The sequence below is a fragment of the Pseudopipra pipra genome, chromosome 4, assembly GCF_036250125.1.
Source record: "Pseudopipra pipra isolate bDixPip1 chromosome 4, bDixPip1.hap1, whole genome shotgun sequence".
NCBI lineage: Eukaryota > Metazoa > Chordata > Aves > Passeriformes > Pipridae > Pseudopipra > Pseudopipra pipra.
The window spans coordinates 69,216,591-69,504,948 of record NC_087552.1 but is presented as its reverse complement, the minus strand read 5'-3'; the positions used below and the strand labels follow the sequence as shown (position 1 = coordinate 69,504,948).

The window sequence follows — 288,358 nt, the reverse complement described above, 5'->3', positions numbered from 1 at the left end:
AGAAAAGGGGAATGGAGTAATAGGTGTTCTTCAGCTGTTGTTATTCTGAACATGCAAGGACTGTTATACTCCATCCATACCAAGGCAGAGAAAGTGGGTAACAAAAAATGTAGGGTCTTTAGCATAAAGGTTCAAACATTTGATGAAGATTCAAGTCTGCAGAAAGCAGCCAAAAGATATGTCATCCTTCTGGATACCTTGGGGCTTATCTGAGCAAACACATATCTTAATTACAGTACATAAAATGCCCTTGGACATCTCCAATACTCTCAAATGCTACTTTGATTGAATCTATTTCTTTGGGGGTATCCTGCCCATGCTGCTTCTCTTAAATAACATCCAGCTCAGAGAACCACCAGGTATAAAGAAAAAAAGTAGTTTATTTGAGCTAGAGCCACAAAATTATTTAGGAGTTACAGTAATGAAGCATCATTGAACTAATTATCTTGGCCAAGCCACATTCACACCCCTATATCAGGCAACTGGACTCTAAAAGTGTTACCAGGGAAGTGTTAGACATCTCAAAATGAGATTCAAAACAGTGAACTCTTTGAGGTGGGAAACATCTAGAACTGAGCAAAAAGAAATACCTAAGAGCACATCCTAAATTTTTCCACTTTTTAAACCTGCATAAAAGCATCCCCTGAATTAGGGGTTAATCCTGAGCACAGGTATCATCACTTCCCCTTTTATGTCCAATGGGAGCAAATTACCCACCATTACTCTTCCCTCAACTCACACTGTAACCCCCAGTACAAATCTGACAAGTCTCCTCAACCAGGATATGGTAGAGACAGACTCAAATTCTCCCCTCTGTCTGAGGACATTTCAAACCAATCCTCCCACTTCTCTGGAGGGCATCTTCAGCACAGGGCACTTATGAACCAGTCACATTCTCCATTCTTCTGGTTGAAAATGCTCTATTGCACAAGAATAAACAAACAAATCAAGATGCATTGGAATAGCAAAAGCAAAAATTAAGGGTGATTCTTCATCCTAGTGCAACACAGGAAGGGAATATTGTCAGGTTCCAATTTCAGTCCCAATGTCAAAGCTTGCTTCAAGTAAAATGAATTTACCACTATGAATTCCCTTTGCCACATAAACAAAGAATCCACTGAGTTTTCTTCCTTTATTCATTTTCTGTTTAAGGAAACAGGCACACATACAGCAACATGTCACTTCCCTGCAGGAACAGCATGGAAAAAAAAATAGAAGTCACCTATATCTGACTTGCTCACTCTTGCAAGTTAGATATTTGAAATATTTGAAAATACACAATAGAAATATCCATTGACAACTGACAGAATACTCAGTTCCCACAATGCAGAACCTATCCTGGCCACACATGGTTTTAAGATTTTGCTCCCTTCTTTTTTAACCATCTCTTTGTAATACAAACCAAGCTAGCATACAACATAAAATTTGGCTTTAAAGCAGTGGTTAAGAATAAGGAATTTGCAAAATAGTAAAATACAAGCACGTATTTTACCAAAATAAGTAGTTTTATGTTTTCTCTTTTAATATATTCAAGGATATTTTCATAAATATCCTAGCATCTTAAAAATCTAGGGATAGACTTCTTAGATTTTTTCAGACTGAGTAAAATCTTGAATTAGCTGATTAAAGCTGAAAACAGACATTCTGACCCCAGCATAACTAAAACACCCTGCAAGTTATATAGTGAAAGGCTGCTGGCTCTAGGTAGTGCTTGTTAAATGTGTTCTGTTCTTTCCATAAAAACATAACTCAATTTTCTGTATATGGTTTCAATTTGTTCAACTGCCTGTATAAATTACATTTTATTTTTCCTGGGGAAAATATAGTTGAATATCACGTCAAGAAACGTTGACTTTTTTATTCTTTTCAGTTCTTTACCCCACCCTGCTCAGTGGAGCTGCAGTTTTTCCTTTTGTATTTCCAAGTCAATGCCATTCAAATACAGGCTTCTCTTTGTTGCCATTTTTATGTGTAGCAGTGTCTCCTAGGAGCAGCAATAATCCTTGTTAGCCCTTGCACAACTCCTAATCAAAAGGAGCAAATTATTTAGGTTATACTTAATGGCTCTCACTCTTTTCCTCATAAGATGTCAAAATATCTCAAAGATCAGGAGATAAGCAGGTCTTTGCTCTTTGTCCTTAGTTCCTCACATCCTAATCTCCTCCTTCAGCAGGATGCTGAGAATTTTTGCCCTAAACCCCCAAAATTCTTGAGTAAACCCATTGATATGAATGAGACTCCAGAGGTGCTGAAAGTTAAATATGTGCTTAAGTGCTTTGCTTGATAATGGCTGAAACACTCAGCATTCTATGGGACTAATATCTGAGTAATTTCCTATACATTTTATATCTACAGAAAATGGCCTAATTCCTTCATATAACAACACAAAGGCAGCAGAAAGTTCTTCTATCTGGACCAGGAAGTTTAGGAGGAAATGTATGAGGAAGGAAATATGATCAGCATTTAAGTTAGTAACTTAAAAAAAAAAAAAAACAACAACAACAACAAAACCCACAAAACAAAACACAAAAACAGGTTGGTAGATTATGTCTAGTTAGTAATAGGTCCAAATCAGAAACTTTTCATAATTTTAGGGCATGTTTGTTTAAGCTGTATTGGAAAATTAATGCTAAGTCCAAAGGTTGGGATAGAAATACTCATGAAGTGAGAAGTTTAGTTTGGAAATATGCCTATGTTGCACTCTTCCATTGAATAAATAAATACCTTTGACTTAAAAATTTTGCCTTAGTCAGTCCCCCAACTGTTCATATTCACAGACTTGGATGTTCCTGTGTTCACAGGATACCTTAAAGACGAGGTGCTGAAGGAACAAACCCAAAGTCCTCAGAACACTTACCACCAGCCAGAGGAACAGTCCTTTGCTCTATGTTAAAGGGCTGGCATGAAACCAGAAACTCAATTCACACAGATATCAGCTATCTGTATCTTTGACTCAGTTTGCTGCTTTGTAAGGGAAGTACAGCAGTGCTGGTACCTGTGTCTGTTCAGCATGGGGTTTCAGGGCACAATCACTATAAAAGGGGGACAGGAGGGAAAAGGAACAAGGCTTCCCATAAACAAACTTAATTACCTGAGAAATACAGCAAGAAAAACTTGGCACATAAAGGAACAGCATCTAGAGGCCTGATTCTGCCCACACAGGGGACCTGCTTTTCCAGTTCTTTATGCTTTATAATGTCATGCTTATGTGAAGAAATTAGAAATTTGTTTCTCTTGCTGGTAGCATTTTGCACTGACTTTTCAGAGGTAAATGATGGGTCATGACTGAATGGAGAATGGGGTGTGCACCATGGGCTTGTGCTTCTGCTTTGAAAAACAGAAAGTGTTCAAAAATTTCCCCATCTCATCAAGAGTGTTGGGCAATGACTAAATATTTGTGTTCTTAATCCCTCTCATGTAGGCAGGTAGATTCATGGATGAGTGTGTGTGTATGTATATTTATGGAGAGGGAGAGAAAAGGAGAGAAAAGAGGGAAAAGTCCTTCTGACCTTTAACTTGACTATCTGTCCACTAGAAAAATACTCATTGACCTCAGCAGTGTAATGCCATGATCAAACTTTCTGACAATCACATTTAGAATATATGGGTTTTAATAAATGGAAAATAATTTTATGGATATATCTCTGTTTATGTAATACTGTAGTTCTTGCTGGTTTTTTGTTTGATTGTCATACCCATTAACTTCTTTTGATATGTAAGTACTCAGAATGTAAAACTCTGTGACATTTTCCAAGATGTTGCAGGATCCTGCTCCTGAAAAACTATTAACATATCAAGGAAAAAAGGAAAAGCTATTTCTGTGACTGACTTTCCCTTTAATAAACATGTAACACCCATGACAAGCAGAAGAATGGTCTTTTCTGGTTGATTTGAGGAAGGTAAATCCATGTTTAACACCAATGCATTCATAGTACATTTTGCTGGGAAGGCAGAGGAATACCTGGAAAAATGTTTTGCAACCACTGTGAAATTCCAATCTGTTTTCTGTCTGGTGCTTTATGTGGTCACTGTGCTGAGCAGGCTGAAATGCCACTTTTTTTATTTGGTGGTGATTCAAAGCCAGGTTACCCCATGTATGACCTCTTAAATTTTGAAATGCCCCTTTGTAAGATATTTAAAACTTGAGTCTCCAAACTGTACCTGCCCCAGCTGAGCATTCTGCCAGGTATTTCTCAAATAATTAGCTGATCCGCAGATCCTTGCAGGGGAAAGGACTAAGTCAGTCACGTCTGTGGGTATTACAAAGGGAATTATAGAGGAACAATAAGACATTTGAGTCACATTGGAAATTACTGTTGCCTGACCTATTTAAATCTTTGAAAATTCTCCCCTCTCATGGAATGTTTTTTCAATACAAAGATAATTCAATATGTATTTTCAATTGTATGATTACAAAAAGTGAGTAAATAACTAATGGCTACTGATTAAGTAATTCTTATCTGAACTGATTTTCCTCTACCATGTAATCCCTGCACATACCTTGACATAAATTGGTTCTGCATTAACCGGCTTCTGCCTCTGGACAGTAGTTCAGAAGGTGGAGTGCATTATTACAGCACAGGGAAAAGTTACAAACTGTTGGTGACTCTTTACTCATAAATGAAATATAATGAGCCAATTCCATTCCTAATATAAACCCCTGAATCCTAGGATTAATTTGATGATGTGTTTATTTGCTGAGGAATCTAGGCAATAAGGAAAAAAAAAAGGAGGATAATGCCAAACTTGGTGTCAATAACAAATCTGAGCACTTTCTAGAGATTGTCCACAACGGTTTACTTTTGAGAAATTATTACCCCAGCAACTCTGCCAAGCATGAGCAGAGCACAAATTGTGTGCCACAGATGCATAAATTAGACTAGAGATTATGTACCTGGGGTACTATTCTTACATCTACTAATATTATTGACTTTGGTGACAGCACAGGAAATTTTTGTGCTTTTATGGGGATGTACTTTATGTCCTGGTCACAAACTGGCCTGTGCTGTTGTTCCAGATGGTTCCTGGTCTCTCAACACCCAACTGCCCCTTCTGAGCTCGCTGCTGTAACCCTCAGCCCTGTGCTGGACAAGTGACCTGCAGCACACAAAATTAACCCCATGCTGATCACTGCCATGTTTCACACAAGTTGCCTTGAGAAGGCATCAGACGTTTCCCATTCAGTTTATAATTTGTCAACATACAGGACTTTGTAAACACAGAAAGCAACTGTTCTTCAAATCTGATGGCTAATGACTTTCCCATCTGTTGGCTGGAAGCCAAGGGCTGTTTGAACAGCACTTAGCACAACTGTAGAGAGCACAAACACCACCCGTAAATTGTCCCTGGTAACATATCAGACAGTTTGTCCACATAAACAGCTGTTTCAGAAAACCACATTCACAGAATGTTGATCATAGTACCTGTAGCTTTCTTTACATACAGAAGTCTACCAGTCTAAGTCTTAAGGAAACCTAAAGGAAAGAGCACTCAAGGGCTGCACATCATTTCCACATCTCCCCGTTACCATTGGACAGTGGTTTATTTGTGAAACTCCCACAGCAAGTTCTTGTAGCTGACAGTTGATAAAAACTGTGGATTATCAAATACTGAGCAATAATTGCACAAGTCAAGGAAAATGTCACAGGAGTTCAAGCCTGCAAAAAAGGCTGCACTCTTCTTCCCCTCTAGAAAAAATGTACTTAATGATCAAAAGCTCAAGAAGAACCACTGATAACTTCCTAAAGTCATAAAACTTCTTGCAAAATGGAGTGAACTGACAGGAGTTCAATGGCACTGCAGGAAGTCAGAATCATTTGCTGTCTTGGAGGTTACTGCAAATCCATAACCAAGATCCAGATGAGCTGCTGGTGAAGTTTTCTTTGCTTCTCTATCTATAAATACAACATTTTGTGAACTGTCTGTTATGCAAAGCAGATACACATGTTCTCCTCAACTCTTCCTTCTGAAAGCATCAGACATCCTACAAGATATTTCAATTCTGTAACTCTGTGTGTAACACCCATTTCCCAAAAAGAATCAAAAAAACAGGCTTGGGAACATTTGTTTTATATTTAAAAGATACTGTGCCCTTTTTTTCTTTTTTTTTGATGATGATACTAATTTTTTCAATAAAGGAAAAAGAAATCAGGTGAGCAAAGGGGTCAGAAAGGTAAAGGATGTGCATGTTTGTTTCTAGTCAATGTTGTGAAACTGCTCCCTATCCCTTCCAAACTTCCACAGATCAATTCTCAACAAGTTGCACAACAATGCTTGTTTTGAACTGGAAAGATCTTTTTCAGATGAGCAGAGAAAGATACCAGAAGATGTAAAACTAACCAAGACAAGCAAAAATGGAGTAACCTCAGACAAAGCTCTCATCCAGTGTGAATAAAGCAAGTGCTTAAGTGACAGATGCAAAGGAATGCAAAGACAGCTTCCATCTCATGCAGTTCCAGTATGGTCTGGAAAAATTAGGGAATGTGCTAATTAAAGGGGTCTTTCAGGTGATTTTATAAAACACAGATTATATTCAGCAAATAGATATGCAAATCTTAAATCAGAATGTGAGTCATGAGTGCAAAGGAGAAAAATACCTCAAAAAATTAAAAAAAAATATTCCCAGGGAATCACTTTATAAGAAAAAAACAGAAGAAAACCTGAAATATTCCAATGTGCAAAGGAAGAACAAGTTCAGAATAAAATTCAGTTGTTTGTATATTTTATTCCAAAAGTTCTAGCTAACTCCACCCACGTACTAATGTGCTTTCCAGGTAAAATAGATCTGCACAACAATACTTCTAATAGCCTTCGTGGAGCCATGTTAACTCCCTTCCCTATCATAAGCACCACTAACATCCAGAGGAATCTAGAGGTGTAACCTGTGACCAGAAACCACATTTTTGTGCCTTTTGATGCCCAGGCAGATTAAAAGCAGTAAACCAGGATATTAGATATTTTGACTTTCCATTTAAGCTAACTTATATTTATTTTTAAATAAACTCTGGATTCTCTCAAGGACACTGACATCAAATAGGGTAAAACAATGTTAGAAGAGCATTAAACACAACATGGCCCCCCCTAGAAATGACCATTTTCTGGTCCAACCACACGGAGTAGACCCATTGCCAGAACAAGCTGCAGTAGCCCAATAACTCATCTCACACAGTACAACCCCCCACAGTGATTCTCCCTCACAGTAAAACTTTCATTCAAAGCCAACTATTTGTCACCATCAGTTATAAATGAGGAAATATTCCTTTGCCCTTCTAATCTTCCAAACATGGGTTGATTGTCACAATATCTCAAAAGAAAATTACCAAAATCAAGGAAGGCAAAAAAACTCTCTTGGTTGTTTCCTTCCCAGTGTATTTTTGAGCAAATAAAGGTATCTGGTTACACTTGTCCTTTTAGCTGTAAGGTGGTAGGTGTAAGGGTGGCCTCAAAGCAAAGATCAAAACCAACTTCCTTCCACACCTGTATTATTTATGTGTTTACATAAACATTCATACATTTTATGCATAGAATCATAGAATCAATTAGATTGGAAAAGACCTCCTAAGATGACTGAGTCCAACTGTTAACCCAGCACTGCCAAGGCCACCTCTGAATCATGTCCCCAAGCACCTCTAGGACATCTACGTGTCTTCTAAATACCTCTAGGAATGGGGACTCCACCACTTCCCTGGGTAGCCTGTTCCAGCGCTTGACAACCCTTTCCATGAAGAAATTTTGCCAAATACTCAATCTAAACCTCCCTTGGTGCAACTTGAGCATGTTTCTATCTTGCTCAAGTGTCCTCAGAGCCTACTGTGAAAAAGTCCAACTAGTGCACCCAGGAAACGAAATTCAGGTACTGGGTATTTTAAGATGCTCTCACTCTTACCTGCTCTGTCCTTGCTGGGTTTACATACACAACTCCTGCTTGTCTTCCAGGAATGCCACTGAGAAGATCAGGGAGCCCAGTTTTATTCCAGTCTGTCTACAAGGACAATGGGTACATCTGCACTAGCATCCTACAGTGTTCTGTGTGAGCACAGTTATAGCAGGTGTCACCCTCTCCACCCAACCCTGTTCCCAAACACTGTCCAGTCCACCTGCACATATCTCTGACTACCCTCTACACCCCTCTGAACCTCAGCTGTGCTGCCAAAATACAGCCTTGAGCTCGTAGGTTTGAAACTATTTCCAAGATAATTAAACTAAGATACAGTGTGGATGTTCCTGTCATATTTACTGCCACATTGGAAATTTCCAGTTCAATAAAATTTTTCAGCAATTAAAACTTCAATAGCCTTGATAAAGTTTACAAATACAATCTGGTATGTCAAAGCATCTTTGTATGCCAAACTTTGTTAGGCTGTACTTTGTTCCTCCTCCATTTCTGATAGCCTGTAAGAAAGCATCCAGGTCTATTTGTAGCTCTTTTCTTTAATTCTAAAAACTCTGACAAAAAAAATGAGGAAAATTTGTAAAATTTACAGCTTTTTGTCCTGGAAGTAAGTGTGAGAATAGCAATGGATGGGTTAGATAGATCTCATTTCTGCAGAGCACAGCTGGAAGAGTAGAGATCTAAAACCACAGAATCAATGCAACAGCAGCAGTAGTCTTTTAAAACCTCAGAGATACAGTGCAAGTTCATGGCAAGCAGCTAAGGTTCATATGACCCATTAGTCATTGAATGATTTTTGTTTTTCTAGGCCTTTGAAGAGCTTCTATTCATCACTGACTCTACAGCCATTTTTTGTTGTTGTTGCTGGGGGCTTTTTTTCAGTAAGAGCATCCCATCATGAACTCTCTGCTCATTTTATTGAAGGGTATTTTTTGTAGCTCATTCATGGAAAAACTCCATTTAGTATTTCTAAACCATCCCTGGGAAGAACATCTTTTGCCCTGAGGACACATCACTGGAGTTAGGAAAGAGAGTAGTAGAGTTGTAGCTGCATCCAGAATCCCACGAGCTGGATTCTCCTATGGGGTCCACATTACAGAAACCACAGAACAGCCATTCACTGGCATGTTTTTAATTATGTATATTTTTTACTTTACTTTGTGGTTTTCTTGTAGCTTTTACTTCTGTGACATCACTTTTTCTTTTTCTACATTAAAAGTCAGAGGCAGAAGGGGAAGTAGACACAATCTGCCAGATACACTGGGAAGGATTTTTCATACTAAGTCAAGAGTTTGTAACCTTTTTTCTATGCAGTTCCTAATGATAAAATATAGCTCTGCCTCCCTCCCAGACTTTGGAGTTTTGTTTCTGGACTGTGCATCTGTGCACCCCCCAAGCACAGCCAGTTCTAATAGCTTTGAACACATTAATAAACAGAGTAAATGATTAATTGTCCTTAGAAACTGACTGTTTGATGCCTGAAAAAGAGAAAAAAGAAAAAAAAGGGCTTTTAGGCAGTTGCGTAATTGTATTTATGGAGTAACCCAAAACAAAAATTCTACTTGTGAACTCTCTATTACTACATATTTTGCTGTGCAAAGGGAAGAAAACTCAGCATGGTTGGCACACAAAGTACTTCACAGCATCTTTACCCAGAGAGCTGGTCCTGCACTTACTCCTTCTTTTACCTGCGTTCTTGTTGACAAAGGAGTGTGTCAGACAGGTTTGATTCACACATAATAGAAGCCTGAATAGCTGTGGTCATCAGGAAATGTTAAAACAGCGTAAATACCGAGTGTGGTTCCCATCACAAATGAAAGAAAACAAACTGAGCTCAATCTGGAAAATATCTCCCTCGCGGTGCTCGAAAAAAAGGAACATCGTGTCACAATGATTCACTGTTACATGCTGATTTGAGTGAATGCACGGAGAGAACACGAGCAAAGCCCTATTATCTACGTCCCACAGCATTGCAAAGGCAAGGGCCAGGCTGTGCTATTAAGGCCCACACACGGTGCCCCAGGACCTACAAAGGGCGTCTCGGTCCATGCACTGACTGCATGACTTCCACCACACTGAGTGTGGGGCCCAGCATGTCCCCCAGCTATTTCATCATAGCTGCCATTACTAAGCTCTCCGAGCCAACAAACTCGGTTTTTTTCCTGCTCTTTGTGATACAACATGAACTTTCCTTGTTTGGTTTGTGTTCCAAGAGGCAAATGATGGGGAAAACATTTCTGAAGCTCTTTCATTTGTCAACGACAAACGCAGAGGTTTATATGAAACACCAGCAAAATGGAAATATTGACTCTGAGCCTTCAGTTCAGATGAAAAGTGCTACCTAGGTGAAGAGTGTCATTATTGTTATGAATCAACTTGCTCCCACGTCACAGGCGTAACAAAGTAATGTTTATTGCTGGTAACCTTTGTAATAATCATAGTTTCCAATGAGGACTCTTTAGCTAACAATCAAACTCTACGGGTGAGATTTCAAGAGTTGTCTAAGTAAATTTGGTGCCAGCTCAGATGGAAAATTGCTGAAAGATGGGTGCCTGACTCCCACAAGGCCTTTGAAAAGAGGTTCATCTTGCGTTAGTTGGAAGTGGGGAGGAAACAGAAATTCAATATACTATCACAGCAAAAGCAGGAGAAAGAAAATGGCATATTGAGCAACTTTGAAGGAAAAGTTCTATGTCACTGAAGGACAAATTGCTGCAGAATCTTCTTGTTTACTGGCATTCTACTTTACTTCACCCCCAGGAGACAGCAGAAATTAAAAAAGATGATCTGCAATGTCTCAAATCCTTCCTTTCTGTTCACCACAGCCCTTAAGTGGTAAACTCCATTCAACCACGATCCTATCTCCAGTATTATTCAACATTTGTATAGAGTGAAGAAAAGAGACAGGTGCCACAGGGATGGGACCAGGAGAACACTGGTACATGCCGCTGCTCAAATTTCTCTCTACCTCCCATCACAATGTTGATATTTTTCAGTATATACCTGGAGGGAAAGCAGGTAAAACTGTTGACTATAGAGAAGATCAGGGTGATGCTGATGAGATACATTTCAAGCAACACAAACACCTTCCACAGCATCACCTAATATTTAGGCATCTATCTTCAGGCTGTTCAGTATCTCTTCAGCCCTAGAGGTCTTCTCTGTTCCTTGTGCTTCTGGATGTTCATCTAATGACAGCATAGAAACCACTGATTTGCACCTGAAATGGGATTGAATACTGCATGAGTCCAGACACTGATCCATGTTTGGTGAGGAAAGCTTTTTTACTCCCCCATGAGCTTTTACTCTCACAACTCTATCCATGAAACCTGCCGTGTTTGGGTTTCCACTCTGGGATTCCACCCTAACTGGTAGTTCCCTCCCTCCCTAATAATGACTACCCAAGAACATCTACTTTTCTGTGGAAATACCAGTGAATGGGAGCACCACTTCCTAGGGTGGACTGGAAACTGTTCGGCAACCATGGAGAGCTGGAAACTTACCCCAAGAACTCAAGCAGCAATGGTCTGCAAAAGCCACCATGTCTCCTTGAGTAGATGAAGGGTCGAATGAGGGTATTACTGCTCTGTCTAGTTTGGGGTACTTAGTGGATCAGATACCACAATCAAAGAAGTTACCCAAAAAAGCTGATGCTGGGGCAGAGACTTCCACTTAACTCACTTATGCTGACTTAATAAATGGGGATAAACAAAGATAGCCATAAGCCTGTGGGTAAAGCTCTGCACTTGGACTGTGCTTACTTCTGAGTCAAAAATTCAGCTACAACAATGAGCTACAGGATTTTTATTCAACTCCAAAACCATTCATACTTCTGAGGACCTGACATATAGCAAAAATAAACCCTGTAGTAGCAATTCAGAGTCTGCTATAGCAACATAATGACAGGACAAGGGGTAATGGTTTTAAACTGAAAGACAGTAGGTTTAGATTGGATATGAGGAAGAAATTCTTGAGTGTGAGGGTGATGAGGCATTTGAACAGGTTGCCCAGAGAAGCTTTGTCTGCCCCAACCCTGGAAGTGTTCAAGGCCAGGCTGGATGGGTCTTTGAGCAACCTGGTCTAGTGGAAGGTGTTGGAACTGGATGATCTTTAAGGTCCCTTCCAACCCAAACCATTCTGTGAAAAATAAAAATTTATTATAAAAAATTATTACTATGATGATTCAGTTTTTTCATCTTGCTGAGTTGTCCCACGAGCCTCCAAATTAAATTTGTGGTAGAGCAGTGGGCTAGCAAGGATTGTGCCCAGTTTATGTCAGGGAACAGCTGACTTGCAAGACAAAATATTTCATGGGAACCTTGTGAGAGTGCCCATCAAATTATATTTGATCTTTCTCCTGCACACGGCTCCTCACCAAGCTCTAGCAAAAGCTGCAGCTTTGCACAAGAAGAGCTGAGAAGCCTAATGGTGAACAACAGCGTTTTCTGAGTGTGTTTTCAGTACTCCTTTCTTTTCATGATCATTTATTTCTTTTTATTTTAAGTTGCTCTTGTTGAACTTCCAATTTTCCTCCTTAGCAGGAGCCTGCAGTGGAAGTGCTCTGGTGCCAGTGAATGGAGAGAGATGATGATGTGCAGCACCTTCTTGAGACTGACAGACTGCAATTCAAAGAGAAGGTCATTAGTTACTATAGAACACTGATCTCACCATTTAAATTAGGGTAGAAAGATTCTTCCATTGCTGGAATTTAGTGAACAGGTAAATATCAATTGTTTTGCAACTGGGCTTTATTTTGTCTTAAGAAACAGCACTCAGTTGCTGTTGCTACTCAAAGAAAATGATCCTCCCTTCCAAGTCTAGTATAAGGTTTTGACCTGGATTTTGACTTACAGGTTACAAGAAGGTGGCAGATGTGCAGTGTGATTAAAGGGTGAAATACCAGAGAGCTGTTTCTCCTGTCACAATTACATGATTTCCATTTTTTCGCCCCTTCAGTGATGCAATGACACCAAGGTGGAAAATGCTGAGCTTGACCTTGCTCAGAGCGCATGAAATCCCAGTGCTCATGGGCTGCTGCAGCCTGTGAAAAGGGAGTGAAAAGGGGAGACAGCAACCATGCTGGAAACCCCAAAGGGCCTTCTTTAGATAAGAGCAAACTTTCAGCTGGAAAATAAACCCTGCGAGTATGAACCGGCAGCATTTGTGAATTACCCTACACATAGGGAATCTGAGACTATACAGGGAACCCCCAAAATTTACAGTATGAATGAAGTCTCTGGAAAGACCTCTGATGTAAGAAGACAAAATTAGTCTGGAAGAAATAAGTGGAAAAAACAAAGCTAAGTTTTTTTTTCATTAGGAATATCAGGAGTCTCAGGAAACCTCAAACCACAGTCTGTGTTTTACTTAAGCTGCATCTACTGATATATGTTGACTGCAGGGAACAATTTCTACCCACTTTGCAAAAGTTTAATTGTCTATACATTTACACAGAATATACCAATATTCTGTAGTAAAGAAAGATTGGCAGCTAAACTTGGGAGAGTAGATCAAGGATTTGAGATCCAACATTTGCAACAATCTGACTGGGGCATTTAAAAAAAATGTTTATTTCTAGAGCCAAAAATAATTGTAAAATAATTATGTTAGTAATCAGGAGTCCAAAGAAGCTTATTCAGCTTATTTTACTGCTTGTGTTGATGACACTGTCTTTTGTCTTCATCCAGTAGTGGAAAGTTCTTTATCATCTTCTGGTTTGGAAAAAGACCCAAGCAGCTAATGTAAAAAAAAATATATTCTCCTGGTAGCTGCAGCATGATTAATTTTCCACCCCACAAGATCACTGTGAGTTTGAAAGCACCCTAGAGCTTTATATGCTGCATTATAGTCATCAAGGATCATAAAGCATCTTCTTCCTTCCGTACCACTAACACTTCAGAGAGCTAACATGGTTGAGTGGAATGAGCAGAGGGTTGAAAACAAGGAAATTTTTATTATAAACCTAAACCAGCTTGTGTCTTGCCTTTGGCCTTAGTTACATATTGCTGGACACAGTTCTCTGAAGCAATGCAGTTCTAAACTCCAGCTAAAGAAATTGAAGACTCCTGCCTGTATGACACTCAGACCTTGGTATCTGCATTATAAAATGGGGATAATAATATCAATATTTTTTCATCATGGACTTTGGGATTTATTGGTGAAGAGCAGCAGATAAAAGCAAAACATTTTAATTAAGGTCTTTAAATCATTTTCCAATGGAAAATTACTCATTATAGTTGTTTCGCATCATTCCCCCATGCCAGATAAGTACATGGAGGAAATCCTGCACATTACACTTCCCTGTTGGACAGGGAAAGTTGACTTGGCAACATATCCCTTTTCCACATCATTAGGACGCTCCAATCCCAGCAGTAGGGAGTGAAAATTCTGGGGTTTAGGCTGCCCTCCCAGCCCCTGGTTGTACCTAGAGGAACTGGTATTTAGAGGTACCTAAGCCCCACAAAACTATAGCAGATGTGATTAATTTATAAGCTTATCCAAAAGCAGTTCAACTCTTCTATCAATCTACAATTCTTCCATCTCTTAGGGGGTAAAGGGAGCTGGTCAAATGGAAACACACCTGGGACAGAGAGGGACAGGCTGAGGCAGGGTAAGTAGGACCATGCACTTTACTACAGCCACCATGGAAGTAAGCCAGAGAAAAGGGTGTGCATTAACTGATGGTACTACCCTTGAGTGGCCTCCAAGGATGATCCTCTGAGAAGCAGTCTGTACTAGGGAATGTGTAGGAGCAGGAACATTGGGGAGAACAATTACAACTCTGTTTAGGGAGCTGCCTGATTTGGAGCAGGACAACAGATTCACTGCCTTCCACCACTGCAGACAGCCACACAAGAACCACAAGGACTACTGATAGAAGCAAAAATTAGACAGGATTTATCAATATCAGCATCCCAATATTGATCTGAGTCAGTTTTGCCCACAATTATGCTAGAAAGAAACAGATGTATAAATATATTCAGGACATGACCTTCAGCATTACTTTTAAGAAAATGTGTTTCTCCTCAACATCTTCTGGTTCTGTGTGCATGAATGAATTATACTTTAGACATTGTGTCAGGTGGCATTTAAAAAAAATTGTAAAAAGAATTAATTCATGTTTTCCAAGGTGGTTTTGTTTAAATAATATTTGTTTTTTAAAAAAAAAAAGCCTGTAGTCTGAAGCTAAGTTTCATCTGCGTCTTTTTAAAAGGCTATTATGCTGGATTTTTCCCCTTTTATTTTTACTCACATAATTTTTCCCATCCTATCCTTCCATCCTCCTTCTTCTCCACACAAATATTCTAGATACCAGTAGAGATCTGTTTGGCTGCGTGACTTCCAGTGAAAATGAAAAATAAAAACCAGCAGTGTGTCCCAGTTCACTTTTACATAAAAAGCATTTAATTGAGTTAAATGTAGCATTGATCTTCATTTCATATATCGGATGAATCTTGCTGAAGGCCTGCAGTTGTGTAGCTCCCTGCTATACAAAGTCATCCCTTCAGTTTACTTCTTGTTCACTTTGTTCCATTTCTGAGGTGATGAATTTAACACCTGGTACCATTTTCCTCACAGCTCTTGTTCACTTAAGGATATCAATGCAAACCACAACCCATGAGTGTTTATGTTCAGTGTCACCCTGACACTTCCAGCTGAAGACAGCATTGCACCATTTAAATAGATTCATTTCCTTGAGATGGACATTGCTACTGGTCTCTTTTCCAGCTGGACAGAATAATCAGGTTGTCTCACACCAGCCAACAGAGAGTTTAATCCTCAAACCCTCGATCTTCCATAAATCTGTCTGCAGAGAACCACTGCTAGAGATTCTTTGCTGTTTATGTCATATCTTGTAAAATCTATTGAGCCTACTCTGAGCATGTGTCTGTTTTGACTTTTCCTGAAGAACAGTCTCTGGAGGGAAAGTCTGAACCCTAGCATCTATCTTTCCATGCATTCGGATAGGCAGTTGTGAAAGTCTCTCTCTCATGGGGATATTTTCCAGTGAGTCAGACTTGCTTTCTCTGGATTGACAAGCTCTGACAGCAAAGTATTAATACTGTCTTGCAGTATTAGTCAACTGGACTCCAACTGAGAGCTAAATAAAAAGACAGACCTTCATCCTGAAGCCGATTCCCAGCAAGGCTCCCATTAAAGAAAAACAAGACCTTTTCCTGCGTAATCAAGAAGGACTAAGAAAATGAGGCAGGATTTCAGATATCTCTGAGTACATGAGGAACTGATAGTTGGCCCCACAAATTTTCTTCATAAAATAATGCTGAAACTTATTTGTGTTCAAAATATATGACAAGAAACAGCACAGATGCACTCTTTTTGATATACCTGAGCAGTCAAAAATCAATACCTTATTCTGCTTCTTGGTAAAAGGCAATTCACAACAAGACTTGTCCTAAAAAAATCTGAAACATCCTTTTCCTTCTTTTTGTCATTGTAACACAACTCAGATAAAGGAAACAAGCTAAAAACTATAAAATCAGCATTCCCTTCAGACTGAAAATTGAAGAGGAAAAAATAAGACACTATCTTACTTTCTAATCCCTGTTCATGTGGATCTTTACCTTATCCATAGTCAAGTCTTTTTGTTCTAAATAATTTCTATTTTTCCTATCAAAATTCTCTTTTTTTCTTAGAACTTCTACCATATAGACTTCTTTATTTCAGATTCACTTCTGATATTTAAAGTGGAAAATACAGTGTCAGATCGTTCAAAGAAGTACTTCTTAGAATCACGAAATCTCTATCAAATACTACAGCCCTTATTTCTCCCTAGAAGAACTGGAGCTTCATTTAAGAGAATTAAAAAACTAATTCGTCTCAAAAGAGTGAAAGAGCTGGGGAAAAAAAAAAGAGAAAGAGGGAAAAGGGGACAAAGAGAAAGAGAAAGAAAATTAGCAAACCTGGGACAATGGAGCTCCACCTGAGCTCATTCATTGAAAAATTAAAAGTTGCAGGGGAAGGGGGGGGGGGGGGGGGGGGAGGAACTGTTCAGTACTAAAGCATTGCTATTTGGTCTCCAAAAGTGCCTAAATCCATGAGAAATAAAAGAATCTGAGTGCAGAGGTACTTCTAAGTGTTCCCTGTGTGCCTGCTGCATTGTGAAGTTCTTTACACCTTTCCAAAATGTGGCTCTGAATTACTGCTGTCAGCCTGGTGAAGTGGAGAAATTCCAAATCCCATACTGGCACTGATCATCAGCTTTCTTTCTTTCTTTTTCTTTCTTTCTTTCTTTCTTTTTCTTTCTTTCTTTCTCTCTCTCTACCTTTCTTCTTTCTTTCTTTCTTCCTCTTTCTTTTTCTTTTTTTCTTTCTCTTTTTCTCTTTCTTCCTCTCTTTCTTTTTTTTCTTCCTTTTTTCTTTCTTCCTTTCTTTCTGTCTTTTTCTTCCTTTCTTTCTTTCTTTTTCTTCCTTTCTGTCTTCCTTCCTTTCTTTTTTTTTCTTTCTTTTCTTTCTCTCTTTTTTTTTTTTTCTCAATAACCTTAAAATAATGGTCCAAGGAAAACAGAACCATATCTTTTGCTGGAAGAAGAGCAAAAGAATGTAAATTGACTCAGTGTGTTCTGTAACAACTCACAATTGAAATACGCAAAAGTTGAAATCAGACTAATTTAGACCAAAAATAAAGCTATGCCTTTTTTCCTTTTTTAGTTCTTTTTTCTTTTTTTTTTAATAGTTAAAATTAATCACTGCCACAGCTTAAAAGTGTCTGCAAGATTTTCCATCACTAGCAACTTATATATCAGCATTGGATGGCTTTTAAAAAGAAAAATCAGATTCAAGTATAAATTAATTCAGGGAAGACCCATGACCTCTGCTACATGGAATCAGATGGTCACAGTAGTGTTTTTTAGCTTTACAATCTATTAATTGGATCTTTCTATTTCCTTCTCTGGGATCACCCTTTAAATTCCACCTGAGTTCCCGGAGATTTTTCTTCTTAGGCACCTGGACAGGAGGCAGGTCAATTAAAAATACCATTAACCCCTGCAAAGCTCATTTAGCTGCTACCATTTCTCATGTGCAGACACCTTCTGCTCATCAGATGGCAGGGCAATGTCTAGAAGGAAAGCCCAAATCCTAGGGCAGCAAGGCAAACCTTGGAAAATCCTTGTGGGTACTGGGGTATCAGCCACATTGTGGAGCACATTGCACTGGCAATGACAGCCAGATGTGGGTATAGCACGTACTCAAGCTCAAATTCATCTTCCATCTATAAATCTGAGAACTATGTATGGTTTGAACTTCAAAGTGCTCTTGCAGAAGCCAACCTGAGCATGGATAGTATTCATAGAGTCTACCCAAATCAGGCCAACCCCCCAGTAGGGGTATGAAGTTTGACTCTTGCTAAGCACAGTATGGTTATTTTTAAGAGATTCTATAAACAACTGAGACCAATATGAGTAAGAAACACTTCATTCCAGTAGGCTCAAATGTGATCACCCATTCTTCATTTAAAGAAAGAACTGACTGTCCCCAGTAATCACAAATCTGTTCACTCCAGGCTTTCTCAAGAGACCAACTAACACCTGATTGTTGTTAGCAGAAAGGTTTTTCTTCCAATCAAGTTTTAATAGCTCAAGAATATTTATCTCTTTTTTTTTTAATATTTATTTCTTGTGTTGATACCATCATTCAGCATTTGAAACCACACCATAAAAAGTTCATATAAGACACCTTTCCCATTTGGGCACACCCAGGTACCCCATTCTTCCTAGGGTGCCTCCAAGCTTCATTATAACTAAAGAATAGTACAGAGACACCCAAAACAGCTCTAAACTCACTTCTCCAGACCCTGTTAGTACCCCAGGGCAGCAGCACAGACTTCAGCACACACATTTTTTTCTGCAACGTGACTATAAAGTAAGAACACATTCATCACCAGTCAGTACACACTGAGATAAGACTAAACTGCTAATTCTACATTAATTACTCAGTCCCTGAGACAGGTAAATGGTTTAAATTATTTGGGGTTTTGATAAATAAGTCTTTTAAGGAGACAGCAGCAATTGTGACTGTTATCCTTATTTCCATTTAGATCCTTATTTCCATTGAGATCTTCATTTATAGTGTTATCCTTATTTATAGGGATAATGTTTACAAATAATGACTCCATAATGCACTTTTTCTTAATAACTCAGAAATGCACGTTTTTTAAAGTAAGGGGGATTTTATTGGTGACTCAAACCTCAGCTGATCTTGGGGCCAGAAATTAACTTAAATCTTCCCCCTCTATGAAAAATATTAGACAAAATATTTTATGTAATAATGCTGTGCTACTGTTGGCTGTTCATCAGAGGGAGATGCCAAGTGCTGCCAGGTCGAAATCCTTCCAGCAGGACAAGATTCATCTCACTAACTGTATATACCCGGTGTGGACACTCGTGTCAAAGCCAGTCACCTTCAGTTCCTTTTATGTCACTACACAATCTTGAAACTGAGTTCATCTGCCTTATTTTAGATGTCTACTGTAGGGTGAGCTGAATCACAGCCTAAAAGTGCCCATTTCTCCCCATTGGCTATGGAAAAAGCCTTACAACTGGCTCAGCTGCAGACATCTGCACTTCAGCCCTCTCTGTTGATCAGCCTTGTGGCTGCTGTCTCCAACAATTGCCATTTTAATGGACTGAGAGGACATGTGCCAAAATATCACTATTGAATAGCATTAATAAAATTATGTAGGCAGCTAATGTCAGTCACACAGCAGATGTTCAAATGCTGCAGAAACACCATGACTTTCTGAAGGATGTAGTTGTAGGTGGCCTAGGAAAAAAAAAAAAAGGTAATTTTTTATGCAGATGCCCATTTCCATGCATCAAAGTATGACAAGCAGTGGCTTAGGCAGTGAACTTGGAAGCATGGCCAATCCTACAGAAAATCTGCAAAGAACTCCCGAATTCAGTTGTTGCATTTGCAGAGATGTGGATTGCACACTTGGTGTCTTTATTGAAAATAAGTAATTTTTTAAACTTGGACTACATTAAGATTATGAAAGAGATATCTCCCTGTTGATTAGAATAATTGATTTATTTATCTGTTGATTACAGAGATATCAATTACTATGAGGATCAGGAATATAAAAATCTTCAAAGACTTGCCTTTGAATTTTCATGTCATATGAGTAGCTTTGAAAAGTTTCCTCAGGGTGTCTATTCAGTCACTGAAACTGCTGCTCTGTTGCACAGGTAGGAGAACAAAGAATTATGGTGCTCTTTTTATTGGGCAGTTATCTTTTTGCCGTGTTTCCTGAACTTATTTCTACTCCAATATAACAATCCATTGTGACAAACTGTTTTCTCAGCTTATAAAACTCCCATTCTCTGGAGCTGATAGCAGCTGTTTTGTAGCTGTCATACCACATAATATGGGTAAGGTCACTCACTGTAGCAAATTTGTAAGCTAAATTAGAGAATTTGATGCTGTGCCAAGTTTTAAAAGAAGAGATACCACATTATGGTGAACTGTGGTGTCCAGAGTTTAATGTATTCCTTATTAAAATCAATGGAAAGTTTACTTCAATGAGGGTTGGATGGAGTTCTAATTACATGTCGACAAATGCTTCCCGTATGCCAGTTCCAGTGTTAGAACTGCTGTTCATTAGATGTCCTTACAATGTGCTCTTCAGTTCTGTGGCCAGTGAAACAATTAACTTTTATTGTCAACATTAAATTTAATTAAAACTAATTTTTATATTGAACACCAGATAATTCACCCTGATATTTTCCACAATTTCCACATGTCTGAAGAGTGTAACTCCTGGTACTGACTGCACAATGACCAGTGCCTCTCAGTTGAGGCACTTTTGCTTTCCAGACACAACAAAATTATAACAATTCTGGTTACAGTTCTCCTGACTCAAGAACAAGGTGCATGGCCTTTTTCTCTACTGTGTTTATTTCCTTGTCAATAATAGTAAAGATTCTTAAAAATCTTAGACTGAACTACAGGTTCAAGTGTGAGTCTTCCTGCTGGTTTTAGTGTAGAATAGATGGAGATCTCAAAGGAATAAACACAGGAAATAATAAGGAAAATCAAGGATTTTAGAATAATGAATCTCTGTTTGAAGTTACTGTGGAAAATGGTCACCTGATAACGGGACTTATATGGGTTGAACATTCTAATAAACTATTTTTAATATGTATTTCCTGTTCTACTCCTGTGTAACAATGTGTGTGTGTGTGTGTGCATGTGTGTGCATGTTTCCCAGTCATTTTTCTCACAGCTGTTGTTTGATGGTTGATCTTTTTTTCCCCCAATGAATCATTGTTCTCTCTTTTTCATTTCTGTCTCTCTGCATTTAATTTGTCTTCTGGGTTGGGGGCCATTGCTGGCTGAGGATCTATCCTTCTTGTAACTGAGACACTGCTATTTCTGTTCCTCAGCCCCTGCTGCGCCACAGGATTTATTTGTGTGCGGGTGTTTGTTTCTGAGCGTTGGATTAGACCACTAAAGGAGCAGTTTGGGAGGTAAGGAATGCTGGGAATGGCTTTGTGTCAGCTCTGCTGAGCTCCAGCGCCTGATTTTCGAAGTGTCTCTTTTACCTAACTCTCAGATTTTCCAAAGCTAGCTGTCAATGACATGAGACTCCACTATTTTAGGAGATGTCCTTGCTCTGTAATCTTTCAGGCACTTCCTTTTGTGTGCTTGTCTCCACACTGAGCAATGGGTGAAGGTGGTCCTCGCAAAATTTCACTCCAGGCTCACATGGTCCTACACAGTCAACAGAATTATGAATATTTATGGCAGGATTCTGCCCCATGTTCCTTCCAAGTGTATGACAAAGAATTATGTTTGTTGACAGCAACAATATGTTCATATGGAAATGGGAAGGCTTTCATTAAAAAAAAAAGAAAAAGGAAGGCTAAAATTAAGACTATTTGATTCAAAAAGGAGTCATAATAACTTCAAAAGCAGCTGCTCAGAACTTCAAAATTATTTCTCCATCCATACTGTCTGGAAGAAATAAGGTGTGAGTTGAGCTACCACAAGGGATTACAAGGTGAGACCAGCAAGCATGAAGTTTGTGAGGCTCATAATTAGTAATAAGATATACAAATTAATCAGCACTTGTCACTCTGGCTCAATAATAAAACTTCAGATACCCACAGAACCTGGGAGGTAGTCCCACCAAAAAAAATCCATGAATAACACCTCAATAAGCTAAAGTCCATGATGCAGACTGTATTCAGAAGAGAATTTCAATTCTTTGGTATTCTTGGTAAGGGAAACTAGAGTATTGCTCCAAGTGTCTAATAAAGCAATCTAGTATGGTCAAGTGTAAAGTCCAATACCTTCTTTCTACAGTTTTAAATCTTCTCTACTTGGAAAATAGAATAATCGAGCAACTTTTTCCTTCCTACTGACAATGATCCCACATCACTAATGCTTTGTCAGTGCTCTTCACAGTATATACATTTTGTTTTGTAAAGAAATAAACATCTGGCTATTTTTTTGATAGCATTATCAACAGCATTGCAAATATATCAATTTAATATAGTCAAGTGAGCTGGAGTGAAGAATGACTGTAAGATAAGGCTTGCATACAGTAAACTAAATTAAACAAAGCAGAAAAGATTGCATATGGTTCTAAGTAATGTTATTCTTCCTCTTAATCCTCAGATAAAGTCACTAAATTACACTTCCAGATTTAGTTATGATATTTACAAATGACTTAACTGTGCATTTAAAGAGGGGAAACTGGCTACAAATGGGGCAAGCTCATAATTTAAGCTCACAGTGGTGCCAGCACAGAGCAAATGCTTATTACTGAGGTATTTTTGGTGATGGGGAATTCTCTTTCCCTAAGAACAAATCCCAAAAAAGCATACTTTTATTACATCTCCCAAATCTGGCATTCAGGCTTTATGTAAATATACAAGACAAGGACCTTTCTTTTTAAAATGCTAGAAATCAGAGGCACAGCTGAGATTTGTTGGAGAATATTTCCTTTTAAATCATTTGTATGTGCAACCCAAACTAAAATATAAACAAAACAAGATATACAAAGAAGAATGAACAGAAAAGTATTGTATGAAAAACATGGCACCTTGCTGGAGGCTATATAAAATTGCTTCTTCCTTCCTCCCCTAAACATAGCACCTCTTAATATAAAACCAAAAAAAAGTTCAAAAGAAATTTACTGGTTTTGTTTCTTTATAACTGAAAACAGAAGGTGCATTTTTTTTAATATTGTATCATTCTTGAGTTCAGTTGCCCAGTTGCTCTCCAAAATGCTCTCTCATCTTTTGATATCCATTGTACTTTCAATGTTTTTTTCTCCAGAATACCTTTCATCTAACATCTGTGTCCTTTTTCTTGGTAATGAACCACAGTGCAGACCTAGAGTTTGGAAAAACTGCAAAGAAATACAGTCCCCAAAAACTCAGATGTAGTACTGTTATTTACAGAAAATTAAACATAGTTAATTTTGGCAGGAGCTAAATAAAGGTTATGTCATACAGTGAACTGAGCTGGGCAACTCTCATAACAACTTTGAATAGCAACTAGAGTCCAGACACCTCAGGTTGTTAAGTACAAGTTTTATTTTAGCAAGAATTTTGTGGGTAAAGCAAGAAAAATGGCAGGAGCAACTTTTGCCAATAGTGCAGGACTCTGCTGGTATGAACTGTGATGGCTTGAAGTTAACTCACTTTTTGGGGATCTCTCCCCACCATGTACACTTTGCCAAAGAGGTACTGTCTATCACACATCAGAAAAAATTATGTTCTTATATTTATATTTATATAGTTAGAAAGATACATCATCACATTGTGGTTCCTGAAATCAGCCCCAAACAGATCCTTGCAGTGTGGTGGGACATTGTTTAGGCATCAGCAGGAGCAGAAACTCTTGAAGGCTTTGTTCCTATAAATTGTTTTACTGGCATTCATTACTCCCATAGGAAAAAAAAATGCTTTGTACTTCTGAGATTCATTTCTAACGATTCTTACCAACAAAAGCTTAAAGATGATAAAGTTTCATGTCAGTGAAGAAACAGTGAAATACGTGATGATTAAGTTGGAAACAAGTCCAGTAGAAAGCACAGAAACCAGTCTCCTCCCCTAGCTGTCATTTAGGTTTTCCCCCAGCATCCAAATGTGCAAACTGAGACCAAATGCAGCAAAAGTTGTTTCCTGAGTGTTACTTTCAGGATCATCCTCCAAAACTAACTTGGTAAGCTGAGCCTCCCTTGCCTGTCTCAGAAACTCTGCTCTAACCACTTCCCTCCTCCTTTTCCAAGATGAAAAAAACACTCTTATCCTTCTTTTTTATCTTTTTATTCAGAATTTAGCACCTTTTATTTTTTTTAAATCTTTTAATAATTCTATCAAGTATGCTTGAGATGATGCCTGGTCTCCCCTCCTAAATGCATTGGGATGAGTCCAAACAAAAAACCCATCCATTCCGAGGGCAATCCTCCACTACACACAGCTTTTGGAGGTGATGATCTGATGTTAGACTCAATCTTTCTAGAATGCATAGGAACTTCTAAAAATTACAACATTTTTTAAAATGTCATAATAATTTAAAAATCACACACTGTGAGTATTTGTCACTGTCTTTCACTTGCTTCTGGGTCTCCAGTAGAGACAATGCATGAGAGATTAATCACAGAGGTCTGGCTTTTGGGGAGCTTTGTCTGAAAGCTTTTCACACCTTTCACACCTCTCCCTCCAGACTGGGTTAGCACTGGCTGGTCACATGTTGCCCAGATCTGAAAGCTGGCATTTCTTGCCTCCCACAGCTATTTTTGCTGGCATTTCTTGTCTCCCACAGCAATTTTTGCTGCCAGAGCAAGGAATATGATGCCCCCGGTGACGTGCCCAGTTCGTGGGGCTCTGAGAGCAGCCGATTTTTCTTTCCAGGCCAAGAGATAAAGTTCTGTAGCTGGTATGCAAGCTCTCTGCTTTCATCTAATAACCAGGAGCTTTTTTCTGTTTCATAGAAGACACTGTCCTTGTTCAGCTGATTACAACCTAATGAAATCATAAATGCAGGGATGATAAGCTTCCCTCGGTGTTTAGAACTGACCTTAATATCACCTTCAAGTCCAGATCCGTGGACTAGCTGTTAAACAACTCCACAGCACGCTGCCCAGATGCCCTCTCCAGCCACAACAGCAGCTCAGATGAACATCCTGGAATGCAGAGGAGACATTTCCACCCTCTTCCAACCACCTTTCTGCACTGCATCTGGGTCCAGAGCATTACCTGCCCCTCACAAAGTCCCCCGTTCTTCACTTTGAAGTCCTTCTTTCCCTTCTCTGCTGCCCAAAAGAAAGAGGAGACACCCTGTGTATATATCATCACTAGAAGAGCTCTGGAAGGACAACATTTATGGCTCTGTTCAGGTAACAAGAAGTCTATTCCATAGGTTACACAATACAGTGGAGAGAGGGAAGGATGCTTGTGTTTCAGACTGGTCAAGGATACAGAACCAGTACTCATGTCTCCAATTCTTCTCTCTGAAAAATGAGCAAGATAAAAAGTTAAAACAGAGGTTCCCTCCAAACTACTACTTTAAAAGCAAGATGCAGAGGCCTGGGCTTCCCCAGCACTTTCGTATGTGTTGAAAAAGTGGGTGACTAAAGGAACTATGGCAATCAAATGCTGAGGTCTTTCTGGAATTGCATCACTTGTATGAAGAACCATACAGCCTCAAGGCTGGCCAGTGAATACCAAAAATACCAGCCTCCAGGTCTGTGTGCACATTTCATTTTCTGGTGGGTTCCTTCAGGAGGAAATTTCTCCATGCATGAGCTTCTGGCTCCCGAGCAGCAGCGATTTGCCGAACTTGCCGTGTCACAGAGCACAGGAGTGAGTCAAAACACTTGAGGTCTTTCCCACAGGCATTGCAGGACCTTGGGCAATTCACTTCAGGGCTGCTGGAAGATCTGATACTAAACAGCAACACTCACATATAGTGAAATAAATCAGACACCTTTATGCTGGCATCTGGCAGGCATCCTCACCTTCCAATGAAAATCTGAGGAGCTTTTTTAATGAAGTGTGCTGGAGCCACAAGCCCAATTCTGCTTCCAAAAAGAAACGAGAAAGCACACCCTACTGGATGCCAAAATAACCTTTCAAGTGCCCAAATTCAGAATTATGACTTTTTTTCCTTGGTACTTCTCTTTTACCCTGTAAAATGGTGAGATTCGTTTACCCATCAGTCACAACATTTTGAGGGTAATTCGACTGTTTGGAAACTTCTAAACCTTCCAGCTGAAGAGGCCCACCAAGGCTTACAGTTCTTCAATAATTGCAGCTATTAAAACACATATTTTGCTTATGAATTTCAGTGTTAGGTGCTTCTACAAACAGCATTCACAAGCTGTAAGCAGTCATAGTCAGTCATGCAGGAAGGAGAAATGGAAATTTTGGAAATGGGCTTTTAGGGTGGGGGAAGTTTCAGGAAGGGGAATTCATATCAGTGAAAAACAGACCCTGTGCAGGACCTACACATGGAAAATCACTCCACAGAGACTGTAATAATTTCAGTTCAGTTACACAAAACTCAACACAGCTATCACACAGGGAGCAATGGCTGACCACGCCTCATATGGTCCCCATATATCTTTCAAGTCTGTATTTTCTACTGATTACTCTGATTAGGAAGCCCACCAATGCATAAGCAATGGTTCAGCAGCCTAGTTCCTTGGCTTAGGCAGAGCAGTTACAGCGTCCTAAACATTATGAGTCACATTTCTATGCCCACATTCCTGCAGCTCTTTTTAAGGATGCTCATTGCTAAGCCAATACAAACTGAAATGACATTGCAGACTGACAGAATAAAAATATTAAATGTGTCAGTCTTGAGGAAACTCAAGCACTCAAGTCCATGTCATGGACAGTCGCAATCCAGAGACAGCTTTGTTCAAAATATAATTACTGCATTTTAAGCTCTTAATTTCTGTTCATTCACAATGGAAAATTTTCCTTTCCCTATATTTTTTTTTTAAATGTCTTATTACATTGGCAAGGTTATTTGTCTCAATTTACAGAAATTGGTCTTAGTGGTTTACTGTGCTGTTTCTGCCCACAAAGAGGTCAGGTGTCTCTCTTTTAACAGCTCCATGTTTTTATTTTTGTGTCTCAACAAATCTCTTGCAAACTCCAACTACAAGCAGTTACAAAAGAATACAAAATCTCATGGGAAAAGGTCCACTTGTCCACCCATCTTGAAGTCTTACGGTCATCTACTTCAATATGAAGTGATAGATACATTTATATTGTCTCTAGCAGTTGTTCTGCATTCATACTAAACCAACTCTCCTTAGTGTCTCTTTATCTGTGTTTAATACCAGTATTCTGAACTGTACTGTCAACAAAATAATTTTTCCAATGAGAAAAATTATTAATTCTCATGTGACCAAAACTAACAAGTTTTTAGAACATCCAGTTTTTAGAACTTGGTTTCTTCTCCTTGATGTAACCTTGAGTCTGAATTTCCATGGTTTATATTATGCAGTTTGGTATAACACCCCTATAATTTTTTTCCTCTTTAATACTTATGTTCACAAAATTAATCCCGTCTTAGAAAAGCTTTTTGTCTTAGAACATATGCAAATAAATCACTGTATTCTTAGATAATGGAAATTGTCAGTGATTAAATTTAATTTGATAGGGTATGAGTGAAATTTCTCTGACTAGTTATCAACAGTGTCTTGATTTTAGGTTTGGCTTTATCATTATATCTCCTACACTTACAGCTGCCTGTACTTTCCTTCAGTAGTTCTCCATATTTCTTTTTGCAGATTGTTTTTTGCAGGCTCGTGAATATATGGGTATTTGGCAGGGGCTTTGTAACCTATAATCAGAACTGAAAATTATAGTGATCCCATTTGTGTTATTATAGCTTAAGAATGTGTCAGACTTTCCATTTCAAACTTTTTACTCCAAATAATCTACAACTGGTCTTTCTTTACTGCCAAATATTTCTGCAAAATTTTCAATAAGAATAATGCTATTTATTAATTTGAAATTTTTTCTCAGGACTTCTGGCAATGAGTGTGAGGAGACAGCTTCTCCTGCAATTCAAAGAAAAAAAAAATAAATCTCTAATTTCCTGCCTCCTTATTCAGTGACTCCATTTTAGCCAAAAAAAAGTTAGACGGGTTTCTTTTTAAGGACCCGTAGTATTAGTATGATAGTGGATAAGAGGGATTACTTGAGAATGACTGGAATTATTTCTTTTCACTGGAAACATAATATGTTCCTTCAGCAAAGTGCCAAGATTTTTCTGCCAGAGGAACAAGAAAATGGATAAGAGAATCAGCTCTCTACCCTGATCACACAGATTTATTTATTTTTAAACACGTTGTCTTGCATATGATATTCTCACATATGATCTTCTCACACCCCACAGCATCCTCTAGGTGAGGGGCCTATAGGTATAAAAGCAGAAAGTGGGATGTTGGGGATAGAAGAAACCTGAAGAGGAACCAAGGTGAGACTGGCCAGGAGATAGACCAGCTGCTTCCTCGACATTTCCCACTGGCCTCACTAAAAGCCAGGATCCTTGCTCTGTGACCCCTTCCAGCATCTCCAAATGTTGCATGCAACACGTCCTGTCTTCTCCCTTCTAGCCTTTAGCAGGAGGAAAAAAATGTACAAATGTAGTAAAATTTGGCCTTACAGCTTCTTAAACCTATTGGTGAAATGACAGACAATGAACAAAATTCCATCCTAGAAAACAGCGGAGTGGGTGACTGCAAGTATCTCTCACCTCATCACTCAAATTTTAGCTATTCTCAACTCCCAGACCTTCCAGACCCAAGGCATCATAATTTCCTTTGAGTTTCAGCTGCATATTCTGTGAGTTTCTGCCAGTTCCTGTGGGACCTTGGGCAAAGAGTATAACCCAGATTTCCAGGGAAGCTGGGAAATTACAGCACCCTCAGACAGCTGTGGGAGGGGCCAGCTTGCTCTGGTTTGGTGAGCTCATCCCTGAACACTTTGGCCCTGACTAAATTTAGGCTTTGAGGCTATCAGAGGTGGCTCTCAAACACAGAGGTAACAACTGCCAAAAAGTGTTACCATGTCTTCGTTATCTCCATTTACAAACAGGAGTTTGGAAGAACTCAATGCCGTGAGAATTTGTTGTGCTGCAGAAACCCTACCGTAGGAAGAGAGACTTCCAGCTTCATTCTGGTGATGCAGACCTCTTGGGTCTGTAAATAAGTCAGGAATCTTGTGAGAAGAGTCCTGGTTCTGAGGTTCTCTGTGTTTTCTTTCCAGTAATGTATGGAAATCCTAAAAAATTGAATTTTTTCTCCTGGTATTTGCATGCATCCAGTTCTGGCCCTACTTAGTGAGAAAGTTTTCTTGCTGAGCTGGGTTTTTTTTGCCAGTTAGTTTGCATAAAATGCTGAGGATTAGAAGAACTCAGCTCTTGATGTACTTAGCTCATATATTTTACATAACTTTTTAAAAGAAAATAATAATTATGAAGATTATGAGATACCACATGCCAGTTTTTCCACTATGAAATGCACCCTGTTGTCAGTATTTCCATTCACTCTCATTGCCTGTAATCACAGGCAGAGAGCATAAAACAGTGGAAGTCTCGCCTTCAGTGGATTGTCTCCAAGCCTCAATGCATGTCTGACATGACGCATATGGAACATCTATTGCCTTTGAACTAAAACCTACAACAAGAGGTTCTTTAGAATTGCAGACAGCGAAGCTGCCAGCAATGGGAATGAGAGCTGAAAGCAAAGCATGAGAAAACTTTATAACCTCTCTCCTCCACATTCTTGGGTGATTCCCTGGCTGCTGTGTTAGACCCTCAGCATCAAGGAAGAGTGGCAGAGATTAGAGGCAACCCTAAACATTTGCATATAAAGCTGGACAAAGCAAAAATCCCTGTCCTAAAGGGCACTGCCCTGTGGATCTTATTTCACACCTCCAACCCCTCTGATGCCACTGAGTGAGCTTGCATTGCCTAAAACTCATCCATGCAGCCAAGAGGCAGCTCTGGATCTTCTGCAACAAGTACCCCTGCTTTAGGCAAGGAAGAGGATTCAGTGGTGTGCTGGCACCACAGCACACTTTGCTGAAAGCTGGCTTGCTAAGAAAGCCATGGAAAAACTTGCCTGGGTTGGTAAAGAGTTGGTTTTTAAGGAATCGTGCAAAACCATCACTGACTCACTGGATTCCCAATGTATTGCATCCATGGAGCAAACTAAAATTCCTGAATCCAGAGCTCAGACCCATAGCTCTACCTCCCTAGGCTAAGTGCTCACTCCTGAATAAAGCATTGTAGTCACAGGGGTCATTTTTTGCCTGCAAACTTTACATTGGAAACCCTCGTGTGTGTGACCCAAGCTAAACAGAGAGTTCATAAGTTTTTGGGAGTAGCGTATTCCATATTTTCCCTGCAGTTTATTGGCAGATTAATTCTAATGCACTCAAATTACATCATGAAGTGTAATGTAAAGATACTTCATGAAGGTTACTTTAATAGGGTGTGAAAATCTGATGAAGGGTAATTCAGAGGGAGCTGCTTGGCCCATCTCCTATTTACTTGGAAACATTACTGCCTTAAAAAAACCTTAAATATATTACTTGTTTTTATGGCTCAAAAGCCTTTAATTTGAAGATTTTTATGACTCCCTTCTAATACACATCGATTTAAATAATGTTTTAAACTAAAATGGATCATTTACTGCCAACTGTGCTTCAGGCATATCATTGATTAGTCCAAGTGTGATAAAACAACCTTGTTTTTATTCATACTTTAAGAGAATAATAAAACCTGCATACTTGGAAATACTGAAGCAATATCTTGGCCCAGAGCTATTTAAGTATGAATTATTCACATCTAGTTTATTTTTTTTTCTTTTAAATTCATGAATCCCCAGAATGGTTTTGTGAATTGTAACAGTGAAACCATGTTTCTAATTATTAAAGGGGGTTGGGGGGGAATCAGAATGCATCATATATGTAAAGGGGCCATTTTTTATTTATCTTCTTTTCAAGTCACTGTGAATCTCCTTGGAAATTAGTTATTCAATATTCTCACTATATTTTAATTTGTGTCCCATTGAGGGACAATAGAGAGAGAGCTACTTTGTTCAAATAATGTTTGCAAACAAAGTTATTCTCACATCCTGTAGCACTGGAAGTGCTCAAATATTTAGGGATTTCACAGAAAACTGACTGGGAGCCTACTGCCAGAATTGGTCTGGAGTAATCAGAGGAAATTACAGAAATAGAAAGAATTTTTATACATCTTCAGCAGAAAAGGTTCATGTAACAGTGCTAGGATGCCTATCTGGATATCACACCGCTGCAAGTGGGACTTTTTCCTTAACTGCTGCAAAATGTCATAGGCAAAAATGTCTTTTCTAAGTGATGAAACCAAAACATTCATCTGCTTTTGCAATCCTTCCATCCTGTGTAACCAAACAATGCTTTCTGCGTACACCGTGGTCTGAACAGTGACAGAGGAAAGAATGAGACTGAGATAATGCTTTTTCTTGTTCCATCCTGAATTTCAGTAGGGCCTCAGCAACTCACTTCATCTCAGTGTGCCTCCAGACCCTACACACACACAACACAAGGATTTGTGTTATCTGGACCATAAACACTTCAGTTTAGAAAACACTTTTCTCTGTATAGTACTCAGTGTAACCTTGTACTTGGAAAACACTGAATTAATAAAGATTTTTTTTTCCTTATACAATCACATAAACTGTTTGGGTGGGAAGGAGGTCATCTAGCCCAGAAAAAGGGTTCAGAACACGTCCAGCTCGATCAGCCTACACAGGGACTTGTTGAGTTTTGCTTATCTCCAGAGTTGGCCTTTCCAAAACCTCTCTAGGTCTGTGCTCCTGAGTGACCCATATCATGGTGAAAACCTTTCTCCTTTTGTCTTGTCAGAATTTCTTCTATTTCAGCTCGAGTCCATCGCCATAGGATTCCAAGAATAGTCTTGGTTTGTCCTCTCTACAGCCTCCATTAGGTTGCAGGACAAAGAAGTAAGATCTCCCTTTGCCTTCTCTGTTTCTGCTCATACTTCATGTTCTCCAGCCCCTTTAGCATCCTGGGAAGTCCCCACTCCCTCCGGTATGTCCATGCCTTTCTCATACTGGGGACCACAAAACTACATGAATCTAAGATGATGTTCTCAAAATCTTCTGATGTTTTACCTGTAGGTTTTCCTCTCTTTTAAATATATTTGTAATCAGGAGCTCAGGATTGAGTACAACTACCAACTTGGTGTACAGAATGATGCTGTATGTAATGTGGCCACCACACCCATAGAATACACCAAGTCTTAACAGTAAGACAGAAGAAAGAATAATTAAGAGTTACTGGAAGAAGGGAAAAGCAGCAGATAGCAAGCAATGGCTTTAGTTGCTGATTGCCAACTTTGAAGGAACATCTCCAGACAGCCATAGAAGATAGCACAGTCCTATAGAATGAAAACTCAAAACTACAGAGAATTGACAGACACTGAAACACCAAAAATTTTCTATGCCACTAACCACAAAGTGCCACCATACACCATTCTGTCTTACAAGCAACAACACTTCAGACAAAAATATATCACAAAATGGCATTAGCAGACAGTGTGGAGCCTTAAAAAGACCTATGCTGAGATTTGCAACACTCAGTTCTTCATAGGACTTTCAAATTTATCTGAATGTTTGGTACTGAAGACTCTTAGAGTAAGTCTGGAAAATGCCAAGTAACTCAGCACAGAGCTTGCAACAATAAAAAATGAGAAAAAGCCAGTCTTTTCACTTGGCTTCAGGGCCACATGTGGTTGCACTCTCCAGATGTATCTGCCATACTGGGCTTAGCACAAGATTAGCCTGGAGGAGTTCTGCCTTTTCTCACTTTACTCCACAGCCAGGTGGGTTAGAGGACTTTTGTGAGATGGAGGAAGCTCATATTCAATTCAACTCTTTTCATTGCATGGCTCTCTTTCTAGATTAAGGCAATTCTGCTGCACATGGCCACAGGCAAATGTCTGGAAGTCTGTGAAATTTTTGTATGACAGAAAGTTGTTATAGAAGTATCAACCAACAACAAAAATGGGTCTTCAAGGTGCTGAGAGTAGTAGATTTAATTTGCTCTACATTCTCTTGTGAATATCTGGTGCCAGATATCAATCTTTAGACAGACATTACCATCCTCACTACAGAACTGCATGCTTTGAAAAAATTCCAGCTCCTGATTCAACTCACTGAAATTTTGTACCTCAAATTCTACATAGATGTAGTCCCAACACCAGGATGGGGATTCTCTGCACAGTTAGAGGTAAACCAAACCATGTGTTTGAATATTTGCACCAAGGGAGTCAAACAACAGAGGTATTCTCACCTCATTGACATTTTCCTAGTTTTATTTGGCTCATGAAACATTAAAATGCTGAAATTGGAAAAGCAAAAAGTATTTTAAGCTGCTGAACATGATGAAAAGCAATGCATTTTAATAGTATGGCAAATCTGTTGGGGAGTGATTGGACATTAATAGCAGGTTTGTATACTTAATAAAGTTTGCATTGCCAATTTGCACTTTATAAAGTGTGGCATTGTTCTGGAGTGTGGCCCTGATGTGGACTTTATGAAGCATGCAGGAGGCAATATAGACTTTATGAAGTCCACATTGAGGATAAGTATCAAATTAAATAGGAAAAGCACAACAAGCTCTGATATGTGACTTGGAAACTCATGCCTGTCTGCCCCCTGAAAGCTCCCATTCCATTGATGTCATGGAGTGCCACTCAAAACACAAATCTTGGGCATATTTTATTATTTTGTGAAATTATTTTAATATTCAGGTGTTCAGAATTTTAAGTAAATGTTAGCTGTGTTAAAAAAAAAATCAAAGAAACTGGAAAACTGGTATTAAATACACCAGTAGAAAAAATTCCCCAGCATAATCATATGTGGTTACTTGTATGGATCTTTCCTTAGTAAGATGTGGAACATGAAGGAAAAGTATGACTGACAAAACTATTATTCTGTGAGTTTCTCCTGCAGAACTCCTCTTTCCAAAGAAAATTATAAATGTCTTTACCTTCAGTGAGGGCACACACTGGTTCTGAATGGCTGTTCTCTAAGTTTCAGGTTCGGCAAAATTTCCTTTATCCAAAAGGAAAACCTGCTTAATGAAGGATGAGGGAGGCTGGCTCTTATGTAAGTCACACTAATGAGACAGGTTATTGTCTCCTCCTCCTCCTCACACCCTTCTGGTCCACTGTGCGAATCAAAGTTTGTGACCTTACTTCAAAGCACTATCAATGCTTTTATGTCTCACTGTCAGTATAATCTTGTATTAGGTTTGGCTTATATTGTAGACAGAGAATGAAACTTCCCAAATGAAACTTCCCTTTTTTTTTCTTAATTTCTCAGTGCATGGGTTGCCTATGAAATACAGAAAGCAGATGGTTTATTAAAGAAACAGACTCAAAAAATTAACAGCTCTAAACATTGCATGGATTTTTTTCCCTACTTAATAAACTATCAATTAGATTATTTTAACTCCCTTTTGAGGAAGACTGACTATTCAGAGACATATTTTGATTGATCGCTCCACAAAACCTCTTAGTTTACAAACTGGTCATTTCAGAATTGTGGTTTTAGTTGTCTCGCGTGCAGCAACTTAGCAAGGTTTGAGTTACTACATTGTGAACACTGGAAAGGCTCTTTTTAATTAAAAAAATATTAAAGTATGGCATTACAATGCAGATGACACAATCTTTCCAGCTCCCAAATCTATGAGCTAAGATGATTGATTTTATCTAGTTTAAATCAGTATGAAATTGATTAAATGACCTGGCAAATTCTGTCATTCGGCTCGAGAGAGACAAACCCAGCGCAATGTTCGACAGCTGCTCCACTGCCTGTCCATTACTCAACAACTGAAATGCAGCAGTTTGTGTGTGACTGGGCAAGGTACAGATATTGGTTTAGAGCATCATTATGAGTCTGGTAAATAGGTTTAGACTAAGGATGTGAGCGCAAACTCGCTGTAATTTTCTGTAGCGGTGTTTAAAGGGCTCGTGATTGGCAGCATAACTGATTGTATTGACCAAAAGAGCCGAGGACATCTGGCTTTCCAGCCCTACAGCTGAAAGACCATATGTTATAAAAAAATACAGTGTGAGAGGGGAAAAGACAGTTGTAGGCTGGATGCATGAGCAGGGGTCAAAGCTAAGAGAAGTCCAATCCTGTCACCAACGTTGCTCCAACGAGGGGTGAATGATGTAGGGCTGTTGGGCAATGCAGAAATGTTGTTGACTTCTTGACCTGACTGAGTTGATGGCTGAATGTCTGTGAAAAGCTCAGAGATCCCTCCACTTCACCTGAAGATGAGAAGAATAGTTTACGTTACAAAAGCCTACAGCTTATAAAAAGTGCCCCACATCCCCATGTCCTCCAGCTCTTTCACTAAGCTTCAAGTGAGTACAGTGTAATTAAGATCAAATTAGGGCATATTACAATTTCCAACATCAATCCCAGTTTCCCATGCTTACAGTTCTGGAAGTAATGCATCCATTCAAATTCACAGTAAGTGAATGGTGATGGGACCAAAGCCCTCCATTCACTCATAATTTACTGTTTGATGTCTTTTTTTTCGAATAGTAATGTCAAAGTTGGGGTCATAGACATAAAAACTTCACTTTTGCTGTTCACAAAAAGTTATAGCAATTTTTTAGGCCCTGTTTACAGTGTGGGCTGTTAAAAAAAGCAAAACCTTTACTAGATTAGAAAAAAAAAAGTTATTTCTAGACGTACAGTAAGAAATGAAGATGTTGCTTTACATAAGACCAAGTGCAACACAGTAGCATATCTTTCTTTTTTGTCAGTGACCAATGAAAAAGAATATATATTGAAAACTGTTTATGAAAATTGTGGCTCAAGAAACAAGGGATGTAGAGATCCTTACTCTCTCTAAGTCGCAATAATACTTTTCAATGACTAAATAAACAAAATTCACAGCAAGTTGGTTGGCATTTTGAAATGTGCTAACTCAGCACGCTGCTGAAGTTTCTGCTGAATTAGGCACTTTTTATTCTTTGAAACAAACATCTGTGATTCAGTGTGATAGATTTCAGTATAGATAGAGAATACAACAAGATGTTTTTTAGAGAAAAACATCAGTATGAATGAATGGTTCTTGCAAGCTCCACATGCCCACTTTTAAATTCTATTGAATAATAGATTTCTCTCCAGATTATTCTTATGAAATAAGAATAATCTTTTGTATTATGAAGTCAACAGAGCATATAAAAGGGTATTATTTTTTCCCAATACATGGAATCAACCATTTGAAATTGGAGTTTTACGTAGTATACTAAACTACAGTATTTGTATATATTACAAAGGTTATAGGTGGTTAAAGGTGACTTAATGCACTGAATTAAAAGCTGGCAAGGCACAGTATATGCAGTGCAGCAAAGCACACTACAAATCACAGAATCTTTAACTTCTATTGCTTGTTTTCACAGTCTCCCTAGGTAAGGTTACTCAAAGTAGTTGTAAACAAGAGCAAAGGGGGAAATAAACAAATTCACTCTGGAATCCTTGGGAAAAGGATGTTATTTTCCACCTCCCAAGATAATTAGCAAATATGATCCCAATGCTTGAACCAGTTTCAACCTTGAACTTTTAATATTTTCCTAATCAAATTAATCCCAACCACTAGCTATGTGCGGCACTTTACGGTTCTTCCCCCAGTTTTCATAAAGGATTTTATGCAATATGGGCCCCAAACCAGACAACTGCTTTAATTTCAAGGAGCACAGGCTGTAAGCAGAACATACGGTCATTATTCCTTGCAATCCCAGACCCAGCATCCTCCAGGAAGTGTGAAAGTTCTCTAGATACTTGCAAAAGACCATTGCATAACATTTAATTTAGTGTTCAGTAATAATTTCGTCTCTGGGTTCAGATGATAAAGTGGATACAGATGTTCATTAGCAACAAGAACATATGCAAACAACGAAGCATTCCAAGAAGCTGTTAGAAACTGAAAAGTCCAAGGCTGACCATCACATGCTGCAGAGTCACAAACATCTCTCTTTAGACCAGAAGAGAAATCTGACCACTCCACCATCTGTAGGAGTCCAAACTAGACTTTCTCTTCCTACCCATATGTCAAAGGTAAGGCCATTTTATACCGGGTATCTTTAAGTCTCAGTGGTCTAAAACAAGTCTGGAGCACAAGTCCCGTGAGGAGTGGCTGAGGGAGCTGGGGATGTTTAGCTTGGGGAAGAGGAGGCTTGGAGTGACTTTACCACTCTCTACAACTACCCTGTAGCCAGGCAGGGATTGGCCTCTTCTCACAGGTAACAAGCACTAGAACAAGAAGAAATGGCCTCAAATTGCACCAGGGAGGTTTAGATTAGGCAACAGGAAAAATTTCTTCTCTGGAAGGATGGTCAGGCATTGGAAGAGAAGGGGTGGAACCACCATCCCTGGAAGTGTTGAAAAGGCTCATCATGGACAGGGTACTTGGGAACGTTTTAATGGTGCAGATGGTAGTGCTGGTTTAACAGTTGGACACATTGATCTTAAAGGTCTTTTCCAACCTTACTGATTCTATTATTCTAAGCATGTAGAAGCGTCTGCAACTTTCCAGCTGACAAGAATTTGCTACTAGTCATCTCTCCACACAAACAGTCTTCTCTACCTTTTCCCAAAAATCTCCACTGGCTGAGAGGCAGAGATTCACAGCCTGGCTTTGCTGGTCTTATTTCTGGCGGCAACAACAGGTAATGAGAAAGATTCCTCCTGGGGCCTTTTCCAGACGTATTTTCTCTCCCAGCTTCCAAATGAAGGAGGAAAACACAAAGATCATCTGCAGGGAGTGACAGCTTCTGTTTGTCACGTCAAACATCCCAGACTCTATCCCCATCCTCTGGAGGGAATCATTCACATGGAGAAGATTAGGCAAAAGGATTAGCATGCAGCCGGATTATCCACACACACAGCTCAGCCAACTAATAAACCAGCACCTTTATGCATTTCCTGCGTTTTAACCTCCCGATTTCCAGGCTTCTGATATTCATCCCTTTGAGCATTACCATGGTTTGGGGGACACAGAACACACAATTGATGACGACGAGTTTGTGGCTGACCTGGCATGTCTGAGCCATTTCTCATCAGCCACAAGATGTCAGTGTTGCTGAATGTTATTATTCTTACCTGCACAGAGGCATCGATAGATGTTGCTGAGGGTGGCTGTCAACACCAGGCTCTATGCAGTAAGTCTAACAAAAAACCCACAAGAAATAACACAAAAGCAAGAGCAATAAGAATTTTCATAGCAAAGAGTGATTTGGCATTAACCACAATAAATAATATTTGAACTAGATGGTAATTGCTGTCACCTACTCCTAATCCTTGGGTCTTTTTACAAGTCCCAACTCACAAACACTTGAGCATGGTAAATGGTTCTTGCACAGCAACATCACCAGGAAAGGAGTAAGCAGAAATCACACCAGAGCTATTTCATCATGAAAAAATAAGTCAGTTCCTCCAAAAATTAGGCTGCCCAGGAACCCCGACTCTACCAACTCTCACTAAATATGATATCTGAAATTAAAGAACATGCCAATAGCTATCTCCCTGTTTAACTCTTGATATGTACTTCCACACTCCTCTGGCTCTGGCAGCAAACTCTGCCCACATGGCTCTATCATGGAGATCTTTCCATGCCCAGACTTGTTTCCTCTCTGGATCACCTCCCCAATTGTATGAGCACACATTTTTGTGAGGCTAAATCAGTTTGCTGGACTATCTGGTTTTAAAACACCCTTTCCTCACACCCTTTCCTCTTCCCAACCCTTCCCAAAAGGTCAAGGTCAGGCAGAAAGGGAACTTTTGAACCGATATTGTTGTGGACTTGCTGTATTGTGAAACTGCACCTCGGATTTCCTCTGCAGACCGACCGACCAATATGTTGATTATTTTTCTGCTTCCTTCTTCATTGCAGGAGTTTTACTTCACCAAACACTGACTTGACTTCCACTTCTAAGTATAGCAAAGCACGGGTACATTTAGCATGAGAATTCCTGTTTACATTGTTTGCTGCCATTCGTGTCCTCTGAACTTGTTTACTTTTGGAATCGCAGGAAGCATGACATTGATGGGAGTGGAGAAGGACTGTTCACTGTGCAAAAAAAAAAAATTAGGTGAATGTAGATAGATTAATTTATACACATGTGGATAGAGCCTTCCCAAATCTTCGTTCGCGAAGCCTAGCCATGATGAATTTATACACATTTGAAATGATAAAAATGTGCAATGGCAACATGGCTATTTGAGCTTGGAAGTTAAGTAGACAATTTAGTAAGTTGGATCCATCTATGCTTTCTTTTCAAAAATAGAATCACAGAATCATATCATGGTTTGGGTTGGAAGGGACCTTAAAGATCATCTAGTTCCACCCCTGCTGCCATTGGCAGGGACACAAATATATCTCCCAATAGCAATATACAAACACATCTCCATGAATATATCTCCCAATATCTAAATATATCTCCCAATACCAAATCCAAATATTTGAATTATGGGGCCATATTTAGGGACAAAAGAAGATTTTACTTAGTTCTTATAACCTCTCCCTGGCTACATTCCTTGCCCCTTCTTTTCTCCAGAAAACACAACCTGTTATTTTACTGTGGCAGTAAAATAACTGCCACAGATAAAGCAACAAAAATAAACCTCAGAGAAACTCTTTCCCATTTCCAAAGCTTCCCTCCACTTGTGCTGAACATCTTAACAAGGAAAATCCATTCCCAGTTTAATAAAAATAATTCTTCATGACAACTCCTGACAGCTCCGCCCTGTTCCGTTAAACATTCAGCTTGTAGTGACCATAAATCCCTGTATTTGTCTCCATCCCACCTTTGCATTGTGTTGAAGGCACTGGTATTTCTGTCAGAGTCAGAGATCCTGTTTGCTTGACACGTTCCTGCCTCCCTGTTAGTGGCAGCAGGCACAAAGGTGCCAATATTCACAGTTTTAGGTCGCTGGCGTGCCCGGCTGCTGGGCAGAGGCGCCTCTGGCTCCTCACTGTGGCACAGTGACCATTTGTCTGCACTTTCCAGCTGCCTGGAAATCTGGTAGATTCATGCCCAAAGTGGTAGAGTTGGCAGGAGTGCAGTGGTGAGATTCTCAGAAAAACCTGATGGTTTCTGTAGAACTGGCTTGCCTCATTAAAAAGTTTCATTTGCCGGGGTCATTTCAGGATGAAGAGAACTGGAATTCGTGGTTTTTTTTCCTGGGGTCCCACCTGGTTAAGAATGTTTTGATGCAAATTCTAAAATTTCCAAGCTATTTACCAAAACTAGCTAGGCTTGCAGAGATCTCTGCACTACAACCCCTCGGGGAGATGGACATTAGTTTTCAATAGAATTCCTGGAAAAGTTAAAGAGGTGACTGAAGCACGGTTATTTGATCCAGCTCATATGTAGGTAGCAGGCCAGCTTAGCTGAACAAGGTATTGTGCTTCAAATAACTAGGGCAGTCTAAGTGGTAAATGCTGGGACTGCATGGAAAAGGATTTCATCAACCTCAAACTAATAAAAACAGGGATGGAAACACAAGACTTAGGAACTAGAGAATGGAAGAGTATCTAATTTCAGGCACTCTGGTGTAAAGGTGAAACAGGCTCATTAATGTGCACTCTGGCATAAGCCAGTTCTGGCATCAGAGCCCTGCCCTTGGGGTATGCCTTTTTCACCTGTTTTTTTTTTCCTCCCCCCTAAAAAACTAGGAATTTTGCTGGTGGGAGGTAGGGTCAGGCAAAATCCTAGATGTTTTCTCTTTTTGAATGGGGACTTGCAGAAAGAAAAATGCAGTTCTTTTAGATTATAAAAGGGCAAACTTCAGCTCTATGGCTTTGTTCAGTTTCACATGCAATAACCTTTCAAATGGTGCCTGAAAGTCAAGTCAAATTTCAATATAAATGATATTGTCAGGTTAGCATTAACGTATGAGACACTGCCCTTTATGTTTCTCTATCATCCCTTTGAATGTGTTGAACAGTAATTTTAATAGAATCATAAAAATCTTCAATTTCCTCTGTAGATTTAACCAATGCCAAGAGCAGTAAAAGAGTTATGCTTCTGCCTCGTTTGTGAGGTTTGTGATTATTTTAACATCTCCATTTTTGCAGGTCTTGTGTATTCAGATCCTGAGCCTGTTATCCCTTTGCTTAGAAATACCTTCCCAGGAAGAACTGCTCAAACTCTTTTGTCCTTCCTTGGATGTTAGAATCGGAAACTACAAGTGAAAAAAAAAAAAAAAAAAAGGGAGGTATGGAAATATCCAGACACCAATGTGTTTCATAATTTGAGTTCAGTGAATATTCAGTACTGTGAATTAAACAAGGGCACTGAAAAGTTATTTAAATATGTATCAGATGCAGAAATTTAAGCCCGCAAAGTAATTTCTTGAGAAACATTCAAATGACAGAAAACAGTGGGGAGAGCAAAGATACAATCTCAGCTTAAACTGCAACCTTTCAACATGTGGCTCTGTCACTGCAGGAGGGAAAACGTGTCACCACAACCATGTCACAAGAACCGTGGGGGCAAAGAGGGTGCAGGAAGGCTGCAGGAGAAGTGTCACCCCGCACACGCCACCTTTGGAGGCCCCAGCACCCCACCACCAATGCAGCCACCTCACTCTGGCACAAGCAACCGTGGAAAGGGATGGGAAACCAGTCTATGCCAGCTGGGAGCTGGGGGTGCAGCCATTCCAGTACTGGAGGATGAAGTAGCAGGGGTGGATCAGGTGTGGAGAGCCTGACTCATCCTTTCCTGCAACGCAGCAAACTTGGCCATGAGCAAACTCTCCATCTCCCCAGCCAAAATGCAACCCTTGCCAAGCACGGATGGGCATTCAGGGTCTGTCATGTCACCACACCCAGGTGCCTTCCCACACCCGGGGCTTCCCAGCCTTCCTGCCCCACAAAACATCCACTCTGGAGATAGCTGTAGGTTTGGAGCAGCCGCCTCATTCATGATTTCCTTGTCCAGTTTCAAAGAGGAGTCATTTGTACCAGCTGAGGGCCTTCAGAGACAGTAAATGCTGCAGAAAGGAGTATAGGTTTACATTTTTTAGTTATTCTGTGTTTGGGCTTTGAGCAAGATGTGTCTGCTTGGACAGAGGTAGCTTGATTAGCACTTCAAAATTCACAAATATATAGATTCACTTTAAAAAGATTTTGGTTAGGGTTTGGGGGGATTTTTGCCTTTACATCTCTGGTGAAAAGCTTTCATCAAAACTTCCTTTGATGTTTCTTAAGAAAAAATATTGGTTTGGCCATCTGAAAAGCCAAAATTAAATATTCCATCTCACCTCAATCCATCTCACCTCAATGTTTCTGGGGCATCATTTCAGGAATGGAAAAGACATTTTGCTGCTGTTACGAATATTTTCCCAAACTTCATCCTACACAGTTTCAGTGAACTTGTTAAGGTGTAAAAGCACAACTTCCAAAGAACTGTGGAAGTGTAACTCCACTTCCAGCATGCAGGCACAGAAATGGAGTTACTCAAGCTTCTGCCAGATATTGTGAGCTGCCCTCAAAAATGGGTTATGGCATTAAGCCATAGGTTTCACATATTCCAGGCAAGTCTTCCCTTGGATGAGCACTGGCAGGTCATCTTATTTTTTGGATGCCTTGCTACAGACACCAGCTGTATGATTTCCATGTGTCTTTGCTATGACATATCATCATCATCATCATCATGGCTGGGCTTCGCGAACGAAGATTTGGGAAGGCTCTATCCACATTTGCTACAGGCGCGCTGGTGGCTTATGAGGCCAATCCGTGACAGACATATCCGATTGCAAAAGGCACAGCAGAAAGACACCTTAGATGGTGTATTCTGCAATACACGGTTCTTTCTGCGTTGCCTTTTTTCCTCGAGGGTGATCCTGCGTGCTTTCTCAAAGGCATCAGCTGCGTTATAGATGGTGTGTCTCCAGGCCTCCCGATTTGAGGCCAGAGTAGACCAGTTATGGTGATCAATATGGCCAAGGCTGAGATGTTGTTTCAGGGAGTCCTTGTATCTTTTCTTCGGGGCTCCTCTCATGCGGCAGCCAGTGGCAAGTTCACCGTAAAGCAAGATCTTAGGGAGGCGGTGGTCCTTCATCCTGGAGACATGACCTGCCCAACGCAGCTGTGTTCTCATCAGCATGGCCTCAATACTTGTGATAGCTGCTTGCTCTAGAACAGATGTGTTGGTGACATAGTCTGACCAATGGATGTTTAGAATTGTACGGAGGCAGCGTTGATGGAAGCGTTCTAAGAGACGCAGGTGGTGGCGGTAGATGACCCATGATACAGATCCATATAAGAGAGTAGACAACACTATGGCTTTGTAAACACTGATCTTGGTGCTTTTCTTCAAGTGTTTATTACGCCATACTCTTTTATGGAGTTTTCCAAAAGCACTATATGCCTTTGCTAATCTGTTGTCTATCTCTCCGTCAATCTTACCGTCTGAGGAGATGAGGCTACCGAGGTAATTAAACTGCTGGACTGATTTGAGCTCTGATTGACCAATGGTGATGTGGGGATGATGGGGGACATCCTGAGGTGCAGGCTGATGGAGGACCTCTGTCTTCTTTAAGCTGACTTCCAGCCCAAAGAGCTCAGCAGCATCTGCAAAGCAGGATGTTAAACGCTGCAGAGCTGCTTCTGTGTGGGCAACAAGGGCGGCGTCATCAGCATAAAGCAGCTCCCGGACAAGATGGTTTAAGGTCTTAGTGTGGGCCTTCAGTCGCCTTAGATTGAATAGACTTCCATCAGTACGGTATCGAATGTAGATACCGTCCTGATCATTGAGGTCTGCTGTGGCCCTTTGGAGCATCATGCTAAAGAAGACGGTGAATAGGGTAGGAGCGAGAACGCAGCCTTGTTTCACACCATTCTTAATTAAAAAGGGCTCAGAAAGTGTGTTGCAACACACTTTCTGAGCTATGACATATAAAGAACTATAAAATACTAAAGGCTCTGAAAGAGAATGTCATAATCATCTTATCCTACTGCCTTTTTGACACAGAAGTGTCTGGCTCCATTCAGTGTCTGTATGATAGATCTAATAATGCCTATTTACAAGGCCATTGTGAACAGAAATTTAGTACTTTGGGGGAATTGCTAAAATCTTGTAACAATGAGAAGGAAGTCTAGGATGAAACTAATAATCCCACATAAGTTACTAAACAAAGCCAAAGGCAATACTTAATAATGGAGAATAAAGTACCTCTGATCACATCATCTGAGAGTTCAGCATGATGCAAAAGAATCCATGTAAAGCTGCAATTTAAAAAAAAATTAATTATGGTATTTCTTAACCTTAAGCACTGGATTCACCCTTACCATTCACAGAGTGTAGGATTTTTGTATTCATGCATTAGCTATGCAATGCATCCTCTCTAAATTCACAGCGTTTTGATCTAAACCAGACTGAATATATGGAGATGATTTATTGTGTGCCTAATGATTGACTTCTTTTCTAATTACAGACTACTTCTAAATGCAAACTATTATTTTAATTTGTTAAGAATTGCCTTTAATGTTTTGCAAGGTAAGCAATGATTTTGTAGGATTGCATATCCTTAGGTTAGGATTAGCTACACCTAACCTAATCATACATTTATTTTTAGCAGAGACTGTCCTGAGATTTTACACTTTAAGCATCAGTCATGCCATGAGACTGACGTACAAGAACAATCTTGGATCATCCATTTTTCAGAAAACAGACATGTATGGTATCAGTAGGACATAAACTTTTGGGTCCAGAAAATGCTTAATTGTGTTTCTGAACAAATCAGTTATGGTTATTTGCAAGTTACATTTCAATATCCAGCTTTTCAGGCTGTGTGTTTTTGTAGTTGCAGCTTTCCACCTCCCCCGCACCGATTTAAGTGATGTTATTCTTGGCTAATAGTAATTGTGAGAAAATTGAATTCCATCTGTTTCCACCAAAAGCGGAAAATAGAATGTGAGAATCAATAGAAGACTGCACTTGTTATACACATTTGTCACAATCAGTGACTTTGCTAAGGAAACATGTCCGCAAGTATGATTTGCAAAATAAATAGCAAGTCACAGCATCTGATCACCAGCTGGCTTATTTAGGAGTCAGAGCCTCCTCTGACAGCTATGGATCATAAACGGCCCCTCCAGAGTCGTTCAAGGGGGAAGATGTCTTTCACCGTACAAATGGATGGATGAGAATTTTAATACAAGCACAGATCGGGATGTGCACTCATCATCAAGTTTTTGGGTTTACATCTGGTAGTTTCCCCATCTCAGATGATCGCTTTCTCACATCCACGCTGATTGCTCCACGGCCCTTGTAATCTCATACACAGTTACTGTGCGTCACCAGAGATTTCTCTATGACTAATACCAGCATCACTTCAGGTTTTCTCCTTAGTTAGTGTTGTCAGAATTGATATCTCTGTGGTCCCCTCTGGCTGAGCTGTCCAACTCAAGCCGTTCAGTGATTCATGGTCAGGACCAAAACATGAAGAGGCCACCACACAGCACTTTAATAAGTCCTAGCAAGCCTGTGTTTCATGTGCAAGCACAGCACTACTCTGCTTTTTCAAATCCATATTTTAGCCACCCCAAAGGACATACCAGTGCTTTATCTGCCTGTTTTTATCTCACCTATTGCCTGGGTGGGTTATTTCAGGAGTCCTTCAGCAAGAACTGCTAGATTCCTTCCCAGAGTGTGGCGTGTTTAATGTGTACTTTATCACAGTTTTGCAACACCTTTGCCTAATTCTGCTACAGTTCCTGTGTAATACAGCATATTTGTGCAGATGGTGCTGTGACACAGCCAGTCTCAGCTCACAATTTCTTGCTGTGCCAACAAAACCCAGTTTAGCAATGGTAGGAGAGCATCTCCCAACTCCCCTAGGCGCCATCTCCCTTCCCAAGTGGGCAGTGTACCCCTTGCAGGCTATCCCATCCCCAGATAAAGCACAGCTCTGGAGTGCAGGAAGGTAGGACCCATCCTTCCATCAGACTGATTGCTCTGTAGCTTGGGATCTCCTCAGCACTGTGCAAACCTCACCTTCAGGTCAGCGGCCAAGGATGAAGTTGGACTCACCTCCACCCACTGCCACCAGGAGGAGGACCAAGGCCACCCCAGTGGCATTAGCCAAGAGTCCCTCCCAAGAATAACAGGTATAACTCACAAATTTAAAAGGTGATTTGGGGATTCCTTGGTTGTAAGCACTCACAATCATATAACTAGTATGGTTTTCATAAAACTTGGCCGCTTGACCTTAAAAGCTCAAGCGCCTCGAGCTTCAAAGTTGATGCCTTTTGTTTGCCCAAATGCATAGGAAAAAGGTGTGTTTGACTGCTGCACAGCAACAGTAAAAAGAGAAGTCATTAACAAGGAACATGGTTAGATGAATAATGCCATTCTCTTAGTTAACAGTACACCTGCATCTGGAACTCTCTTCGCCGTACCTGGGCTTGAATTTTAGCAGAGCGTACATGCAGTGAAACGTGGAAAGTCCAAAGTGGTTAATTATAGTGTTCAGCAGCCTAAAAAGACTCCCACGGGCAGAGAGATTTAAGGCAGTACAACAGCCTGCAATTTAGAGGGAAGCAAGTAAGAGGTGACAGAACAGAGATGTGTAACATGAAGAACCACTTGGGACAAATAGGGTAAAATTAGGTGTTTAGTTTTTCCTAGAGGCTTCCCTATAGGTCAAAGCAGTTACAACATAAAAATTCTTAAATGAGTCAAAGAAATATTTTCTATAGTGACTAGCAGCTATGAAAATATCAGAGGGAACAAGGAGTCAACAGCTTTAAAAGAGGGCAGAAGCTTAAATTTATATCTGTAATTATCCTAACTAAAATAAAACATGTGGAGATCAGCCTGTAGCAGGGAGCAGAACAAAAGCCAGTTGCTGAAATCCAAGCTCCACATGATGTGGGCTTATCATATCAGCAGACAGTAAGGTGAAGCTTTGATAATGTCCTAGCAATAAGCCATAATTCTATAGCAGAGTGAGTGCCACATGCAAACAAGATTTTCCAAGTCTTAATTTTTAAAAGTCAGGGGGTTTACAAATGTTACTAACACATACATTAGCATAATATTCATAGAGGGTACAGAGAGAGATGCAGGTATTATTTCTTTCCCAGTCAGTGTAGAACCTCTCCCTGCCTTTTCCAGCAGGAAATGGTCAGCTTAGGAACAGGGACAGCATATGGCTCCAGTCAAAGTGAACGTAATGGGAAATGGAAAACCCTGAATGGGACAAAAGTTCTTGACTTTGGTGCCAGTAATCCGATACTTCTAAGCTTGTTTGGGTTTTGTTATTTTTGGTGGGGTTTTTTAAGGAAAAAAAAAAAACAACCAGTGAAATAAATCATATCTGGGAGGAAAATTAAGCTCTCTGAGGATGAAAGCATGAGTCAACTGAAAAGCCAAGATCTGAAGGTAAAAGCTGTGGCAGATCCATATCCTTCATTAATCAAGCAGATACAGAGAGATGTACTGTACTGACCAGCTGGTTATCTGTTTCCTGTCTTCAGAGGCAAGATGTCCCAGCCACATGTGCCCTAGCACAGGCTGAACTCTAAACCAAAACCCCACAAAAATTATAACCCACATCTATCTTGAGAGCAACAGCCGAACCCAGGACATCTCAGACTGAAATTGTGAGCTTCTGCAGCCAAGCAGAAAGGTAAATGTCATAGCAGGGCTGAAACAAAGCCACATGCTCTATATATTAGGCATAGAAGAGGGGAAATCTCACACATATATATGTGGCTATACACATGCACATAGATGTTGGGCAGATAATTACACTCACAACATTATAAGCCCAAAAAGTAAGTTTTGAAGGGGTCAGCATCTTCTTAGATGAGATTTCACTGCTTGCCAGTTACCCATCTGTGCGTGTTTTTCCTTTTAAACAACAACTGTAGATTCATATTAATGCAAGTTTCTTAAAATATTGTAACGGGTCCCTATCCTTTGTTACAAATGAGCTGTGAGGGAATTTTGAAATCCCCTCAGATTTAAAGATTTTGTACCTGTTCTTCCTACATGAGTTTCTGAGTTTTGAATTTTCGGGTGAACTCAAGTCTGATTTCCAGGTCACTTCTCATGACTTGGTTCTCGATTCTTTTTTTTACTATCAACTCCTTCCATCTGCCCTGTTTCCCAATCCAGGTTGTAGAGGTATTTAGTGTTTCTGATTGCAGGCAGGTAAATTCCCAACATCAACTGCAGCAAAGTTCTGATTGTGAATTTTGTCATTAGGGTGCTGGGACTGCCCCTCAATGAGGAAAAAGACATATATTGACCCAAGAAGCATTCAGGGGAGCCACTATATAAATAGACGATTGATAGATAGACAGATAGATAGATAAGTGATAAGAGATTTAATTATATACATATGACTAAATGATGTATATATATATTGATATTAAAAACACCCTAAAATGGAGGTGTTCTGGTTCATGGGTACTCCAAATCCACTTTTATTTTGGCCCAATAAAGATGAGTACTGGCTTGGCACCCATGACAGTCATGCTCCCATTTCTCAAACTGAATAACAGATAAAATCTGAGTAACCCTTTTCCAATTTAAAACCATTGTCCCTTGTCCTGTCACTGCCTGTATAAATTCTCCACCCTTTTTATAAGCCCCTTAAGGTACTGAAATCTTTCTAAAGCTTCCTGCAACAGCTTGCACTTGCACTTCCAAACTGTTTTCAGTGGTGCTGCCCACCATGCCACAAGCTGAACAGACCTTGTGTGATGTGAATCTCCCTGCACAGAATCCCTGCTTGCTCTGGGAAATCACCTCTCCAGGGACACTCTACTACTTCTTTCTTCCACAGCAAATATAACAGAAACAATTCACAAAGCTCACACTGATGCTGAATATTCAGAGGTATATAAACACCTCAACAATGTTCAGCATATCCTCTGAAGGTTCATGCTGCAAGGTGTGGGTGAGTGTCCTGAGCAAGGCAGTTCTGTCTTTGGGCAATTTGTGAAGAGCAAAACTGGTCCCAGCTTGTTCTTGCAACAGCATCTCAGCACAGAGCTTGGCCACAAAGCATTTCCCGTCCTGGGATATTTATCAACCGAGCAATCTGCAAAAATCCCTGAATTTCAAGGGGAAAATATGACAGATTGTTTGTTGAATGCAAGCTACTAAAAGTGGTAAATGACTTTTTTTACTACCTCTCCCGATACAGGCAGCTGAACACACAAATCACTGAGTTCACTGGAAGTCTGGAAAAACTCACAGTTCCGGAGTTAATCATTAATATTGTGGGGTTACAAGGAGGTATTTTTAAGATTGCCACAGCATGTGGGAAATTCCCATGAGCGTTCCCTGCAGGTTTTCAAGAAATAGCCTTCTCTACTTGGCTCAGATGCTTTTGTAATTGTTTACATAAATTGAATATGAAGTATCAAGGTCAGATATTTTCCAGAAAGCCAAAGCAAACAATTTACCATTCTGTTGTAGAAGAAAACACCAGAACAATTCCAGCATAGGCTAACTTCCTTTTCTTTCTCTAGCTTTATGTGCTATTACACTACACAGCAGAAAACACTGAAACTCTGATTACTTAAAAGCATGTGCATTCTACTGGATACAGAAACTCCTCAAGGAGAGGGGTAGCAACAAGTTAAGCCTCACCTACTCAGAGCAAGGCTACTTCCCTTCATTTTATTTTCCAGGTACCTGCAGTATCATCTCAGTTCCCAGAAAAAGGTCTGAGAACCTGAAAAAAAAATTATGTTCATGAAATCATAATTGCTTTTTTTTAAGGGGTCTCTGTCTCGCAGTTAACATCATCAGTGGAAAGGATAGCCAACCACAACGTTTTTTATTTTCCCCCTCTCAAATTAAAGAATTTCCTACCAAATCAAAGCATTATCTGCTGACATCTTTTCCCAAAAAAGCCCACTCCAACAATGATCTTTGTGCTACCTAACCCCAACAGCCTTGGACACTTTTTTGGAAGCCATGTAACTGGAAAAGTCATCTAGTCCTTCAGCTGCCCTTTTCCATAATAACCCTACTCAACTGGGATAGAAAACTGCTGTAAGACACCCTGGTCACGACCCCTAGTCAGCCAAAAACATCAGTATTTCTCCCAGGAGGGGACAATCCTCTCAACCAACCCCCATAATACAAACACCACGAATTTTGTAGGGCTGTTTAGCTGAAGTTTGCATCATAGCTGGTTCTCACTTGCTCTCAGTGGGAAGTCACTTCTGTAAATAGAATCATAGAATCATCTAGGCTGGAAAAGACCTTTAAGATCATCAGCTCCAGCTATTAACCCAGTGCTGCCAAGCCCACCACAGTATAACCCAACACATTAACTGCAAAAAGTATTTAAAAAAAAAAATTAGAATCACATAATATGAGCCTGCTATGCAATACTAGCAGTTTGGAGATTATGTATCTAATGAAAGTCTAATACTTAATGAAAGAAAATGAAATAAGAAGCAGTAACAATTGAACAGTAGACCCTCTGATAAAATTCACAGAACAGAGAACTAAAAAATCTTATGAATCCAGGGAAATGATACATGAATCAACTTAAAAAAAAAAAAATCCAACAACACAGAAATATCAAGAAGCCCAAATTTCACTTTAAATACATGTTCAAGCATCTTCATCTCCAGTTCTTTCTTCAGCAAGCTGAGCACCCAGCATTTGCACCGCTTGAGAAATTTCACCTGACATACACAGCTGGAAAGAAATACTGATCAGTAAAATATTTCTAAGAATTAAACATATTTGAGAATGGTACCATTGTGTATTTTTACAATCTTCCTTTCATCTCCTTTTCCCTTTTAAAATTTAGTACTCCTTAGGGCGCCAGAGTTCAGCAAAGACATGGAAGCTTCCTTAGGGGGGTTCTGCCTACCCAAACACCAGGTCAGATCCAAGACTGGGCATTTACCAAAGGCTGCTTTAACAAAAGCTCCTGAAAATCCTTGCTACAATGGGCAAGGAAGCCCTTGAAAAAGTAGATATCAGGATGAGAAAATACAGCCACTGAAACACAGGTTTGGGACAGGGCTCTCAGTAAGGACCCAGGTCAATTAGTCTGAGTTCAGAGAAAAATGAGGGAAGGTTTAAATACCATAAACTATGAAGAAAGATTAAAAGGATGGGATTTGTTTAGTCTAGAAAGGAGACAATTAGGAGGAATCATGATATCAATCTCCAAACAGAGGGACTTGTAGCTGCAGAAGAAAGGAAATTACCATCTCCTGTGATCCCTGGGAGCCTGGGAAGAAGCAATGGTGTCACACTGGCCTCAGGGGAAACACGAGCAAGGAAGTAGGAAAGAAGTTTCTAACATTAAGCAGTGATAAGCCCTGAAAGCGTTTCCTAGGAAGGTTGTGGGACCTCTGTCACTGGAGGTTTCTGAAAACATATGAGGCAAACATATGCCAGGAGTAGTTAGTGTGAAGCCAATCCCACCTGAGTGAGGCGATGGACTGGGTGACCTCCCGAGAGCTCTCCCAGCCCTATTTTCAATTATTCTGTTCTTCCTTTCTTAAGATCTGTGGAGTGATGTGCAATTGCTTGTCACAACCTGTTTATAAAAAGCAATTCTCTTACAAAACTCCAGTAGAACACCCCAAGACAGCACATTGGAAGCAAACACTAAATCTTATCTCATTTCTTTACGTGACTGCCTTGACTCCACAGACTTCTTGTCCAGTCCTGCTTTTCATCTAGCTGTCACAGGTTAGCTGCAAGATTTTTAAGAGCACATTCAGAAATGCAGTTAAAATATAAGTCTCTGTCTCAATGAATAATTAAAAACAAAGCTCCAGATGTTTTTAGAAATAGAAAACATTGTTAACTAATGCTGTAATTGATAGTAAGACATCAGGAAGGAAAGGCACACTGACTAGAATATATCCTTCAGTCATGTATTGAATTCTAAGAGATACCAAAATGAATTCAGCTATTTGGTTTTGATACACCAAAAACATCTCTGGAAAGAATATGAGTATACTGCTCCTACATACTCCCCTTCCAGCATTCTCATTAATTCAGATCCAAAACTACCGAGGTATTTAACCTTTTAATTCTATTCCATTGGGAGTAGAGCTGAGCCCAGATTCATACATCAAGTGCAATGCTATCCTGAAGAGTCTTCCCAAGGTCGGCTGGCCATGGCAGGGTCCAATTAAGGACTCCAAGCCCACAACTGTGATCATGGAGATGTTCTCTGAGCAGGCTTTACCTAAGTGCAAACAAATCTACCCCATAGCTTGACATTTCATGCAGGCCTGGAGTGCTTGGTAAAAGGTCAGAAAAACACAACAAAAACATTTCAGAGTGTTTTTCATTACTTCCTCCCACCTAAAAATATTCCTCTGTTTTTAAGGCTGTGATCTTTCTTTTCAGAAAACACAGACACTAAAATCTTTCTTATTCCAGGCTCACATCTCTTTTTCTTTTTTTTTTTTTTTTTAGTTAATATGTGATTGAACAATGTCTACTGAAAACATATGAGCAACCATGCTGTTGTCTGGGCTGACTGTCTGAATTATGTCCCTTTTTATTTCTTTTTTTTAAAGGTTTTGCTGCCTCAAATCCCCGTTTAGATTCTCTGTGATTGTTTGGACATGTGTTGCGTCCTGCAGACACTGCTGTCATTTGCAGGCTTTGGAAGATCAAAGAATCATTTCTAGCCTTTGAAGCTCACCACTTTAAAATCTACCTTCCAAATTACTTCAAAAGTTTTTCTTTAACACCCAGGCTTCCTATGTTACCTTTATAAGCTTCTGTCCCTGACCCACATGAGCCCAGTGCCTACCTTAATGTCACCACTGATTAACTGCAGTTGAAATGCAGTACCTGTCCCTCTGCTTTTGCATTTCAGGGGTCCAGCAGTGACCAAACAGAGGGAAAGAAAAGTATCTCCAGGTTGTAGCTGGAATGTAGAAAATTTAGTTTGCCACACTGGTTGGTTGCCTGCTTAGTGTCAACTCCAAATGAAAGTCTCTTGTGAAGCTCAGTCTCAAACATCCTGAATGATCATGGAATCATAGAACGGTGATTCTAAGGTTGGAAGGCACCTTAAAGATCATTTAGTTCCAGTCCCACTGGTGTGGACAGGGACACCTTCCCCTAGACCAGATTGCTCGAAGCCGCATCCAAGTTGGCCTCGAACACCTCCAGGGATGGGGAGTCCACAGCCTTTGTGGGCAATTGGTAATCAATGATAATTGATCTTACAGTGTATTATTTTACCTTGACACAGCCCACCATAGTGGGCTCTTGTTTAGACATCCATAACTCTTTGTAGCCTGTGAAGATGTGGGTTTCATTGTTTTAAGTGAACTGCTATTTAAGCTTTTTTTTTCCTAAATCACAATATCAGAATAATGATGAGAATACTTTAAACTAATGAAAGAATATGTTCTGATCATAACTCATTGACTCTAGAGTGAAAAGTGCTACTATCCAATAATCCTAATTGCAATACCTTCTTTCTCCTTGGAAGGGAGATTTTCAATTCACTGCAACTTCAAAGCAATTTAACAATAAGATTGACAATGGGAACAAGAGAAGAGCCACATCTATTTAGGCAACATAAAGCAGTGCTTGCTGTACAAGAGTGTTTTGTGACTGACTGAACAACTGGGAAAACTCAGCCAGGGTTGTTTTTTGAAGGGAAAGATGGATACGTGTAAATTCATTTGGGCACAAGAAGCCAATAGTGAACGCAACAGCAAGACAATTATCTGCCTTCAAAAGACAATGTGGAAGGCACATTTCTTTATTCATATGAAGCTATTAAAAATAAATAAACTCACAAAGTGACAAAGGCACGTGGCTGCAGTATTATTCCATCATGAAACATTCACTTCTGGAGAGACCTTCTGCAAGGACAGGAGTCCCCCAGGCTCCGCTGTGGAGGACACAGCCCTGCACTGCCGGGAAAAGCTCTTCCACAGAATAATTAGACAACAAACCCAACTGTGAAAAGCTTTGGGAGTCCGAGTCCCCAGTCCTCATCCTTCACAGTAAATAAAGGGTAAGTGATTGCCTTTGTATGAAAACAACCTTCCCCTCCACGTCCGAGAACGGCAATGGGAATTACAGAAACTTCCAAATTCACTCAGATCTCATGGCACAGAGCTGTGGCAGGCAAGCCTGGAGGATTACAAGAGAGTAATCACTCTCCACTGTAGTTTTTCTTTGTGGTCTTTGCTTTATAGATGCTGTATAGATTGGTCTCCTCTCAGTTCCCTGACTGAATTACCTCCTCCAGCCTGTGAGCTATCCCATCATATGTTTTTGGGATATCCTGGAACAAAGTGGCTCAAGACTGAGGTCTGATAGGAATCCAGAGATGTCCAGCCTGGAGTGTGTGTAAGTCGTCACATGCATATTGCAAAACAAATGTCAAAAGTTTTCATCATTCACAGGCAAACACAGAACAGCCTTAAAAATAAAGATAAATGCAAAGAAAGGCTTTACTGTTTCTTCTCGATCAGGATGAGCAGCTCTTTGTGCCACTGCTGATGCACCAAAGATCCCCCTTCTTCCCTGTTCTCACATTAACACTGCATTCCACCCACCTCCCCGTCTCACTTTGAACCAAGGAGGACCAGCTGATGTTTCCTCTGAGACCACAAATATGATAGCAAGCCCAGCAAAGCAGAATCACAGACCATTATGGAACCAGATTTTGCAATCCTTTTTGCTCCACTTCCTCCCTTGAAATTAAAGCCTCATGTGTCAGTGTCACACTGCTGCAGCCAGAACCCTTCTCTTCCTCCCTCCAGCCCAGTTTCTTCTGCTCCAAGCTGACATCAAGGACACAGCTCCCTACAGCATTGGTCTGAACTCTGGAAGGAGAGGCTGGTTTTTTTTCCCGTGTCCCCAGTGCTAGACAGAAGAATGAATTCAATCCATAATACAGAGGCTCTTCCCACATCCTTTTCTGGGAATATGGACAGTTATGTGTTTCCTCTCTTTTCTGTGAGGCTTATTTCCTGTGATGCATTTGAAAAGCAAATTTAGAAAATACAGTTGGCTGTACAAAACACGAAATACTCTTGTGTTGGGGTTGGGAGCTGAGGGGGTTTTGAGGCATTTCAGCCTAAGCAATGTCACTCTGAAAAAATTTGAATTACACTGTCCACAGTAGTCAGGATTAATTAGCCTTATTTTCTCAAGCTTTTCCCTTAGATTAATAGACTGCCAAGAGGAAAGAACACAAAGGTGCTCATACCACCACATTTCATGGCATTTAATCATCCTTGATATTTAGTCTTCCTAGAGTCCTGTCTGTAGCCAAAGGAAACATCTTAAAAGGGCAGCACAGAGACCACTGCTGGGAATGGGCAGACAGCAATCCCTGGGCAGTGCAGTGAAGCTTGTATCACCTTTCTAGGTGTTTGACAAGAGATCTTGCTTTTGGAAGGCTAATGCTGGAGGAGATGAGAGTAAAAGGGTGCTTTTAGAAAGGACTTAGGCTGAGCTCCTACTTGTACCCAGTTCTGCTGTGCCTTCCTGTCTGGTTTACTGGGGTGAGAAGGATCACAGGTTCTGATGGAACCAGGGTTGGAAACAAAGCTGCTGTTTGAGACAACTCTCAGAAAATTAAAAAACAAACAAAGGAACAAAAACCCAAACAAAAAACCCCCACCAAACAGCAGAGACAAACAAACTTGTTCCATGAAGACCAAAGTGTTGCAATGTGCAAACCTAAAACATGCAAAACTCAGGATGGTCAGTCACAGCACTTCATCTCCGTGTTTCTGAGAAGTTCAGTGAAATACCAACCTTTTATTGCTTTTTGTTTCCAAAAGGGATGTGGCAATTTCAGAATATCAATTTTGAAATGTCACTGTCTTTCAAACAGACCAATCTGCTGAAGCTTAGCCTTTCCTGCCAGTACTTTTCACTTCAAACAATTGGCAAGTCCTGAGGAAATAATATTTAGGTAAAAAAAAAAAGGTTTTTGACCAGTTCTGAAAACCTTGAAGAGCACACCGCAGTGTGGATGTAAGCTACATTAGTCAAGTGCAAATGTTTCCTTGGCTCCTTCCCATATCATCCCAAATGACACATACCAAGTGGCTCTTGTTCCTTCCCTCCAGCCAGGAAAGTGAGCAGATCACTTGGGGGCCCTTGCACCCCTGCTGCATTCAAATAAACCACACAATAAAATAACCAGGAATGTTATACTTCAATTGTTTATTTGTTTACACACTGAGCATGTAGAAAGCTGGTGCTGAAGATGGTGCCTTGAGAGGACAAGTGAATCCTCTCTAATCATGGTTTAGATTCTTTTCTGAAAGATACAGGTGCTGGCAGTTCAGGGTATTTTAACTGTCCTGCATTTGGATAACAAGATTTTCTTAAAAGAAGAGTTAGCTTCAAAAAACAAGCATCCATGTGCATGTTCACTCTCCTGCACGCTCCTCCTCATCCTTCCCCAAACTTCTCTGGCAGCTCTATCTTCCCAGTTGCTACCATGTGGCTGGGCATGTTTCTTCTGTGGGAGACACATCCTCCCTGCCTGCTGCCAAAACTAAAAACAGTTCCTGATATTAACTCAAGTTCTTGGAAAAGTGCATTATTCCCGTTTGGAGTTAATTGTCAGGTTAGAGATTCATGATGGAAACTGATTCCAGAACAATGCAAAGGGCACAGACGCACATCTTCAGGAAAGCTATTTGTACAACAAAATCATAGAATAGAATCACAGACTATCCTGGAGCTGGAAGGGAACCACAAGGATCATCAGTGTCCAGTTCTGGACCTGCACGGGATCACACCAAGAATCCCACCATGTGTCTGAGGGTATTGCACAAAGGCTTCATGAACTCTGGCAGGTTTGGTGCTTTGACCACTTCCCTGGGGAGCCTGTTCCAGCGCCCAACCACCCTCCGGCTGAAGAACCTCCTTCTAACATCTAACCTAAACCTCCCCTGGCACAGACTTCAGGCCATTCCCTCAGGTCCCGTCACTAGTCACCACAGGTGAGAGAACAGTGTCTGCCCCTCTGCTTCCCTTCAGGAGGAATCTGTAGACTGCAATGAGATCTCCCCTCATTCTCTTCTTCTCCAGGCTGAACAGACCAACTGACCTCAGCTACTCCTCATATGGCTTCCCCTCAAGGTCCTTCACCATTTTGTAGCCCTCCTTTGGACACTCTCTAAGAGCTCAGTATCTTTCTTATGTTGTGACACTCAGAGCTGCACCCAGGACTTGAGGTGAGGCCACGCCATCAGAGTGAGACAATCACCTCCCTCGACCGGCTCGTGATGCTGTGCTTGATGCACCCCATCAAAAGCCCTATCCTGATTCCAGGCTGCCAGTAGAAAGGAGCTGACATCCTGAGATCATTCTCACAAATGTTTTAAGGGTGCGAGTTCAATCTGGGTGGTAAAAAGTCGAGAGATTTGCACACCTTGAGATCACCTCCCAGGAGAGGATGCTCAGCTGTGCGTGCACAGAACCAGCACGGAGGTTGGGCTCTCTACTCGCCCACCTTAAGCCTTTGTGTAAGTGTGTGTTTATCTTCAGGCATAAACTTTTTTAAAGTGCTTTCATTGGCTTGCACAGGGTGCTAGGTGGCAGGATTAATGGCTGTTCTTCAAAGCTATAAACTGCACGGTGTGTTTGCTCAGACTTTGAGCCATGAGTTACTGCTGTAATTAAATCCAGAAGGAGAGACCATAATAACATTCTGACTTGATTTCCAGTGGCAGAGCATTGATTAAGAGAGCTACATAATAAATGAGAGGTGTTTCAGAATCACACTGTTGATGTTATCTGTAATTTTTTTATAATTAGAAAAACCTAAAGAAAATTGTATATTATAATTACATGCATTATTAATCCTACTCTGTTATAACATGAATTCTATGATTACAGGTTGCACAAAATTTTTGTAAATTTTTGTAAGAGGTCCAGTGTTTAAAAAGTGTTTCCAGGTTTAAAAAAGCCCTTTTAAGCAACAGATAAATTGGACTATATTCTTTCAAACTGGTGAGAAAGCAGAGAAAGTTTGAGTTTATGATTCAAAAATTCAAAAGGGAACAAATAGTTTAGAGTCAATCATTTTTCTGTTTAAAATCCATGAAAAGAAGATCAATATAGCTACCTTCTATGCAGTTCTTCTCACAGAAGTCTTGAATAATTGAATGTGGAAGGAAGTACACAGCGTTTTTAATGATTAAAACCCTACAATTTATGGTTCATTCAGCTCCTTTGGAGTAAAATGACCAGAGCATAGGGTTTTATTCTTGAATAGAATTGTATTCTACCATCCGCTATGATTATTTAGTGTACAATGTATCTTTTCAATTCTTTTCATTTAAATAAGAATAAAGTTAGCAGAAGATAAACAGAGATTCTTAATTCACTGAGAAAACTGACCTCAACATAAAGGAAAAAAGACGACCTGGGAAACTACAGACCAGTCAGTCTCACCTCTGTGCCTGGCAAGATCATGGAGCAGCTGACAGCAGTCCATGTGGTGGGGTCAACATGCTGCAGGGAAGGGATGGATGTCATCCGTGGTCTCTCTCATCCAGAGGGACCTCGACAGGCTGGAGAGCTGAGCCCATGGGAGCCTCATGAAGCTCAACAGGGTCCTGCACCTGTGTTGGGGCAATTACAAACACAAACACAGGCAGGGTGGAGAAAAGACTGAGAACAGTCCTGAGGAGAAGGACCTGGGTGTGTTGGTGAATGGAAAGCTCAGTGTGACTTGGCAACGTGCACTCACCAGAAAGCCAATCCCCCTGGGATACAGCAAAAGGACTGTGGGCAGCAGGTCAAGGGAGAGGATTCTGCCCCTCTACTCCACTCTGGTGAGATCCCACCTGGAGTGCTGCGTGCAGGTCTGGAACCCCCAGCATAAGAAGGACATGGACCTGTTGGAGCAAGTCCAGAGCAGGCCACGATGAAGTTCAAGGGCTGTGCATCCTCTGCTATGGAGACAGGCTGAGAGAGCTGGAGTTGTTCAGCTTGGAGAAAAGAAGGCTCCGGGATGACCTTAAAGCACCTTCCAGTACCTAAAGTGACTACAAGAGAGCTGGGGAGGGACTTTTGACAACGGCTTGTAGTCACAGGACAAGGGAGAATGGCTTTACACTGGGAGAGGGCAGGTTTAGGTTAGATGTTAGGAAGAAATTCTTGACTGTGAGAGTGGTGAGACACTGGAACAGGTTGCACAAAGAAATTGTGGATGCCCCATCCATGGAACTGTTCAAGGACAGGTTGGATGGGGCTTGAAGCTACCTGGTCTAGTGAAAGGTTCCCTCCCCATGGCAGGGAGTCGGAACTGGATGATCTTTAAGGTCCCTTCCAACCCAAACCATTCTATGACTCTATGAACTTACTTGTGCCTTTCATCATCTGTTTTCTATTCAAAGCTTAATTACAGGTACAAAACCAATAGGATAAATAGTAAGATCCATTAAAAGCCCTTTGAGTGCTTGCTGGTTACCACAGCATCACTAAGGCTTTATGCACTCACATCAGACAGCAGGCAGATCTCATACAGTACTTGGGCTGAATCATTTGACATATTTGGGGCAACTTCAATATGTCTGCTAATGTCCGATTCCCATTTTAACTAATTTGATGAACAAACTCCACATCCAGAAAAAAAAGAAAACCTTTACCAAGTAGTAAAACCAAAGCGAAGTACCTTCCCCATCCTCATGTAGAGAGATATAACAAGATCCGCTTTTAATTAACCACAGACCAATCCTGAATTACCAGCAATGAGAATATGAAGCTGCCAGAGTGTGGAAGTGGAAAAGTACAAATGCAAATAGGCAATTCTCTCATTTCTGACCCCATAACGTCATTAATCACCCAACCTCAGCAGGAATAGCCATCGTGCAGAGTGGATCTCGAGATCACTGCTTCCCAGAACCGAAATCCGTGTGCCAAGACCACCAACACCACAAGACCACCCAACCCCAGCCTCTACCAGCCAGAACCATACAACTCCCATATGGCTCATGGAAATAAGGCTACGTTAATGCCTGGTAAAGACCATTTGGAGAATTGTTAAAAGGAGGTTCTGAACACGTTCCAGTCACTGAGTGTTGATTCTGGCAGGCACAAACTGAGTCATGCTCGGTCCCACACTGAGTCGCTGCACTGCAGTCTGGGGCTCCCTCCAGATGGTTACAGATGCCTCTGAATGGGGACCAGCTGGTTAATGTTTTCTTGCCTTGGTTACATGCAGATAAAACCATTTGCGTCATGGTTACTTTTGACAGAAAGTGGTTTTGCTTAATTCACTTTTGCCTCAATAAACGGCAGTTTTTAGCTGGAAACAAAAGGGTTATTCTGGCAGGTTATGGAAATGTCTTGCAGGTTTGACTGTGAGTTAACTGCTTGATCCAAACTTGACTGAATTTCCTTAAGACGGACGTAAATGTCCCCAGTGGTGCTGTCACATGAAAAGCATTGATTGTCTTGTTCACTTATTAGTTGCATTTTGCCATAACATGCCCTGACTGGCAACAAGCTTTGACTTCAGGACTCCTGGAGAGATTCCAACCTAGAAGAGCATTAGTCACCATCTAAGTTTTATCCTCATCGACTTCTCATGGTATTTTAAGATGTTTACCTTGAAGAACAATTCTTCTAACCTGAATTTTTGCAGGCAAGAGATTTCCTTGTTTAACCTTTGTAACTGTTAATATTTAAAAGGTATTAAGAAGCAATATGAAGGAGAAATTTTGCTCCCTAGCTGCCCATGGTTGTATCAGAACAGAGATTCACCTAGCTGAAACAACACTGATTAGACAGGGAAGTGCCACTGTATCTGACCTTACCTTGGAACTTTCAATGTCAGATCTCGTCCACAGAATACATTTGACTTTTGTCTTCATTATGAAGCAAAGATCCCCTCTACCAAGTAAGGTCTTCCTGGTTTTCCCTCTCTTGTGGGCAGAATTTGCTTTTTTCTGACTTGCCAGAACCCACTGTATCAAATTTCCCTTTATAAAGAAATCCTTCACCAAAGGATTTTGAAGGACAGGAATTATTCTTTATACATTTGCTAGGGTAATCTAATTCATCTGTCCAGATTTAAATGCTAACTGATCAGTTAGATTTTCTTTCTTAATTCATAGATTTTCTTAATAATAGTATTAGAAAATTATTTATTTTGTATACATTACTTAAAAAGTCAAACATTAATAATTTCCTTGGTCATCCACAAACAGATCAAGTATCTCATGCTCTAAAGTACTTCTTACTTCCCTTTGACAATGAGGTCAAGCCACACAGCACCAGAGTGTAGACTTCTATTTTTGGTCAGATTAATCATCAATGAATTTGGATGAACCTTGAGAATCTTAAAAACAGACCTGTTATGAGCATGAAGAATGGATGTCACAGTAACAAACAGTTCGTTTCAACAGGAAAAAATTACTTCTTGTGAAGAGTTATCATTGACTATGATATAAAAATAACCACAGATTACCTCAGCTGTGTTGAGAAATGTGCTTTGCTGGTACCCTAGACATGGAAATGTAATATAAATTGTGTACATTTTCTTTTTCCACTGACTGCTTTCTCTGCCATAAAAAGAGCCTGTGACTACTAAAGCAAATTGATTCCATGTGCCAACTCCCCCCCAAAATTAGTGAACCTACTATTGGATGCACTGCCTCTTTATGGAAGCCCATATCACTTCCTGCTCTGGGAATAAGTCTGATGGGGTGATTCAAGATAATCTTACGTGGCACACAAGCAATTATTGCTGGGACAAGAACCCAATTCATACAAAGCTGTATTTATCCTTAGTTTGAAACGACACTGCTTCAAATAATCCAAGTGAGTCTACAGAGACCGTGTGCAGCAGTTAACTCATTAACATTGCAGTCTCCAGATGGGCAAAGACACATCACACGGATTTATACACTTAATGAATAGCCAAATACTCCTTTAGAATGCTATCTAAATATTTTCTAACAAAGCCAAGAGGTCACTCTGATCTATTTTAGTGTATTGCTTACAAAAACCATACTGCCTTTGAAAGCAATCCATGGGCTGGATTGTCCTTAAAGGTGTTGTAATTCTTGCTGAATATAATTAGCCACATTACTTGCCAAATTATGGCAAAAACTGACACCCCCTGCCTTTGAATAAACTTTGCTTTGTGTGTTTAAACTCCAAATACGGGTAATACCTCTGGTTGATCTACATGTGGTTGCATTTCAGCTGCTGGCCTGAGTTTTCAAAGCTAAATCAAGTCTGACAGGCTGAGACATGACACTGTATTCCCACTTCAGAGACTGTGGAGTTTCTCATAGAAGAAGCCCAGAAAATATTTACTTCTGCATTATTCCAAATCACAGAAGGAAAAGGTGAATGTAGAATTTAATTGAGCTGCTTGCTTTAAAAATTCAGCAAAAAAAAGAAAAAAATAAAAGGGGAAGAAAGATTTATTAAAGATAGATCAGAAAAGGTAGATCAGAATAAGAGTATTAAAAACACTTAAAAATTCTGGAGTTTTCATTCCTTGGAAGATCAGAACATACTACAAACTTTACTATCTAGACAGCTTCCCAATTCCTGCATCAAATTTCTACACTAACAAAACATCATTATGCAGGAAAGCCTGCACCTGTAAGCAGACTGTTGTATCATGCAAGGCCACCACTTGTCAAACTTTATCCTTAGGTGATGCCCCTGTGTCTTCATTTAAGCCTTTTCTCAGAAGAAAGCACACAGCATTGGGCCCATGGATTGCTGAAGTACCCTGAGTTGCTTCAGCAGAGGTACAATGTGCAAACACCTTCTGGAATAAACCCAGGGCTTTTCACTGCCGTGTAGCAAGATTCTCTGCTTAGAAACAAGGCAAATCAAAATAATTGTTATTGTTATAAACATGTGCCTTCAAACAGCTGGAATAAGCTTCCCAGTGATGGTAAACTCTGCTTCCCAGTGAAAAGAGAAATTGGTCAGAAATCAAGTAGAAGTTATGGAGAAAGGATTCACTGGGTGAAGCTTGATGGTCAGAGCAATAATTTGATCATATGTTTTGAACTGAATATCCATGAATCTAAATCTTTTCAAGGGTCATGATTTTGATTTTGTCATCCCTCTCCTCTCTATGACACTGTTAAGGAATTTGCAGGACTCTTGCCTGATCCTTTTGTCTATCCTAAGAGAAGTCTGCTATTTCACAGAGAGAAATGTGTGAGGTTATTTACTCATGCTCACAGATGGATGCATGCTCATATGTTGCCATGTTAGCAGGAGTTATATGAAACATGGTCTCATTACTCATTAGAAGGTCCTGGAACAAAAAGATTACTTCAGCCACACGATACTGACTTTTTGTGATCATTGAACATCTTATCTTACATTGCTTCCTGACTCCAACAGCCTTGCTGTGAATGTCAAGATCATAGAGAGAGAAAATGGAAACTAGCACCTTGTTTAACTTTCAGCTTGGTGCCAATACTCTTCTTATTGCAAGACAGAATAATCAAGGACGCGAAGTAAATTAATTCTCTATTCAAACATTCCTATCAGAATTTATGTATGGCACAGTTCCCTGAAAATCACCAGCATATGGAGAATTTCTTCAGAGATTTACAGCTCCCCAGGCTCTCTCAGATAAAGACAACATATTTAGAAAAGGGAATAGCAAGTAAGAGTGATGAGCAGCATCATGTTGCCTTAACAGAACGTTACCATCCAAATGATGGCAACTTTGATCAGTTAGAGCCAAGTCTTCCCACAATGGTGTTCGACAACTGCCCTGTCCCTGCTCACATCAGGTATTTAATTACACATAAGTGAACAGCAACAAAGGAATGGAATTATGCAAAGCAGTACTCTCTCAGGGCAGAGGTAATGCCACAACCATGAGAGTTTCTCCCAGTAAGTGCCACATACCTCTAGATTTGGACAAAGTTATGGAACAATAGCCCTGAAAGGAATGAAAGATGCCTTTACCTGAAGGCAGTATCAGCGTATGACATTCCTGAGAGGTGTTTGTCCAATCTGTTCCTGAAGACTCTACAATCATAGGAACTTCACAACCTCTCCAAGAAACCTATTCCACAGGTTTACTGCCCTTGTCCTTCGAGAGCTTCTCCTAATGCTCAATTTAAATGTCCCTTATGTTAATTTATGAACACCACTCTTTGTCCTGACCATCATGAACACAGAAAACCTTCTTGTCCTCCTTGAAATCACCTTTTATGCACCTGAAGGCAGTTAGCAGGCCTTGTTTCAGCCTTTTTTGTGCCACTACATAACCCCAGCTCTTTCAATTTTTACTCGCAGATCAGCGATAAACAAAAAAAAAAAAAAGGCAAACCCACTAAAATCTTTATCAGAAGAGGACACCAAACTCTGTCCTGTACATCCAAAATTCTCTTAAAAATTCATTAATAAAAACTGGCCATAGGATTCCCACACTGAGCAGAGCAGAGGGCCCTCCTGTCTGAACCCGAGGGTGGGATGTTTGTCATTCGCACCACAGCACACCATTGCCTATTTGCAGGTAATTTTTGATCTGTTATAAAGAAAGATAGTTTTCTAGAGAATTGTTTTCTAGCCAGTTCTTTCCCAACCTATTTGTTTCACAAAGTGTTTCTGGTTAAGAATACTTTGCACTTGTCCCCTGCTGAATATAACCCTGTTTATTCAGAAATTTTTATAATGTATTACACAAATATAACCTCTTTCACCAGTATGCTTGCAGTCCTTCTCACTTTTTTGCCTGCTGCAAAGTTACCTAGCAAAACTTAAATTTTTTTATGAATTAAGCTATGTGACTTTTGTGCCTCCCCAAACTAATCCACAAGGGTTTTTTTCACAGTAAAGGAAATTAAAATGGTTTAACACAACTTATTTTTGACTAACCCATGTTGACTGCTATTTATCTTTCAATTATTTTTGTAAATGTTACAGACAATTTGTGATGGTTGATTTTTTTTTTCCTCTTGAACTGTTGTTAATCTGAGTGAACTGTAATTTCCAAGCTACTTTGGGAAAAAATATTTTTTTCTCTCTCTCCAGTATTCTTCAAGCTTATTGTAATTATCTGCAGACAGCTTTCATTCTCCATTGAGTAGCTGACCAATCCTCCCTTTGATCCTCCTCATTCTATTAATGGATCTTACAGAATTATTTCTGGTTATCTTTGAGGTCTCATTTTGTGCCTTGGCCTTTCTGGTTTTATCCCTGAATGCTTGTGCTGTTCTTTCGAATTTATTCTTAGAAATCTGACCTCTTCTTTTTTTCTGTGTGTTTCTGTCTGGTGTTAAAGTCACAGAAAAACCCTTGATTATCTACCCAGCTTGGCACCTACTGAATTTCCTATTCTTGCATTTGCAAAGCCTGAATTCAGCCCTTAGCTTACTCTGAAAAACTGAGTCTATAGTCTATGTAATAAAAGACTAATCTTTTATTAGTCTTAGCTCTTAGGAGTTCTTATTTATCAAATTTGAGTTCATTGATATCTGTCTTCTTGAAACCCACTGCTTTTATCATGATCTCTCCCACCTTCCTCTTCTGACATGGAAGTCCTTAAGCAATTAAAAAAAAAACCCAAAAAGATAAATCATCCAGCAAGTATTACAGTCCCCCACCATTTAACGATAGTAAAGTTGAATATACAGAGGAACAAAATGTAACACTTCAGCTGCCAAGTAGGAAGAAGAATCTACCAGCATGTGCTCATGTAGTGCGAGAGCAACCCATAGCTTCAGAGGGCCTTTAGATTGTCTCCATCCAAAATAATGAGAAATTTTCTGATCCTTGATTCAGTGAGCCATGCTCTCTCAATCCTAAAGTTCTGTTCTTCTAATTACCCCAAAAAACCAAAGTAATAATCTCAATAGTGCAACCAACACAGAAAGCACGAGCATGCCGCCGCTCCTTGAGCCATGGCACACGTGGATTTCAGCACACTCTGGGTACACATTTTCATCAACATCTTTCAATTTTCTTCTGTAGACAAAGTTTTAGCCTTGAACTTCTTGGGATTCATTCAGAAAATAAAGCCCTTCTTTGTACCCCAGCACAGAAAGGGAGTTCACCTGGATCTCTTTTGAGGTGCCATTCACCAGCAGGCACCTGAGATTTTAAGCACTTACTTAAGGACACAGCTTCCCCTGATGGGCCATTTAACCCCAAATGGAATAACTTGGCAATTAGTCCAAATCAGCCTTTGACTCACAAGCTTTTAACCACCACCGCAGAAGTAGATATTTGAACAATTCTGGGTTTGGAATAGCATGCCCCAGTGCTTAAAATAACCCAGCAAGACCCAGAGTCATAGAAAGCAGCACTGACACCAGCTTCTTGTTCTGCACTACTTAGTCCATGCCAGCCTTCCCTTCCCTGACCTGCTACCACTTCTCCACGGATGGAAAACAATAGATAGATTGTCGTCTTCTCAAGGAACTTTGGAGCTCCTCACTGGAGTTTCATTCCTAGGCAGACAAATCCCAGATGTATAACAACCTTCTGGCTATTCTGCATGTGGGATTAACCCTGTTTGTTTACATGTGGTCATCTCACCTCCCGATGCTGCTGAGAGAGACCCCTGAGAGGTGGGGAAGGGACATGGAAGCTCCCAGGGACTGGGCATGGTGTACAGCAGCTGATGCCCAAGGACATGCTGCCTGCCAGCTGAGCTGGCTGCAGCACACAGTGAGCTCTAACAGTGCTCTTCACACACGTGGAGACAGTGTTTTGGGTGCCCTCAACACCACAATAGGTGGATGCCTGTTTCAGGCCTTCCCCTCTTAACACAAGGCTTTTGAGAAAGAAGGGAAAATAGGGATAGGGGTGTTTAAGATGCCTGTAAAACAGTAAAAATAAGTTGTGAAGAACCGAGCAGCATCAGCCTTTCCCTTCAATACACCTAAATACATAGTAAGAGAAAATGTCTCTTTTTTTTTTTTTTTTGGCTTTTTTGTGCAATTAGACATTTTAGTTTCTGGCCTGTAGAAATATAGGCAACAGCTGCCCTTTTGGCTGGACAGACTAGCCCCAAAACACTGTAGGCACACCAATGGCCAGTTATTTCTGGGAAGTTGTCCAGGGGCTGACCTCAGTCCCCAGCCTTCTGCAGGGCTTGAGAGCAGTCTCTGTAGGAAAGCACATGCTTTGTTTTTTCTCTCATCTTTTGGGGTGATTATCAGCAAAGAGCCGCCCTTGCAACGCATCTCTCTCCACATTTGAAGAGGCAGCAGAGTATCCTCAAGGGAAAATCCCCACATTGAAAGATCCTGTGCCTGGAAGCTGTCCAGGGCTTGCTGGCCTGCAGACCAGATTGCAAGATTCATCTTTGCAGCCAAGAATTTTCCCCACTGGACCAAAGAAATGTAGGGGTTCGTTTCCAATCAGCAGCAGGCAGGAAAAATGCATGGGGTGAGACGAGTCCAGTCAGTCCACAGGAGGCAAATGTAAGCTGATATTTTGCATCCCTAGCCCCTGTCTGCTCTGTGGTCCAGCAGCATCAGTGTGCATGTGTGTGTTTCCCAGGAAGGGGATGGAAGGAAGCAGCAGATGTTAAGAAGACAACAAACCTGAGCCCTTCCAGGGAGTGCTGCCTGCACTGACCATGGGAGAATGTGAGGGGAAGAATTGGGTTAAACCCCTTTTCTTCCTTTCCACATGCATCCCACTGAAACCACCAACTCTGTCCAAGAACCTAGACACCAAATGGTGGTCTATGGAACAAAGTCCAGCCAAGGGAGATGGTGACTCCCTTTACTCAGTCATTTCTGAATACATTACTCAGTTGGGACTTGGGTATAAGTCCTAAATTAACCTGAGAGAGCTTAAGCCTCACCTTCCACAAACTCTGGAGTATTTGCCTTTGGGACACTGCATAAGAAGGAATTACTTAGAAGCAACTTTCCCTATCCAACTCAATGGAGTTTTTATCAATGGTGCAGTCCTGGGTAATGCAGAGCGATGAGATCTTGTAGGAATAACTGCCTGTTACAGTACTGACATCCAGCCCAGCCTGTGTGATCAGTCTTGATGGGGTGAGGGATTCCCCATTCCACCCAAATTTCATAAACTCGTTCTTGTTACCACTCACTCCCCACAGCAGTTCTTGGTCCAGGTGGGGAAGGAGTGTGATAAAAATTAATTAGGAGATTTAAATATCTAGTTAAAAGATAGGTAGAGGGAGATAAGGGTGAAGGAGGAGGATATATTTTAAGGGGAGAACAGACATAAGGATGCCTCTGATTCTGGTAGGTGTAACCTGTCTTTGTAGTAAAGACGGAGCCGAACATCTCTACTTTAGAGACAAGATTCCTGTCTGGATCTTGCTACTGTCCTCCATTTTCACATGAGGTCAAACTGCCCTTCCTGGCAGTCCCAACTGACCTCCACTGCACCAGCTTTCCTTTAAAATTTTCTACTACTCATTTTTGAGACCATTACAGTTGTCAATACCAGGGGAAATTAGGTTTCCTTTGCTTTCCATAACAGCATCTCCCAGAGCGTACTGGGCCAGAGAGATGTAACCTTTTATTAGCAAACCAGTGTTTTATTACTAAACCAGTTTCATCACTGCTTTAGGGGAGGGAATTGATTGACCAGGTTTGCAGGTACAACTTTGGGTGTCAGCAGGCCTGAATCAGTCACTGTGCTGGCTGTGCTCCGCCCAGAAAAGGTTCCCATCCATTAAAGCTGATCATATCTTTTCCCCTCCTTTGCTGAGAGAAGAAAGGGCAATTAAAAAAAAAAAAAAAAAAGTAGTCTGAAATAAATTATTGTATTAGAGGCAGAGTCTCATGCAGAAGGGCATGAGAACTGAGCACTCAGAGTGCCACGCCGTTCCCTCTGGGCCTCTGCACTGGGTAGGCTCTAATCAACGACACATGCCATCTCTGCTAAAGACGGCCCAAAGGCACGTCAGGGTGAATTAGAGGGACAATTTCAGCCCTATCCTGATCTTCCTCCTTTTATGACTTTAAATCCGATCTTTAAGTCTGTTTGAAAACAATTTTTTTGGTTTAATTAGCTATGGTGACAATAAGTCAATGGCCAGTCTAACATCTTCTGGTCTCCTGACTGGGAACAGTGAAGTACTGAGTCTGTGGCAGAACTAAGAGTCTATCTAGACATCCTAAAAGCCTTACAAGCCAGTAGCTTGGCTCACTCTTCCATGTGTACCAATCTGCTAAATGTCCCTATATGTGCTAATATTTTCAGTTACCACCTTCTAAAGCTTGAAATAACATATACATGGTTTTGTTCTAAACCCACATCTAACAGTCTGTAATCTGATAGTTTGAATCTTCTCTTGTATTCGTCTAAGCCTGCATTAATTTGCAGGGGAGGCACGATTCAATCTGAACCTTATTGATAAAACCAACTAATGGCTGGAATTTACATAGAAATAATACAGGCATCAAAAGCTATCCAGGAGTTTGAAGCATCAGAAATAATCACAGTGCATTGAATAAGATCATATGAATAATTCAAGAGCTTTAGCATCACAGTTTTGGATTCCTATAAGATCACTGTTCTCTTTTCCAGAATTGTAAGCTTAAAAAAAAAAAAAATCACATCAATCCTGGTACATATATTTAGCTCATCTTAAAAAAACATTGCCCTCCTAGTAGCTCCTCATGCTTGATAAGAGTAAATGTAGGTGTGTCAGGCCAAAACTAGTACTTCTTTAATCTAAAGTTTTTTAAAATATCTACTAACTGCAAGGCAGCAAAACTTCTGATGAGAAATAAAAAACAGGTATCACTCTTAATTTTTTTTTTAATTTTATTTTTAACAATTTGCCCTAAATATTTCTGTCCTGCTCTACTGTTACTATGAGACAAGAGCAGAACACTGGGCTAGCCCTGGGCACCCTCTGGCTACTATAAATACCCTTTTTCAACCAACCTCACACAATTCCTTTTTGAATGCAGCTTGAGTGGGAGCTGTGCCAAAATACTTACAGCAGTGATTGTGCCCAGGGCTCTGCACTACTCCTGCACTCACTGGCATGGTCCAAGCTTCTGCTCAATTGCGTCCTCTCCTTGGCCCACTTGATAAATGCGTCTGGGCAGAGCTACGTTGTGGATTTCCCATTCCTGGAAGCGTCCAAGGTCAAGTTGGATGGGGCTTTGAGCAACCTAATCTAGTGGAAGGTGCCCTTGCCCACAGCAGAGGGTTGGATCTGGATGATCTTTAAGGTCCCTTCCTACACAAACCATTCTATGATTCTATGATCTTTCTCACACCTGAATTTTTACATGAATTTTTTTACTCTCTGTTGCCCTTCCCTCAATGCTTTAGCCCCCATTTTCTCAGCACTCAGCAGACTTGGCCTGCTTTGGCCCTTGCACTGAGTGGAAAGGGTGGCCTGGATTGCAGGAATTAGCTGCCCCTGGAGAGGGGCAGAGGGCAGGCCCAGGTTTGAGCCCTGTCTCTAAATGTATTTATTATAAATGATACAGCAGGATCTTGTTTGAATAGACAATAGACAGGAAATTAACAGTTAAGGCTGAAACTCTAGTCCTTCATTCCTGTGATTAAAAGAAAACAGATATCATGCTGAAAGAGAAATACAATTTCAGCTTTCATGTAGCACTGTCCCTCAAATAGTGCTTCCCATCAGGCATTATTTCTCTGCAGAATTTAGCCATTAATTTCCTTCATTTGAAGTAAAAAATACCCACAGAATGTTATAAAACACTCTGTATTCCCAAATAGACAGTTCATAATGGCTCATCCTGAATATGCCATTCTGTCCCTCCACACAGATATTAAGTGGCTGAGATAAATCATGGCTTGGGGGTTTGCAGAGGCATCATGTCAGAGATAGCAATGGATTACAAACTTCCTTCTTTAGACAGCAAACACCCAATTACCAGCATCATCTTCCTTCATGCTCTGAATAGTGAAGGAGAGGTTGTCACCCGTAATTTTTCATTTCTCAGTAGATGGGGGCTGATATGGTAATGCATGTTGCAAACAAATGCATTGATATCCAAAGTCATTCATAAACAAAATGCCACACTGCACAACTCGTGGGGTGAAAGCACGGAGCCTGCTCCATCTCTGCATCCCTGCAAAGTGTGGGCATGCAAAGGAAGGCCTGCAAATGCTGTGGATGTGTTTGCACCAAAAGCAAACATAACACTTGTGATAAACATATATTCTTCAGCACAGCACATACAATGAACTGGTCTGATTTCTAAACTGTGCTGTCTGAGCAGGAGGTTGGACTAGAGACCTCCTGAGGTCCCTTCTAATCTGAATTAACCTATACAATGAAGGGAATAGCTTATATGTGGCAGCTGAAATCAGTCTTTACTGTTTGTTCTTTTCATAGCTCAAGTAAACAGACAGTTCAGAAAAGTTAATTATACTGAGCAATAACAATTAAACATCAATTACTTAATGAGAAATTAAATGTTAGTTAGGAAATAGGGGTGTTGCCAAAAAGCTTTATGAGTCCATGGCATTTCTTTTTGGCCACATACAATAGCAGGGGTCTTTGAACAGTAACCCTGGTGAAAGCTCCTCTTCCAGGACAATAGAAGGGCAATACATGACAATACCTGGAGTGATGTGCTACCCTGAGGTTCTTGTCACAGTAGAGCTCACCAGCTCCTGACCCCTTTTCTTTTAGGGAACAGTGCCAGAGTACTCAAGTCTTTACCTCTCTATGTGTCTTCTAGATCAGACCCATTACATTAAGCAGCTACAGGCTGCATCCAACCATCAGCCCTGCTTGGACAGCCCTGCACACTCTCACCCAGTTCACAACACCACCAGCCTGGACGAGTGGTTGTCACACTGGAGGCAGGGTTTTATTCAGAGGGACCTGAACAGGCTGGAGAAACAGGCTGATGGGAACCTTGTGGAGTTCAGCCCAGTCCTGCCTCTGGGATGGGATAATCCTATACAGCAATATGACATGGGGACAAACTGGTGCTGTAAATAGGGCTCTGAAATCTTCTTCTTTGGAAATAACCCAGATTTGACTGGGCAAGGCTTGAGCAACCTCAGCCTCCTTTGAGGATGTTCCAGCTGTAAGCACAAGTCAGACAAGATATCTTCCAACCAAAATATTTCAGTGAATTCAACCCCTGACCTCCCCAAGAGCTCCAAGCATGGGAGAAGTCTCCTAACTGAATCTCTTTCTTGCTGGGTGATGTTAAGATTTTCAGTTCAAGCTTAAAAAATGTTCTTCAGAAACTTGCTAGCAATAAAACAAGAGAGAGCTATCTGGAAACAATAATTAAACATAAATGATTAAAAAAAGATCGATCTCACTTGCAGGCATTGAAATATGCCAGCTGCTAAATTACAGCATTGGCACAGACCTGGATGCCTGTGCCCATTTTAAACAGTGCTCGATGAGAGCTGTGCAGAGAGCAGGCTGCCTCTGCTGGCCCTTGTCCTGTGAGCAGACCAGCATGTTTGAACCCTCAGTGACCAGAAGAACATGGAAGGGAAACCCCCTTGACTTCATGGGAACAGAAGGATGAGACAAGAGTTTATCTGCATGGCCTGGACGATGGGATCACAACTTTAAACAGCCTCGTGTGGCTAGAAATTCATCTTAAAGTTTCTGCTTGGGGAAAGGTGCCCAAAACTTAGGAAAAAGGGAATGCAGAGAAAATGGCATCTGGAAGAGAATGGCTAGCAGGTGGGCACATCTCTAATCACAGAATCACAGAGTGGTTTGTGTTGGAAGAGACCTTGAAGATCATCCAGTTCCAAGCCCCCTACCATGGATAGGAACAACTTCCACTAGACCAGGTTGCCCAAAGCTCCATCCAACCTGGCCTTGAACATTTGCAGGGATGGGGCAGCCACAACTGCTCTGGGTAACCTGTGTCAGTGCCTACATGCTGCAGTTTTAACCTGTGTATTGGAAGTGAAGCCTACACTCAACTCCAGCAGCATCCAAACTACCTCTCCCAGCAGTTACCCTCGTCCTGGTTTTCGCTGCCCAACAGAACTCTCCACTTTTTTTTTTTAATATTAAGACACAGCACTGACACATATTCCCATGAAGAAACACAGGATAAAGCTGCAGATAGGAGGGAAGCAAGTACACACATACATTGGCCCCTGTGGATAGAGACTGAGCATATAAGTTGACTGGATCTCTTACTCCACCTGCTTCCTTTGCAGGTTGAATCATTCCAGCACGAAGAAGAGCACTCAAAAGGGTACAAGGCCTCATACAAGAGGGCTCCACTCTCAGTTAGGGCTCATGGCACACTCTGTCTAATTGCTGAGGAGGCAGCACAAGATTTCTGTACACCCGCGCTGCCAGCTGGAAACAAAGGAACAACAGGCATGTACAGCCCGTCCTTGGGAATCATCTCAGGTCCCTTTCACCATCACTTCTGCTCACAGGCGTGTATCAGGCTGCGTGTCATGTGCGTCTCCTGCTTTTGTTAGTCATTTCATTTGTAGGCAAGGGATCGCGTCTGTTGCTCCCTTAATTATGGAAAAGTTGTCTGTGCACAATTTAAACAAGCCCCCGTTCTGCCCTTTATCAATATTGAACACGCTTCCTGTCTCTCCAGTGCTCCAGCTTGCAGCCACACAACATTTGTTCATAGCTGCAGGCTATGTCAGCAAGACTTTGATAGAGCAACAAAAGAGTTCCCCGTTCAAACAAACAGCGCTGGTGAGTCGACCGGAGAGGCACAAACACTGTCAGGATTGCAGCCGGCGGAAGCTGCACCGGCTCCCCGCTGGAAATGGGGCTTTTCAATATGTACACTGGATACTGTTACAGCACCTGCAACTCCCCTGGGAGGTGTTGCTGGTGCTCCTGCCCAACGTGGGATTTCAGCCGTGAGTGAGCATCCAGGCACGTATTGCAGCGCTTAGGGAGGCTGGGGTGCTACTCTGTGAGATGCCATATGGATGTACAGGAGAGGAAAATCTCCCTTGCAATGGAGGGACAAACACACCAAGTACCTTGAAGGACTTGAAAGTCCTTCCCACTGTCCACAGGGAAATCAAGCTCTCATCTTAGGTGTCTAATTTAGGCATGCAGAGCTCACTGCTGTCAATAATTCTAGGTAGCACTCACATTCCTTGAGGACAGGGCACCAGCCCTTGTGTTCAGCAGGAGTTCCTTCTAGCTTTCCCCCTGGAAGGGGTTGGATGGGGCCAGGTTGGATGGGGCCTGAGCAACCTGGTCTAGTGGAAGGCGTCCCTATCCATGGCAGGGGGGCTGGAATTAAATTAACTTTAAGGTCCATTTCAACCCAAACCGTTCCATGATTCTATGATTCTCCAGGCCTGTGGATACAACCAAGAGCAACCAGCAAGAAGAAACCCTAAGGACACCAAGCTAGCTGGTTATTGAGTGGTGACAAATGGTATCTAGGGGTAATTTTTGATCACAAATGATGTATGCTGCTCTAAATTTTTGCAGTATGTCAGTGGAGGAAGGTTGTCTGCTGACCTTGTTCTTGTAGCTTTGATATTGGAAATGTAGAAATACTGGCATGCCTGGGAAAGCTGTGTCTGCCCCAAGAATAGGCAAACTTGCTTAACAGGGTCTCCTACAAAGGCAATGGGCAGTTTGGCTTGCAGATCTTTGCTTCCTGCTTCCCATCCCAGGAAAGTGAATTCTCTAGCTCTGGCTCACATCCAGAGCAGATATTGCTTTAGCGGTTTGGGGGGTGCTTGCTGGGATGTGGGGTGGGGGCAATCACACCCCAAGGTCAGGCTCTGCCCCACAGTAGTGGGTACAAGACACAAAAGAACCCAGAGGAGACGTGGCTGACTAGGCCAGGCACTGCCAGCAGAGACTTCCATGTCTCCACATGACATGCATGGTCTGAATGCCCAACCCAGACAGCTACAGTGACAGTGCTATCATGCATGAAAATGCTAACACAGAAGAACCCGAATTCCACTTATCCATCTTTTTACATGGACAGATAATGATAGAACAGGGGGGAACAGTTTTAAACTAAAAGAGGAGAATTTAGATCGGATGTTAGGAAGAAAGTCTTTCCTCAGAGGGTGGTGAGGCACTGGCACAGGTTGCCCAGAGATGTTATGGGAGCCCCATCCCTGGAAGTGTTTAAGACCAGGTTGGATGGGGCTTGGAACAACCTGGTCTAGTGGAAGTTGTCCCTGACCATGACAGGGAGTTGGAACTGGATGATCTTTAAGGTTCCTTCCAACACAACCCATTCTATGACTTTATGATCTTCAGCAACAAAGGTATAAAATTTTTGATAGGTTTTATTATTTTGCTTCTCTCCAATTAGACAAACACTTGCAAACACGAGCTATTCACCAGCATCATTACGCAGTGAGAAACACTGTATTCACGCTTCGAGACAAAATCAGGCCTTTGCTGATTGCCAAATGCCAGGAAACATTAATGAATCTGTTTTCTTATAGAGGATAAATGCCATCAAATCTATCACATCGTGGGTGAGGGCTTACCTTTCATTTGCATAATGATTAAAACAAACTTTTGAATCACGGAGGTAATAATTACTTGCAATTTTAACATGAGGGTTGATTTATTTTTGGTAGCTTTAATACCAGTTTTCATGTGATTGGTGATTTTGAACCCTTCTGTTCTGAGCTGTCCAGACTGACCTAATCATAACAAGGCTTTGAAGGTCAGTACTTTCTGAAGAGGAAACTTTGCTGAAGTTCTCCTCCTGCACATACGAAAAAATCACAATTTGCTTTTTTAATCCCCAGCTGTCACTGCTAAGTCTCATGACCATGAATGAGCAAGAAGAGAGGAAATAGAAGAGTCATAGCCCACAAAAATGCTAGCAGGGTGTGACCAGTTTACTGCAGAAACAATACTATAACTCAATATACAGAAGAAAAATTACACTGACCAGGACAATCCAAACAAATGTCACATCCCTGCCAAGTCCTGGCACTTCAGTTTTAACTTACATCACTGGGACTTGCTGCCAGGTAAACTCCAAGTGTTAGAGCCTGAATATTAGAGCAAAGGTCCATCCAGAGCCCGGGGCCTTGTGACTTGCACGAGAAGAAGAGAATGTCACTCTTGGCCAAACCCCCAAGCTTCTGACAAACCAGGAGTTTAGCAACAGCTTGAGCAGGATGTGACATCTGCACCCCTGTTTTATTTTGGTTGCCACCGTGTACTGACCTCATCACAATTTGTCAAAGCCTTTTCTGAGTCCACCTTTGTTTTTGTAACAGTCTGTGCCAGGAGGGTCAAGTGACCTCAGTTATATTCTGGGTTAAAACCACTTCAGTGAAATAATTTTGTAGCTTCTAATTCTTACTTTGTGTGAAAGAGTAATGAGTCAAAATCATCTGTTGGCTGACCAAATACTAACCTCAGAGAGGATCTTCTCTGAAGGTCCTCATTCTTCCACAGCCATTACCAATTCCTGGACCTTTTCCAGTTCTGCTTGGTTCTCTTCAGAGAGTGTGGCCAGCTCAGCAGGAAGCATCAAAGCTGGGAGCATAAACTGCCTTCATACGAGAGAAAAATAAGGCTCATTTCACCTTGCCTGGAGGTGTTCAGAAGCATTTGCAGACACCTTCATATCAAGTACTTGAGGCCACAGGTGAGACTGCAGATGCAAAAGCTATAGATTTATGTAGACTTTCAGCAGCTTTGATTCCAGGTCTCCACTGCACCTCGAAGTATAGTGCCAGGGGCCAAGAGAGACACAGTCCTAGGATTTAAAAAACACACTCAGCATGTCAGGGCCCATGTGATTCCCACTGCCTGAGAGGGTCACCAAGGCACATCAGGCAGCACAGCTGCCCCCTCCTACTTCCCACCAGGCATACATCCTCCCTCCACCACAGCAGAGGGAGGAAAGGGGGAGATTTCTGCATCTCCAGAACCTCGTAGGCAGCTTTCTCTTTCAGGATGACCAGGATTGCTACATAAAAATGACCATATGAGAAATGAGTCATCAGAGCCATTTTCAACCAGACTGGGTAAGCAAGAAGCATGAACACACCGATGCCAGCAGCTCAGCCACAACTCCAGACCCCTGTACCCCTGGAGATGGGACAGGTACTGTTGCTGTTCCCATGGGGAAAATACTACAGCAAACTCTCTGCCAAGGGCTGATGCAAGCACAGCAAAAGCTGTGTGTGCACAGCCCCAGCTCTGCAAGCACAAAACTGCAGAGAGAAAAATGAAATTGTTTAAGGTGGTGTAAGTAACGACATGAATATGCAGGAAGCCTATAAATTCTTTTCAGGCTGCTGCAGATTTCTCACGCAGGAAAGGTGAGGCAGGGAAGAGTGCTCTATAAGCTGCAGATAAGGACTTGACTGGGAGGCTTATTGATGGAAATGTGATAAGCGAGAACGAATGGCGGCACTGAAAAGATGGTCCCACTTCCAAAGAGGGAGCAGAAAAGAATGTTTAGCTGCCTTTGTAATCATGTGGCTTTTACTTCTAGCTGCAGCTGGGTATCACCTGGTGTCTCTCTCAGTTATGCAGAAATTGGGACTACTACAATAAGAGGTCCTTTCCCACGTGCAATTTTCGAGTACCCATGGGATGTTTTACTGCTCAGATGAGAGCTAATACTTCCAAAGGCATGTAAGTCAGGTAGAAATGCTTTCCTTTTTGGATATGACTTGGATCTCAGTCAGCAGGGTATTCAGGCAGTTAATTTCTGGTAAGGCATTCAGCTTTCACAAATACTCACGAAAATCAAAATAATACTTACAAAAATCAAAGTGGGATGATTAGAGAGGCAAAAAGATATCAAGAATCTTTCTGTATCAGGGTTTTAGGAGTCTAAGTCCCAATGCTCTTCAGATTTGGCTCTAAAGATCCAAAACTGATTTCCAAAAATGGAGCTCCAGACCATCACTATGGGCTCTGCAGACTCTCCTTCCCACTTGTACCACGGCAGCCAGGACTTTTTGACAGCCTCTCAGGACTTGCATCTCAGTGCCCTGAAACCCTACGATGGTATTTCCAGCAGGGCTGAGGGGAAACAGGACATCTTGTCTCTTGGTTTATTCAGCAGTACTGGGACCTTCCGCTGTGGCTTCATCATCCTCCTTTTGAATCCAAATGCTTTTTAAAGACATGGCTAGGAACGAAGCAGAACTGGACTACCCCTGATGTTCAAACACCTTCATTTTACATTATCTGTCCATGCAGAAAAGTGATCAAGCAGTGATTTTCTCTTTTCCTGTGATATCTTCATGTGTTTTTTCCACAGGAGTGCAGCTTCTCTCAAAGACCACTTGGAAGATGACCTTTTGGCACACAAGTGTGCGTGGGAGCATATGGCCAATCTTTATCTTGGCATGCTGGAGGGGTTAGCAGAGGTTGCTCCCAAACCAGGTCACTGCTGCTGCACACCTGCTACCCAGCTGGAGCTGCTCGTGCTGGATCCAGCACAGCTCCACAGTGCAGAAGGGGCCATCCCTTGCACAGGGGACCACTGTGGAAAATTTACAAGACCCCAGGCAACTTCTACCTCCCACTCCCTATCCGCTCATCTCAGTGCCTACTCAATTTAACCAGCCCCTCTGAAATTTAGGTTTGGAGTTCAGTGGGATGGCAACTTGTACTGTAGATGTCAATAGCACCAAGGGCATACTTAAGTGTTTAGCATTTCTGATTCAGCCTGGAAGTCCCTGGAAATGCCAGAGCATTGCATTGCTCCTATAAAGTGGAGTCAGCAGAGAGGGCTGCAGCTGTATGAAATACTGACACCACTCTGAAATGATATATCCCTGCAGTACCGGCCCTGCTCTGCAAACTGCAGTATCAGCCCCACAGCTGAGTCTTTCTAAAATGGTCATCAGATGACTCATGCAAGTTTCTTCTTCAGGAAAATAACTAATGGGGTGGGTGAATGCAATAAAGGCCAAAAAAGCCACAGAAGACACATCTTCTATAAAGCCTTGCAAATACAACTGAGCCCTGATAGATTATGGCAACACACCTGCCAATGTAAGACTCTTGTACCATCTCTTGAGGTCTAATACTCAAGAGATTATGGCTTAAAGTGTTACGTGCATTGAACGAGGTCCTGGTGATCCTGATGACTTGAGAAAGTAGGGTTCACATCTCTAGAGGACCCTGCAGAAAGTCATTTATAGGCATTCAAAGAGCAGCAATTCCCTGACTCACAAAGGTTCAGTAGGATGAACAGTTATTTTGTGGTCCAGCCTCCTTGGCTTCACTTCTGCAATGTAGCTGCATCTAAGACCACAAACAGGCTACATGGAGCACAGTGCACTCAGTGTCCCTGTGTCAGCAGTAGACCTAGAGATATCCCACATCTTCTCTGCTCACTGTGTCGAAGCCTTTAGGAAGGAGACAAGCCTGCTTTGTTGACGTGATACCACGGGATATAGAGCAGCCAATTTAAGTCAGGCCCTTGCTCCTGACTGGCCCCATAAGTAGGAGCACACTTGAATAGCACGAAGAGATAATCTGGACCCAAGTTTCTGTTCCTTCTCTCTACAGCTCCCATGTACTTAAAATAGCAGTTAGGTATGGCCTCCAGTGTTAATGGTCATATAAGCACTCAAGATTAGACAGTCGTCACAGTTTTTCCCACCTAAAGGCAGTTCATTTTAGCAGCAATCTGCATATTAGTCTTACTTCTATTAAAGGCACTAAAAAACCCCAAATCCCAACATCTTGAAACACCACCATCAAGACCAGTAAAACAGAAGACATTTAAAATGCAGGTTAAGAATGAGGCACCATTGGGAATGCAACATATGTATCAGCACTTAATACTTATCTAAGGTGAAACATGGCACTGTACAACCCTGCACAAACTCAGCTGATGGGTCAAGGCTGGACTTGGACTGAGGGTAGATGAGCCAGTCCCAAGAATAGGCTGACAAGGCTCTACTACCTTCATGAATATTTCTGATGTGGTGGCTTGGAGGAGAGAAAGTGGAAGAGTTGTCTGTTAACCTGATGGTCCTTCTGCCTCAGCAGAGGGGCCAAGGACAGTCTGTCCTGCTGATGCTGCTCAGTGAACCACCAGCAGGACTCTGCTCTGGGCTGTGCTTCTGATCTCCAGAGCAGCCAACAAAGCTCTGAGCAGATCCAGCCTGGTGGAGATATGATGGAAAAAAGGTCCCTGTTTGTTTTGTGCTGGATTCTTCCCAATCACTCTGGATTCATTCTTAACACATCTGCTCTTCACAGCTAGTTGGTCAATCCTGAAAACAAGACAGAACTCTCCAAGACATCCTTGGAGACTTGTTTTACTGCAACTTGTCCTATCACTGGCATTTACAACCATCCATACAGCAGAACACCAGTGTAATTCACTATTTGGTTTCCAGCATTGGTGTCAAGTTACTATCTACTGTTATATTCAATTAACCACATTTATCTGCTTTTGAGATGCACCTGGAAACTGGTAGAATAAGCCCTCTATGCAAAATAAATATTATGCATAACTTAATTGGAGACTGTTCAAATGAAACTCTGTGTTCCTAAAAAAAAAAAACAAAAAAAAAAACCACCCAAAAACAAAACACCACAAAAACAGAGATTTTGAAATTGTGATCGACTACAACTTACCTTTTAGGCAGATTCTCTCCAAATTCGTAGAATGAATTCCATAATACCTTCTTAGGCCAAGTTAACTATCCCACAAGCACTGATGTGTGATTCCAGATGGAAACAAATGAGCAGGGGAAGTGTGCAACTGTGCTTTTCAATGCCATGAAAAATCTAGAGAAAAGCCAAAGTGGACAGATTCCAAAATACTTTAAACAGGCAAAATCTTCAGTCCAGGTATCTGAGAAAGTCATTGATGTTTAGAGCATGAATGACAACCTGAAAAACCATTGACACACCTTGGAGTTTGTGGCAACTTAACTGAGAGTGGATAATTGCTTTACAAGAAAAAAGGCACAAAAGTTTTATGACTTTTTAAACTTTACTAAGCAATTTAGGGTAGATAATTTTAAAGACCCATTCACTCCACTTTTAATAAGCTATAGCTGGGGTAAAAAGACGGCCGTGGAATAGAGTGTCTTCATCTCACCAGACATCAATATCTGCAGTGTAGGTGTCTGGTCAGCCAGGACTCTAAGAATGGGATGATGTGCTCTGACATGACGTGCTTTCATCTCCATTGATCATAAAGGGAGTTTATATGCCTGGGAGCTACATCTATTACGAGCAACTTCAGACTATGGCAGAAGAAAGTTAGGTAGCAGTTAAGTGGATTCAAAGATATTACAACTACAACCTTTGGAATACTCTTCACTTATTAAAATGCTCCAGTAGTACCCGAAGAAAGCCAAGAAAAGGAGCTTGTTTTATGGTCTGCAGGATTTACTCATTTGAGTCATTCCTTCTTTAAAAATTAGCCTTTCCATCCTGCAGGAGCGTCTTCTATCTATTTCATCTAATCTATGACACAAGTCTTCCCATTAGCAGGGAGAAGCAAGGAAGGGGTGCTTCACATCTCCAGTTGCTTCTGCTGGCCAGTCTTTGTATGAGCTTTGCAGCGCTGACAGATTTCTCCCAGCTGGAGGAATAACTTCAGGATATCCTGGCAGTCCTGCAACAATCTTGCACCAGGAAAGATATCTTCCATGCAGGGAGGTGAGCAAACTAGACAAGGAACAGTCAAACAGCCTGACAATTCAAAAGGACACAAACAGATGTTGAATCAAGGAAAAGGAGCACAACATTTCAAAGACAGATGTTCTGAGCAACAGAGAAATGTAACGTTCCCATTATTGGGGATCTTTAGCACAACCATATCTGGGTTCAGGTTTGAAAACTTGTTATGAAATACAAAACCTTACTAGTGCATAAGCTGTTTGCTGTACTTGGAGAACATCACCTCTTCCTCACTTCTCCCTTCCACTGGGAAGTCTTAGGGTTGCTGCTTTTCCCCTAAAATTCCTGCCACGGTGAAAAGCACAAAGCACCAACCGATCGTGTGTTTCCATCAGAGACTGGCTGATCAACAGAAAACTCCCTCCCCATGTCTGCCATCCACACAGGTAGCTCCTGGGAGCAGGAAATTAGAGACATAAGGAAAAAGCAGTGGGAAGGAGAGTTTTCAGGTCTTTCCATGCCTTGTTGGCACACCCCATTTATAAGTAGCATTAATCTACAGCTAAGTGCAGACAACTGAAGCACAAACTCTTAAACTGCAGAAGAACTTGGATTCATTTGTAAAAAGAGATTTATTTTTTTTATTGTGGTAGATCCAAACCACAGTGAAAGATTTTGTTTCAATCTCACCAATCAAAGCTGGAATATTATTTTTTGCAGAAACTGCTTTTTCCATTAAAAAAATTTTCAACCCAACATTTCTGATTGGTTTTAAATTTGTTTTTAGCATCCCTTGTGAGTATTAGGGTAGGTTTCTGGATATACTCTGTTTATTTTATTTTCACTCTTAGAAGATATAAAATCTGATGCAGTTTGAAACTTCAGTAATATTTTGATTGAAAGCTGAGATTATAGCATTCAATAAATGCTACAAATCAAAAAGTTATAGCTTCCAGAGAATGAATTGTTTAAACAAACTTTTCAAGGCCCCAGTAAATGCATCTCCAGGACTGGATTGAAATGTCAGAGGAGGAAAAACTAGTCAATTTTGTAATTCAAGAAGGACTTTTCACTCAGATAAACTTAATGTAGCCCAGACAAACTTACAAAGCATTTAAACCATGCAACAATTTAAATATTCAGTTTAATAATCTAGTCGGTCTTAACTGCAATGCCTGGAAATGCAGTATTATACCTGGAAAGCATCTAACCAGGAATGTGGCACATCAAAGCACCATGATTTTCTCTTGCTCTTTTGGGACAGTCTTCAGACAGGGAGGTTTGAAAAAGATCACACACTGTAAAAACAGACATTCTTTTTTCTGATGTTGCTAATACTGTTCCACACGGTTTCAAATATGAAAATATAATTGAATAAATGTTCATTTAATATCTTAGATTTGATTCTTCTAGTTGTAAAGTTGGATTTAGTTATTGGATAAAAACTTGAACATTTTCAGGTAGGCCTAACAACAACCCACCAGGCATATTTGTAGGTCAGATTTTGTTTTCGCATCATGAGGCACTGATTAGACCTTGTCTTCTTGCACATGACCAAAGTTTGAGCAAGGTCTTTCTGTCCTGAGAGAATCTATCTCAAAGGAGGAATTACTGTGGAGGAATCCTGTGGCAGCCTTTGACACTGAAGCGATACCTGCTAAAAACAAACCCCTCAAATTATTTCTTTTAAGAACTTTTACCCGAAAGCATTTCAGCAGTCTGGTTACAGGACAGCACCATCAACAGCTGCCTTGGCACAAATGAAGGGTCGGGAAGAAGCAGCTGGAGGGAGGAAGGTATTTCTCAAAGCTTCCATCACAGCCAGGGCACTGTGGACAGATTCCTGGTCTTTACTCTCCTGAAGGTTTACAAACACACCCAGAGCTGACTTTGGGTACCTGATTTCCAGACAAAACTGTTGCAAGCAACACAGAGTGCAGCTGGCAGGTAGCAGCATGTGAACACTAAAGCCACTGGCAGGCCAGGCAGGTTTAGATCAGTGTTAGTGGGATAAGGCACTGAACTCTATGTGCTTCCCTCGGCCACCACTGTCCCATCAAAACACCTCCCTCCTGGCACCAGTCTGCCTCCCATTTCTGTGGCTGTTGCTGCACGCAGAGTCACAGCATGCCACAACATCAAGTCCAGCATGGTGGAAAATCACTTTTCTCTACCACCCATCCAAGATGTTTGCGACTTTCCAAGGGATGGTGCGGCATCTTGGCATATTTACCTTTCCCCTTTGAGGTTGGCATACATTGCTGGTATCACCAGTAAATGAATACTACACCACTCCCTTCATGCTTCTTTGACACTTTTACACTGCTAACAAGTTTAAACAGCATCCCATGACAGGGCTCGGGGTGTACAGTCCCACCAGGCTAATGCTCAGCATGTCCATTCTGCCCGTGTGCTGCTGGAGGTTGCTCTCCAAAGCCTTAGGGACACATCCTGCCTCTCTGTCATGTACACTGCCTGTCCTTTGCTACAGGATGAACAAGCCTGAAACCCTGCTGCTCCAAATTCAGGTTCAGCCTCGCAGGGTGAGAGTTTCTCACCTGAAACCCTGCTGGATGCTGGACCCCTGCTGGCCTGAGCCTGGATGAACAGCACTTCCAGCTGTGCCACCATGTCTACAGATGAATCAGAGTTTAATTAATTATTTATATATACATATATATATATATCAACTAAATGATTGACTGCAGTGATTCCAACCAGCTCACACTCCAAGCAAATGATCTGCTGTCACATATCAGGCCCTTTTACCAGTGAGGGAAGCAGGAGCAAGTTACCTTGCCTGTGGCCCAAGTGAGAAAACATTTGGGGTTTGCAGCAAATCTCTTGATCGTAGGTGAATGCAGTGAACAATTTCCCAGTGCAAAGTACTTTTATCTTAAAAGCAGAGCTTTGAGCACACGACATAAATCAGATTTCTGAATGCTTCTCATCCTTTACTTTTCTCAAATCCTGCTGGAGAGGTAGAGAAAGCTCAAGTTACAGAGTAGAAGAGCTGCTGATCCACTGCAGAAATGAGCAATAACAACTGCCTGACCCCCTCAGCCACAGCCTCCTCTCTGTGGCTGCTTGCTCTGACCTTCTGCAGAGGCCCAGAGAAACCACAGCTTTGATAGGGTGATGAAAAGATCAACCCAGATGATGTCTTCTTATAGTGTGAAGGTGGAAGAAAGCTCTTCTCATTGCACGATGCCTCAGCACCTCAGAAATTCGTTGTGGCTGCTGGGCAATGTGCAGAGAATCAAACACGAAGCTGCTGCTGGAGCAAAGTCACAGCATTTTACCCTGGTGATGAACTTTTCCTCTCATTTCCATTTTCATTGAAATATCAATTTGCATTTATTAAAAAGCTCTTACCCTCCTCTCCAAGAAAAAAAAGAAAAAAAGAAAGAAAAAAAACAACCACCCTGCTCTAAAGAAAGAGATTGGTTTACATAAAATCCTATTAGTTTAGCTGATTGCTTCCAAAACATTTCTGAGAAAGCCTTCCATTACCATACAAATGGCGCTGGGCCTTTTGCAGGCTAACTGCTAGAAAGCGTAATGATTTGGGCAAATATTCATCAAGGCAGCTGCTTCTGCGAGCGCGGGCGTGAGCGTGAGCCTGCTGCACACCATTAAAGACAAAACAAGAAATAGCTCATCTCCTCCGTGGAGGCAACAGCTACCCCAGCCTCAGCCACCTCCCCACATCCCTGCAGCAGCACCCCAAACACACACACAGCACACATGTGGTGGAGCCTTTGGGTCCATGAAAAACAAGGAGGAGGAGGAGGAGGAGGAGGAGGAGGACAGAGATGATGGGGGAACTGGGGAGAGGAGGAGGTAGCCCAGAGTGAAAGAGTATGGGGATCATGTGCTGGAAAAGAGCAGTGAGGAGCGTGCCCACCACTCTGGCTGAGAGCTGCTTTCCTCCCTGGTGTCATCATTTTCCCCTCCTCACTGGAATAACCATGAGATCCCACAAGAACTTCCTGGCCCATGAAGCCAAAAGAGACAACAGTGCTAGAGGTTTATAGGTCCCTATGCAAACAGCTTTCAGAGGTGTTTGCATCAATCCTGTTGCTCTGAGCAACCTCACCTAGTTGAAGATGTCCCTGCTCACTGCAGGGGAATTGGACTAGATGACCTTTAAAGGTCCCTTCCAACCCAACCCATTCTTTGATTCTATGATCCCTGAGGCACAGCTCGCTGGTCACCTATTTGGGATTGCAGGGTGCAACCTGGGTGATACGAAAATAGCCAGGAGTGAGGAGGTCACCTTGGTGGCTGGGCATTGTGGTGGTCAGGAGGGTTTGTAAAAGGGATACTCACCACTGAAGGTATTGCAGAGTCTGCAAAGATTTTGCCAAGTCAGGGCTTTTGAGTGTCTGATACAGTCCCCTGCTGTCATGTGGATGATGCCTGACCCTTTCCTGTAAAGATAAAGCATTTCTTAAATGCTCCCCAGAGGTGCTTTTGTGAATCAGACAGCCATGTGAATGAGGCAAGGATCCAGATCCAAAACACCATCACAAATTTGGTCAAGATCCCAAATCTGGGAAGTGTCTGAACAGAGCTTGTTTTTGTACTTTAACATCAATCATTGCAATCACCTCTGAGAGAACAAATATCTCATTAATTGCAGTCATGGGATGCAGCAACAACCTCAGTAACTACTGTAATGCAGAAAGCCACAAATAGCCTCATTGGCCTTTAAGAAAAAGAATGTGTAGGGGGGAAAATATCAGTGAGAACTAAAGATGCAGCATGAGAGAGCAGTAAAAACTTAAACATTCAGCAGCTATTCCACATAACATTTATAGGCAATTTCCTGTTCTAATAAGCCAAAATGAGAAAAAAAAATAAATAGAAGAGCTATGGTACCAAGGAGATATCATCAACCATTGCTGAAAATAAAATAAAACATCAAATCCCTGGGACTTTTCATCAAGGGGATGATGAAGGGAACACAGCCAGTCCTAAGGCTGTGTCTCGACTGCCCTGAGAGCACTTGCCAATCTCACACCACTGACTCCAGGCAACTGAGCTCTAATTATCCTGTGTGGGTCTGACCAGCACTGGTAACCAGAGGGTCCCCACTCCCAGCCTGTTTTAGGAGCTCTGTGTGGAAACAAAATGCCCAGGGAGATTGTGAGGTGCTCCTCCATTTCAAGGATCTCAGCAACCAGTGATGCAACACAGGCTGGGCTGTTAAGGAAAGCCCCCCAACAGGCAGTGGAGGTGTGTGTTTTAAAACAGGCACCCAGTCAACTCAGCAGCTTTGTCCCCATTCTGGGAAAATTTTCTTTAAGACACCTTTCTCCTCATTTTATAGTTTTCTGAAGACTTAACACATCATTTGGGTGTCAAAATGGCACCAGATCTGAGCAGGCACCCTCCTGCTTTTGTTACTGAGGTGACAAAGCACAGAGAGACCATCCAACAAAAGAGACTTACTCACATCTGGCCTTAATCCTGGCTTGCGGAGGAAGCTGGAGGGATGGATGTGTTGAGGGACAGCCCTGGTGAACTGATTGTGTCTGCCCCTGTGTTTATGCTGTTCAAGGTAATGAATCAGTTCAGCCTGGCATGGGCAACACCAGTAGCAACCTCCTGGTGTGCTCACAGCCATGGTGGGACAGCACAACACCCATGGCAGTGGCTGTTTTGATCACTGACCCTGCTTGAGTGGGGAGGATGGACCAGATGACCCACTGTGGTCCCTCCCAACCTGACCCATTCTGTGATTCTGTGAGCTCAGCTTTCTGGGAACACAGGACTTGGAATAACCAACCAGGCTGATTGCAGGGGCAGATCTCAGACCTGACACTGAAGATCAGTAGATGCAGAAGGACTACCAAAAACCCAGCTTCCTTTGCCTGCCTGCTCCCAGCCTGGGGGTGTGAACAAGGAGCAGCAGGCAGATAGCAGACAAAATAACTTTCTCCCTCCCTGCACTTCCAGCCCTGTCCACGATTTTCCAGCTGCAGCCTGTCCCTGATGCCATGAGAAAAGTAGAGGGGAGCCAAAGGGAAAAACAAAAAAGCCCTTTCTGAAGACATCGGGCCAGTTGTACACTGGGAGGGAAAACCCTTGCTGATTTGAGCCCCCTTCCCATCTGCTCCATGGAGGTGACTGGCCGAGGCAGCGGAGCGTGAGATTTGATTATAATTATTGTCTTAATGCAGAGCTGAAATTGTTCCGAGCACATGGAGCTTCTGGGAATAGGCAAGCATCCAAAATAATCTTTGGGCTGCAAACTCAGTGACGAAGAGATGGCATAAACCGACAGACATCACAAAACCCTTTGGAGTCTACTTCCCATCGAGCAGGGTTGTCCCTGTCAGTCTGCAATTTCACCTCCAGACAGCTCCCACTTTCCTGCCGGCCTTGGCAGACACGTTGTTTTTCAACAGGGAAAAAATACGTATATCCAGGGACCATAAACCAGCCCAACCCAATTAAATCAAACCCAGTGGCTGCCGGGCTGTGCTTCTCTCCACAGTCAATTCCAATCCCGTGCCTGCCGTGCAAAACCGGTGACATTATAGACTCCAGCAACACAATTAGGACCAAAGCCCAAATCTATAAAGGTATTTAGATGCCTAAGTGGCAGCTGGACATCTAAATATCTTCATGGAGCGACACAAAGTTCTTGGGGCAGAAGTAGGGTTTTTTTACAGTGGAGAAATTAGTGCTATTCCCATGTATATTCCTGGGAACTCCTGTATGACTCTGCACTGAGCAACACCTGTAGCTCAGGTTGAGAGAAGCCAGATGCAAGGGGGCCACAGCACCTTCCCTGGCCACTCCTTTCCCTCTCACACTCCAGAAGTTGGAAGCATTTACTACTCCCCTGCTTCTCATTAAATAAACTCAACTTCCTGGAGGCCGTGCAAAGCTTTCAGCAATCAGCAGCACACGGTAAATTAGAACTAACATATTTGCTGGTCGGAATGTATCACAATGTATCCTTGGGAGAGAGGTTTGCAGCAGTCCATGTCATGAGTGGATGGTTTTTTGCATGCTGGGTGGGTCCTAGTGGTATAGCAGAGCTTGGTGGGCACCGGAGGGGATTTTACACAATAATTGGCCAGTGTGCATAAGGCTTGGGAGTTCGGCTGCTGGCAGCAAGTGAAGCAGGATTTGGCCGCTCCCTTGAGTCTTACTAATACCCAGATACTGCAAAGGAATCTAAATGGCTTATGATATTCCAGGTGTGTAGGGTAGGAGCTCACATAAAGTCGATCCAGGAGAATTAGTATTTCTTCTGGCTGTTACATCCTGCCTAATTCTAACTCCTCGAGGAGTTATTTCGCTGTAGCATCTGCAAAATGAGCTATGAAGTTCCTGTTGTGCTGACTTGGCTATGGGTACCCCTGCAAAGGAAATTCACTTAAAACACCCTTCAGAGCAATTCAAAGTTGGAATGGACAAGGCTAATCTGCAAGCAGGTTGTGTGGGCACCACTCTGAATTTTGAATGACAGTCCCTCTCAATGTCTCAATGTTAAAGGTTCTTTTTGTGACTCTCCATTAATGCAAGGCTGTATTTCCCTCTTCCAGCATGCTCCTTCTGAATCACATTTCCTCCTGGTATTTGGAAGAGCAAGCAGCAATAACAAGTGTGAAACCTCTGTGGCCTCGCCAAGTGTGAACCAGCCTCCCTGCTGGGAAAGGTTCTAGGAAAGGACATTTTGGACAATAGGAGCAGGCGCTGCCAATATTCTGTTCTAATCTTTTTTGTCAAGTGCAACGTGTTTTTGTTAATTTTACTGCTGTGGCAGACCTGTGAGCCCTGCCTGCTGTGCCCAGGCTCCTCTGCCAGCCATCCCACGCAGCGCTGATTCACTTAACCCCTGGGTTCTTGCACATCTCTATTACTCCGAGTGGTTGGAGAAAGCCCTGTCCACTGACTATAAACACTGAATAGCTTAAAGGTATTTTATATATGATTAAGCACTTTATAAGTCTGTTCATGCAAGCATCAGGCCAAATTTCCTCATTCTGTAGGCACACGAATATATTTTTTGCTTAGTGCGATAAAACCATCTGTATTCATCTCTACTGATTCCACTATTGTTTTCCCTTGCTCAGCAAGATGTATATTACAGTCTGTTTAATTGTGTGTTTGATCTTTACTACTTAACCAGCTCTATTTATCATTACAATGCATCAGTACATTATAAAGCTTTCAGGCACATTTATCAACATAACAAAGCTCCCACAGCCAAAGAGTCCTCCAGGGAAATAAAGCAACAACAACAACAAATACTTCAGTGCAATTCACTTAACAGTACAAATATTTGTAATTACAAAAATCTTTAAGAGTGCTTCTTCCATAAATGGCGTGTTTTACTTAAAATTGCTTTCATAATGTGACAGTGCCTCCAATTTATGCAGCTGATGGGTTCTTCAAATTAAAGAAAGCAAGGCCAAATTAACTGCTTTCTTATACATTCCCTTTTGCTAATGTGAAGGAAGAACTCAAGTTCACTGATGTGCTATTGAAAATTTGGTTACCCCTAATAAAAAGCAAACATTTAAAAAACACTAGTGCGTGATTAATAACTGCTATAAATACGTTACAGCATGAATGCAATGTTACAGATAGCTGCAAGCCATGTGGGAACTAAGTCTACAACAATCAATTAACTATTGATTGTAATGCCTGTTAATCACTGATTAACCCTTTATAAAATAACAAATACATTACCCTTGATGTAAACTGGGACCAGCAGGTTATATTACATTGCTATTTATGTTTCTCATGTCCATCAAAGACAAATACATGCTGTCAATCCAATGTAATTCCAGCACCATTTTTATATATTTAACATACTTGGAAAATCTGTTGTTACTTCATTAGAAGGTTTGGGGGTTTGTTTTTTGTTTTTTTTTTTTTTTTTTTTGCTTTTGCCTTGTAGGAAATTATTGCAAACTGAAGTCCCATGAAGTCAGTGCACATAAAACAGCTGAAAACTGTCATCTCACAGGAAAGGCCTGGGGATATTTGTTTTCTCTTATTTGCAGTGAGTTATATTCTGATTGTCTGTGGAAAGGGCCTGACTGGGCACTGCAGCTCTGCTCCCTGCTGTGGCACATCGAAGCAGGACCTGGTAACACTGGGCCTGACCTGAACAGGCAGCCAAGGGACCGTGGTGGCAGCCTCAGCTGAGCTCTGGGCACCCTGTGCCTTCTCTTCAGAAATCAGGGTAGTGCCCAGCAGAGCTCTTTGGGCCTCCAGCTATCCTTCCACCGACCATGAAGTCTCCTGTCTCCCAGATATGGGCAATGGGAGACTCACCTTCACCTGATGGATCACAGTATTAAAGTAGCCACAACTCTTTGAAGCCACAAGAACTAAAGGTGAATCTATGAAAACAAATCTTCAAATATCAGCACTGATATTCTGAAGGCAAGTACTCAACAGTTAGCAAAATCCAGCCTTGGGATACTTTGTGAAAGCTTAGTGTGGCTACATGAATATCACGGTGCTGAAGTGACAAGCACCATGTTGCATTTTCCATTGCACTATATAGAGTCTTCCATTCAGAAATCCAATAGCCTTCCATTCTTAATAAATGACTGGTCAAAAATCTGTTTCACATCTACCCTTTCTCCTTAGACCCGATCTATTGGCATTATTACTGTGCCTAATTTCAACATGATTACTTTAATGTCCAGTCTGTCAGAGACATGGAGAAGCAGAAGAAATCAAATACTGCCCATGTTTCTCATGGTTCTGGAACAGGAGGTTCCCACCACATTCCAAAACATGCTATTTCAGATCCTTGCTTTGGGGCAAAACAAATTCTCTGCTTTTCCAAGTGAAACTTCTGCCAAAGCAGATGGAGTGAATGTGCCTCTGAAGCCTTCCCAGAACCCAGGTGTGCAGTGGATGAGTTTCACATCCCAGCATCTGTGAAGACGGACCACTACCCAAAACCAGGTATGATCAGCAGAACAGAGAGGGACACAGCTGCAAACAGTATTGTCAGGGAACAGGACAACAAGGGCAGGACAGGCTGGGATGTGTGAGAGTTGACTGAAGGGAGCCAGCCAAAAGCGCTGCTGTCATCACACAGAGGGAACTGGAAACTTCCCCGCGAGGGCCCCCAGAAGCTATTGAGAAAACAAAAAAAATACACCATGATGGAAATCTGTAACTTGAGACATCTCCAGCAGGCAAAAGCACAAGGATATATTCCACAGAGGACAAAATTTCATAGAGTCAAGATAACAAACAGCATAATCTATGCTCAGGCTTCAAAAAATGCCAAGGGTGTCTGTTTGCCCTCTGTTTGTTTTTTTGGGTCTTTTTTCACATTTGTGCCTCTAAAGTCTTTGGAGAAGGAATTATCTTCAAATATTTATTTATCTGTTTATAAATAGAAGAAAGCATTTACAGAATCTCTGTCCTGAACAGATCCCATCTGTAATTTAAGAAGGGAAATGACACCTGAACTGTGATTAACAGGTGAGCCTGTACGGACACAGCTGTACAACAGTCTCACCAGGTTGTTTAACACGTTATCCTCTTCAGACTCTGGGACATGAAGGCAAAACCTCTTGCCAAAATGCTCTGTGAAGGCTTAAACCTTGAATGACCGGCACAGGAATAAGAGCGGGAGAATTTATAAACTTTCGAAGTGAAGATGCTGCCATGCACAGTATCTAAACATGCCAAAATAGCTTATAAAAATAATATTTATAGAGGCAGCTTAGAGCAGCGGCAGGGAGAGCCCAGCCCGCTGTTTTCCCGGGGGTTTCACATGTCGTTTCGATGCACAAAGTGCGTTTTGCCACCTAGTGGCTATCGCGGAGGGACCTCCGGCGTCCTGTGCCTTTGTCACCCGCAGCGCCCATCAGCTCCCAGGTCTCGGAGGGAAACAGCAGCAGGCGTGAGACGAAATTAAAAAAACAAAGCATATATAACAGTCACGGGCCAGGTCACCCGGAGTTCTGAAATTCAGCAGAGCAAAGCTCTGTGTACCGCAGCACCCGGGTGCCGCCGAGCCAGGATACGACCCTGGCGGGAAACAGAGAGCACAAAGGAATTCTGAGAAGGGAATTTGAGAAAACAACAGCTCAGCATCTGACTTCGCTCCCACTGCAAAATGCAGGGGTTGGCATGGAACAAGCTTAGATCATCCATCTCGCCGAAGCCAAAGGTTTGGGTCGGTGCGGCAGCAGCTGCCGCTCGGCACCTCCGCGAGCTCAGGGTTGTTGGGTGGGAAAGCACATTATTACATCGCATTCTTCTAATACATTTTCATGTATTTAACTTGCTGCAAAGGTCAGACTGCCATTGCTATCCCCTGACACCTTCAACCAGGCAAAGGCTACAGTAGGCTGAGCAGACACGGCAATTCTGGAAGCCCAGACCCCTGGAATGAACAATTTAAAAAAGCATTAAACCCCCCCAACATATTACAAACAACGAAACGTTGCCCTTTCTGCCCAGGAATCTATGTCCCCTAAGGGAGTTCAGAGGCTGATGGAGCTGAGCCTAAGCATCTGTTTAAGAGCACTTCCAACATTTGGAGTTTTAAACCACACAGTAATAGATATTGGGGGTGAATTATCAGATGTGGATTATCAAAGCAGTTTTTCAAAAACAGCACCGCAGGTTGGAGAAGTTTCATCCTTCTGTGTCCCCTGGGGAGGGATCATCAGTGTCCTGCATGTATCTGGAGAGAGAGGGGACAAGGAGCAGTACACAAGGAACTACCTCTTCTGGATGGCATTTCATTTCTGCTGTGTGCACCTCCTAAGTAGTGAAGCCACTTTGAAACTAGAAAATCAGAGTCCTTGCCCTGAGAAGTTTACACTAGGCACACAGATCTGCAGAGACTGTCCCTGGTTTGCTCCACTGTAATCTCAAACACTTAATTTGAAAGACTCCATACATTACGAGCTATTCCTCTTGAGATTTCACTCAGGTCACCAAAGACAAGCAGAAGACAGAGCCCAGACAGATGAATCTAGATTTAAGAACAGCCACCATCTAATGCCTTTTCAAAGGAAAACTGTGGTGTCTCCTTAGTTCTGAACTCACAGCTGTGCCACAGAAACACCACAAACTACTGGGAGTCACTGGCAGCTCTACTGATATTTAATTGCAGAGGCAAACTAAAGTGCTTTGGGGATCACTGCTATATCAGACACCTCATCCTACTTCCAGTAAAGTTGGATATAACACATTAAGAGAGTTCTCCAAATGGTGAGGAAAAGACATGTTGCTGGAAAAGACATTCACTGGAACGACACATTTTGCTCCAAGTGGGATGTGTGCCACAATCCAAGGGGTCACAATTTAAAATTGCTCTTTCAATAGACTTAAGACTTTTATTTTCCTGTAAAACAGGAAAATATTTAATAAGCTACTAGTTACATGATATAAACCATGCCTTTATCCTTTGAATTTACAGAGGTTGAAAACCAATAAAATGAGCTTTGAGCCACAGTAGAGGTTTTGCACCTCTTACCTGTGTTTCTTGCAATATGAGGGCTGTATCCTGACCTTAAAACGGCAGGTCTGCAGGAGAAAAAGAAAAAAAAGAAAATTAAAACTACAGCTATTCAGAGTATGAATTCTTGAAAACCTTGTTTCAGCCACCCATTTCAAAGCACAGGCCCCCCACTTCATGCCTGGAATGGAAAGTGATGGCCTTGGAGTTAATTACAAAGGGCTGCAACTTAAGAGACAAAAATCTATCACCATAAATTCATCAGATGATAACATTTCACATACACTGGGCCTTGAAAAAACATGAGCAAGCAAACAGCAAAATGACCAAAAACTCGTATCAAAAAGAAGCTGGAAATCCCCCTGATTCCATCTTCAACGCGGAAACTACGGGTGCTGATAACAGCAAATGTGTTACTGGAAAATACCAACAGCAGATTTTCTTTCTGTTGTGGTTTAAGAACAGTAAAATACAGCACAGACTTAACTTTACTTGAGGGCTTAACAGAAATCCTACTGAACAGCAACAGAGACTTAAAAGGGATTTACTCTGGTGCTTTTAGGTGTGCTAAGGACCAAGCTCTGCTGCTCGCTGAGTTTCCAGGGAGGGGGATACACTGTGGAGCCAACAGCTGTGTTGGAGGCAACTGGCTTGAGAATTCAATCCATTGCATCGGGTGGGACACTTTGAAAATGGCTGGAGGGGTTTGGAAACACATGTCTGAGATGTCACCTCCTCAGATTTATTTTTAGATGTTGATTTGCTGCCCTAACTCTTAGGGTTTATCTAAGAAGCCAGCCCCATAAGCTGTTCCCAAACTCTACAAGGACTCTGCTTTCACAGCACAGACAAATAAATAGCACTGTCACAGTGACACATAATTGTCTGCTTCTAATACATCAAACTTGACACGTAACAAAGGGTTCTTGTGGCAATTCAAGCTATAACCTTGCTCCTTTTTATTACTTTAAATCTTTCCAACTCAAAACATATTCAAGTATTTAATTTTGGGTTTTTTTAAACTTCCTTACTTCATTTCTTGAGTCGATCATTAACGCTTCCAACAAGCAACTGCTTATGCTTTTTAGGCAGCACATGAAAGAAGGGGGATAGATATGCAGATAAACACTGTGCAAGCAACAAATATCTTCAAGGGATTGGCACGGTCAGAGAATGACCCACATCACCCTGGGCATGTCCCAAATGCCTCTAATCATCCCAAGGACATACTTTTGTCTGTTTATGGTGGCCTTGACGTTGCCACAACACCTCCCCCCCCCAAACAAACAGTGCTCCTTCAAGAAAACGCTCCTTTATGGCTCTGAGCAGAAATGTAAAGGCAAAGAAAAGTGCTGAGACCAGATTTGAAGAGCCTTAATTGTTTTCGTAGTACAGAAAAACGTAGGAAGAAAACTCCAGATGAGGAACTACATTAAAAAAACCCACCAACTGGGTGATCCCAAGCCCCAAACTGGATAATAAAAAAATCAAATCCAGGACATGGTTTAGCAAGGTATTGTGCAAGGAGGTCAGCCAAGGAGAGCTGAAAAGCTGAACAGCTGCTCTGTGTTGAGCTGAAACTCACAGATGGAAAGTAGAACTGACCAAAGGACTTTTCTCCTAAAAAAGAGGAGAATTCTAGAGGTAACATTCCAGGTCTCCCGAATGCTAGAAAGAAACAAGGAAGAAAGAGAGGAGGCAGACACTGAGGGTCGAAGAGACTGATACGAGGTATGAGACCCAGACAGGGTCCATCCTGCAAGAGGCAGATGCACAAAGGATGCAGGGGGTGGGATGAAAGAGAGCACTCAGACTGAGAGCAGGGCCACTGCATTGGGCATCTACTCATCTACACTGCATTGGCCTGAGATCAGAAATCCTGTAATTTCATCTGCAGAAGATAATCATACTGGACTATGTAATTCCAAAGGGCAAAAGTAAAGAGCCACAAAGGAAAGGATGTACAGTGCAATGAAAGAAACTGGAAAAGAAAACAGATGAATAACACAGTTCAGTCTTCCTGGAAGATGTGTCACTGACCTCAGTACAAAGGCAAATTGGCTAAAATGTGACATGCTCACTAAATTCAAGTCAGCCTACATGACCTCATGTTCAACAAGAAACAATAACTGGAATTTGGAGGCAGGGAAAGCCAAATTAAATAAAGCCGTTTAAAAATTACAGTGACTGATATTCCCCATTTAAACAAACTATTAAAGGAAATAGCAAAAATCCCCATCACTTGACATTTTGATATAAATACTAGAAATCTTTCTGAAAGATTTACTTTAGTCAAAACAGTATCAAGTTTAATGAAGACACATCACATTTAACAGCTTTACTAAGTGGTCAGACAAAATGATCTAATATTACTCTCTGCCCTTAAAACCAATGACATTTCCCTCCCCTCCTCCCTTTTTTCCTTTTCCAGTTTAAAAAAGGAAGAAAGGTTGGAGTGAACTGAATAAAGGAAGTACTGGCAGTGCTGCCTTCTCCTTCAAGCAGAACCACAGGCACTACTGCAGCATTCACTAAAATTAAAGGAGAAAACCCTTTGGTCTGAGGCACGGAGCAAGCTGGGAACAGCCAGACTGCAGCAGTCATGGTCATTTGGACAGCCAGCCTTAATCATTTGAGGTGCAAATTGGACAAGAAAATAAGACCTTGTCTCAAAAAAAAAAAAAAAATCCCCATTAAAGGAAAAAGCCTGGAGGCCTGTTAAAAAGGAAGCTGAAGTGTTTTATCCTGAGTGGAAAAAGCCTCTAGTTGCTGGTTTGGTAGCAATCTTGTATGACCTTTAAACACTGTTCTCACAGTTTGGATTGTAAAAACAAAGTTGTAGTAAAAAAAAAGACCCAAACACAAAACCAAGACCCCAACCCAAGCTGCAGGGACTTCAGGACCAAGTCCCAGTAACTCCCAACTGTAAACCTAACCCAGGACTCCCTGCTGACAGAGATCTCCTCCTCATCCTATTTAAGCCTGTCTGTTCATATACAAGATTTCTTTAAACTTTTCTCCTTCCCTCACAGCATTTGCTATTTACAGTTATTTCCCCAGCTCTGCCTTCACTTCAAGCCGGAAAAGCCAAGTAACTCTGATTTCCTCTCACAGAAGCCCTGCACACCACTGGTCATTTTGAGAGCCCATCTCTGCTGTGACTTCAGCTCGAGCTCAACCTCTTGAAGATGCCTGACCAAAATTACACAGCAAATGCCCCAGATCCCATGCAGCATCTCTAATTCATTCTCAGACCTACCAGAGACCATGCCAGACACATCTGCCACCACACTGCTTCCTCCCACAGCAGCAACCCATTAGTTCTACCATGGAAAAACACTCATGGATCCTTTTTCTGACAAGTTTTTCTTTGACTTGCAACTACTTGACTTTGCATTTGCCCAACTGGCATCTTTCTGCCCACTCTTCGATACCATCTTGTGTAGGCTCCAGAGCCTCCTGCCATCCCACAGCCTTTCAGCCAGCAGCAGTTTTGGCACACTTGGCCTCCTCCTTGGCCAAGACTCCTAATTCAAATAACGCCACCAAAAGAAAATTGTATTCAAGGCAGGCACTTCAATTAACCTCCTCTTTCACCTTTCAGCACTGCCTCACATCATCCGTGGCCTCTGCTGCCATCGCCTTCACCACTTTTGTGTTTTCCCACTAACTGCACCTTCTTCTGTCTAAACTTTATTTAGAACATCCTTTACCAGACAGAGGAAATCTAATCACATTTCCACTACCCAGAAAAGCAGTCATAAAAGACAGAAGGTTACTCCAGCATAGCGGCCTTTGTTTATTGTGGGATGCTTTTTCAATTAGTCATTTACTCCAAGTTTGGGGTTTTTTATTAGATTCTTTTTTTTTTTAATTTAGCTTTTCAGACCATAACCCAAAAGTCAGTACCTATCAGTTTTGTCATTGCCTAGATGGCTTTCCTTTCTGAAGCAGGAAATTGGATTACTCTCCATCAGTCAGACCAACAGATATGTCTCAAAGAGCAGCATAAAAATATTAAACACATTACCACTGCAGTGGCAATGCCCTGTCAGACCTGTAAGCACAGGATTTTGAGCTCAAATACTGAAAATGCTTGTGCCAATGGCTCAAAAGCTCCAGAACTGAGCCCAAGAAAGCCACACAATAAATACCAGTGCCTTCATTTCTAGTTCATCAGTGTATTGATCCACTAGAAACAAAGCTGACTTACATAAGCCATGTCCAAACTGATCCAAGGAAAAAACAAACCCTCTTGGTTTTCCTTGGGAGATTTTCTTGCAAATGTGACTGCCAGCGATTCTCTGCAGCCAGATGTTAAAGGTTTGTTTCACAAATGTTAAAAAAGCAACTTCAGCCTGACGAAGCTAACCCTAACCCTAAAATATGAATTGCCATTGAAATATGAAATCCCACTACAACAGCAGGGGACTGCATTTGGTTTTTTGCAACAAAGCTCTCAGAAGTGCCTTTGCTGGAAAAGCTTGCAGCACTAGGGCTGTTTTCTGTTTCATGGAGGGAACAGAAACGGCTTTACCATCAAGTAAGCTGCAATGGATGACATTTTTAGCTCTAAATGTTCAAGGCAAAAACCTGCCACTCTTCCACAGAGACAAAATTTCACTTCCTATAGTGCTCCTTGGGTACAGACCCTCAAACTTTAGTCTTTCTTGATTCACAGCCTCCTACCAGTTCCCTAAGAGAGGTGGAGGCTGCTCGGTAGACCTGCAGGAATGGGGGAGAGTAGCTTTTCACAGAACCCATAAAACCAGCTCACCAACCTTATGGGCACTGTTATTAGTTCAGATTTATAGTGAACAAACAGACAAGACAGCACCAAGGAGGTTCATGTCCATGTTCACTTTTGCCCACCATGGATTTCCTTCCTGCAGCAGCTAAACTGTTCTGTCTTGCTTTTTTAAACTGTGCAGGGATGAAGGACATCTTATCCAGGAGCACAGGAAAGGCCAAAACAGCATCCAGCTGAAATCCAACCTGCCTTGAACACACTTCTGCCTGTGCTCAGGGAAACAAACTCCTGCAATATAGCAAATACAATTACATCCTGCTGCACACTTCCATCATCACAAAAGCAAATAAAACAATGGACACTTCTCATGTTGGACTTCGGCAAAAGACATTTATTATTATTATTGTTGTTGTGTTGCTGTTGTACCTCCTCTGCTCTGCCCACAGTGGTGGCATAAATGCTGTTACCATATTGTAGCTGATGATGCCGGTGTACAAATCAAAATCCATCTTAATTTCAAACTCCATTAGAAACACAGGAAAAAAGATCAACATTTACGAAATGTAAAGGGAAAAATGGTATGGAAAGAATTCTTTTTTTTTTTTATTTTTCAAGCTTCCAAGACAGTATTACAAACAACAGAGAGCAAAGTAAAGCTAGAAATGAAATACTTGACAGCATCTGTTTAAAAATTACAGCTAAGAAACCTAATAAAAGTTGAATAAACAGTTACTAGAAATAAAAATTTTTACACATATGATAGTTGTCTGGGATTTTTATTTCTTCAAAATAATTCATACAAATGGTTACAGTCACAAACATGATTTTAACCAAAAATATTGCTAGCCTACCACATTACCAGGAAGGAATCAATGTAGGCAATGAAATGCTGCTACTTTTCAGTAGTCTAGTGCCTTTTCCAGATACCACCAATAATATATACTTTAACTGGTGACAAAAAGCACAACGCTCGTTTATACAAAACCTTTTTTTTTTTCCTCAAAATCTCTTTGCAAGGTTGTCTTCATTTTGAAATAAGGGAATTCATGCCAAAATTAGGAGAAACTGTTTTTTCTTTTGTTTACTAAATTATTCTAAAAAATAAGACAAGCAGGTAGAAAAAACAATGCACTGTGTGGCGTAGAAAGAAAAATGGGAAAAATTCATTGTCCTGAGAAGTTTGCCAACTGCCTCATTTTTGGGCATGTCTTAAAATATAAAAGAAAGGATTTTTAATCTCAAAACTGGTTTGTTGAATGCCTCCCTTATGTTTTTCCTTGTTGACAGCTAAGCAAACAAACCCTTTTTAATGTTCTAAAAACTGTACACAGACAAGTACATTCATGATATAATTAACTACTAACTTCTCTTGCTTAACAAAGAACCCATAGGACACAGAAACAGTGAATCAGTCCACTGGACAGGGACAAACTACAATTTATACGGAGGAAAAAAATGTTTCCAAATCTTCTTTTTTTGTCTCCCACCTTTTCCTTTTATACTGTATATTGGACCAGTTTCTAAAACAATAATCGTCTCCTCCTGTAAGTTCATGGTTTTTGCCTTTAATCAAAATCCAGGGTTTTGTCTTGTTGTTTTGTTTCTCCACGCGCTGAAGTTGAGCTCTCCGATGCTGGGAATGCTGTTCTCGTAGGCTACAATTGGTCGCTTGGGTGGTCTCTATCGGCTTCTGGTTTGACAGTTTGGCCGGGGGAAGGAGCGTGGGGCGGGTGGGCTACAGCAGGGAGGCCGTGTGATAAAGACATGGGGTTGGGGACTATTCCTTCTACTGCTGCAGGTATGCCAGTGGAAGCCACGCTTACAACGCCCGGGGGATACCTGCTGGGAGGAGAAAACAGGAGCACACGTTAAAACCATGAGGTGACCCACCAGAAAGCCCCACTCTGTCTCCTCCTAGAGCTACAGAGACGCTTCTTTTGTTTTCAGAGCAGCTACAAAGACAGGGAGTTAAGCTCCAGATGAGATGCCATATGCAGATGCTGATAAACAAAGCAGGAGATGCTGTATTTTACCTGAATGAGAAATAAAGGTTTGCTAGATTGTTTCTTCAGATTTAACAGCGTGAGTGACAGCACAGCAAAGGAAAAAATCTGGAAGTATTGCTCCTCTCAAAGCATAACCTCAACCAGAATTAATTCTGGCTGGGTCTGTGCAATATCTGTTCTCTACGACTTTTCTTCAAGTTGACCTTCAGGGTTGTTTTTTTTCCCTTTCATTCTCATGTAGAAGGTTTAAATTTTCATTGCTGTGGTTTGAATAAGTATTTCTTTATACTACTCTTGCAGTCCTAATTTTGTGATAGCTCCCCAAAAAAAGCAATTATACTCCCACAACCCTCAGATGATATTCAGATGCCTATTGAATCTGAGTAACTTCTTCAGCATAAAACTTGCCACTGCACTTGTCTGAAAGAGAACCAGTCCTAGTTATACACAGGACAGGTGCTTCAGGCGCACTGCAAGAAAGAGAGATGCAAACACAAAAACTGTGGATGGTTTTAAAGATTTTTTACTCTATCTGGAGAAACATCGAGACCTAAATATTTTATGAATTCAACAAAAAAAAAAAAATTATTCAGCTTGATTTTATGATTGATCTGACATCATCAGGCTAAAAAAAGTCTTGCAAATCTACTGCCTCAATCCCAAAGTTCAGATGTAATTGGTGAACACTGGCATTTCGCAGTGCTGCATATAAACAACAGCTACACATGAATTTAATAAAAATATGTTTTCTTTTTAGTCAAATACCTCAATACCTATTTGCAAGTTATGTCACACTGGACATTGATCTTTTGCCTCCCTTCCTCATCACAAAGCTGCACATCCATCCCTTGTTCTCTCCTGATGATTATTCTGCTCACCCCAGCATCCTAAAGGGAGCGTTATCCATTTGAAAGTCCAAGCACACAAACCTACCACTCAAAGCACCTTTTGCTACACAAGTATTTTACTCAGGGCTGCATGGGAGAAAAAGCACTTGTAGGCTTGTCAAGCTTTTTCAAGTATCATGTTATTCTGCTGTTGATTTTCACCTGATAAAGAGTTTAATGCTGAATTTTGCCCCATTTCCGCAGCATCTTTTCTAAGGCAGTAGATGTTTGTGCTGCTCATCCTAAATTCCCCTCAAACTGACAGAAAATTAGTGCAGAACTTACACAAAACTCAGAGGAGGAAAAAAGCTGGATGCAAGCACATTTACTTGTTCTTTTTGATTCCACCACAGAAAACATCATGGGAAGTGCTTTTTGCAAACACTGTGCCAGAGGGGCTCAGCATGGCTCAGCATGGCTATCCAACATGGCACAGGGACAACGAGGACACCACACACTGGTCTGGTCATCCTGGGAAAGTTTCTTTACAAAAGGCTGACTGCAATCTGGCATGGAAAACCAGGATGTGACAGATCACACCACCTGTAGGCCAGATAACTTTGTTCCCAATTGTACACGTATTTACAGGGCTTCCTATGCTAATTCCTTCTCCAGAGAGGTTCCTTAGAATTAATTTGCAGTTGCTAATGGAATTAGTTGCTTGTTTCAGTAACTCCATTTGAATCTTATTAATCAAATTTGCTTCAATTCCTATGAAAACTGTCAGACAGAGTATTGTTTTACTTGCTCTAATTTAATTTTGAAACAGCTTATCTGTTACTCTAGGTGCTTTGCAAAACACAACATGACATAAACTTCCATTTAGAAGTCCTACACAGCAGCTGTTCCCAACATAATCTCTACTTTCTAACAACATATTCCTGGAGCTTCAACACACTGGAGCTGGGAACAGTCAAGGAGAGTGCAAATTCTGCAATTGCATTTTCCTCAGGAAGAAAACCCAGAGCCTCCTCTTGTGAAAATGGACAGTGCTGAATCAGGAGCATTAGCAGTTACCTCATGAGCACATTAAGCAGTTCAAACTACACAGTCTGTATATGAAATTTCCCCTTGCATACCAAGTTATGATAGCCAGGACTCCACCTGCCAGTACCTCTCCTCAGGTACAGGTTTCCTCCAGATTTTCAGTAACGCCAAGAGGCCCTGCAATTGTTTGTGGCAGCAGCCAAAATACAGAAAACATATTGCTCTACAGAAACTGTATTTTACTTGACAACTCCTAGCTCTACCTTGCTATTCTCTTTTTGTACTTTTTGTCTCTTTTCGTAATTTTGGTCTCTTTTCAATTTAATCATCAGTGTTGTTCAAATCCTACCTCTGAAAAGAAGGCAAAAACTCAACAGCCTCTACCCACGAGCATTTCTATTCTATATAACCTTCCCTTTTGTTGCTATTTAATGCTTCTCTATTCTTAACCAGAAAATATACTCCCTCCAGCACTTCATGAAGTTCTCCCTATCTTCCTCCTCAGGCAGCAAGAAGACATTTTCCAGGTAAAATGTTCACTGAATTAAATTTTTGTAAAAGCAGAAGCAAGAGATCAATTACACCTCCTCTGTTACTTCAGAGCGTTCCTTCTCCTTCCCCTTCCCCCACGTAGTCTTAATTTAGGAAGAAAGATACATTGTAATTCTTAATTACAATGAAAGGTAACTTTAATTTCTATGTTAATCCACTGTATTTTTTAAAGTGCAGAAGCACCTTGAACTATGTGAAGCTCTGTTTGAGAAACTGAAGAGGTTAAAAATTTAAGTGCATGCTGTTATCATGCATTACAGAGTCTGAAAATCACCAGCAAAGTCCCTCAACACGAAATAACTTCTGAATTACCAAAATCCAGCTCTTGTCATCCGAGTACCTCTTCAGTATTCATAGATACTATTCATAGAATGGTTTTGGTTGGAAGGGACCTTAAAGATCATCCAATTCCAACCCACTGCCCTGGGCAGGGACACCTTCCTCTAGACCAGGCTGCTGAGACCCTCACTCAGCCTTCTCATCTCCTACCTGTTGGAGGGCAGGAAGATATGTCAACATGTCTATAAACAGTACAATCACTGTTTACTGGCTGTTAAATTTCACTTTGCCCATGACCTGCCTGCTCTGTGACACAGGAAATGGCAGGGGGTTATTTAACAGGCAGCTCGATAACAAACACACAGTAATAACACAAGACCCGGGTATATTATGCTGCTTCACCAAGACCACTACAAGTAATTCCTTCTCAGGAATATTGTGAATCTTTACTCATGGGATAGGTCCTGTTTGCATGACCTTTTGTGCTGATAGGGCAGCTTGCATTTCGCACAGTAAATGGTTTTGTTTCCCACAGAATACGGGGATATTCAGATCTAGATTATATTCAGCTGACGAATGCTCAATGCTCTTGGCTTGGGGATAATATCTGATAATTTGAGAGTTCTGTCCTACATCAAAATACAAGTAAATGATATAACCAGAATAAAACAGCCTCGTTAGTTTTAGTTCACCGAAAGAGCTATTTGCATTTTTTAACATATAAATTATTATCCCAGGTTTTATCTTCTAATGCAATTACATGACTACAATACAGTTATTAGCACATCTGAAACTTCATACTGCCTTGTGAAAGACTCCAGAACTCACTTAGCTGAACATAATCTTGGACTGCAAAGAAAAGATGGAAAAATTTGGTTTAAACAATCAATTCAAACACTGTACTTAATCCAGGTAGGAATTAAGCATCAGCAAACACTGCTATTGAAACCAATTTCTTCATAAAACCTGAGCTTCAAGTGCTGCATATTTTGTACTGCACATAACTACTTTCACCCACATTCAAACACTATCACCTCTGCAAAAAGAAGCTTTTCATATTTATTTTATAATTGTTAATGTCTGCCTCAAAATTCCCCAAATGAGTTTTATTTTGTGTTTGAAAGTAATTGTGAAGTCAGAATTTTACAATGAATTTTCTTTATTGAAAAAACTGACTGAAACAATGTCTTAAAAAGTCATTCAGCCCTGCGTTTATCCTGCTTAAATTGAACACATATGGTCTTTACCTTGTAAATCATTAACTCCCAAAACATTCTTAAGTTAAAATTAATTTCTGGCTGTGAAGCCTGCTTCTGCTGGACTTGTGACCCCCAAAATGAGAACAAAAACCTTCATTTTATTTGGGCATGGAACCCTGTTCTTAACTGCCATGACAGAGTTGGAGTTATTACCCCCAGTCTAGCAACACCTGCCTTTAAGCCCCAATTACACTCAGCCATACCCTCACTCCTCCAAACTGAAGTCAGTGAAACCACAGGCTGTGTGGAGGAGAACACAAGTGCCTGACCTCCTCATTTAAGCAAATAAAACCATACTTCTTCAGATATTTGGGGCTATGGGTACTTTTTCCAAAAATAAATCTTCATGTTACATGAGAAAAACACATGTTGACCAAATCCAAGTTATTCTTTTCCTTTAGTGCACTTATGGCTACTGACAAAGGGATTATGGCAGAGGGTGGTGACACTCCCCCACCACCTCTCCATCATTTTCTGATGAGACTGTTCCAAGTCACTGGGACAGAAGAGCTTTGCTTCATTTCTCAGCTGTGCACAACTGGGTTCCCATATGGAGTAAGTAACACAAAACCAGGGATCCCTCTCCCTATTAAAAGCACGGGGTAAAGAAGCTCCTAAAGAAGGGCAAAGATAAGGTGGCTGAATGAATAAGGACAGGGGAAAAATTAGGATAAAGAGGTATGACAAAATAAAGGAAGGACTGCACTGTCCCTTCCCTCAAAGCATCACGGGAAGCATCTGTTTGTAGCTTTCTCAGCCACTTTCATCCTACTTATGTGTAAATACCATACTGGAAGATTAAAAAACTGCAGATGTTTTTCATAAATAAAAACTGTCTGAAGCTGGCTACTAGGAAAAATCTGTTGCTAGAACAGCTGCTAGGGATAAAGGACAGAGAGAGACTCAAGCAAACAAAGTAACTAAGGAATGTGCATGTTCAATGTAAAAAATTGCCCCTTTCTATTAATTATTAAGACCTGCTTTCACAGTTGATTGAGAATAGACAGATCAAGTCCCTCAAATGCTTCTGCTTAAAAATTAAACATACAATTTAGAAAATGCTATTTTAAACATATTTTCATAATCACCACAGGCTGTTTCACTATTTTCAATACTGAGTTACTCTTGTGTCTGGAGGCCACAAACCAACATAAGAATAGTTTATTACTGAAAGTCTATCTGCAAGCTACTGCTGCATCATTACCTTCAGCAAAAAGAAACATAAATTTCCACTGCGCTCACCAGAGATGACCAGAATTGTTTTACTTGAATATACAAACAAATGTGTGTAGTTCATATATACTAACCAAACAAAAGAGATTATAAGAGGAATCATATTTACACAGCATGACTGACTTCAACCAGCAAAATAAGATTATTCCCCTGAATGCAACAATTATGAAAACAATACAGCTGGTGTCTAATCCAAACCCACTTCATTTATTAATAGGAAGGTCTTCTATCTATTCTCAAATACCTCCATCTGAATTAAGGAGGTATTTCTCCTGCATCTTCAGCACTCTTACCTGTATGCAGCACCATTAAGCTCTGGATGAACCACTCCAGGATCCATGCTGGCCCAATGCGTAGCTGCAGTCAAATGATCTTTGTTAACACAGTTTTTCAGACTGTCTGGAATACGACCTAGGATGAAGTGAGGGAGAGGAAGTAAATACACACAAAAATTGTAGGCCTTATGCTCTTAATTTTATGCTAAAAATAGTAAAAAATATTTGCAGGTTTAAATAAATATGTAAAATTACAGTGAGAGCTTGGTTTCGATCCTCATTGTTTCTCCTTTGCCTGGGACTTAATAATGGCCAAAATACTCTGCATAATATTGATTTCTCTGTCTCTCTTTGTGTCTTGCAAACAAGGTCTCAATAAAACCCAAATCCACAAGATTCAAGCTTTCCATGAAGCTGTAACTTGAATATAGAATGTGACTACCACTCAAATTCAATAATGCAGCCTGCTGCTCTGAGTCTTTAACATCAGTTTCCTCCTTTTCCCTCCATTTGTAACAGCAGTAAAAACACTTAGTGAAGAATGTAGGATTCTGAATGGAATTCTGCCATAAACCTGGATATGACCAACACCCTGTCCTCCTGATCTTCCCTTTATTTATCTCAACTGCTCTTCACATTTATTTACTATCATGTATTAACCCTCAGCCATCCCTTTAATTCCTACAAAAAATGAAAATACATGAGAATTTCCCTTCTTCATGTCTTCAAAACCTTTGCTTAACCTTTGAAGTATAGCTGAAGTTTTAAGACTGTCAACCTGATTCAGCACATAATTGGACAACCCTCTCTGTCTTCTGCAGATCTCCACCCCTGCAACAAATTACATGAACAGATATAACACATTTTGTTCATGGCAATATGAATATTTCCACCTATTTCAATGGGAGGAAGATCAATTGGAGCCAGTGTTTTTTCTGACATCTGTTTTAATGTATCTTTTCTAAAGTTCAATCTTACTGTGCATTTGCACAAACAGGGGTAGAAAGAGGTAAGTTTGGGTCCACCCCTGTTACTGTTGGCAATGGTACTCCAGAAACACTTTCAAAAAATGACCACGCTCCATCATTAAAGAATTCAGGCTTTTGTCTTCAGCTTCCTATTGGAAATTTGATTAAGGACTTCACTACTCTTTGTCTGCTCTTTCTATCCATCAGCCTGGTCACAAAGAGGTAGTAAAAAAGCCTGTCAAAAAATTGCCTTTTGCGTAGTGGATACCATCAAATACTTGTTACTCCATGACTTGCACTGACATCACAAAACTTGTCACATCTCCTGTGCACAAGTTGAAAAGGTTCTTTTTTCCTCAGTATCAGACAAGATGAGGTACATGCCCCCATTATGGGTAGATTCCTACCATTCTCCTGATTAGAAATCATATTCTAAATGTAGCCGAAATACACATCCATCTCAACTTCTGCCAAAACTGTCCACAAATTTAAACAGTATCTTTCTTCTTCTGATGTTTATCCTTCTTAATCATGCCTTCCTCTTTGCCCCTCTCATTCTTCATTTTGCTAACTTCTGTAAGCATGTTCTACTAGTTCTCCCCTTAAAAGCAGTATCTGTTTATTTTAAAATTTCACTTGCCATGCTCACCTTCCCCTTGCTTCCACTACTGTTTTCAGTGGTCCTCTTTATTTCATACTTGGAATGCTTTCAAGTTTAAAAAGATATTTAAAGATATTTAATCTCTGCTTATTATTTTTATTTTATACATCACAACACCATTGACCTTTTGGCAACAGCATAACCACTTAACGTCTTTATTGTCAGATGGTAGCCGCAGTCTACATTCCTACTGCACACCTTTTTCCAATTATTTTCCCTCTCTACACTCTCTCTCTGCTGTGTTCCCCTATGGCTTTCACATATCCATCTTTATTTCACATATCCTGTATCTTTCCTACATGTTTCACAGCAATTCAGTGTCGTTCTCACCTCCCTAACGCTGGTCTCTGTTTGATCTTACTACAAACCATATGCAAACACTGAAGTGCTGACAGCCCCCGACACAAATCAGTGATACAGATTGCTAAGAGCACAATCACACACTTTAAGGAATCCTGGGTCTGCCCTCCTAGGCACCTATGTTTGGGCTACTGCACAAATTTAACATAAAACTAGCTCTGGATAGCTCTTATTTCGTTTTCAGACCGTAGCCTATTAACGCTTATTTGCACATTAATCCTCCCTCAAGCAGGTATCGGATGATGGTTCGTACAATCTCTCCCGGAGTTATCTGGGAGCAGGGAACAGTTATACAACACCCTGACAAACAAATGTACTGCTGGAGTTCTTGAGTACTGGCACAGGGATCAGTTCCAGCAAAGGGATGGTCAGGTTCTTTAGGTCACCTCTAAAACAGAGCGAAATAGTCCGGTAAAGGACAATTCAGATCAGGAGTTTAAGAGGGGCCTTTAATTAGCATCCAGGAGAATCTTCTTTCTGCACAAGCTATAAATGAAACTAAATTGCCCGGCCTCTCTAGGCACAAGCCAGAGGGAAGGCTACTGCCAGTGCTTTTTGTATAGCAGAGCAATGTGTTGGCACTGAGCTACTCTCAAGGTGACACAGATGGCCCTGCATGTCTGCAGAGCATTCAGACTGTATCGCCAAGGGGGAAACAGCAAAGTCCAACTAAAGAGAAAACATTAGTGCTTAATGAATCATTTTCCAGTATGAAAATCCTTCCTTTTATTTTAGGCTACAAGGGATTCAAACCAATGCCAAATGGCTCAGTCTTCTCATTTTATTTATTAGCAGTGCATGTTAGAGACATAACTGTTTTCTCTTATGTGAGCAGTTTACAATTACATGGTAGTTATATAACAAAGACACTTCGCCCTTTAAAATGCCAGGCTTCTTTAGCAATGCTTTAAAGAGAGGAACATCTAAAATAGAATAACCTCCCAACAAAATACTTTGACGTAGGGAATCAGAACTGTTCCTGCCAAGTATAAGGGGGAACACAGGAAAAGCTAATAAAGACACCAGCAATACCAGGATGCCTTGCAGCCAATGCTTACATGCAACAAAGAAGAAAGGCAGTAGATTTTTCACATTTAAATACATTTCTCTTATACGAAAAAAGCACTTATTTTGAAGTGCCTGCCTTCCTTTGTAATTGCAAAGAACCTCCAAAACAACCTGTTCCAGTTCTGAGAACAGACTTAGTGGGCATTTGCTCATTTCTATGTTCCAAATACTAGAAATGGCAAACAAAACCTAAGGCTGGTTCTTTTCAGCATCTTCCAAGACTGAAGAAAAAAAGGTTTGTTAAGAAGAGCGAGGCAGGGAAGGAGCCAATAAGGTGAGTCAGTACCTGTGATCGCCCTTCGGATCTCTCGTGCTGCTTCCTCCCGCATCTCAATTGAGGCTTGTTCACTATACCAGGCTGCATGTGGGGTACAGATCAGGTTTGGTGCATCCTTCAAGGGGCCCTGACTAAAGCTAAATGAAGATTTAAAACAAGATCAAATGACAAAAAATATTGGGGGGGGAGGGGAGGAAAGGGGAGGGGAATCCAGATGGATTTGTACACACACAGATTAATTTTTACAACAGAAAAGAATTGCATTTCTATTCTTCGGTGGGTTTAATTCTGTCAGTTAATTTAATACACTACTCATGGTATAAATAAGCAACAATCACCTTTTATAGACTCAAAGGGTAAAACCTAAGTATAGCAGCAACATTAGCTTCTGTCCAATGCACTTATTGTAACTACAGCCACTGCCACTCCAGTTCTGGGGCAGAAATGCATAAAGCAAAACCCAAATTAAATCAGGATGCCATTCCATTTGTCCAGTTCATCACAATTTTACTTTTACTGCATTAGCCAAGAAAGCTCTGTTCTTTCAGTCAATGTGACATTCAGTCATTTAAATAAAAAAATCTTACAATTATTTTCAAATCAGAAGTGTGACCATCAGCACACAAGTTTTTTTGATAATTCAGTTGTTATTTTTCCATTATTTCTAACTAATTTTTTTCTTTCCCGTTCCCTTATAGAAACGCCACAGAAAGAAGGAAATTTACTTTTCAGATTGATTTTCAGGGAAGGCAATGAATCTGTGTAAAAGTGTTATCACAGATACAGAGTAAAGAAACTGAAAATAATGGAAACTTGCTCCTCCTATTTATTTCCAGCTTTAATAATCTTGTAGTCAACTGTAACAACGGGAGAACAAATACTTTAAGACAAAAGCGTGCTTTCAGAGTTGGTCATAATTCAAAAAAGAGATAGATTTCATCTGTAGTTCAATAAACATCAAAATATCTGGCAAAACTCTTGACTAAAGAGTTGCATGCTGCGATCAGATAGACATGCAGCACTGAAGCCAAAGGAAATTGTGGCTGTAATCCTGCAACTGAATCTCTGCAGATGGCATCTCCATGCAGTAAATGGGGCTTCCTAGAGGTGCAACGGGCTGCTCGTGCAGATCCGAGAGCGGAATCGGGAAGAATGTATGGAGCTGGAAGTCCCTTGAGCTGCTAAGACTCTGGCTTCACACAGCACTACTGCATTGTAATGACTACATTTAGGAGTAAATGAATGCAGAGTATGCATAAATAAAATTAAATATTTGTGATGTGGCATTGTGCCTCAGTAGATATAAAAATTCTGACTAAAGGGACGCTCTTCTAATTTTTCAAAGCTACTATTCCCCAGCCCCAAGCTGGTATGAGAGATACTGTCCTCTCTCCAGTCTTTACAACCTGCCCTGTATCTGTTTCTCTTCAAAAACTTTTGTGGATTGTTCCAGTTAAAATTAACATTTCTCCCTGTCCAGACTGAAAAAGGCTTGTCACACACAAGGACTAAGCTACAGCAGCCTATTCTCAAGGACATATGAATAGGCTCATTTCTGATTAGGAGTGCAGATATCGCAGTGCCAGTGCCACTTAGGGGAGTGGTACATTTCTGCCTTAAAACACTGGACTTCTGAGTCATTCAGAAAGTCAGGCTTGTGCTATCAGCCCTGCTACTGACAGCAGAGTTACTACTCCCCTGAATAAAGGGTAAAGCAAAACACAACCTGCACTCTGACAGCCTTCCTTAACTTTTTTTTTTGCGACCTATTACATTTATAGTTTTCCTGCAGAGGCAATCTGGACAAAAATATGTCTTTTCCTTCAGAAAGGTGTCATAAAGCAGTTATTTCTCACACCACATCTCAACTCTTTGCCTTTGAAAAACTCTGTTCAGACATCAATATTAGTTGTCTCCAGAGCTGCATCAATGACAAAGGTGCACTCCCCTCAAAGCCACAGCCAAAGCCATGCGCATCCAGGATTTGAACCAAAGCCTCTGCTGCTTCTACTAAATAAACCCACTGATTTTGGGTTTTTTTTTTAGGAATTAAATCTTGGATGTGGCTTTTTTCACTTCAGACCACATACACAAGCTCCATCTACATTTGCATTAGTCCAGTGCTGCACAGAGTCATGTTGCTTTGCTAAGGAGTCTTTAGCTACCAAATGAACGGAAAACTCAGTTTACTTGTTGCTGTTGATTGTATCATGCACTAAGACTTAAAAATAAGGAAGTGAACGAAATAAAAAGAAAAGAAAAGGAAAAGCACCTGAATGGTTCTGACTCATGTACATCTAAGGCTGCCCCTCGTATCCTTCCTTCCTTCAGGGCCTGTGCAAGTGCTTTTTCGTCTACTAACCCACCTCGAGCTGTGTTGACCAGGAAAGCCCCTTGTCTCATCTAGGGAAAGTTAAAAACAAGAATGATGAAATAAAAATAAATGAAATAAAATCGTTGTGGCATTATTTTTTACTCAAAAGAAGCATCCATTACAACAAAGGCTATTCAGCTGGTTTAAACTGTAACACAGTTGTCTTCCCTTTCCATTGGAAAGTACCACAAAATGTGATGCTTCTAACATAAAATGCTATTTCACAGCACTTAATAACCTTTTGTTTCTTGTAAGTAGTGCCTTTTAATAGAAGCGTTGTTTCAGATATTGTGCAGTAACATGATCAAAAGATACAACTGAGCATATGAAGGTGACAGATCATTTTATGCCTTTTTCTTTCACTGTGAAATTGCATGAGACAGAAACTACAGCACATTCTTAAACAAATTCATACTTTGTGGCTTTCAACTTTCACACAAATAAAAGCCTACATGATTTTTTCAGAGAAATCAATGCTTCTGGATTTTCAAACACTTTTCCCTTTAGTTGCCAAAACACAGTAGATGTATGTATTATTTATTTTTGTTACTTCAGCTTCCTCCTCCCCTGTGAGACTTTTCAAATAAAGGCCTAAAGAATTCTTCTATTATTCAATTAAAAGGCATGAAAATGAATTTGGTTGAGAACGCTGTGTGCCCAGGAGAGAAGCTGTGCTGTGCATTGTGCAGATTAGCATTGTAGATGACACTGCTTGGGGAGAACTACAAGAATTTACACCACAATATATCCACAACTTGAAAACAAAGTGGCAGCTTAAATAAGAGAGATGGTACAGAAAAAAAACATAAACTACTACATCCTGGTTCCAGCCACCCTGACACTTCATCTTTTACCAGATGTCTCAAACACTTCAGTGCATGAAGGTAAAGGGTATGAAGAGCAGGAACCATGGTGAAGATGAATTATAAAAATCTCATTTTGTACTGACTCCGTCTCTCACCATACGAATAAGAAAACCCCAACATTTTGACACTGACTTGAAACCTACACATCAAACTAAATCTTACGTAAACGGATCCTAACACTGAAAGACTGATTCGAAATGCCAAATTCAGGAACAACAAGGAGGTTTGGATGAAAGTCAGCTACGAGGATTTTTTTTGTTTTTACAAGATCGTAGGAAGTACAACATACCTATGCTTGCAGTATTTTATAAGGAAAAAACCACCATATTTTCCTGGCCAACTCTCTAGGTTTACTGTGGCCCTGCCTCTCTCCATTTGCAGATTCCTGGGACAGCAGAGAACCATCCATTGGTGTGTACAGCAAAACCAAACTCCACTTACAGGAGCAGAACTAAAGAATGCTTCTCTCAGTTTTATGTAATTAACTTGGGAATTAGAACAGAAAAGAAACGGGGGCAAGATCTTAAGTTGGTCTATTAACAAACATCATGACATTCCTTATGGGAATTACCACTGCATCTCCAACACTTGAATCAGCTGTGAGAATTATTATTAAAACAAGCACAGGTGGGCTCAAAGAGACAATCACACCTGCTGTGTCATATTGGTTCATGGGAGCTCATATACCCTTCCCATCTCTGTGCAAAGGGGTAACTTGAGTTTAAAGTACAGCTTGCTGAATTTATATGCCCTCTGAAGGACTTGAACATTTTCACTGAAGTGAGCCTAGATAAAATCTTCTGTCCAGTCTGTCCAACAGCCTTGCTCCAGTTTTCATTTTAGGGCTATTTACAAAACTCTAAAACTAGTACTAAGACAAGTTCAAATCAAACAGAATATGGCTGCATAAATGCATTCTAGTGGGAATGAATTAAGTGACTCATGATAAACTGCCAGGGTGGATGTAGCTGGAGATGATCCTTAACAATGGGTGGAAGCTTGAAAGAGCTTCACAGCTAGAACTGCTGACAGCTGTTAAATTTACCTACTCTAAACCTGCACAGCTGCTCTAAAATTTATTGTGTTTTAACTGCAGTGTCTTCTTCTCAAATCTGTAACACTAAAAGATGACCTCAGCTTCTCTTAAGAGCACCTGATTATCACAGGTTCAATGAAACACTTCTGTGAGCTACTGTGGGACTACAAGGACAAGCAGGATGGCTAGGCAGAACACTGACTAATTCAAGAGAAAAGCTACTGAAAGACTGACACCAAATATTCAAACACATTTAAGGTTATGTAATTTCAGATTCTAAACAAAAATTCAGGGTGAGACTTCAGTGTATGTTGCTTAAAAATTGGTTATTACATGAACATGCAATATGGGACAGAAGTGGCATGCAATGCTCTCTAGAAGTTTTAGGCCAATTCTGTCTGCCTAAATCATGATCAGGAGACAAAAACTAAGTATTCAGAGGTGCTACAATTTTATGGTTTTCACATCTGCTTTTACTGTACAGACTGCTTCACCCAAACTCTTATACAAAGCAAAAACTGTCTTCTAACATTTTAATCCTTGCTTTGATCATGAAAGGAAACAAATGGCAAGATAGATGTTTGCAATATACTTTCCAGTGCAGATTTTATTATAGGCATTTCATTTCAGATGGTATTACTCAGTTTTAACATGCTTCTCTTTGTTTGTTTCTCTGAATAATGCACTAAGCCTTCTCCAAAGCTTGACACATTTATCCACCTCCACTCAAAAACTTCCTGTGATAAACTGGCCCTAGTTTCACATCTACTGTATAATGAGTGACCACTGCTCAGTGGTCCCACTGAATTCAGTGTGATTCTGTTTGGGGTCCAGATGTCTGCTTGCAAAGACATCTAACCATGTAATAACCACTGCATGTACACAGGCACACAACAAAAGGAAATATTCCGAGCAGGGTGACAGAGCTCTGTTCTCTTAGAGGTTTCATTTTAAGCTTCTTAATTTTTTCGAATTTTAAATCCCAAATCCTGATTTTATGTTGGGATGGATTTGCAAAATCCTTAAACTCTCAAATCAAGAAGTGTGTTATACTGTCCGTTTTCTGCCACGATCCTACATGACTGGGGAACATGTTCAGTAAGTATTTCAGTTCTAAAGTTCAGGAGTAGTGGGTGCAAACTATTTCTCAGAAGACGAGTAATGATTTTACTTCAAAAGAGTGCTACTGTCATTGCTGCCACTGTTACCAACACATACAACACTGTATATGAAGAACAGCAAAATCAACTATTCTATCTTAGGGTTTCTTCCCTGAACACTGTCTCCATTATTACATCTCAGCGTCGTACTTCTCTCTGTCACCTACACTGAGGTCAGAGTCAGAAGCCAAACATTTAATGAAAAAACTTACTATCAAATTAGTTCAATAACAGAGCACTTACTGTACCCAGATTTTGAAATTATTTTAATATTACCTAAAACTTTGGGGAGGGGATAGTACTAATTCCAAGAAACATTATTTTTCCCAATAACACAGTGCTGTAAATGAGCTCCATCCATGAAGTGCTCTGTGAGCATCAGGACTGAGCACAGGGGGGAGCCATTTAGTCATAATCCTTAAATTGCATCGAAAGAACTCAAACTGAGGAACAAGAGCGAAAGGCAGAATTGCTACCTGAAAATACACATGTAAAGGAAGTAGCTACTCCACGACATAGGAAAAGTACTTTTACATCAAGGCCACTTTATTAAATCTGAACGACATTAAGAAGAGCAAATTATTTCCGCAAATGCAATGTTACCGAGCCAAAAAGACAGTAAAGGCAACAATACAAAAGCCACCAGCTATTTCCTAATCAACTATAATCCTGTATGATTACAAAATCAGCAAAAGGGAAAGAAATTTCTTTCAAATGAGAATCTACCTATTTACATAAATAAATGCTACACAGAGTTGGCAACCAGCACCGGTGTGGAGGGCGCCCACAGAGATTATTACCTGCTTTATGGTGAAGTCATTAATAAGATGATGATTGTGTTCATTCAAGTTGCAGTGCAGGGTAACACAGTCACTGTGGAACAGCAGGTCCTGCAAAGTGCTCACCCGCTGCAGTCCCAGAGCACGCTCCATGCCATCCGAGAGGTATGGGTCATAGAAAATCACACTGAAGCCAAAGGCTTTGGCACGTAGTGCTACTGCTTGCCCAACACGCCCTAGAACAAGACAAACATGCAATGAGAACAGATGTGGAGCAGCTGGTGTGAGGTAGTCTCCTCCTTCCTAAAGGGAATGCTTGTATCAAACTATAACGCTTTGTACAGCAAGTGGAAGAGCAGAAAACAGAGGCAGCTCCCACCCCACTCCAAATCATCACTAAGATCAGAAATGATACATCTGGACTGTTTCACACTGCCTTGTTTGAAACAAAGCAGGAGGTTTGCACCTTTTGTAACCAGATATCTGGAATGCCAGAAGATGTCACGTAATCTGTAATAATCTGTGTAATACAAGGCTTGCCTGCTGGGCCTGTTTATGGCAAAACACCACTGCCTGTGAACACATCCTGCCAAGGACTTAGTCTTACCCGTGTCAAACGAGCTGGCTTTAATAAAAAGCTATAAAATTAATCCACAAAAATGGATGCAATGAAAGATAATTTGTTTAATCTGAAGCACGACCATTCTTAATGCACAGAATCGCCTTTCTGAACTAGTATTTTCTCTCATTTTGAGCAACACCCTTCCAGCATTAAAATGCCTACAAGAATCCTGTCATTGAAGGCTTTAAAATCAATTTTATTCAGCTACCTAAATGATAAATAAACACCATTCATCATATGGCACTAGTTAAGAAGAGCGCTGCCTCACTGGGTATTCACATTGACCTTTGCCTTTCTGTTCCACTGTCCTTACTGCCACATTTCAAGACTTGTGCCCAAAACTGCTGTATGGGCATGACTCCATGCCACAGGTATCAGGGGCTGTGTTATTTCCCTTTGACACACTACCAGTAAAACACAGAGAAAAACACTGAGTACACCTGATGAGTTACAGGTATTTTGAAGAGCGAGAACTAACACACTTTTCAAGTTAGAAGCCTACGCACTAAATACTCACATTACAGTATTACAAATGTTGGATAAAGATGTTTCAAGCATCACTTGACAAAGCATAATAATAATGTCTCATTTGAAAAAAAAAAAAACTGAAAAAGGCAACAAGTTTTCTTTCGTAACATCTGAGTTTGTTCAAAAAAGCATCAAATTAACCCAGGGAAATCCCATCTCTTCCCAATTGTGCTTGAAGGGATTTCCCTCTGCTTTTCAGTTTCTCTTTGAATAAACTTAAGAAGCCATAGGAAGAAAGGGTTTTTGTTGATCATTTAACCTGAACACAGCAATTCTGCAGTGCTTAGTGACAGATGTGCTTGGAATATTAAACAGTATGTCAACCTGATAGGGGCTGTTTGCTTTTCTTTGGGGACAGCAAGTTAAAATACTCCTCAAAATCTTTTATTTCAGTACTTGCATGCACGTTATTTATTTGCTTTCCAAGCTGTTTTTGTAAATTTGAAATAGAAAATTTTCAGCACAAACACTGTATTATTTTCAAATTTTGGCATGTTAACAGCTTAAGGAATCAGTCACACAACTGTAAACACTTTTTATTTTTTTTTAACAAAGCAAATAGCTGTTACTCCAGCTCCATTCATTTTCACATGCAACATTCTGTCATCTGCTCTTTCTTACACTCTTTACAACACTAATACCTGAGGGGATTCACGACAGTGAAATCTCTCACAACAGACTCTCCAGTTAAAGCCACACTCCCCATTCACTGCAACCAGGCCAATAAACCAAAACCTTCTTCAATGGGCACAGAAGTTTCCTTCTGAAACACTTGGGAATCATGCCTGTACTTCTAACGAGAATTGTCCTATTACAATCATTTTATGAGATAAAACTCTTCTGCAACTGACAATTCATATTTAGTCTCAGTCATTACACACACACAGAGATGGACACACAGAATTCACCAATTCCTTTCTAAACTAAAATCCAAACACCACAAAACCTATAATGCTTTCTAACCTTTCTAAAAAAAAGTTGTAAAGTAGAAGACTCCTGGGCACAAGGGGTAGCTCAAAACCTACCTCAGCAGCTCACAAGCAATATATCACACAAATCATCCCAGCTTTGGGACAACTCTATGTTAAGAGCATATAGAATTGTTATGAATGTGCATGGCTGCTCCCAGGGAAGGCAAAATCTTAACTTCAAAACATTGAGTGAACTTCTTGTTCTGTGGTGTGAGAAGAATGCAGAAAATGCATGTTGCATACAATTGCAAAAAAAAGCAGAAAGCAACAAAAGCCTATTTTAGAAATTAGAGATTTATACAAAGTTCTAGCAAGGTCCATGCATCATTTGAAAAGAGAGACTCAAAAACACCCGAATCTCCTATTACAGCCACTCACTTCCCCACAAGACTCACAACTTCCCCCAAGTGTCCCAATTTGTAGGTGTCTCTGACCTTGACTCTGCCAATGACCTGAGTGTGACAGTACAGAAGCTGCAGTTGTCAGTGACCCTGCTCAGCCCTTGGGCAATGAACACTCCTCCTATGCTGGTACTACAAAGTTTTATAGAACAACCTTGATACCATGGAAACATTGATGACCTGCCTGAAGGCTTCTGTGGAAAGGAAAAGTGCTTTCACTTAGCAGCTCTTCCCTGCTATAGAGAATATGACTATTTTTTCCTGCTTCTTGGAGAACTCTGCAATGTGGACAGTAATACCATCCAACTCTTAAGCCTTACTGTCTTATAATGCAGGTTAGTAATTAGGCCAACATCTAGGTAGGACTGTGGGACTGCTGAGAAAATACAGCATGTGAGGAAAGACAAAGTGAGTGATGAGATTCACTATGATGTGGGGACAAACTTGGAAGAATTCACCTTTCTCGAGTGAGGAAATGCATTAGCTATTAGTCATCAGCATTTGTCACTGGGAAGGAAAGGGGAAGGGAGTGTGACTTCACTGCTATAAAATTATTATTAGAGCAGAACCAGGTCCACCTATCCATTCAATTACTTACATGCTGCTGATCATAAATATTCTTTCTTCAAAAAAATCCTATATGTCTAAATATAAGGTGGAAAGGCAGCTTTTTTCTTTTAAATGCAGGGCTTACTAACAACACTTGTGATGCATCACTTCAAATATAGGACACTGGATAGTAATAAAGATTAAAAGTGACAAAGACAGCTGTTTAATGATGTGATATTATTATATATGTAATGCTCAAAGAATCCCACACTTCACAAAACCAGAAAGAAACAGAGGCTGTGCCCTAAGGAGCTCAGGGTCTAACCAAACACCACAACAATGAGGGATGGGATCCAACAGGCACGTGAAGGAGGCATTAGGCTGTCGAGTCTCTGCTTATCTTCAAGCTCAATACAAGAAGAGGATGAGAGATGGGGTTAACTTTAAAGGAAGAGTACAGAGTAATAGGATTAAGGAGGATAGACCAAGTGTCAAAGCAGGAATATGCATGAGAGAAGGCAAAGAAAAGAGAGTGGGTGATGGAAAGAAGGCAAGTGAGTCACGAAACTTGGCTAGACCAGTGGATAAGTGAGAAGCTGAAACTTTGGAGGGAATGACATAGTCATTCCCTAGCAGAGAGATAGGCAAGAGCTAGGGTGTTTCTCTTTGGCAGAACAAGAGAAAAGCCCAGGAACAGATGCAAAGAAGGCCTGGAGCTAGCTGTTGCAGCAGCAAAGTGATAAATTTAAACAACCCACTGCTGAAGAGACCACAAGTTTTGGACAAGAATAGAGAAACACAGCTGTGGTTGAGAGGAGATGATCTCAGACACACGTTAACAAGAAAGGACAGAAACTGCAACACTACACAGAACTACAGAAAAGGACTTGGTAACAGATGATGAGAACTGTTTATTTTGTGTGTAATACATTCACTTCACAGCATCTGAGTGGATCATCACTTCTGACACTGACATGTTAAAATAATAAAATAATAAATTGAGGCGAAACTCCAGATGCGGGAAGAGGCCACTAGTAAAGCAACACAACCTAAGGACAAGAGTCTTTTGAAGTCTTTTGGTTGTAAATACATGTTTTAGTCTGAAACTAGAGACAAGTAGCCTCTTGCAGGGATCTGTACTAGAAAAGGGAGTACCTCACAGCCTAAGTGTCTGAAATGCTCACACAGAAACCAGTACAGCCACCAGTAGCACAGTCTACATTTTAACTCTTCATTAACACAGAGCTACATAGGAGTTTGTTAGAATAGCTCAGAATCAAAGTGTTGGGCTTAGTCGCACCCATGCACAAGAAGGAAGAGTGGAAGTTTCCAAAAGTGACTTTACAGTTTAATTTTCCTTGAAATTGTGAATATTCTATTGTAGGAAAAGATATAGGAACAACAAAAGACTAGAGACAATGACTGGTTAATAACTGCAACAGATGTGTGCCTTTAAAATCAGATTTTGCTGGTTTTTTTTAATATACCATGCACATGAGAGGTTTGCTTTTTAAAACTAAAACCAAAACCTAGCATTCTATAAATCTTTATGCACATATTGGCAAGGTGATTATCCATTTCTTTCTCTATACTTTTCAGTCATTCACAACAAAAACAACACATTACATTCACTTAAAGAAGTCAATGATGAAAGACATTTTCTAATCTCAAGTCTAAATTTGTTCAGTGGAAAAAAAAAAAATCCAATTACAATAGGACAGATATTTCCAGCATATATGCATGTGAGATACACAGCATGTGAGCCAAAAGCTTAAGTTCCAAAAGCTAGGTGTGCATTTCCATTTTGGAAACACTGCAGGCAACTGTCTATTACTTATGTACAGATGCTGTGACTGTGAGTGCAATAATCATCGTGTGTTTAAATGAGATGCATAATTACATGAGAATAGATTTGAGAAAGTAACTTCATGACTATCAAGGCCTGGTATCTCTGAGGATCTGATGTGCCAGGCCATCGAGCCCACACAGCTTCTTGAAAGTCATATTTTCAAGGCAATTCTTTGATTGTGAAGATGGTTTTGGTGTATTGCACGCTCAATTAAATGAGCACTATGTAATGCCAGGCTATTTTCAGCTTCCAAAAGTAAGAGTTCGTGGCTTGAGTTGCTTGACAGCAGTGTGTAACTGGAACAGTCATTTAAGTACGATGCTTTGTTGGCAAAATCATATTATTAATTCCTGTGGATGAATAGCACAGCAATTGCATCCACAGTGTATCAGATCTGTGTTAAGACTAGCACATGACTGAATAATTTTTATATGGAAAGTGACTTCCTTGTTTTTCTTCTCTACTTCTGTAACAGACAGTAATTAATTCATCTCAAGCAAGCCTGTCCATCTGTTGGATGCTGAAACACATTTAGGGCCACTCAGAGAGGTAAGTAGGTGATTTTATTAGGCCTGGAAACATTTCAAACTTTCTTGCATATATTTTTCCTCTCATTAGAGCTGAAATACAATTTCAGATGCAGCTCAACCAAATGCACAAACTAACTGCTCTGCAGGCTGTTACTGCAGAGAAGACTTTTCAGTTATGTAAAAAACAATAAAAGGATAGAAGGACAAACAGAACCAGATATGACAATGGATAAGGAATAAAACATATACATGGGACACTGGGTTGAAGTAGCAGGATCCTTGCCCTGGAAAAGAGAAGTGATGATGTCTCCTCTTACAACCAGTGTGCCTGACACCAGGCAATATGGCAACAGAAAGATGTACAGAAACTCAAAAGAACTGAGAGAACATCAGCAACAAAATCAGTTTTCTGAGGAAAATGATTATGTCTAAAGGGAAAACATCTGAAACATATAAACACAAGGAAACAAGAGGGATTATACACAATGTGTGACACAGAGTGGATGAAAGGGTCCCATTTTTATAGCTCAAATCTTTGTAAGTGAAGAGTATTAAACCACCTGCCAAGACAACATACCTAATCCAATAATGCCCAGGGTCTCCCCTCTGATCCTGGCAGCTCCAGAGGCCACTTCCCGAATCTGTTCAACGCTCTGTACTCTCGTGCCTTCCCGCAGAGCCTGGTGGAGCCAGGTGGTTCTCCTGTACAGGTTCAGAATGTGGCACATGGTAGAATCTGCCGTTTCTTCTACGGAGGCGGCTGGCACGTTACACACTGCAATCCCTGCAAACAGTGGGGGAGAGCACACCAGTTGCCAAACATTCTTACTTTTCTCCCATTTCACAGCAGTTCAGGGGTATCACGTTTAAAACTACAGATATTTCAACATGTCTTGCACAAATACTAAGTTTCTGACCATAAAAACAGACAGAATACCTGATGTAAAAAATGATAAATATGTGCTAACTCATTTTTCTGATTTTTTAACTACTACTGTGTTTTTGTTTATTGCAAACTAAGGCAAATAGTAAACAGACCACTGAAGTCACAAAAGGAGAGTACTGAAGACGTCAAGATAGTTTAGAAGCTGAGTCTTGCTAAGCGTTTTACATTTCCACTGAGCTTGGTGTTCTGAATAGCAAAGAGAAATCTGCCCTGCTTTCAATAGTGTGGTTAATGATCGTTGTTTAGGTTTAATTGTGACTTGGCTTTTTCCTACTGAGCAGACAAGCTCCCAAAAGCCATCTATGCAAGTTACAAAAAAAATAATTTATAATGACAACAACTCTTAGAAAGCCCTCACAGGATGACTATGAGTAATTCCAAATCATGTATGGTAATCATGACACAGGGAGGGACAATCTCTTATGTGTTGCACATGGGTTAGTAGAATGACAACAAACAGAATCCCAGTCCTTTCCTGGTCCCTCAGATTAAAGAGAGAACCCACCTAACTGTCAACAGGGAAATGCAAAATCTACTTCTGCATGGCATGCAAAGGTAATGCCAAATTAAGTCCACATTGCTAACAACTGTAAAGTTACTGGTTGAAACAGGCTTAAAATCAAGCAGCTGAAAGAGTATTACAGATTTCCACAGAAAACTGGAAGGTGGATTGATTCAAGACTCACAATAAGCCTTTTTTACTTCAAAAAAAACAGCTGAGGCAACAAGTGATTGTAATTGCATCCAAGTTACCCCATTCTGCTTTTTACCTTCTAGTACTCAATACACAGCAGTTAAGCAAAATGTTTGCTTGGAAAAATTTGTGTCCTTTTTGACTTGTCTCTCTTCGGTCTATGTACTGCATGTTCTCTCTCTAATCACCAGCTCCCACAAATGTTTGTCTCTCAGTTCTGCTGACTGAGACAACAAATAGCACACAGTATAATTTCACGGTGAGAAAAAAAAAAAAAAGTGTTTTGTATCCTAAAAACACCCTGTTTTCACTGTTTGGGTTTTTACATAACTAAATATTCAGTAAGTGCTCAGCTAATGCCAGCGTATCTTAAGAAGCAAGGAAGAAGAAACATTCTCTTCAATAACAGCAATAACAATAATATAACATAATAAGCTCATACCATATTTATCTACATTTTACATTCAAATGCCTTTACTCTGCTGCCCATAACTTATTTTACAGCTTTCTCTACATCGATAAAAACCAACACAAGGAACCTGCAGAACTATTTTCTTTCCTCTTCTGTGGAGATGATCATGTCTGCTGAGTCACTGCCCTTAAACTTACAAAAAGATATACCAGCATCACATGCTGGAATATTAATCCTGGCATCCTGCAATCATCAGTGGTAGCAGGAAACTCACACTTTTTAAAAATGGGGAAAAAAGCTGACTGAAAAGACTGAAAAATAACATCCCTCTAAGTACATCATAATAAACAGCTGCATTTGTTTATACAAAAAGCCTTTTTCTTAGAAGCAAAAATTCAGGTTTTAGATGGCAAAGTAAATTTAATAAGTGTGTCTCCTAACAGCTGGCATCAACCAAATAATGCTTTAAAAGGAGCTTAAGGAGTTATATTATGTATTTGGGAAGAGAAATAACAGACCTTTCTCCCTAACAGGTTTCCTCAGGAAACTGAGGGAACAAAAGTCAGGTAATTTCTCTCCTGAACTGCAGGGACTTCTTTTTCCAAATTTTTCTCCAATTTTAAAACCAGGGTTTTTTTGAAAGGCAGAGACATAGTGAACCACAAAAAGCAGCAAGAGAGAGTCAAGGAGATGAAGAGTCATTTCACATTGCACACTCTCATATCCATCTATGCTCCCTTCCCTTTCTCCTTTTCTCACTGTCTTCAGTGATTTGTACACAGATTTGATACTGAAAAATGCAGGAGTCAACAGGCATTACCTTCACTCCCACTTCACCTGAATTCAGCTACACCCACAACTTCTACAGATTTTCTAGTCAACAATTAATAAAAAGTGAAGAAAAAGCAGATTTTCTCCAAGAAACACGTTTTCATGCTTTTTAAGATAAAACTGCTAATATAAAAATAATGCTTAATAGGAAAAGCTGGTAACAAGCCCATGTGCCAGCTGTGCGAAAAATAACTCAAGAAGTTACTGTGTAAGTTCAGGACTGTGTCAGATCTCTGGTCTAACTCTATGCTACATTTCAAAAGTGAACCAAAGCTTTTTATAAACAGCAGTTCACTCTCCCATTACCTCCTTGAGACGTGTATTATGTGCACTGGTTCAACAAATGGAAATTTGTCCCAGTAGTGCCTAGTATTTCATTGCAGCCATTTCACCCAAACTACTAAAATCAGAGATTTTAATTTCACTCTGTAATCCTTCCAGCATTTACTGGTTATTGACAGAGTGGACATGAATACACATGCACCTATTCTGTAAATACTGGGATGCACAAACAGGTTGGATCCTAACTGTATAAATCAGTCTAATCACAACACAGGACCTGAATGATAGGAAATGTGGTCATTTAGCATTGCATATGAATGAGAATTTCCCAAATCTGCTGTACTCTGGGGTTTGAAGAACTATGTGGCTGCATTTAAGTTATAAGATTGGGTTACAATCCAGCAGAGAGACTTGCAGAAGAAACAGACAACAAACCTGTAAAGATCTTCCTCTTATCAGGAATTTTCTCCACAAATCAGACTCCTGAAGTTCTCCACTTTCTCCACTCCTGACTTGCCAGAGCCTTTGATCTGTACTTAGGTTTTGACTTTTGATCTGGGATTTTACCCAAGGCCAATCTCTACAGAGATAGATGTTTTCTGAGTCTCACAACACGTGCCTGACTGGGGCACACCTTACAACAGGCAGAACACAGCCTTGCACACTCTCAGACCTGACCTGTTCTTTATAAACCCAAGAAGGAGTGGTTGGGTTCTCTCTGCTGTGCAAACTACACTGCCGTCAAAACAGGTGAGTATTTTACTATCATTAGCTGATAAACAGGCTGCACTACAGCTCCTCACTACATCAGAGTATAATGGGAAACATACTTGGTCACCTCAATCTTGGCAAAAACCTGAAGAAAATCTTTACTCCAAGTGGTAGGTTTACCTGTAGACTACAGGTAAAAGATAATTTAACCTAAAGTAAGAAAAGTACAAATCAGACTGTTGCTTTTGTTACAGTGAAACATTAAGCACCATCTCTTTTCACAGTTGTAGTAGCTGAATTTATTCTAAAGCAGCAACAACTGATTCTCCTCTAAAATCAGTATTTCTATTTTATGAAGTGGTTTAGTACTAAATCTCATGCATCATAAATAAGTCTCAGACAGTTGATAACGATCTCATTTTTTATTCAACCAGAAGTAGTACGCCACGGTGATGGAATTATATTTTGTAATTGGATTACAGCAGTAGTAGTTAAAATATACAACTGGGGTGAAAAAGAAAGAGATGAAAAATTATGGCCTTACACTCCTTGGGTTTATACAGAGCAGGGAGATTGTCATCCTGTCACAAAGCTGTTAATATTATCACTTAATTAACTAATGCTAGTATTTCCATAATGAGTTTTAAACAGTCTGATGAGAAAATTATACAGCTTACATATGATGCTGGTATAAAACACACAGAAAACATTAATGCAAAGATTTAGATGCTATCAGGTTTCTGGAGGCAAGTGTAAGATGAGAAATAAAGTCTGTAACAGTCATACCTAAATCTCCAGCAGATTTGATGTCAATATTATCAAAACCACTGCCAATTCGGACAATTATTCGAAGTGCTTTAAATTTCTCCAGGTCTTCTCGAGTTAAAGTGATAGTGTGATACATCAGTGCACCCACTGCTTCATTTAGTACCTATAAATAAAACGGAAGAAAAAATACTTATTTCATTTTTTTTCTTTCATAGTTTAATCACATATTCATAGTTTCAGGTATAAAAAGACTGTAAAAGCATCAAATCCAGTTTTGTTTTGTTTGTTAAAGGTTATTTCTCCAAATATGTTTCAGACTCTTGGTAAGTCTTTTTCATCTGATGTCTCCTTTCTAGCACAATGGAATCGGCTTTGGAAGAACTAAGTGACCTGTATTCTGCTCTTATTAAGAGGGAAAACTCTTCTTATTCCACAGGATATGCTCTGAAATACCAGGCCTTACATATAAGTGCCACTGGACTGCACCTGCACACTCAGATGAAGCACAACATGGGAGCAAACACTCCCTGCAAAGAGTGAGTATTTTATGCTCAGGCAGCTGACAATCAGCTCTGAATGGAGTTATGGAGCAGTATCTCTTTACCACACACACACAGGGGCTACAGGCATTCACTGAGCTATTAAACCACTTGATACCTGAATAGAAAACATTCAGTGATCATTACAAACCCCTTCCTCAACAGAGACTGAAATCTGTCAGTTGATACACAAGAACAAAAGTGTTTGCCCCTCAGTTTACTGATACTGCAACCAAGCTCTCACTGAAGGAAAAGTGGATGTCATAAGAATTGGTAATAACTGACATACCAAAGCTGACATTATCCAGAAAAAAATCCAAAACCTCTGAGAAATAAGAAATTGCAACAAAGCAAAAATGTTGCAGAGAGACCACCAAAAAAGCAAAAATAAAGGATATTCAGACCCTGTCACGTTAAGTTAGATTAGAGGGCATCCAACCGACTCAAGAGCGCTTAAGAGAAAGGGGACGGGAGCCACACATGCCCAGCAGCTTCAACTGTTTTCACTGCATCCCACATGCACATCTGATACAAGTTTATTTTTCAGAGAGCAGAGAATATTTTCCTCTTTATATGCAAACTGCAGGATTTCTCTTCTTCAAAACACCTCTCTGTGCTTCTGCCTTCAATGCATGAGCTAATATCCTAATCGTTCTATGACACACGAAACATGCACAGATCATTTCAGCAGCTAAGCCAGCTGTCATGACTTCAAGAGATTCCTATGACAAACTTCATGTGAAAGTTCTGCAGAGGCTCTAAATTTCTTATTCCATAGACTTTTCGGTCTGGTACATGTACAGATTCTGTCATCTGAATTATTTCTGCTCATATGAGCATTTCCTAGTGTACTGCAAGGTCAGCAACAATAATCAACATCAACATACATACTTTAAAAAACACTATTGCAGCAAAACACGGTCTTGCACTCAGAGGATTACAACTGTTGGAACTCAAGACCTGCAGCAGTAATGTTTGAAATTAAAATCTACAAAGAAAAAAATTTTAAAGAAATACCAAACTCCATAAAAATGAAAGAAAAGCACTTCTTACTGAATACTTCACAAAACTATTTATGCTATTTCAACATGTGTTTCTGGACCGGGAACCTCAGTTCTAAGTCAGATAAAGGTCAGAATCCTTTGAGCAGAATTTGCATTTACTAGTTAGAGTAAGAACTGCAAAAAAAATTACAAATTACACATCCTTAAAGAATGCAGCTACAACATAATTCAAAGACCAGCTGTAGGCTCTGATCTTATGAAATGATTACACACACAGAGAACTCCTTGATTTTAATGGTACAGTTAAGTCCTTTGCAGATTATATCTATCAGTCCCCAATCAAAAAGACTGCACTCATCAGGACACGTTACCTTGAGCTGTTACAGAGGGTTAATAAAAACCTAAAACAGTTTATTGCTTCTCCAGTGACACTACAGTTGGCATGGACCAAGCCAAAGGTCATGTCTGAGGCAGCCTGCACAAGAAAAAGTCCCTCTTAGAACCTGAATGCCCACCTAAAATGCCCTTAGGTTATTTTTGGTCCAACCAGAACCTAAAAAAAGTTGTTCAAAAATCTCCCAGTTTCAGTGATAGAGAAATTTCTTCAACCTCAGTTGCAGCACCTGTTACTACTTCAAGCCTCAAGGTCCTCGAGTTCTTCATGATACCCTGGTTGCCTCCAAGGAGCCATGTCCTCTACTCTTTGTTGTATCACACATATCTTCCCCTGCCCCTCCAAGGTTGCTCTGGAAGGCTGTGCTGCAACATCCTCTGTGCAGTTGTAAGATAAACAAAACCTGAAGAAGCTTAGAACTTTTGAGGACACCCCTCCTCTCCCAGACTGGATACTTTGTGGGTACAGAGCTGCAACTGCTTTAAGGACTGCATTAATCAGGGGCTAAAAGACAGCTGAAGGAGCTCAGACATTTATGTTTTAAAATCAGAGTGTTTCATTGGGGAAGCAGCTTTTCACTTCATAATCATGCATATTTTATTAACTCAGCCAGTCAAGACCATCGTTTGGACTCCTAAGAGCACCAGTCTGGACCCATCACACCACATTTTGGGGACTGTCTAGGTTATGGCTTGGCACTAGGAGGAGACAGAAGAGTATTGGAAAGCTTGGGAATGTGTTCAATAAAAGGAAAAATATTTCCTAGCAATGGCTTAATGCTGGCACTTTCCATTTCCACAGGCGGTTATTTACCCATCATATGAGATATGGAACAAACAGATGCAAATGACAAATCCTTCAGAATTTCTTTTTGGTGACTGAGCCTCTCCTACAATTATGGACTAGTTAGCAAGGAAATCCACTGCAGCAAATATAATACTCTGCAAGTGTGTATTGCATCACATTAATTTGATAATTTAATTATGTTCCTGCTTTTTGCAACTGGCAAAAATGCTGAAAAGGCAGAAAATAATACCAGAAAATCTGAAGTTAGAAACAATTAGATTGGTGAATGTTAATAATGCCACTTAGAGATTAAAACAGTAGTGAAAGTTTCTGTATTTTGGAATTATTTACATAAATTATATTTTCAGTCATTACATACATTAAATGCACACAAGGAATTCTGACAAGCTTGGCAATATATAAAAACAAAACTTGGCCTGAATCTGAATATAACACACAAAACTTAAATCCAGCATAAATATCAACAGTTCCAGAAAATTGAATAATCTTTAGAAAAAATAACTGCATAGGGGCAATTTACTGATAATTTAACAGAAGTATTCCCAGTGGTGGATGGATGAGAGAAACAGGGAGTATATGCGGGTTTTTTCATTCATTTTCTGTAACAAACTTGATGGAAATAACTTTTACCAAGTTCCAGTACAATTTTATTACAAAGACATCAACTTGTGTCACTTTGAGTGAGATAACAACCCAGGCAAAAACTCCAGATCAGCCCAAGTCTGTGGCAGTCAGACAACACTCTCACGATCACTCACAAGGAAATGCAATGGGCAAAACCTGACAGAGAACAAGCAGAGTCAGCTGTGCTCCTCCAACAGCCACTCCTGCTTTTAGCACACTGCAACTGTGCTCTTTGGGAAGACAAGATCAGAGACAAAAGCTGAAACACAGGACACGAGTTACTTTTGTAACCAAATAATTACATAGCTGATCTGCCCCATTTCTGTGCCTTCTGACTTCCTTCCAGGTAAAGCTACCGCTGGTCGAAAGCCTCTTCCATGAGGTGACAGCCTCTCCCATCTCAATGGCTTGGAAAGGTCTTTCTGCTGTTCTTCAACTCCAAAATGATTACTCTGCTTTCACAATATGCCAGGTCCCCAAGGCTCTTAGGGAACAGATGACACTGCAGTATGAGACATTTCTATTTCCAAGAATTTAACAAATCCTGAGTACTGATTACCAAAGGCTGAAATCCTTTTTAAATGTATTCCTATCTATTTTTTTCCACCTTCTTTCAGCACCAGACTGTTCTAACCATCATGCAAAACAACACATAGTCACCACTGCAACACACATGCCTCATTATTTGGAGAAGAACTCTTAGCATCTTGTTTACTTTTACAAAAAAAGGTAACATATTGTAACATGCTAAGAACCAAATAGCAAGGCCTCTTTCTTTGAGTATCTAAAAACATTTCTAGATTTAACTATGAGAGACGGATCTCAGAAGCTTGTGGATCAAACCTAGAGCACAGAAACTAACAGTACATAAAATGCCAAAGTACTTCAACACAGAGACAGAAAACATCTATAAATTACATATTGACTATGACAAGGTATCATAATTGTAAAAACCAACTTCTAGAAAGATCATCACTAGAAAGTGCTATATTTCATCTGGTTCTAGAAACTACAGGGTATTGCATTTCTTGGAGTTTGATGTGTCATCTCCAAAAAAAATACGTTCCAGTGTCACCAACAGACTTGAGATTTTTGCACATTTGGGTGGAAAAAATGTACTTTACCAAAACTGAGTAGGCCTTGCCTTATTTAACTTGCAAAAAGCAGCTGCACGTTGAATTTGTAACCAGTAGTCTGTCACGCAGGGAAGGCTGCAGAGACTCGTAGCTGCTCTCAAAGCCTCACTACAGCATTGCCAAGGGCCCATGTGAAACCAACAGTATTCAAAGTAAAAAGAAAAGCCAGTATGCTCCAGGGGTATTTAGTAGCTCTGCAGAACTCTGCTGGATTGTGCTGCTTTATATAAGTTCCTGCTTCTCTTTAGGAGACTCAGCTCCCTATTAGGTTCCTATGATCCATGGTGCTGTCAGCAACCCACCCATTACATGTGCACTTTATTCAGCCAGGACACTGTCTAGTGAGGAACCTAAATACTAATACTTAAGTTTATACTGTACATAAATACAAGGATAAATATTTTACACAAACACAAAAGGAACTTACTTGCAGGCTCCTAAAAACACACTCTCTAAAAACCTATATATCCATACACTGCATAAACTACATATATACACACAAGACATGTATATATGATAGTGTATTTCTAAAAATACACTATAATACACTAAAAATAGCCTTCTAAAAATAAATTAAGAGTATATACATACAAAGACATATAACTACAAAATAACCTGCAGAGCCTACAGCAAGCTTCCTTTTAAATACTATACTGAAGTCAGTCTTTCAAAGCCAGGATTTACTGACCATCACATGCAGTTTAATGACAGAAGTCAATTTGAGAATACAGACTCTGAAAACATTTTTACTAAATAAAAGGCTTCAATGAAAAATCTTTAACAGGAGTTCTGTGTGTTGTGTATTAATAAGGGTGAATTGTGTTCCAATTCAGTTCAAGCCTATCAGACACTATGATGGGTTGAACATCTATGCCAAAGATGAACATCTATGTCGTGTCAGTCACTGATGACAACACATCATCCCACAGAAACCTCTGTCAAAACCCCTCTTACTAAGCACCAGCAACATTCAAGCCTCAATGACCCTTAGAAAAACCTGGTAATGGGAAATGAAAGTAAATGTTAGTTGATAACCAACTGTATTACTCGAATCTGCCTGAAAGGTTGATGTGTGCTGCCTGCTGGGAACAGCAGCACCTCCACTCTGCTTTTTAAAGGGTGTTAGTTCAGAGGAGGCACTGGCACCCTGCCCCTTCCTGTGATGCTGCTCGTGACCTGCAGCACTGCCACTGCAAATTCCAAGAGATGGTGGCAGAAGGGCCACTGAAGGCCAACCCTGGTTTTGTACATATCCTCACTGTCATTGCTGTAGGGTAACTACTTTGTATAATGAGGTGTAACTCAGGGTTTCCTTTTGTTAATGTTTTCAAAGTCTTTCGTAAGAGTCTGATCCAAGGCTCATTCAGTAAATTTACAAGGCTTTGGATCAGCTCCGAGGTGACAATTTACTCCCAAGTATACATTACTGTTTAGAACAAGGCTGCTTCCTTTCAATCTGTGTTCTTTGAGAATCTAAATTTGATGGAAAACTAAAATGCTGCAACTGCATCATGAATATAAACAGCACTGATGGTGTAAACACAAGATTGCAGCTTTACTTCTAAGCAAAGAATTTGAAGTTGAAAAAATAATCTTACTTAACCACTGCTGTAACAGGGACAAATCAAAGAGCTGAACAACAGCACCATTCCCAATTTGTTTGTACCAGTTTCAAAACATTTGTTGCTTTTCAGCTCTTCTTTGAAATGGTCTTAGATAAAACTGTCATCATCAGTGGAACTGTTTCTACATTTAATTCCTATGTAAAAGTGTGACTGAAAAACTTGAAGTCCTTCACTAGTTAACAGGAAGTAGAGCTTTCAATTTTTTTTAACTTAAAACTAAAAATATGGAAATGCAGTATCACATTGAAGATGATTTTATTTTGTATTCATAGAACAGAATCAAGGGATCTGACACATTCTACCTCAATCACTGCTAAGGCTGAGGCACAGGTTTACCAGACAGACTCTTTTCCCACTTCCACCCAGGAAGACTATTCTCAGTGTTCTGGTGAACTTGGGTATCTGCTTGAAGCTGTAAATCCAGTCAAACACACACATTTTTTTTCTTCTACCTGATGTAGGAAATCACATAATTACAGAAAAAAAGACTGAGAAAATGTACTCAGCTTCAAACAAACTTTTGATTTGTTTCCAGGCCATATATTTTGCTTTAAAGACCATTCCTAATCAGTTGTGCTTCCTGTCTTTTCATCTGGGTTAGCAAGAATCACTATTTCCCCTCTGCTTGGTCAAGATGTCCATTACCAGCTCTTGCACAGTTTGTTTACATTCAGCCCTCTGGATCTACACAGCACTTCCATGTTACAGAACACACAGCAAAGGTCAGGAAGCCCAAAGAGCAAAAAACTTGAACTCAAAAAAATCTTCAGCAACACAAAGATCTCAAGGGTGTGCTTGAGTCTGTCACGCCTTCAAAGGTACAGAAGTGGAAAGGAGTAGCAATATTGTAAAAATCAGGAGCACTGGGGAGGATGCCAAGGAGGCAAGAAAAGCAGCAAACTGTGTGAATGGCACTGAAAGGAAAAGGAATTAGGAGAAAATAGGGGGACAGACAACAGAGCATGAGATAGAGAAAAAAGAAAGTTGTCCTGGAATGAGGATGGAAGCAAGCTAAGTATTTTTAAATATTTTTTTTGGATGAGCAACTGTGTTTTTGGCAGAACAAACCAAAACACCACATACACTTCGACACAGTGTTAGATGGTTACTGAGAAAACTTATTTACACATCATTAATTGTAAAATAAAAAACAGTTTAAGTGCAGTGAGTAACTTTTATCAACAGTAATGCAATCTCTAATAAGAAAGAAATTTAAACACTGAAATCTTAAAATTATTTTTACCCTAAATGACAGAAGTTTCCTGATAGGATGCAATGAACCCAGTTCCCAGTTATCCCATGATACAGTTTGGCAAACGTAATGCTCAACTTCACACAGTCATATGCAATATCTACAAAAAAACAGAACTTAGGGGTTAAGTGATAAACACATCTATTGCAGCCTTTCAGACTGGCTTGAAAACAAACTGCTTTTTCTAGGGAGAATGGGAAAACAACAAACCAAACAAAAATTCAGTAAAACCTTAAGCATTACTAATTTCTGAAGAAGTGTAGTAAGTGTCCTCTAAGTACAGAATTATTTCAAAACCTTGGATCACTCTTAGTAAATGTCACTTAAGCACTGGCAGCTTGATTTTCAAAAGGAGGGAAACATATCTTCACCATCCATTGCCTTCCAATGCAGCAGAGCAGGGAACGAATGCTTTGACCTGAGACAAAACAGAGTTCTAATACACTTTATTATTTACCTGTGACTTTAAACTAGTTACTTAATTTCCAAACTTTAATCTCCTCAGCCATAAAAAGTGATTGAAAAATGAACTCTTGACATAAGGGAGCTGCTACAGAACTGCAATTTGGGCATTACCCAGTTTGGAGGAAAACTTTCTTTACTCAGCACACATAATAAGGTATAACAGTATTTGGTAACATCCTGCTTTTGTCTCTGCATATAAATGGTATTCAAATCCTCATTTCTCCTTCTCCTTTCTGTATGTGTGAAAATCTCTCAGCCTCCTTGCTCCTCTATGAAAAAAGTATCTACCTTGTGCTTTGCTCTCTCACAAACTGCTACAAATCCCCTTTTCACTATTTCCTCAATATACCAAAAAGACAGTATTTTAAACCAATCCTGTCACTGAAACCTTCTCATGACCAGCAGAAATACCTTCTCCAGGTTCTAAAATGTTCATTCCTCAAATGCCAACACCTCACACCCTGGTGAGGTGCACAAGCTGAGTTTATACCAGTTCTTACTCTCTGAACCATCCTTTGCAGTCTTTCACTCCTTTCCTCCCCAAGTGATTCTCAGTTCATGTCTTTTCTCCTCCCCCCATTACATTAATCTACAGTCACCCATCAAGGAGTATCAAACAACCTCAATCACCTCTTTCAAGCCCCATCCTTAACCTCCCAGTCTCTGGCCTGCCTCCTGCAACTTCAGACTAAGTGTATCTGTATCTGCTACCCTATGGATTCAGTAGCTCTTCTTGAAGACATGAAATATGAAAGAAAAAATAAATTTCACCTTCTGCTTTCAGCAAGCTCTTGTCAACACTAAACCTTCTCCTGATTTTCAGTCATCTCGTCTTTCACAATGGGGAACAGCCTTTTGCAAATTAACATCCATTATCAAAATCTGTATTTTAATTAACAGGACAGGATCATTTAGCATGGTCAGGAATTTGCACTCATAAAGACACAAACATTTTAGATACTGCTTTAAATATGCAACTTTTCATTTTAAAACTTTCTGTGAAAATAGTTTTATATTCAGTAAAGCACCATTCCCAAATAAGGTATTATACAAAAAGTACTAAAATACAGATATTTCTCTCATATAACTCTAAAGATAGTTGAAAAACGGCCATTTTTTACCACAGATGAACAGTGAACACTTTTCAAACAGAAGTGAACAGTGCTCAATGCTTCATAAAACTGATCTCTCAGTCTACGTTAAAGTAATACAACACTGTGATAATGAACTAAGGTTTGTGATTTTTGTTGCAGAAATTTACTACCTGGCAGAACAATGGCACTCTGAAAACCCAAATGTTTTAGGACTGCCTCATCCTCTAGAAAAATGAAAATCTTATTATGGCAGTGTACTGATAACTGGAGAAAATATTCCTGATGTATTACTGAGCTCACTGAGAATGAACATTTTATGTACAATAAAAAGCAAAGGACGCAAGTTTCAGTATAATCCCCTCAATACAACACTCTTGTGAAGATCAGCAACAGATTACCTGTGTCACTCATCAGGTATTTAAGTGCTTTTCCAAAGCTACAATTTGAGAGACACACGCTGACTTGTATTCTCAGGATCTGAAAAGTTCATTTACTACCCTGATAACAGAAGGTACCCGGTGTTTCCATGCCCAGCATTTATGGCCCACAGGAATTCCCCAGTTTTGACGCACCAGAAGTGAATGATGTTGACTGCAGTAAGCAAAGCATAAAACTATACAGGTGGTGCAGCTGCCAATCTTACAGTGTTCACGTGAAGAGGAGACTGCTGTTATCTACTAATAAAAGTGGAACAGCATTTATATTATTTATTCTCCAAGTGTCATTTAGTATTTGTAAATGAAATGCAGCTATTTCATGTATTAAACTTCTGACAGTGGTGTGAGATAGGAAAACAGTAAAATGAAAGCAACTTTTCAACATGACTAAAAAGAAACACGCAGAAATAAGGCATTCCAGCACATTTTAACTCTTGATATATGGTAAGAGGGAACTGAGAAAAAAAATCTTGGGTTGAATATTTCTTTCAATTAAAAAACTGAAATATAGTCTTTAACCCTATAAATTAAGATTTAATTAAAAGTCCTCAACGAAATCTCTGCAGCTCCAATTATGAATGAAGACTGAGAAGTTTTCACTTCCTTGCATGTGTTCTCAAGTTAGGTTCTCATTCACTGCATTTTCCACATGAATTTTGAGTTAGCATTTGTTTTGAAACTCTTCTGCATTGACCATTCTCAGTGCACAAGGCTGCTTAACCCAACCTGCACAATATCTTGGCTAAACAAAGAAATCAGAATGTCTCCCACACAGACAACCCAATACTGAGATTTGTCTTTCCAGACAAAGGCTGAGTAACAGAAATGTTTCCAAGGAGCATTTGAAAATACCATGCAATAATATTTTTCCCAGAAGTAACTCTCTCTATGAAACTAATTCAGTAGTTAATCATATGGACAACATCCAGCCAAACATACACTACACAAAAGCAATACTGCAGCATACAGACATCTGAATCTTTGTTTCACCATCATATTTCATGACCTATTGGAAATGACCATCAACTCACTCATTGAGGTGATCAGCCAGTAACTAAAATGCAACAGCTGAACACGATGTCAGAGCTGACACAACACTGGATCTGATCCGAATCATTAAAATATTTCCATTTTTCCCAAACATCTCAATTACGCCTCAGGAATATTACCTTTTCATGAATTTCTTGTGTAGACTGAGCATCACAAAATGCCACTGTGGCTACATCCTTCAGAATAGGCATTTCTACTGTACAATCCCTGCCATCCAGCAACGCTACCAAGGGGCGCGGGTGCATGGGCCCGTTCATGATCGGAGGTCGAATGCCTGCAAGGAAACAGAGAACACTCGTTATTCAAGCCATGCAAATGCAATTGAAAAATAGCTTATAGCTAGTCTGTTTATTCTGATGGCAGAAAAAGATTTCAAGGACTGAAGCTAATAAAACAAGAACAAGTTTACACTCAGCAGTCAACCAAACACGGAAGACGTAAGGAAAAAATTCCATGGAGGTTCAGGAGCAACGAAACATGGATAAAACCACTAAGGGAATAGTATATTTGTTTTTTAAAGATACATCCTTACTGCATTATTAAGAAGTCTCTGTGCTATCTTATCCATGTTTTGATTGGATTCCACACCTTTGTGAGCTCTAGACAGAGTGAGAAACATCTTGTCCAGGCTTGCAAAAGTGTAGCTTATGGAATATCATAAGCAAGTCAGTGAGGATTTGTGTGTTCAATTTACATATATAATGATGATTCTGCTGAGACTAAAACGTAACTGAAAAAAGCCTACAACAGCAAAATGTTGCATTTACTGAGGATCCAGTGTCCAAGTTTACAGGCTAATTACTGATCTATGTAGGTCTGCTTAGACTTAAAAATTTTACAAAACAGTCCTATATAGCTTAGTCAAACACATCATACTTAATCCACAATTGAAAACTCTTATAAAACATGAACAAAAGGTCTCTCCCTAAACCAACATCACACTTGAAACACTGTGGAGTGACAAAGAAATTCACATTAAGTATTTGGGGGCAGAAAAATCAGTCTGAACTGCAGACTTCATTTACATCCTCTTTACAGAGTCTTGAAATGAAAAGTAATCCTTAAGATAGTTAGAGAGCATCTTTTTAACAGTGTAGATGGGATAAACACACAACAGTACTCAGAGGAATAATATTAAACCGGGGATAATATTAAACCATTACATTTACACAAAAGTAGTTAAGCGTGGGTGGAAAAAAAAAAAAGGACTTCCTGAAGAGATAAGGAAAAGCAAGACCAAAAGTACATGTTTTTTTTTCCTCTTTTAAAATAAGTTTTAAATACTGCAAAGTGAAGCAGGCTAGATCTTTCTTATATGGAAATACCACCATATTTTTGTCGCAATGTGAATTTTAAAACATTGCATATTTCCTTGATAATCCAAGTTAGTCCAACATTAATGCAAACGATGGAAGTCCCCCAGTTAACTCCTACAAGCAGTCTCTGCATCTTAAGTCCCAGACTGGGTCAGAAAGCAAGCCCTGAAAGACTGGTATCTGCATTTTAAGTGGATGGAAAATTATTAGAATCCCAGCTGTACAAGGCATCTCATGAAGAAAAACAGCTGCTGGGAAGAGAGATTTTCACAAGTCAACAGAAGCAGCCTATTACTCCCCCACTGGGACCAGGCTCAGGTCTGGGCTGAAGGAGACTCCTGCCCTCACAGTCCAGCCTCAACCTATAAACTCCATGTCCAGCCCTAACCAAGTAGGGATGATAGTCCAGCCCTACTATAATCTGGTATTTAAGTTCCTCAGGCATAAAAACTTTGTAAAGAAGACAGAACAAGAGTTACTACATTTGGCTCTTTCCTGTTCTAGTCACAGTGTCTCCCAACATCTGCTGATGCTGATGGACTGACCCTGCAGTGCTCTCACCATAGCACAGAGGCACTGAGATGTGAAAAGTACTCACTAGCAAAGTTTTCCATGAGTACAACACCCATGAAAACTATGCTCTGCTGTAAAAACACCCACTCCTAACCTCTACTGTGATAGACATGCTTAGAAATGCTTCTGGTACACGTATTCTTTCAGTAACATCCAGCCACCAAAATTAGATGGGAGCCTTTTAAATATAATTTTTGAAAACTACACATCCTGTTAACTTACTATTGATACCTGTTTGAACCAGAAATGGCCACCTGAGCCCCATACAGTCATTTTTAGTATACAAACCACACATTAGTAATGCAGTACATGTCAGGAACATAACATGAATATACAACAAAGCTACGTAGTCACCCAGAGAACAATTACTATCCTTTAATGGGAACTTAATTATAAAAACCCACATTGAACTTACTTTAAAAAACCCCTAAGATAAAGCATGTTACAGATTTGCTCATGTTTCTTTCAAAGCAGTATATGTAATAGCATTACCTAAAATGCAATTAAGTGTTGAAACAAATGTAAAAATGACACTGCAAGTCCTATTCATTTTGCTTAAAGTAACTGTGCTCACTTTAGAGTTGAAATGTTATGGTCATTGTCTTGTCAGTGCAGCAAAGGCAGAACTTCAATGACAAGTTTGAATGCTAGCTAGAATAAAAAAAAACCCAGAACTTTTGATACTGAAGTCGTTGTAGATGAATGAGGAAAAAAAGGCACAGAGCTATAAAAACATGGCATAGAGCTACAACTAAAGCAGCTCTGTCAACAGCAGAGCACATTCAGTCCAAACAGAAAAAGGATGAGATTAAAAACTCTCACCTCTAAGAAACACTTTTCTAACTAGAGCTATCTCAGAAAACCATTAAATATAACAGTACAAAAACCAGCCCTTTCAGATAATGATTTCTCTAAAACACACAAAGGTGTGGTCTGGTTTTCCCCTCACACCAGCATATCTGAAGATTTCAACCAAGTTACCTGTGTAATACCAGTGCTAAGGGGAATGCCAGACCGAGCCCCAAAGCACAGAAACAGAAGTCAAAATACAACTAGAAGGACAAACTCTCCCCAAGAGAGACTTTTTTAAGAGTCCCTAGAATTCAAATACACCCAGTGACCTTGACCACAAAAACCCTACAAACCTTTGCTTGCCAAAATCCTTTCTGAACTTCAGCATAGACTTCCTGTTGCACAATCCTTCTGCCTAAATATCCTGTCCCTGAATCGCAGGCAATAACTCAACACTTAAGTAAACTCACAGGAACCTCATCACAGTGACAGCCACTATTTAAGGTTCACATTTGGAGAGACGCGGCTTCACTATGAATAAGAACCTTCGGAACAAACCCCTTCCTCTTCCACCACTTAGATATGTTCTGCCCATCTCTTATCTAGAAATGTCATCCTGCACCACGCCTTTGACTTTGCAGCAGACCCTCGGAGAGGCAGGAGGAAGCAATGTGTATTTAAGAGCAGTATTTTGCATGCCTGCATTTACAGTAAATCATGCAACTCTGTGCCAGAGAGAAATAACTGTAAAGCGGTCAAAAGTGACATTCAACACCACAAATGTGAAACTAATTTAAACAAATAATTTCACTTAGCTGGCTTATTTAAGTATATGGCATTGCATTTCACATTACACAGATAACAAAAATTATACCATCCACCCCCACATCCTATAATCTTTCATTATGGGAAAACAATCTCAGTTTATCCTAACTCAAGACTTTCAGGAACCCCTACCAACCTGACATTTCTTAATCTGAGCTTGGTTTCCAGGGTCATGAATTCGATTTCTCAATGCTTTACAATCTTCAGTATTCTGAGGCAAAATAGCAGCCTGTCATTCCATCCTCATTTCCATGTCTTTAATTTTTCTTGCAGCCTCCTGTAATCTTGAACCAAAGCTTTTAAACTTCTTATCCACTGCAACCTCTGTAGCCTGGATGGCGTTCAAATTTTTACTAAAAATTAAACACAAACAATACATTAAAACAACATTAAGGGTCTGACTCGTGCTCACAGAAGGCAGGAAACTCGAAGTTTAAAGCTTCTCACTGCATCTGTACCCTTCCCCCTTTGGCTGCTGGCTTTCCACCACACCTGCTGTGCTGCCACAGGCCATTAACATACCAGGGAAAGCAGCAGAGTGTTAAGGCACACGGGGCACCTTGCTCAGGACAGCAGGTGTATTGTACATACACGCACCTGGAACAGTCGGCACCGCTCGCGCGGCCAAGGCTTTGCCTGGGTGAGCAGGGATCCAGGGACAGTGTGTGATCTCCAACATCCCCCCTCCCCGTGCTGGAGGGCCAAGTGCTCCAGTGAATACCAGAGATGGAGTGAGAAGCCTTAACTCTGATCTTGCTGGTTTTGCTGGGTCTAAGTCAGGCCCTTAAGGTTATCTAAATGTATTTATGCAAAAAATCCGAAGTTTTCCCGACAGTTCTAATCCAGCTATTACTTTGGGGTTTTTGCCCACTCCTCCCCACCAATATGGAAATAATCTGGTGGTGAAGCTCTTGCCCCAGTAACAGCTACTGTGCCAGTGAGTGCTGGAATTTTTCTAAATTAATACCGGGTATGAGGTGCACAGACAGACAGAGCAGCTCTCCGTACGCAGCAGTTATTCACCATGTGAATAACTAACAGCAGAGTACCCTTGCACAGCTGCAGTCTGGACCAGCTCTCTTGGAAAGAAAAACCTATCAAAACCTCAGTCTAGTCCAGCTTTTACGAAAAAAAAAAGAAATAGAAAAAATCAGTTTTCAGCTGCAGAACCCGAGAGGAGGCCAGCCCCATGTGCAAGCACTTAAGTGCCTGTGGGTCCCACAAACAGAGGATTAATCAACGCACTGTCCAGGTTTGCAGCCAAAACAAGAGGAAGGGTCGTGAGCTATCCTACATCTCCTCTGGCACCATGAGGACTTAAAAATGATCAGACCAACCTCGGAACAACATGTAGGTTTTTAAGCTAGAGAGAAAAGGAGCTACCTAAGCAGGGTAGTGTCCTCACCGCTCCCAAATCCAACCTGTACCTCCCATTGCTCCTGAAGCAAAGGTGCATTATTTGTGCTACACTCCAAGGGGGATGAGTTGAAGCCAATGCCATTAGGCATGCTCATGACTGGAGGGTAAGAAAGCTCTCTGGGCTGTAACATACTCTAGGCTGTTAAAATGTATTTTAAACCTTTTGTAAAACAATCTTTCATGTTCCGAACTGACAGTTACTGAAGTGATCAATGCACAAATAACTGAGGCTGCCACCACTTACTGACATCAGAAAACATACCAAAATGCAACAAGAAAAGCTATTAGGATTAATGATGATTAACAATGTCATTTTCACATTTTTCTGCTGCTGATTAATGGAACATCATTAGGATCAGAGATGTCTCATATAAGGCATACACATTAACTTAACTAAAGGACATTGTCAGGTTTGTAGGCCCAAAATTTGACCTACCTTTCATTTTCTTAAATCTGTTTGCAAAGTCCATGTAATTCTTTAAATGTGTTTTTCTTTTTTCAAAACAAATGCTTCAATTCTTTTTTCTGAAAAATACATCAATGCCAAAAAGCACAACACTTATCAGTAACCCTATAATGACAAACCAACAGGCACACGAAATGGAGGAGAGCAGCCTGGCAAAGGAGAGTTGTCACGTCTCTGGGGATTCTTACAAGTGCAAAGATTTAATAAGCAGGAAAAATCCCCTGACAACGTCCTTTTCAAAGAATTTGTGTTACAAAACTTTCTTTATACACTGTAAAACGTCAAAGTGATTTACGTTTTTAACAAAATGCAAACTACTGAAAAATCTAATCAATATTTACAAAAACAAGAGCCAAAAAATGACAGGTTGGATGTTCAACTGATTTACAGTCTTGCACATGTAACATGAGACTAATCCCCTGTGGCATTTACCTTTACTTTATATTCTTACCTAGGCATAAATACAGTGAGAGCTGTCATTTATTTACCATAAACCCTCAAAAAAATTTGCATGTTTTCCAAAACTAAATGTTAATATTAATTCAAGTAAAGAACAAGTTGTCAAAACAAACATAAAATATCCTCCTCATAACACGAACACAGAAGCTGTTATGAATTAGGTTTGCCAATATGCACTATTAAAATTCCTAGAAACATCATACTTCAAAAACATATTTTCAGGTTCCTGACCTATGATGCATTTTTACTCTTTGGACTTTGTTTTGAGAGATCACTGTTTTGTGCATCATGAACTCAAGTGACATTAAGATTCAAGGTAGAGCAAAACTCTAAGAGCAAACAATTAGAAATAAATTTTAAAATACAACACAGGTACAAGGATCAGTAAAATGAATGCAAGGAAAAAAAGAGCACTTACCAGCCTTCAGTATTTTGATATTCAGCATATTTAGATGCTGAATATGCAACACAAAAATCTCCTGATTCCACCAGAATCTGAGCCAACATTTTTTGCTGCTGCCTTCAAGACAAGCAGGATGCAAATTCCCATGATTTGGGATATGGGACTGGAGGGGAGCACAGGGGAGAATATTCTTAAATAAAGAACACCAACAAGGGGCATGCACAGAAAAGTGACAGCCACCCTCAGAAGACTGAATTACTCAGCAGATTAAATTTAATTTCCTTCTTTTCTCAACTCATTTAATGCTTCTAACTACATTTCCTAAGATTTTTAGGAACCGGCTGCAAGGCTTATTAAAATTTATAGGAACAATCCCAAACTGATTTTCAAAGGAGCAAGATCTGGACTTCACAGTATAAATGCAAGAGAAAACTGAGTATAAACTTCACTTGAAGCACGTGGTCAGTCCCTGTGGAAGTCCCCAGAGCTCAGAGGTTAAGGCTGAGCACACTGAAACTTTACTGGAAGAGCAGAGCACACGAACGCTGTTGGCGCCTATGCTTTTTATTTACCCAAACTCAGTAAAAACAAGTCATCTTCCTTCTTTTCTTTTTAATTTGCAAGAGACCAAGAAAAATACAAGTGGTTTCCTGTGCTGTGTTGACCCACTGATGTGCAGAGCAGTCACACCCGGTTGTATCCTCCTGGTAACTGTGCAGGTTGAAAGGTACCCAGAGCTCCACAGGACACTCACAGCTCATTCCCTCACACAAATGTAAAACCAACACCACTGTGTAATTACCACCCCAGCCCACAGACTTTAATGGTACTTGGATTTCTGCACACATCTCACCATTATTTCACCACCTGTGAGAAATGAAGCTGGGTACCCAAGCAATCACTACAGCAGAAAACACAAAGGCCTCAACACAGTGTTTGGAAACAATGCTCTTACTTGATTTTCCCTTTTGGTACCATCAAAACAGAATGACCCAATGATTTCTATTTAGAAAAATTCCACACTTCCCTGCTGTTACTGGAACCCGAATCACGGTTCCTCATTACTTAGCCACACTCACACAGCAGGCAAACTTGCCATTCTTAGACATTATTCTGACAACCACGAGGATATGGGTTTCTGTTTTATTTTTTAAATAGCGTTCCCTAACCAGTCTTTTTTAAACATCTAGTAATTTTGCTGTTATTTGTCCAGCATCTGTCAGTGTCCACACAAAATCCTAAGTGCCTGCCAGGGTACAATAAAACAAAAGGTCCCACAAGGCACATCTTGAAAGCCTGTGATCAGAAATAAAGGTCCGATAAGGGGAAAAAAAATCATCTGGTAATATTTTCTATTACTACACGTACTTCAAACTTCCACAAGAAAACTGCAAGTATTTCACATCTGTCAAAAAATTACTCAAATTACATATTTGGAGCATGCTGTAATGATATGCCTAATCTTAACTAATACTTTTCAAAATAAGACTGAAAACAATATGAATCACACCTATTTAATGTCAAATAAACAAGCAGTAACGGCATCATGAGCTGTGGTAAAATGTGTTAATTTTCTATCACCATTTACAAAGCAAAACAAATTAAGATATTCAGTAACAACTATATCAAGTACCAAAACCAGAAAGTCTAAGTATCTGCAATAAAACATACACAAAAACCAATGCTGCAGAAGTGCTGCTTTCAAGTATCACATACGTGAAAGCAAATTCCAGAGAAAAGCAAAACATTTTTAAGGCCTGAGCTTTCCCTGGATATGCAGCATCTTAGTGCCTGTCCACAGTGAATATTTCACCACTTCAAATATTTTTACCTTTATTAAGTAATAAGGGTGGAGGGGAAGACAAATAAATGAGCAATGGTGGAGCTGCCCTAGCTGAGTTCACTCCCATCAATCCCAGCTTCAGAGAAATTCTGGCTAAGGCTGCCAGCTTCTGTTACTTATTCCATGAGTTTTATGGTGACTGTGGAATGCCCCTGCCCACACACGCTGTGGCAAAAGCCACAAAATATTTGGTAACTTACAGGAATCGCTGCAGGGAAGCTGGGGACAGTCCCTACAAATAAAGAATCAAGGAACTTGAGAATTATGACCCTCAGCAACCACGTTTGCCATGACTATGGACATCAATTTCCCAGTTATTGATGGGGAAGCTTCTCCAAAATAAAGAACTGAAGGCATGAATCAAGTCTGCATCACAAATGTTCCCAGAGCTCGCCATATGCTGGGTGTGTATCAGAATATGCCTCCACTTCCATCCTCTCCCAGGACAACCATGGAGAAGGCTGATTATGGCAACTGGAGGGTAACCCACCCTAACACACTCCCAAACTCTAGTTTAAAATACAACTGAGCTTATATTTCAGACCATAAATTTTATGGGTTGGTGGGTGTGACTTAAAAAAAAAGGGGGGGGGGGGGGGAGGCATAAAATTCCTGCTGGCAGTAACTGGAAAAACAATCTGCTTCAACAATTGCACTAGGAGCAGAATGATTAACTCCCCGAGCCATTCCAGTAACAATACAGATCATGCCAAGACTTACTGAAACACTTTCCACGGAAGAAGCGGGACTGGAGATTTTCAGGACAACATTTAGAATAAATAACACAAGCCTAGAACGGGTTGGCAAAACAGGGCTGTGCTGCACATGAAGGGAAGGACATCAGTGGCCCAGCCCCTCGCTCCTTTAGCCATGGATTCAGCACAAAGCTTGGAAGCATTGCTTTCTCACTTTAAATCAAGTTATCAGAACTGCCATCTTGGCTGTGATTTGGATAAAAGCTGAACAGCCACATAATGTTAATTTAAAATGCAACTCCCCTAAGGAATGACTCTTGATGTGCCTGTAAAATATGATGTATTTGAACTATGTAGGAAAAAAGAAGAAAATGGTAATTTGCTCCTCCAAAAACATTACTCTTACAGCCAGTTATTTTATTCCAGCAGGTTTGGGTTTTTTTGTTTGCTTTGTTTTAAACCACTGCCTGAGCTGCAAATATGCTTTGGGATAAAATACCACTTTTTAGCATTGTCAGTGCAACCACTTTCAGAGTATTAATTTCACATTATGTTTTAAAGACACTGACAAGTATTTATTACAACATAAAATTTCTGAATGTAGTCTGCACTAATGGCTACTCTCTCTCTGTGCTTCTTTCCTCATATTTTAGATGCTGTACAGCATTCCAAGAAAGAAACCCAATAACCTGAGCAGAGCCAACATCAAAGGCTTCCTTTATTCTGATCCCAAACACCAAAAGCAATTTCTCTAACAGCACACCTGTACTTTGACCCAAGAACGTTAAACTATTACCTGGGACACTCCTTATTTTCCTTATCAAAAAGTCTGAAGATAAGCAAGTGTGGGGCCTTGGATAATCAAATTAGTTTCACAAGTTTTAATTTTTTTTTTTTGAGGTCAGTAGAAGACGCTCAAATGACACTAAAAATAACAGTACGGAAATATTGTACATATTGAACACTGACATCTCCAATTTCTTCCTAACTCCTGAAACTTTTTTCCTGTATTTTGGGAAAGCAGCAAATGTGATTCACCATCCCCTCAGCTGAACATCATGATGCTGTATGTGTCAGCAATCCTTACAGTGAAACAAAAACAACAAAAAACCTGTGATTCTTGTTTAAGGATGGGAAGAAGGGAGGAGAGCTGGAAACTTCCTTTACGACAGACAGCTAAAAAACTTTTTAAAAACCAGACAAATATATATATACAAATATACATAATCTAGACTTCTAAGATCAGCATAATTAAAACAGGTCAATTCAACACAGCATTAAGGTTTCTGGTAAATGAGGATAATAAAATCCCTCAAGTTACATTTCATTATGTTCTTCTGAAAACCAAAGAAACTCTGACAAACGCTGAACCTCTGCAAAGGGCTCCTTAAAGCTCTTTTTTCTCTCTCCCTTTCTGGTTCCTCCCACAGCCACTGACCTCTGCTGTTCTCTGTCAATATTAAGAAAATGGATGATGATGATTACAAACTAGAGAACAGTGCTGTTGTAAAATGAGAAAATTTGAAGCATAATGAAATCAAAGTCCTGCACCTCCCTTCCAGGGTCCTCTGCAGCCGAATCAAGCTTAAATAAACAGTTTTTTCTCAAAAGATATTCATTTTGAAGGTAAGCAAACAGGATGTATAAAAATGACAAGCTCACTGAGTATGGGCCAGTAACAACAGTTCAAGTGCCAAATAAAACATGCAGTTTAAGGCAAAAGCTGGATTTATATTATCATGTTACATTTAATCATAATATAACCAAAGTGTATGATGTAAGAGAGCTGTTCTACTGAGCTTTTCTTCAAGTAGAGATCTGAGTTTCAATTACAAAGGCTCTGGTCCCAACATCACAGTTAGAGCTGTACTGAAAAACAGAGTTAAAATTGGGAGTTATTCCCATGACTTGATGAGAGAAGCAAAATATTTCTTCCCACACATACCACATGCTAAAGGGGTTTAGGGAAGGTTTTTGAACATTTTGAGATGCTTTCCACTGAACTAGTGAAAAGTCAGAAGTGTTTAAAAATGACCCATATTTGCATTTTTTTCACTAGGCTTTACAGTTTCTTTTAGCCTCTCCAGTTTAAGCATTTTCAACTTGAAAAGGATCTATTCACATGCATTAAAATGTTTTGCAGATAAATATAAATTTTTCAGGGCACAAATCATGTTCTATCTCTGTAAATTGCATAAAACATTTATGCAAGTATTATAAAAGTATTATAAAAGGAATTATTGAATCCACTATTAAGAGTTACAGAATCTTAAAGCAAAAGGGGACCAGGGTACCCTTCACTCTTCACACAGATTTCTTGCCAGGTTCTCTCTCTGGCTGTGTATTCTTAGTGGGATGGAGCTGCTTTTTGGAAAATGAACTCACTACTCCATTTCCCCGTAAATTAAGTTAGGATGTCGGTTTGTAGTTTTATTGCAGCCTTTTCTGTGCATATTTTAGCTTAAAAACATAGACTCGCTCCAGCTCCCGTGTCCTCCAATCTGCAGGCAGAGGCACTTACAAAATGTGCCCACGGCAGGTCTGTGAGTCACACAAATGCCATCTCCCCCTCTCCCAGTGACAGCCTTCAACTCGTGCAGCGCCACAGCTCCTGAAAAACGGACAGTTACCAAAAAGGGCCCCCTTCTGAAACAAAATATAGACTGAAAACAGTCTGAGAAGCAATTACAGTGCTCTGGTTTACACTCGATCAGAAGCTCGATTTTACTCGATTAGTAAAAAATTCCGAAATAAAGAAACCTCACTCCGTGATTTTTCTACATTTTGTGAAACTACAAAGAGGAGGGATGTCAGTAGCAGGATAAACAGAAGCATGCTGAAAGGCTGCAGGAGCATTGTGTTTCTGAAAGAAGACAGGAAACACTCAAATTACCTGGAATTTTATCATTCTAAGATAAACAATCACAGAGCATATCTTGAAACTCATTTTGTTGTTCAGAAAATGGACATGGCAGAGAGAAAGACACTGGAAAACAAGTCTGATTCCTACTGCCTGTGATTTCTGAAAAACTGGGAGAGAATGACAGCTCAGTCCTTGCCCAGTGCAATACAACAGCTATCAGAGAACTCCCAGAAACCATCAGGACTACTTTCCAGAACACCATGGGAGAACATGAAGCTCATCCCCTGCACTTCGGATTGAGACATAACAGAGTAACAGGTCTCCATAACACATTATTTTCCCTATTTTCTGAATGTAAGGCAAACCAAACCAGTGCAGGTGCATCACTGCAAAAGTAGAAAACTAAGTTATACTTCTGCTCCCTAACTTTGGTTACTGCCACTCTCTTTTTGCTTACTAGGTTCTTTGAAAACACAACTGTTATTTCAGAGGAAACTGTAGCTCTTAAAATGTTTTCTTCAGATCAATCTTTTCATTCTTTCTGCCCTTCCTCAGTCAGGACTATCAATCCCAGTTACAAAAGGAAGAGGAAAAACAAGTGCTGAAAAGAACAAATGAAATCTAAAAAATAACTCTCTGTGGTGAAAATTGTACATCCAAAAGTAGCCCAGATGAGGGTCATTTATTAGGTCTGCACTGAAAACCAGGTTAAAATAAAGTACATATAAACAGTGAATAAGCAGGTGTTGGTCAATGAGCTAAATGCTTTAAGAGGAAACTCCACCTGTGCTTTCTCATTTTTTCTGAAAAATAATTAATTAGTATTATTTCCTTATACAGTCTACACCACACAGTACATTGTGAAATGTGACCCTCAGGGGCTTAGATAAAACACTCAGAACTATATATTCCTTAAAGCATGTTCAATACTTCATATAAAGATAATTAAACTGTGATGTCAAAAATATTTAAAGGACAACAAAATTAGTTGCTTACTTCTCTGGGAGGTCTGACAACAAGTCAGACAGCAGAGTATGGGAGAGCTTCCCATCATAAGGGAAGCCTTTGATTTCAGTGAGTAGTCTACTCAATCTGTGGAAAAATTAATTCAAGAAGGACACCAACCACACACAACAATCTGGGCAAAGAATTAAAAATATGTAGAAAGAGCCTGTACTTGTTACTGAGTATTCCATTCCAGAGAGAACATGAAAGAAGAGATCAATCTAAGCCAGAAAAGTGAAAATTCAGCATGGGGATTAAGTCAATTAATAGCGGGAGTTTTATCCTCAACGTGGTTCTCACTGCTGCCCTTCCAGGACCAGGAATGCCATTAGGCACTTCAGGGAAGGCTGGGGAGGGAAAAAGTAGTTTAGTGCATCTTCTCTCCACTTACTCTGCAAGTACACCAAGAAGATGAAAGGGTGGGACCCATTTATTTTTCACTCTTCTCTGTCAACAGACCCATTTGTTTACAAGAGAACGAGGGTGGGGGTAGATGGGAGAAATGGTTTTATTCTGCATGATGAGATATTGTCACACAGGAAGCGGCAAGGCCCAACTTTCCACAGCTGCATCATGGTGAGTGAAAATCTGATCTGGAAACTGCCCTAAAAAGCCCTTGTCTGCTGTATTAAACTCTCTTTCTCAACCTCTGAGAAAACCACTTGCAAGTAACTACAAGGAAGCTCTGAACAGTTTCAGTAGAAGAGTTTGGCACAAAACAAGATATTTCTTCTCCACCGAAGTTTTTAAATAGTAAATGTGAAAATGTGGGGGGGTTACACCTATAGGGATTTGTTTGTGTCATTTTATAGTTAATTTTTTTTAAAACTGTCCAGAGGGAGTGAGCCATATGGTTGCTGAGTAATACCATGAAATTCATAACACAAGACTAGTGGCATGAACAAAGTATTTCTAATCTGCAGATCTGTAGTTCTTTTACTGAAATTTGCCAAATCCTGCATAGACTTACGCTTTTTAAATTGAACAGTGCATACTTCAAATTAAGAAATAAAGAAAAAGCAGTGCAGTACTACACCCAAAGAGGCCAGATGAACTGATTGTTTATTAAATATGTAAAACAGAGTTATGAGCAGTACCAATTGAATTTGTTTGTTCTGCACACTCTCTATCAAATGGTTAGTGAAACAAAGTGTCTGAAGCCTGGAGCAGGATGGAGAAGTATGTGCCAAAGTAAATGAACTCAAATCTTAGTTTTATTCTGCATATCCAGTTTGTATAAAGCTCTTCAGACAATGGTCTGTAGCTGTCAGGAATGAGACTGAATCTCATCCTCAAGAACTCAAAAGCAACCACATTGAAGGTAGTCTGCTTACAGCAGGTCTTAGACAGTTATCTGTACTTAAAACAGTATTTATTCAGATACAGTTTCAAATCTTTAGAAATGTGAACCAACACTAATAGTCTAACTGTTCTTCATGAGGACGTGTGACAGCACTTCTAGTTTCTCTCCAAGCAGCAGTTGCTGCCGCAGACCATCACACCCCCACGAGTGCTGCAGCAATAACTGTAAGAGCAACCAGAAGTTGATTTTTGACAGTATTGAGGTATTTCAGAACTTCAAACTCCTCTAACTAAAATCACAAAATATCTATGAAAGCATTCTGCTACTTTTGGCAGTACTGATCAAAGCAGATCTCCACCCTTTTCCCAGGGAAATGCAGCAAACCCTAAAGAAAACAGGCCTTTCTTCCAATTAAAAAAAAAAGGGAGGGGTAACGTCACTAAATATATTTTAAAAAAAAAAATTGAGTGTTGTGATTTTGCACTGTTGAGAAGTATCACATGCCTTCTGGGCTTAAATGAAGATTTTGTGTTAGTCTTTGTTTCGCTGATTCTGTCAAGTTATATGTATAAAACCAATTTTTATATGAAGTACTGTCTTCATAATACAGTGCACATGATGGAGTAATTATTTTTTTTTCCTCTGTTAAAAGAAAGAGCACATTTTCCTCTCTAAGACAGAAGGAAAGATAATTTACATTGCATCAGAAAGCATGCAAGTATTAATGATGGGGAATGATGAAGAACATAAATGGCTTCTATTTTCACATTCAAAAACAAGTACCTGCAAATTAATGCTAAAAGCAACTGGCCTATAAGGGAGCCATGTTTCCATGCCAACTGATCACAGAAAGACACAATTCAACAAAAAATGAATAACCTACAAAAACAAGAAAATAAAACACAAGTAGAAGTGCTGGAAATCAAGACCCTGACCATACCCAACTATTTTATAAGAACAGCAAAGAATACAACAAAGGATGCAATTTAAGACATGAATGGTGTACAGCTAATGACACTTCATCATTACAATACTTCTAAAAGCTGTCAGTCTCTAGTCAAGAAAAACAGGATACAGAACACCTCTGTTAAGGAGGAGGGAACACTTGTACAATTCTCACGGAGGTTTCACAGTTGGTCGACATGAAAGCGCCAAGTGCACACTGTGCACATCTTTCATCAGGATTTTCTGTTTTGTCTTTAAGAAGGTCTTGCTTTGTTCCTCGTTCACAGAGTTGTTCTGGGGTTCTGCAGTCGGTCAGCAGAGCGAGGCTGTCGCTACCTGAGCGTTCCTTGCAAAATCAAGCCCATGAGGAGTGAGCAGATATGGATCTGCACACAAGCAGCTCACAGGACAGCGTGCACAGATCTAACCTAATTAATATTTATATATATTTGATAATCTGTTCTAATTAATATTTTCTATATGTATGAGTGAATTCGACTTCACAACTGATAAAAGCATGCTACCACTAACAACTGGTTTTTTACTACAGCAAAAAAATAAGTTAGAAGTTCACAGATAAAGTCATGGGACATACAGTCCACACATATATGCAGTTGTATGGGGAAAAACCAGACTTAAGCAAGAAAGCTTAGAAATACTGAACAGATGAGAATGCTACAGATCTAAATACAGCTGGTTCCAAGATACTGACACACAATAAAACCAGCAGTTTGAGTATATGTTCCTTAAAACCTCAAGAAATAAATAACCCCCAACTAACAGGCTCATAAACCCTGTATTCTAAACTACTACAAACTGAAGACTAAATTTATGTTTATTAGTATGTCTTTATCAAGGAAGCAACAGTGCTTTTCTTCCAATTTAGTTCTTAAAAACATACTAAAAGTCGTTAGAGGTTTGAAACTGATGAAAAATTATGTCATAGAACTGGAATTTGGAAATCCCACCATTAACGAGAAATGTACAATTAATTTCAGTGCATTTGAATTTTACTGTTTTGTCACATTCCTCATGAGAACAGAAAAATGAGAGCTTGTATCCACCCTACTGAATGTGAACACAGATTACATGACAATGGGCCTATATACTGCATGGAAAAATGCAAAGTTTACATTAAATGATTTCTAGTTTCATTTACTACCCTCAGTCTGTGTAGGAACCTCAGTGACATGAGTGGATAAAAGAAAATAGTTATGCAGCCATGTTCCTGCTTATCTAGACAGCACAAAAGATTAAGGGTTTCACCAGACTGTCTTCCTCTGTCTATTCAGAAGTTATTAAGAAATGAATTTTTAGATGTAAGTTCCTTGCTGACCTTTTAAACAGGCATTGATAACAAACAACCCATGCATTTTCTAGGGAAAGCTTTACCATTTAAAGGTAAAAAGTAAATATATTCTAGTAGAAAAAGACCCAAGCTGAAAAGTTCTTAAGTCACCAAGATGATTCTATTTTTTTTCAACAAGAGCAATGTTTATATCACAGCCCAAGACAACTGCACAGTAAACATTTAGCATCTCTGAAATTCTCTATGCCTCTGACTACCTTTCCTCAACCTCTCTTTAGGGCTGGACACTGCCAACTGACCCAGCATTTCTGCAGCTCTTCTAGAAGCCAAAGAAACTGGTTATTCATCTGTGTGGAGAGGCCATGATTTCTGCATATTTCTTCATGTATAAACTATTACTTTCAGGCAATACACACTAAATTCCTGTCTGGGATCCTGAAAAAAAACTAAGACAAAAAATGTACACATACACTCAAGACACAGTTAAGACTATTCCTAATTGATAAAACTCTGTATGTAAAGTCATGCACTTCACAATAACCTTTGTGGTATGTGACCTCTTCAGCAGCTCCTGAAGTACAAAGATATGAATTCCAACAGGGAAAAACGTATTTTGATAAATCCCTATCTATCTTAAATATTATAAAAATTACCCCTACTCAGAGCAACAGCAGCAAGTGAAAGCTGTCTGACAGTACCTGCACTCCCAGCTCCACGCTTCCCTGACAATTAATTCCTGCTATCTTTTGGAAGGACCAGGGGCGGGCAAAGCTGAGTAAGATGAACGGTCAGTTCATCTTCTCAGACCTTTACCTCTTTTCATCTATTGTCAAAGAGTTTCTTCTGTTCTACAAACACCTTTCTATTTTTTGGAACCTTCTGAGAGTCAGTTTTCTACTGGTGACATCGTTTCACTAGCACGTATGAAATCATCCACAGAGCACATGGATTTTTCACATAGCACTGCCCTGGGCAAGATCCTAAATGGTGAACAGAAAACTCCATGTTATTTAAATATGAAGAGGAGAACAATAATGAAGTAAAGAAAAAATAAATCATTCTCAAAAGAGCAACAACTAGGAGGGAAACCAGCAACAATTTCATGTTCGGCAACACTTCTTAGCCTTGGCCAGCACATTCTGTTTATATAAGTGGAAGAAAGAATGCTGCCCTGAACCTGCCCATTATCCCACAGAAAAGGTATTGTGGGAATGCTAACTTTCACCTGGCTAACTTCCAGAAGCCAGCGGGGAAAAACGCCCTCTTAAAATTTTAGTCAACTGAAGAATACTCCACATTTTTCACATTTTCCAATTATTCCAAGTTATGTATAAACTAACATATGCCTTGAACTAAATCCATATAAAATGGTCATAACAAGATGATGGACTACTCTGCAAAAGAATGAACCAAGGAGTCTCGCATCCAACCGGAACAGCCAGTACCATATTTCACAATCCATGGCAGCTCTGCAGAAAGCAGGCACATTTCTAAAATAGCAGAAATGTTTGCAGTGCCGCTAAGAGCACTTGCTGGACAATATGAGTAGGAATTAAAAAAAAGTGCCATCCCAATTTCAGGAGTGCAGCCCAACGCTGTGATGCTGAGCTGCAACCACGTGATAAAGATATTGTTTGAAGCCTGCGTTCTGTCATACAATTAAAAAGAGAGAAATGCATCTTGCTATGCACCTAATATCTGCACGGGCCCCACAACTGAAATCACAACACAGAATCATACAGAATTTTTTAGGTTGGAAAAGACCAGCACTAAACCATGTCCCCAGGTGCCACATCTTATAAAAGACATATGTGTCTTTTAAATATCTCCAAGGACAGCGACTCAATCACTGCCCTGGGCAGCCTGTTCCAATGCCTGAAAACCCTTTCTACGAAGAAATTCTTCCTAATGTCCATTCTAAACCTCCCTGCTGCAACTTGAGGCCATTTCCTCTTGTCCTGTCACTTGTTACATGGAAGAAGAGACTGACCCACACTTGGCTACAACCTCCCATTAGGGAGTTGTGGAGACAAAAAAGGTCTCCCCTGAGCCTCCTTTTCTCCAGGCTGAACAACTGGACACACTCCAGCACCTCAATGTCCTTCTCACTGTGAGGGGCCCAAAACTGAACACAGGATTAGAGGTGCCGGCTCATCAGTGCCCAGTACAGAGGGACAATCAGTGTCCTGTCCCACTGGTCACACTATTCCTGATACAGACCAGGATGCCATTGTCCTTCTTGGCCACCCAGGCACACGCTGGCTCATGTTAAGCCACTGCTGACCAGCACCCTCAAGTCCTTTTCCACTGGGCAGTTTTCCAGCCACTCTGTCCCCAGCCTGTAGCTCTGCAGGGGGTTGTTGCAATCCAAGGGCAGGACTCAGCACTTGGCTTTGTTGAACCTCAGACTACTGGTCTCAGCCCATCCTTCCAGCCTGTCCAGATCACTCTGCAGAGCCTTCCTGCCCTCCAGCAGATCAACACTCCCACCCAATTTGGTGTCGTCTGAGAAGTTGCTAAGAGTGTCCTTGATCCCCTTGTCCAGATCATGGATAAAGATATTAAACAGAACTGGAGAGAGCCACGCACAGCAACTGTGTGGACTTGAGAAGACCCCAATACAAAATGAGCAAAAATCCCCTTTCTGTTTTAAACAGACGGCATTTTTCTTACTCTTTTCCATCTGGCACTTCAAGTAGCTGTCTTTACTTAACAGTCGTCTTGAAGTTTTTAATAAGTCGCACAATGTGCAAACTCAAACTGAAAGAAATTATCCCTTACTCCTTTCTCTTCCAAAGTTCAACCGTTAAGTAAAAATAGCTCGCAATCACATCTCTGTATCTCAGCAGGAGCAAGAGTGCTCACTGCCAACACACCATCCCCATATTTCAGGGCACAGCACTGGAAGCTGCAGCCTCCTCACTTACCAGCACTTTGCCGGTTCGTTTGTGTGCACGTCCTGTCAAGCTAATTCGTGAAATACAACTTCCCGATTCAAATATACAGGAGGGGGTTTTGTTTTTTTACTGTTTAAAGAGGAAGAGCTTTAATGGTGGAAATTACATTTTTGATTTGGAAAAACCAAGCCCTTCCATCACAGCAGAATATTTTGCACAGCGCTGCGTTCAGTCAAGCCACAGGTTGCCTTTTTAATAAGTGCATTTACCTTAATTCAGCTCACAACTGGAAGCTTGCTGCCTCCCAAACTGCTTCCCTGTGATAAAACAAAGCACAGACAAGATCTACCAAGCACCTACTCGGAGCACCATTAACTACAGAATCCTACTCCTAATTTGGTGCCCTTTCCCACAGACCCCAGAGTGTTTTCCCAGGTCAGCTCATCATCACTGCGTGCACTGAATGCAGGGTGGGACTGGGCACAGAAAAATTCGGTGAATTATCCCAGGTCACTTCTGAGGCTTCTCACAAGTGTCAGAGGCCCACTATGACTATCTGGGCCATTCCACAGCCACCTGGGACATCTGCCAGCACTACCATCTCTGCTCCCCTCTATCTTCCAATTCTCTTGTTAAAAAATTAGACCAAATTTGCCCTGAAAGTCAGATCCTTGCACTTCACTTGACTTCAGCACTCACCCAAGACATTTAGTAATAAGAAACTTCTTCTATAAGCAAGGAAAACAAACAAAAAGACTTTAAGAAGGTGGTTCAGTTTTCATATAGGACAAAAATTTCCTAATATAGGTCCTTTGGAGACATTCCTTTCATAGAGAGGTACACATCCCAGAGAAATTGTATTTATGCCGAAGTATGCTTTGAAACTAGCACACACATGCCCAACCTAAAGTCACTGCAAAGTACCACATTTTGATTTGGTTTTGCTGATCCCTAAATATCTTAATGCAAATGTGAAATAAGCCTAGTTTACTCTTAAACAAAAGTTCAAACAGGCTTGCACTACCTTAACTAACTTGATTTAAAATTGTACTTAATTAAATGCAAGCAGTTTCCCAGGTATCATATGGCTTATTCATGGCCTGCTTCTTTCACTATGCACTTCTGTGATCAAAGACATCTTAGATGTAACAGGCGAGGTTATTTACCTTTATAAAAGCAACCACTGTTTAATCTTCTTTTTAGAATTAGTCTTCCAAAATGAAAATTAATTTTTACTAATTCTCTTTGAAAATCTGAGAACTAGACGACTATTGAGATCCTTTTTCCTGCACAAAAAAAAAAAAAATTCCCCTCCTGCCAATAAATCTTTAGGGCATTTCAATAGCTGCTACAATTGTGTAACACATACTTCAAAATATTCGTCATTTCTATAAGACAGTATCCCCAGGACAGTTAAAAACCCCCAACTTAATTTTTAATTTCTTGGAGGTTTTTTTTTTTCCCATTTGACTGTGGGTGCAAGAAAATAGCTTCTATTTATGTATTTGTTAACAGATTTTTTTAATGTATTTTTTGAAAAAAAAAAAAAAAAAGCCACAAAGCTCAGAAAAACCACTACCAGAATTTCACAGGCTCAAAAAACAGTCCAGAGGGAAGATTCCAGAAAAGTTATGAAAATCAATGCAAAACTGCAATATTCACAGTACTCCAAGTTCTAAATTACCAGCTCCATGCAACAATACGCTGTTTTGTACTTCCTTTATTCACAAGATTAAGAAAATAAGACTCATGATTTTGGAGAGTCCTCATAATCCTGGGTCTTTCAACTGAGTGGCAGAACTTGTTCCTCAACTGCAAGTACTGAGCCAAACCAATCTTTGGACAAAATTTTAACAAGAAGGGTTACCCTGTAATAACATGGGTTTAGTCTGTAGGATGCAGCCATAATTCTATGGATTTGTGAGTCCACTCCAACTCCCATCAATATCAACCAGAAGCTGAGTAACTCAACATCCTGCAGGATCAAAATCTGCTAGGAAAGCAAAAGTTGTGCCTGCAGCTCACTGTTTCATCTCTGAAAACCTTCTCTATTTCTTGCTCTGAGGAGATGGTTCTCACTGCTGAATATACAATGCTAGATTTAAATTTTAGAGGGCTGCAGGGTGGTCACGAGATAAATACCAAGCGTATTTGTACGCCTCTGTATTTGCAGTAAGTCAGAAGGGAAAGTCATCTGGATTCAAAATATGAAACCTTTTGAACAAAGACATGGTAAGAGAAAGCCTGGAACAGAAGTCTGCCAAATATACAAACAACACACACAACCAGATGCAAAAGGCAATGCATTGTGAAACCCTTTCAAAACCATACAATACTATGGGAATTAAGTAAACTTAAAACTCCCCTGCAATACTCTCGTCATAGCTAATTTGTGATTTCCTGTACGCTCAGTACTAACAGCACAATGGAGCCTCTATTGTGGGCCTCCTCCCACAAGCTTTTAAAAAATGCAAGACATTCTTTTTATCTAGACTGGTGTGGCTAAAATACATCCAGCTCTACACAGATAAAAGGTCATTTTAGATGCTGCTTTGGCTCGCAAAAATTAAAAAAAAAATCTACTGCCTGGTGGTGCTGAGTTTGAAGCTCACAAAGGAGTAGTGCTGTGGCAGCTGAACTGCTGACCACCAAGCTGGAGCATGGCAGATGTAGGAAGCCACACCAGTTTCAGGGTAGCAAGAAAAGATTCCGCACTGAGAACTATCTGCAAATTCAACACCATTCAAATTGGCTTTGAGAGTGTCACGGGATCTGAAAAAAAATGAATGAAAATTTGACAGAATTCATGGCAGAAAGCAACTGCAGCATTAACTACAAATCTTGACTGAGGGGGAAGGCAGTGTTTCAGATGGTTTATATAGGTACTGAAAATTGACGCTGCATTTTTTTTATCTTAAAAGATCCTGAAGCCTAATACAAACCAACCAAAAATGAACAAGACTTTCTGCTGGTGCAGAAGTGAAAGACAGTAACCCTGGCACAGGCCAGGCCAGGCAAGGAACACAACCAGCACAGGCAGACATTTAGCATGCGGGAGAGAATTTGGTCAGGACGCAAAATAAAACCTAAAATGCTGCAGTGGCTTTGATCAGTATCTCAACGACCTTTCTTAGTCAAAAAATAGTGTGTTAAGACAGAATTAGCTGGCCAGTTCCAGTCAGCCTGGGAATGCACACGTACAACACCGAATTACTGAAGATCACTTCTCAGTAACGCTGATTATATGAACGGGAAAAATCAACAACGTGGGAAAGGCTGTGATACACATTAATACTGCTCAGTGAAGCACCAGACACGCATTAAGATGGTTGGTAGACCACAAATGTGAAAACGCTCATTACCCGGTTGAAAATAAACAGTTTAACATATCTGGTACAACACATTAAAGTGGAAAAATATTTAAGTATCAGTTTAAGAGTTTGGAGACTGGCTTGTGGTTATCTCTGCTAAACACTTTTGTCCTGCATGACTCTGCAAAGGCTGAAGCTACGCACTCAGCAAGAGACAAACTGGCTGCAACAACCTAATGAAATTTGACTCATCTGGGAATTTTGATGAAGTGCTCCACACCACTGCTTCTGCTAAGCCATATATTTTCTTTATGGGACTGAGAGTGCCATGCTGCAAATATGCAAAAAGCAACATTAATTTTGGGTCATTTGGCTTAAAATAGAAAGTTAATTCTGAAAATCCATATTTAGGTAAAGATCCCACAGAAGCTGATGGAAATTTCACAATTATAAATTAAAGATACCGGGATCTGCACCAGTGGCACAGTCATTACTGTCTGTCAGCCCCCAGCAGCACCTCTTGCTGACTGTAGGTCTGACTAACAGCTGCCTGAGGCGGCTCTCCCTTACTGCAAACCCTCCTGCACATCAGCCCAATCCGAGTGGAGAGCACACATCCTAGTACAGCTCCTTTCTGGCTCATTCCCCCAACTTCTGACTCACCCAGGAGCTATGATGACATACTGCAGAGCCAAAAAAATGTATGTGTAGTAGATGATGATGAAAATACCCTGCAGTGCTGCTTCCCTCCTGTCTTTTCCCTGAGCTCTGACTGGCCATTCCTCTGCTTGGCCAGGCACACGGGGCTTTACGGCACAGGGTGTATGCTCCTGCCATGGGAGAGGAATACAGCCCCATGGGAATGCTGTGGAATACAGCCCCATGGGAATGCTGTGGAATACAGCCCCATGGCAATGCTGTGGAATACAGCCCCATGGCAATGCTGTGGAATACAGCCCCATGGCAATGCTGTGGAATACAGCCCCATGGCAATGCAGCAGGGACAGCCTTGGAGAGTCTGGATCTGCCATTCCTGCCATCATCAGATCGCAGCCATGGGCTAATTCCTATTGATTGTGTTTAGACAGTGGGAGAGAGGGACAATCTGCCACATGGTAGCAGCAACAGCAGTGAGCCTGGCTTTTGGAGGCTCTGATATGAGCAAAACAAAGCAGGACCGTTCTGCTGCTGCCCCTAGAGCTCAGCAGACCTAAGCCACTATCTGCTGTGCTTAGACCCCGCTCTGACTGTCCAACAAGGGTGAGGGCCCACATCCCTCTTACACAAGACCAGAGCCATTTAGGTAAACGTGTATAACACTGGCCTACCCATTGTGGTTTCCCCAACTACTGACATTTCTTGCTGCAGAAGGTCACATGTGAACCAAGCACAGAAGGTGCAAAAGCCACATCTGCTTTAAAAGGCTGCAAAAGTTACTTTCTTGTCATGTTCCCCACGGTGGTGTGAGAATTCATTGCTATTACAGCTTCCATCACACCGCCCCCTTATCACAGGGTGTGTCCATGTCTGACAGCAGAAGATGGAATCTACCAAAAAATACTGGGGCTGTTCAGGAAGACCATTAGTGCACATCCAACAATACAGCATTTGGATGCACACAGGAATCTGGAACTGTGACCCAAGTCAAGTAAGAAATGTTTTTCTGCTTCTTTCCTTTTTTTGTGAGTTGGCATCAGAGCTCCCCTAAATAGATTAAAAGGAGAGGAGGGGTAACATGGTGAGCCCTGGCACACACAGAGTCAGAAAGCGTGAACAACTCTCACTGCAGACTTATGTAACTCTGCCGGTGGTGACACAACTTGCTGAAAGTGGTTTGGGCACAGAGAAGGGACATCCACTGACCTGTAAACAGAACTGTTAAAATATGCCTTAAAATACCTCATGTAAAGCAAAATTATGTAATCACATTACCTCGTGCTTTAACACTGAAACAACAAAGGCTTCATGTGCAACTGAAATAAAAGCTTTCTATTAGTACCACAACTTCACAATTATCTCAACAATTGTCCCCAGCCCCCAGGGCCAGCTGTTTCTGCTTTCTGCAGAGAATCCCTTCTGGCTGACTACCCTGGGAGGTTACACTGTAAGGAAGTTCCTCCAAAAGCCCCTTGAAATAGGCAGGTATAAAAAGAAAGATGAAAATGCAGGGATGAGCACCAGTCGTCCAAAATAAATACCAGCATGAAACATGCCACTGCATTAGCAGTGCTCAGTTCAAAGAAAAAAAAATCAAACAATGTCAATTTTCAATTATGTTGATTAGACACAAACTGGATAATTAGTAAATGGAATAATAATACAGGAAACATGATATGTTTGAGATGAAATGACAAAAATACTTCATAAGAGAGACAAGTTAATTTATAATCATCTTCCTCAAAAATTAAATTCTTGCTCTGCTATAGCAAACATAAACATGTTATGTTTTGCACATCAAAAAACAGTTAACCTATTCATCTAATGTATAGATGTTTTTTCACTAGAGGTTTCTTTTGAGTGATTTCTTTTTTTGGGGGTTTAATTTTACCCTGTGAAGGTTTGTTTTGATTATTAATTCATTACTGTTGGAGCACCCATGGGGTGAGGACCTGGGTTTGGGGAGCCATCCCCAGAGCAGCTCCCAGGTGGGTGCTCCAGTGTCCAGAGCCCACGGGTGGGGCTCAGGAACGCCGAGCTCCAGATCCTCCCATCCCGCCGCGCCGCAGATAGCAGCCACCAGGAGAACAAATTACAGGAGCCCAGGGACTGTCTCGTATTCCTTGAGGAACTGGATTGGTTTCTGGTTGAGTTTAAAAACAGTTTGGAAGTTTTTACTCTCTTCAACCATCACAACAAAGCCGAACATCAAAGGGCCCCAAAAGCGCCAAAAAAAGTCTCATCCAGGGACTCTCGGCACCCTTTTTTGCATCATAAACAATTTGGGACACACTCCATTTCTCCTTCACTCAACACTGTCGCATGAGGCCGCACACCACTCTCACTCAGACAGGGCTGATGCTGCCAGATTCCCAAAACACTTCTGATCACATTAATCCTTTGGAGAGCTGGGCTGAGGACCACTGCGCACTGGAAAAGATCCTGCCATAATCACAGCTCAGAGATCCTAAACCGCCCACCACAACTGGAAGCACTGCCACACTGCTCCAGTTCTCCCAGAGGAATACTGGTGAGGGAGCAAAGGGTTACACTGCAGCAGGAAATGTTAATTTTAGATTTATCTGCAATGCATGTTTTCCTGATCAATTCGCAGATTAAAATGAATCATCATCTTTGCTCTCAAGGCAGCAGCGGAGAAAGAGACCCAAAACTACAGCTGGGAACTTCTGTCTTCCCAAACTGTAAATCCGTTGCTTTGCTGTCTGGGAGCGAGAAAGCACGTGTGGGTGAGGAACTAAGGCTAAAGGGCTCTGTACTACAACTTTTATCCTCACCTTAAAGTTTAGGACACGTATTAAAAGTGCAACTCCATCTCTACTCTCACACTAAATAAATAATTATGGGGCCAGGAGGTTAGGGAGCCTCAGAGGAGGCTGCTACGTTGCTGCACTGCCAACTGCTATGGGATTTGAAAAGCTTGACACATGCTGGAGTATCACCTCATCAATGTTCCCAGCTGGCTTGGGAGGCGAAAACCTGACTACTAATACACTTAAAGGCGGGTCTCTCACACAGGGGCAGCCAAGCTCTCCAGATAAGCTTCAAGAAACACAGTTATTACAAATGCATGGTGGGTAAGGCAAGACAAAAAGGTAACGAGCAACTGTAGTCCAAAATACCTGCACAGTTTTGAGTTCTGTATTTCACATAAACAAATTAAAGATCACGTTGCTCCTCAGCATCTTTGCTTAAAAGACTTTAAAATCTGTGCCTTTCTGCACACTTATCGCTGTTCAAACTATTTTCTGGGAAAATAAACTTTTTTAACTTCCTTCTCCCCCCCCATACTTATGGAATTCATGTAAACAGGTACTTTAGGAGACTGTCAGTTTTCTCCCCAAAAGGGATGGCCCAGCCTAGTCACCAACCTGTGGTTGATGTTCTTACTTGATGAGTAGGGATTGACTTTACATTTCAAAACATTGGCAAGTACACCACTGTATCTGTAGGATAACACTCCACATTATCCAGCCCAATCCTAATCTCTCAGATCACACTTTTGGCTGAGCGCTGTGACCGCTCTGTTTACACTGTAAATAAAACAACAGCTCTCAGAAACAGGGAGATTAATAAATCAAAGGATCTCCCATTTTTAACAAAGGGCAGATGCTATTTATCTTTATGATTCAGAAGGACAAGTCAAGAGGTAACCAAAGTGACAAACCTAAGGGCACTCGTAATTTGTTTTATCGTGCTATCAGAACTCCCCATGATGATAAAGTATCACAGCATATACAATATTTACGATGATGAGCTTTCTACACGGAGTGTTCAGTTTGCTCAAACACCACACGCTCCAGCTGCTCCTTAACTACGTATGACAACACAGAACCGAAAAATTCACAAAGGTGACTGGAGTAGTTTCATTTCAAAATAGCAGTTTCATTGACTAAACTCTTCTACTGAGCATGACTGCAGCAATTCTCAGCATTATTACTGTTTTACCTGCCAATTCACTAATGAAATAACACGTTCACTGATGGAGAAATATTGGATCTGTTATTTGGGGCGGGGGGGTGTTTACAGGAGGACAGAGAACACACCACTGACTCTGCACCAGTTTACACCCTCTGTGCCATCAAACATAAACAAACTCCATTCACATCCCAAGTATTATTTTACATTAACAAAATGACAAAAATGAGGAACAAGCTTAACTCTCCCGTTTCTCTCATTTGTTTATGAATTGCAGCCACCTCAGAAACACCCATTTCTTGTTCAGGCTGGGGGCAGAGGGCTGTTTGTTTCATTTTGGTTCGAAATACACCAGTGAATTGCAAGTGGGCAAAATATTTTGTCACTACCTTACTCTGGGGATGGCTGACATAATAATTAACCCAAGAAGACGGTATCTGTCAAACACTGCGGAATTCCAATATTGAAATCTTGCTGCCTTTGGGGGTCAATAAAGAGCAACATTATAAAATACACTAAAGTTAGCAGTTTGGGCTGCTAATTTTACATGCCTGCCTCACACACGCACAGCTAAAAATAGATAAAACAGATAAGAGCACAGAACAAAGGGATGCACTGGACAATTATCTTTCTGCTAGCATTCTAATTTATACTCAGCTTTTTAACCCTTTTTGTTTATAAAACAAACAGATTTTTAAAAAGTGTTACTCAATGCGATCTAAACATGAAATAATTTAAATATATTTTATTTTTCTTAGTATTTTCTTACTCCCTTCCTAGTGGGATATAATAATGAGATTTAAAATATTTTAATAAGGGCATCAGGCTACTTGCCAGGGGGCTTGAATACTAAATAAGAATATTTACATCTTTTAAGACCCTGGAGGAGGAATCAGTGCAATGCACTCAAAACACGTATGCACATCTCAAATATGACAGTTAATTTTAATTCACTGGGAAAGAAAGTACACATTCACTTCACTTTATTAGGCCTCATTATTATCAATGAGGCCAAAGGGATGATTATCTTTAGCTGCTCCATCGTGGCCTAAAAGCAAACATTCTTCTTGATAAAGACAACTTATTAAAATATAAGGCAATGTTAAATTGTTCAATTTTTAAGTTACAACAGGTGAAATTTTGAAAACCTACACTGATGACAGCGTTTTCTACCATTATTTTGTCCAGCTCGGTACTATGACTGAAATCCTGACTTCTGAATTTAAATTTTGAGAGGAAAACAAAGCAGCACAGCAGATTGACTCATAGCTACACAGTAAACAGGCTCATTCTCTGCTTTGTAGGCTCCTTTTGGTATCATTTGCTTACAAAATGATAATGTTTATAAACAGAATCGACATTCTGTCTCCTTATGTCTGGGGGCAGGGGAAAAAAAAAAAAAAAGCACCTTCAGATTAGCATGAGAATTTATGCCAAGCAATTCTGGAGGTGTATCTGAAACAACACCCCGTGCATATTATTCATGTTACCTTAAACAACACAGGCATAAATGCATGTTTTAAATAAAATTTAAAAAGAGTGAAAAAATAAAAAAAGAAGATGAAAGAAGAGAAATTGATATTTAGGGCGCAGAGCCTTACCTCTGATACACAACCCGTCCGCAGCTCTGCCAAAACCACCCCACTAGCCAGGCCTTGAGCACTTTTTACAGCAATAAAATGCTGCTTTTAAACTTCCTGTTTATCCAAACACCGGCCCAGCTTTCCCGCAGCTCCGAGCCCGCACAGCTCACCCCATGGGCGAGAGGGGGCACGGAACACCCCAAATCCATCCTGGGGGACAGAACACCCCCAATCCATCCCGGGGGGACGGAACACCCCCAATCTCCTCTTGGGAGACAGAACACCCCCAATCTCCTCTTGGGGGACAGAACACATCCCCAAAAACCCCTCTCCTGGAAGGACAGAACACCCCAAATCCCTTCTAGAAGGGCAGAACACCCCAAATCTCCTCCTGGAAGGACAGAACACCCCAAACTCTCTCCTGGAGGACGGAACACCCCAGATCCATCCTGCAATGACGGAACACCCCAGATCCTCTCCTGGAACGACGGAACACCCCAAATCTCCTCCTGGAACGACGGAACACCCCAAATCTCCTCCTGGAACGACGGAACACCCCAAACTCTCTCCTGTGAGCACAGAACACCCCAAGCTCCCTCCCGGGCGCAGCTCCGGGGCCGTTCGAGTTCGGCGCTTCAGGACGACTCTCGCACACCCCACCCCCCCTCCCCCGCCGCTCATTTTTTTTTATTCCTCTTTATGTTTTCACCAAGAATAAAGCAGCAGCAGCACCAGCAGCAGCCGCCACCGGGCAAAGTTGCGCCGGCGCCGCGGCCGCCAGGGCACACGGCGGTGACGGGCACACAAAGCGCGGCGGCGGCGGCCGCTCGTGTGCGTGTGTGTGCTGTTTGTGTGCGGGTGCGGGGGTGTGTGTGGTGTGTGCCTGTGCCTGCGTCCCCCGCCCCGCCGCGACCAGGCCGGATGGTTACCTAGAGGCAAGCCCTTGTTCAGGAGGTGCGAACTTCCCATGGAGGCGCCGCGCTCCGTCCGCGCCCGCCGCGGGGAGGAGAGTGGTGAGGAAGAGGAGGAGGACGAGGAGGAGGCGGACGAGGAGGATGCCGGGGGGCAGCGCCGCTCGGAGCCGCCGCGGCAGCCGCGGCATATGGCGGCCGCTCCGTGGGCGCCCCCGAACTGAGCGGCGCCTCGGTGCGCGCGCCCCCGCCGCCGCCGCCGGGCGCGCCCCCGCCGCCGCGCGCACGCGCGCCCGCCCGCCCCCGCTGAGGGAGGGGAAGGGCGGGGTGGGGCGGGAAGGCGGAAGGAGGGAGCAGCCGCCGCTGCCGCGCCCCCCCCGCCTCCGGCTCGATCTCCTGGTTCTAGGCACGCTCCGAGGCCAACGAGAGAGCGGGGCGGGAGTTTGGCCGCTCGCAGCGATATCTGAAACTGCCCGGGGACGCGATGTCGCCACGGTTTTGTTTTGGTTTTTTGTTTGGTTGGTTTTATTTCTTTTTGTTTGAACTTCAGCAAAATTAACACTAGCTGCGTTCACAGGATGGGTCAGGTTGGAATAGACTCCAGTGGGCCATCTGCTCCCAACCTCCCTGCTCAGGCAGGGTCATCCCAGAAGCACATGGCACAGGATTGCGTCCAGACGGTTCTGGAATATCGCCAGTGAGGGAGACTCCGCACCCTCTTTGGGCAACCTGTTCCAGCGCTCGGTCGCTGCCACAGGGAAGTTCTTCCTCGCGTTCAGGTGGAACTTCCCGTGCATCAGTTTCTGCCATCCCGGAATACCAGCGTTTCTGGTGTTTCGCTATCGCTGGGGTTCGGCATTAAGGCTTTTCGCTCTTAAGAATTAACAAAAATGAAAACAAATAAAGCCATAACACCTTAATTTTGCCCCCAGTGAGGGTCAGCGCCTCCTGCATCCTCCCTGACCCGCCCAAGGAGCCCCAGAACTGCACACTGTGGGGATCACCGCCGCGAGTGGCGACAACGGGTTTAGGGAGAAAGCAGCGAGCTGCTTTAAATTTAATACAACAGCCACTGAAATCCCTCTCCACTGCAGAATCCCGCACATTCCCACTGAGTCCCGGCGGTCCCCGGGTCCCTTGGGGGTTACCCCGCGCCCGCCATGCGCCTCCCCTCACAAACAGAGACGGCGGCGGACGCGAACCAAACTCGCCGCCGCGCCCCCGCGGCCGCTGGGTCTGTTGACGGCGGCCCCTCCCCGCCCCGCCCGGGCGCGGTGAGGGAGCGGCGGCCGCCATGGCCCCGCCGCCTCCCGCCCCGCGTTTCTTCGCCCCTCAGCGCTCCTGGCTCCGCTCCAGCCCTCCCGGAAACTTTTGTACCTCTGGCACAGCCGCCCCCTTCCTCCTCTGCCGCAGGCGGGAAGCGGAGCCGCGGCCGCTCGCCCGTCCGTCCCCTCCCACAGCCGAGCCCGGCAGCGAACGTCCCATCTTTGGGCTTTTCCCAGAAATAAAGCGATCAGTTCCTTGCCAGCAAACGGCCCCAGGGACCCGGACTCCCCCCTCGGATAAGGACAGGGAGTCCCTGGGCAGCGAACAGGAGCGGTCCACTGGGATAACTGACATGGCTGTACATCTCGCTGTGGGGTTTTTGGGAGTTGGTTTGTTGGTCTGAGAGGGGAATATTTGAACCCAAAGGGTATAAAGGGTGGTTTCAGCCTCCCAGGTTGTGCGGATTTCAGGAATCCGCCCAGGGCACGGCAGCCTTCAGCAACTTGGCTCCAGTTCCCTAATAACTTGTTTTTCAGACCGTTCCCCAGGTACTGTGTCCATTTCATGGGATTATCCAGCAGCATTGGGAGGTAACTCCCAGGACAAGTTGATGCAGCCTCCGACTTAACTTCATTTTCCTCCTCTTATTCCTGGGAAAGCCTTTTGTGGCTCAGCACAGACATGTCAGACATCCCTCAAACAGCACAGTTTCCCTAAATTCTCACTGTGCATCACTAGGGCAGCACCAAGCCAAGCACCTTATGTGGGGTTTGTATAAATAAATTTGGGTTTAATCACTTTAAAGTGGTTAACCACTTTATTGCCATTTATAGATGTTAGCAAGTATAAAAAGATATACATATCAAAGCTGTTAAGAAGAAAATAATGATTTCGCCACACACACACACTGCTGCAGTTGCCATGTGGCAAAGTATCAGCAGCAATGAGTATTAGGGGTCAAACATGCTTAAACCACAAGTGAAATATCCGTGAATGCCAATATGGATATGGAAGCATCTCCAGGGGAAAATTACTACTGGAAAATGAAAAATTCCGAAATTAAATTAAGAGTTCAGTTACATTTTTTTTGTAGAGAAACATAAACAGAGCACTGAGACCATGTCCTTGGTGGGGTTACACGACTGGGCAAATGTTTAGATCTAAACTGGAACTGCTGCTTCGGGGAGGGAGGGGAGTGTGGCACAAAATATTATGACAAGGGGAGTGCTCTAAGTGAGGATAAGTTGGCATGATGAACAGATGGAGGATTCAATAACAGGAGGTTATTAATACTGCAGTTTGGTATTCTCTACGCTACTTCGTGAAGGGATTCATATGCTTGCTCTTTTTCCTTCCTGATTGTACACAGACCTAACAAACACACGCACTGTAGGTAACGCCGGCACACACATCACAAATTCACGTTTCCTGGGAAAACATCATGGGCTGGGTCCTCAGCTGGTTGTAACTGGACCAACTGTGTTCCCTTCAGCAGCAGAAAGCTGAGTTGCACCTGCTGAAGGAGAGAGGTTATCTGACCCCGGCTCCCCGGCCGAAAGGTCTCTCTGCCCTGCTCCTTGACAGCTGCCACAAGGCACCTGCTCTACAGAACAAACCGTGCAGACTCTCAGGATGGGAAAGGACACAAAATAACTCAAGAGCCGTTCAAGTTTTCCTTCAGAACACAAAGTAATGTTCTTTCTGCCTAAGAAAATCGAGCTTGCTTTCACCCTGAGTTCAGCCCTTCTCTCCTGTACGGCTGTCAGTGGCCTAGTTTTAGACTGGACATGAGAAAATCCAGGAGCAGACCAGCTGACTCCAGCCAAGCCTTTCACTGTCTCTCTCCTTTTTGCTTCCTACTTTCTCCAGCTCGCCTCTGGGTCACCACACATTCAGGCATTTCACAACTTTTACACTGTGGCTTGAACAGGTACAGTACATCTTCCACAAAACCTAACAATCTCCATCCTCTTACTGCATTTGGGCACTGCTGTCACTGCAACATTTTTTTTTGTAACAACTATGTAACACAGATGAGTGTCTTCTGTGTCTTGCACTAAGAATTATGGCATTTTTCAAAACCCCCAAACTGTTTCTTGTCTTCTTAAGAGTCAGCTGGAGGAGCACATGTGCTGAAGAGCAAATACATTGTTTTAAGTGTATCTGTTAACAGCCATATGTATTATTTAAGTACAAGTTTTATTCCCCTCAGAATGTGCAATCATAAGGTCATGACCTTGGGCTTTCACAAATTAGATACATTAGAGTTTGCTATCTATAGCAGATGTGACTTTGAAGATACTGAAAGAGGAAGTTTTACTGTTGTATCATCTAAGCAACGAGCCAAGATACATGTTGAATGTTTTCTAAAGTGAATAATGAGGTTTGACAATTTTCTTACAAGAAGATACCGCTATTGTGTGCTCACAGATTTTCTTTGGTTTGTCATAGTTGTACGTGCTGGTTCTTTCATGCGTGTTTTTGCTTCATTATCAAACAGACGTCACGCATTGTAACAGTTTTTAAAGCCATACATTTAAAACCTTTATGCATTTTTAATCAAAATGCAAGATTATATTTCAGTGGAATATCTTAACTTTTGTCAACAAAAACAATCTTACAGATGCTATTAGGAGATCCTAAAAGGGATTTATGTCAAAAGAAAAGAACTGTTGGATAAAGCAGGCCTAACACTTAACTTCATCCTAAAAATAGATCTTTTAAATGTATAATCAAAAGAAGTCAATTCAATTTATTTAAAATCTAGAAAGAAAACTTTGTTTGGATTTAAATATTTCCTTAATTTTTTCACTCAGATCCTCAAACGCATTTGTTTATAAAACACACAGAGATCATCCTACTTTGATTTTGCAATTGCGTATTTTAATTACAGCTCCTTTTTTTTTTATTTATTTATTTAGGTATAACTTCCTCTGTGTGAAACTTCCCACTGTAAGACGCAAATGCTTTCTGGCTGATGTGAAACTCATTTTGGAGAAACATTTTCAACAAATTCTGAGTGGGAAATTGAAAAAAAAGAGTAACTGACTAAAGGGAACCACTTCATCTCTAAGAAATGGTGGTCATCACAAGCATGAAATAAAATAGAGGACCTTAATCTGCTGTTTTAAAAAATGTTTGCTGAAGGATCAAAGTTGCAGAATAAAGTTGCGCTTAATGAACAAGAAGTGCGGCTGGGTCAAACATGCAAAGTCATTTTTGAAATGCCAAATGTGCATTGCTCCCTTCTCAGAACGGAACTGCTCCAGCAGCTCTGCGCTGGAAATACCGGCCGTACAAAAGTGACAAAGTTTATAGTGTACTGAATGAATTGAAGAATAAATTTCCTTCAAAACCAGTGAACACAAAAAACCTCTCTCCTCAGATGTTATCTGTATTAAGTGACTAAGAGATTTTCTTCTTGATCTTACCCTCTTCATACATGTGATAAAAACACAAGAACTAGGGTGGAATTAAATCCGCTGCATTTTCTGGTTGTCGTGAAATGAGAGGTATTATTTTCCATCTAGTCAGGAGGAGTTAACAGACATTTCCAGGAAGGTCTGTGTTCTGGCTGAAGAGAGAAAGAAGATAGAGATGAACAGCAGAAGAAACTATCGAGAACCATTAGTGGATGTCAGCCATTGTCCATCTGTTCACAGTGGAATAAATCCAGACCTGAAGGAACAACTGCAACCTGCCCCATATGGCTCCTTCCCTTCTGCGCTGGCAGGGCTTCTTTGGGGATTTGACATTGGATGAGGTAAAGGAGAAGCGGCACAATCTGTGTTCCCAGGGACAAACAGCCAATTAACATGAAAGGACAAAAAGTGGGTTAGTGACCCAGGGAAGGTTTCCTCCTTCTCACCTGCCTGAAATCTTGGAGCTCATTCAGACTGTAAGTTGCACAGATACTGTGCTGAGGCTCCTGCTGCTAATGAAACCTTAAAAATTTACCTCTACCTACTAACAAAATCCTCAGTAGGCGAGTGAGACCACTGATCCAGCTGTCTCCCAAGGTGTTAAAGAAGGCATTTAGAATATATTATATTCACATTCCATTAAAAATTATAATGCATCGTGCTTTCAACATAATGAACCAGCATAACAACATTCTGCATTTACTTTTATAGAACTAGATTATTGAGTAGTAATTTACTTCTCAAGTTTTAAATCAGTCTGGGCCTTGTCATGAAGCAAAGTACTATTTTTTAGATGATTAAGGGAAGTAGGCTCCGACCTATGCAGAGTAGTTATGACGTCTGGCTGTCTCTTTAAAATTATAAGGAGACCCAGATACTCTTTATGATGCTGCATTCTGCATGCAAAGAAACAGATCTACATATTAAGGCCAACTGAAGGGATCAAAACCCACAGGTCTGTAGTAGATTCAATAACCTGTTTGGTGGTAGTAATTTCACAGGTAATATGGAGAATAATGAACCATCCAGTGGCCTAAGCAGAACCAGTGGATGTCCTGAGTAAACTTGCTACTGTGGGTGTATCTTCAGGGCAGTCTGCTGAGAAAATCAACAACTGCAGAAAACCAAACTCAGGAGGTACCTTCACCTACGTGGATTCAAGGGTAGGACACTTGCCTACACCACTTCCAGAAGAAAGGAGAGATGGATCTCTCTTCGGCTGGATCTCTGCTCTAGCTCTGAAGCCACAAGCAGTTCAGATTTGCCAGTGTTACTCCAAATATAAGGTGATTATCTGCTTAGAAGAGGGATTAATTATTCTGGCCTGGCCCCATGCTAAAGCAGCAGTGGGGCATCTCTAGGAGATGCTGTATGCTCATACCCATTTGGACTGGTAGGAAGCTGGTGCTCTCTGGGCTACAATTTGCACTCCACCTCCTCTTTAGTTCTAACACACTTGGCATCTTATTTTTGTCAAAGTTGCACAACAAGTATTCAGGAAAAAAAAAGCAATAGTTGTATCAGAGATAGTTTTCAAGTTCCCAAACAATTATATTTGCATTTATGAATGTCATTCATTCACTAGGTGGCAGAGAGAGCATCCTACTTCCTCGTTTGAAACATGCACCACAAAACTGAGGGTGCCCTCAGGAAAAATACAGACAGGTATGAAATCAAAGCAAAATTTCTAAGCATTTAGCTGGAGACTTTGCTCTGAAACTACCCATGAAGCTTACCCATCTGAAAAACTAGCATGGATATTAAAGGATGCAAAAAGCAAAACAGTGTTACATGAAAATGTCCATTTTCTGCCAAGGACCTTGAGCATGACACGCAGCAGGATTATATGCATTTATGACATTGAAATGAACTCTCTTGCTTTGTCAAATTTACTTGGGATGATGACAAGTTGTCAGGCTTGAATTTCATCCTCTTCCAAACTGAACACTGCTTTGTACCCTCATGAAATACTGCACTACCAGCACTCCACTATCACCTACCGCTAAGATAAGAGAGTGGTTCACTACTGAGCAAAAAGTGACCTCTAGTGAATCCTGAGATTTCTAGTTCCTGAGACACACGACATCCCCCTGGCAGCCCCCTGCCTGTCCCTGACTGATCACATCTATGTACAACTAAAATCTGATAATGCTACACCCTGACACCACTCAGCAGCTGCATTCCACCCATCAAGCACTTCAGGTACCTTCAGTAACTCTCACTGTGAGCAGCAGCTATAGTAAGGACATTTGAAAACATCTGCATATTGAAAAAACCTGCACACGTTTGTTTAAACACAATAAAATCTGCCTATTGAATAATGTTAGATAATTCAATGGACTATAATAAAAAGTGCAAGCTCATTTAACTAATTTTAATTTGTTTTAAAAAGTAGTATATCCAGAAATTGGTAACCAAACAAGAAAAACATTCTCTTAAATATGTAAAAATAATGTCGATGATCAGTCCTTTCTACTCTAAGAAAGCAGGAAAATTAGAGGAGAGAAAAACAGTAGCAAAGAGATGGGCGGTGAAAATCAATTCCATAGTTACAACATATGGAACAATACCCAGGCTAGGCAATCCATAACAGTGAATGGTCGATGATTTTAGAACAGTAAAAAGAAACTAGCAAGGTTTCCTGTGTAAAGCACATACCCCATTAGCCACAGAAGCACATTCCATGTTCTCTGCCTCCATGTACCTCGCGACACACTAATATTTGTAACCCTCTCCTAATATGTGTATCTTTTTCTAACAAACATTTCATAGGCAGCTATGGAGAGCCTCACCTTTTATTTCTTCATTAAACCCAGAGACTGCTGTGCAGCTTTTTTACTTCCCATGCTCAAGACTTAAAACTCAACAGCTGAAAACTAAACCTCCAGAAATCCTTATCCCTATGCAAGACTCCTAAGACACAATTCAAATCCTAAAGGACATCAGTTTATGTGACAACTTACAGAGTGATATGAAAAAAAAATACTGAAAAAAACCCCTTTGTATTGCTGTATAATGCAGATAGAAGCAGCCTGTTATCCCAGCATAAAGGCTGCCTGATCACACTACTTATATTCCTATAACATACAATTTCTCTATGGAAGCAAAGGCGATTCAAATAGGTGATAATCAGTATCAGCAGATTTACTGCTACTTGAGCTGATCGTTATTGCCGAATACCCCGACTTACAGACTAAGGCAGCACTGAGCACTATGATAGGATGGTCTTATTTAAAGATTAATGGATAAACTTTCCAAAGGCCTTATCATATTGCACGAAGAAAATGCTGCAGAGAGAGCACATCTCATGAAAATGTTTGCTAAATCATTGTCTTTTTAACGGTTCAACTCTTCTACACAGGAAAACACCATCCGACAGAGATGTTTTGTTCAATTTGTATCACAGCACAGCACAACTGTGGTCCTACAAGTGTCTTGTGGGAACTCCATCATCTCACAACGACCATTACTCCGACAGCAGAGTCACTGGTGCACTTTTAAAGGCAGCTATTGTTGTGCCAGGCAGGCATTGGCAAGGTGGCTGGGCTGATACATCTGCAGTGTTAGTGAGTCACGGTGGCACTGTGCAAAGCCCACACAGAGTTTATCACGAGCTATAAACACAGAATCAGAGAATCCTTTGGGTTGGAAAAGACCTTTAAGATCATTGACTGCTACCATTAACCCAGTGCTGCCAAGGCCACCGCTAAACCATGTCCCCAGGTGCCAGGTCTACACGTCTTTTAAATCCCTCCAAGGACAGTGACTCAACCACTGCCCTGGGCAGCCTGTTCCAATGCTTGGCCACCCTTCCCATGAAGAAATTTTTCCTAATATCCAATCTAAACCTCCCCGGCACAACTTGAGGTCATTTCATCACAACAGTTATTCACAGGGTATCTAATACTGCTTTTGTGTAATGAACTATTATTTTTCACTACACTGATGTGCCATCTGAACTACCAGATCACAAGTAACACAATAAACATTCAAAAATCTGCAACTCTCATGCAACCAACAATTTTAAAGCTTTCACTTCCATCATGTAATTCCAGGGAAAATCTTAAGGTATACAAAACCTATTTTTTTCCTTCATATTCTTATGGTTTATGTGGGTCTTATTTAATTCTATGAGCAGCTGAAGAGTCATTGATATCAGCATACTCTTTTATTAATTTGTATTATTTTATATATCTCCAAGAATGATCACAGAACAGGCTTGCACATCACTTATGGAAGAGGAAAGTTCAGCAGACATAGACAAAAAGGGAAACACTTCCATGCAAACAGATTTGGTTCTTAATTAAAATGATTTGATATGCCTTATGAACAGTGCAAGTTATATCACAGATGATGAAGTTACCTTAGGAAAAATGTACTTTAAATTAACTACTGGAGGCTAAAGACAACTGAGCTGTAATAATAAGTAAATGTATATAGATAGTGTATAAATAATTAATTCGCTTTTCCTGAAAGACCTGGAAACAAATGAGAACACGCAGTGTATCGCTGTACTGTGCTGATCTCTAACTGAAGTGGCTTCCAAGACCCATGACCCAGAAAGGTTAAAGTTTGTGTCTTTCCCAGAGGCTGCACCTCTATGATTAACATTACAGAGAAACCCACATCAGAAAGAACTATCACCAGAGAGGAACAAACAATAATTCATGGAGATAATAAAAAGTCTAAGGAGGAAAAAAACCGATCCTACCTTGGTTCAACAAGAGTATTTTGAATGTTTTTCCTTTCCAGGAACACAACTGTAACTTTTACTAAATACCAAGTATTTAGTAAAAGGAAGGGATGATTTTTTTGTTTCTTGAGGTTTTACAATCACAAGCGGAATTAAACATTCCCAGTCTACTCCTGGATATTTCCTGATGAGAGATTTCCAATTGTACTAAAATCTATGGATGTTCTGAGATGCAGACAGATGTCTGCGAGGCCACAGGCTGAGGTCATCAAACTCATCTCATTTGTGACCTAAGCTTAGTCTCTTGGCTCTCTTAAAAAAAAAAAAGGAGGGGAGGAGGGGAGGATGATGGAAAGGACACCAAAGAAACTATTTGCTAATTTATCTAAAAAATTTTTCTAGTTAATTTTTTAAGTTAATAGCAAACACACATTTTGGTAACATATGGCCAAGATGACGCACATTGAGAATATACATAATATATTTGGTCATCTATCATTAACTGCTCCTCACAGTAATTACTGTTTCTGGCATTATTAGCAGGCAACTGTCTGTTATCTCCTGCACATCTAACCAACCAAATTTTAAAGAACTCACATTTAAATCTCATTTCAAAGGCAGTTTTACAGCACTAAGTGAGCTAAACTGCTTCCATTTACATATATATATTACATAAATCTTCATTTATCAACGAAAAGTTCAATTTCTTGCTTCTTGAAACATTCAAAGAAAAAAGTACCACACTGATGCTGACATCATTTTGGCTCCTTAAGGGAAGATAAAATTGGGTCTCTCAAAGCTGCAGGCAAAATACTACAATGGATAACAAATATTCCTTGTGTATACATGATTGGAACGGCTGTCTCCATTGGGCACTGACTGTACATTGTGGAGCACAAAATGGATTCAGAGAAGATGTTATTGTTAGAATCAGTTCATATGGACACGCAGTATTCAAACAGTTTATTTTACAATCACTGCTACCTGCTTCCTGACCCCACAGATACCCTTTTGCTTAAAACAACCACTGAACTTCCAAAACACTACAAAAATCCACCATGTAAATAAATATAGCACAGAGGTTTCTATTAAAAAAAAAAAAAAAAAAAAGAACAGAGATACATTGCTAGCAAATTTTCTGAATCTTTTTCCCTTTGATGGCTGCAGGGCAGTCCAAATTTCTCCATATAATCCACTGTTAGCATCAACACTTTTTCTGTTCTGCCCTTAAAAAAATAGAAAAGGAGAAAAAAGGTTTTGCACAGGAGCATTAATAGTTCCACTTGCCCTGTGGCAAATGGGGAAAATATGTCAATGTGAATTACTGTACTGTCTCCATGGATCAAGATTTCTCTTAGTGCTTTCAAAATTCCACTAACAGAAACAATTGCTAAGAGCATTTGCTACTTAGCCTGCTATGCTGGAATCAAATAAGACCCTAGGATCAACTAATGCTAAAATATTATCTTCTCTATTGATTTTCTCTCCCTACATTAACTGAGGAAAGAAACAGCTGAATAATTTTAGCTGGAAAGAACACTGGATCGCTCTCACAAGGACATCCAAAGAACTTAAATAATCAGGATAATTGCAAAATAGAATTTTGAGCAGCTTACACTTCCAGAAATGTAGGAATATCACAGTATAATTTTACTTCATTCTGACCCAAACAAGTTGCACTATATATTCCACTCACTACACAGAGTTACAGTGGGGAATGGAATATCTCTTCTTTACAGAAACCAAGCACACACACACAGATGCATTGGAAAAAATAGTTCTAATTGTGTGCAGTTGTGCATGCACATTCAGATGCAAAGGAGTGAGCCAAATACTGTTAAAGACATTCCAAGTCCATTTTCTCTACTGGAAGGCTACTTTATGGGTGTTTTATTAAATTCTTTTTTTTTATATCTCTTGCCTAGTACAAGATTATGGTCTCAATTAATTAATAAAGTACAATTGTTGAAATTCTTGGGCCATTGGGCAGATCTGGTATGAAAATTTATTTCTAAGCTTGATCTGGCCAACAAGAATGAACAACTAATGAAATCCAGACACATGTACTTACACGCTGTTGATTATTTCTACCAAATAGCAATTTATTTTCACTAGAAAAGAATAATCTTAATTCTTGTACTACATTCATCACCAGGATTCATACACATCTAGCAAATTCATCTAAGGCAACCATGAAGATGCAACAAATTAAGAGTTTTGCAAGGTGTCTGAGTTAGCAATACTGACATTCTGGTTTAAAAAGTTAGTGCTACACAAAGCTAAAAATAAAAGATAAAAACAAACATGTATTAAAAGGATTATGATCAGTTAGCTTAGGACACATTTGTCAATGAAAAACCTCTCTCAGTAGAGATGTTTCTAATGGGTATTTGTCATCACCTTTACCAATGATGTGGACATAGATAGAAAATCTTTGCAAAAATGACTGTGAACATCATAAAAAGAATAATAACTGTCTGAAAAATAATAGCAAAAGTGCAATCACACAGTCATTTTGGATCACAAATAAATGAAAGTCACAGATAAATGAAGTAACAAAACATGCTTTAATAAATCCAAGCTTTGCCATTAAAAAAGACTACTGTCACACTGACAGGGTAGGGAATTAGAGCCTTAAAAGTGATGTGCAACTCTGTCAGCTTCAAGAATTACACCTCGACATGAGGAGGTAATGTTTTCCTTGAAAAAACTGCTAAATTCAAGTATGGAGGAAATCTTTGCCATTGTGGACAGGATTACCAACATTATAAACAGTGAACTGTTGCTGCCAGCTCTGGCATCCACATTGTGTATGGTCAAAAGTGTACAAAAAGAAAAACTCAATGCTGATGGAAAAAAAAGCCTTGAAGAACACAATGTATTCAGATTGCCAAAAAACCCGAGAGATAAATTGATTACACTTTGCAGGGAGAAATACCAGACACTAAACGACTGCCTAATCTTAAAGGAAGACATAATAACACTGAGCAGCTTAGAAGCTCATTCAAAAATCTGTACTTTCTAAGTTGGTTTCTTTTGCTTTTGTTAAAATGGATGTTATTGACTACACTACCAAAGGTTATGGTGGTGTCCTATCTCCTGTATACTTCAAATGCCCTTCTGAAAGATCAGTCTAACAAGAATTTGGGGCTGAACTGTATCAAAATGATACAAAGAGGTTCGAGGTAACCAGGAAATTCCTTTCTGATCCCACACTTTGGGGGGTTACAGCTCCAAAAACTTGAAGTTGATTAATTGTTGGTCACTACTCTGCTTCCTGTTGGGATGAACAGAACAGATGAGCTTTCTTTCTCTGAGCATCATCTACTGATATCAATCTCTCCCTGCTCATGACATCCATTAACAGGAAGCAATTACTACTGAGAAGCTGTGATGAAGAGGGATGTCTTACCATAAACCAGCTGAATTCCAGGAGAGAGCTCGTGATGATCCCACTGAGAGCACCGTGGACAAGAGGAGACAGATTCTCTTCAAGACCCACACAGCATGGGAAACACTGAACTTGGGGACTTTCAATACTAGATTAGTAACAAGTTCTTTTTACTGTCATTAAACAACTGAAATACTTTGGGGTTCATGCACTTCTCCACCCAGGTGCACCGAAATAGGGGTGTTTGTAGACTAGCAATGAATAAATGCACATTGTGCCAGGTGCTCGAAGCGCAGTCTGCAGTGAGATGGAGTTTCTGTGGCACCTTCATCACTCTAAAAAGGGAATGCTGCTGGGAGAAGTGTTCTCAGGAAGATAATGACAGTGAGTCCTTCTGAAGGACCAGCGCTGCTGCCACCTCGCTCGGGTTTAGCTCAGTTAGTGCTTCTTTAAGAACATCGTCTCTCGTGCACTGCAAGACTGTTCTTGTATCTGACAAGCAGAACTGGATGCTGCCCATCAATTTCTGGTATTTAAGCTGCTGACATCTTAACTGATGACACAGCTTAGACTCTTCCATTTGGTTTGCAAAAAAAGTCACATAAGACGGAGCCCAGAGGAATTCTGCTGGCAAGTGTTTTTGTAAGGGAACAGAGGCGACTCATAACCGGGAGAAATCAGAAGGATTTAGGCACAGCCAAGATTCGGGAAATGCACAATCAGTTCCTGATTCTGTCACCATCCTCCCATCATCCTTGTCATCCTAAACCACTTCCTTTCTATCCAGGTTCCTCATCTTTAAAATATGTACAGTATTTGCTTATTAAATGCTCATGCTTGCTGTCAGAGCAAATCCATAAAATATTCAGACATCCCACTACAACTGAAGAGTCATTCTCCATATGTCTAACAAGACCAAGGATAGGCATATATTCATCCATGGTGTAAATCTTTGTGTCAGCAGTGTGCCATCATTCTAGTTTCACAGTGGATGTATAAAAAATAGACTGTGCTACCCTATAAAGAAATATAACAGTTGACTATGTAACCTGAAGTCTGTGTTCCCCTGATCCGTCTCATGAACATAGGTCTCCCCTGTGGCCAGTTAACTGAAGTCAATACTGCTAAAAAAAATATAGTTTTGAAGGCCTGTAAAATTACATTTGTTTTAATACAACTGCTGTGTTTTGGGAGTATCACAGCAGCCCCACACTGAATCATATTTTAACATATTTTTTGTGTCTTCTACTGGAGCTAAACATTTTACTATTACACGAAGAGTTGAGCCGAGGAGAGAGGAGTAGTCTGTCCTAATGCAGATAATCCTGGCAGGTCTAGATTAGGAAAAAACTTACTTTCATTTTAAAACAAAAAGTCAACAGGAAGCTAAACTGTAAAAATAGCAATAAGAATCCTGTTGGGCAACCCTTGAAAGATCACCAAAACAGTAATAAATTAATCACGGGAGTATGGGAAGGAGAAATTGAGATGAATAAAAGTTATATTCATGTGTTGATGAAACATTTACACTACCAAAAAAGCTACTGTTAGAATCAGAAAAGACTGTTTACTCCACTGTGGTTTATACACTTTTTTTTTTTAATGCTGGATATAACCATGTTGTACAGAAGAACTAAACACAGCGGTGTAAGACAATACTGCTTCCTATGAGATGGCTATCTCAGCTCCGAGCTTTTAGCAATCTGTAACTGTACTCCAATCACAACTGTATTCATTAATAAAACATGTCAGTGCCACCATCTGCCTGCACGCTCCTCTCATCCTTAATTTTGGCTTTACCCAGCAAAGACGTGCGCGTGTTTAACTCACCGTCACCGTGCCACGGACGTCCCACCGCTCAGGTCCACACACACACAGATCCTCTGAATCCAACTTAAACCAAATTCTGCCAGAAAGGTGACTCCTCATCATTCCCCCCACAGGGCTACTATTAATTGCACAAAACAATTACCAGGAAAAAAAAAAATTAGATCTTTTTCTGGGTCCTGAGAAGCACAACACACACATCACTTCTGTAGTAATTATGGCACATGAAGTAAGTGTGAACTATGTACTGGTCTGCAGTTTCCACAATCAGTTTAGCTTGAAAACAGCATTTTTCTGTTTTTACTGGGAAAATTAAGAAGTCTTTTTTTTCTTTATGAACCAAGGCCTGATGTTCCTGAAATGAATGAATGTTTGCCATCCACGTATTTTTGTTTCTCAGAGCTCTTAAAATAATTATGAACGTGAAACAACAATCACTGTTATTCAGACCATAGTTTTCAGGTGTTTAAACTAAAAGACTAGAGGAATTCAATTAAACATTTAATGTAGAGGACAGTACAGTTGAGTGTGCCAAAACAAACTTCAGCTCACAGCTGTACTAAAAATTTGAAAGATTTTCAGTAAAATAAATCCATATTTTATTAAAATTCTTGCTACAGCTATTGGAATAACATATGCCATCATAAAATAAATGTTTAAATCGGTACTGCACACTGTTCTGGATAATGCCTGCCTTAAAATCAACTATCTCAGTACCTCATTCTTATTTTTAGCAAAATAGATAATAAGAACAGTCTTTTACCACACACAGTCTCTCAGCTAAATTCTCTCTCCTGTTACAAATTAGCTACAGGCAAGACGACAGGAAAAACAAATGCCAGCAATAAATAGGTATTTGGGGGATCAGAAAACGTAAGGGGATAATTTCTGTGATGGAATAATCTTTTCCAGGAAAAGTCCTCCAACTTTGTTCAAGGCCAGGTTGGGTGGGGCCCTGAGCAACCTGGTTTAGTGGAAGGTCTCCTTGCCCGCGGCAGGGGGGTTGGAACAAGATGATCTTTAAGGTCCTTTTCCACGTAAACCATTCTGTGATTCTATAAACTAAAGAAATTCATACAAGTTTTGAAGTCTGAAGGCACTGGTTGGTTACAGTCAAAAGCTGCAGTTCAACTCTGGTATCAAAGGGTGCCTTCATCTGTCACTGTTAAATGAGCAGGATGTTCTAACACGGCAGATCCCTCCTCCTCCACTTGCTGCCATCTCCAGAAGACAGAGCAGATGCCCCTAAACACGACCTCTGAGCCCCATCATCCGACCAGAGCTTTACTCCTCTGGCTGCCCACCAGTCACAACCATCCCACCACGCCCCCTCACCTTGAATAACACTGTGGGAGGAAGAGCCAAAAGCCTTGTTCAAACTGAAGGAAATGTTGTCCACTGCTCTCCCCTCATCCCCAAATCAGCCAGGTTTTCATGGAAGTTAATCTGCCCAGACAGGCAGGATCCACCTGTGATAAATTCACGCTGACTGTTCCCAGTCACCCCCTTCTGCATCATGTCCCTAGAAACACATTCCTAGTCCTCCTACTACCGTTGTAGTCGTAGAAACCTTTTTTTTTTTTTTTTTTGCCCTTGACGTTCAAGTCCCAACATGAGCTTTGATTTTCCTAACACCACCCCTGCATGCCAGGGCAGTATTTGTAAATTCCTCCTTTGTAGCCTCTCCCTCCTTCCACACATATGATGCCCTTAGATTTCCAAGTTTACTGGAGTTGTGTAACAACTCCACAGATCCAATTCACACTCAGCTTTCCTGAGCAATTTAATCTAATGATTTGCTTCCACGTTTCATTCAAGAAGAAGGGGGTTTTTTTCTTTTTAAACAAAGCCAAACTTAAGGAGCATTGACATCTATAATGGGACTTAGAAGGCAGCATGTGAGTAGCATTTAAAGGCCTACTGGGAGCAAAATTACAGCTCTGAAGAAGAATGTGGCTTCTAAAATTTAATTTAACTGTTTCTTAGGCCTCTTAAATCCTTATCTGTGCTAATCACTGCAAACAACGAGGTGACTATTCAGAAAAAAATATCCTTTTTAGGTGCAATTTGGGTAATTAAAAAACACAGCCACCCAGCTTAGGCAGTATTTCCTAGAGTCATCTCTTCCAGCAGCCACAGAAATATCATACTATGGTACATTTTTGTAAATGTGATTATAGAGTCATTTATATATGTGACATTTTAGTAGTAATTGTACAAGCACAGCTAAATAATTGTACTTGAAAATTTGATGACGGAAACAAGTTTTTCTTTCTTGCATTCATCACCACTGAGAATGCAGTGGGTCTTTTAATAAATAATAACCTAATTTCTGGATGTTCTAAGGACAAACCTTGTGATTTAAATATAACTCAGTCTACTAAATGCTCCTATGAAAGAAAGATAATATAAACCTCCATCACATATAACTGATAGCAAACTGATTTTTTTTTTTTAGTAAGAAGTTTGCTTGGGTAAAATAAAGTTCTAATTTTTTCCCCCTACATTTTGCTTTATTTAACTAATTGCCCTAGAGATGAAAAATGTGGCCAGGTTATCAAATATTCATCCACAAATAATGCATAAAATATTATTAGACTGATGATAGTTGATAAAATTATGGCCTTTTTCATTCCTAAACACTGATTTTAGATAATTTTTTAGAAGTGCATTTCACATAAGTGATTTTTATGTTCAACACCTCAAATCACATGGACCAAAACACAGGAGTGCAGCCCAAAAGAGGTAAAGTTTCAGATACAAATCATTGAATTGAGTAGGGAAATGCAGCAGGGCACTGTGCCAAGGTGGGATTTGTACCTGAAATCACTACACCTGTAACTTTATTTAGATTTCTCTTCAGAGGAAAATACTTGAAGGAGGACTTCCCCCCCTCCCCATGCCTTCTAGCTAGGGCTGGGCAGGGTGTTAGTGGCTGCTTTGCAAGAGAAGTCAGTGAGCTCAGCCATTCTCCCTTGGGTAACCTCAGCTGGTCTGTCCTTACCCTCAAACTCCTCCCCGCTGTTTCCCATGTTGAAATACTCATGATTTGCTCCTCTTAACTTCCAGTGGTTAAAATGACCTAACTGCAAATTTTGACATCTCCATGTGATGGTACAAGAGGAAAAAAAAAAATCATCCAGTGGAAAGTAACATTTCTCCATCCTATTTCTGATGCAAGAGACCTGTTAAATCCTGATGTTAACGAGTTGACTTCATTTGTACTGATCTGTAGTATCAGATGAGAGACAAATCTTAAAATCCTCCTAACAGTTTCTCAAAACACCATAGGCAGATTTCTGCTCTCTACTTATTCTGCAATTTGATCCTTTTTTTTTTTTAAGTGTGGATTTATATAACAAATTCATGAGCTAGAATCACAGACATCACAGTCACTCTGGAAGACCCACACAGATTTCCCTCAATATAATAAGAAAGTACAACAGTCCTCTCACAAAAACACCCTTCAAGTTTTGAAGCGTGTCCTAAGGATAACGATATCTGGACTTTGATCAGAAAAAGAGCAAATTCCAGAGTTCAGGAACATGTGCTCCTGCTGATTCTTTTTTCCTCTGTCCTTTGGCGGCTGCAGGTATCCCTGGGCATTGCTGACACCCATCTGTTGGCAAACCACTGCTTCTACACTTCAAACTGGACATCAGCCAGAGAGAACTCAACTTCAAACTTTTCTATCCTCCCACCTCTTGCTTTTTTAATGTAGCCTTAACTTTGTGACGTTGCTCTTGAGAAAATGAGCAGGAAAGGCTTTAAGCGTAGAAAAACACTCCCTAGATCTTGCATGGACAGCTAATGGCACTTCATGACCCTAAACCCATTACTGGGTGCATCTCATCCCACCATTTAGTTCCAAGACGGATGCAGGGTCACGCAGGGCACCACCCGGACCAGCAGGATGTCTCCATCGCCCAGTTGAGAATAACCAATTTACAGAGGGATGTTTGTAAGTTTTCCCATAGAAACCACACAGTCAGGAAAGCCCACATCTACTGTACCCCGAGCACCTCTGGCACCAACAAGTCCCAGACAAGGAGTAGCTGAAGATCCTTGAAGACCTGCTGCGTTTTGGGTTTGCACAACAGTATTTAAGCCCACGTAACTGTAAGTTCATTCATCTCCTGGGAAACAACAACATACATTTCTACTCTCATATTTACAGTGTGTACTTGTCAACAGGATTTTCATCATTTCTGCCTTCAATTTAACAGCACAAATATTTTGACACCAAAGGTTGCAAAGAAGATGAACAGATTTCACGTCAACACAGACCAGTATGAAAACAATATACCCTCAGGTCACTGGATTTACTTGAGTTTTCTGCCTGGTGTTGAACAAGGAGATTCCTTCCTGTGAATGGCCATTTCATGTTCAAACTAAAGGGAAGGGCAATGCAGCTGTGTCATTTGAGGAAAAAAATCTCCAGGAAGTAAATATTTACTCTCTGCTGAATAATTGTCTGGTTTGGAGCTTAAAATGATTTAAAGAGGGAGTGATCTGCTTAAAAGGTATCACCAGGCATATAACAATAATTTATAGTGGCTTTGTACAGGCACAGAGTACAGCACTCCCCAAAACCAGAACAAAACCCCATTGTGTTGAATGTTGAGGCAAGGGGGAAAGGAGAGTACTCCTGGAAGTGTTCAAGGCCAGGCTGGATGGGGCTTTGAGCAACCTGGTCTAGTGCAAAGTGTCCCTGCCCATGGCAGGGAGGGTTGCAATGAGATGATCTTTAATGTCCCTTCCAACCCAAACTGTTTTGTGATTCATTCTATAATTCTTAAAGCTTTGTAATTTAAGTATAAAGCAAAACGAGAAGTGTTCCTCATGTATTGGACATAAATAAATGTAAAACAGTAATGGCCAAACGGTACCTCTCAAATCCGTGTGGAAGGAAGCAGCTTTTCTGACTGAAAATGAAATATTGGACCAGATGAGACACTAAAAGCCACATCCAGTATCTAACTGCATATAGCAGATGAAGTGAAACGTGCTACAAACAGTATGTATGCACATATATGTGTCTATGACATGTCAAAAAACAAACTCAGTGTTTGGGTACCAAGACACAAATGCAATGGATGCAGCCAGCATCCAGTTAAACATCTCAAGGATGTTTAAATAGGTGCTGGTGAGTCTCGTATGAGGCAGAAGCATTAGGTTTTAATTGCCAGCCTTTATAACTGTGTAACAAAATACTTCTAACAACTGAAAGCACAAATGTGATGATTAAAATATAGTCAATCTTACTAAGTTGTCCTCTAGTCAAATGCAGGGAAGTAATTCTTTTCCTAAATTATTTACTAAAGACACTTGTGAGAGGCAATGTGCCCGTGGAATCACCACCTCAATCTTTGTTTCCTTTCTTATCTTAGCCGAGGGAAAATCAAGATGCTAAACTGACAATGCCTATAAGAAAATGGTGTTTAAAAACAAATATTACATTTCTCCCTTCTGGAATCTTCCTGGTATTAGCACTGCATCATTTGGAAAACTGTAATTCATCACATCTTTCAATGCATTTCTTCTGGAGATACACGGATTCAGTGCAGCACTGCTTATGCTGATGGAACACAAAATGCAGGTGGCAAACAAAAATGCAATGCATCTGTCAAACACCACAATGAAACATTTAAATACATATCTAAAATATTCAAATCCTGACTCTCTTCAATTTTTCCTGGACTGGGAAATACATGAGGTGCTAGAGCATAGTTTTTATGTGCAACATCCAAATGTGGTAACAAGCTGAGTAATATCGAGAAACATTCAGATGTAGAGTGGGGTGGGGGGAAGTTTTGACCTACATACATAGAACTAACACATTTTTCTTAGAAAGAAATAAGAATCACAGAGAATTCCTCATTACCCATCCTACCCAAAGGTACCAAATTTCTCTGCTTTACCAAATTGTGTTTTGAATGCTACTCCTGCTATTTGAGTTTTCACTTCTTCTAATGGCTTACATGGTCCATCAGTCCAGCAATACAAATCTTCAAGAAATAAGAAGTATTTCAAGAAAAGTAGCCCTGGCAGCACCAGAAAAGAAATTTAGTCTATTAAGTAAGAAAAAAAAAAATGTAACGGTCAAAAAAAAAATTTAAAAATTAGAAACAGATGGGATAAATAGCATCAACACAATGTAACATCTGTATTTTCAAGTAGTAATGACAAATTAAAATTAAATGTTGAATATGCATTTTATCAAGTTATTTAAAAATGGTACTTTGCATGTTATACAGAAAACAAAAATCAGTCACTGAAGTTTGTACATTATCCAAACTTTTGACTACTTTGACACGAAGTAGCTACATGAAAAGAAACTAATTCAATCATAAAAAGGTAATCGATGGTTTCCTTGCCAGAGGCAAAAGTTCTAAAGGTGCAAAGTGGTTTTTGTCATGAATTTTCCTTTCCTGAACCTGCAAGAGCAAGGTACAAATAGCAGAACTTGTCACACCCCCCTGGCTGCCTGCACTGTGCTCCCTTATGGGCTGCCCTGACAGGACCAACAAATGGATCAAATGGACCTGACCTGGGTTATGTTTTACGAGAAGACAAGAATCAAATACTTGGCACCGAAATGTGAAAATGAATCTGGAGTTTGAGGTTGACTGTAAAGAGTGCAATGTAAGATCCATAAAACTCTGCCATCCAGGATTTGCTACTGTTGAAGGATTCTGCCACCCCAATACACAATTATCAAAACAGCAAAAACCACAAACCCCAGAATCACCGATCCTAAGATGCTGAGGGAAGAAAGAGGAAGAGAAGGGGATGAAAACAGTGGGAATGGTGCCATGAAAATTCAGGGGGAAAGGATCAGCAACGAAGGCAACTCTTTGATTACCAGTGAAAAAGTGTTCAAGGCCAGGTTGGATGGGGCTTTGAGCAACTTGGTCTAGTGGAAGGTGTCCCTGCCTATGGCATAGGGGGTGGACTTGATCATCTCTGTAGGTCCCTTCCAACCCAAACCATTCTGTGATTGTAAGAACAGCCCCAAAAATGGCTTCTGACCCACTATAAATGAAAGATGACTCTGCCCAAGGCTGAGACACCATAATGAAGGATGACCTATAAAATAATCAGACCATCACCTTTATAAACCCATTCTGGGTGCTTCCTGCCCACAGCACAGTATGTCCCCAGCACTGCTGGAAACACCAGCCTCCCTCCAAAAGCCCTTTCTTTCTCTTGCCCTCAGTGCCTGGTTTCCACACTGCCAACAGTCAGCATGGCCCTGGAAACAATCTTTAAAATAAAAACTTGGCAAGACAACAATATTTTTAACTGTTATTTAAATGCAAGTGTATTTCTTCATGTGCTTCATCGGCCGTTTGACACTACAAGAGTTATTATATTTTTGCACTCTAACACAAGCAAATTTGGGGAGGACTGAAGGTTGTCTCTGTAGACACACTTTTTAAATTCTTTTTTTCCTATTATGACAGAGCAGCTGGAATTCTGCTTCTTTCTTTTGGAGAAAAAAAAAGAAGCTAAAGAAAACAGACTGAAAATTGGCACTTTGTGTCTGATGCAAATTAAGTGGAATAAACAAAATGCATTTTATTTTTTTATCGAGTCAGCAAATGCAAGAAACCAGATGACCTCTGGAACAAACCCCAATATGTACTTACAAATAACAAGTTTTCACCTGATTTTGTTTTACTTATTTAATCCCTTCTATCTCTTCACCATATGTCTGCAGAAAGGTTTTCTTCTGACCAACTGAGTAGTGAACATAATGCAGTGGACAGGCTGGCTTATTTGAGGTGGGTGATGACGAACAACTTGGACATCCTGACAAATGAGATAAATGTCCTGGCAGTCATAGCTTATTTGATTATAGGGAAAATTACAGTAAAAAGTAAAATACTGCTGCAATTTGCATTTCTCCTCTTTTTATTTTAGGTTTTCTGGTAAGAACAACTTCCTTTAAAAGCAGATGCTATTTTCTTTTATTTAATATGAAAAATGTGTATGTTGAAGCTGCTATAAGTGTTCACAAATACATTTACTGTATTTGAAAATACATTTAGTTATCAGTGTTATTCTTGAGTCCTGGTGTTGGTCCATAATGTTTAGAATGATAGAATATTAGTAGGTGGTTAGTCCTAAACTAGTTTTATATGTGGGTAGAGCCCTTCCCAAATCTTTGTTTGCGAAGCCTACCCATGATGATGAGTCCTAAACTAGTTTTATATAATTTACACACATTTTTATACTAGTTTTACATGATCTTTTTACAGCAACAGTTTCAAGTACAAGTGTAAATCAAGTTTTGCCCTCTGTAAATACTGTCTTTAAAACAATTAGGAGGAATTTTGTATATACAATAATTAAATCTGTTTTAGAAGTTGCATTACAGAGTTCTACTTTCAAGCCAGTATTAAGGTACAATTAAAACCTTTGCTTATCACTGAGACTGTAAAATGCCAAACCCTATTAAAACAAACTTTCCTTTTTGTTAAATATTTTGAAGAGTACTAGAGTGAGTACTATATTTAGTAATAGTAAAACTCAGCAGCTTCTAGAATTTCTTGCAGCGAATGCATGCAAGACTCAACCACTACAAAACTAAATGTAAACTACAGTTTGCAGTTGAAGGGACAGCAAAGGTGAATAAACTCCAAATTAAAATACTTTTTTTTTTCCATTTCTTAAATACATTACATCTCACATGCACACAATAATGGTGTGATTCCATTTCTGAGCCCAAGGGGTATATTTGTACAAACTTTATATCTAAAAGACCTGAAGCTTCTGCATGCAGCAGAAGGCACTGACACTGCAATAGAACCAAAATTAACTTGGAAACCTGCATCTATTGCTGGAAAATCAACCAGCTGAGAAACAGGGTATCTTAAAAATTTTCCAAACAACCTATTATTATCCCTATTCTAGTAACATCTAAATGTGCCAGATGAAATCATAGCCCCATGGCGTGAGCTCAAAATGAGCAAATGTCTCCCATTAGAGATGAAGGAGATAAGACAAAGGGAAAAAAAGGCACAGACAGTTGAAGTGACTTGGTTGATGTCAACAAATGCATCACTGGCCAAACTAGTAATATAAAACCAGTGAGCTTTCTACACCAGAACAGTTTGGAATTTGACCCTTCAGATTGGTATTTACAAAATGACATATCTAGGCATCATATTTACTTGTGCACAGAATTCCCCCTCCTTCCCTGCCCCAGAGCCCAGGAGGACACTTGTGCAAAAACCAAGAAGCAGAACACTTGATTTGTGTTTTTGGAAACCAAGGATAAGATTGGTTTTTATGTTTTTCTTCATTCCTTTCACCGCTCAACTAAAAATAAAAAGTACTTTTGTAAAAACAAAGAACAATGACATTTGCTTGGCTTTTCTTATCCTTAACCCTTTAATCACCATGGCACCGCTCACACACCAATCAACATCGGCAATTATACTGACAACCACACCAGCCCAAGAGAAAAGGTCAAGAACAAAAAATTTTAAAAGTTCTTCTGGTCCAGATAACTTTAGTTTTCTCATTTGCTGGGCAGGCCGTCAGTACTAGGCTGGTCTCTTATGAAACAGAGCAATCCCTTTGAGATCAGTCATAACACAGAGCCCAGAGCCCCAGAGATGCTCCAGTGGAGCAGACTTGGACCTCTGCATTTCACTGCAAAGGGCTCCAGAGAGAAAACAACACTGGTTATGGCCCTGCTGTTCCTAAAATCAGCTTGAGGAGGGGAGGATGGAAGAGCACTGGCACAAGAAGCCAGCTGAACTGGCTTCCGAGGGATCTCGGTACCAGCGCCCATCAGAAACAGGACTGCAGAGCTGAAAACCATCCCAAAAATTCAGCCACCTCCTTCCAGCTTGCTAAAATGGAAGGACTGCACACTATGGACCTCTCTCAGTTGGCATCATGAAATTGTCCATATTTGGAGAGGGGGAAAGTGCAAAATTGTTAAAATAGAATTTGCATCAACAAAAAAGAGAAACAGGAGGAAAAAATGGCCTCTATTTTATTAAATACAAATGTATCTGCAGCCCAACCAAAGCAAATAAAAAAGGATGATGGAATCAAGATGCACATTAAAGATTTAGGAAGCATCTTTAATGCACAAAATTCCATGAAAATTGGACTCGAAGCATGTCAGGGCCGACATAGCAGTGGAACAAGGAGGAAAAGTGGAGCTGCATGTCAGAAACCCAAACCTCCTGTTTGCCTTCTGTAATTTATGGAAGCCCACTCCAGCTGATGGGAAATGGTAACGTCTCTGAAGAGCAGCATTAGGAAGGCCTGAGTAAATCAGTCTTTCCTATAACTGATGAAAAAAACCAGAATACGTTACATGTCGAGCTCTAAATGAAGAAAATCTACTGATTTTGAGTGTGATTACAATATTACTATATACTGTCACTTTTTTCACTGCCTTCAATTAATTTGTTAGCTCTGTCACATCCAGATAAATGCTGGCACTCTTTACTCTTCAAGTCTATAAGCTGTTTTTCATTTTTGATATATTACAAAGTCTATATAATATCTGTGTGAGAAAGACTATGATTTAAGAGTAGTGTAATACTTTAAGCATGTATTAATATATAATAACTTTGTCTATTTAATCCAAGACATTTTTTAAAATTAAAAATACATCAAATAAAAATCCATGGGACTCTTGTCCAAAATTACTCTAACCACACCATAAATCCATCACAAAACTATCTTCTTTGTGTGATGGAGTCCTGAAACGACTCTGTCACATGCACATATAATTATATATTTCAACCTTTTGAGGAATAGTAAAATACATTGAAAATGAACTTACTACATAACTTTGAGAAACTGCGGCTCTATAAATCTAAACATAAAATGCAGCAAAACACTTGTAATTAAATATATGAAAATTAAGCATCAAACCATGAAGTACAGAAATTAAAGTGAAGCTATGAAAGCATCTAAGGAGAAGATAAACTATTTGTTAAAAAACCCAACAGCATAAAGGTAGTACTTCAAAATATTTTCCAGTTGTGCTTCTTGACCTGCATTTGAACTCTCTGCTGCTTGTCTTCGTCCGTTCCTGGGAGTCCTCCTTTCCTACAGCTGTCTGGTATCTGCTCTGATTAAAACGAGACAAATTCTTGTCCTAGGTCAGACCAAGGACTCAGACAGCCCAGCATGTCGTCTGTGGCCGTGGCCAAAGGTGGATGTCTCAGAACAGCACGAAGATCAGAGTATCCACACTGTAATACTTTTCCAAATGTGCAACTTGGTGCTTAGGGACCTCCAAAGCAAGAGCTCATGGAGGGGGGGGTTACTAACACCTAACAGATTTCACTTATACTTGCCCAAATTGTGCCAGATTAATCTGCAGCTCCATGTCACCACCAAGATGCACCTTCCCCACCAAAGATCTTTGGTCACAATTTACACTCCACTCTTGGAGGCAAAAGAAGGAGAAAGCTGAGCTCTCCTGGTACCCCAATGATACATCAAAAGCAAAATGAGAAAACACAGCACCAATTACCTTAATTTAAAACCTAAAATGTGACCCAGATTCTTCAAGCAGAGCAAGTCTAATATTTAATAATAATATCTAATATTTAAGAAAGATAAATTACCTTGGCTAGTAAGAAGTGATTAGTTCTGGAAATATGTACAGTTAGGCCAGAAATAAAGAGTTTAAACATTATCTGGTGATCAAGAGGACAGACTGGGAGGTGCTTTAATTGCACAGATGAAGCACAACTGAGGCCAAGAAATCAAGTTACAACAGATTTTTAAAAGTTGAATTATTCACCACTTACAAGCCTCTCACTAGGGTCTGCATTTAATTTTTCTTGTTGTTATCACACATGTGAACAAGAGGTTAAATAATGGTGAAATTAACTGAGCTTAAAAAAATTTTTTGGAGCAGGACTGTACACAGATAAAAATCATATAGCCTGAAAGGCCAACTTTAATAATTTTCTACTCTCGGGCTTAAAAGAACCGCAGCACAAGACAACAATCTCTTCACCTGGCAGTAATATGCACATAAAAACATAAAAGACGATTCTCTTCCAAAATTTTCTGGCTAGACCACAGTAAATATCCAAAGAGAAAGAAAGAAGGTCTGGCTACAGATGTCTGTGTAGATTGTGTTAGTTGCTTATTTGATTTACAAAGGATTGAAAGAGATTTAACGCTTCACAAGGTAGACGTAAGTGTGGTTGAAAAGTGGTTTTTTTAACCCTGACAGAGGGTTTTACCTCCAGATCTGAGCCTGTTCTTCATGTAGAGCTTCGCCTCCTCACCCTGCACTCACAGAGCCAAAAAGAAGGTTGTTCACCTCCAAGATGGATGAATGCTGGATTTAAAAAGCCTAAAATCCCAGCGTTAATGTCACAGGTGTTCACAGAGCAAGCTATTAATGTCAAAGACATTGAAAAGAAAATGGTTTAGAGACTGAAGCATTGATATGTTTGATTAAGGTTAAGTGGAAAACTCTAGGGCTGGCATCTCAGATTATGCATTTCCTACGCATTTGAAAGGTCACATCAGTGGTATGGGATGTTTCAAAGCTCGCAAATACACAACACTGAAATACATTTGTTTGTTAATGTACAGAAGGACTAGGCTACCAAGGGAACTGGAAATTCAAAGCTCAAAATACAGCTTGGAGCAGTCCTCTGCCCTGACCTTCCACCATCCACTCTGTTTGGGGATATTGGAGGATATGACCTTGTCTATTGCTCTTGCTGCCCATGGATCAGATGTCCAAGAGTTTGCTCTGTCCACTTTTTTGGTCTGTCTGGCAGATGTAATTTACTTCCACAATTTCCCAAGGCACCAAGGTCTGCATGTTCACCACTTGCTGTGTAACTCATGTATTTCATTATTTCATCATCAGGGTTTATGCTGGTCTCCCATTAGATTCATTAAATTGCTCCCCTGCTTCAGTATGAAGGGTTGGATGGAACAGCAGCTCTGCTCTGCTGTGTATTTACTGAGACTTGTAAAGAGTGTCCATAAAAATGGCAGATTACAAGTCAAAGTTCATATTTTAGAAATGAATGATTTTAAGAGAAGCTGTTGTACACGTGGGACTCAGAGAGTCACACACCCCCAAATTACTGCAGCTTGCTTCCTTCAAGCAAAAATACCCATCTCTGGAGAATCACACCGTATTTTCCAAGGAAAACTGCGTGCTTACACGTTACACTGGGATTTAATGGCAATTCAAAGAATAGCACATTTTTTTTCCGGCCAAGTGTAGGAAGGGGGTGTGTGCCTATTGCTTTTCTCCCAAGTATTTTCTGGTACACTACTACTTGAAATGCTCTTTTATAAGGAACACAGCTTAGATATTTTCATACCCGTTAGTGATGGCTGTGGAAATGCACATAAATTTAACAAGACTGCAACTCAGTTTGCTATTTTTAAAGCTGGGGTATTTTATACTGGGGTCTTTTACCACATTAAAACACAATGAAAGCTAGGCAGCTAATTATCTAAGAGGTAACAAAACTTTTAAACTACACACAGATGTTGAGCTGCACTAAAAGGACAATTATTTGCCAAAATCACTGCCAAATTGAAGTTCCTATTTGGAAACTTTCACACACTTGTGTTTGGTGCAGCTGCAGCTGTTTAATTGCACATAAATTTTGTTTTACCCTTTCCGATTGTTATTCAAATGACATTATAGAGCAATTACAGCAGAATGACAATAACTAGTCCGTTAAAAGTTCAAATTGTAGAAGATCTGTTTAAATTTAAATTCAATAAAGTATTACAATAGTAAAATAAATGGATCTCTCTGTATACACATGAAAGTTCTTATCCTTTCTACACAGAGGTACGTGTATTCAATACCCATATCTATTTTACAGGCACCACCAGGTGTAATTGCCAGCCCTGGCTGCTGTAATTGGGCTGGTGCTCATCTGCAGATGGGCTCATCATGTGGAGAGAAATGGGCATTTTGGGGGAGCCATTTATTTGATCACTGACTTCCAGATCAAGTGAGACAAGCAGTGGCCAGGGTGCCACTATTTATATATAAAGATATATTTATATATAAATAATTTGTATATTTATATAAAAATATATAAATATAATAATTTATATATAAATGTATAAAAATTCTATATTTTTATATATCTAGATATGAAATATTGCAGGCACCTGTGGGTGTCCAGGTAACTCCCACACAATTCTGGACCCTGGTTTTCTGGATCCTGGTTTTGTCAGGGTCAGCCCTGAGCAGGCACATAGCTGGTGTGGATGCTGAGCCTCCCAAGGGCTGATTACCAGGCATTTCGTTTAGCTGACTGCACAAATCTTCAGACCACAAAAACTCTGCAGACTTCATCATTTCGGTATTTATACTGCACCTAAATACTCCCAATGGACTTGATTACCTCTTGTACAAAAAAACCCTCTTAAAATTTGGCCTTGGAAATAGATCTGGGGGTTATAAATCAGGGCAACTGAACCAAAATAATGGACACCACCGAAACACATCCTGGCACAGCATCAATTATGTCCCTAAGGGTTCTCCTTATGAAACTGGGCAGATAAAACAGTTCTGTCTATCGTAAACCTAATGGATTTATGAGATTTTCAGCTGTACAACATCATCAAAGTCCACCTCAAGGGGGCTTATAAAAAGGAGGGAGAGGGACTTTTTATAGGGACAGACAGTGACAGGGCAAGGGGCAATGGTTTTAAACTGAAAGAGGGCAGGTTTAGATTAGATTTTAGGAAGAAATTCTTTACTCAGAGAGTGGTGAAGCACTGTAAGATGCTTCCCAGAGAACCTATGGATGCCCCATCCCTTGGAAGCACCCTGGCTGCTTCAGTGGCAGATTAGCTATTTTTATAAGGTAGCCTGGAAATAAAATGTTTTGCCTGAGCAATACCAACTCATCCCCATCTGACCTGTAAACCTCTCACCTCGAGACTGACACATCCTCAGTCAAGTAAATACTTATAAAATGCATCATTAAAACGACTGGATTAATCACATCCATATGGGTGAAAACTTTACACAAGTATAGCAAATCAAATGCCCCAGCCTCTGATTTCTTAAATTCTTATCTCCATTACTGATGTTGAGCCCTTAAGGAGAGATTTCCCATTTCTTTATCTTGGCTGAAGGGGATTGATGCCCCAGCAGCCCAGCTATGAGCTCTCCTCTGCAGTGTTCTATGGGCTACTTTCCCAGCTCATACTCGGATGAGTTATGGGTTTTTAAATTGAAATGCTTTAAGAATCATTTTTTTCAGTCTCTGCATAAGTTAGGCAGTATTCCAGTCTCCGAGAAATACTCTGAAGTCTGCAGATAGCAAATCATTAACATTCTGAAGACTCAGTAAAAATGGAATCAGAAGATTTATCTGCCGAAAATTGGTCAATCTAGTCCACATCCTGACTCTGGAAGTTGTCCAAGCACCTGATGTTTGAAGAGCAAATTTTCTGCAAGTAAGGAAAAAATATATTTATTTCTGACTTGCATTGTCAGTCCTCCTCATACAATCAAAGTGGAGGCTTTTATCCCTCCTAAAATTTTCATTTGCATACACTGTCTAATTATTCAATTATAAATTCTAACCCGTTCTATTCTAAATGGGCACTCATGAAGCAGCTACATTTTGTGTACAGTCATTTCCAAGACTTGGCATCAGTGCTTTTAGCAATGCTAATAACCAGCTCAAAACCTTCCATCCCTTAGTAAACACACGCTTAAAACACTAAACAAATTTAGATACTTCTTTCCCAACCACTGCAAAATCTCTCTGCCAAGTCTATTTGGTATTTTGTTGTTGACATAAAAATATCAGATACCTTAGAGAAATTGTCCTTCAGGAGCTATAAACTGTTCCCTACAAGCAGAGGAGACACCTATCTGGAAACAGGTATTCAGAATATCAAGAATTACCTACCAGTCCTGGGCTTCATTAAAAAAGCTCTGTCTATAATACCATCTGATCTCGAGTCTATTTTGAAAAAATTGGGTACCTACTGTTAATTTCCCCTGAAAGACAATAAAGGATATATCATCCTTTGAAAGTACTTCTTGTCCATTTCTGAAGCTAAACATTTATTTAGTTTCCTCTTGTGAGAGGGCGCTGAGATGGGATACAGAAGTATAGAATAAAAAAATTGGGAAAAGAGGATAATATCTCATTTCTATCAACTCGAGGAGTCCTGTCTGCAGCCTTGAGATGACGTCAGAGGAAGAGTCAAAGCAAGGAAAATGTTCTTCTCCTGTACAGACCTGCCTTTCTGGGTATTCTCTAAGTAAAGAATAGAGCCAAGATTAATATCTAAATTGCTTTCTCTTTTGAGATTCCAGAAATCTGATGTACCAATAAGCTTTTTAAAGTCCCAGCCCAAAAGCAGTCACATCTTTCATGATAAGCACATCCCTCAAAGAACAAAGCAAGCATAAGCTATTTTTTATATATTATGAAATATTATAACCTAGAAGAACCTTTTGTAACAATATAAACAGAGATCTTCCTTTGCTGTTTGCTCCTCTGTTTCAGAGCTTCAAGAGATACACATATCACTTCCTTCCCCTCATAAATCACAGATGCCAAATCTTCTATCTCCATACAACAAACTCAAATATACATTTAGCAGCAGTGTTTCAGGAGGAAAAATACTCTGATTTTACTAATGAAATGTGGTCATTAACAACTGTAATTTGTGAGCAAGCTTCAAAACCTCTCTGTGAAGATCCAAGTAGAGAAAAAGACTAAACAATACATAAAAGAACAGTGATTTCACAGGAATCTTGAATTTGTCCACCAGGAGGTCTAGCAGCTCCAGAATGAGCAGTGGTAATTAGGAGTTCATGGAGGAGCACACCTGGTCAGAGGTAGGAAGAGGAATACTGTGCTAAGTATCCATCCCAGTGCCACAAGCTAAAAAAAAAACAAAACAAAACAAAACACTAAAACAAACAAACAAACAAAAACAAACAAACCCCAAAACAAACAAAGAAACCCAACCTGGTTTGAGGTATAATTCTTCAAAATAAGGGTGAAAGAAGTTCCTTTACTGGGAAGGAGGAAGAAATGCTGAGAGAAGAGTTTTATAACCTTTAGTGGATCTGAAAAAAGAAGAGAGCTCACTCTCAACCAGAGCTAATTTCCTGCTCACTTCCCTCATTTTTCCAGGGTTATCACAGAGCTGACTTCTAAACAGCAATGTCTCTTACCTAATGACTTACTAAGTACCTATCCATCGCCAACTAAGTTATCATCTAAGGCAGAGTTATCATCTAATCTAATAAACAAGAAAACATCACAGGGAAAATAAGGCAACCAGAAATTATGAATACACTTTGAAGAACAACTAACCATCTTTCTGAAGTTACTTGTAATATTTACATATGAAAAGAGGACAGCACACAGTTTCACAAGTTCATATATTACAAGCTCTGATGTTCTATCCATCTCCCATAAGAACTAATTGAAGGACGGATGAATTTGCCCCTGAGGTATTGGATGGGAGATAAAAGGAAAGTCAAAGTACAGATGGGGCTACTATGGTTATGGCCAGTGAAAAGAATGCCAACATCCAGCAGACAAGGACATCCAATATGAAGATTCAATTACAGAGAGCAGCTCTCAGTGCCAGGGCACACCAGCACCACGCCCTGGGAAGAGCACGTTGATTCTACAGAGGCCATTTATTTTAAAAAATAAATAAACTGATTTGGGGAAATGATGGAAGGCAATCAGAATGGCCACTGAAAAACTTGACAATCAATGAACCATTCTTCAGATCTCCACTGCTTTAAACTGACTGAAATTTGTGAAATAAAAGCCAGACTAACTAAGACGGGTCTGTAGAACTGATGGTTCAGACCTCCAGGATTTCTTCAGAAAATCTCACATGACCACCAGAAAACCACAACTGATTCTTTGTGTGCCTCTTGACATAAAAAACACACTTTCTGGTAAAAAAAGGCTCAGCTAACATTAGCATTTGTTTCCACTCATTTCATCATGCTCTCTGCCACGCTGCTTGGAGGGGAAGGATATGTAACATTTTTCACAAACTGTCACAGACTTGCAGATCAGTGGGTTAATGTATCAGCCTTTCACCTTTGGAAACCACAGTTCAACAGCCTGAATTACTACAGTAATAAATGTAGTATTGTCTTAGTTCAGTACAGACTTGTGTTTGAAGAACTGTAACAAAATATTTTTATAACCTTGTGGAAAAGATAAGAAGTTGGCAATTCTCTTTTATGCCACAGATTTCCTGCGTAATCTCAAGCAAGCTAATTAAACCCAGCCTTTGAAAATAATTAGCTAACACTCTGATTTTACTTAGTCTGGTTTAAATAAAACTACTTTCTTTGATAAACTAAACTATGATATGAAGTAAGAATAAATTATTCCCATAAATAGGTTCACAGCAGGTAAAATAGGTTACAGGCCAATAAAAGTAAAATTTACATCTAGCTCAGGTCAGAGTTAAAAAAATGTGTTCCTTTTAGGAATAGCGAGAAAAAAACATTGTTAAAATCATATTTTCAGCTTGAAACCAGTTTTCACATTTCAATAATAAAGCTGTGAAAAACAGAGCTTGTTAAAAAAACAAGCAAGCCCACACTGGGATACCTTACAATTGGTGAGGACTTACTTAGCAGCCCTGTGACAGCTCTATCCAGCAGTCATTTTGCTCATGTATAGGTATGTCCATGAATTTTAACTTTAGATTCACCCATAACCATAGATACCATACGGCACAGTGGTCAAAATAATCTTTATAACCAGTATGTTTAAGGGATTTACAATATCGTATCATCCATCCTTCCCTGAAAGTGGATGGATCTTTAATTTAATATCGATATTTTTAAGAACTCAGAGCCCTAGGCAGGATATATTGTTCCTTAAAAGAAAGGCAAAGCCTTCTAAAACCAAACTCACCGCACACAAGCGCACAGCCAGATAATTTCCTGCTTTCGTACAACTAAGGGGCATGTTAATTCTTTTACTGTAGTAGGGATTAGAAAAAAACCCCTATTCTATTGATTTTAATGGTGCTGTCAGTGTAGCAGAATAATGCTTTTCCAGTATCACTTTGCATTACTGCTTCAACCTCTGATGACAGATGAAAAGTACTGAATCTTCGCCAAAAGCTGAATACGCCATTATCTCTTTTTGCACAGCTGCACAGACATATCCTAATACAGACTGGGGATTGCTACCATTTTGTTTAGGGCTTAAAAGTAAAATAAAAAATAAAAAAAGACCCCATATCCTAAAGGCAAAGGCAACCTGAAACTTTGCTCAAGGAAGCATGAAAGCACAATTCCTTTGCCCACTGTACGACTACCTCAGAATGTCACATTACCATACGTGGAGTTAGTAATGGGCAGCTGAACTCTGAAACGTTTGGGTTTTATTCTCTGTTTGTTCCTGTCAGTTCGGCAAATTCCAGAAATGGGATAAATAAATGCATAAAGGTTTATATTAACTCAGTCTAAGTTATAATGTAATCCAGATACTATTGGGAATAGAGGCACCTAAGCCTGAAAGGGACTTTTTGAGTCACTGGCTCTAGTTTTCAACCCATTCACACTTAGTTCATATAAGCCCTTGTAAAACATAGATCACACTCCACGTTAAAGCCAGCTCGTGTCCAGACCCACTGTGTCTGTGAGAGCATTCACTCATGGTCAGAAGCCTCCCAGCCTCAAGCCTGAGAGCAGTAATTGTCAGTTTATATCAATTTATTTCTTATGCTAATGCTGGCATTCAGCTGAAGGAACTCCTCGAACTCCCTCCTTCTTTAATTCTCTGCTATTCTTACAGACAGCAAACATACCCATGCTCTCAGCACACATCTTGCTGTGCTGCCAACCACTCAGCCTGACCTTCCCGGGACACTCCTGCCCATGGTTTCCTCCATTACGTTAACAGATCTTCCCTGCCCTGCCCTGGTATGAATTCTTCATTTGTGAATGTGATGACAACAGTAACACACGTGGTCTGACATGGTACAAAAGCCTTATTCAATGGCATTATGACTTTCCTCTCTTCAGTGGAAGTTTCTTACACAGTGCATTGCATTTGACCTCTCACATGGCTCCTTTCCATTAGTGGCTGGCAGTTTACCTGCACTCTTTCTCTTACTATGTCATTTCAAACTATGGAATAATATGGACCAGGAAACTTAGAGCTTAAAAAAACCCCAAACAGCGGTCTTTCAGTGCATATCCTTGCAGTTCATGGTACAAAATTTGAAACCATTAGTATTTTACACATCCTCATCATCTTCCTCCCAGATGTTCTGACCATTTACTAGACATTGGTAATTCTGTCCTACTTCACCATCTCAGCATATTGCATTCAACCACTCTTCTTGCAAGATCACTAATGAAAATATTAACTAAAACACACTGAGATGAATTCACACACTATTAAAAGTCCTCTTTCTGCCTTACTTTTCTTTACATCAAGTCCTCTATCACACTCACCATTCCTTAAATAATTTTCATCTCCAGTTTCACTGACAATTTCCTGAAGTGATGCTTATTAAGCACTTCACTGAAGCCCAGACTGAGCAGAAGTATCAGTTACTTATTTTAGTAAACTCAGACTATCCTTTATGACATTTCTATCTACTAGATCAGAAACTATTTCCTCTAACCCTTTCCAAAGGAAGTGAGTGAGGTGCAACTAACAGGTCAGCAGCATTTTTCAATTAGTAATTGCTGTTCTCTATCCTCATTGTCACTAGCCATCTTCTCCATCATTATTCTTTTGGGAAAGGAAAGAGGTAGCTTGAGTATAACCAGTTACATTTAATCTCAACTTCATGCAGAATTAAGACAGTCCCACTTCTGCTTTCCTGATTTTCTTCTATTAACTTCTAGCTGTCATTTAAATTTGCTTTTGCAAGATGAAGTCAGGGTGACTTTTTGGTTATTCTCTCTTAATCACTACACCTCTAAGATGCCACTTTCTCCTTTCTTGCTCTTTCCTTCCCTGGTTAGTCTGTTCATACATCCCATGGAGGCTGCTCATTCCCAGTCCCCTCCTGCAAGTTGCATTTCAACTCTCCCAAGCCAGAACACCTCCACTTTGGTTGAGAACACAAGATATAAGCAAGGTTTATAAGTCTGATCTTCAGATCCTCTACACCTCCAAATTCAAGTCCTCAGGCACTTTGACCCAGCTGACATAACCAAGTTACTCTTTAAAGTTTCTGAGCTTAAGACCTCACGTTACTAAATTCAACACAAATATTCTCTGGTGACATCAGAAAGGCCAGAAGAAATCAAAGCATTGTGGGAGACCCTCAAGTCAAGAGTATGTGCTTGCTATTACAAACTGCAAAGAAATGGCAGTCTCATCTTACTAATGAGGGCAAAACAACAATATTAACTTGAGGGTGGGATGTATCTACTTAACACAACAGTATTCTGCACTGCTGGGGCACAGCTGCTTTGGTAGGGGACTGACACAATTCTTTGCTAAGACAGCAAAAAATACTTTCCACAAAACTCAAGTGTAACCTGAGTAACTGTTTTTCTCTGTTCTGGTTGGGAGGGACGGAGACCACGGCCTGGGGATCAAATGGCATATAATGAGGGGGAGAATTTAGTGTAAAAAAAAGAAAAAAAAAAAAAAACAAAGATAAATTAGCAGAAACGGAGAATGTAGGAGAGGGAGCCTGAAAAGCAAGACTTTGAGAAGTTTCTCGGTCTTCACAGGGTCTTTACTAAATTCTAACTCAGCCTGCTGGAATTTCCTGTGGTACAATAAAGTACCAGTCATAATACGGACAGTCCCCAGTGAGAAGACTTTCTACAAGGACATGTAGTGATAGGACAAGGGGGAATGGCTTTAAACTTAAATAGGGTAGGTTTAAATCAGGTATTAGGAAGAAGTTCTTTACCGTGGAACAGGTTGTCCAGACATGTTGTGGATGCCCCATCCCTGGCAGTGTTCAAGGCCAGGTTGGATGGGGACCTGAGCAATCTGGGCTAGTGCAAAGTATCCCTGCCCATGGGGATGAGGTTTAAGGTTCCTTCCAACCCAGACCATTCTGTGATTCTATGATATTTAAGTTGGGTTTCAGTAAGAGGTCTCATACCAGCTCACCAAGACTGTGAAACTTTCATTAAGGTTGTATAAAGATATATAACTGATCAGTATCACCAAAGTTTTATAAATACTGTGACTAAAAGACAGAACTCTCACTTCAACAGTTGTTCCAGTAATTTCTTTCTTTGTCGTGTAACAGGAGAATAAGCACTAAATTCACAGGCACAGAAGAAAGTGCAGTGTTTGTCATGGTTTACGGATGGAAATCCTACGCTTACGTGTGTTCAGCCACCTGCCTTCAGCAAATTATAGTACAACATGTGTGTATCCACACAGAACTGCTCCCAGGTTAGCAGCAATAAAATACCACCCAGTGACGTCTCTGAAGTGGTTTAACACATAGTGTATTACACTAAATCTGAACAATAGGCTCAAGTTATATAAAAAAATACCAACAATTTAATGTATGAGGCAGACAGCTTCCATTCCCAAATGCATATATATAATTTTTTTCTTATCAAACCCTTTTATTCCTCTGAAAATAGTGTCAGTATTTCAGTTAAACAGTCCTTTCTTTACACCATGAGTCGCCATAGACCTGAAAAGCTGTCCAAAAACCCCCAATGGTTACCACTGACATAGCAGAACAGGTTTACAATTAAACTTTCTCCTTTAGAAAAGAAAAATTCATTTTTCCTACTAAAAAAAGTCTTAATTTGGTTGCTAATCCTCTTAGCAGCACCCATCTCTGCAGGTCTTATTCCAGCATGACCAACTCAACCTCCTCATTTTAAACCTTTGTGGGTCATACATCAAAACGGGGGCACACCAAAACTCATATTTTCACGTTCAAGTGATGTAATGATGAATTCCCACTGCAGAGTGTGCAGTGAGGCTCCCCAGCTACATGTGGCTGGGGTGGGGGGAGCGCTCCCCCTCCCCAACCTTCCCAAACCCCACAGCTGCTTTACAAAGATGCCACGGGCACGTGGTGCAGTGCCCATGGTCTTCTTGCATTGTAATATAAAACACAAAAAAAGGTGAAGATAACATGCTGAATTCATCAACTGAGACATTCACAGTACAGCATTTGTACTTCAAATTATCTGAAAGCCAGACTCTTCTGGAAAACAGAATCAGTCCTCTCCCATGGGCATTGTCATACAGAATGTAAGACAGCAAAAAGTGTACGTAAAAAAGCGAAGTCAAGCTGGGTTCTTTTGGGGTGAAATGCTCCAACTTTGCACATAGTGACCAAGTGATGCACACTGCTACAGGCAGGAATGGGAGCTAGATCAGACAGATGGGAAACCATGGCACTGGTCAAATATTAAGAAAAAAAAAAAGTTGAAGCCACTTCCCCTCCCCCAGCTCAGAATGAATGCATTCAGGATATTTTTATCCAATTATTTATCATGCTCTTTTGCTCCATCTGCCGGCTCTGCAGCAACAGGCAATGCATTCCACACCGACTATAATGACAATACCAATAAAAAAGGAAGATAAAAATAAGAGTGAAAAAATATTTATCAGGATAAGTCTCACAAAACTTTATCCATATATTGTATTTGCATTTATAGACAGATGTCTGGTTGTCTTGTCTTTTACTTAAATTGAGTTACTCGAGCAGTTTGGTCACCTATTTTGTCATTTACACATTTAAGCAACAGAAAAATCATATTATGAGTATGAAGAATTTTCAGAGTTCAAATTCCTTTACTTCTCGATGGTATAATGAAAGAGTGGAAGGATTTTCTTAGAGCTTAGAATCATAGTAAGTCTGTGTACAAACAGCTTATCCATATACAGACTTACGTGGATACATTTATTTATTTCATAAATCAAATTCTATTAAGGAAAAGAGTCTTTCCAGTGCATTTTTATTACACCCCTAGAGGGAATCATATTCCACCACAGAATCAAAAACTGGGACTGGGTGGGAATTAAAACAGGTCCTCAGTCCATAGTAACACCAAAGTTACCCATTTGAAAAACCTCTACATGCCACCAGCTCCTAAAGCAACTTATTCCAGGTAACACCAGCACTGAAACAAATTTGCTGAACAACTTAATAATTTTAAAGCTACTGTTGAACAGTGTTCCACACTCAGAGACAGATTAAAATGTGAACACATGGGGTGTGTTTAGGGTGTGTTGAGGTGGCTGAGAGCACATAATTTTGGGACTTGCAGCAAACCAGAGGTATCCCAGCTTCTGGCACAGATTTCAACAGGTTAAGATGCACAGTGGCAATGTGTATGTTCTTTAAATGCTACTCCCTCTGGCATAAAGGCTGAAATAAATTAATTGCCATGCTGATAACTTCTTGGCTCTTCAAAGCTAAGCACGTGGATAGCTAGGAAGGAGGGTACTGCTACTTTTTATTTAAGTCTGGCAATTTGATTTTTCACTTGTCAAAAGCACATATGAATTTGACTAGACAGAAACCTGGTACGGGTTGAAAATTCTGGTATTCTTGTGAATGAGTGGCAGAGGGAGAATAGTTCAGTAATGCTCAAATTTTCTTCTTTTTATAATATGGATAAAGAAAGAAATAAGAGATAGAATAAAGCCAGAATATAAAATCCATTTTGCAATAGGACCTTAACTGAGATACTAATAATTTTTATGATATCAAGCTCAATATTATTCCAGAGTTAGTTCTCCTTGAAATCTGGGGCTTGTGGAATAAATCACTACATGCTTGCTCTGCTCAGAATTTTTCCCCATAGTACCTGATCCTTCTCAGAGACAAGGAGCCAAATTACTCAGTGTTTTGTTTTGACATGGTGCTGCCATTCATAACATCTTTATGTTCAAATATGGCTAAAAGTTGAAGCTTCTGATTTTGTGTTCAGATCATATTGGTCAATGCCTTTCTCAGAGGAAGGGGAATGTCTCTTGCATTCTCTGATAGAGCAGTTTAAGATGAGGAAGCTGCCAAATAATGTATGAAAAATAGTAACTACATTTTTTAGAAAGCAAAACCAAACATTCAATATTTCAAATTACACTATTAAATGTTTGCACAACTCAAACCTCAAAGTATATGCAGACTGCATAAGGTATCACATATCTATCTATATGGCAGCTAAATAGTAATAGGGGATGTAAATGTATAGAAATCAGAATTGTGCATCTGTTGTCAGTTTAGTGTGATTTCTGAAGAGACAAAAGTCCCTTAAATTTTATTTTTTAAAAGCTATTACTGAGGAAACTACTATCTGACCTTAACAAATTTTTCTTCCTCAGATTTTTTTATAATGTGCCTAATTTTACACTTTGACAGCTCCCACGTTATTTATTTTAGGTCACGCAAGAACCTTACAAACAGAACAATGTTCCAGAGGACTATACTGAGTATCAGTCAAAATTGACTTGTTTAGTGAGATACCAGAGCGTGGATGCAGCAGCACAAGAGCAGAACTTTGCCTCTTCATGCTGCCTGCTGTTGAGGAACAAAATTGTCTCCACCCAGACAAGCATTCCCATAGCACCCCATGGTGCAGCTACAGGTGTTCCCAACACCAGCTGTAAATTAAATAATGAGCAGTGGGGAGGGAGTGGGGGACTATGGGTTTGTTTTGATCTGTCCTTTAGAGTCAGGGTAGCAGAGGGTCCCTGCTACCAACCAGGCCCCCAGCAATTCTGCACAGGGAGAGGGCAATGGGGGAGGAAAGGGTGACCGAGACCAAGTTTAAAAATATATAAAGAATTACAGAATCATTTAGGTTGGAAAAGATCTCCAAGATCATTGAGTCCAACTGTTAACCCAGCACTGCCAAGGCCATTACCAAACCATGTGCCCAAGTGCCACATCTACGCATCCTTTAAATTCCTCCAGGAGTGGTGACTGAACCACTGCCCTGGGCAGCCTGTTCCAACACATGGCAACCCTTTCTGTGAAAAAATTTTTCCTAATATCCAATCTAAACTTCCCTGGCACAACTTGAAGCCATTTCCTTTTGTCCTATTACTTGTTGCCTGGGAGAGGAGGCCAACTCCCACCTGCTGCAACCTCTTTTCAGGTAGAGTGGTAAGGTCCCCCTTTAGCCTCCTGTTCTCCGGACTGTTTCATGCCTGTCCTCTCTTCCTCAGTTTCTCATATGGCAAAAGAAAAGCTCACAGAACTTTTTATACATTTAGAATAAAATACTATATATACACTGCTTGCTAATTATTCAGTACTTTTACTTATGCACATCCCCAAAATCCTTCTCTAGAATTTCAGCTGATGGTATTAGAGATGTCTGGCTCTGAGAAGTCAGTGAGACAGCAATTAGCTACAGACTTAAATGAAGAGCAACACGTATAGATTCTATTTATGCACTCATTTAAAACCCGAGTGGAACTCTGTAATACAACCAGCTTAAACAATACAGTTGAGCTTGCTCAGAATGCAAAACAACACGAAATTAATTTCTGCAGTACTGAAATCTAACACACATTTCAGGGGAAACTCAGGAAAGCCATGGAGCACGACTCCTTCTCCTGGGCCTCAGTACTAATTGCTTGTGGACTTTGCAAGATGTTAGAAACAGCAGAAAACCACACAGCCTTTTCTCAGTGGAAATCATGAGAAAAATATCGTTTCTTCTGACCACAACAATAAATGCTTTCAAATGCGCAAAGTCGTCAAAAGACTTTCTAAGCATCTCAGAAGAAATCACTTCAGACAGGATTACTACTTTATATGTATATCCAGAGCCCTGCAGGCAGACTAGAGTCAGATTTGTTAATTCTGCACTAGTCTGCTTTGACTTTACCACGGGGCTTTCGAAACGTTAAAAAAAAGAGAGGTTGAAAACATGAAGCTCAAAGAAAACTCATATTGTTTTATACCATAAATATCCTCTATTGGGAACTGGGGATACACGATGTCCTTCCATTTTTGTTTGGCCAGCATCAGTCAGAACAATTTTTCTCCTTTTGCTTTAATCCACTTCCAACTGCAGAACGGCTCACTGGAGAAGATTCCCCAGAACGGTGGAAAATCACTGAAACTGTACAACCCGGGACCCTGCACGATTGTTCGTGTGCATAAAGTTGTTCTTATGGAGATCATCAAATATGGATGTGTTGCATTTAGAAAATCCAACCCTTTACTTATTTAGGAAAATTAGCACTGACAATACACCCAGTGAAACTTTGCATTTTCCATTACAAAAGCCCAACCCTTTTTCTCTGTGTCTCTAATGTCTGGACTATGGGAGAATAGTTGTCATCCAAAGAGCCAAAGCAGTGCATGAGTTGAGGTTGGATATACCACTTCTGTTGGCATCATTCCCACCCTGCCCCGGCTCTTGACTCTTCCCATCCTCCAGGCACAGCTGCAGTGTGGATGTTAGTTTTTGGTGCAAACAAGGTCTAAAATTCTCTTGTCCCAGATACAACACAACTAACCCTCACCTGGAGTTGGTCTGACAATTTACATAATTTATAGAAAATACCAATGACAATGTGGATTGACTTGTATCAAAATGCATGAGGATTATGGATTATCATGATGATTTAAATCAGTCATTCCTGGTTTTATCAAACGAGAAGTACGCTCTTCCAGCAAGGATTACCTGTTTATTTACAAATGGACATCTTTGTGTCTTTGAAGGAAACACACCTCACAGCCTGTCACTGAAAGTCCACAGATCCATCCATCCACAAAGTTCAGCTTATCCACACATTCAGCATATTATCCATGTGCAGAGGATATGACCAAAGAGCATTCCTACTCACACACATAACTAATGCATGAAGTAACTCAAGTAAAATAAACTTCTGGAAGCTTCTTATCAGCGAGTTACTTTGATAGCTTTTAGAGAAGAGAGGAAACAATCCTGGGAAGGTACCAAGGGGAGTTTTCTCAAGTCTGGCTGCAAAGCTGGAGGCTGTGAATCTCATCTTGCAAAATTGGCAAAAACCTCTCCTCCAGTGCTGGGACATTCAGCGCAGGAACTCAATCACTTCTAGGAAAGTGGCTTGATATCCTTAGAAACAATGACTGTATTTTTCAAAAGTGGCTACTGCTCGGGCCTGGAAGTGATGCTAATCCATTCTCTGAAAAATCAGATATTTTTGTGTTTTCACACCAACACAAAAGGTACCGAAATTTTCCACTTAATTTTTAAAGTGTTGGCCCAGAGGTACACTTTGGAGCTGTGAATACACCAGTCTCTTCCCAGCCCAAAATGCTGTTTAATTGAGCTAATAAGTAGTTTACTTCTCAAATCGTTGTAAAGCAAAATATACTTTCCTGTACTCTTCAGGATTTTCAGGTTTCCTAATGAACAGCATTTTAACAAAGTATTTTCACACCCTAATGCCTTCTCCCTTGATTTCACTACACATCAGATGTCTCACTGTTCCAGTCCATCCAACAATACACCTGTTGTTCCCAGTACAACCGTTGGCGTGACTAACAAGGCTCTGCTGTTCACATTTCAGTCTAAAATGTCACATTCTGTATGTCCTGAAATAGTTTGTTCTGATTTCAGAGGAAAAATACGTAATTCAGGACATATGTAAAAATAAATTATCACAGCATTACAGCACCAATTTGCTCTCCAGAAACAATGTTCACATTCTCACCCAGGTACAGAGATATGCACTTAGAAGAGTTCCACCATCTAAGGAAGTCCACAGGAAAACAAATTTCAAAATCTAAACTTTACTCAGTTTAAACTTTACTCTAAGCTTAGCACCCCGTTGGTTTTCCCACAATAATCTATATCCAACAAAATATAAAACATCTACGCAAATAAAAAGCTCGCCTGGGCAATGAAGCTTAAATGACACCTAAACATACAACAATGAGGCATTCGGTGATTTAAACATCACCCACAGTGGAAGTGGGGACCTAAATTTATGCCCCCCCCCCGAAAACTGAACTCATTATGAAACCTCAGTTAGAGAATAACTTGACTGCAGCCAACCTCATCATATCTCAAACCTTCTGTGTGAGCGTAAGCAGGAAAGATAAATCCTGGTATATGTAGAATAATACTGTGATTATTTATTAAAATATGCTTCTCCCTATACAAATGTGTTAGATCCATATTAGGTTCGTTCCTATTAGGTAAAACTAATTTATTTGGTATAAGGCAAACGGAGAAAAAACGAGACCATTTTAAAATTGCCTAAGGTCACTTCATGGGCAAAACAATGTATTTAAGCTGCAGAGATGACAACATGCTTAATATGACTACACAGAAATTGCTTCCTTGATGACAATACATTAAAATCCTCATTGAATATTCATAGAATTTTTGACAAGATTGAGTGACACACAATCCCAGCCCCAGCAAGCACCGACTTGATAGTCTCCCTGTGCGAGGATGGATCCCACACCAGCCAGGTCATCTTTGTTGCTCCCAGGGCCAGGAACGGCTGCACAAAACATCCCCGTTTCCCGCTTTTAATATCACGTCAGGCTGACACAAACGGAGGAGAAGAAGAAAATCAAATGTACAAAGCTCCTCTGTGTAGCAGAAGCCGGAGTGAGGAAGAGCCTTTATCACCACGGTACAATAAGTGAGTGGAAGAGCCGCAATTTCCTCGTGGCGCAGCGACGGAAAATTAGAGAAATTGCGAAGAAAAATCCTTCGAGTGACTTTCACTTAGTAAGTTATGACCTCTGCATGATAAATAGGTAAGCAGAGTTTAAATGATGTGAAATATGTCAATTCAGAGCGCATTAGGATGCCATTAACAGACAGCAGCTTAGACATCAGGAAAATATTAAGATGGATAGATCACTTAGCAACAATAGGACAAAAGGGGTTTTAATAAAGGCAATGCAAGACAATGCCAGACTAATGCCACCAATGATCCAGAGCGCCTTTTTTTTTTTATCAGACATGTACCAGTGTGATAAAAAACAATTGTTGTTGAGACAAACAAGGGTAGACTGTTGAAAAACATTCAAGCCAAAGCCTTGTCTATTAATCAAGCAAAAAATCTGACTGCTAAATTCTGTAGTAGCAATGGAAAGTGATTAATACTGTATTTTAATACCACAATAGAATCGTTCCATAATTTCCTAACTGCAAAAGTGATGCATAGCATATGCCATCACTCCATGTCAGGAAACGTCTATGACAACTTAATCTGATACAATTTTTGGAGGGCCCAAGGCCATAGCAGCAAAGCACTTGTTTGCATCATGACATTCCCTGCTACCTGTGTCCTGCTGGATGGGGCATCAAGCCATGAATCCGTGGAAGAGCTGTGACACTGCATTGCTCCTCTTAGGGGCACTAGGATCTGACAGAAGTTTACAAAAGAAAATTAATCATATACAGATGCATCACAGGGAAACTTTTAAATTAGGTACTTTTCCTTGGTTTTTAAGCTTGGAAACAAATGAATTTGTAAAATACTTCCCTGGCACAGGGGGCAGTAAGGAAGGCATATGTGTATAACAGTGTACAGTAACAAAAATGAAAAACAAAATCCAGATAATTAATTTTATCTTACTGTTTTCTTGTAAGCCCAAAGCTGGCATCTTTGCAACAGCTCCAGTCACACAGTTACACCTAGGACACAAAACTGTCCTTTTTTTTTTTGTCATTCCAGGTCATTTACCTTTGACTTTTACAGTACTCACTATTCACATGAGCTGCTCCATCAAAACATCTAATCTACAATCAATGATCCAGAGGTACAGGGGTTCCCAGCAATGCCCCTTAAACCCATCACTTCTACTAAGTGCATGGACGTGACACACAATGGTTCAGAGACTATTCTTGAATCTGCCTTCACAATCTGCCAGCCCCTTTGACTGTCAGTCAGCCTGATGATGTGAGTATGGATCTGAGGGATGTTCAAGGATATTAGAATTCCTGCAGCATCAACACTTAACACCCCCCAACAAACACCAAACAGCAAAAAAAAGAACAATTCTTTTTGCTCGGAAAATTTTAATGTTCATAGAAAAAATCAAAAATCAGTCATGACACAGAAAGGGTTGTGAGGCCAAAGTTCTGCCTTGTTTGAACAGGCAATAATATCATCAGCAAAAACAATCAGGGCAAACATTTTGGACGAGGACCTGCCCAGCACAGCTGGCTGCAGCTGCAGCACTGCATCCTGCCACGTACCCCCACGGAGCAGGGCAGCAGGATGGAGAGAGGGCAAAGCCTCAGGGGGCACAACCCCTCTGATAAGAGCCACTCATTTTCAATTGTATTGTTTTAAATAACTTCTAAAGTGAAGAAAAAAAAATAATCTTCCTTTGCCAAACCCTCAGCTACAAGTGACAGGCAGAGCCCAAGTACAGCAGTTTTTCTTTTTTTTTTTACCCCACTTACATGACAGCTGTAAGTGCAGACACCCGATAGCACAGATAATGACAGCAACACGCTGCTCTGAGCTGTGTACCTTTCACAGACAAGCTTCTGCTTTCATTTGCTACAATCCTGCTCAATGCCTCACACAGCTGCAAACAAATAACAACACGTTTTAGGGAAATAGCTCCATTATAGAGGTAAGGAAGGGACTTCCGTGCTCTTCTGGGCCGCAGAGCTTGTGCCTCTGTTGTGATCTTCCTCTTAATAATTCACCTCTTGCATCCCAGTCTCGATTCCCACAGACAGCATCCTTCTGAAGAGGGGCATGAACTGCACCCCAGCTGCACTGCTGGGGGTCACAGTGGATGAGAGCAGAGTTTTGCCATCAGCCTCCTCCGTTTCTATTATACTTTAAAACAGGAATAGGTTCACTGGCTTGGGAAAACACCAGATTTCATCACATCATATCACAGAATGGTTTGAGTTGGAAGGGACCTTATCTAGTTACAACACCCCTGTCATGGGCAGGGACACCTTCCACTAGACCAGGTCACACAAAGCCCCATCCAACCCGGCCTTGAACACTTCCAGGGATGGGGCATTCTCACCCTTACTGTGAAGAACTTCTCCCTACGATCTAAACCTGCCCTCTGTAGGTAGGCTGTATCTTATTTTTGTGCAGAAGCTGGCATTAAACAGGATGCAACTTTGCAACTGCTTTGATGGAAACTATTTTATTGGGTTTTTTCAGTATTTGCAAACTGGCCTTTTAGAAACAACTGTTGTACCTAATACTGGTTTGGTTTCACTGTCCATTATCCTGCTGGGAGCAGAAGAGGGGCAAACACTTAAAAAACACTGCCCTGTGCACCTACTCCAGAGGATGCTCTAAAGGTTGTGGTTTCTTCTGCAGTATGAACTGGAGCTCCCACAATCATCCACCCAGCCCCTCCTGCGGTGCATCCCCTGGAATATAAGCAGAGATGAGGTGTGGACAGTGAGGGCAGGCAGCTTCATCTGAAGCAAAAACTTTGGAAAATTTGAATAAAATCAGTCCAACCACTTCTAAGAAGTTATTTTCAACTCATCCAGATAAAATCATGCAACGGTGTAATTGAGATGAAAATGCAACGTTGCATTTGAAAGAATTCTGCTTACAGAATTAAACAGTGGCTCAACTTCAAAATGAAAGAACACCAACAGTGCATTTGGCTCGTTTCACAGAACTTGCTAAAAAAGGACGATTGCCGAGACCTTTAGACAATTGGATGGATTATAAAGTTCAAAACTGCCTTTGCATGGTATTCCACAGTGCTTTGAACAAAAAGCCACCTGCAGCATAAGCAGACAGGGGAGCCTCTGTCAGGTCCTTCCTTGGTTAAATTATAGTGGGTTTGTTTCACACTTCTCACAAGCTTTTTTTCCCCTCTCTAGCTTTCCATTCCCCTTCTTTTAATGCAGACGGTGCTAAAGATGGAAATGCATTCAGGAAAGAGGTGTTGAAAGTTGGAAATAAACCCAGGGAAATTTTGCAACAAGTGAAGGAAATGAAAAATTTCTAATCACAAGCACTTCAGTGCAGCCTCCTGCCACATGGGCTGATAGGCCCTGGTACAGGATTGTATTAATTACTGATTTTCCTCTAACTACATCCAATGTGCATTTGTACACTCTGAATCACCTTCACAGAAGAAGCAGGATAAAGTGGAAGAAAAGTTAGTTAAGTTCATCAATGGCATGTTTTCAGAAAGCAATATAAGAAATGCAAACCCCACCTCATAGTGGACTCCTACACCAAGATTAACTCCATCTCATTTAATATAAGCTATATTTTCAGCAATATTTTTAGCAGTGCTGTTTGCATTCACTAAACTTTAACCCACTATATTTACTTGTAAATAGACACTAACTAGTCATGCTAATGTTTCAGCTAATGTAGCATTAAATGTCAAAAGTTTTTACCTGTTTCACTTCTCAACCTTAATCGAGCACCAACATTCATTTTCTGCATTTAATAAATACACTGCTTTGCTTTACTTCACTATCCAAGTTTGTTCTTTACACAAGGTGAAAGCAAATCCCCAGGAGTCACCTCAAAACATCTGTGCAAAACTTTACTCTGCTTTAGAAAAATATGGAAATTTTCCTTAGAAAATGTTCCTTTCACCACTTTTGAGTACTCCACCGTTTCCTTCCCTTCCCCAAAAGCCCCAAAACAGTCCAACATCATTGGCATGGATTGACTCATGATATCTAGTTGGAAGTTGCTTCTCTGGAAAAAGCAAGTTCATCAGTGTTGGCTTCAGTCCTTGCCCACTAAAACGTTTCTGATGTATGCAGTAATACATCTGATGCATAACAGGAACTTAAAACCAGTTGGAAATTCATGTATCAGCAAAAAAAGAAGAATCGAATATGTCACGATTGTATGAGAAAGGTACCAAAAATGAGCAAAATGAAGCCATGAAAACATGGTGCTCATCAGCCAGTCAACCACAGACACGAGGCACAGCCAAAAGGGCTCCGGAATTACCCCCTCCCAGGGAGGCTGATCACTGCCTGCACAGGCTCCGTATCAAAAAGCTTCTTCTATCAAAAACTTCAGGAATAACATCACAGAAAATCGAAACACCCTTCCAAGCCTTGCTCCAAAAGCACATAAAACCCCATTCATCACCACTCGCTCGCAGGCACTGATGCTGAACCACCCAGAGTCTCCAGATATATTTTAAAAAGCCCAAATTAACTTGATTCAGTAGCTGCAAGAGCTTTACACTATTTATCCAGCTGCAGGAGGACTGGGATAGGGGGTTTTTTTGAATATGTGAATATTTTGTACCAGGATTTGTTAATTGTTTGATAAAATAACACGAGGCAGGAAGTGATGAACTCTTTGCACATCTCTGAATCTGTCAGCTCACCCTTGATCCAAAGCTTTCTGTTTGATTCTGACCACCCATAAAATAAACAACAGATCTCAACAGATAACTCACTCAACAGTTACCTGTGGCACATAAGGAATACAACTCCAGCAAGGCAAAAAGCTTGACAGGAGCCTTCACATTCCAGCAGCTGCATTATTACCAACACATTATTAAACAGCAATTATTGATTTGCCTGTTCTGTTCTAGCTGGAGCCCAAAGAAGTTAACAGAGAGCACAGCTGATGGGAAGGGGTTTTGCTTTCTGTATTGCTTGGTTTAAAAAAAAAAAATCTTAAATATTTGGTAACCCATGAGTCAAAGCTTCAAAACTTTGAACTTTCACTATATAAACCAGTGAATTTTACACTGAAAAATAAAATAAAAACAAAGATGGGAATTAAAAATTGAAACTCTAAAAGAAAGACTAGCATAAAATCATAAAAGTATGATTTCCAGCTATTGCAATGTGTGTTACAACTGCTCTATCAGCTTCCCCTCCCTGTGAAAACTCACAGGTCCACCTCAAATAAACAGAACGCAACCAATGGAAAAAAAACACACAACACTTCAAATAGGAAACAGGACTGGTTTGGATTTACTTTTCTTTCATGATCTACAGTCAGGACTATGACCAGAACAGCTCTCCAAATATCCCAGAACATCTTCACTGCAGTGCTTGACTCTGGCTGGAACTTGACACTTTTTTTAAAGTTTTACTTTCAGGAAGTTTCCCTTATTTTGGAAGTGCACACAACTTGCATGGATCCATAAAGAGCAGTCATGGACACTAGGAAGGATTAACTTACAAGACACCCAACAATGGGTTTTGGGCAATGTGGTGCCCAAAACACCAAACCCATTTCTGAGATTTATATGTGGAGTTGCTCGCTCCTGGAGCTTCTCTTCATCTGCACATGCAGGACAGAAAACTCCTGCAGATAGGACATTTTTATGCCTGTAAGATTTACCCCCAGGCTGTTCTTACACAGCTGGAATCTGCAAAGGCATGTATAAGTTTCCTGAATGGTATACAGATATGTTATGGCTATCACCTACAAAATCCCATTACATCACTTGATGACATTCACACCTCAACTGGAGGAAACCAAAGTCTTAGCATAGACAACTAACAAAAAAATTTATGTACCAAGAAAGAGAAATGAGTAATTTTTGCCTCAGTTTTCTTGAGCAGCAGCAAGAAGCAATACATCTCCAAAAGAAAAACAATTAGATATTAAACCACGAGCAGGTACTAGGAATAATTATAATCTGCTGACCTGCATGTGTGAAACACCAAGATGTAAAAAGCACCTTTCAGTTTATACTGGCTTTGTAAGTCACAGATGCAGAAAGTATAAGTACTTTCACCCTTTCCACAAGATTCCATCAAATTTTTCAATCATCAGTTAAATGCATCATTCAGCATCCCTATTTTAGTGTTTTCTGAGACATCGTGATCTCTGCACGAATCTGCATCCTTCATTTAAAATTACTTTCCAAGCAGCAGAAGAAATTGAAATAAACTGAATGAATTTAAATTCATTATCAATTAAGTGTAATTTAATTCATGATTCTTTCAACTTTCTCAGGAGAACTGGGAGCTGCAGGAGGGATGAATACCTGACTGATGGGGCTTGATTTACTGCTGCTGCCCCCCCCCCAGGAAATCACATAGAGCTATGTATAGCTATCAGAAACCTCCTGGCCCCCCCAAAAAGGATGTTTACAAAAATAGATTTTAAGAACAACATCTGCGTAAGAACTGAGCGTGTGTTTCTAAAAAGGTAACAACATGCTGGCTTTTAGGAAGATAATTAAACCCCCAAAGTTAGCATCCAGGATGGTTAATCAGAGAGGCTCCAGAGCTGGAAAGCCAAATGCTTACAGACACAAAAAAGCCAGAAGCTGCTAACAAACCAGATGAGACCCTGATTAGCCAGATTTCAGAGGCCACAGGTATCATAATGTTAATTAGGGGTATATAAAATGCTCATACCTGATTTCCTCCTCTGTGAGCAACCCAGTGAGTGAGTCAAGACCTTGGTTTAACCAGCAGCAGGAGAAGCAGGTGTGTGACCTGTATGTGTATGAATGGAGATGGTGCCCATAACCAAAGAAAAATCCACGGCATCAGCCAAGCCCCTCCATTTTCCCTTCCTTCCCACAGCACCACTGCATGGCTTATACCTGTTTGTTCCTGGTGAGAGATTGTGCAAACAGCTTTTACCACCATCACTCTCTGCCTTGCATCCAAGTACACACCACCCAAGTGCTGAGAAATGTGTCGTCATCTCGAGTTAAAATTTAACTTTTTGGTTTGCATTTGGAAATACCAATTTAGCAATTCCAAATTTGGAAATTTAATAAATATTTTTTAAAAAATTAATTTAAAAATTTGCTCCTGGCCAGGAAAGAAAGTTGATATTGTGTTGACCCAAATTCTTAAGGAGTTACCTATAATAATATATAATACAGGATAATGCCCAAATTAGCTACAACACACAGAACTGGCAAGCACTTGTGGGAAAACAGGAATGCCCAAGTATTTGTCAGAGACAGCTGGTGAAAAAGGTGCCAGAAAGGAAAATCCTAGGAAAAAAAAGCTTTGCCCAGGCTAACTCAGCTGTGGAGCCTCGGCAGGAGCACACGGGTCTCGTGGCATGAGAGGTGCAATGAGAGCTGTGGAAAATCTGCTGCTCTTCATTCTTCCTGCATCCTTCTGAGGCATCTTAATTCTGCTTGCAAGAGCTGCAATGAGTAAAGAGGCTGGTATATATAAAATAGATTGCTCTCCGGGGATTTAAAAGGAAAGCAGTAGGTATGGGTACGAAGAATCTGATCAGGAATTAAATTTGACAGAGAAATAACAAGATAATGTATGTGAAATTCTGAAGATTCAAAAAGGTCTTAAACATGAGACAGACTTCTCTTCCTTTTATTAAAATTTTTATTATTACTTCTTTTGAGCAAAGAAACCCTTCCCCCCCCAGCCCAACTTTATTCAAGGTACAGAAGAGATTCCACGTGAGCAAATGTTCGTTTTGAAACAAGTCTCCCTGAAGTTCTCAAAATAATTACAGTAACACAACTGGTCCCTTACAAAATACGAGAAAATAAAAAAATTTCTCCAGCATCTGGAACTGCTCCACTCAGCCCCTCAGGGCTGCTCAGATATTCTGCTGCTATCGACTCCCCACTCAGGTCTAATATTTCAGCAGAAAAAACAATGGAGCTGGGAAAACTTGCCAATACTAACTATAAACTTTGCAGAACGAAAAGCAGATTTTTCTTATTATCTAAGCTGCTATTTCTTTCAATTAGATGACTAATTGCGTGACTATTCCTTTAAATTAGGTGACTTGGAACAAGACCACTTTTAACTATAAAGAAAAAAAAAATCTCTTGAAAATACTTCCAACTCAGGTAACTGCAGTTCCCACCTTTAAAACTTGGTATCACACAACTTCATCGTATGTTACAACTAACTAAATAAAACCATTGATTAATCAAAGTTTATCTGCCACATCAAGCAACAATCAAAGAAGGAATTGAGCCGCAGAGGACTATTTTACTTGTAATAAGTCATGCTCTGAGGGCAGAATAATTTCTAATTTCTTATATTAAACTGGCTGTATTTATATATATATATATAAAATGGTAATATATATTCACATAAATTTATTTTTATATATGTGTGAGCACTTATACATATATATTCACATATATTTATTTGGATATGTGTATTTATACATATATATAAAATATATATGTATATATAAAATATATATATATATATAAATATATATGTATATAAGCTCAGTATCTTGTTCTTTTGCCTGTGGTGCTCATTTCACATGACCAGTTGACATGCTGATGTTAGCAGGATGCTGGTAGCCATCAATCAAGGATGTCGTGCTCCCCTCCCATCTGTGGTTCATACCTGGGGAGGTGTGAGAGCACTGCAGGGAGGGCAGTGGGAGCTGCAAAAGCCACCCAAGAAGCTGCCTTAGTGCAGACACAGCTCGTTCAGACTCAGCTCTTGCAAGGGGCTGAGGCATTTAAGCTGTTAATTTAAAACCAGCTCGGTCTGTTTGTGGGAGCTGCGAAATACACCTAATAAATACCACAGAGAGATACCCAGTAACTCTCCTGCATTGCTGCCAGCACCACTTACCTGGCAAGGTGTTTACTTGTGCTATGGAGATCTCCTGCTAGATAAATAAAGCTCTGCTCTGCATTCAGACTTTCTGCAAGGGGTTTTTGCGGGCAGCTCAGACTAACTTCAGCTGCATCTGGGCTCGCTTCACCGCAAAAGGTGGGGTCCCCATCAGGCAGACGTATTTATTACCCTATAACTCACATTTCCACAGCTTCAGGTTTTCAGGTGAAATGGCTGGCAGAAAATTCAGACAAAATTGCAAGCAAAAATTGTTGATTTTCCTACCAGAGAGAGGTATACAAAGTCCAGAGCCTTGTTAAAACAAATTTTACACAAACTCTATGAAATCCATCAGTTCGTATACACATCCCTGCCGCTTGTAAAATTCTAGAATAACTAACTGCAAAAAAACCCATCTGTAAAATGCAAAAGAGCACGGTTAAGAAAGTACTTGCAATGTCTTAGGGGGTTATTTAAGAGTCAGCTGTCTACTTGCTTAACAAAGGTTACTTTTACTTAACAGTGTGTAAAACAAGAAGGTATTTGGAAGTCTCTCACTTTGAATTCAATGGCAGGAATTGGCATTATAGAAGCACATTTCTATTACCAGACATTTAATTTGAAATCCTGGCATTCATGAAGTATTTACTGCCACAGTACATATGACATAAATGCACATTTCCAAATACAATCCCCCATCTGATCTATAATTCATTTTTATAAACTCTCTAAGTGCTGTAGTAATGCCATTCGACAACCTTATTTTCCAATAGAATCAAACTCTGTACTATCATCGAGAAATAGTTTCGTGATCTCTACTTCCTATTCTCAATAGATCTCCGAGTTCATCTGAGCTGAAACACAATGTCAGAAACTTAGTAGAAAAATACCTTCTATGTGCGCTCTCCTTACAGAAGCCAGGCTGGATGATTTCTCTCCTTGTGCAAACAGATACATCTATGTCACATGAGCTTCTCTGAACAGAATTCAGGTCAATGAAAAGTCTTATTTGTTTCTTTGTGTCCATCCTCTGGATGAAGCCATTTGCAACGTCTCTACCAATATCCTGTGACAAAGCTAAAAACCTCCTGTTTCTCTCACTGAACGTCTTCCCCAGAAGCGCTAATGGCTAACAAAGCAGAGACTAATTGAAATTGATTTTTTTGCTGAAGCAATTTTAACACCTACATATTTTTCTATGAAGAAAACAAAGAAGTTATTGGCAAACAGCTCCTGAGCAGCAATCGGAGATGGTTGGGAATTCACAGGCATAAGAAGAAAAAACAGGTTTATGTTTTGAACAAATTATCGTTTCTTAAAAAGAAACAATCTGGAAGTCAATACTATTAAATCAAACGGTGGCAGCCAGTCCAAAATGTTTGCCAGACTAAGGTGGTCTAAATGCCACCACCGTGGTGGCAGTGCTTGCCACCCAGCCTGGTGTTCAGGTCCCCAAGGAGGGGACAGGACAGGCATCCAGGTGCCTCTCAGAGGTACTCTGTGTGCCTGTGCAGGAGCCACTCATAGAATCAGGAAATCGTTCCAGTTGGAAAAGACCTGTAAGATCATCGAGTCCAACTGTTAACCCAGCACTGCCAAGGCCACCACCAACCCACGTCCCCAAGTGCCACATCCACACATCTTTTAAATCCCTCCAGTGATGGTGACTCCACCACTGCCCTTGGCAGCCTGTTCCAATGCCTGACAACCCTTTCAGTGAGGTAATTTTTTCCTAATATCCAACCCAAACCTCCCCTGGCACAACCTGAGGCCATTTCCTCTTGTCCTGTCACTTGTTACTTGGGAAAAGAGACTGACCCTCACCCTGGAGCAACACACAAAATTGGAAAATTAAGGGGTTTTAAGTAAATCTCAAAAATAAATTATTATCTGCTCAACCACTAAATAATACTGCCAAATAGTATTAGTACTCTTGGGAACGACAAAGTCCAAACAGAAACATCAAGAGTGGAAGCACAGCCTGGAACGGGTAACATCTGCACACTGACTATGAGGGATGGTAGAAAATGCACCCAAAAGGATGTCCGAATAGCTCCTTTCTACAGTTCATCCTTATTCAGCAATTTCAGTCCACATTTAATCATTCTGAATCGCTTGTCTTAAAAAATACAGTATTTCCTTGTGTGGCTGCTGTGCTTTTTGTTAACACAACTGAAGCATCTTGTATTGCGAGTCCAGTATCGCGGCGTGTTGGACAGGCTGAAGCTCTGTGGTGCAACTCCACAGCTGGGGCTGCCTCCTGAGAACGCCCCCGCTCTCTGCATCGCCTCATTTTCCTTGCAACTACAAGGAATTAATGGCATTGACAGAGAAAGAGAGAGAAAGAGAGAGAGAATCAAGTGCCTGAGTGCCTGCAGGAGTATTTTTGGTTGGCATTTAGCTGCTGCTGGTTCCAGTGCCCACAGAGTGACAAGTGTAACTTGAAAATCGTACGAGAACAAACAGACAATCTTTTCCTGGCAAAGCTGTCAAAAAAACCAAACACTACTGTACTGCACAGTAGAGTTTTATTCCGTGTGAGCCCTGGATACAAGAACAGAGAAACTAAAAAATTTCAATTTCAAAGATAACTAATGGAACTCAAATTTCATTTAATAAAAAGAACTGGAAAAAGGAAAATGCCCCTCGTCTGTTCAGAATTTCTTTACAATAAGTGGGAATTTTTACCATAATACAATTTAAAAAAAAAAAACACCTCCATATTACCGGGTCTGATAATGCTACAGAAAAAGGTTGTATCTTTTGAATATATAAGTTATTAGCAAAGATTCAGCTACTGAATGGAAGTTAGGTCTAAGACCAACAGACATCACTGGAAGTTATCACTATCCACCCAGAGCTGGGGGAGTTTTTTAAACATCTGTTCTCTTCAGTGACCTAACGGTCAACTCTGGTCTCAGAAACCATAATGTTAAACCCAATTTAACAAGGATATTCTACACCAGTTACAAAAAGTGAAGGTCCAGCTCAGTGCCAAGTGCTGCACTGAACAGATTCCAAGTCCCACATCCCTCTTCAACACAGGGGGATGTGTTTGTCCACCCATGTGTGTCTTTACAACACAAAAAATATAAAATATGAAATACAGTTCCTTGATGCAATATTAACACAGTCATTACTTAAAGAGTTTGTTGGAATATTTTAGACAACTCAGATTTGTGCAGACAATGTATTTTCAACCAAAAGAAGGTAATAAATATTAAAGTAAAATAGAAATCAACTCCAAACCTCGCTAATCCAAGTCTTGCTCCACCTGGGACAAAATCAAGGAGGTACTATCAAAAAGTACTATACATCCAACTAAAACACTGGGGGGTTGTTAATTTCCACATGAATTAACAAAAAAGGCATGAAATGGCTTAGTGCAACCCTCATTTTAACTTTGCATGAAAGTTAAGGTTTTGGTAACTAAAGTCAACTACATCTTTTAAAAAATCTCCAAAGGAACTAAAGTTACATTGTGCCTCCGTGGTTCTCTATTCTGTGAACATGTAAAGCTCAGACATGGTAAAAATCACAGTCACTGAGCACATTTGCTCTGTATTAAAACTCTAATGATGGAGTTGAAACACCTTCACACCCAGACTGGACATGCAGTATTGACAGTGAGCAGGGCCTGGCTCCTCCTGGGCAGCTCTACATCCACACCAGTGTCTGCACTAACTGGTGACCTGTGAAGCAACAGACACAACTGGTTATGGATCCACTGCCGATCACGTTCCACCCTTATTCATTAATTACAGTCTGTATTTAATTACCTTTTATAAGCAGGAGGCTCAATTAGATGGGGCTGCTGTACAATAACACACCATTTATGCAGATTCTGTTTTTATAAATCAGAAAATTAAAAATGGAGATAGTGCTTATGATTGCTGATGAATGCTTCGTAACAAATAACAGCCATTCCTCTTCAATCTCCATCCCCACACAGCTCATTATCAAGACCTTCTCAGTCAGGCCCCCAATCCTGGGTTGGTCAATACTGATCCAGTGGAACACCAGTGGCCATCCCCACTGACTCGAAAGGGCTCTGCACCCAGATGAAAAAGCAAATTCAGTGACAGCTCATGTGAACACTAAAGATCATGTTGACAGGAGCAACCAGTTCATCCTCTGCTGAGAAGTTGTCACCGTGGTCCAAACCTAGAGAAGACAGGGCTTGCTTGCTCTCCTCTGTGCTGCAACCCAACAACATCCAGAAAACTCAGGTCCAACCTCCTCTTCAGCCATGAACAAATAGGCAGGATACTGAGAAATGGAGAATTGTCATGGAAATCCCATTTTTTTTCCTTCACCTGCATCCAGTTGAATGGTTTTTTAAAAAATATACTTTTCCGTATTTAACATTTAATCTTTTTAAGGTCTGCCTAAATTCAGATTTTTTTAGATCCAAACTTTGCCAGTTGTTTGTTCTGCAGCATGTCTGCCATGGCGCCACTACCATGCAGACTCTTATTACTCTAAGTTTAAGAAAATAAAGTACTTTTTTTTTTTTAAAGTAGAAAAACAAAGAACTTAATATTTACCATATGATGGTATCAAATGTAGGGAGGAAAAAAAAAATAAAGAAAAAAAACTATGCATTGATTCCCTTTCTGGGAAATTAGGCAAGGAGCACGGGACATTTTAGCAGAGAGAAAAACAAGCCTGTACCCAAAAGGCAATAACTGGGATGTACACAGGGTCAGGGTTGCACAACCCCGGCAAACCGTGATTGATTTTCCTTCCAGCCAGGGGGGCTCAGCACTCCGGCCCTCCTGGCAATGCCTCCATCCCCATCGGTGCTGCTTACCTTCTCAAGCTAAAGCCTCAGGGAACAGCAAAAACTATGAATGGTGCTACTGTTGGGTTTTTAATTGGTGGGAAAAACCTTATTCTCCCCCCCCCCTTTTTTTTTTTTTTGGTTTTCAGTTACAAGTTCCACCGAGAAGTTAAAAAAATCTCATGACTTGACATTCTTTAAAACAGCTCTAGTTAAAAGTAAGAGAGTGAAACCAGTGTTTTGATACAGAACATATTTGCTCATTCAAGCACTGGGCTCAATGGGCTCTTTGCAATTCTGAACTGGACTTGCAGATTAGTCCTGAAGAAATATTACATCAGAAAAGCTTTTGGTAATTTGATTTTGAATTTTAAAATAAGCCTATTTCCACACACACACCTCCCTTGTAAAGAAAGCATCCACATCTGAAAGAAGTTATTTTCCACCCACACAGTGATTCCACCTATAATAAAAGGTCACTTATTACCCCACTTTGCGAACACAAAAGAAACCTCCAGCTGAATGGGGTCTCCACCGAGGGGAACAGATGGGCCAAGGGTGTAACACAGCACTGCTGTATTGACTGGTGATGGAACCGAAATCGCATCGCCATGGCAACTCCTTTGCTGCCTCCTCCCTCAAGACAACAAGAAATAGCTCACGAGAGGTATTTTAGGAAACCCATAAAAAAGAGAAAAATTGTGTTTCTTGATTTCCAATTATTTAAAACGCACCTACAAAAGGTGCTTTCAGGAAATGGGTGGATGGCATCTGCTTCCACAAAGTAAAAAATCATCTTTGCCTGTGCCGTGAAGACTTGAGGTGAGTGCCGGGTCCTGATCAGCCTTCTAAAATGTTAACTGCAAACTTTATGGCCCTTCCACTAAAAATCCTTATGCTGATTTTCTGGTGTTTCTGCTTTGGGGTTTTATTTTCCTAATTAGAGAGCGGACTGAAGCGAGATCTAATGAAAACCAGCCTATTTCTTCCCTGCAAATGATCTGGAGGTTACACCTACCTGCTATGCTCACATCATTTTTTTTATCACTACTGCATTTAATAAATACAAATGCTGAGGACTCCTTTTGCTTTACAAAAATCCCTTTAAACGACTGCACCAAAAAACAAGACCAAACTCCCTGGCTCAAGGGAGGGAGGAGAAAGCCGGTGGGTGCCAGTGAACTCCCAACTTCTTCCAAGCAGGATATCCCCAAGCTTTTAAACAATAATAAATGCTTCATTCTCAAAATACAGTTCTCTGAAGTGCTTGTTTCCTTCCAATTGAAATTAATTGGAGCTTAATTTTCAGTAGAAGATTCCATCTCTGATTTCAGAACTTGTTTGCAGCAATGTACGTCAGAGATGTTAAAACTGTGAGAGATCTCCAAATGCAAACTGCTTATTAAATAGTCCTAGTGAAACTCTTGCACAAAGCTTATGAAACTAATAAGCATATTTGATTTTCATAGCATTACCTCAAAACAGCAAGAACATAACCCAAAGCAGTTCCAGCTGTTTCATGTACACTTGAATAATTTTGGAAACTTTCATTTCTGACGCACCCCTGAAGGGCCCCACTTGGATTGTAAATGTTTTTGTTTTGGTTGGCAGAAGCCCCTGTACAATCTCTGATTTAATATCAGCTTTAAAGCAATAATAAAAATAATAATCTCACTCACATGCCAAACCACCCATGCTGCCATGGACCCCAGGGGAGGGACCGGCTGTGGGAATCAGCTCATCAGTTCCCATCGTGTTTTCTTAACTCGGCAAATTTGAAGATGCTGTAATGGAGATTTCCTTGCCCCGACCCCTGGGCAGCTGAATTCAGTCACTTCTAACAATTCAGCAGTCCCAGAGCAGTTGTGAGCAGCTACTGCAATTCAGGGTGAGGCCAGCCAAACTATATATGGTTTCTGAATATTAAAGATTTTTGGGGAATGGTCACAAAGCTTCCCAGAGCTAGATTCAGTGAGGCAACAGAAACATCATAAACTGTTTGGCCACTCACTTTCTTAACTGTCAAATTCTGAAACTCAGCGGGTTTTCTTCCTCACATCTAGGAAGTGGCACTATTTAAAATGTACGTAATTTTTGTTGGGTTTTGTTTGCTTCTTTTCTCTTAAGGCACCAAGTTCTCATTTATGAAAAGTCAGAACTAATGGCAGAAAATCTCCCTGCAGCCCTCCTCTCCCACCTGCCACTGCACAGTTCACCCTCCCTCACCTTTTCTATTTCACAACACACACTTCATCTTAAAGCATTTTCACTCATTTCCATGTAGAACCCACTAGATGATGATCCTGTCACTGAGAGCTCCTGTGCAAGGAGCTACAGGTGACAGGACCTCTGCTTTCTGCTGCTAAGAAACACCTGCTTCCATCCTCAAACTCTTGCACACTCATCCCATTGCTCTCTGGGCTGTTAGTCACCCTCTGCACCCCTCTCAGCAACTATAAACTGAGGGGTTACTCTTGGGGTTAAAAATTATCACCTCATCTCTATCTTGAATTTGTCTAACTCATGATAATTTAGACTATTTTTTTCTCTCATTTTTATCTCTGTCTCAGATGACATGTTTCCCGGGCCTTTAAATCATTCCTGTGCATCTATTCCAAAACTCTTCCAACCTGATGGAGGGACCCACACCTCAGTCCCACAGGAGAAGCAATTCCCTGTGCCTGAAACAGGAGCAGTATCTCATTTTGGCCAAAGTTCTGAAGGTCACACTGATCTACTAACCCATCCTAATTCAGAGCCACTGCTTACTGAGTTGACCCACCATTGCAAGTATGACATGCAGCTTTTGCTTCTGTGCATTAGACTTCATCCTCCAATTTATTAAATCATGTATTAAATTAACCAAATTAAACCAGGTGATCCAGAGCCATCTGTGTCTACGACTTCCTCTCTTCAGTAATTTCCGTCTTTGTCTCAACTACAAACATCATCAATGATGTCTTGACAATTCCTTTCCATATCATGGATAAAAATGTCACCAAGGATTAAGACAAAAAATTATTCTCTACAGGACTCTAGTGCAAACTGCCCGTTTTTAATCCACTTAATCTTTACAGTCTTCATTTTGCATCATTCTGGTTTTCTAATTAAAATGTTGTATGGTATCAAGTCAAATGTCATGGAGAAACCTAGACTGTTAAATCAACACTATTATCCTTGTCAAATATAATCCCATAAAAAGATCTTGCAGCTTGGTAATTTATATACTATAAATCTGTGTAGACGACTGTTAGTTTTCTACAGTTTCAACCTACACTGTTATTTTTTTAACACATGGCAAACAAACTATTAGTAGAGGCAAAAAAGAAGTTGTAATCAGCAGACAGTAATTTACATCACACCAAAAAAATTACTCAAAACGTTTTGAAGCCAAATCTGAGATTTAAACTGGGCACCACTGAAACCAGGTGTCTGAGTTGCAGCTGTAACATCATTTTAAGAACATCTACCTCAACCATTCACCATGCACCATTCACATTTCTGCCATTCCAAATGGGGGGGGGGGGGAGATTCCTCATCTTCAAAAAATATATTTCAGCCTTTTCATTTCTCAAACTCCACCTTGTTAATTAAAAACTTTAAAAAATTGTTTTGATTTGGTGGAGGAAGAGAAAGGAGCAATAATATTCCCAGTGCTCTGGTGACATGAAGATATTGGTACATTAGGAAACTCATTTTGTCATTATAACGCACTGTGTAAATAGAAAACATAATTAATAAGGACAGGCATGTTAATTTTGGTTCCTTTCAAAACCTGCAGGCAAGGGGAAGAAAAGGGGGAATGACAATATTTGGCAATAGCATGAAAACCAGTTGTAAATAAGACATTTTTCACTTTAGTAACAACTGAGAATTAAAAAAAAACTTATAAACACTTTCATACCCTTTAGAGTGCTCAATTTAAACAGTATATTTAATCTAAGTCATACGTAACATTAAAACAATGCTCTTTTTGCCCTCAATATGAATTAAGAATATTAAATATGTATGTGAAATAGTAGCCCATGCTGGAATGTCTCCAGAATGAAATCCTTGATAGGAGGTTTTTTCCTTTTTCTTTTTTTTTTCTAAATTTTTTTTTTTTTTTACTCCAAGCCGCAATGATATCTAAAACTAGGTCAGGCTTATAACACCCAACAAAAGTAAAAGGATCTGCAATTTCTTGGATTAATTTTTTTTAAAGTATCTTTCTTTAAAATTTACCATAAAAAGATCTTCCACTTCCTTCATGAAAAGGGCAAACACAGATTTCTCTACCTCCCCGAAAAAAAGCATCCACAAAAATAAGGCAACTACTAAAACACAGCCCCTTCCTATCCTTGGGAGGCATTACTGCTCTGAAATTACATCTGCTATCAAGTAAAGTCACTCAAACGATATGTACTCTAGAGAGTAACCCACTGAGCAAAACACAGAATGTCTAAAAAATTAAAAGCAACCAAATACCCAATTTTTAGGAATAAATGTGTATAAAAATGCACGACTGCTTTGCTACATGTATGACTAAAAAGGGACATACACAGCAACCTGACATTGCCAGCAGCTGCCTCTTATTTCCATTTATCACTTTCTAAATTCTAACAGATGCCAAAGTCAACTTTTATTATTTCCTTAAGAATAAAACAGACTTAGAAAATTAAGAGAAGGAGGCATTACCTTCCCCTCAGGTGTGTGAGAGGCAAATCCTCTGCCCCTAGAGTGCTGCAGAGATGATGTGATACCTCATCTGCCAGCAAAATTGAGGAACCAGCCAGTTCAGTTTCTAAAAAACCCTCAGCAGCCACTCCTTCCTCCATCCCCATTCTGGGATGACAGCACAGTGCCTCCCAGTCACTCCAGGGACCTCCACCATTACTAAAAACACATTTTCACTCTCTTGTGTAGTGCTCATCACCATCCTTGCAAAAACCTGCTTGCTGTTAGTTATGGCTCAGAGGTTCCCTGCATTACAGCTTCCAGTGGAAAACTGATTTACCTGACTAAAAGCGCGTTTATCAAGACAAATTCTAAGCAGGTGTAAATTTAAATTTCAAATCCCATCCCTCTGATAAAATGCTGCAGCTAGATCAAAGAAATCAAAGTGGCTGGGTTGCTGCAACACATGAAAAACACCAACTTCAACTGCTAAGAGCTGTGGAAGTGAAGAGGTGGGATGCTGGGGAGAGGGACTGACAGCACCGAGAAAGAAAACTTAACAAGGAAGAAACCTGTAATCCACCAAGAAACCACCTTCAGCCTCTGATGTAGATACCACGAGGATCTCATACAATGAACTAAGGAAATACAGTATCAGATCTGTACAGCCTGGGTAGAGGAACCTCAATGGTGACCTTGTTTTCAGTCAAGTCTAAGATAAGTGAACCAGAGATCTCTGGTTGTGTTGATAACAGGGCAAAGTAAATACTAACAGTAATTAATATATAAATGGCAGTCTACTAAACTTATAGTAGGTGCTGAACACCCAGGAATGGCTTTGGATCCTCACACCACCAGTGACAACCAGGGGAACAGCCTGGAAAACAACCTGGAAAGAAGAAACAGCCAACAAAGGATTCAGAGAAAACCTCAGCATAAAATCTTACAATAACTTTGGTAGGAAAGGAGCACAAGATCACCTGGTCCAACTCTACCTCCTTCTCAAAACAAGGCTCCAAAATGCAATTCCTACACTACTCATTTCAAATTATTTGGGAAATGTATATGCTGGTGAAGAAGTCCAGGGAATGCCGTGAAGCTACAGCCCCAGCAGTGATGGAAAGATGCTGCAACACACACAAGAAGACCAAATCCAAGTCAAGGTCAAGATTTATTAACAGTGATCAAAACAACCAGAAGAGGTGAAGCCATTTACAATTATTAAATAAATCAGTGTGGATTAGTGCCTCATTAGCACATTAGGTTTTAGCAATGGGATAAAACTTCCTTGAGGCACTCAGGAAGTGCAGGCGTTAGACAGGATGAAGAAGGAGCCAAACTGCTGACAGACCACTGAGTTGAATCAAGACAAAAACAGATTTGCAAAATAACCTAATAAATGAAATGAGGAGCTGGGCAAAAAATGTTGGATTCCTCTATAGGGCTTGATATCCTCACTCCCCAAAATAAACCAATGCTGTGAAAAAGCTAACCAAAGAAAATGTGCATTGACAGTACTTGTCTTGAGCTGTGCATTTCTGGCATTTAAAAAAGGTAGAATTGTACCATGAAGAGCCTGTACCCATTTCTCTTTTCTCTTATGTGGGCTACAATGAGTTAAAATGAAAATCACAGTTCATGTTTTCTAAGGGACCAGGGGACCAGCAACGCTGAAGCTGCTGGATGAGTGCGAGGGGTCAGCACTGGGCCAGGTGGGCAGGCAGTCAACTGGAGTTTCCAAATTTAAGCAGTAATTTCCAAAGAGTAGGTCTACATCCAAGAAAGTGCTCGACAACCCTGGTTCAAAGGCCCCCATCAGATTGTTTCCACTGTGAGTGGATGAGAACTTGGTGCCTCAGTCCCCTCCTGCAGCCTGATGGACCAGCAGCAGGAGACTCCTACCACCACTAGCTAAAAAGCCTTTCATATTAGGACAACCTTCTGTCAGAATCCTTTTGAGACAATGACAGATAATCACACTAAATTATGAATAAAAGAGGCAATGACTTCTTTCTGGAATAGCACTAAAATTGAGGGGGAAAGGCTCATGAAAATATTTCTAATAGATCTCTGAAAAATAGTCTACAGCTTATCAGTGAACATATCTTGGCATGAAGAATGTAGGATTCCAAGAACATTTGTTATCTTGATATAATTTACATGGATATAAAATATATAAATGCAATGTAAATGTGTACAATGTGAATTTATAGAACCCCTAATTTTTATCAGAAGGGCAGGGAGCCAAATTAAAAGGGAACAATGGATAAGATATAAAATACAGTTGTTCTTCCCCTGCCTCTTGTAGGGGTTTTTCTGATTTGTGATAAAAAGTATAAAACAATCCAACAAACTATTCACCAAAATATATCGCTAGTAAATCTGCAGTGACTTTCCAAGGCAGTTCCACAACTCCTCAAATCACTAGGAGTTTTAATTAATATTACCTCTGACTGTAATGTGGTTTGCTTAAAAAAATTACCTTATTACGCAACGCTTCTTCAAGCCAGGAAACCCAGGCAAAAATCTGCTTATTGGTATCCAAATCCCCATATAAAACAACAGCATCACGGTATCTCCTTGTAACAACTGGCCCCACAATTTACAAGCCCACACCACTATGCAAATATATAGGACAAGACAATTATTGCAGCCCATCCGAAGTTTCTTGACTGTTGACTCCTTAACTGCTTCCCAGAGTCCCGCTGAACATTTACATAAGACGATTGCTTTTAATCTTTCTGTGTTTGCTTTAGACATGTCCTGACAACCACTTAGAAAAGTGGCATTTTCCTGACAAAATGAATCATTTGTCTTCTACCACCAAGTTGCAGATCTTTGTTACCGAAATAGAAAGGCTAGAACATGCCCTAGGAAGTCTCTTTCCCTGCTTTGAAATTATAGGGAGCAGATATACTCAATTTGAAAATCTTGTGATAAAAAAAAAAAATTAAAATAAAAAAAAGTGACACAATTTCCTGAAGCATGGGCTCGTAATTGGAACAACATACTGTGACAAGTGGATCACAAGAGGAAAAATACAGCATGGAATTGCACAATTCCATTCTAAGTCAAAGTACTGACACCATGTTCTGCTGAGAAAACCTTTTGTGCCTCTGACTTAATGAAAAATTTCATGTGAGTTTTCTTGGTTGGAGGAAGAAAAGAAACAAAATCAAAACACTGTCCTGACGTGTTAGCATTAATATCTCCTTTAAGAAATAAACTTCATCTCTTTTATTGTTATATAAAGTTCTATTTTCAGCCTGAACAAGAAGGAGAAAAAGAACAAGAAAATAACCACAATTATTCTCAAACCAAGAATCCATAGAGGTCTAAAAACATGAAGGAGAAATCCTTTTAAAGTAAGAACAGACTTCAACTCCCAGTCCTATATTCCAATTTCCACCACCTTTGCTTTGAAAACTTCGGTCAGTGCTAAATTCCTCCTCATCCAAACTCCTCATGTCCTCCACAGTATTAACCACCTCTGGTTTTTTTCAGCTTTGACCTTCCCAAGGCTCTCCCTTCCTATCTATTTTCTGACATCCCTCCACATCACAGAAATGAGTCCTCCTCCTCCAACTTCCACTCGGGTTCAGATGCTTCCAGGTCCCACCTTTTCTTCTGCCCATCCTTTTCCTTGATCTGAGCAAATTCCATCACTTTTATGCTGACAGCTCTTACTCGGTGTTTATCCAAGATGAAACTAATATTCTGAGGTACAGAATGTGCACTCAGTAAGACCAAAGCAGAACCATTGCTTTGCTCTCCATCATCCCCTAAGACCTCAGCAGTTTCCAATTGTTCTCCTCAGCAGATAATGCCATCAGGCCACTGCTCCACAGCAGAGCATCATAAGAAATTTGTCCCCACTCTACCTGGGCCTTTTTGGACAGATCTAAGTTGTGCTATTTCTACCCTGCAAGTTAAAACTCTGATGAGGAACACCATCTTCTTATGACCTTGAAGTCATCTATTACATGTTTTCCCAACGGCCTTTATGACAACCCTGTCCCCCCATCAAGCCTTTGCCAAATATTGCTACTTGGCTATTTTCTTCCCTTATTCTTTTCATCATCTCTCTCTTTAGGCCCCTGCATTTAACTGGTTTTGGTGACTCAAGATTTTTTTCCCCATTTGCGTGTAAAAGATGTAACTGCAGTTGCTCACCTACAATTTCTGTCTACTAAGGACACACATCACCGTTTCCCAGCTCACTGTGCTCACCTTCAAGCTTTTTGGCTTTTATAGACAGCATAATTCCCAAGTATGTACTCTTTTTTCCCCTTGACAAAAAATCCCACATCAATGTCTTGTTGTTATAAAATCACAAATCATAATTATTAGTTAACATTAGTTAAATGTCCACCAGGTGACAAATGCAATTCTGGGGCTTTTCCTTTGCTATAAAACCATTTGGTTTGGAATGGTTTCCTACTTCTAGCCTATTTCATCTGCAAGTTGAAATACAGAGTGACCTCTCCATATGGCACTTTCAACATAAGGAAAAAAGATACAGATGCACAAATGTTTTGTCTAAAGCACAGAGAAACTGCAAAGCATCCTTCGGTTCCAATTTATCGTCTTTGCACAGATACCATAATTTAGAAGAATTAAAATGTTCCAAAGTTTGTCTTTAATAATAACTAACATTTCTAAAGCACTTTTTCAGATGGTCTTTTTGAAAGAATGGACAATATAGGTCTTCAGTAGTAAGCAAAAAAGTCTTTTGTGAGGAAAAATACTAGTTACTGATGTCTATCAGACAATCAAATGTGCCCTTGTGTGGGCTGTACATTCTCGTTCTCAGAACAGACCTACTGATGACTGAGCTACTGCTTTCAGAGAAATTAATTTTTTCCTTCAAAATACTTCAGAAACCTGGGTTGCTGTTTTTTTTTTTAACAATAATCCCAAAATCTTTCAAGTCATGTGTACAAAGATCTCAAGTTATTTAACCAAAATATATCAGAACACAGGCATAGCCACTGAGAGAATCATCTTTTTATTTCCCATGGAAAGGACAAAGATTCAATACCATAGTTAGATCCATGTGGGGGAATGGCAGGATGATGTTTACTAATTTGTCCAAAAATCTGAAACACAGACTTGATCTGAAATAAAAAAACAACTCCTCAGATGCTTCTACACGATCCTCTGCATTCAAGAGCTTAAAGCACGAGATGTATGTAGCCAGCTACCCTGCAACCCACAGGCACATTTACAGATCTAAAAACATTAATTTACTGGTTTTCTGGAGGCAAACAAAGTAAGATCATCTTCCCAAGGTGTCGCACTCCCACTCTGCAGAACGGCCATTCCATATATTGCCTCTCCTCTGCAAGCACAACGTCCACCCCCACAAACAGCCCATCTCCAGCAAGGGATGCAGGGCAGTGGTCTCCAAACAGCCAGCCCTGAAAGGTGCCAGCTGGATGAAGTGACTCTTTATGAGCCTCTACCACAGCAACCAGGGCACGCTGCTCCCACCGACCGAATTTCCAAGGTGGCCGAGTTGAATGTGTCATGGGGATGTGAAAAGCTCCTGTTCAGGTGTCTCCTTTTCAACAAGATAAAAGCTTTTCTTGCAGGCCCTGGTGGCAACACAAGCAGATGATGTTGGGGGGGGTGTAATCCAAGCAGAGAGGCCGTTGGGAATATTAATCCAACGGGCTCGACCTGCTCAAGAGAAGACGGCACACCAGGAACTGGAAAGAACCATCAGGGGCACCCAAAAACATGGCACTAACCCCTGATCAGGATGTAGCACAGCTGTTTCATAGCAGCCTGGCTCCATCAGGAAAAAAAGAGCAAAACCAAATAAAATTTCCACTTTGCAAAAAGCAGATTTGAACAAGGCGAGTGGTGTGTCCTTCCACCTTCTATGACAGCAATGTCACTACGTGGTTTATGGCTCACTTTTTTTGAAGAAGTTCCTCTACAGCGACACCTTCAAACTGTAACCAGCTGTGTGTGCTATCTCCTCCTCCTTCTCTCCAGGTGTTAAAATCGAGTTAATCCCTCAGCAGAAATGCACAGATTGCTGCCCTTGTACCATGTGCACCATACCCCATACAAGCCTCACTGATCCTATGTGATCACCAACCAGAGCAAACAAAGCACTGCAGGGCAGTAGAAACCGGAGGTGCACGTGGGCCACAAGAAATATTCCTTACTAATAAACCCAGAATATTTGACAGAAAAACATTATGTCCCATTATGTCCCCTGGTCAGGGTACTTTGCAGTTTGTTTCCTCACAATGCTGTTCAAAGGGCTGATCCACCCTTTCCCCAACTGCTCTCACAAATACATCCTGTCCCATACTAAATTCTGTGTACTCAAGATGTGCTACACTTCATCTACTAGAGCATCCAATGGAGCATCCATCTGCTCTATTCCCACTTTGATCCAGCTCCCACCTGGCTGGCACAGCCCAAAGTCTTATGGCAGAAGATGGGTATGGCAACCTGGGGCTCAGCTGGGAGCTTTCCATTGAGAGCCTGCCAGCATTTCCTTGAATCCACCCTTCCCACTATGCTCTCCCATACCCACAGCAACTGTGAAATCACTATTAATTATGCCCGTTTGCCTGACCCACTTATCTTGGAATAGCAATATCTGGGATGGGCTAAAAACAGAAAAAAAAAAAAAGAGGAGGGAAGCTGCTCATTTTGCTTCCCGGACAAGTCCTTTTAGAAAAGCCAACTCTGATTTTCTCCACTATTTTTTCTCTTTCTTTCCTTTCTTCTTCAACTCCTCTTCTGTATCTTCCTTTTGTTTCTCTCTGCAAGAAGAGGAATGGGGTTAGGAAAAAAGGAATGATGGAGAACGCTGATCTAAATTGCTTCACATCTTCAAAATGTGGAGAGAAAATGATGGGGCGTGGGAAGGGAATGAAGGCCTGTGGGTTTTCTTTTCCAGATGACTTTCTTTTTCCTTCTGCCTCATGACTGAAGGAGATATGAGAGAATAAAAACTGCTGGAGATTTTGGCAAATATTGAAAAACGAGAACATGCAACTACAATTATTTGGAGAATAAGAAGCAAATGCTAAAGAAAAATAAACCCCACAAATAGAGACTATGGTCTCTTTCCAGAGGGAAAAGGCTTTATTCAGTCTGAATCAAATGAGCTTATTTTTCACATTAATTCAAGCGTGGATTTCAGATAAAATCATAAATACCTGTGTCAAATACAGTGGTGCACACCAGCTTAGACGCATCAGAAAACATTCTTTTATTATAAGAGAGAAAACATGCAGTTCTGTTTCCTGAAAGGTGACAAGGAACCAGGGAGAAATAAAAGCACGACCTTAATATTGTAATGAATGATGTTAAATTCTTGTCTACAGATTTGGAGGCACCATAATGCACTTTTTGTTTAGGCTGATTTTTTGCAAAGAAAATAGTACAGATTAAAACTGACCCCAGTTCTGTGCACTGTTGTCTGGAACAAGGTTAAATTCTGGCTCAGAAGAAAGGAACCTCATAACAAAAATAGAGTACACGAACATGGCTGGGATCTGAAACACAGGTTTTGTTCCCAGAGAATGTGAGCTTTTTCCAGGTACCCAAGCAGAAGGCACCGTGCTAGAGCTGCCAGCAGAGATCCAAGTTTCCCTATGAAATGGCTCTCACACCCTTCCATAAACCAACATGGGAATGAGAACTGCAAACCCACCAACACTGAACACAAGCGCAGAAAGTGAGTATTTATTTAAAAATAAGCTCTTCTGGGGGCATCCTTTCGTGATTTTGTTTTCTTACTTGTCACCTTTGGGAAGGAAGGATGCTTTCAAAACCTCAGTCAATGTTTGTGTCTGCAGAGATGATACCATCCATGCTATAAACCTGGCACAAGCACCTGATTATTTGCCTTCACCCACCAAGTGCATCAGTGAAAACATTTTCTGTTTTTAACTCACTTAAAATGGAGGTATCTTTCATAGAGAGAAAAGTTTTTCAGAGGAACAAGGTTTGCACTTTGTGATGTTTTCAGAAAGACCTAAGAAATAATATAAAATAACAACTATTTCTGCCTCCTGCCAGGCTTGTTAGAGTATTTTAAAACAGCTTTCTAAAATAGACCAAGTTTTTTTTCCTGAACAGATTTGCCACCAGGGAACCAAATCCTATCCTTATAAGGGTACAACAAAACAAAAGTCCTGAAAAAAGTACAAAATCTAGTCCATTTTTTAACTCAGGAAACAGGAAGACTAAGATAAAACAAAGTTTAAAATCAGTTTCTTCAGAATTAGCAATGCTCAGATGCTTAACAAACTAATGTTCCTAAAGATCACCCTCTGGTCCTTCACCCCAAATCATTCCTCCCTATCCAGTGAGATCTTAACCCACTAGAGCTACAAAGCTAAAGCAGAGATTTTGTATCTACAGGCAGTATTCTGGCTTTACCCACTGAAATATTTGATACCCACAGACATGGTTACTGTTACCATTAAAGAATTGAAACTGTTACAGCAAGGCAGAAATTATTTAAACAACTTTGGCTACATGCACCAATCCCGAATCTGTATAAAACCCCAATATACACAAAAAAAAAGAAAACCCCCTAGCATTACACATTGGAGAAAGATCTTAAGAACAATGGACCTTAAAACAGTTTACAAGAATCTAAAATAATGTCTGAGCTAAGCTAACACAGAAATCAAACTATTTGAAAAGAAAATCAATGTCAGGATTAATGTTTCCGTGCTCTCCAAAGCAGGATGAAATGCAGAAAAAAAAAAAAACAAGCTTGAAGAGCCAAGGGGTTTTTTTTTCCCCCTATCTTACCAAATTTTTGCTGTGGACCTTATTCTATTTAAGAAGTTGCGTGAGAAGCAAATTGCTCCGAAGCTGAACTGAACCTCACCCAAGGTTAACTGAACACCAAACACAGGCCACACTTCCTCTGGGTTCTTTGCATAAAAACAAAATATGACCAAAATACGCAGAAACAAAGGACACTGCTACGGCAGCTCGTACAGGCACGGTACGTTTCTGGTATCTGCAGCATCCAAAGTCTGTGTAAGTAAACTTTAGAGGATCTTGACAGAAGTTATTTTCATCCTCTTTGTCATTACCCGACACCACGAGTGGAGTCGTATAAAAGATTTAACTGTAGCACATACAAAAGCAGCGGCACACCAGTGACCACTTCATTAATTAAAAGCCAGAAAAGGAAGTTTGCTAAACGAAGCAAATGTTCTTATCACTCCTATCTATATTCATTAAAACTGACAGGAAACCAAATATCACCATCTGTCTACTTGCAATAAAGACACTAAAAACAGCTCCGGGGTAGAAGAATAATATAAAGTATAAAACTGCAGTTTTTCAAGTTTCAGTTTTAAATGGACAAGAGAGAAACTGATGTCAGACGAGGGAGAATGAAGGATGACAAGGAGCTGGTACATGAGACTGGAAAAAGAAATTAAATGTTTCAGAATATAAACTGAAGCCCCTTTGAAATCTCAGAAAATAAATGACAAACCCAAATTTGTACCATGTTTTTCATACAGATAAACGGGTCTGGAAAAAGCTAAGTGTTGCAAGGGCACTCATTTGCCTATTTAGAAAGAACTGCTACCAAAAACATTCAGAAAACTATATTATGCAACATAAGCTGCAAAGTTTTAATGGCCAAGCAAGTCCCAGGGAACCCTTCTGCGGTTTCATTACGTCCTGATGCACTCTCTTCAGACTTATAAGAGATCTTTTTTTTTAATTATTCCTACATTTGGATTTTGCTTGCAAATCAGCAACTCGTTATAAAAGTTGAAGAAGTTCTGATGAAAGAAGTATGGCAGAGGTACTAACTTAGCTCAGAAAAAAACACCAGAGCTCACACCAGCAGTTGCGGAGGTCAATCGAAGGTCACTGATTTAAGGTACTTTCCAGCAGTTGTACAGTTCCTACCTTCTAGTAATCACCCTTCTTTTGCACTGCAGGGGAGAGGAACAAAAAAACAAATAGATGGTAATAAGATATTTAATGACAGAAATGAAAATAAACTACTGCTCACACTCTCCAGAGCACAGCTCCGTGTCGTTAATTCTGCACCATTCCCCAGCTGCATTTTTACATAGCAATGAAAAGCGCTTCCAGTTCCTCTCGATGCTGCATAAAATATTAGCTCTATAGTCACAGTTTTTTAAGACTAAATAAGGTTAAAGTAATTTAAGGCTGAGATAAACAGAAAAAGAAAATCCACTGTGAAGAGTGCCACCCGGCTCCCAGCCCCCCGCGGCGCCGAGGTACCGGAGCACATATGGTGTGGAGCAGATCTCTGGGATACCTACAGGAAGCACAAATGGGGTTAGGAGAGGAGGAGCAAGGCAGCTAAAGACTAAATCGAACCCTTATTGATTTTTATTATTACGTTCCTCCAGAATGGCACTGTCTTTTTTTTTTATTATTTTTTAGTTTAATTTTCAGTCCTAAGAACAGTAATCCATACCTCGAGAAAGGCTCTCGTTAATATTCTATGAGAATGCTTTTTTAGCCTCCATACAATTACAAGCGCAGCAATTATTATTCTTCAGTTAATACTTTAACAATACTAACAGACCTATTAACAGCTCAGCACAAGTATGAGGCGTTTGAGAAACAGAAGTGTAGGGCTATTTCTGTCTACTAAAGAAACCACAACAAAATTACAGAAGTTAAATAAAGCCCGAGTGTAAAAAGTTACTGTAAACTGGAGTGCAAATGTGCCATCAGATTCCTCCTTGATCCTGAAGAACCTCCTTATGAAAGTCCTCAATTTATAAGGCTATAGGAAAACCAAAAATTTTTAAGTGAATATTGAAATTCAAGAGTAAATTCTCCTTATGTTAAATATATAACAGGGCATATTCTTTATTTGTGAGTGACAATGAAATCATTGGGATGCTTAGAAAGGATTTCGGAGAGCTGTTAGGCAAACATGGAGACAGGTAACAGGAGAGAAAGTGCAAAACCATCCATAAAAAAGTCCTGTGTGTGCTGTAAAAATGCATCCAGGCTGAAGCTGGAGAATGTTTATTCTAAGGTGGTTACAAGGCATCTAAAATGCAAAAGAAACATTGCTGCAATGGGAGGGAAAAAGACAAAGTGTTGACATGTTACCTTTATAAACCCTTCAATAAAAAGCTGCATAGTAAGGGCAACAGCATAACCCAGATTATTAGATTTTGGAAAAATTTATTTTATATACACCTCATTAGAGATCCTATTTTCCTACAGAGAGTAGTAACTATGGAAGTTGCATTTAATTTTATTTACTAATAGGAAGCATACAAAGACTCAGGTTCTTCAGAAGCATGAATAATCAGTGGAAAAGGTGAAATTCTTTGGCAAAGAGAGAGAGCACAATTCACTCCTGTACTCCTGTCCACAGCTGCCCCAGTAAAAAGAAGGTATAAATCAAAGCACCTTCCACAGCACATATCAGAGAAAACCAGCCCCAGACTCCAGGCTCCTTGGATTTGAGAATGCCAGGCTGGAAAAAGCCTTTTGGGGAACTGAGAAAGGATCAATTTCCTATAATCCTCTTAGAAAGGTAAATGAAGCTCAATCCTGAAACTCCTGGTGTTTATGTCCCTCCCATTCCCATATCGTGAAGCTGCTTCTGCACTGTGCCCCTTTAATTACAGGAAACTTTGTTCTAATATCATATGCACACAATACTACCAATATTATTAATTTATGTTTATTTATATACACATATATGAAAATACCAACTAACTAAAGACTGGTTTGAATTATTTTATCTTGTACCTACCTTATGAGCTGATAAACCTCCTTTGCCTGGTCTTTACTCACAGATGAAGCTGTCCTTTCTGTAAGGTACCACAAAGCACCCACTTTCTCTGGTTGTCCTAAACCCCTTTGTTGCTCATAGGATTATGTACACTGTGTTAAAATTCAAGATGGCTTTTGCCCTTTTGTACTCAAATGTGTCCTCCTCTCTTCATCCTGATACACACGACAAACCCTGAATTTGTCAGGTTTGATGCCAGCTTGCAGCATGACTTATTTTGGTGAGCTGTTTGCTGTAACACCTCCTCATCCACTGCAACACCTCCTCAGCGGTATTATTCTTGAATTCACTTTAGACAGTCAATAACAGTTTTCCACACACCTTTGTAAAAGCTCCCTAAAAAAAAAAAAATCTACTTTTTAAGAAGTGAATGCTAAAGCGACAATGTCCCAGTCACAACGCCTTCGTGTCTGCTATTTAAAGTACAGCACCATTACCTCTGCATGCCACTGATGGAAGTGCTCATCATGCTTCTGCTCTAGAGCATTAAAAAAACCTGACCCAAAACCAAGTCCATCCTAAGTGTACCTTTTAATCCACACTAAGACAAAATCATTTATTACTATTTACGTTGCTCTAAGTTGCTAATTTAGATGGTCTTAGTAGTAATGACTGCAGCAAGCTGGAACTTGCTGGTTCGCCATAAAACAGAACCCAGGGTAGCACTAAAAATAAAACCTGGGTGTCTTGGAGCCTGGGAAAAATACGGTGATGCCACAAGGGAGTCAGTGCAGACCTGCAGAACATACTTCCTACACAGACAACACTTCTTACTCACTAATTTGAATGGTCAGATATTTACAGACAGAGAACAATCCCGAGTTTCTAAAGGTTTCTTTGACACTCCCTTCACTCACGTTCCCCTTTCCCATGTGTTTCTTCTCCCACACTTCATTTGTCTGCCCTCTACCATCTTGCCTTGAACTAGGCTCAGGCCAACTACATTTCTCCATGTTCTGGTTGTGCCCTACTCTTCCCTGTGCCCAAATGATGTGACACAAGTGACGGATAAAAACCTGCCAGAGCAAGTTCTCAGTGAGCTCTGGTGCAGCAGGGTATCATCTCTCAGGTAACAAGCCAACCCTTTCCTGCCATTTCTTTATACTGTGCAGTGATTACAGCTCCTTTTTCACTTTTTTTACCAGTCTATAGCATTATTTCTCTTTATTTTACATACCATCTATTACTTTTCAGGGTTTTTTTCCTTTTTTATCCTCTTATCACTACCACAGCCCTTAAGAGAAAGCCAAGGCTGTTAAATATCACACACCTGTCATTTCAGCATTATGCTTAGGAAGGAGATTCTGAAAATCCTGAGACCACCGTAAAACTGGTAAACTAAGAAATCTCACCTTAGATTCTAACACTTTATCACTGTTCTTGTACTCTTCCCTAGATACCTGCTGCTGATCACCATCAGAGACAGGATATTGAATTAGATGTGCTTGATCTGAACCAGAACGGCTGTTCTTACAGATTTATTGCTAAAACAAGTGTTTCTGCCAGACCTAAGAAAATCAGCAAGAAATAAAGCTACAGACTCATGTATTTTACTACAAGTAGCTTCGATGTGTGGAAGTCACCCATTTTTTTTGCCTCAGTTTGTCAGACTGCTATGCAAAGAGGGCTAATCATGGTGAAGATCAACACACCTGTAAAGTACATAGATATTTTCTCTGATATTGGTAGGAAACATTAGGCATATGAAATTCAGCCCAAAAATATTTTTCACCTTCTCAGAAATATGGGTGAAAATGCTTTGAACATAATTTTGTTAAGAGAATCTTCCTTATTAGAATAAGAAAGAAAAACTATTTGTTGGAAAACATGCACCATATTCCATGTTGTTTTTCAATAGTATTTTCCCAGAGACACCAAGAATGGTTTGGTTTTGTGGCTTGGGCGGGGTGGGGGAGAAGGTTGTTGATGTTTTGGGAAAAGGTACCAAAGCTCACTTTGCTTGCTTGCTCTTGGATCCTCAGCTACAGCAAGAAGTGGCTGCTGGCAGAACTAACTTCAAAAGCCAGCTGCAGGGGAAGCTGCCATTATTTGATCCAGTAAATATCTAGAATTCAAAAACTTCTTTAAAAATTAAAAATAAAATAAAATAAAAAAAATGTTCCGAAGAAATAGCAGAAGGTTTCCTCAATGGCGAAGTCCTTTTGGCCAAACCGTTCCAAGCATATACCCACCCTTGGGTTTCAGGCTCAAGTAAAATTACATTCCCTGCCAGTCTTATCTTGCCAAATTCAGAGCAGGAGGAAAACACCCAGAGGATCTGCATCCAGAGGGTTCCACCACAGGCAGAGCACGGACACATGCAGCAGTACTCCCAGGAGCCACTCCACAGTTGGTTTTTATTAAGGAATGCACACGCCTCTGTGCTCCAGTCAGAAGTATTCGGGGGCTCTAGCACATGAACAATAACTCTATAACCACATTTCCTTCCCTGTATCATAAAATAAACACAGTCTCCGAGATAGGCTCTATGGATTTATGTCCTTTCAAAAGAATTTAGTAATTGGAGGGGAAAAAATAAAACCACAAGTAAAGTGCACGGTTCAAAATGTGCAGTAAATAGTTTTGAAAGCAATGTTCTCATCTGGGAGTATTGCAACAGATGTTTATCATGAGCTACTGCAACAGTTAATCTAACTCTGAGCCAGATTAACTCTTTGCCATTGGAAACAAGCCTTTTTTCCACAGGCAGCCTACAGAAAACAAGGGGATGTGCCAGAACTGCTGACAACAAGCAGTTAACTGAACGATGGAGGAAGAAAAAAAAAAAGCCATAAAGCCCAACCAAATAAACCGATATCTGGCCCAAAAGACTCAGATGAACAGGTGTATGTGTGGGTGGGAGTGCAGAGAAAAAAATAAAGAAAAACATTTAAACAAAGCCTCCATTGACATTCTGGTCACTGAAGTGGGTACACACAAAATGAGCCAAGCAACATTTTTGAACAATTCAGAAAATAATGGATTTTTGTTGTTGTTGTTGTTGTTGGAGAGGATAGGAAATATGATTATTGATCTTGGTTTTCAAACTGTGGTACCAATACAACACAGTAACAACTCAGAGGTTCTTCTATTTCAAGATATTCTGAGTAAGAATGAAAACAGGAAGGTACAAAACTACTTATGCAATCTGGTATTTACTCCTTAAAGATACAAATGCAAATCACGATTTAAAGCATCATTACTTAAAGCTGAAATTACCATTTCTTACTGCGTGCAAGTCAGATCCCTGTTCACAACATTTCCTAAAGGCAACTGAAGGGCTAGTAAGTCCTGCCAAGAGCCATTCCTCTGCTCCTAATTTCACAGGCACTTAATTCCAGAAAATCCTTGAGGATATATGGGTCCTGTGAAAAGAGGAAGCAGTCCATCCCCTTTTATCATCCAAAAGAGATCAAGCAGGAGAGGTAAGTGCACCATGTTCTCACCTGAGCATCACCTATGCAACCTCCATCTCTGAGGCCACACAGCACCGTGGCTGCACCAGGATCCATGTAAAACTGCTGGGAGGCAGAGCTGGTTTGAGGATTTACAGCCTTGCACAGCTTGCAAGGCTACACACAACTTTCAAGCAAAGCCCACACCTTCCCCTTCGTATTCCCAGCTGCAGTAACATGAGAATAAGAGTCACAAATTCTGGAAACTTTGGTTCTAAACTTCCTTATTGAAGAAAATCTCAGTTTGTTGGTTATTTGAGGTTTTTTTAAACAGAGAGGAAAACAAATGCCAATCTGTCGAGTGTAAAGACAATCTAAAGAGATTTTGTTTTTCTAATTGCTCAGCAGAACAATAAACGAATAAAAAGCTCTAGGAAGTCCTTTCCATTCTGAAGTATTTTTGCTGGTAATGCACAAGTCTCTTTCTTGGTATTACTCCTAATCCACAAAAGCAAGAGCAAACATTATCAATCCTTTCATATTTGATGAAGAGATTGATGTTATTTATTAAAAAAAAAAACTTTATAAATATTCCTCCAATTCTATAAAAAACAATGACCACAGAGCCACATGCCAGCAGTCTCTACTCAGCCCTTGTCCCTTCCAGGCCATTGGAACAGCCACCCATCAGTCTGTTGACTAAAATACCATCATTTGCAGCTTGTTTTGGTTTTTTCCCCCATATATCAAAAGTTGTAAGCGCCGAGAGGAAGGTTTTGTTTTCTAAATCTTTAGTATTCCAGAGAAATATACTGACATTGCATTCTGCAGGTCTTGCCAAGAACGTCTTTTGTGTTCACAGCTTCAGTGTTGATGATAAATTTTGAACGTTAACAGTACAAAGTATGATTTAAATCAAAGCCTAAATCATAAATGTAAAAGTAATTTAAACTAGTGAACTGGAAACCCTGATTTAAATAATTTCATTTTGCCAATATAGTTCTCCTAAAGACCTATTTGTTTTCAATGGTTGTTAGTTCTCACTGAGCAGGTAAATAAACTACATGCATCTATTTAAATTATTATGAAGCCTAATATATTCTAGATCTTTTATTTTTACATTTTATTAAGTAGACAATTTACTAGGCAATTATTTTTTTAACTATGATTCCTAAGCGCTTCAGAAATATTTAATAAGTCCTAAAGCACGTTTTATGATTATGATTATCCCCATTTTATAGAAGATAACCCAAAGAAGAGACAATTAACTAGTTTGGACTCTCTCCTTCACCAGATTAAACTAGCTCTAAGATAATATGATTGACCTCCACTATAACAACTACCTGTTGCACATAATTTTCACTCTGATCTAGCAACTGTAACAATAATTTGCAAATATTAGTAAGAGAACAATTAGAAGCAAAGCCTCAGGTGGCAGTGGCAGAAGGCTGGACTAAATATCTATAGAAGAACAAGGAGGTTTTGCTGGATGGTTTCACCAAGATATAACACTTGGTACTATTTTTACTTTATCTTCTAAAATGTGGATGTAAAGGTAACAGAGCACAGTCTGCTGTTAGTCTTGCTACATGAACAACCTCACCACAGCTTGCTACATGAACAACCTCAACTATTTTGCCCTGAATGATGGCAAAAATAGCAGTGAGCATTTAGATCACTCCCACCGCCCAACCAAACCATCGCACCAGGCTTTCCAAGTTGTACAACCTCTAGTTTGAGTACTCATTTCTTAATATTGGGCCTCAAAATCTGCAGGATGTTGTGCCAACAGCACTCACGGTGAATGTTTCAGAACAATTTCCACATATTGAATGTTGCCTGCCTCGACGGGCCAGGCTGGGACCTTACACTTGCACAGTTTCTGCCCTGAGGGGCAGTGCCAGATCTGAAACATTCACTAGTCAAGATAGGCAAGGTATGGAAAGTTGGAGAAGTGGTACAGAATTATTTTTATGTTTTTCCACAGTCTCTCATCATTGTGCCCATTTCTCATTGGTATGAAAAGCTACTTGTGCCCCAAGTTGGCCCATGATGGGAAACTCCATCTTTTGTAAAGCACCTCCTGCTCTTTCCCCCCAAGCCAGCCCCTACCAAGGAGGAGCATCAGTGTCAGGTTACTTTATCCTCCTGTGAACTTGCCTTTCCTGTGATGCTTACAAAAATTTTAGCAGTCAGACATTAATGACCATCTCTGAGCTTAGCCAGGAGGGGCAAGAGGAGCCCTCCACCATGTGCTGGAGGAAAATAAAACAGTAAAAGACACAGTGGTCCATGATGAGACAAATCTGATAGGTGTAACCATATAAAATGCCTGAAACCCTCAGGTAAGAGGGTGACAACCAAGAGGCACGTGGAGGAGGAGAATTTCGAGGAGACAAACCAGCACTTTGATGCTGCAAGATCCAGCTGGATTCACCCACCTCATTGCAAGTCCTCATCTGCAGCTTCAGGACAGAGAGGGCTAGAGAGGGCTATTCCCTCCAAAAGCCATCGTAATGGTGTGTGCCAGACCTTAAATCCCAGCCCACCAGCACACCACACATGCCACCCTTTTTAACTATAGGGAAGCACAAGAATTAAGGGGATGAGCAAAGACTGTGAGGAGCGAGAACAGGACGAGCCAGTTGCAGGTCAGGGACCTTGGTGCGCCTAAGCAAGCCCCCCTGCTAAAGTGAAACCGAAAGGTTTTACACTTAAAACCATCTGCATTTCCTGCACAAGTCCCTCACCCAGACCTATCAAGTGAATCCTTACGCTGCCATGGTTGTCCATCCACCACACAGTCCATGCTGCCCTGTCATGATGCTCCAGACACCACACTGCTGGTTTGGGAAGCGAGCGGGCTCCGATGGGAACGCTGGCCCCAAAAGGCAGATGTTGTGTAAATTCATATTTCATAAACACAGCTAATTGTGACAAGAGTGCCATAAAAATCCTTGTACCGCTTAAATTATTTCTCCACTTAGAGCGACTCCACCACCAGAAAATGTTACACATTGCACTTTATACCCAACTGGCAGCGCTTGGTGATGACATTATGGCTCTGTTAAATAACAAATATAAAGATCAGAGATCTTTAAAAACTACAGATCAGTTTTTCTGCCGTCATTCAACATAACCATTTAAAAACAAACACGACGTGCAATTGTCATTAAAAGTTTTCCAATCTAGTGCTGCATGTGTTTAAGTATGAAAATGATACTTTTGAAATAAACGTTGCTGCTATCAGGGGAAAGTGCTACCATAAGTCACACTGCTATTAGAGAGAAACTATGACCGTAAAGACTCAATAATCCCTCACACTTCACCAAGGAAATATTCTCTCTATTCTCTCGCCCAACAAGGTCACGGAAAAGGAAAACAAACAAACAAACAAACAAAGGAAAATCAGCAATAAAACAACTAGATGACACCTACTAAAACTCTAGTTCTTTAATTCAGATACACAGGTAGATAAAATAGGAAATTCAGAGATTTTTTTTCTAATAAATGTATGATTGATGCATATTACTGATGCTTAACCTTCAGTAACCTATGTTTAGCAAATTCATTTTATCCATGTGAATCTTCCTGTGTATACTGGAGTCTAATTGTTATCCAACTCACACAATTACAAAAAAATATAAGCCTAAAAAAATCAACTGACTGAGTTTTACTTTTCCTAGCCTGACTTTTTTTAAGTTTGATTATTTAGAAAAATATTTATTAAGAGTTTATTATCTATTTATATTTGAAAGAGATTTTTTTTAATAACACGTATCTCCTTCGGGTTAAAGTCTACGTAGACTTCGGGTTAAAGTCTACGCTCAGCAACATTTCCTAATTTAAGCACAAGACTAAGAAACAACAAGGACTTCTTCAGCTCTGTGGTGGGGTCACAGGTAACGTGGCACCAGGGAAACAATCTGGTGCTGTGCCAAAGGGAAAGCAAAGCCTTCATCTGCTCTCCCTCACCTGCCTGGGTGAGAAAACAAGCAGGAGGAGTGGAGGGTAATTCAGTCCTGCAGCACTCACGTCATCTTCCATATTTCTGTTACCGCCACGAGCAGGCAACGCCTGCCAGCCTGGCTGCAGTTTGTTTACACACTATTAGAAACCAGAATTTGCTATTTAGGCTAAAGAAGTCTCGGTCGGTATCAGCCAGGCACAGACCTTATTTTGTCTGTTTTCTCAGGATGCTCTGAAGAAGTTTATGTAACGTGTGAAAATTATGCGTGCCATTATGTAATGGAATCAAAACACAATAAAATGTACGCAAGGGTATTTCTACTTTTAAACAGCAGTGACTGAACTGTAGCTGGCTTCATTTTAAAAGTACAGATAGCTTGTATAAATAGCAATTATTTCATAATAAAAAATATTTTACAGATAGCTATTTAAATTTCTCATATACTCAAGCATTCACAATCATTTCATTATAACACACTGATAAATTCAATTTAAACTCCCCAGGTATCTATCATTTTAGACAATCTAAGTGATTTGGGTAGACAATCACAGAGCTGCAGGTATGCAGTTTTTTCCTGGGAGCTGACAAATCACTGCTGGTGCAACAGGTGCTCTCTCTATTCATCATTATTTTTCACAAAAAGGATCCCACTGCCACGGTCCCTCTCGGTGCTCAGGATGCCTGTGCACCCACAGGTGAGGACACATGACCCTGTGACAGAGCAGCTCATCCAGCTCCTTCCCAAACCCCAGAGGCGCAGGGGCTGCTCCTGCTTGGTAGGGCCACACTGGAATTCTTCCACTGCTCCTCAGGAAAGCCTTTATTGATTCTTACAGCTTCAAGCTAGCAACAAAAAAATTGAAATTTTTAGGCCTAGCAACAGACCTGGCCCCATGAGCATCTTTCTGCCTCTGTGATGCACAGCAAGGGGTTAAGAGCATCGTGAGCAAACACAGGTGTACATCACACTGACTCACTGACAGAACCCCTGGTTTTAACCCAAATTCTGCATAAGGCACCTTAAAGGTTCAGTGGCAAGTTTATTCCAAAGAAGCATTAAGGCACTGATTTTTAAATGGCCATAATGAGTTACTTCTAACCAACATTTCCACTTTTCGTGTATGTCACAGAAATCGTTGTGCAAATATACTACAATTTCCAGTACTATCTCCAGCTGGGGATGCTCACATTGAATTTAAATTTCCAGGTAACTACTAGATGGCACAAAAAGCACAGAACCCAATCCCAACTGCAGCCTTACGCAGTGAAAAATGCCACAGAGAAAAGTTGCAAAATCTGCCAGCTGATTTCTCCGTCTGAAAACGTACCTCCATCAGAAATAACTTTTGCCATGAAAACCACCAGGAAGCTCAGAAGTTAAAAAGGCAGGAGTGTTTTCATACGATGTTAAATATACAGAAGAAATATAATAAATATAGTTGATTGTAAAACACCTCATGAAAAAGAGATATGTTGCAAAATAACAGATCTAAATTTGTCCCTGAAACACAAAACAGATTTGCGAGGCAAGATAAAAATGGAGAGTATTTAACTTCATATTTGTTATTTTTAAACTCAAACCAAACAAAGTATGTTCTGATAACAGCACATCATCACGTCGACTTCCAATTACCCAAAGGGGGAAGCAGTCATTTAATATTTAGCAAATCCACAGAAACAACTTATGGGAAGGATCCCGGCTTTTTCCGCAGGGATCTGACGACAGCTCCCCAGCAGATTGATTCCCTTTCACTTTCCGCAATTCAACACGCGCAAACCTCCGATTTTCAAACCGGACACACCCGCAGCGCCAACTCCGCGCTCCCCAAGTTCATCCCAGCGCATCGCCCCGTCCCTGCACGGTCCCACCGGGCTGGAACCACCACAACCGACCCGGGAAGCGCGGGGGCATCTCCTCGACGTTCCCGGCGCTCCTGGCCCGGCAAACTCCCGGTGCTCCCCCCGCACAAAGAGCCGCATCCCCCGAGCAGCCCCGCACCGCGGGGGGAGCGGGCAGGATGCGGCCGCTTCCCGTCGCTTCCCTGCCCACCCCCGGCGCTCCCCGGCAATCCCCGGCGCTGCGCTGCGCGCTGGCGCAGCCGGGGGCGCGGTATAAAAATAATTATTAAAATTTAAAAAAAAAAATAAAATAAAAATAAAAATCAAGCGATGGGGGCACGGCACGGGAGGGGGGGGCGGTCCGCGCAGGCATCCATCCATCCATCCGTACATCCCTCGATCGATCCATCCATCCATCCATCCCTGCACCCACCTTGCATCCCGCCGGCTCCGCACCGGGATCCGCCGCCGCCGCCGCCGCCGCCGCCGCACACACGGGGCAGGCGGGCGGACCAATGGGGGCGGGGAGCGCCCCGCCCGCAGCCAATGGCGGCCGCCCGTCACCGCCCCCCGGCCAATGGCGGCGCGGCTCGTGACGCGGCGGCGGGGGCGGGGAGCGCCGGCTCGGCCCGCTCCGCGACCGCCCCCCTCCTAATTCCTTTCCTCCCTTTTTCCTCCCTTCTTCCTCTGGTTTTTCCTCCCCCTCCCCTTTTTTTTTTTTACCCACCCTTTTCCTATTATTTTTCCCCTTCTTACTTTTTTTTCTTTTTTCTTTTTTTTCCCCCCTTCCTTTTTTTCTTTGCCCTTCTGCCCCACCCCCCGTCCTTTCTTATTTCCCTCAATCCTTCTTATTTTGGACAGGGCCTTTTCCCAGATTTTTTTATGTAGCCGCCCCCACCAACACATATTAATTATACAGACCAAAAACTTGGGGAGCCCCCCAGGGAACTTACTCTGCTCCATGTGAAAGGATGCCCCTTCCTAAATCAAGACCCAGAAGCACCAGAGAGTACCCAAGACCTATGAAACGCATTTTAGAGAATCCAGAAAGATGACGGGATGTAAACCACTAAAAGTCTACTCCAGCCAAAATCTGAGCTCAGAACAGTCCTGCTCAGCCACTGGTTTTGACAACCCAACTCGCAAGCTCCGTGCGTGACTTGAACGAGCTCCCAGGGTGCAGAACCAGCCTTTAAAAATACCAAAAACGAAACCAGCAGATGTTTTCAACCACACGACTCCACTCCAACACACGAAGCTTTACGCTGTATCACTGCCGAGGAGTTATCAGCAAAGTAAACTTTCTTATTAAGTCAAACAGTTTTGGATAGAAATACCTGCTTTACTTAAATATATATAAATATATAAAAATATATATCTCTGTATGGAACACGCAGTCTTTTTTTTTTAATTCAAATTCATTAACATTCATTCTTAAAAATAAACTTCTCAATCAGCAAAACTCATGACTGCTGTATATTACAGCAGAGAACTATCAACTGTAAAAGAGGGGACAAAAAACTCAAGAATTTGCTTTTGTTTTTCCAGTCTAGTGACCCTGCTAATTCCTAAGTTTAGAGCGAACTAAAATAGCGACAAAGCCTGCGCCTCCCATTTCTGATGTCGTGCTCCTTCTGACCTCACCCCCAGCATTTAAAATCACTAAATTGTATTTGCTCAAAACTCTTCCCTGAACAGGCCACACTATGAATTTGTTCACAGTGTTTGGCTCATACAGGGTAACACACACCACAAAGTGATAAACCAGATATCAACCCATGTCTTGATGCTAATTTGCAGGAAAAAGCTTTTCTTTTGCAGATCAAGAAAGGTTTATTTCTAAGGTGCCCCAAGAGCCAAGAACACTGTGGTGCTACGAACTGCTGACAGGCAACCAATAACTGTGACAAATTATACATTCATGGCATCTGCAACAATCGATAAACTGACTCACCAAATTAATAAAATATAGATCACAAAGCATACATTTTTATTAAAGAATAATTTCATGATAACCAAGTAATGTGGATGCTTCCAAGCATAAGATTAAATTACATGCTGAGCAAATCTGGCATTTTGTGATAAACTGCGAAAATAGTCTTTGCAGCAGCAACTGAGGAAGAACATTGCTGACATAGTCTATAAACATGTTTTATAAAGCATAACCGAAAATAACAAAAAAACAAAAAAAAAAAACACCAAAACCCCGCAGTGAAGTGGTGGCTAGAGAATTCACTACCATATTCGTAATAATTACCTTCTAGACTTCTCTTTGCTTTGTAATTTATTCCTTCAAAGATGATGCTGATTTTGGCATTAAAAGTAATAAAAACAGATTACCTACATAGGAAAATATTTACACCAAATTAATTAATTAACTTCAGCAGTCATTACTGGAGTACACAAAGATTTCTAGTACCTTTAGGATGCTGGAATACGTACTTAAATACACAAAGCAAGTGTCTTACCTGGTAGACTGACTCTCTTATCAAAATTTTGTGCCTGCTGAATAACTTTGAGTATTAAGTACTTGCTTGAACTTAGGATCACAATGAATCCCATTGAACTTGAAGGTCTGAGGCTTTACACATGGTAAAGTGTTTTCCCGCATGGATATTTTCCACTACTGAGAAATGCAGCGAGAAGAGCTTTTCCAGCCTCCTGTAAAGGTGTTGGAGAAGCCCTTCCTTCCTCAGGGAGGAAGATGGAGCATCTCTTACTGCAAAGGCTTTACTGCTGGGAAGAACACACTTAGGCACGTCCTCAGTCTCCACTGTCCGTGTTATGTTATTTCCACACAGCTTTGAATCACGTCCTAAACGAAGAACTTAAAATACTGAGATCCTGTTTATTAAAGTTTACAGTTATTAGTTCCTGAAACTCCACAGTACTCTGTCTCTGCAGGCTAATTGTGCCCTACCAACTGCTTTAGATGGCTGTCCTAAAATTAGTTTTAATCCTCTATAATGCCAGATACGTGGTACTTTCAGTGAGTCTTCACACGATTGATGTCTTGCCAAATCATCCAAATATTTCTTTTCTAGAAAAACATCCAGCATTTCCTGGAAGCATACTTTCGTACCTGCAGTGAGTATTTTCCATCCATAATGTTTAGTCACTTCCTCGGCTTCCATGGATTTCCTAGCTAAACAAATGATATGTGGCGTTTCCCATCCTTCTTTCTAGCTAATAAATAATGGAATCTTAATTCTGAACTGCTGTCATGAAACAAAAATCAAATAGAGTCTAAGTGATATAAACCAATATTTGTTTATACTAGATCCATTATTAATTTAATTCCTTTCTTAAATAAACGACATTTAATAATACATTAAACACATAAACAGGAACATATTCGAAGTTATAATTCCATCAGCTCTTCTCATGACATCCATCTTCTCAAAGGCCATATCCACATTTCAATCTAATAATTTATAGAACATTGTTAAGCTAATAAACAGACACAGTTACTTAAAAGGCTTACTACTCTAGATAAGCTGCTGCCTTCCCTAACTATGGCAACCCAGATCAGTTAAAATTAAAAAATCTGTTTTCTGGCATATTATTAGCAACTGGAAATTTATTATAACGTGCTATTTTCCTTCTGATTGAATATATTTTGGAAAACATACCCACAATATCCCCGCTTACAAATCACCATTTATTTAAATATTTTACAAGTGTTCTGCACAGTGATCACTTCATTTACTAAGAAAATACCCCCATTGCTATGAGTCTTTTCAGTCCCGAAAACATGCCTACAGACAGCAGCAATGCATATTTTAGAGAAGCAGCAAACAGGACCAGCTTCAGAATCACACCCACCACCCTCCACATGAGGCGAGAGCGTTTTCTCTTGCCATAAATTACCACTCCCCCCTTTCAGCAATTATTTAACTTTCAGAAATAGCTGCAACAAGATAAATTATGAGCTATAATTACGCAAATTTATCCCGGATATTAAGACTGCATATATGCATACCCAGTCTACTCTAAAATGTATCTGCATGCATAACGTTAAGTATTATAATCAAATACACCAGGGTGTCTTTATCTTACTGCCCACATGACAGCATTCCTATCCTAAACATCTGTAAGCCATTCCAGTGGTCAAAAATGCCCACCACTGCTTTTTTATCTGGTACCATTCACTTGATCCTGGTAAATTTTCTTCTAATGTACCTTCCTCCTTCCCAGTAAGGAGTGCAGGGACCTAAGTTCACAGGAGTCAGAAGGAGCACCAGCCAGGCTTTCCAGGGAAAGAATAAATATGTACATATATCACCGAGTGTAGCACGGAAGCTGCATCAGGTCAGAAGTCCATACTCTGAAAAAATCTGAAAGCTGGAAGTTTTTGAAATACTGTACATAGCTGGCTTGATTTTGCCTGCTGTTTCATACAGGACATTGGGCTAGAGGGCACCTTATGGTTTGACCCAGTTCAATAATCATTTCATGAAGCACTTTGAGACTAAGTTGCATCATTCTTCTCTTGGACACTGGAATTATTGAACATCTTAAGTTAAAGCAAGGAGCTCCCACTTTTTTGGAGTTCTTGGTAGACCACTTTTTCTCCAAAGAACCAACATTTCTGCTAAATCCTTATCATGCTGTGAAGTGCTGCCTCTCAGACAGCTGCATTTGTCCAGCTTGTACATCCAATTATCATGGAATCATATCATGGTTTGTGTTAGGAAGGACCTTAAAGATCATCCAGTTCCACCCCCGGCCATGGGCAGGGACACCTTCCCCTAGAGCAGGTTGCTCCAAGCCCTTTCCAACCTGGCCTTGAACACTTCAGGGATGGGACAGCCACAGCTTCTCTGGGCAACCTGTTCCAGTGTCTCACCACCCTCACAGTCAATAATTTCATCCTAATATCCAATCTAAACCTGCCCTTTGTCAGTCTGAAGCCATTCCCCTTGTCCTGTCACTCCATGTCCATGGAAGAAGTCCCTCTCCAGCTCTCTTGTAGCCCCTTTAGGTACTGGAACGTTCTGGAAAGTCTCCCTGGAACCTTCTCTTCTCCAGGCTGAACAACCCCATAGCAGAGGGGCTCCAGACCTCTGGCTTGCTCCAACAGATCCAAGAACTTCTTATTTTGGGGCCCCAGAGCTGGGCTCTGTGCTCCAGGTGGGGTCTTACGAGAGTAGAGGGACACAGATACTCAGACAGGGGATAAGACCACAGATCTTTAGCAGAAGTGGTGCTTCAAGGGCTTAACTCCCACAGCTGTTCAGAGCCTCTGGTTTTACTCACACAGCTTTACATTCAGCCATTTCCACACCAGCACCTGCTGGAGAGGGGAGGGAGGTTACATGGGCACCAAACACCATGGGCAGGTTTGGGGTAGGGACCAGGTAATCTCTGTTCTCAGTGATCTGAACACTTTTTGTACTCACTCATTTATTATGCAGCAAACATTATACAACAATGAACTCAGATTTTTTTTTATTGTTGTTTTTAAACATTTGTTGTTATTCTTTGCACTCTTATAGGGCCTAAAAATCACAAAAAGATGGGAACTCAATACAGTTGTCTTTTACCACACTTGTTTTCAAGGGTGATAGAATAGGTTGCTCCACTGAAAAGCCTTGATACTTTCTGATTTAAAGCACAAGAACAAATGCTATTTTTAAAGTCAAAATGTGTTATAATGATAGGGTTGGGGTTGGGGTTTTTTTTGTTTTGTTTTTGGTGGTTTTTTGGTGGGTTTTTTTGGAAGAGTAAAAATCTTTTTTTTTTTTTTTTACTTATAGTGAAAATTCTGAATGCACATTCACATCATTTTGCAAAACTGTCAACACCAGATACACGCTTCCTTTTCTGAATTATCTCCCTGTGTTGCAACCCGCATCTAAATTTGAAAATATTTTGGTAAACATAGCTGATGTTTCATGGGTGCAATTTTGAGACCATAAGGAATTTAAGAAAACAGTTGATACTGCACTAAAATCTAAAATTGGCTCTTAAGAATCTATCAGCTTTCTCAAATCAGCAACTAGGATCCAGAAATGAGTATCTGTACCTCATCTACTTTTTCCTAAATTTTTCTCCCTGGAGTTTTGGTTTGGAAATTTTGAGCTCCTTTTGAAGGATATTTGTACATTCTATTGTGGTGACGTACTTTATACATTACTTAAATACGTTCTTCTCTTAATATTACAATTACCTTGATATGTAGGCTAAATGTGTATCACAACATCTAGCACAACAGGCTTTTACTCCCAAAGCAGATTGTCTTGAGTAGTTGAGAACATCCACACTTTGCTCCGAAAAAGAAAATAGTTTGAATAAAGCATTAATAGTGCTAATGGCATAACACATTTCTTAGAAGCAGAGGTCTGAGAAGGATTTCCCTTGGGATGTTATAGGAGCTATGCAAAATAATTCCTTTCATGAACTTAAATTTCCCTATTAAGAAAACCCCTTCATTTTTTCTTGCCACCACTCTCCTTGGAAAGCTGTGGTGGACTTCAGGTGCTCTGCCCATCAGGAATCCTCTTCCAGCATTCACCTTCAATTCATTCAGCAGTTGTTGGTACTGTTTTTTTGATTCTGCAGTCACTGGCTTTCAGTTCTTTTCCTCTTGCTGCATACAGTATCTGAGGATGAATATCCTCCTCACGTCTCCCTCTGAGATGATAGCCTCTTCACCTCACTCATTAAGCTGCTCAGAAATGATGAACTCACACTGATAGAGCAGAAAATTCTGTTCACTTGTTTTTATGCATATCACAGGGATTGCTAAAGCACATCCCATGATCATCCAAGTACTATTTATCTATAATGAGAATCTTGTTGCAAGTTCCTATTTTACAAAACTCTGCTATTACTCACTTAGAAGACACAACCTTTGATTCTATATTTTGAATTTGATTCTGCTTCTACTAGCCCAGCTTCCGACGCAATCTCCGTTATTTCGGAACAATATCCTGATTCCCTGTTATATTTAAGACGCCTTCCAATTGTTTCATTAGCACAGCCCCCACTGATGCCAGGTGATCCACATGAAGCCAGCCAAGCTCAGTACTCCACTGGTAACCCTTCCTGCCCACCACACCTTTTCAAAAAATATTTCTTCTTGAGTAACACCTTGGCAGTGAATTTCTGCATGAAGGAATAGTTCTTCTTCAGCTGAGTTTTCCAGCAGCAGCCACTCTGCTTGCATTCTCATTTCATTCAGCATCAGGCCACGAGTTGAGATACACGGAATGAAATTGTGCCTACGGTTGCTTACACAAGGACGGCGTCTGGACTCTGCAATACCATTATTCAGCAGATGGTCGTGAGTAACATGTTCTGGCTCAAGATCTTGAACAGGGTTGGGAGGAATCGGCCTCTGCGGTTGGAGTCACGCTCAAGCTTTGTGGATGCTTTAGTCCAACACCAAGGTTTTGCTGACCTTCAAGAGGCCAGCAAAACCCAGACCTCAGCTTGTTTCTTCAATTCTGGTAGCTCATAAGGTAGAAGCCTTTAATTCTTAGTAGCAGTAAATACTAATTTTTATGAGTCTTGAATTAATTCACAGTAAGCTCCATAGTATTCTACAAAATACAAAAGTGCTAAGGGCTGAGCTGAGGCTTTTTTTTTTTTTTGAACAGGAGATAATGTCTGGATTTCAAAGCACTGTGGTGGTTTAGAAATGAAGAGGGAAGACTCCTCTGGAGAGGTGAAAGAAGCTGCCCTGCATAGCTTCCACACCACATGGCTGCCTTTGGCACACCGGAGCCTTCAGAACCTCTGAAAGAAATGGTTCTGCCAAAAAAACTACTGCTACTTAAGCAGGTTTAACCATTTTTAGAAGCACTGCCAATACCAAGGCGTCAAACCAGAGTCTTTGCCTGTACCTGTCTCCCTATCCCCAGAACGATCAAACAGTATTGTTAAATCACACAATATCTTTCAAGCTGGAGGCACTGAACCCACTGCCTCTCCCAAGGAGATGATCCTTGGCTTGGGCAGGCCAGCACGGATACGGCCCTCTCGCCAAAAGGGTGGGATTGCTGCAGAGGTGTCAGGTAGCTGTAGGATCTCTGTCTTTCTCTCTGCTGAGTGAGGTGTGTTCAACGAAACGCTGCATTTTAATTACGTAATTACACAGAACTCAACGACCCAGCTCTCGGGTTTTGCAGACACAACCCTTCTTCCTGGCACAACCTACCTCAGCAGTTAAATTCTGAAGCCGTGTGCAGGACAAGAAGCTTTCTTAAACCCTTCCAAAAACATCAATAAGGCTGTCCCAGTTATGAACTTCAGTCACTTTGTGCTCATTAAATCACAGCTGTTTCGCCTTGATGCAGTGTTAGATCAGACATCACTAAACCTGCCTCCATGTGCGTACACAAACACACTTTCCCCTTTGTTCTGCAAAACAAACTCGGAACAGAAAAGCGCTTCTATTAAAACTAACTGGAATTAATTGTCAATTAACAGTTAATAATAGTCTTAAGATAACATTTCGGATCTCTCATAATCCCATAATAAATTGACTGCAGAGCTGACATTGTTTAGGTTTCAGCTATTGTTCTGACTCTGAAAGAAACTACCAGTTGATTAAAAAACCTGAATTATCTCAAGCCTGAACACCTCCATTGAAAATGCTCCTGAGCTTTGCTACCTGCTCTCAAGGAGGCCAACACACCTCAGTTCACTTGCCCACCTGCTCATGGCAGCTCTGCATGAGGAAGGGTTTGGGGTTTTTCATATGTATTTGTTAATTACCTCTTCTTTAACAAAAGCAGATGGACTTTTTTCCTACTTCTCTATCCCTTCATAAGCTTTTTGGATCACAGATAGCACAGAATATATTTAGCCTTTCTGAAACGATAATACTGCTCAGTTTGGATGATGTAAACCTATTTTTCAACAAAAGGAATATGTTTGTTTTCAAAGCTGTCTGAAATACAGACAACAACCCACTGGCATAAAACTAGGTAAAATACATAATAGTTAACATAATTCACTGCATTTTGCACTCACATTCTTGCTAGAGTAAGACTTCTTTGTGCAGCCCATGTTGAAGAGAGTAAGAGAGCCCATGAGTAAGAAGAGAGCCGTTTTGATGGTTAAACCAGAAACAACAGCTTAACATTTATTTTTAAGATTGTCTGTTCCTATGTACCTTTTTGGAAGAGTTTAATAGCCCTTCAGAAGCTCTAAAAATGGCTCTGCCAAAAAAATAAATAGGCTTAACCATTTCTAGAAGCACTGGCAATACTAAGGCTTCAAACTAGTGTTTGCCTGTACGTGAAGACAAGACCTCTGTCCATAATTGTACAAAAAGCAGCAATTAATGAAGACTGAACTCTACAATACTATGACACATCCCAGTTCAGACACATTTCAGTTCTATGCTAAAATGTATTGAATACCACATAACTGAAAAATAAAACTGTAAATCCAGCTGTAAATCCCTGCTCCTGCCACACATCTCTCCTCAACCACCGAATGAGTCTACAACTGAGATGACAGAGAACAGCTTCCATTGTGCCCTAAAGACTTACATGGGATCTTCAACACTTAGATTATTTGAACAAGGTCACTTTTTTTGTAATCACAGTAAAAAAAACCCACCTCCATAGCGTTTAAAAAAGAAAAAAACTGAGAGTAATTTAACAAGGTAGCAAAGATCACCCAGCAGTCCTTGGCATGGACAGCACTTAAGGACAGGTGAAAAGCAGCAGCCAGTCAAGGAGAAACTAGTTTCATCTTGTTTGAAGTAGAAATTCCCTACAGGAACTAAGCAAACATCCTCATCCTTTCAATAACCCAAACAACTGAAGCCAAAGCAACAAAGCAAACAAATATGCTCAGCAGTATTTTGTCATTTTGTAGCATCTCACATTTGGGGCACCCAGAATTTTCTGGGTAACACCAGGAATAATTACTCCCTATTTTGCACCACCGAATAAGCTAGAAGGAATATGAGAGGGTCCACATCCCTTGACTCAGTCTCCAAATATAGAAACTTCATGGGGTATACAGAACTAAATGCCCTGCACAGCCATTTAAACAGCCATTTAATCATATTAAGTGTTGAACATGTCAGAATAAGAAAGCAGGAGTCATTGAAAAAAATTAGATTTAGCAATAAGACATGCCCAAAATTAAAAAGGTGAAGAATTGTTTAACAACAAGAAGCAGGATGATGATGCAAGAATAAAAATTAATTATCACTGAAGTTACTGCATTTTTTGGGTGGAAAATCTTTGTAGACCACCACAAAGTACCAAGACCTTCTGAGACTAACATCCACAGGGCTTTGATGAGTACCTTATCCCTTCTCTTATATCCACCACTAATATACTTCCTACTATAAATACTTCAAATGTCTGTAAAGAGTAACAGTATTGATGTGAGTGATTATAGCATAGTATTAATATATAAAAATTGATTTTTATTTTTCTTATGAAATATTATGAGCATCGTGCCTAAATAATTTCTGAATCACGTCTAGAAATACTGGACTTAAGTATTTTTAAAAGAAAAAAGCTGTAATGAGAAAAGAAAAAAATTGTCATATCACAGTATTCCAGACATATCATTTGATTATATAACAAGAGATAAATCAAAATCAAGAGATACCAAAATTGTCAGAAGCTAAGCTATCCCCCTCATTTTCCTCTAACTAGTTTTAACCAAGTTCTCATTTTAAAATTCAGTTATTCCCTTTGCTGAGTGCACTATATTTTGAATCTGACACTTCCCTCACCCTCTCCAAGAGTAAAACCCATCGCCAGCAGAGTAAACTTGCTCTCTATAAGTGACTATATCTAAAAAGACCAAACATTCCTTCTGGTCCACTGGGCTTTTGGGGTGAGGAAGAGTAAAATATCTTAAATTTACAGCATCAGTAAACAAAAGAAAGTGAGATCTATATTAAATGGCTCAGTAGAGCATGTAACATTCTACAGAAATGGGATTTCACAAGGATACAGAGGAGTAGATTTTCTATATTTGAAAAGCCAACCCAAAGAGATGGGGAAGCAACAAAAAGACATAGCATGAGGCAATAGGGATGCTACCGAAAAGATGTGAGGTTTAATTCTAACTGTCAACAGAATAAAATGAAGAAACTTACTGATTTAAAAAAAAAAAAAAAATTACTCATTTACCTAACATTTTCTGGTCTTCCTAAAGCTGAGGAGTAGAAACAGACCCACATTACCTATTACTTACACATAACCCTCCTGCTGAATTAGAAAAGTAAAAGCAAATAGAAATTGCATTAAATTAGTTATTGCTATTTTGGTTTCTCCTATTTCCTGGTCATTGAAGCCTGGACAGGTGCAACAATATGTGTCTGTGAGGAACCTCACACCTCAGACACAATGGGAGATGAGGGAGAGATGTCCCAAATTCTTTAAGGTTTCTGACACTCAGGAAAACCAGAAGCCTGAGTTAATGAGGGCTGAGAAGTCCTGCATGTGCTGAAAACATTTTTTCCCCCCTCTGTTTTCTTACATTTCTACACTTTTATTGATTTACTCTGGATTTGAACAGATACATTTTTTTTCATATTAGTCAACCAACCAGTATCAAAATATATAACTGAAGGTGTTGCATATGACTGCAAAATCCACTGTTGAGTAGAGCTGACAGGAAGAACTAAAAGGGTTCATTTGCTCTTGGATTACGTGATTCACTGCAGTTGAATCTTGACTGTTTTCTTCACTGTTTTCAGTAGAAGCACATAATTTACATCAGTGAAACAGTGAAAGCATTGAACAGGAAGGATGAAGAATTGACATCAATTTTTTTCTCCAGACTATTCAAAGAGACCATTTTGGTTTTCCAGGGAACAGTCAATGTGGCTGGTGGGTCTATGGTGGGTCAGAGAGGTTGCATCAGCCATGGGGGAATACAGAATGACCAGGAACAGCACCAAAAGCGATACAACCTGCCACATATAATGGAAAAATCTGAAAGGTTTTGAATTTTTGACACCCTACAGGTGGGACAGAGAGTAGTGTCTCCTTGAAGAAGAGATTTGAAGAAGGTGGTGAAGAAGAAACTGCTGTAAGGAAAATGAATGTACCATCCAGTCCTGGGTAGAACCACAGTGCATTATCCTACAGAACACAGCATCTCACAGAGTCAGAAATCTGGCCTCATCCAAAGAAGTCAAGCACCCATTAATCTCTACATTTAAAAATATTTTTAAGCTTTTATTTATCCTAGTTGATAGGATTTAAAGAAACCAAACAAATAACTTAGTGTACTAATATACAGAAACTAGTCTAAGAACTGAGCTACACAACAGGCTGAATGAATTGTTATTAAAATAAAATCTTGCTCGTAGTACTGGATAAACACACATCCCCATCTCTGTCCTCCAAAAAATTGACACTGTCCCCTGTCCCTCTCCGATATGACAGGACACAAAGCACAGACACCAAACTACCCAGGACTTTGCATCTCACCCCACACAGGCAACCACTTCAGCTTGGAAGTATTTTACAGATTTATCAACTGAGAAAAGTTTGATCATCTAGAGCTCAGAAAACTTGTTACAGTTTTCTTGCACACACTGAGTATCTACCAGGCCTACAGGATTTCCATGTAATGGCAGATTTCAGGTTATTTAAAATATTAATTGGTAATTCGTGGAAATATGTTTTGCTGAAAACAATAGACACGCAGTTTTGTCTTCAAATTATATTTTTTTCCCTTAGTTTGTTATATATTACATAATTTTTATATTGCTCACACAACAGTGGATTTGCTGCTTCTGGAAAAACATGTAACTGCATCTCCTTTCAGTTCATGACAGTACACTGAGATACACCACCATCTCATCTGGGGCCAGGAAAAAAACCCACCCTACTACCAGTTTTTAATGTAAAGGTTAAGATGCGTTTGCTCTCAAACTCATTCTATTAAACTTTTTTTTCCCTGATTAATGCTTAACTGGCAATAATTTTGCACTTTTTTAGTGATATTTATTGCACATTACAAGCATCGTGCTGAGAAGCACATATGTAATAAGGTTTATTTCTATTTTCATGCTATTCCTTGCCAAAAAAGCACGGTGAAAGCCATCTGTTGTATTTCCTGGCTGAGGTTAGACAAGAAGAGGAGACTCTACACAGTACTCTATCACTGCAAACAATATTGATTAAAGCAGAGTTTGAAGATGGAATCCAAAGTGCTTACTCAGAGCAGGCATTCTGCCTCATTGATACACCCAGATGAAAATATATATAAAATATAATGTACACGCAGAAGAAATAATGTCCAGGAGATCTGCAGCTCTGGAATCAGGCAGATCCCTGAGATAAAAACCTAAGTAGAGGCTGAATCTTCAGGGACTTGTTTCTGTACCTTTGTCCACATGTACCTTCAAATATGCAATTTTTTTGTCCAAATGTTTTCTGGTTTGTGCCAGTTTTATAAAAAAAGTATTTACCTGAAAAACTGAGGAATACTTGGGAGACCTTTTTTTGTACCTTGTATAAATGATGCAAGTTCTTTAATGGAGCACATGCACACTGCATTTTTTTTTTACTTTCTCAAGGAAAACAGATACTATCCTCTTTGCAGATGGCAGGCCTACACAATGTTTCAACTGTATTCACTTCCTCATTCAAGACACAAGAAATGTTCTTCCTTTTATCTGTCAAGTAAATTCATGCAGCACATAATTCAATGCTAATTTAGTGTGTGAAGGAGCATAAGTAATCAGGATGTTGGTAAAAATCAGTTGAGATGATGCAAGTGGATTCTGATACACAGAGGAAGAAAGGCCACCAAAATATCAGATGTAAATGGAAACAGAAATATCTGATACATGACTTATTTTAAAGGGAACAGGGGCAGGCAGGCACCCAAGACTGGCTGTATGTTGACTACAGGGAGAAAGCATTTCAGAATTGGAAACATTTTAGTATTTAGGAAGGCAAGGGTATATCAACCATAACAGAAACATGCAATTGCACACCACAAAGAAGAGACAGAGCTCCAAGTGAAAATTAAGGTACAAAATAATTGTAGGCTCTACCATAACAACATAAAAGGGTTTAAATAAAAATATAAAGCAATTCAACCTCTTAATGCCAAATTTTGAAAAGTTCTTCGCAGCGTGGATACACATATCAATATGGCTGCAAAACCTAGGTACAGGCATAAACACACAACATATTTTTCCCTTGTCCCCCTTTGAAAAGTAAGCACACCCGCTGCTTTTAAGGAGTGTTGCTTTCAGAGCTCCAGAAAGTAAAGTCCTCAATATTCAAACTACAGCACAGTCGAGAGTCTAAGATGCTCTCTGGCTCCTTAACGAACTCCAATGCAGGAAGGAGTTACCTTCATTGTGAAGATACAGAAACACAGCCAAGAGGGCAGTTTTCAAAAGTAAATGCTCTCTCATATGAACTTCAGATTCAAAGAAGTTGACCTGAGCCCCTCTTAGGCTCAGATCCTTCCTACCACCTAAAGAACCTAAAGGAGGTACCTTATTCAAGGTCAAATTGCTTGACATTTGACTGGAAATGACAGAAACTTCCAGATCAGGTCATCTCAAGTAAAATCCTAGTCACTTTATAGGCTTTCTTCTTCCACTCATTAGCACCACTGGCTCAACTGTGACTCATCACATCACTGCTAAACTCAGGGACAATACTCTGAATTCAAACCAGAAATAAAATGTTCATAGAGCAAATCTCCACAGAATTTGTTAAACCTTCTTGTGTGGATCAGAGTTAAAAGGTACTTTGTCCATGGGTGCTAAACTGGTGTCTCCTCACTGAACCTGCCAGCAGGGTGATCAACCACTACCAAAGGTAGTGAAAATAGTAACACAGTTTGAGCAAGATAGGTATCAAACAGCATCTTGGCAAACCCCAAAATTTTGAGTTAGTATTGTATTTCAGTGACTTGAGATATTACATTACCATATAACAGAAAGCTACCCTTTAGCTTTTAATGATGAGGTTCCTTAAAGTAGGAATGTTTGTTTTGATTTCTTTGACTCAAGTTCAACAGAAAGTTTCCTGTTATCACCTAGATGTTTGAGGGAAAGCCAAAGCAAGCAGTTTTACCAGCCCCATTCTATCTATGCATCTTCACATCTCTCCACAGCCCTATTACTTCTTGGACTGACATTAAAGGCTCAGTCAGAAATGCCAAAGTTTACCGGATATTTCTCCATTCTTCCCTTGACTTTATCAGTGCAGTAGAAAGATGTTTTTCAAGAAAACCACAAGTCAACACAATACTGCATTGCACAGCCTACAGACCCATTGTGCAGGTTTTACATGTTTAGGGATATAAAGAATGCTTGGCACAGACACTGAGTTGTAATTGAGACCATCTCTGGGACTGATAAACTGTTCCAGAAATGATGCATCAACCCCTTTTTTTTTTGTAGATGCCTGATAGTTAATATTTGCACCACTGCCCTTATTTTAGGGTATGATCCTCAGTTCAAAGCAATTTACATGTAATTACATTTTTAATTCTTTTTCCAGAGATAAATCTCATCCTAATGAAACCATACCTGTCTTATCCAGTACCAAATCTCTGGCTGTTTAGGAAGATCACTCTATGAAGTACTGGATGTAGTCCAAACCTGAGAAATTACTTGTATGTACAAACTCTCAAATGTGTTGGAAATCTTGGAGAAGTGTAGTAAAGTGGTTCTGGTTACAGTACTACTAAAGCAATAAAATCAACAGAGTATTTTTAATATTTGTTTAGTAATAGCACTTGACAAATATAGAGCACTGTAACAGTAAACTAAAATCCACTTACATTTTTATTGCTCCTGCTTCAAAAAAAAAAAAAAAGAAACAAAAGATATCACTTGTAAAATTCTTGTAAGTAGTCGTAAGTTTCTTCATTTTGTTGACATAGTTTATATAACTGCTGTTATAGTTAGACACTTGATGAGGCAATATTTAAATAAAAAGGAAAAACCCCACAACCCTGAACTAATAGAACCAGTTTGTTCTTAATAACTTTATGCCTTGCTGTACACTGCTGGCATCTATGAAATCAGTCAGAAATGAAAGTGTGGTTTCCATGTGAAAACTCCCGAGCACGGAGGAATCTGTCCTTTACGCCTGATAAAATCTCGTGACACAGCAAAATATTGCTGCTGCAGTGTCCTCAAGGTGTGCCCTTCGGAGAGTCCTGCGCCGCTCACTCTCAGCTGCTGCAATAATCCATTAAGTAAAAATCATTTACATGCACAAAAACAGCTCAGCTGCTGAATCATGAAGTAAGTATATAATAATTACACGCTATAGCTTTTTTAGCTTGATAATGCTATTATTTTCTTTCAAATTCGCTCTGTAAATATGTTTCAATTATTCCTTAATACAGGCAGTTGCTTGGATAGGCAAATTATTAAATACTAAGTAGCACTGTTCTGTAATAGCTTGTTGGGGTTTTTTTTACCTATATATATATATACACACTTTTCACCTTGCTGTAAAACCAATAATGAGTTAAACCTCAGACAGATGAGTATTATCATCCTTTCACAGGTAAGGAAACAGCTACAGGGGGAAATTGTTTCCACAAGGACTCTAAATGCAGCTGGCTACTCCTTGTTCTGATCTCCCATATCTCTAATCACACACCACAGCACTTCCAGAGATCTGATCACAGATGTGTTACGTACATCAATCACATGTTGTGCGTTACTGCAAGTGTAGGGAGCTACTTTTTATTTTTAGGTATCCTGCTTCTCTTTCTTTGAACAGTTCAGCCATTCTGAGTCAGACAAAAACACACACACACACACACACACACACACACACACAGAAACCTGAACAGGATCTATAAAATGGATATCTGAAGTTGTAAAAAGCATTATTATTTATTTCACTGCCAGGCCTAATGGGAAAGTATTAGAAATGCACAGCAGCACATTCCTGAGATGTGCTGGGTTATAGACTGAGGCACTGCAGATGGTCATTACTACTCCAATTTCTGACTCTAATAATGAGGCTGGAAGCCTCAAAAAAAGGAATAAGGACCCTCCAAAGTTCTGCTAAGTTTGGGCAAGGAAAACAGAAGCCTTCAACAACCAAGAGTACAAGAAAAGCTCGTGATGTGTTCAGACCAAAGCTCCATCTTGCTCAATAGTGTTTCTTTTCCCCTGCTGCAAGATTTATGAAAAGAACAGTGAGGAAAACAATATGAAAAAAGGGCAAGACTAGTAATTAATCTCCAGAACCTCTCCCTGTCATCAGCAATTTGCCATTCAGGTCGTCTATCAATTAGAATTGGTTTAGCAAACCTAGTGGATTCTTCTACCTACCTACACATTTTTTTCAACCTTCATGAAACTTCACTAACCTGTAATATCCTGCAGTAAGAAGTTTTACAACTCATCTGACATAGGAAGGAACACTTTCTACACCTACACGCAGCAGTTTCACTTGATGCCCGCTGGTTACAGCATTGAGAACAGAAACAGATTTGCAAAGATAACAGGCAAGCGGTTTTGGACTCCTGTGCAGGAAGTAGGATGCTGTTTTCAATCCTAGGGCTGAGGAGAATATTTCAACTGCTACACTTCCATTAAAGTAGGTCAAAATCTTCTTCCTTATTCCCAGAAAGGGACTCGATGTTCTGACTATCAATAGCGTAGAGTGCGGTGCTGAGTCAAGCACTTTTCAAGCAGAGCTCATCAAGACTCTTGCAAGGAGAAATGTTAATGTTCCTTACTCCCTCTTGCCAGTTGGATCCACATACAGCCCATGGAGAAGAACAGAAACTTCTGGCAAGTCTTGAACTGCTTCCTAAAGGCACCTACTTTGAACTGCAACAGCCCTGGCCAACCTCCCTGGTCTTTGCAAGGTGCCACTCATAGCCTGGATAGCTGAAGGAGGCAACCTTCAAATCACATCATGAAACCTGACAAATCCCGAGTGCATAACTTACTTCTGTGAGTAGTTCTCATCTTTAAACCACACGAGCTTTTCGAATTCTTGTTTCCCTCCTTTGACTGGTACCAAACCCTGAGGAGGTCAGAACACAGACAGGCCAGCAGTGTCAGTGTAGCTACAAGATCAGTAATCAGTATACTGTCAGCAATCTGTGATTTAATTAGGGTATTATGGATATCTCTGTGCCCCTGAAACATGAGGTTAGTATGTTTTTTTCCTTATTACCGAACGGTAAAAAAAAAAATAAATAAAAATGCTTGTGCTCAGTTGCTGCACAAAACATTTATAGTATTTTGCAGTGTACATACAGGTATGGTATTAAAACTTCTGTAAATGCATTTTCCACATCACTTCTGAATTGACTAACACCCAAGTCAATGAATGACACCCTGGTTATCATGCAATCTTTAATCTTCTTCCACTTTATTTTCAACCAGCCAAATGTTTTTAGAGAAGACACTGTCATGTCATTTGAAAAACATGAAACTGTGGAGGATTATTGCCAAGCTTCACAGAAACTGACTTCTGAAAGCATCCCATCCAGCATACTCTAAATGCTTCTATCATATTTCCTGCCATTTAAAAAATATGCTAATCTTGAGCATTAATGGAACATCTTCAAATGGTGATTGTATCTTAAAATAACCTTCCCAACTGCTGAGAACTCAAATCTAGATACATTTTTTGTTTTAGTAGCAGCTATGCTGATTCTCTATTTGCTGATAACATCATATGATCAATATTATTCTTAAATAAAACTAGAATGAAAAGGCTTTAGCTTACCCTTACCTTCTATAGAGACAAAACAAAAAACCTTTCAGCAAGTAAAACAGGACCAGATCAGTGTGGCTCTTTTGAGCTAAACATTTAAAACAAAAAATTGCTAGTACTTGACCATTTATGGACAACATATTTTACAATAAAATTAGCATCACAGGTAATGACAGATGATGGAGCAGTTCCAGCTGAACACTAAACCAATGCTTGAAAGTATCTGGTTCAAAGTCCTGGGTTGAGGTGTCATAAACAGCAAAATATTGGCAATACTGTCAGCATTTCTTGTTTCTTGAATGGTCATCAGTAGACAAATATTGGAGCAGTTTTACTTGAATTAACTGCCTTTTTCAAATTTATACTTTACCAAATTAGTTTTTATTTTCTCACCCCATAATCCTGTAATGCTGCTAGAAGGACATAATGTAATTAAAATGTAATTGATAAAAAGGGAAATGCATCATTAATAGAAAACAGCAAAACACACTGTGTTAGGGAGAACAGTGTCATCTGGTTTTGGATGGTTAAGGAAAGTCACTGGTGTTACTGCCAATCTACAATACAGATTATACCAGTAATGTCAAGGATGTGATGATTGCTTGAACTTGCTTTTATTTATAATTTTAGCTTTCCCTCCCTCCCCCTACTCTGTCCTTCACAGACAAGGAATGCTGCATACAATCACTCCTCTAGAAGTTTCCAGTTTTCAGTACATTTATTTAAAATATGAAATTCTAGCAGTTTTGCCAAGCTAAATTGTTTCAGATCAATTCAACCTTTCATATAGTAAAGTAGCCCAGCTAAATTAAGTATGAATTTATGGACTTTCTGCAAATCATGAAAACTTTGCTTCTACTATTTTATAAAGTCTTTATGTAAAACACAGTTTAAGGTTTATAAAAGCAGTGGCATCTGTAAACCTGGCAACCTAAGTCAAGGTCTATCCCATGCTTCAGCTACATTTGAGAACTTATAAAAAGACTCAAAAAAAGCCCACTCATACTGGAGAAGGAAAGCAGAAGTATCCAGCAGCCTTTTAAATTAACTGCTACTAATAAATCAAGCTCCTTTTATGCTGGATGTAAGTGTAGTTCAATTATAACACCAAATTAAAGAAAGATTTTCAAGGGAAAATACACCTCTATGTTCCTATAAAGGAATGCTGATAAGGCTTTAATTTCTGAACTTCATGGCAGTTCTGACCTACAGAATTGCTGCAAACAGGCAAAGAATTCCAGGAACCAGAGTCCAGCTTCGATAAAAGAACAAGCTCTGCCATACTCAGGCATGAAGGAAAAAACAAAAAGTGGAACAGATACAAACTGCATCCAGATCAGAGAACTGCACAAGTAAAGGGACACAAAACACTAAATGGAAACAAACTTGTAGCAAATCAGAGATCATAGTAACTCTAAGACTAGGGAGTCAGGTGGCAGGAATACCATAACTGTGTTTAAACAAACTTTTTTTTAATAAAATATCTCATTTTTGGATACACAATATTTGGTTACATTTTCAAGTTACCTATATTGAGTATGTGAACTCACATATACACAAAAGGAGTTTCAGAGGAAGTATAAAGAATATTTTTAATAACTACTCCAAAATGTAATGTTCTCTTGTCTGTGCTAACTTGGCTCAATTATCACAGTTGTTAAATTGAACATTCATAAGTGACTTTTATAGAATGAGGCTATACTACTTTTTTACTTTGAACTCCATCTTCCTATCTGAAAATTTTCTGTCTAATTTTATCAATGCAACAGGATAAACTCACCTATAAGTCAAGGCAAGTTTAAGATAAGTTACAAGTTTGCCTTGTAAATAATTTTATAAGAGAGCTTTTAACATCACATGAAATACAAGACTTTTATCTAGAACAATCCAACAAACTTTGTTTAGCAAATATATTTTTCAATTAGATGATGACATCGTGTCCAGGCGGTACAAATCAATCATCCCTCAGGAGCACTTCATGACTCAGGAGAGACCACAGCTTGTATCCAACAAGCCTTTGGCACCACTGGTGGAGTTGACATGAAAACCCCACTGGTATTTCTTTTAAAAAGGAGGAATCCACAACTTCAGGAAGGGCAGGAGTGCTTCCATGAGGAACTTGGAAGTAGAGACTCAAATATGTGCCTGTAGTGTGAATTTCCTTCAGTTCTGCACAGAAAATGAGAGATGGAACAATCCACCATATGTGAGGTCTCCAGCCTCACTAGCTTTTGGAGACATAAGCCTAAGGGATGGTTGTTTTGGAACAGTACTTAGTGTTTTCCCACCTAAATCATGTCAATACCACTGTTTGCAAAGAGCTTCAAGTCCTCTCCATCTAAAAGGCCTATAATTGATCACTTAGTAAACAGTTAAATATTTTTAAACTACGTGGAAAACTGATTTTAGGAACATATTTGCATGTGCTTCCATTCATAAAGGACTAATGCAATAAAATCAGAGTTAATGAAATAGAGTTGAACATTAAATTTTTAAAAATTAACATTTAATGCTAATTAATTTCAGTGGAAATCCACTCGTGTATCACCAAGCAAAATATACATATCAGAAAGATTAATTTAAGAAACATGAGAAAACAAGGAATGTATAAAAATTATTTTATTCTCTCATTAGAAAACAGAACCAGAAAAGCAAAAGATTTAGAATTGCAGGGGGAAAGGCAGGTAAAGACCACGTTTGACTGCAAATCACCCTATATCATCCAATGCACCAATGCTACTCCCTTGTTACACCAACCCCTTTAAGGAGTTGCTCTGAAGCTTCTTTCACCAACTATTCCAGGATACAATGATGCTGTTGATTCCTGTAATCACAAGGAACCTATAAGATAACCACTTGGTTAACACAGATAAAACCAAGAGACTGACTAAAAAATTCTTCACTGGATGTTTGCAGCTCTGGAATGAACTTCCTTTACTTCCATGCATCAACATCTTGGACAGGGGGCAAAACTCATCTAATCTTCTGACATTTTGAGAAGTTTCACAGACGGACACACAAAAATTAAACAGGAAAGGATTTTGTAATCTTTAAGATTATAATAACAAACATTTCAGAATTCTAGTGAAGGATTAGGACCCAAGGAAAGTTCAAACCAAACTGGCATCTATTTCAAAGATATCACAATTTAATCTTATTAAGATACAGCTAAGAGAGAAGGGGAAAATGAAGAAAACCTTCTGGAGGTATGATACACTGCTTTTAGAAATACTTTATCGGGGCAAGTTTCTTATGAGACTAGATAGGAGGAGGCAAGGACATGAATAGCCCAGTGAGAGGGGCCTCACCTCAAAGAAAAGACACAGTCCACAGCTTTAAATCTCCATTCAAAATCATATACACAGAAGCACTAGAAACAGAGAAGCTTGAATTTCCCTTCCTGAGTCATTACTGAGCTCAGTTATCCCATTTTTTTTTTTGCTGACATAATGAGTTGATCTGGCATCACCTGGCACACAGATAGCAGCAAACCACACAGAAAGGGTAACAAACCTCCCTTTGAAAAGCTAATCTTCTTTGGACTGATGGTAGCCTAGAACAGAAAGTCTCCCAGTTCATGGGAAGACCCTCTTGCCTATTGGAGAGACACTGTTCAAAGCGGTGCCACTTGGCAGAAACAACTTTCAGACTCCCTGGTCTAGGGAGGGAACATGGTTTGAGTCTGGTAATGGACATCACTTCCTTGGCCAAGGAATAACCAGGTGGCACTTTTTGTTTCTGTCTGCAATATCTAAGCACCTTTCAGACAGATTTTCAAAGGAAGTCAGGTTTACCTAATTGCATCTGTCCATCTACCTGCTGAGCCCTCTTTAATTAAATCCTTAACTGACTAGCAAATTTCAGCCAAAAGTTGCCAGTACTCTCAAGGAGAATTAAGTTCCTACAAGTTTCATTAAGGAGAAGGGGAAAAAAAAAGGGGGGGGGGCACCAGATGAGAAGACAAACTCAAATTAGAGGCCCTGCTTTGTGAATGGCTATGGTAGGACACGAGCAGTAATCCCTTCCACGGCTGGGTCTCTGGACACAGACTGACTCATCAGCACAGAGGCATCTCCAACCCAGCCAACTGCTGCCTTAGGAGAGGTGCTGGGACGTGCCCTGCATGTGACTTTCTTGAATAAAGCACCATCATGCCCACTATCTTTCTGCAAAACGGGCTCCAGCTGATGTGTGCTGCATGTGATCACAGAAGGGTTTTGCTTGCTGTGCATCTGCCTCCAAAAGAGCTAATTCAGTTTGAGGATCCTGCCTTGTCTCAAGCAAAAAATGCACATTAAACTGCTCAAACCTGCAAGGGGAAAGAAAGTTAAGATGATCTTCAAGGTCAGGGCTTTGAGCAACCTGGTCTAGTGGAAGGTGTTCCCGGCCCTGGCAGGGGGTTGGAACCAGATGATCTTTAAGGTCCTTTCCAAGACAAACCATTCTGTGATTCTGTGATCTTGAAGCACAGAGGGTACTTGAAAACCATCCATAAAGTGCAAAGGGATTTCAAGGCACTGATGATTTTAGATGGGTTTTGAAATACTGAGAAACCTGCCTTCCCTGTAACTCCTAACTTTGGGTGTCTATATCCTTTTCAGATCTGGACTGAAGCATGTTGCTAGGCTGCCAACAACTGCCAGGCAACAAATCACAGCACACAGATTGAAGCCACACTTACAATGCAGCATATTGAGCATGTTTTATTGTTAAAAAATCAATAATGTGCATTGCCATAATAAAATGTAAAATGTGATTATATTTTTCCCCAGGGGGTGGAAAAAATGAGAATAAAAAAACCTGTAAATCATTCTTATTGCCCTTCCAAAGTAAAACTTATACATTCATTCTTCAATCTGTTATAAAATCAAATTAATTTCCACTATTAATGAACAAAGCCACTCACGTTGCACAACATGTAATTAAGATTCCTACTACTTCTTTCTGAGCTCCTTCTATTCATTGCCCCACCAAATTATTAAAACAAAGCAGTTACTATGGTAACTAATTCATTCTCTGCATTATTATATTGTTTCTAAACATCAGCGTCTAGTCCTTCTGACTTACATGCCCTAAATTCCAGTTTGAAATCCTAAACTTTTGTCTTGTTCATCAGGAAAGCCCTTTACAATCTATGCATTCATGCAGATAAGGATAGCTAGAGCACAGCTGCTTTTGTTTATTGCAAGAAGAAGTGTTGCTAAATTATTTGAGTTTGATAAATTGGTGATGCCTGCATGTAAGCACAGAGCAGCACTCGGGGAACAAGGATGGGAGTTTGTGGAGCACCACACAAACAGGCAAAGATGACCATCTGCAGGTTGGCTAAACTAACAGCCACCACCAAAAATGACTGGCAGATGTTGTGGAAACTAAGCAGCACCTGCCTAAGTGGTATTTGATACCCAGGAAAACACCACATGCCTATGACTGATACAATCAAGACAGAAAGGAACAGCAGGGAATAAGAAAACAGTGATAAAATTGCCTGGGAAAAAAAAGTTTTCTTAGCACTTAATAAAACTATTTCTTCAAATGTGCACTCCTTGACGAAAAGAGACATTTATCGTGTATTTAATTAACACTTATAATTATTCTTGATTACCTATTAGCAGGAGCCAGAGTCTAATTGTATTTGAGTGTCATCATCTAGCACACAAGGAAACTTTCTGAAAAATAGAGGCAGGATCAAAAGAATAAAGAGTCTTTACTCTTCATCTTTTGCTGTCCTACTGCCATTACCTATAATTTTTGGTGTGTTTTTTTGGTGTGTCTCCATTTAAATGACAGAATGACACGTTTGAACATTCAGTGCATAGGATGATCCTTTGAAAAATAAACACCAGGAAAAGGGAAACATGAGTAATTTTTAACAGCTAATTTTTGCCTTTAAAAAAAAAGTCCCAAACACATCTGCTCAAAGTCACAAGCAATTTAAATTTAGTTCTCACAGGAAAGGAAGAAGGAACGTTTTTATTTAAGTATCTGAGCAGGATCATGAATCATTGCAGGATTGTGGATCTCCAGTGGTACCAATGGGTGTGCTTTCACCTGAGGCAAATGCCAGGTACTTTCACAATTAGCAAAGCCTCCCTTTTAAAGGGATTCCAAGAGTATTACAACAGCGTGCTGCTATTTATATCCCAGTAGCTCTGAAATTCTCCAACAGACTGTTTTCTGTCACAGAAAAAGAAAAGGCACAGAGGCAGCTTTTGTTTTCTAACCTGCTACCTGACTTTGGAAGAACTACCAGATAAAACACAGGTTTCTTAACTCCAAATGACCTGTTCATCAGATCACAATGACTTTTCTAAGGAGGAGAGACATCTCTGCAAGATACTCTTCCCCTGGCAAAGCCTGCATGCAATTCCTCCTGTTTAAGGAGAGGCACCCTTCAGGTTCAGTACTGACCTCGCGGAACAAGGACACAAGGATGGAGCAGCAGATGCCTCCAGCACTGGAAGACTGTCTCCACTTTTATTTTCTTGTTTCCACTTGCATAATCACACTCCTGACTGCACTAAGGCAGGAAACAAAATAAAATCCTTTTTTGCATCTCAGACTGCACTTCCCTGAGGATGGGAACTGCCTCTGTGAAAGCTGAACACAACTGCTTTAATTAGATGACTACTTAAATTTTTCAGTATGTTTACCTAGACACTTAATCTTTGCTCAACTCAGTTTTTTCAGAGCACAGTGTAAAGCTACATATAAATCAAGGCCTTCCAGTGCATCTTCCCTGACCTCAGGCAGAAATAAGTACATATTACCAAGTACTTCTAAAGCTTTTAAAAGTTTTACCAGGCACTCATCTGCACTGTATAAAAGGTAAATATGAAGTCTGAAAATACTTTTTAAATTCTCTGAAGACTATTCAGGAATCAGATGATGAGATGTAGTTACCTACTGAATTTTGACTCAAATATCTATGATACTACAAATACAATTATTACAACCCTTCAAAACTAGTGTCATGCTATATTATTTTCTCTATTTAAAACTGTCTTTGACACCAACATTAAAGGAAACTGTTCTGACTTCATTCTAGTGTCAAGATGTGGTGGTGTGGATATATCACAGCTGAACATAGCTGCTGTCATAAGCAAGCAGTGTATTTTATTTCAATATACCAATCATAATGTAGCAATACAGATAAAATATATAATGCTGGACTGCACAAAAGCACAGTTTTTCTTTAAAACACTCATAATGAATCAGTGACTTGAATGTTTCAACAAAATCTAAAAATCTCACTGAGATTCCTTTCTCCATATGGTTTCTTTTTTTTCTCAGTTTTCTTGTTGAAGTAATGCTCTTCATTAGCAGCTACTGTTTAGTATCATTTAGGGCAAAATGGGCTTTTAAGCTAATTCTTTTTTCATACAGCTTGCATTGTTGCTAGTGATATGTCTGGAACATTGTAGTAGCTGAAGTGCATGCAAATCCAAAAGCTGTTTAGGTAGCACACCCTGAAGACTCAGATTACAAAAGCAGGTGACTGCAGCAAGCCCAAAAGAAAGCCAAAACCACCTTGCACTGTAAATACTGATATTAAGGACAAAACCAGAAACCAAACATAAGCCTGTCAATAAGCATTTCAACTATAATTCTAATAAGAAAAAGAATGGTTTTTCATTAGAGTAAACATACCCCAAATATGCAGATAATTTTCCTTGTATTTGGGAAGTGGCAAATGATCTTATTATGTGACGATTCATGGTAGCACCATTTTAATTTTATTATTTCAAAGTCAACTTATCTTAGTCCTTTGAACAGCCTTCCTGTTCTTTGAAGGCAACTTTTACCTAATTCTCTATATTACCAAATACTCAAAAATATTTTCAAAGTTTTTACAAGCAAAACACAGACTGTGTTGAATTGTTAAACGACGCCTGTATGAAACACGCAGAAGTGTGTATTTTTATGTTAAAACACTTGTACTGAAAGTAACTTGGTTTTTTCATAGAATATTCTGCTTAGGTTCTCCATGGGAATGGGATAGAATGGGGGAGAAAACTCTGCTTGCTTAAACACTTTCATTTGTTACAGTTGAAAGATTTGATAGCTGTTCCTGCAGAAAGATTTTGGTAGCTTTTACTACCTGATTCCTAATTTAATTTATACTGGATTTCTAGGGAGAAAAGGAATTTTCTCCAGTTCAAACCCTTATGTATTTGCTGAAGGCACTTAAGGTTAGAAAATTACATTTTTGCAAAGGTTAATTGGTACTTTATAAAGGAGCGACTTTGACTTAGGAAACAAATGATAAAATATTAGGAATCTTTTAGCTCCCTCTGCTGCCCTAATCCTTCACTAAGCTGCCTTCTAAAGTCTGTCAAAGACACCAAGCAACTAGGCAGCCCATTAATCCCTTTTTTTAAGAAACACTTGGCATATTTAGTGTGCCTAGTACTCAGATCAGTCAGCATAAAGAAAACTCATCTGCACATTGTACTATATCCTTATTTTCTCTGGTATCTGTAGCAAGTGAGACAACAAAGAACATTTTCATATTTGGGTGTCAGTTAAGAAAATTGATTATCTCCTTCTCCAAAGAACTTAACATCTGCGATTCTCACTTACGTCAGAAAGAGCTAAGGGCACTCACTGCCTGCAAACATTTATTCCTCCTTCCTTTTATTTATGATCAACTCACACAGTACATACCAACTTTAGTAAAAAGCCTTTTTCACATTCAGGGAGAACCCAGACCTTGCCAAAGTAGGCCATCTCCCCTATTAATATGCAGAAAACTTAACTGCCTAATTTCACAACTGCAAGAGGTCAAATCACAGTTTACACCAGCCAGACAGGATCCATCAGTGGTCATGAAAAAACACTTGGTATTTGTCAATCTGGTACTTTCCACGTGTAAAGAAGCCAAGCTATTACATGCACAAGCAAAAGCAGGAAAAAAAAAATCAGGAAAGAGACTGCATTTTTTTAAACTAAGTCACTCTGTATTTCGAGATTTCTTTATCAATTTGGAAAGACAACTAAATTCAATTCATACCTGCTTTTTTTTCTCTGCATTCCTCCTGGAACCATCACCATACCAGATCAACTCTGAGGTGGATTCATCTTACTGAATCTCCTACAATATAGCACAACAAGCAAAAAAAAAAAGAAGCTCCAAAAACATGGATGTTTTCTTACAGGGAAAGAAAGCGTAGGCCATGTCCTTGAAAAGAAACTACTCGTTTATCGTGCACTTTTACTGTCCTTCAAACTGTGTCACACTTGGGTATTTGCCAGTAATCAAACATTCCCAAAGAAAGGCTGCCCTTCATAAAAGCAAAGATGAGAGATTTTATCTGAAATTTCAGAAATTCATCCCATTAATATGCACTTTATTTTCCAATTCATGATTCAATTCCTGGCCAACCCTTCTTTCCTTAGGTAACAAAGTGGCACTGTTAAAATAGCTAAAAAACATTTCAACTTTTCTTCAGGGCACTTTTAAAAAGGATGAGGCAACACGTGTATAAAGAATAACCTGCAGATGAATACTAGTGCTGCATAAAAAGGAAAAAGAAAAGACTTCGAATGAGTGTTTGAGAATTCTCAGGTGTGCTAAGATGCTTTTTGCCTCCTTAAAAGCAGAATTAGAAAAAAAAATTTAAAAAGAACATCTGTCTGGGGGCAGATAGGGTCTTCACAGACTTGTACTTGCACATGCTGCAGTCTTTGCTGTGTAAATATCACATGAGGTGCTCTGGGAAGACATTTCTGGTTTCAAGCAATTATCAAACTGGAAAAGTCACTCTCAGTTTTGCAGTTTCATTTCCAGTATTGTGCTGTAGTTTAATCCCTATTACCTGTATAAACAAGCAAGATGGAATGAGAGAGGAGACACCCCTTTCCTCCTCCCAGTTCCAGCAGTGTCCCTAAGCTCCCCCCTGCAAAGAGTTCCCTAAAGCTTGGAAAGCAGTGGCTGCCTGAGCACTGTGTATGACACAAAATGATGTATTTAGAGAAAATCCACTGTGCTCATCAAGCCCCTTCACAGACAATTCAGGCAATGCAAAATTTTCCCCACATGCAGCCACCTCCTGTTCCCTCCTGCTTCATCTCTTGGTGCCCAGCAAATGCAACAGAGGTCAGACATTCCAAGGTAACTCCCAAGGAAGGGTCAGTGAAACATACACACATTTAATTAAGGATTTCTAGAATATAAGCAAATACACAGCATTGTTTACAGTGTGCTACAATATAAAGCACAATAATACCTTAATTAGAGATAACAACTTTTCAAAATGCCAAAAACATTTTGAATTTTTCAAATTACCCACAAAATGAACACATTTTATTTTTGCACTGTGACACTTCCAACTGTTCTGCCAAATGTATACTGCTATAATTATGCTTTGCAATCACCAGCATCACCGGAGAGGGGGACAAAGAACAATATAATCAGTAACTAATTAAGCTTTCACATGCCTTGATACCATTTATCTTCAAGGGAAGAATCCTAAATGTTATTTTACAAATTGTGAAGTGAGATTAATATTAGCATCTCAGAGTGCCCCAAATCATGTCCTTATGCCTAAGTATAATTCACAGCTACTGGAGGAAGTTAGAAACCAGAATTTAACACCTGGCTTTTTCAAGGGACGATCTTCAACAGCAATTGAAATGTGCACGAAAATATAATTGCAAACAGCTTTGGGATTAAAAGCAAATATTCAATTTGATATTTAAGAAATCACTGAAGGGAATCACAGGTACCTCAGAGACAAAATCATTTACACAGCTACATTAAGAGAGGACTAATTGCTCCCAAAGTAATAGAAATGGGGGGGTGGGTTTGCATTGAGTAGCAACTGAAATTTATCAGTACTACTCCCATACTATCGTTAGCTCACAAGGAAATAGGAAATCCAGTGCTGCCTGTTCAATTTGCTTATTTTGCATGATTAGTTACTAAAAGCAAGTGTGCAAATTACCTAAAGGCACGGGGAAGCAGATCAACTCAAACAACATAGTACCTGCACAGTTATCCAACTTCCCAGAGCATTTCTGGTAACCCACGAACCCCACAGGAAAAGCTGTGTGCAATCCTGTGTCATGTTCCCAACATGAGCATTTCCCTTTGGGGATCCGGTCCACACCATTAACTTTTCAAAACCTGAACTTCAACTTGTTATATCCCCTCCTCCAAGAGGGATACAGACAGTGAAGAAATGCTATATGGCACTACCAGAATGGCACTAGTGTTTCTTTATGGATAAAATAATATATTAATGTCTGCCCATCACATATTATGTTCAACCATCTATAAAAAAATACATATTTAGTAGTAGTTAGCAAATTATCGCAGCCTGTTTCTAAGTGAACTTGCAATAAAAATAAAATGCACCTGGAGAATAATTCTCTTCTGAGGGAAAGTTCAAGAGAAGAAAGCTATGTACAGACTGATGCAAAAAATAGCTGATAGAGAAGATAAACCACCTATAAAAGCTCATTACATTTCCTGAGCTTTGTAAAACATTATGCATATTTCCAAAATATAAAACACTTAGGTTGTTATCAAAGGCACATACATTAGAGAGCTATTCTGAATATTTAATTTTTAAATCTGAACAGGACTATATGTATAAAAAAGCCATTCTGTAACAAAACAGCTCCCTAGTTTTTATCCCACTTGACACAATTGCAGGGATAGCAATTTAAAATCATCAACCAGAGAGATGTGCTTACAAGCCTCAAAGAACATTTGGGCACACAGACACTCAAGAGCAGCACACAGCTCAAACACTTTAAAGAGCCAAATTGGGTTCCCATAACCATAAAATTCCAAGCATGTTTCCTTATCCATTGTTTCACCCCTTCTCCTCCTGACCATCTTCTGCCTTGTCTTCCCACTCTATTTTCCCAACCTGGCTATTTGTCTAGCACATGGTAAATGGGATTAGGAAGCAGAGGTGGCTAAAACAACTTTTTTCCCTACGTTATTCTCCAACTGGATCAATTCCCTGCACTGCATGGCCGCACAGATTTCACTGTAGGATGCAGTGAATTGTGCAGAGCTGGGAAAAACAAGCCAGACAAAAGGCACTGATTAAACAGCATCATTAGATGTGAGCATGAAGCCTGGGGGAAGCCACTGCTATTTCAGTCACAGTGGCTGCTGGTCTGTCACCTCTGTCCCTGGCAACATTCCTTCCCACATCATCACAAACTTTCTTGCCATCTTAAGTTGTTCTGCTGCTCAATGTGAGCCCATAAGAAGGCTGAAATTGCACCGAGCCGGTTGAGCTGATCTGACTGCTGGTTGCCACCAAAAGGGACAGGTTTCTCATTCCTCTTCACAGTTTGCTGATTCATCTGACTAACACAGGCCAAAATCAACCAACCAAAAAGAGTTAATATTCTCCATTTTTTATTGAAGAGTCAGATACAGAGACTCTAGGATGAGGACCCGAGACTGGGAGCAGAGAAGATGACCATGCATTGCATCAGCACACTCCTCGATCATTTCTAGCTGATGCAACTGTAGAGCTGCCCAGAAAGTGGGGCAGCTTTCACGATTTCCCTGTCCTCAGCAGTCAGTTCCCCATTTCTCTGAGCAGGGATTAGTCTCCAGTGAGCAGATTCAAGTGGCCACTTGGCCAACCAGTCTAGGTGGGACCTGGCAACCATGGTTGGGCTTGGCCAGTTTTAGAAGAGACTAACAAGGAGATTAATCACCCAAACCCAACATGGAACTGCGCCCTTTGATACTTGGATAAAATGTCTCTTTCTCTGGCCACGTTGGGCTAAACAGTCCCAGCAACCCCCATTGACATTTTCCAACTGCCCCTTCCATGCAAGTGCTTTGTCAGCAGAACAGTGATCTGGACTGAGGAATTCACCTAAATGGAAAATATACCAACAAAATAGGGTGTTTTCAGTATGAGACATCTCCTCAATGTAGCTCATTATATGGTCACACTCATATTGGCACAAAGGAAGGGGAAAAGACAAGGACAGAAATCACCTGCTCACACGACATGGCTGCCACAAAAGAGTCTGAAGACCAACGTGTGGAGGAGCAAACGTTTCACCTGCAGTTCACTGCTTCAGCATTAGACATGACACAGAGACCATGTGCCCACAAGTCTGGACACTGACACCCAGAGTGTCAAAATGAAATTAACTGTTCTCTTGCATTTTAAAGAGGATCTAAGATCTCATTATAAAAATTTAGTCCAAATCATTCATGAATATTCTTACAAATAGTACACCTTATCCCTCAACCTGCTTTCACACCAGCTCTAAAAGCACATTTGCAGAGAATACCAGGAATATAAAATTTGTCATTTATGACTTAAAGTAAAATGACATACCCAAATGATTATCTTCCTTTAACAAGAATTCAGGCTATTTTTATTAATATTCATTAAATTTGGGGGCCTTTTGCCATTTTTTTTGTGTTTTGCTTTCACTTGATTTTTTTACTTCCTTTCAAGGATCAGATACAGGCTCTTAAATCAATCTACATGGAGCAAGTCTGTAGATAAAGACCCTTGAGAGCACTATGTGGTCACCTTAGTCTTTTAAGATTGTTATTTTATATAAAACCACAATTTTTCACAATGTCTGAGCAGAATGTTGTAAAATGCTAAGATGAAAGCAAACTCAACTGCAGAATACTTGCTTTTATTTGCCTAGATCTGTTTTCAGCATTTGTGCACAGTCAGTATCATCTCAACAGGAACTGCAACTCAATTAAAAATACACTGAATGACCAAAAGAAAAGAGTTCCAGTCTTCAGAAATATCAGTAATCCACAAAATTAACATAGTTAACACTAGAAATTGAAATGCCCAACCTTCAAATATGCGATCCAGACGTTGCCGCTTCACTTTGTGTTTGTCCATTAGAGATGTAAGAGTGGAAGCTCAAAGAACGTCCCCACACAGCTTGGTGATGGTCTCCTCACACCAGCCACCAGTCAGAAATGCTCAGTCTTTTATAAACTTATTTTCACCTGTGAACAAAAAGATAAAATTACTAAACTTTAAAACACACCTTTTTTTTTTTTTTGGCACCTCTTTCCAGAAAGATGATCTACACGTATTCTAAAGAACTAAAAAAAAAAAACAAAACATAAAGTTCTTAAATCATATTAGGTAATGTGGTATTTCACAACAAACTGCTTTTTAAGCACAGAGAGATGCAAAGCACAGGGCACAGCTCAGACAAGTCGGTGTAGAAATGCTCCGAGACAGCTGCTGTTTTCTGCCTTTTGACTGTCAAATACTTTCTTGCCCTTTCACTGAACAACCCCCCAGCCAACACAGGTATCCTGGATGGGCACAGGCACATGATTCCCATAAAATGACAGAAATGTGTTCACCTGAAAGGAGGCTGGAAAGCCACAATTTTGCATCGCAAAGCTCGCAGGGAGAGAAAATGCTCTTTTCGTTCTTAACTTTTAAGCCCTCGATGATGAAGGAAACCAGAGTTTCAACTTGGGAGTTGAAGGAAACAGGTCAAGGGGCACAGACACGAGGAAATGCATCATGGAGACAACACAGAATGCCAACATCTATATCAACCAAATGGCATTTAAAGCAGGTTTATGCATGACTAGGCAAGCTCTTTGGCAGCAAATACAGCTAAGCACTTTTCAGATCCCGTGTAGCTGGGCAAGACAGCGTGAGGGTATTGCAACAAGCAGTCTGCATTTCAAGCCAAACCACTGAGAAGCAGGAAGGGGGGGATGGGGTGAGAGGGAGGAAAAAAATCCCTCAGTGACAGTCCAATCACAGCATTAGAATATAAAATGCACATGAGCAAGTGGACGGGAAAAAACAATCCAGATCCTCTAAAAAGCATAGTCAGAGCACCACTTTTATCCACCTTTAAATGTTTCAGCAGCCTTTGAGAAACAAACTCGAGCCACACTGTATTACAAGCACAGTGCACACTAAACTGAGCCAAATAATCCACCTCCCTGTTCCTTTTTATTCCTGCTCAACAGCTTTCAACATCAGTGGATAGGATTAAATGGCCTTACAAGTGACTGAACCTAGAAATCTGCTTGTTTCTTTCTAGAGGCTCAGCTCTACTAAAACCAAACACAGGCACACTTCAAAATATGATCAAGATTGATGCACTCTGAGTGAAATGATAAAAATATTTTGAATATCAAGAACTGCACATTTGCATTAAAATAAGTATCTTTATCAGAGCTACCTGGCTTGGTGCATTTGGACTTCTAACAGAGGTTTTTTCTTTGTGGGCTTGGGTTTTTTTCTCATTTGAAATGGAGTTAATGTGCAACATTCACCATGCTTTTAACACTCATCTAGCCTCATCCTCCTCTTCGCTTTCCCCCACACCTCTGTTTCTTTATCCTCAAATTCAAGATTCTTCTGATGTTTTGCATAATGTCTGACTACAGCTGAATATAACATCCCATCATCTATACAGTTGATGAAGAATGTAGAAACCCGTTTTTTTACTCTTTAAAAAACAAAAAGAATACTGTCATTTTTGAAATTCTCTTACATTTCCCAACATTTATATTCTTCTAAAATACAACATTCTTCAACATTCAGTGTGGCTCTGTTACAAGACTGCATAACCACTACATCAAACCTAACACTGCTTTTAAAACCTTAAAAGCCAACAACATAACCACCAGTCATTGCTGAAGCCAACATCCTAAACTTGTGCAGAGGATCAGTCCTGAAATAGTCTTTAATGTATTTACTTATCACTCCAATAACCACATAGAAAGATCTAAGGGATAAAAACCAAACCAGAACATAATGAACATTTTAAACACTAGTCTTGGTTTAAATTTTTATAGCTTATTTAATTTCCCATCTTGTAGAAACATATATGCCTGCTGGCCTCCTTGTGCTGTTTTGTTTATTCATTCAGCAAAAGATTTTTCCACTGTAGTCACTCTGCATGCAAAGCTGGATGACAGCTGTAAAAAACAGACCATCTGTAACTATTGACCTACCACTGAATGTGTCACCAGATGTTTTCTATCTGTCTACAGTAGCTTCAAAGCATACCATATAAATCTAGTAGGTTTTTTTCTTTTAAACATTGTTTAAAAAATATTTTATTGATAGTAAGTTGTCATAAGTTTAAAAAAAATTTGAGCAAAAAATTAAATTAACATGTTAACACCATTCTAAGTTGAACCCTCATACGGTTTTATTGTACATCGAGTTCCAACACAAAGAGCAGATGATGATATGGGAAGCATTTCCCAGCAAAACAAAAGCCTTATAATTATGGAAGCTTTAGTTACTGCAATTACCAAACCACAACACGAATAATTGTATTTGAGAAATTCACTAAAAATACAAGCACACTGCCTAATGAATTAAAAACCTGAACACCAAATACCAAAGAGTATTTAACATCAGACTTCTGTAGTTCAATATTTTAGGATAAAGTGAGAATCCAAGTGATTTACGAATATATATGTCAGGTAGTAGCTGAGATACCACCAATGCACGGAACCCTTCTAAGCAGTAGACGTTTTAGATTAAAATATACTCGGTTGAAAACAATATTAGAGTTTTTTCTTTCAGTTAAGCAAACGATTCCAGTGTATTTTTAAAGGGAAGATGCCTCTGGGCATTGCAGTCTGGAGCATTTCGCTCTTTCTTAAGAAAGGAAGAGCTTTACTCTTTCTGAGACTTCAAGATAAAAGGAAGAGGGATTCTCCAACATGTTTCTAGGAGAGTGAGCAAATCCTACAGGCTAAAACAGAAGTGATACAAATAAGTCAACTTTGATTTCAGTTTTCAAAACAGATAACACTGGTAATGAGTATAGGATAAACATTAGCTGTGACTGAGAAGATTTGAAGGAAGGTCCATTCAAAACCCATGATCTTGGGTGATCAGAGGATGAAAAGGAAGCAAATTAAGACATTTTTCCCCCTTTTTTTTTTTCTTAAGAAGAGCAAGCCAGTAGGCTAATCATACACCCAGAGTGGGTTGAGACAAATTCCACATTATCAGGGAAGAACCCCTCTCAAACCCTGAAGGTTGCAGCGTGCAGTGCAGGACCATTTCCTCTGCATCAGTCTCATGGGAGAATTCTGCATGGACCAGACTGTGTTTCCACTGGACCTGAACAAGTGGGGAAAGCCTAACAGAAAAACTGGAGTGGGTCATTCATCGCCCCAGATCAGTTACCCCACTCGCAAAAATAATCAGAGAGTAAACACATCTGAGCAGACTTTCACCTACAGAGATAGGAACTGCAAAAGATGGATTTCTACCTTTGCCTCACTGCCAGTTGCAGGCAGAGATTTGTAGACCATCCCAAATCAGATGATAAAGCTTAAGAAATGCAAAACAGAAATGAAATTCACTGGCAGATCATTAATGCATTGAGAATAAGGTCAGGAAGATTTGTGTTACCCTTGGGAATCTCAACCTTCACTTAATTTAGCCATTCTAGTACATGCTCCTTGGTCCAAAACTATATTGAGTTATTGAAATATTTTTCTTTCTATTAACACTATCAAAAAGTATAATATAAGGCTATTATGAGTTTATATTCGAAATTGCAGTGCCATCAGTTTTGATGATCAAAAATTAGATAATTTTCCAAGATGACCCACACTAATGCTTTGCTCCTCCTTCCTTCCCACCCAAACCATTAACATCTCTATTTTCCATGACACCTCAGAAGCCTTGAAATGGCCACTCTGCACAGCCCTGGAAGCAACAAGTAAATACAATCAAAGTGTTGATTCTCATGTTATAAATATTTTAATTATCCCAAAGAATTATACATTTTGAAGTAACTGTTCGTTTCAGTTAGTAAACAGACCATCCAGTTCCAGTGGGGCCATGGGCAGGGACACCTTCCCCTAAACCAGGTTGCTCAAATCCCCATCCAACCTGGCCTTGAAAACTTCCAGTAATAAAGTCTCCACAACTTCTCTAGGCAACTGTTCCAGTGCCTCATCACCCTCATTATAAAAATGTCTTCTTAATATCCAAGTCGATGACACCTAAGATTTCCTGGTTAAACAGTCACAGTCATCAGAGCTATCAGAGATATTCTGTGTGATAATCTGTGTTCCCCAGCTTGTGCAGCTAAGAGCAGAGCACCAGAGTACGAATTTAAGCCATACACTCTGAAATTCTGAACTCTATTTTAGGGATTCTGCTCTTCCCAAAGCATGAAGTAGCAAGCTTTTCTGCAAACCTAACTCCCTGTACAACCCACAAATGAGAATTACTCACTCTATAACAATTACTGATGTTCCTTAAAAGTTAAGTTTCAAGTTTCAGGTTTTCTCCTTGTTTGGTTAAAGGACAGGCTACAACTTATGCCAAAGAAGGCTTTCTTGCAGTCAAAGTCTTTACTAAATGGAAATTTATCTACATTTCAGAATATTTCTCTAGTACAAAACAAAGTACCTTGTTTTTGGCAAAAGAGAGGATATCATCATGCTGATGAACAGCATGAAGTAAAACTATGTAAAAATTCTAAGAGAGATTTGTTTTATCTGAACATTAACTTAAAGATGTATTTACATAGTAAAGAGGTGAACTTTGTGAGGCTATGGCAAGAGATGGGCTCTAACTTAAAAAAGGAAAAATAGAGCTGATGACATAAGAGAGAAATGTTCTACTTGAAAAAGCTCTACAATTTCTGGTTGAACCTTTCTAATGTCAATAGCAGCAGTATTGGATCTGTATAACACAAATCTTGGATCAGAGGAATGATGTTTCATAATGGAAGTTAAGTCCAAAGTTATACAATGTACTACACCTAAACATAGAATAGAACTGAAAGATTAACATCTGAACTAATTTTTTTTAACTTTCTAGTTCCATTTCTAAAAGTATTAGTACACGGTACTTATCAATAAAAGTTTGAAAAATGTCCAATTAAAGATATGGAGGAACCTCAAATAGGAGGATGAGTAAAAGAGGACAAATACTTTTGTTTGGGTGTTTCTTCAAAATGCAGCAAAAATTAGACTGTTACAACAACACTGGAATATCCTATTCTGAAGTTCTGGAGGACACTTTTGTTCTCATATTTCATATCCTTTTCTGGAGATCCTGTGACTTACACTAAAACCTTCTGCAGTATGAAACCATCACCTCACTTTCACTGTACTCAAAGCTATTCTTGCAAAGATTTAAGCTACACTTAAAAATAAGTATGGCCCATTGAGCAGAACAAAAAGAGATTAATTGCCAGAAGAAAAAGTATATGTCAGACTTTCTGTGCAAAAATTCACGTTATTCCATCTTGTCTTATAAAAACTAATACTGAATTAAGAAGGAAATATATAATTATATTTGTCTGTCAGCCAATTTATCTTGCCATTAAGTATGGCTAAGCCACTTTGCCTTACCATTAGATGTCAGCACAGTCTAAGAGAAACTGTACAGGGAGCTTCAAGAACAATAAATTAATCACAAAGATGAAGCCACTACTGAATTAGACACCAAAAAGACAGTTAGATACTCAGAAAAGGACTAAACTCCCAAATATTCTAAGGGCATTACCAAAACCTAAGATGCATTTATCTCAAAAAAGATGGAGGATTAGAAAAAGTGCCTGGACAGGCAGTATGTATGGTCCAAGCCATGGAATAGCTTGCTGAACCCCCCCCCCCCCCCCCAGCCTGAAGCTGATACAACTGTGGGAAATACAACAAATACATATAAAATACACACTATGTCTCAACTCAATGTCTAGGGAACACACAGTGAAATAGCAAGTCAGAATATTAAAAACAACGTGAATCTTCATCATGGAATATGTAATTAAATTGTAACATCTGGTGTCACAGGTATTGTGGATGCCAAAGCTTTAAGTGGTTCTTAAAAGGGATAAGACAAGTTTATGGAAAACCCATACTGATAATAACAGCCACAACACCAACCCAGATCAGAAATCCATAAGCTGGTAAATGCCAAAGGCAGGGAGAATGTCAGTGCGTGCTCTGTTCTCATACACAGCTCTGTGTTCCACTGCCCAAATGTCCCTTTAGCTCAGCACCCAACATTTGCCAAGAAATGAGATACTTCATTTAAGAGCAAGAGCAGAACAAACACGATGCTTTCTTTAATCACACACCAGTGGCCACTTCTGGAGCCAGGACAGAGGGCAGAGGGACCTGCAGCCCCTTCTGACACACAGGCACCCCTTACATTCTCAGGAAATACAGAGATACTCCACTAAATGGGCTGATCCAGCCATGCAGAAAGTGAGGTCCCCAGCTCACAGGGATGCACAAAAAACATCCTAAGACAAAATAAAACTAAGACAAGTTAGTGCCACTATGGCCAGAAGATACTGATGGAATCATCAAGGTGACAGTGCCTTCAACATAGAGCCCAAGAGACATCTAGAAAATCAACAAAATTAAACAACTGCCAGTGCCATAGACTCCACCCTAATACATAGTGAGCTCTTGCAGCAACAAGTGTCCTTTATTACTGGCTTGTTTTCCTTGTCAGTGTAGCTTAAACTTCCAGCCATCAGATTTTCTTGCAGCTTT

At 40.2% G+C, this 288,358-nt stretch overlaps 1 protein-coding gene and 2 long non-coding RNA genes across 7 annotated transcripts; 1 reads left to right on the top strand and 2 right to left on the bottom strand.

Moving 5' to 3' along the window:
* Positions 1 to 99,037: 99,037 nt before the first annotated feature.
* Positions 99,038 to 249,719, bottom strand: CTBP1 (C-terminal binding protein 1). Of its 5 annotated transcripts, none has more exons than XM_064653460.1 (10): positions 165,745 to 165,973; positions 139,858 to 140,074; positions 136,335 to 136,489; positions 125,807 to 125,951; positions 121,722 to 121,928; positions 115,716 to 115,930; positions 111,752 to 111,882; positions 109,489 to 109,616; positions 106,164 to 106,281; positions 99,038 to 100,509 (listed from the first exon to the last, which is right to left on the bottom strand). In XM_064653460.1, the coding sequence occupies exons 2-10, from the start codon at positions 139,862 to 139,864 to the stop codon at positions 100,323 to 100,325; spliced, it is 1,293 nt and encodes a 430-aa protein (XP_064509530.1). In that variant the 5' UTR covers positions 139,865 to 140,074; positions 165,745 to 165,973; the 3' UTR covers positions 99,038 to 100,322. The 5 variants fall into 5 exon arrangements, with proteins under 5 accessions (XP_064509530.1, XP_064509528.1, XP_064509531.1 ...); XM_064653458.1 differs by lacking the exon at positions 165,745 to 165,973 and adding an exon at positions 141,577 to 141,656; XM_064653461.1 differs by lacking the exons at positions 139,858 to 140,074; positions 165,745 to 165,973 and adding an exon at positions 249,624 to 249,719.
* Positions 166,062 to 172,777, top strand: LOC135413570 (uncharacterized). The gene is made up of 2 exons (XR_010430296.1): positions 166,062 to 168,922; positions 169,914 to 172,777. It is a non-coding gene; the product is annotated as an uncharacterized LOC135413570 (long non-coding RNA).
* Positions 249,720 to 278,667: 28,948 nt separating the features above from the next.
* Positions 278,668 to 281,665, bottom strand: LOC135413571 (uncharacterized). Its single transcript, XR_010430297.1, has 2 exons — positions 280,585 to 281,665; positions 278,668 to 280,492 (listed from the first exon to the last, which is right to left on the bottom strand). It is a non-coding gene; the product is annotated as an uncharacterized LOC135413571 (long non-coding RNA).
* Between the last annotated feature and the right edge of the window lie 6,693 nt (positions 281,666 to 288,358).

Coding starts and splice junctions, on each gene's coding strand:
- CTBP1 (XM_064653457.1), bottom strand. CDS start 165,784: ATGGGAAGTTCGCACCTCCTGAACAAGGGCTTGCCTCTAG. Junction 121,929..125,806: donor CAAATCTGCTGGAGATTTAG/GTATGACTGTTA, acceptor CACTGTTTGCAG/GGATTGCAGTGTGTAACGTG. Junction 106,282..109,488: donor GATCCGAAGGGCGATCACAG/GTACTGACTCAC, acceptor ACTTCATCCTAG/GTCGTATTCCAGACAGTCTG.